The 288,358-nt window shown below is 33.7% G+C and overlaps 5 protein-coding genes, 1 long non-coding RNA gene, 1 other non-coding gene and 1 pseudogene across 8 annotated transcripts; 4 read left to right on the top strand and 4 right to left on the bottom strand.

Moving 5' to 3' along the window:
- Nucleotides 1-17,750: 17,750 nt before the first annotated feature.
- LOC120210910 lies at nucleotides 17,751-18,881 on the top strand (annotated as a pseudogene).
- A 19,430-nt stretch (nucleotides 18,882-38,311) lies between these two features.
- Nucleotides 38,312-39,362, bottom strand: LOC120210911 (putative clathrin assembly protein At4g40080; the record flags this gene model as incomplete). Its single annotated transcript, XM_039209559.1, has 1 exon — nucleotides 38,312-39,362. A coding segment is annotated over one exon (936 nt), but the record flags the coding sequence as incomplete, so codon positions are not given.
- A 56,631-nt stretch (nucleotides 39,363-95,993) lies between these two features.
- Nucleotides 95,994-97,579, bottom strand: LOC120210912. Its single transcript, XM_039209560.1, has 4 exons — nucleotides 97,390-97,579; nucleotides 97,134-97,276; nucleotides 96,370-96,705; nucleotides 95,994-96,305 (listed from the first exon to the last, which is right to left on the bottom strand). Exons 1-4 carry the CDS (start codon nucleotides 97,577-97,579, stop codon nucleotides 95,994-95,996), a joined length of 981 nt encoding a protein of 326 aa, XP_039065491.1.
- A 2,055-nt stretch (nucleotides 97,580-99,634) lies between these two features.
- LOC120210913 lies at nucleotides 99,635-189,187 on the bottom strand. Its single transcript, XM_039209561.1, has 6 exons — nucleotides 188,937-189,187; nucleotides 188,729-188,834; nucleotides 188,433-188,649; nucleotides 173,401-173,405; nucleotides 172,145-172,161; nucleotides 99,635-100,010 (listed from the first exon to the last, which is right to left on the bottom strand). The coding sequence occupies exons 1-6, from the start codon at nucleotides 189,077-189,079 to the stop codon at nucleotides 99,635-99,637; spliced, it is 864 nt and encodes a 287-aa protein (XP_039065492.1). The 5' UTR covers nucleotides 189,080-189,187.
- On the top strand, nucleotides 173,567-174,021 carry LOC120210939 (uncharacterized protein At1g15400-like). The gene has a single exon (XM_039209582.1). It carries the CDS (start codon nucleotides 173,704-173,706, stop codon nucleotides 173,998-174,000), a length of 297 nt encoding a protein of 98 aa, XP_039065513.1. The 5' UTR covers nucleotides 173,567-173,703; the 3' UTR covers nucleotides 174,001-174,021.
- Nucleotides 189,188-195,347: 6,160 nt separating the features above from the next.
- On the bottom strand, nucleotides 195,348-219,540 carry LOC120210940 (protein FAM91A1-like). The gene is made up of 10 exons (XM_039209583.1): nucleotides 219,260-219,540; nucleotides 218,486-218,603; nucleotides 218,066-218,162; nucleotides 217,775-217,881; nucleotides 204,814-204,936; nucleotides 204,524-204,677; nucleotides 203,888-203,948; nucleotides 203,415-203,797; nucleotides 195,697-197,323; nucleotides 195,348-195,615 (listed from the first exon to the last, which is right to left on the bottom strand). The coding sequence occupies exons 1-10, from the start codon at nucleotides 219,400-219,402 to the stop codon at nucleotides 195,393-195,395; spliced, it is 3,036 nt and encodes a 1,011-aa protein (XP_039065514.1). The 5' UTR covers nucleotides 219,403-219,540; the 3' UTR covers nucleotides 195,348-195,392.
- Nucleotides 197,686-202,667, top strand: LOC120210941. 2 transcript variants are annotated; one of them, XR_005524541.1, is made up of 3 exons: nucleotides 197,686-197,993; nucleotides 198,074-198,173; nucleotides 202,481-202,667. It is a non-coding gene; the product is annotated as an uncharacterized LOC120210941 (long non-coding RNA). The 2 variants fall into 2 exon arrangements; XR_005524542.1 differs by having other exon boundaries at nucleotides 198,074-198,160.
- Nucleotides 219,541-239,074: 19,534 nt separating the features above from the next.
- Nucleotides 239,075-239,180, top strand: LOC120210967. Its single transcript, XR_005524550.1, has one exon. It is a non-coding gene; the product is annotated as a small nucleolar RNA R71 (small nucleolar RNA).
- Nucleotides 239,181-288,358: the final 49,178 nt, after the last annotated feature.

A 288,358-nucleotide genomic window follows, 5' to 3' on the forward strand; every position in this document is an offset into this window, starting at 1 on the left:
CAATAAATTATCTCGTCCCATCCTATGCTCGTCTCTAGATATGATTACATTATTCAATCATTAATGTCATGCCGAGGAAATTCTAGCTTTCTAAGTAATTGCTTTGAGTCCCACATTTGTGGGTGAATGATGTGAGGATTCTTTCGCCTATTTTAAAAATTTTACTTCACTTTAAAATATTATTATATTTCAAAACTTTATTTTTTTTAAATTATAGAAAAAACCCTAAATTCCTAAAAATAATAAATCAATCCTAAAATCTTTAACCCTCGCCTTTTCATATCCTTTGTTGCCGCGATCACATTCGCCTCGGCCGTCTTTGGCATCTTTCTTGTTGGACGTCATTTCCTTTACCGTCGAAATGGTTGTCAGAGTCGTTGGATCGCATTAATGTCATGATTTGTAGTTTTGTTGTTCATCGGGTTTAACGTTCATCGACAATTGTTTCGGTGGCTTTTTGTTGGGTGGAGGTGCAATCAAATAAAGGCTCTGTCAACGACAATACCGGCAAAGGAGGTGACCGACGTAGGTATAGGAACTAGAATTAGGATTTTCAAAGGTTTTGGGAATTTTTTAAGATTCGAGAAAATTTTGGTTTTTTCCCCTAAGAAATATAATTTTAAGTTTCTTTTAAAATTAAAATATTTTAACTTACCAAAATACGAAACATGTCATTTAACGAGATTTTTTAACGATCGATACGGTCGGGACACTTAAATGGTAACGTTTGTAACGTTAAACATTTAGATCGACTCAAAAAAGATTTAGATACTTAAATGAGAAAATAGTATAATTTAGACACATTTTTATATATTAAGCCTGAAAAATATTAAAAAAATGCTTAAATCTTGATATAGAAATACTTAAAGAGTAGTAGATGAGGCGTTTGCAGTATTGAAGGAAGGAAGGTGGTGTCTGAGATATCTAATGTGATCTTAAGGATAACACAAGATTAAGATGCTGAAAAAAGTAGTGTTAATGATGATATGAAAATAAAACTCGAAGAAAAGTGATATCAACGACATGAGATAAGAAAGGGTTCAAATAAAATCTTTTTTATATATTATGGATGTTCATTTAGGTTTCTCCTTTTATAATTAATGTACTATAACGATTAAGATTTAATTTTTGATTATGGTAAATTATAATTTCAAAGCCTATAAATGACCCATGTATAGACTCATAAGATGAAGTGCAATAAAAGATTAATATTTACTCTTACATTGTGTTCTATATTTTATAATTTCATAACGTTATGAACATGATTTGTTCAGAATTTTTTCTTACAAAAAATCAAGTAACATTTCTATCTAATCTGAGGTAAATTATCTATCTTTATTAATTTTTTTCAAATGTTAATTTCATTGAATGAAAGAATCATGTCGTTTTACTTCTAAAAGTTCCTACAATTCAATGCTAAATTTAAATAATTTTTATCGTTTTATTTTCTAAAAACTATTAACTTTTGATTAAGTTTATGTCATTTAATAGTTTTAAATAAGAAATAAAATTTAAACATTTCATGTCGTTTAATTTGTTTTATTAATCAAAGCCAAACTGATGGCCACAAACCGCCGTGGCCACCATCATCCTTGGATTCCGGTAAGGAGTCGATGACCCCTAAAAGGCCTTTCGAAAAACCCTTTCAACCCAAAAATCCCTAATTCAAACAAGAAAACCTTTAAAAACTCAAAACTCTCTCTTTCGAACCCCAAATAACTGGATCTAGGCTCCGAATGAGGAAGGCGAAGGCTTACCCTCGTTACCCCCAGGTTTTGGCAATCCAATGATAATTTCTCCTTTCTCCGATGAAGCCAACAGTCGCGTGCTTTGAAGGATAGGGAGTCCTCTTTCTTCTTTTCTCTTGTTTTTTTTTTGGTTATTGGTTCTCTCCTCTTTTTTGTTTTTCTCCCCTTTCTCGTTTCTTCCCTTTCTCTGGTTTTTGGTGGTGGATGATCCTCCATTTTTTTGCTAATCCTCCCCTCATTTGTTTCTTGTTCCCCTTTTAACCTCGTTTCTTTTTGTTTTATTTTTGCATGCACGATTTTTTTGCAGAGGGTAATCATTGTATCTGTTTGTGGTCCTTCGTAGAGGGAAAATCCTTGTTGTGAAACAGGTGATACAAAATAGGGGAGGAACAGTGGTGATGCTCACGAGGGTCGGCTAATAAGGGACCAAATTTGTTGCATGGTTCCATCGTGGAGATCTTAGAGCTTGGGGGACCACGGTCGAGGGCTTCACGTGAGATGAGGGGACCAGGCGGCGAGTGCATATGATTCCCAAAATTATTTCTCTGGCGCGTGGGTAGATGAAGGGTCTGACGTGCATCACACGAGCCGTCAGATCCATGGCTAGCATTCTTGGGTTCATGGACCGTCTGATGGTGATCTGATCTAATGGTTGAAAATGTTTGGTGTCGAGGGTTGACTGGGCATTAAGGTAAAACCCTAATCAGTGCTTCATCTGGGCCATTGGATCTCACATAGATCCAACGATGAGGAGACGACTACGCGTGCTTCAACTCTAGGGTTATGAAAACCGTAATTTGATCTCAATCCAGACCGTTAGATTTGAGACAAATCTAAATGTTCTAGTGGGTAGACGACGCTGGTTAAAGTTGAAACCCTAATTGTTGAGTCACCTACGTGGGATGCTTTAAGTGGGCTTCAGCTTGTACCTTTAATTGTTGGGCTTGGAATTAAATCTATTGGGATTTTGTTTGAACTCGGGCCTTCTATTCATTTGGTGGCTCGACGGGTCAGGCCAGCACACCCAATGGGCTCCTATATTAAACAAAAATGAAAATGGATTAACAGTAATAGAATTAAACAAAAACGAAAATAAAATAATGTATAATATACTAAATATATAATAGTTTTTACTTTTTTTTTTCAAAATCATACTTTATATTAAACATGTTATATATATATATAGTAATATTTAGTTCCAAATCTTTTTTTATTTAAGAAGATATAATATATACTAATATATACTTTTCAAAACTATATTTATTTTAAAAATTATATATATAAACTATATATATAATATACTATTTCCAAAGTTATATATATTAATATTAATATTAATATTTAATTTCTAAATCATATATATTTTCAAAAATTAAATATAATATATACTATTTTTATTTCCAAAACTATAAAATATATATTACTATATAATATACTACTAATTATTTTCAAAACTAAAAAACGTACTCTATATAATATAATCTATATATACTATACAACTACATATTACTTATAATTACTATATAATATAAAAGGAAAGCCGAAATATTCCCTAACGAAAACGGTATCTACACATGTCATGTGTATTAAAGGATAGTGTATTCTTTTTCCTTCACTAGGTTTCGTCCCTCATGGTTTTTCTAGTAAGGTTTTAACGAGATACATATTTTACTAATGAACATCCAAGGGAGAGTATTATAAATAACATTTATTATGGATGTTCATTTAAGTTTCTCGATTTATAATTAATGTACTATAACGATTAAGGTTTAATTTTTGATTATAGTAACTTATAATTTCAGAGCCAATAGAAGACGCATGTATAGGCTCATAAGGTGAAGTGCAATAAAAGATTAATATTTACTTTTACATTGTATTCTGTATTTTATAATTTCATAAAAAAATCTATCTAATTAAATTTCAAATATTAAATTTATTTAAATGGTTTTGGTGTTTCAAACTCTTTCAAATCCCCTAGGTTCAAGTCCCCCATTGATTACTTTCTTTTTCTCTTTCTTAACATTAACTACAATATAAATTATATATTATGATATAATTCATCTCTTAAAAGTGGGGTTTGTGTCGATGGTTAGGTCATGTCTTATTCTCTCCACATGTCTCAAATAATTCTTTCCCACTACCGTTTTATTTTATTTAACTTTTCTTTAATCAGATAATAACATATATCATTATTATCAGTTCATTAAATTAACAAAATAATGATCAAAATATAATTCACATAATATAATGGACATTAATATGACTTACTCGTTATCATTTATCGTAGTTGGTATTAATATTTATGTTTTTCAGTCAAAATTTTCCTAAACATATCTAATTGTTAACATGGGCCATGGATTGCCCCATTAGGATCAAAAAATTAGATTGGGCTTCATGACAACAAGCTTTTTTTGCTCTTGTTTTACCACTAAAACTCCAAGGAAGCATAATCAGCTTGTGAATTGTCAACAATCAAAAGCTTTTTTAACCAAACATTTACTTTTGTCAACTCAGACAACATGTCATTAAATATTAATTACATGTACAACTGACAGCATTTTATTTTAAAACTTAAAATGTTTAATAATTAAAAAATGCAACTATCTTAATTAATCATATTCCAATTTCCTGTCCAAATACTGTTCCCGTAGAAATTAGCAGCTCCACTTACCTCCTGGCTTACTCTGGGGCAGTCATTAGCCCATTATTATATTTTCCCCTCAAAAGCATGCATGCTTATTTTGAATATTACATTAATTTATTTTTTTAATAATTTAGAATGATTATAAGATAATATTCGTTCATAATTTTTCTTAATTTTTTATAACATACATCTTGTTAATGTAATTGTTCAAATCTATGATGTTAAAAAAGAATAATGCTCCCTTTAACTACTGACGAGACTGTCGGAACTGTCTTTCGGTTGGACCTTGAAATTGGGCTTCGACTTGAATTGAGTAGGGTTAGAGTCGCCACCGATCATTTTAGAGCGATATTAGGTAGATCGGACACCATCTTACCTGATCTGCGTTGTACCAGAAACGTGTCGGGCTCAGGAGTCGGTTACGGTCAAGGAAGGATTAGCACCCTTGAACTGCCCTTTCGGTATCAATTAATTTGTAGGTTGCCTTTAATAGCGAAAATTAAAATTAAAATTAAAATTTAAATTTAAATTACCCGATTCGAATTACTTACCTTCGATTGATTGAAATTTATCTACAAAATTGAAAATGTTAGAAAAAATATAAATAAATAAGTAAGGACTAAATAAATCAAAAGAAAAGGGAAAACTATTATAAAAATATTAATAAAAATAAATAATCAAATAAGAATATCAAAGGAAGAATAAAAATTAAAAAATAAAAATAAATAATAATAAAAATATTAAATAAACCAATATATATATATATATATATATATATATGAAATAAAAGGGAAAAAAATAAACACACACACACATATATATATATATATATAAAATGAAAAAAGTAACGTAAGAAATATAAAAAATAAAACATTAAAATGAAAAATGACTATTTTAAAAATGAAATTAAGGTATAAAATCAAAAGGAAACATCGATTAGATTCAAATTTCAAAGGCAAAATGAACGCTTACAAGGGACGAGGGACCAAAATGAGTTTACCCCCCCTTTTACAGCTGGAAAACACAGGTATGGGAGCCTTAAAACGACGTAGTTTTGCTATCGTTATATATCATCGTTTCCAAGGCCAAAATGGCCTAACCTTGGCCATTTTCACTTTGCTCTCTCTTTCTTCATATGAGAGGGGAAATAAAAATTCTCTCTTCTCTCTCCACAGTTCTCTCGCCTGAGGGATGGCCGGCCACCGACTGCCATCGCCGATCGCCACTTCCGGTCGTCGCTCGCGGCGGCCGAAAAAAACTAAACTCGCCACGAAACACTCGTCTCAACGCCCCCAAGCCAAAATCGAAACTTAAACACTCAAGAACTCCCCCCACCCGCGTAGATCTACGCTCAAAGCTTCGGCGTTTTACGTTTGATACGTCCTCTCGCTTTTCCGGCAACCTTTAGTGCTCAACGGTCGTGCTCCCTTCCGAATGGTCCAAAAACCGAACCTTTTGGGTTCTGTTCTTTGTTGTTTCAAATATGTTTGCTTCGTTGTTTGTTGCCTTGATTTTTTTAGTTGATGGTTGTGTTTTTTTTTTTGTGATTGTGTTTCTGTGGTTTGCTAGTTTTTGGTGTTTTGGTTTACTGTCTTGGTACGGTCTCTCTGTGGCCGTGGGTACTGTTGTGTTGATACTCGATGGTTCTGTTCGTAATGGTTGTTTGGCTTTGTTTTGGCCGATGATCTCTGTGTTTGGTTTCGTTGTTGGCCGTGATGATTCCTTCCTTTGCATGGCCTCACCGGGGGCTTTTATAGCCCTGGTATTGGCCGTTCTGGTTCCGAAATAAGGGGCTCGTTCCCCTCAACGTTCACGTGGTTGGCCGGCTATCCCTGGATGGGTCAGTCCCGGGAATTTCGGCCGGAAAATCTGGCTGTTCGGGCGTTGCTTGCTTGACCCCTTGAATCCCTCATGTGTGACGCTGACTTGCCTGACTAGGGGTTTACAAACCCTAAGCTATCCCGGGCTGGTTCATGCCCCAAAAAAGTTGGACCCATTGGACTTATTGGACCTTGTAACAAAATGAAAATGAAAAATAAAATTAATAAAAATAAAAATAAAGAAAGTAAATAAATAAACAATAATAATATATATATATATATAAATATTTTCCAAAATTCTATATAATATATATTTTCAAAAGTATTTTAAAATTATATATTATATATTTTTTTAAAATGTTTTCAAAATTATATCGTTTTCAAAAATATTTTTAAAAACTATATACTATATAATTTTTCAAAATGATTTCAAAATTATATAATATATGTTTTCAAAATGTTTTTTTAAACTATATATTTTCAAAATGTTTAAAAAAACTATATAATATATATTTTCAAAAATGTTTTAAAAATATATATTTATTTTCAAAATGTTTTAAAAACTATATAATATTAAATGTTTTCAAACATATTTCAAAACTATATTATATGTTTTTTTTTAAAAATGATTTCAAACTATATACAATATATATATATATATATGATAAAATAAAATAAAAAGAAAACAAAATAATTCCTGGCAAAAAATGAGTGTCTATAGCTGCCCCTCGTTGTCTTTTTTCGTGGAACGGAAAATAGGACAAAGATAAAAGGATATAAATTTTCGCCCGATGGAGCTGACAATTGACTTGAATTAGGAATAACTCCCTGTCGAATTTGAGTTGCGGATGGCCCCTCCGTCGCGAAGTTGAGTCCATCTTGAAATGATATGGAGTTGAAACCGTAATTCGAAATTTGAATCAGAATGTGGCTTTTTGTTGCCCAATTGTAGTCAACCTTGGTCTTCTTCTCGTTTTAAAGACCTTGGTTAAAAATTCGACTGGAAAGTAGTTCCTTGACTCCACCGTATAGTTGATAGGCCTTTGAGCTGAATGAAATCGAACTCGAAAGGGTCTTCGTTGATATATAGCTTTTATCGACTTAAGCTATGCTGTCGGAAAACGTTTTTCTTGTTACTGAGGCACGGTTAACCCGAGTATTCTTCTTGTCTTGAAAACCTTGATTGCAAACGGACCGTAGTGTGATGCGTCATCGAGCTGATTGGAGTTGAACTCGACAAATTTATTGACATATAACCCTTCTTGCCTTGAGCTATGCTGTAAATTAGGTTTGCCTCTGAGCTGAATGTAATCGAACTCGGAGGTCTTCGGTGACAGATAACCCTTCTATCCTTGAGTTATGCTGTAAATGATATGCCCTCGAAGCTGAGTGTAATCGAACTCGAGGGTCTTTGGCAGATAGCCCTTCTCGACTTAAGCTATGCTGCAAATGATGTGCCTTGGAGCTGAGCGTAGTTGAACTCAAAAGTATTTGGCAGCTAGCCCTTCTCGACTTAAGCTATACTGCAAATGATGTGCCTTGGAGCTGAGCGTAGTCGAACTCGAAGGTCTTTGGTTGGCAGATAACCCTTCTCGACTTAAGTTATGCTACAAATAATATGCCTTAGAGCTGAGCGTAGTCGAACTCGAAGGTCTTTTGGTGACAGATAACCCTTCTAGTCTTGAGTTATGCTGTAAATGATGTGCCCTCGAAGCTGAGTGTAATCGAACTCGAGGATCTTTGGCAGATAGCCCTTCTCGACTTAAGCTATTCTGCAAATGATATGCCTTAGAGCTGACCGTAGTCGAACTCAAAGGTCTTTGTTTGGTATATAACCCTTCTCGACTTAAGTTATACTACAAATGATGTGCCCTCGAAGCTGAGTGTAATCGAACTCGAGGGTCTTTGGTAGATAACCCTTCTCGACTTAAGCTATTCTGCAAATGATATGCCTTGGAACTGAGCGTAGTCGAACTCGAAGGTCTTTTGTTGGCAAATAGCCCTTCTTTCCTTGAGCTATGTTGCAAATGTTATCTTTAAAAGAATGGTTTCCCTTCACAGGTCTAAGCTGGTCGTAATTCTTTTGGTGGTTCCCCTGAGCGGGTCTGGGAAAACCTACTGATATTCTGTCAGCCGGATATCTTCTATTTTGGAACTGAAATCTGGCTTGAAGATATTAACTTGAAATATGTTGATCGTTGTTGAGTTGAGCTGAACTGGATTTGTTCTGAACTGGTTCTCGAACTCAATTGAAGTTGATTATCGACCTTTCAATCTGTCGACTTGGTTGAGGTGTAGCTTCTCGCTGCTGAGTTAAGCAACCACCATCGTTCTTTAAAGGCGCTTGCGAATCGAGTATTCTTCGTCTTGATGTCGAAACTTGACTCTAAAAGATGTAAAAAAATCATGTATGCTAAGAATGATGAATGTGATGTACCTAAATATGTCTAAGATGCATGCAACATGAACGAGTTATGTTTTATCTCTTGGACTGGGGTCCCGTGTTTTGTCTGCCAATCTGGTCCATGGAATCGATCGTGCCCCATCCTTTTTTCCAAGCTTGGGTTTTACAGACCTTTCATATCTGAGACTGCTCTGCTTGAAAATGTTTATCTCTTTTTTCTGTTTTTAGGAGGGAAAATGATAAAAATGTTGTACAATATCGTTCGCAATTGAATCAAATTGTAAACGTGAGTTCAAAGAATATCAAATGAATAAAGAGCTCTTTCAATGCTTTCAGAGTTACAGCTCTTTGAAAAATGTTTAAATGGGTGAGTTGTCTTTAGGTTGGCCTCCTTTCTAAGGTTTGGGTAACCCAAAATGTCATTTTTTTTAAATATCGCAACATGCTTTGGCATTTCAATTGGGCGTGGACAATATGACGCAGCTAGCATGATCAATTACTAGACCTTTTATTTCGGTCCTCTGAAATCTTCCATTTGTTCAAGCTTTGTAAGCTCCTCTAACAAAGGCAGTGCAAAAAATATCGGTCTAAAAATGAAATTCTTGAGTGCTCGTGTATAGTTGACTATAACAGGTGTTCCTTAACTCCTTAGTCCATCATTACCGAAAATTTCTTGCTTTGATTTAATTTTCCGTTATCTGGCTAGCTGAATCCATAAAGCCGGGGCGTTTAACTAATTGCTTTAGAGGGACAACTTAACATTATAATCATTTTTATCAAGTTAACTGAAGGATTCATCTCATCAAAAAATCTTCGACCGGACAATAGCAGTGGAGCAAACACCGAATTGCCAAGCGTTCGAGCAATGTCATAGTTTGAACGTAATCTATTCATAAGGCCAGGGCTTTCAATTTTCATCTATAATCAATTGTCTTAGTGGAATAACTCAGCTTTGCGGATTTAATTTCTTAAGATTGTCAAGAAGAACCTGTTATAGTCTAGGTGTTGTTAAAAGTCAAAATTTCATTTTTAGAGTTCAATTTTCAAGCAACTGACCTAAACTAAATTCACCTACTCGACTATTTCATCTGTAAAGATTAGGATCATCACTGAACGTCTTAAATAAAAAGTATAGTAATGTCATATGCAAATGATGCCCCATGTTGTCCACACCTTATGAAAGGAAAAGGTTATATTGGTTAACTACAAGAGCATGGTACAATATTTGAGGCTATATTCTAGGTAAGGTCAAAGTCCTTGTTTTAAATCATGTTACTCCATCAAAGATCTGTAACTTTGAACCATTTACAGAGTTTCTTAATTCAAATGATATTCAAAGAATTGCAAGTTTGCAAATGTGATTCATTGCTCGTTTTTAAAGTAACATAAATTTATTCGAATGTCCTTACACAAACTTGAGAGGAAAAAAAACAAATTCAAACAAAATGTCTGAAATTATGAAATGGTCTTCCTCACTTGGATGCCCCCAAGTTGTTGAAGTCGATCCAGTCCTGGTTACGCATCTTCTGTACGACTCTCTTGAATGCGTAGCAGTTCTCAATTGTGTGCCCTGGACACCTCCGTGATATTCACAATGAGCACTCTCATCATACCACTTGGGGTATGGGGGCTTCATGGGTTCCACCGGATATGGTGAAACCACGTGGGTGTCAAGAAGTTGTTGATAGAGTTCCTTGTATGTCATCGAAATAGGGTCAAAAAGTTTCCTTTCCTTCTTGGGTTCTCTAGAATCTTGTTTAGAAGTACCTGATGGTACAACTGCATTTGATTTTGGGCCGGAGATTATAACACCTTTATTGACGTGTTTGATGTTGTTAATTTCTCCATCTCTCTCCCTCATAAGAGGTTTCTTACTGGCTTCCCCATGCTTAATCTTGCCCTGCTTTATGGCGGACTCGACCATTTCTCCGGCCATAACCAAGTCTGAAAAGCTTCCTGATGTGATCGCAACCAGGTGTCTGAAGTATGGAGTCTTCAGGGTCTGTACGAAAATTTTTCGGGTTTCCTTTTCATCCAACAGTGGATAAACTTGCACAACCAAGTCCCTCCATTTTTGTGCGTATTGCCTGAAACTCTCGTTATGCTTCTTTTCCATGCTTTGTAGCATAACTCGATCTGGCCTTATGTCATTGGCATGATTGTATTGTTCCAGAAATGACTTGGCCAGGTCCTTCTAGGTCTTGATATTTGATCGTCTTAGCTGGTTGTACCACCGAATGGTTGATCCTGACAGACTCTCCTGGAAGCAGTGGATCAGGAGTTGGTCTTTTCCTCCATATCCTGTCATCTTTCGGTAGAACATAGTGATGTGAGCGGATGGATAATTGTTCCCATCAAACTTCTCAAATTTTGGGGACTTAAATTTCGGAGGAAGAATTAAGCTTGGGACTAGATTGAGTTCCACAACATCAATTACATGGTAGTCATGGTCACCTTTAACTACCTTCATTTGATCCTCTAATTTCTTGATTTTCTCCTCCATCTTCCTTGATTTGTCCTCTTTGTCTGAATTCGGTATATAGTAATAACCCAGATTGTTCTCAGGGTTAAATACAGAGGCCGAGGGCTTCGCTTTTGTAGCAATTGAGTCCTCTCGAAGTTCCGGTAAGATTTCAGGTGAGACAACTACTTGTGGGGTAGGTGGTATAGTTACCCCTTCCGGTGAACCTGCCCCAGGCGCACTAGTATGTTGTAAGCCAACTAACTTGGCAACGATCTGATCAACCAAAGACTCTTGGTTTTTCACGATTGCATTCAGAGTACTCAGACTACTCTGGTTTATCTTGTCTTCAAGTTCTTTCTGCAATTTTGCCATGTTCTCCTTGATTTTCTCCATTCTTGTTTCCATCTTCTTCTTTTTCAGGCGGGTGGGGTGTGTCCAATGCTTGAAGTGATGTATCCAGTATGTGTTTCTTTTGATGAGACATGTATATGTTAGTTAATGTGAATGCAAAGAAAATAACAAAATGCAAAATATCTAAATGCATGATGCGTGATGCATGAAATGTCCGAGGCATTGATCCAAAAAAGGTGCCTGTTATTCTGAATAACCCTTATTGGTGACAAAAGTGTTACATCTGAAGAGACATAAAACTTTTTGATGGTATAGATCCCGCACATCTTCTGACAAGTTGATTCGTCTTCCGCCTTTTTCCCGGTTGAATATCCTGTCGAACCATTATGGTTCCTTTGGCTAAACTTGTGCAAGTGACGAGCTGCTTGCCCTAAAAAAGGTCTTGAAGGACTGCATCTCTGGCTTTCACTCAAATGAAAGTGCCATCGGAGCCCTCCATCCAAAGTTTATCGACTTGTTTCTAGAATTTACCAATAATGGTCTCCATCTTAGCTAGGGTTTCACCATCTTGTTATCGTAGTTTTCAAAAGGAGCGTCTGGGTCAGCAACATTTTCCTTGTCTTGCCCCTGCCACTTTTGCCTCTGAGTATTCTTTGACCACGGCTGGACTTCTGAGTTTTTTATCTCTTTATATTATAACCCCTTTGTCCATTAATGCAGATTATTCATGTTTAACAAACACGTTTTTGGTGGATCAACACTTCGTTTTAAATGATGTAAATGATGAAAAGAAAATAAAAGGGTTAGTGAAACAGTAATAAAAAATGAAAGATCCTACCCACATGATATCTACCCCACATGATATCTACCCCACATGCTTATTTCAAACAAATCCTAATCGCATTTTTGTCTAGTTCGCATGCTTTGAACATAAAATAAAGCAGGAAATAAAATCAAAGCAGTCTAGGGTTTGGAATGAGGTTTCAGGGTGGGCTCTAATTCCCTGTACTCTCCCGGTTTAGGTTCTAAAAAGGTACACGAGTTCTTCTTGCCGGTGCCCCCTTGGGCTTGCCAGACCCTTAGTCCTAAGCCCATTACAAGCTCATGTGGATTAAGTTAAACTCGAGAGGATACATTCCCTTATGCCCGTACGGTGAATAAATTCACACGAAGACATAAGGTATATGAATCCCGAAGGTTACTTGCTAGGCCCGCACGGTGAATAAATTCACACGAAGGCGTCACCTTTACCCCCACTTAAAAGGGTTCGGAGCTCGGGTATAGAGCTAGAGATGACAATTTTGAAAAAATCTGAAATCATTAAAAAACGTCAGTACAATTATTTATTTGAAAAAATAATCAAAGGTATATAATTGGAATCGGATAAATAAATTAAAATTAAAATTTACAATTTTCGCTCAAAAAGACAACCGGAAATTAATTTCGGCTTGACTCACTTACCTATCCCCAGCAGAGTCGCCAATCTGTCGGAACCGTCTTTCGGTTGGGCCCCGAAATTAGGCTTCAACTTGAATTGAGTAGGGTTAGAGTCGCCACCGATCATTTTAGAGCGATATTAGGTAGATCGGACACCATCTTACCTGATCTGTGTTGTACCAGAAACGTGTCGGGCTCAGGAGTCGGTTACGGTCAAGGAAGGATTAGCACCCTTGAACCACCCTTTCGGTACAAATTAATTTGTAGGTTGCCTTTAATAGCGAAAATTAAAATTTAATTTACCCGATTCGAATTACTTACCTTCGATTGATTGAAATTTATCTACAAAATAAAAAATGTTAGAAAAAATATATAATAAATAAGTAAGGACTAAATAAATCAAAAGAAAAGGGAAAACTATTATATAAAATATTAATAAAAATAAATAATCAAATAAGAATATATCAAAGGAAGAATAAAAATTAAAAAATACAAATAAATAATAATAAAAATATTAAATAACCCAATATATATATATAAATAAATGAAATAAAAGGGAAAACCAATAAACACATAGATATATATATATATAATGATAAAAGTAACGTAAGAAATATAAAAATAAAACATTAAAATGAAAAATGATTATTTTAAAAAAATGAAATTAAGGGATAAAATCAAAAGGAAACATCGATTAGATTCGAATTTCAGAGGCAAAATGAATGCTTACAAGGGACGAGGGACCAAAATGATTTTACCCCCTTTTACAGCTGGAAAACACAGGTATGGAAGCCTTAAAATGACGTAGTTTTGCTATCGTTATATATCCTCATTTCCAAGGCCAAAATGGCCTAACCTTGGCCATTTTCACTTTGCTCTCTTTTTCTTCATATGAGAGGGGAAACAAAAATTCTCTCTTCTCTCTCCACAGTTCTCTCGCCTGAGGGGTGGCCGGCCACCGACTGCCACCGCCGATCGCCGCTTCCGGTCGTCACTCGCGGCGGCCGAAAAAAACTAAACTCGCCCCGAAACACTCGTCTCAACGCCCCCAAGCCAAAACCGAAACTTAAACACTCAAGAACTCACCCCATTGGCGTAGATCTACGCTTAAAGCTTCGGCGTTTTACCTTTGATGCGTAGTCCTCTTGTTTTTCCGACAACCTTTAGTGCTCAACGGTCGTGCTCCCTTCCGAATGGTCCAAAAACCAAACCTTTTGGGTTCTATTCTTTGTTGTTTCAAATATGCTTGCTTTGTTGTTTACTGCCTTGATTTTTTTAGTTGATGGTTGTATTTTTTTTTTGTGATTGTGTTTATGTGGTTTACTGGTTTTTGGTGTTTTGGTTTACTGTCTTGGTACGGTGTATATCTCTCTGTGGCCGTGGGTACTATTTTGTTGATACTCGATGGTTCTGTTTGTAATGGTTGTTTGGCTCTGTTTTGGCCGATGATGTCTGTGTTTGGTTTTGTTTGTTGGCCGTGATGATTCCTCCCTTTGCATGGCCTCATCGGGGGCTTTTATAGCCCCGGTGTTGGCCGTTCTGGTTTCGAAATAAGCGGCTCGTTCCCCTCAACGTTCGCGTGGTTGGCCGGCTATCCCGGGATGGGTCAGTCGCGAGAATTTCGGCAAGAAAATCTGGTTGTTCGAGCGTTGCTTGCTTGACCCCTTAAATCCCTCATGTACGGCGCTGACTTGCCTGACTAGGGGTTTATAAACCCTAAGCTATCCCGGGCTGGTTCAGGCCCCAAACAAGTTGGACCCATTGGACTTATTGGACCCTGTAACAAAATGAAAATGAAAAATAAAATTAATAATAATAAAAATAAAGAAAGTAAATAAATAAACAATAATATATATATAAATATTTTCCAAAAGTATATATAATATATATTTTCAAAAGTATTTTAAAATTATATATATATTTTTTAAAAAATGTTTTCAAAATTATATAGTTTTCAAAAATATTTTTAAAACTATATACTATATAATTTTTCAAAATGATTTCAAAATTATATAATATATATATGTTTTCAAAATGATTTTTTAACTATATATATTTTCAAAATGTTTTAAAAAACTATATAATATATATATTTTCAAAAATGTTTTAAAAAATATATATTATATTTATTTTTAAAATGTTTTAAAAACTATATAATATATAAATGTTTTCAAAACTATATATTATATATATGTTTTTTTAAATGTTTTCAAACTATATACAATATATATATATATATATTTATATATATGATAAAATAAAATAAAAAGAAAATAAAATAATTCCGGTCGAAAAATGAGTGTCTACAGAGACAAAATCGAGGGGACGAGTGGACGCAGTCCCCTCTTGAAAACTTAAAATTACTATCCCTAACTACTAAAACCATATAAATTTATCACCTTAATTTAATTAAAGTTTGTTTACTTTGTCAAATAAAATTTCCACCCTGGATTCCTATAATAGCATTAGACTTAAAATATAAACCTTTTGTTCAAAAATAATAAATAATTACACTTAGTCCATCAGAAGGTCAAAACCGTGTTTTTGGTAACATAATTTTTCAGTGTCGGTTGAACCGTTCATCTTCATTATTTATATTTGAAATTCTTTATATTTAAAAGGATCTTAAATAATTATATTTCTTATACCTATATTTAAATATATTCTGAATACATGTATGTTTTAAAATAATTAAAGCATTTTACTCTCAATATTCTAATTTAAGGTAAAATGATTTTTTTATAGAAAGTCACTAGTTTTATTAAAATTAGAAATTATATAAAATTACAATGAAGATTTACGAGCATAACCGTAAACTTAAAATATAATTATGATATTTTCCTATTACCATTGAGACAAAAACTAGCCTCCTAGATCACATAAGGACCAAAGAAGGAAAATGTTAAAAAAACCTAATAAAAAACTCAAATAAAATAAAGATACGAACAAATATGACTGCATCAGTAAACGAACCAGAAAAGGGGATGAAGCTATTGAAATGCCACTGATAAATCACAAATCAAAGTCAATGGACGTGAAAAAACTATCCACGAACGCAAAAGGCGTATCCAGATCAATCCGATGGTCCAAAGCAGAGAAGATCATCATGATAACAAATAAGCGTCATCTTGATCAGTCGTGACGATGTCAAATCCAACCATAAAAAAAGATAAACAAAAACAACAAAAAAACTATAAGCAGTGAAAATGCACAAAAACATAATTATTCTTATTAAGATACTAAAAAAAAAGATAATCGGCGGGCGTTAACCAACATTAAAATCGGTGTCGCCCTCGATTAAACAAAATTAAAGAAGAAAAAGTTGGATTGATCAATAAAATTGACACAAGTTATAAAGAAGAAAAAAGGAAAAAGAGAGGAGCATGAAGAAGACGACTAAGGTTTTACATTATTTTTTCAGGTAAAATGACTTTTTTATATATAGAAATTGTTAATAAATAATTAAAAATCTAAAATAAGAAGTTTTGGCTTTAAAATAAATATTGAGAATTAAAATGTTTAAAAAAGGAATAGAAATCAAATTGATTGATTAGTAAAATTTTTCAGTCTTTTTACTTTAAAATAAAATTTGAGATCAAAATATTTTTAAAAAAATAATAATTAAAATAATTATTATATTAAAAATATAGAAATATTTTAATATAATGTCTTAAAAATATTTTAAATAAATGAAGAATTGATTCTGCACAACAACAATAAAAAACTACTATATAACCGTATTTTTTTGTAAAGAAAAAGGGATTCATTAAAAGCCCTTCTACGAACTCAAGGTTGAAGTCTTATAAAAAGAAAAGAGTGCCCACAAAATATTCTTTAATCTGATAACAAATCGTTCTTTACATCATATGTGTGAAACATGGGGGTAATCTCGCCCAAAGAAAAGGGATGTATGCAAATGCTCTGGTAGTTAATCTATGAGTAACTCGATTTGTACCGCTTCGTACATAAGAGACAATCCAATTTGTAAATTAATTACATTTCTAGCGGAGCAGCCGCATATGAATCCCCAGAGCAGAGTCAACATCATCGCTGTTATTAAATTTTGTTGACGACTATGGTAGAATCAAACTCGATGTTAATCCTTTGTCAGTAAATTGGCACAAACAGGATGTAAAAGCAAGTTAAATCGATGAGAAGAAGAGGAATATATTGGCGGTGGTTGGTTTCTAATAAAAGTAAAAAATAATTAAAATTCTGTACTCCAACTAAATATATCCTCAGTTTTCCAAACAAATGTCCGATAAATAATAAAAGGCAAGAAATAGTCAATCTTAAAGAAAACATAAATAGTCAATCTTTTCATCCTTTTAACTGAACAATTTTTTAATGCTGATGGCAAAATCTTCAATGATAACAACATGCAATCTCTCCAAGAGTTTTCAATAATAGGCACGTGAAATTTGATTTGATTCCAAATATTAATATTTTTTATTTGATTTAAAAAATTTGATTCAATTTTTTATTTAAATTAATTCGATTCATAATTTTTAAAAGAATTTTAATTCCAGTTATAAAATAAAATTTGAATTAGTGGATTGGTTCTCAAATTTGACTCGAGTCTCTCAATTTTATATCATATATGTATATCACTTATGAAAAATACATATAAATTATATATGATTATAGAAAACCATTTAAAATGGAATGAGATAGTATCATGATATTATAAACATTCACATTTAAATTTTAACTTAAAATTTTCAAATAAATTTTATATTATAAAATAATATTTATCAACTCAAATAATTTAATTTTTTTTAAAAGAGTTGACTCCATGGTACCCTCAGCCCTAGTCAATAATGCTTATATATGACTCTTAATATGGTTTCTCAACAAAAATACCTACTCATTCAATTCAACAATGGAGAAAACTCCATATCTATCATCATCATTCTATGGAGTGATTCTCATTGTCATATTTTTCTCTTCTACACCTTCTCACTCCCTTGTCGACATCGGCATTAATCCGCCATTGATCCCGAAACCTCGACTCCTCAAAGCCTACATAGCCTTAAAAGCTTAGAAACATGCCATAATCTCCGACCCCAATGGCTTCACTTCCAATTGGTACGGTCCGAACGTCTGCAACTACACGGGAGTGTTTTGTGCACCGGCACCGGACGACGCTCACGCTACGGTGGTGGCCGGAATAGACTTAAACCATGCCAACATAGCCGGTTCTTTACCCGATGAGCTTGGCCTCCTCACTGACCTTGCTCTTTTCCACATAAACTCCAACCGCTTCTACGGCACCGTACCCCAAAGCTTTAGGAAACTCAACCTTCTTTATGAGCTCGATGTTAGTAATAACCGGTTTAGTGGAGAGTTCCCTTATGTTGTTCTATATTTACCGTCACTCAAATTCCTCGACATCAGATTCAACCAATTCAGTGGGAGAATCCCATCGCAGCTGTTCGATCTGAAACTCGATGCTTTGTTCTTTAACGACAACAAGTTCCAGTCGTCGATACCCGAAAATTTCGGAAACTCGCCTGCGTCGGTTATCGTGATGGCGAACAACGGTCTCACCGGTTGCTTTCCGTCATCGAGTTTGGTGAAAATGGCAGGAACTCTAAGGGAAATCGTTTTGATGAACAACGGATTTACAGGGTGTTTGAGACCGGAAATTGGGGCGTTAAAGGGAGTGACGGTATTTGATGTAAGCTCCAACAAGCTTGTTGGGTCATTGCCGGATGCTATCGGGGAAATGAAGAGCGTGAAGCAGCTTAATGTGGCTAATAATAAACTATCTGGTTATATTCCACAAAGCATTTGTTCGTTGCCTAATCTTAAGAACTTCACCTTCTCCAACAATTTCTTCATTTCCGAACCTTCCAAATGCCTGGAGTTGCGAGCCAAAGATGACAGGAATAATTGTATCCCTTATAGGCCATTGCAGAACTCACCAATGGAGTGCAAGTCTTTCTATGCACATCCAGTTGATTGTAGTGCTCCTGGCTGCTCGCCGCCGCCTGTGCATCACTGGCCATGAGGCGCATGATGATCTCAGCATCGGTGCTCCGGTATTAAAAGAAAGGGTTTTGAATTCATTTCATTTTGGTGGTGATGATGATGTCATGTTTGAAAATTAAGAATATACAAAAGGGTATGATTAATCTTTTGCAATTTGTGTTTTGAGAACCAACATCCCAATTTTTCTTTGTTTACAGTTTCTGAATTGATAAGAATAATGCTACTCGGGTTTGACACCAAAAGAAAATTACAAAGTGATTATAAATTAAGGGAAGGTATCAGTTTTTTTTTATTAATGTATAATATGTTTCTTCAATAAACAAAAGTTTATTCTACCGAATACCGATAATAAATTTGATAACAAGTTTGTCTAATTGATAAGATATTAAATCTTTTAAACAAAATCACGAGTTTAAACTATAACGCTAAGACAAAAAATTAAAATAGAACGATCACCTTTATATTAGACATCTATAATACTCGATTTAAATTAGTTAATCAATATATTAAAAACTAGTAATTATATAGAAAAAAATAAACAATGTTTGTGGTCAAAATTAATAATAATGAAAAAAAATCAACCTATACATAAGCACGTCGAGTTGAGCTCCCTCAATTTATTAATTGCATACTTGTAGTCAAACATTAGGAAAAGTCTAAGGAACAATATTTTAATTGAAGATTAAAAAAACTGAAAAAAAAAATAATTAACCGAAAATGAGATAAAAAATATAATATTTTTGGTTGAATGCAACTTAAAATATTAACTTTCTCCTAATATTTTCATTTAAATTGAACATATTAAAAAAATTAACATTTTAAGTTGCGTCTAATAAAAAATATTAAAATTTTATCATATTTTTCAGTTGCATTCATCCTCTACCATTCTTTAACCTTAAATAGATTTTCTTATCACATAATTATCTCAACCGAGGTTGGGAGATTGAGAATAAAGTGCCTAAATTATAGAATTTTTTTATAGCTAATAAATATTAAAAATATCTTTATAATAATTTTTCTCTTTTAATTATTTATATTATTTTTTGTTAAAATGAAATTTTAAATTATTAATGTAATCGATTTATATATTTAAATTATTTTTGGTTAAAACAAACATATGAATTTTATATTTTTAATTAAAATATTTAAATTAATTTTTTATCAAAATAAATATATAATTTTATGTAATATATTAATATTTTATTAGTCGAAATAATAATTTTTATAAAAAAGAAATGAATTTAATGTAAAGAGGTATAATAATTCAAAATTTTTTATTTTATTAAAAAGTAATTTAAATACTTGAAAAATACAAATACTTTAAGGTCAACTTAACTCTTTAAGCCAAAGTACTATTATAAGGCCCCATTTGGTAGTGTTGTCTAAAAGTATTTTTTAGTTAAAAAGTTTATTTTGACAGTAACATCAATGTCAAAAAGGTAAATATTAAAAAAACCCCGGTGAAAACGAAAGTTTCAAACTAATTGCAAAAAGTTAGATTTTTTTTTCATTCTAACTTTATATTTTAATAATTTAATACTAACATCCTTAAAAAATAATTTACTAATTTTAATAATTTATTTTACTCAAAAGTAAATAAAATTCATGATTTGTATATTAAAATAGTAATAGTGAATTATTATAAAATATATTTTTGTTATAATTATTTTTATATTTGTATTTTTTATAATTTATATTGGTATAATTCATATATAATAATATTTTTTTTCAATTTATAATAGTTTAAATTTATATAATTCATATATAAGTGTAAATATAATTTAATACTATTATTTTTAATTTACAATATAATATCTATAATGAAATTTTATCTTTTTAAACTCACTTTTTAACAACAATCCAAATAATTAATTTTAAACTACACTTTTAAAAACACTTTTAAAAGTTCGTTTATACGACACTTTTAATAGCCACATGTCAAAAGTAATGCCAAATCTCACTAATCTACCAACTCTCTACCTCTGGTATTCTATTCCAATTTTTTTACCACAATCCTCTCTCTTTTTCAAAATAAATAATTTAGCCATTTAACTTTTAGTATAATTTTATTTTGATCATTTAACTATGGGCCAGTTTGGTATAACTTTTGAAAAATGACATTTAAAAGTGTTGTAGAAACAAAATTTTAAAAGTGTTGTACAAAAGTGTAGTTTAAAATTTATTTGTTTGGGATTACTGTTAAAATCTATGATGAAGCAATATCGGTGCACTAATGTTCGGTGACATTTTGGCATAAGTTCGGACCGATTTCGGGTGATAAAAGTGGTTTAGGTGAGTGGTTGTCCATTCTTTTATAATGAACACCGATAACGTTAATTGAAGGGTTAAGATGGTAAGAATCTTAGTGAAATACTAAGAGTGAGTCATGTGTTTACGTTAGCATTGGATTCTATTATGTGAACATTACTATGATTACATTTGAGCATGATGTTACCTTGTGATGCATAGACGATTTTGCAACTTATGATTGTAAGCTATGATTAATTTAGTTATGGACGAGTAAAGACACTTTACTGTCCAAGAATGAGTTGAAACAATTCACTATTCTATTTGGGTTGATCATGAGAACCACTTTAGTTTGAAAAGATATGTTTTGAAATGAATAAGTATATGTATGTGTTAAGCATCACTTGTCAACTTTTTATGGTCAACTTTTGATTAGTTGTTAATTGTTCTTAATGGAACCTTGGATATGAAAGGCAAACATACACATTTAGGGGTATTTTTAGAGTTTCTTACACTTTAAGAGTATTTTTGATAATTTATGTCACCTAAGGGATATTTTGGTTATTTCATAGATTAGGAACTTTTTCCAAGTTTAATTGTACATTTTACAACAATCTATAGACATCTGGATGCAACGAACGATATTTCGAATCTTTTGGTATTGGAGAGTATTGATACTCAATAAAATAGTATAGGTATTACATGAACAATACATATATTACAAAAACAATACAAATATTGCAAGAACAATACAAATATTACAAGAACAATACAAATATTGCAAGAACAATATTCATACTACAAGAAAAGTAACAATACTTTAATCCAAAAACTCTGAAAAAGGCTCGAGAATTACTCGAAAACCCTTCCAAGCACTCTATTTTAACCCAAATCATGCCATAAAACTTAAGAAAATTATTTAGGGTCATTTAGAGTCATAAAAACACAAGCTTTACAACAAAAATGACATATAGGGCATAAATCAAGCTAGGCCCTCAGCATGGTTAAACATCATGATTATGAAAGCCATAACACCATAAAGGATTAGAAATATACTATTTTGATATTACAATCTTGAAATGAATCTTTTTTCTCAACAACACTTACTTTGTTCTTTGTTTCATAAACTTAAACACTCCCCACCCAAAGGTGTGTAATACCCCAAAATTATCACACCCCAACTTAGGGCGTAAAATTTTCTTAAAATTCTTCCGAGGACTAAATTGAAATTTTAACTAAATTCGGGTGCTAGAGTAAAATTTTGATTAAATTTGGATCCAAATTCAGAAAGTATAAAAAATTGGAGGACCTATAGTGTAATTTACCATTTTCCTTTTTAGGGAATATATAACACCCAAATCTAAAAAGATTCCTCATTTGGAAATCCCATTCTCTTTCTTCAAGCTTTCTTCTTTTAGCAAGAAACTTCAATCGTCATTTTTTCACCGACCGTTGCTCCATTTTTGACACCTCTCGCACCATTATATTCCTTACGTCCTCCCGAGTCAACTGGTGTCCATCTTGTCTCTGTTGCTACCGGCGTATGAGGGGGTGAGAAAGGCCAAGGTTTTTACATTTCGAAATTGAGCTCTCTGCCGTTCATCGCTATGAATTGAGCTTGGTAAATCTCTCAAAACCCTTCAAAATGCAAGCATGAATTTTTCTGACTTTCGAAGCCTTTGCACGTGCCCCCACGCGCCTCCTCTGTGCGTGGGGAAATTCCATCGCTTGGTGGGCTGCTTGATGATGGGGTGACCCGACTTGATCTGTGTTTAAACTGATCTGACCCGACCCAAACCAAACTGATCAACCGTTAATCGTTGACCACTGACCGTTGACCGTTGACCGCTGAGGTACCGTTGACCATTGACCGACATTGAGTTTTTTAAAAACCTCGATCTTGATGTTTTTTGATGTCCTAAATCCTATTCTACAACCCGTTTTGCCAAATTCTGCCCTGAAAGCCACGAATTGAGTCCGTTAATCTAAAAATGCTTAGTATTTTTTTAGCATTTTTGCTTATTTATTTGGGATTGATTATGAAATTGATTCAAGAATATTTTTTTTATGAAGGTACTCGTGTTTCACCCGACCGAGGGTTGGTTAGATCTGATGCTTCCCGTCCATCAGATCCGCACGATTTGCGTTTCTTAAGAGTTACTCGTAGGTATCTATAAATTATTTAAATAGGGGTTATTATTATTATTCATATTTGGAATCCGATATGGATTTTTCAATTCATAGGAGCTAGTACAGTCGCTGATCCTGATTGACAGACTCAGTAGTAGGCTTTCTTATCAGACTACTTAGACCAGTACATGTGTGTTTCCTAATGGTGTTACATCACTGTTTTAAACTATTCATCTGAATTGTTTTAGATTTCTGATAACATTGAATATTTATACGACACGATACCTAATTTTTTGAATAATGGTTATCTGATATATGATTTACTATACATTTATGATATGATCTCTGATTTTTGTATTTCTATATCTGATTTATGAGTCTAGAATATTTTCATGTTTTAATGGATTAAACTATCATTTTCTCTCAAATACATACATTTTTATTACTGTCATTGCAGGTATTATTGGAGGAAGTATATCAGGCCTAGTCTATGACTTGTAAGACCTTACTACAGGCTCCTATGCTTTGTGCTCTGGGTAAGTCCTTACAGCAGGCTCCTCTATTTTGTGCTCAGGGTAAGTCCTTACTGCAGGTCCTCATTGTTGGGACCGTCGGTGAACCCCACGGTGCAGCGAAGACAAAAACTCGACGGTCTCACCAGTGATCCAAGTACGTAAAACTGAAATCGGGAGGAAAGGATACGAATACTTACAATGGATTCCTTGAAAAAATAACAAAGAAAACAGTGACTAGTGGTGATCATGAACAATTCAAATCGTAAACCTCCACAAAAACACGTCTCGGCCTCTACTTAGTTCACCCGATTGAGAGCAAAATTTTCTTTTCCCAAAACCAGTTTTGAGAAAAAGGACTAAAGTAAAACGGCTGCTAGACCTTACCTTATTTAAATATATCAGTTACCCTAACATATTAGAGATTTTAATTTATTTCAAATTAATAATAATAAAAAACATATTTAATTAATTCAAATTAAATATACATTAAAGATTTATAATCTGAATTAAAATCTTTAATGTTTATTTAAAATCTTATTTAATTATTTCGAAATAATTATTAATTAAAAGAGTTGTAATAAAAAATTACATTCTTTTAATGTTTACTTACTATATTCGGGATAATTAAAATCATATGTATATCAAATATACATATATTAACTCTAGATATATTTTAGTAACATACAACAAATTGTACTTCTTTGCTCATTTCAATCCTAGGGTGTGGCCCTGTAGGTTCTTGTAACACTAGTAGTAATTATTAGAACAATTCTAATATTACATACAATGAGTGACTCTAGCAATATATCATTGTCACCTAAGTTACAAGAAATTATGATTCGACATATCATCTTCGTGATTAACTCTTTTACGTATTACATCCTTTTGTCCTTTATATCTAGAATAGGCACAAGTCTTGGAATAGTCACACTTGTATAACCCATCTATTGTTTCTTGATATCCAGAGTAGAATTTAATTAAAGAATAGTTTGTGATATCTCATAACAACTTATTCGAGCATGGCCATGCGTTTCTAGTCTCACTCAATCAAGTGGCCTGTGATATATTTCCTATTATGTAGGAATGACAAATCCTATCTTAATCATACACACCCACTACATATATTGAGATATATTCAATAACAGTCTTTATAGAGCAACCAGTTACGGAGCTTGTTTAACTGCATCAAAACATACAACAATATATGTTGGGATAGTATTGATCTCTAGTCGAAGGATCATACATATAGTCATCACCATGAGCAATGTTATGACTGTCACATAATAATCCAAAACATATGTTCATGGTGGGTCAATCTAATACATTGTTCTCTAATAATATAATCATGTATCAATTCTGACATCTCTATATAATGACAACTCGTTGTCATCAATCAATAACATGTTTGTCTTAAGAGATTATTATTGTCCATGCCAATAATAATACTTGACTAGGGATCTTTTATTAATAACAATTATGTTATTATATGGAATTTATTATCTTCCAGTTTATGTTAAACACACATATATATAACTAAATATAATAGTGGCAATACCTCTATTCAATAAAATCAATAAATAAATGTATTATTACAATCATCATATGATTGGTCTTTGGGCATACTCTAACAATCTCCCACTAGCACTAAGACCAACCACTCACATATGTAATACCGAGTAACTTAGTGTGACGATCATGCCTCGGTTGTGTAAGAGGCTTCGTCAAGGGATCAACAATGTTTTCATCCGTGTGTACTCTGCATATTTCCACATATCCTCGATCTATGATCTCTCGAATAAGATGAAATCGCCTAAGAGTATGTTTGGATCATTGATGAGATATAGGTTCCTTTACTTGTGCAATGACTCCATTATTATCACAACGGAGTTCTACAACATCTGATATGCTGGGAACAACCCCTAATTCTGATATGAACTTCTTGATCCAAACAACCTCTTTTGCTGCTTCACTGGTTGCAATGTATTCAACCTCTGTTGTAGAATCAGCTATTGTGTCTTTCTTTGAACTTTTCCAATTCACATCACCTTCATTAAGACAAAACACAAAACCCGATTATGATCGTGAGTCATCCTTATCATTTTGGAAGCTGGCATCAGTATAACCTTTTACACTAAGCTCTTCTTCCCCTCCATAGACAAGAAATTTATCCTTAGTTCTTCTTAAGTACTTAAGGATATTTTTAACCACAACCCATTGATTTTCACCAGGGTTTTCTTGATACCGACTCGTCATGCTTAAAGCATACGATACATCTAGTCGAGTACATATCATGGAATACATGATAGAACCAATAGCCGAAGCATATGAAATCTTATTCATCCGTTCTCTTTCTTGTAGAGTTGAAGGACACGTTTCTTTCGAGAGAGAAATGCCATGTCGCATAGGCAAAAATCCTTTCTTGGATTCTTCTATACTGAACCATTTCAGCACTTTGTCTATATATGTCCTTTGACTCAGTCCTAGAAGTCGTCTTGATCTATCTTAATATATCTTAACTCCTAAGATATATCCTTCTTCACCCATATCTTTCATAGAAAAACAACTACCTAACCAAGTCTTAACAGATTGTAAAGTAGGTATATCATTTCCTATGATGAGCATGTCGTCCACATATAAGATTAGGAAAGAAATAATGCTCCCACTAGCCTTCTTATAAACACAAGGCTCATCTTCATTTCTGATAAAACCAAATTCTTTGATTGCATCATTGAAATGAAGATTCCATCTTTGAGAAGCTTGCTTTAGTCCATAAATAGACCTCTGTAGCTTACAAACCTTTTTAACATTTCCTAGAGCGACAAAACCTTTTGGTTGTCTCATATACACATCCTCTTCAATTTGCTAGATTTCATAATCATGGAATGCAACTATTGCGAGCAACATCCGGATGAACTTAAACATAGCTACAAGGGAGAATGTTTCGTCATAGTCTACACCATGAACTTGTCAAAAACCTTTAGCGACTAATCGCCCCTTGTATGTTTGTACATTACCATCCATGTTAGTTTTCTTCTTAAAAACCCATTTACACCCTATAGGTTTGACCCTTTCAGGTAGTTCAACCAAAGTCCACACTTGGTTTACTAACATGGAATCCATCTCAGATCTCATGGCTTCAAGCCATTTCTCAGAGTCTAAGCTAGACACTGCCTCTTGATAAGTTGTAGGATCACTTGATCCATAAGAAGAACATCTCCATGTGTGGTAACGAGAAATCCAAATCTCTCAGGTGCATGGTGTTCTCTTGTGGATCTGCGCAGTGGTTGTGTTTCTAAATATGTTGAATGTTCCTCAACAACTTGTGAAACATGTTCAACTTCAAGTTCACTGATATGTTGTTCTTGAACTTCTCCAAGTTCAATATTTCTATATTTCCCTTTCTTTGAGAGAAATTCTCTTTCGAGAAAAACTCCCGTTCGAGAAATAAATACTTTGTTCTCGTTAGGGTTCCAGAAAAAGTATCCCTTAGTTTCTTTAGGATATCCAAGAAATATACACTTATGAGAATTAGGTTCTAGCTTTCTATACATATGATGTTTTACATAAGTTTCACAACCCCAAATCTTCATAAAAGACATGCAAGGACACTTTCCAGTCCATATCTCGTATGGTGTATTTTGAACCGATTTAGATGGAACACGATTTAGTGTGAAAACGGATGTTTCAAGTGCATGTCAATCGAACCATGTCTAACAGTGTTCGATTCCTTCTTTTAGAAACTCCATTCCACTATGGTGTACCAGGTGGTATAAGATGTAAGACAATCCCACATTCTTTCAGGAGTTCATCAAACTTTATGCTTAAGTATTCTCCAGCTCGATCTGATCGAAGTGCCTTAATACTCTTGCTTGGTTGATTTTGTACTTCATTTTTAAATTCCTTAAACTTTTCAAAGGCTTCAGATTTATGGCGCATAAGATAAATATACCCATATCGACTGAAGTCATCAGTGAAAGTAATGAAGTAATAGAATACCTCTGGCTTGTGTATTCATCGATCCACATACATCACTATGTATTAACCCCAATAAATCACTTGCTCACTCACCTTTACTATTAAAAGGAGCTTTAGTCATTTTTCCCAACAAGCAAGATTCGCATACATCATATTGTTCGAAAACAAATAAATCTAAGAATCCATCTTTATGGAGTTCTAATATGTGTTTCTCACTTATATGGCATAAACGACAATGCCAAAGATAAGTTTGTTTGCGTCATTTTTTTATCTTTTAGTATTTATGTTATAAATGGTGTTTTCTTGATCCAAAATATAGAGGCCATTAACCAATTGTGCCGAACCATAAAAAACATTATCGAGATAAAAAGAACAACAATTATTCTTAATAATAATCTCAAAACCAATCTTGTCCAAACAAGAAATAGAAATAATGTTCTTAGTCAAACTAGGCATAAAATAACAAGCCTCTAAATTCAAATCAAGTCTAGTAGACAAAGATAAAACATATATCCCTATAGCTAATGCTGCAACTCTTGCTCCATTTCCCACTCGTAGGTATACGTCTCCTTTAGCCATATTCCTTCTCTTGTGCAATCTTTGTACAGAAGTACAAATATGAGAACCAAAACCGATATATAATACCCAAGAAGTATATGTTCAAAAATTAATATCAATAACATAAATACCTGAAACAAATGTTCCGTTTGGTTTTGCCTTCTTGACCTCTTCAAGGTAAACAGGGCAGTTTCTCTTCTAGTGTCCGATCTTATCGTAATGGAAACATTTTCCTTCCTTGCTAACTCTCCCTTTGGGTTTCAATGCATTTTTTTCTTTCGGTTTGGCCTTACCATTGCCCATAGACTTTTCCGCTACCTTTTTCTTTCCCTCTCCTTTGTCCTTGTGGACCATCAGAATGGGCTTAGGTCTAATCTTTTTCATGTTACTTTTAGTAGTTCGTAACATACTAAGTAACTATGGCAAAGTCTTGTTAATTTCATTCATGTTGAAATTAAGGATAAATTAACTAAAGCTAAATGGCAATGATTGCAAGATAACATCGGTGGCCAATTCATCTTTGAGAAGAAATCCCAACTTTTCCAACGTTTGGATGTAGCCCATCATCTTGATGACATGAGCTCCTATAGGACTTTATTCTGCTATTTTGCATTGAAATCATAAACAGTATCGAGCCAAATATTTAAACCCCCAAATCAATTCTTAATTAGAATCCTGCCAAAATTTAAAACCAAAATTCCCAAAATTAAAATCCCTCCACCGTTGACCTCCCGTCCCTCGGTCAATCGTGTTCAGAACCCCTCGTCGGAGTGTTCACCATCGTCGTGTAATTAAAACCCTGGTGATCGTGTATCCAGAATCAACGTCGTTAATCGTAAAATGATCATCGACCATTCATCAGGAAACCAAGCCACCATTATAGTTTTTACCAATTTTTCATGCTGATTCCGAGCACCGGTGGCCTCACTGCCACAACCGTCGAGATCCTCATTCAGTTCCGATCAGAATCCAACCGACAGTGTCCCCTATCGTCGTGTTTTTCTTCCGAACACCATGGGTAAGAACCCAAGAACTTCTCATTCATTTCTATTCATTATTGGCTAGATTTAAGGTTTGTTTTGGCTATATTGAGTATGTATATAAATGAGGAATAATCATTCAGACAAAACAACCTCTGTTATCCCCGTATACGCCGCCATAAACCGGTAGTGCACGTGGGATTCATTCGCTGGTCCAGGAGCCTTCTAGAACTGGTCCAGTCAGACCAAACCGGTCCATTCAGACCAAACCAGTCCAGTCAGATCAAATCGGGTCCAGTTGAGTCAACTCAGACAGAGTCAACTTGTTGACTTTGATTGACTGTTGACCTAAAATTTTCATATTTTATGTTTTTTGACGTCCTTAGTCTGAATTCGAAGTTCGTTTTGCCAAATTCAAGCTCTGTAAGTTGTTTTCAGGATTTTATCTCCCAATTCAATATGAATTTTCATGTTTAAGTTGCGTTTCTAATGTAATTGGTTTTTCCATGTATATGATACATTATGGGATGTGGAATTTAAGTTTGAGGATGATCAAATGGAATTTAATTGGTTATCGATGTGTTTCAAAAAGTGAGGTAATATTCTAATACATTTTTGTATGCTTTTCGGAACTCATTGATAATTAGTAAATGCATGAATGGAAATGATTGGTCAATTAGGTGTATTTAATTATCATTAGACTCAAACTGAATATGGAATAAAGGCAGAATATTGTATAAGACTCAGACGGCTCACAAAAGAAATTGGTAGATCGATCAAAATAGTTATAAGTTCAGGGATTAGTTAGTAAATAAATTGACCTCATTATCCAAAATTCTGATTAATTTCATTAAAGGTTAAATGTCGGGGGATACTTGATTAAGAAATTATGAGATTACCCCTATGAGGTAAAAATGATCTGAACTGACCCTGATAGTGAAAGTACCCTATGATTTTGTAATTAATCTGACAAACTACTAATTCACCAGTTAAATTCTAGATATGTTCGGAAAGTCACTGATAATCAAATCCTAACATCCAAGAAGGTACAAGACCTAGAATTATTGATTTATCAACAAACAACTAAAGACTAAAAGACGAGAGTATTATTTATGTTTAAATTGTTCAAAAAATTGAATTAAATGGAAAGACTGGATTGAAGAAAATGACAAAAATATCCCTGAAGTGGATGGAAGTATTGTACGTATCTGAATCATTGAAACGATCAAAATACTTTGGAAACTCCAAAATTACCGAGATAAACTTGAATACTAAATGACCTAACTACCCTTTATGACCTAGAATTTAGTGGATGACTTGAACAAATCTGGAAACACTAATAAACTTATATATCGTATCGCACATAAAGTTTAGGAACCCCGAATCAAGTATATCAACATTTCTTGATATCATTGCAATATAGAAATGAAATAAATACCATTAGACTACCTGTTCATCTCCCTAAGATCCATTCAATGACGATTCTGAAGGTGATCAATTCAACTAGAGCAATTAGTATTCATAAGTGAATAATGGTGAAGTACCTCGGTCTGAATTATTGGCAATTATCACAGTGTTGAGATTGGATAGTTTAATTAAACTCGAAATACTAATAATTTGATATAAATCTTGAATAATATAAATTGTTGTTTTAATATCATTGGGTTAAATTACTAAGAATTCTTCTAGAAATAAAAATGTCTAAAATGCCTCTAATTGCTTGAATAATGGAATCACTCTTGTCATATCTGAAATCTCAAGTAACTCGGATGTAAAATATTTTGAATACCTTCTTGATTACTTAGTACCTCCGAAAAATATATGAATACTATATGATCTTTATAAATCACTTCTCAAATGACAAATGAATCTGTTAGCTATCAACCCACATTTTTATATGTATCTTGTTTCTGGATTTCTATCAATTTACAAAAGTTTCATGGTTCCCTACCTGATAAATACCACGTACCTTTGGAAAATCATTGAATCCTCTAGTGTGTTCCATATGTGCTATATGATTGTTTTATCTGTTCTAAAATGTAATTTACCAAAGTTATTGATTTATTTTTTAATGAAATATGGCTACATGATATGTGCTCTCTGGTTACCTATTTTCAATGAAAAATATAATCATTCCTGATTTATAGATCATGGAATCTACTGTTTACTATATGAACAAATTATTGGGATACTGTCTGGGTAGGATTTTGGAGTATGGAGGTTCAGTTCTGATCAAGCTGGTAATTCCTTACGGACCTAAGGTCTTCCTCTGGTAGGCTCTAAGGCCCCAAGGCACTCCCTTAGTATGGGGACTATATTTTGGTGTACAGATGGAGGGCATTTATGTGATTTAAATAACTACATTGCCATTATTACAACATTCTATTTGATCATGATTTTGTTATTAAAGTTACTACTCAATCTGATTTATATTGGATACTGTATAGGTAGGAGTCTGGAGTATGGAGGTTTAACTCTGATCAAGCTAGTAATTCCTTACGGACCTAAGAAGAACCTTGGGTAGGCCCATAGGCCCCAAGGTACTCGCTTAGGGTGGAACTTTTGTTGTGTGCTTAGGGTAAGTCTTTATGGATGCGGTTATGGGGAAACTACGTATCGGTGTTTGGTTGGATGTATTACTATTTTAAAATATGTTTTAAACTACTAATCTTTTTAAAAGATCTGTATACATTTCTATGTTTTGTTGGAAAATACTAGACTCCCTAATTTAATCTTCTGAATATGTCTCTTTGAATACTTCTTTCGGATCGTGAATCTCTATTTGTAACTGAAGAAGACTTAGCTATTGAAATCTGAAATCATCGATAAAATCTGATGATGTCTGTACCACTAAGGAAATCTATAATTTACCATATACCTGATGACCTATTGCATTCATCTGGTGGTTCTGTATTACTGAGCTTTTTAAAGCTCATTCTGTTACTAGTAGTGATACTAGTCAGGCCCAATGGCTAGTAACGTCTAGTTTATTTAAATATTATAAAGAAAACCTGATACTCATTAAAGGAGTACCGATACTCCCTGTATTGGGATGTTTTATTTTGCAGAAAAATTATCCCCAACGGCTAGAAATGGCCCCAAACAAATTCTAACCTATTAAAACAAGTTGAGGACACTTTAAGAAGGGTTAGAAAACCTATCCAAGCAATCAAATACAAGAGAAGAGCTTTTCTTTCTTATTTTCCTTTCTCTTGTAAATATTAGTGTTTGTGAGCTCATTGCAAATCTTTTGTTTGTTTTTCTTGTAAGCTTAAATCTTTAAACATCTACCTTGTAAGGGTTTTCTTGTTTACATATTTCTTTTCCTTTTGTAAAAGAGGAGTTGTTATATATTAGCCATTGAAAAGATAGAGATTTTTAAAGGTTATCTCTTTATCTTGTGAAAAAGAAAGAACAAATTAGTGAATTTGTTAGAAAATCCTTGGTTAGGAGCTAAGGTAGTAGATGTAGACTTTAGTTCATAAAATCAAACCACTATAAATCTTTGTGCATCAATTTTCTCATCCTTAAATCTCCTTAGTCCATATTTGTTTTCAAATCCATTTCAACCCCTCTTGGCAAACTCTTTCGGTTGTAAATTTTCTTCATAAATTCTAACACTAACCTCGTAACTAAGCTATATAAGTGGAACCTTAAAGTTACTTTTGGGATATTATCAAGAATTTTTTTTATGAAATGTATTCTTGTTGATGTCGACAAGTGGATTCTAGAGTAAGTACTTTGTCCAAGCTTTGACAGGTTATTTTCCCCTATGTCTTGCTTCGATGAACTTAGTTGGAGAATTTCCCAATTCATTTATTTCCAATTTTATAAGATTGAAACCTCATTAGTGTTGAGCCATATACCTTTTTGATTTGACCAGTATGGAAGTAAAGGAAAAATGTCAATCTTCTTGGTAAAAGTATAAATCTCGAGACGATTCCATTACGCCTGAAAGAAAATAGTTATGTTTGTATGTTGCACTGAAGCTAAGCAAGTATTATTCTGATTAAGGATTGGTATTTATGGTATATTTGGTTTTATGATGATAATTTTGTTCAAATTTTTGAATTTTGATAAGGAAGAGTTTTGTCGAGAATACTTATTCAGCTGGTTAAAGTCAGTAGAGGAATCATAGCCCTGCAAAAGTTGTCTGAGATATTGAGGAATTGATGAAAGCTCAGTTTCTGGTTTTCTTTGACTTAGGCAAATTTCGAAGACGAATTTCTTTTAAGGAGAGGAGAGTTGTCACACCCAAATCACGGGCTAGAAGTTATTTTGGTAAATTGGTGTTTAATTGTTAAATATGACATTTAGAATACAAAGTAAAAAGGAAATTATGGAAAATTAAGGACCATATTGATTTCAGGATAAAGTTTATTGTCTGAACGATGATATCTATAAAAATCAATGGCTTTGGGTGTAATTTAGTCATTTATTTATCAAGGAAAAAATGAGAAAATATGTGGACATGGAGTTTTAAACTCGAGACCCAAGGAACGGACACCCATGCCTTAGTCATTAGGCTAGGCTACTATTTAAGATAAATCCATTCAAAATATCTAATAAACAGTGTCAAGCCAGATGTTTAAACCCTAAATCAATTCCAAATTAGAATCCTGTCAAAACTTAAAACCCAAATTCTCAAAATTAAAATCCCCCACCACGTTCACTCTGTCCCCCCGTCACTTAGTCAATCGTGTTCGGCATCGCCCCTGCCATAGTGTTCACCATCATCCTGTAAATAAAACCCTAGTGATTGTGTATCAAGAATCGACACCGTTAATCGTAAAATAAATATCGACCGTTTGTCGAGAAACCAAGCCACAATCATAGTTTTTATTGATTTTTCACTCCGATCCCGAGAATTGGTGGCCTCATTGCCACAATCGTCGAGTTCCTCATTCAGTTCTAGTTAGGACTCAACCGATAGTGTCCCCAATCATCATGTTTTCCCTATGATCACCGTTGCTAAGAACACAAGAACTTCTCGTTCGTTTCTATTTAGTTTTTGCTAGATTTTAGGTTTGTTTTGGGTTGATTTTAGCTCAATTGAGTGTGTAGATGAATTGGGGATAATCGACCGGTCAAAACAACCCCTTCGTCGTATTATGCGTCACCACGTGCCAACAGTGTGCATGAGATTCATTCGTCGGTCCAAGCGCATTCTAGAATTGTTTGGTCAAATCGAACCAGGTAGAGCTGAGTCAACTTGTTGACTTTGACTGATCGTTGACTTTGACTGATCATTGACCTAACCAGAGTTGAACGTTGACTTTGACCAACATCAACTTTGACTTTAACCAAAAAGCTAAATTTTTTGAAAAGCCCTATTTTTTATTTTTCGACATCCTGAGTCCGAATTCGAAGTTCGTTTTTCCAAATTCAAACTCTGTAAGCTATTTTCGACATTTTATCTCCCGATTCAATACAAATTTTCCCTTTTAAGTTTTGTTTCTAATGTAATTGGTTTTTCCATGTATATGAGACATTATGGGACGTGGAATTAAAGTTTAAGGGTTATCAAATAGAGTCTAATTGGTTAACTGATGTGGCTCAAAAATTGAGGTAATACTCTACTACTTTTCGTATGTTTTTTAGAACTCATTGATAATTGGTAAATGCATGAATGGAAATCACTGGTCAATTAGGTGTATTTAATTATCATTGGATTCAAACTGAATATGAAATAAAGGCAGAACAATGTATAAGACTCAGACGACTCGCAAAAGAAATTGGTAGACCGATCGAAACAATTCTAAGTTCATGAATTAGTTAGTAAATAAATTGACCTCAAGATCGAAAATTCTGATTACTTTCTTTAAAGGTTAAATGTAGGGAATACTTGATTAAGAAATTACGAGATTACCCCTATGAGGTAAAAATGGTCCGGACTGACCCTGATAGTGAAAGTACCTTGTGATTTCATAATTAATTAAAAAAAATACTGATTCACCTTTTAAATTCCTTATATGTTTGGAAAGTCGTTGATAATCAGATCCTAACATCTGAGAAGGTAAAAGACATATAATTATTGATTTATCGGCAAACAACTAAAGACTAAAACATCAAGAGTACTATTTATGTTTGAATTGTTCAGAAAATTGAAATAAATGGAAAGACTAGATTGAAGGAAGTGACCAAAATACCCATGAAGTGTAAAATGACTATATTATATGACAAAGTTGAACTGAATGGAAGTATTTGTACGTATCTGAATCGTTGCAACGTTCGAATTACTCTAGAATCTCCGAAATGACTGGGATAAACTTGAATACTAAATGACCTAAGTACCTTTTATGACTTAGAATTTAGTGGATAACTTGGATAAGTCTGGAAACGCTGATGAACTTATATGTTGTACCATCCAAAAGGGTTAATAACCCCTAATCAAGCACGTCATCATTTCTTGATATCGTTGTAATAAAAAAATGAAATAAATACCATTGGATTACATATTCGTCTCACTGACATCCATTCAACGATGGTTCTAAAGGTGATTAGTTCAACTAGAGTAACAGTATTAAGAAGTGAATAATGGTGAAGTACCTCGGTCTGAATAATTGGCAAATGTCGCATTGTTGGGATTGGATAGTTTAATTGGACTTGAAATCCTGATAATTCGATATAAATCCTAAATAATATAAATTGTTGTTTCACTCTCATTGGATTAAAGTACTAAGAATTCTTCAAGAAACCAAAATGCCTAAAATGACCCTGATTACCTGAATAATGGAATCACTCTTGTCATATATAAAATATCTAGTAACTCTGATTTAAAAGATTCTGAATACCTTCTTGATTACTTAGTTCCTCCAAAAAATATTTGAATACTATATGAACTTGATAAATCACTTCTCGAATGACTAATAAATTCATTAACTATCAAACCCCCTTTTTATAGGGATCTTGTTTATGTTATTCTATCAATTTACAAAAGTTTTATGGTTCCCTACCTGATAAACAACAAGTACTTCTGGAAAATCATTGAATCCTCTAGTGTGTTCCATATGTGCTATATGATTTTTTTATCTGTTCTAAATGTGATTTACCGAAGTTATTGATTTACTATTTATGAACTATGGTTACATCATATGTGCTCTCTGGTTACATGCTTTCATTGGAAAATATAATTGTTCCTAATTTATGGATCATGGAATCTACGGTTTACTGTATGAACCAATGATTGGGATACTTTCTGGGTAGGATTCTAGAGTTTGGAGGTTCAACTCTAATCAAGTTAGTAATTCCTTACGGGCCTTAGTATGGGGACTATATTTTGGTGTACGGATGGAGGGCATTATGTGATTTAAATAACTACATTGTCATTGTTTCATCATTCTATTGGATCATGATTTTGATATTAAAGTTACTACTCAATCTGATTTCTACTGGATATTGTATTGGTAAGAGTCTAGAGTACGGAGGTTCAGCTCTGATGCGTGCTTAGGGTAAGTCCTTATGGATGCAATTATGGGGAAACTGCGTATCGGTGTTCGGTTGGAGGGTATTACTATGGTTTTAAAATATGTTTTAAACTACTCATCTTTTTAAAGGATTTGTATACATTTCTCTGTTTTGTTAGAGCACACTAGACTCCCCAATTTAATCTTCTGAATATATCTCTCTGATACTTCCTTCGGACCGTGAATCCTTGTTTGTAACTGAAGATTTAGCTAATGAAATATGAAATCATCGATAGAATCTGATGATGTCTGTTCCACTAAGGAAATCTATGATTTACCATATACTTGATGACCTATTGCATTCATCTGGTAGTTTTGTATTACTGAGCTTTCGAAAGCTCATTCTGTTACTTACCATTTTAGGTTAACGAGTTTGATTTTGTGCTTATACCGACATTAGTAAAGGAATTCCACTAGCGTTGTTTTCGGAGTATGGTGCATGTAATTAGGGGACATGTAGGTTGTGTTCTGTTTTTATAATAGATTATGAAACTTGTGTTACTGCTGGATTTTAGTGGATTTTATTTTAATATTAAATGATTTTCTGAATTTGTATTTTATCTATAAATTATTTTACAGTTTTAAATGGATTAACAAAAAAATTTTAAAATTTTCCTGGATTTTTACTGTGGGTTGCTCCGGTGGCCCTAATGTGACAACTCGGATCGGATCAGGTCACCCACATCGGTCTGAGGGTGTTACAATTTATAGGTAATAGGATTATGTTTTAGGGTTTAAGCTTTATAATTTAGGGTTTTAAGTAAAGTTAGGGTTATAAAATGATGCAATTGAACAACTTTGAGGGCTCCATTGATGCAAAAATACGATAGGGGCGAAAGTGATAAATTGTGTCTTTTAAAGAGCAAAAGTTACCATTTTGCCTTAAAAAATAATGGTGGGACTAATATGGATTTTTTTCACGTCATTTGTTTTTTTATCTAAAATATTCTGGTGAACGAGGGCGGGTGTGTGTACTTTGTTACCATGCAAATATGATAAAAAAATCCATAAATATAAAGCATTAGATTAGAAGTTAAGCTTAAACGTCAACACGAAGTTTCTGGAAATCATGTGGAAAGCATTTAGATTTTGCTACATAATTAAACTAAATCAGACGTTTAACCTGCAACAGCTACTTAGTAAAAACCATTTATTTTTATGGATAAATAGAGGGATGATGAGATGGGTCGCACCTATTTCTTTATGTAAATCTAGAGTTAATATAAAATAATATTTATTTAAAAATAACTCTAAACCATTTGATAATAGCCACTCATATTTTTACATGCGTAGTACTCAAACATATGAATAATAACATATCTTTAACGATTGATATTGTGTTATTTTCACTTTTTTCTTTAATACAATGCCATATTAATATTATTTTTAATTTTTGAAAGTAATTATTAAAATAAAAATAATAATATTAAAAACAATTTTATCTAAATAAATTTAAGGATCAAAATAAAATAAATTAATAACTAATAATATAATTTATCCATAAACATAGGCCTGCAAATAACAGTGCTACTCATGAATGGAAAGACAGTCATCCTACTAAAACTTGGAAAATCCTTTTAGTAAATTGCATTAATCTAATCAAATATAGGACAGCTCAAATGGTTATATACACCACTGAAGAAAAAAAAGTATTCACAACGGCACAAACATTTGGGGCAGGGAACTGACTCGGTCAAAACTCAACCCACCTCCCCCGAGACGCCAACCGATACAACTCGCTAAACCCATTCAACATTCTCGACTCATTCCCCACCGAAATCGCCACCATTTTCCCTTGTTCCTCCTCCTTCTTCATCGTCGCGACCAGATTCTCCTTCGTTCCCTTAATCAAATCCCACAAATCCTCGTTCCTATTTCTGTTCACCAGCAACAAAGATACCCTCTCCTTGCAACAACCCAACCTGTTTATGGCACTCAGAAACTCAGTGCACTCACTCGAACTCAGAATCGTTGTCCTCGCTCCCAGTTCCACAACTCGGACAAAGATTTCACGTTGGACTAATCTATAATCTTCGCTAACCAATCTCAAAGACTCGTACACCAAGCTCTCCCGTTTAAGATAAAGCGAGTTGGGCACAGTACTTAGATGATCGGCAAAATTAATAAGAACGTCAATTTCCTTCAGTAATTCGGAGTCCAATATCTTATTTCGATTATTGGACCGTGGAGTAGAATTAAGGTGATAGCCTAACATCCTCGAAACCGTCAAATTTTGTTCCAACATTCCGGCGTACCACCGGACCCACGCCGACATTTCGATTGCTTCCGGATTGGAATCATCTCGGAACGTCCACAAATTGAGAAAATTCCAACCCCCAAACGAAGGGTACATCGCGAGCTGATCATTTAAGACATATGACCCTTTGCCGATGATGTTATGGATCGTGTAGAGGCATTTCAGAGCAACCTTTGAATTCCTGGTGCGATGTAGTCGGTCGATGAGGGCTTGGATACATGTGAATGCGGTGGCGCATGAACTGTGTCCGAGGGAGATAATGGCGGCGATTCGGTGATCTGCAGGTGGAACGTCGGAGCCGTGGGTGTTGGAACATTGAATGACGCGACGAACATAAGCTTTGTGGCGTTTTGTTGCCGCCACCGCAACTTTTCAGTTTTCCTCTGGCGCGTGAACTCCACCGCCGTACCCCAAGCCGCGTGAGTCATCGCCGTTAACCTCGCGAGCCGCTGGTGAACGTTTCCCGTCCAATGTTATCACCTATAGTGACCGAGACCCCATCAGTCAGCAGAATCAGAGAAAAACCCAATAAAGAAATGAAAAGAAAGATAAAGCAAGTACAAGATATCCCAAAGCAAATCCAAAGATATCATTATCATCATCCATCCATCAGTCAAAAAAAGAAGCCATCACATTCATTAGGATAATATCGAAGATGTAGACACTTCATTTCGCCCTGGCCCTTCTCTAAGCAACTTGCTGCCATCACTACCCCAGAGCGTTAATGCTTGTTTCCTACTAATCCTACAGACGCATGTGATATCTGATCTAAAGTATGATCAGATTGCAAATTGTTATTTTTTATGTAAAAGCTATGTAAGAAAATGGCTATAAATAGCCGATTGAAATGGAAGAAAAGGGGGAGGAGGAAGAATTGTAAAAGGGATTACTCTTGTTTTTCAGAAGGGGATAGTAATAAAATACAAATTTTTTTTTCAGCAATTCCTAAGGTAGTTCAGTTTATATTTCAGTTTTCTTTATTTTTTTTTTGTTCAATACGAATGCAACTAATAATAAGAATTTTAGTTTGTAATTTTGTTCGTAGTTAACGTAAATTCCACGAGTTTAAAAAAATAATTAAAATAAAAATAGAGAGTTAAGTTACCTTGCTGCAGTACGTCGGAGTAGGGGTGTCGTCGTCGTCGGGTCTAGAGTCGAGTGGTTGGTGTGGCTCTCGATTTCACTGGAAATTTGGGACTCCATGGATGCTCTGCGTGAAAGAAAATAAGAAGAAGGTTGTGGGTTTGATATGTTACAGAATAAAAAATGGGAAAGGGGGTTATATTTGGGGTTCACGTGTTCTGGAGTTAATTCAGGTTGGGGAGTGCTTTTAATTTGAATTTTGGGTTAACCTCATATAGGATCCTTTAATTTATTGTCATCTTTTATAATGGTTTTTTTTTTGGTCTATTTATGTTTAAGTCACTCTATTATCGTTGTTTTAAAAATCAGTCATTAAACTTTTGTGGTTAATCACGTCCAGGTCCCTCTAATATTACATTGTTTTTACATTCTAGTCACCAAAGTTCTATTTTTTTATTTTATTTCATTTTAGGTGCTTTATTTTCGTTATTTTCAATTCGATCACCAATATGTTATATTTTGTGATGATTTATGCATGTAACTTTCATTTCCTTTATTTTAGTCACTATTAGTTTTTGATTTAGTCACTAACATGTTATATTTCTTGTTTTGTTTATTTCTAATTTTGCCACTTTATTTTATGTCTATTTACTTTAGTAACTATTTATTCCTGATTGAGTAGTTTTTTTTTTTTATGTTTATCTTTGTTTATTTCATTTTAGCTATTATCTTATGTATTCTTGTATTTTATCCAACATAATTATATTTTACTATAATTTGGATAATCATGTTATTTTAATTTTATGTTTCACCCACTATTTTTTTTACTTTATTTTAGTTTAAGCATTAATGTTTCAATACTTTTATTTTATTCCCGTTATTACTTATTTTGTTGTTTTTCTTATTAGAACTCTACTTTGGTCATTATACTTTCAAATACTTTATTTTAGTCATTATTTTACATTTGGTTTAATCATTGTTTGGTATTTTAATTTTCTGTTTCGCTATTTTAGTACTTTAAATTTCTATTTTTTATTTAATCCCTTAATTTTATGTTTTTCTTTTGTAGCTTATTCCTATAATTAATTTGATCCATGAATTTTAATCCTTTCCAATTTAATTTTTTTAATTCGAATTTTCTTTTATTCTTTTTATTTACTTTTTTTTTATTTAAATTTTAATACTAACTCTTTGTGTTTGTTTGTTTTAGTTTTTTTTACTTTATTTATGATCTTTTTAGGATAATTTCAATCAATCAAAGGTAAGTAATTTGAATCGAATTATTAAATTTTAATTTTAATTTTAATTTTTGTAATTAAGACAACCGATAAATTAAATGGTACCGAAAGGACAGTTCAAGGGTGCTAATCCTTCCTTGACTGTAACCGACTCCCGTGCCCGACATATTTCTGGTAAAACGCAGATCAGGTAATATGGTATCCGATCAACCTAAATATTTTGTTTAAATGATCGGTGGCGACTCCTAATATTTTATTTAAGTCGAAGCCCAATTCCGGACCCACCCGAAAGGCGGTCGAGACAGCTTGGCGACTCCGCTGGGGACAATAAGTGAGTCAGGCCATAATTAATTTTCGGTTGTCTTTTTATGCGAAAATGGTAAATTTAAATTTTAATTTATTTATTCGATTCCAATTATTTATCTTTGAATATTTTTCAAATAAATAGTTGTACTAACGTTTTTTAATGTTTTCAGATTTTTCAAAATTGTCATCTCATGCTCTATACCCGAGCTCCGAACCCTATTTAAGTGGGGGTGAAAGCGACGCCTTCGTGAGAATTTATTCTCCGTGCGGGCCTAGCAAGTAACCTTCGGGATTCATATACCTTATGTCTTCGTGTGAATTTATTCACCGTGCGGGCATAAGGGAATGTGTCCTCTCGAGTTTAACTTGGTCCATACAAACCTGTGATGGGTTTAGGACTAAGGGTCTGGTAAGCCCAAGGGGGCACCAGCAAGGAGAACTCGGGTACCATTTTAGAACTTAAACCGAGAGACCATGGAGAATTAGAGCCTACCCCGAAACCAAATTCCAAAACCTAGGATATTTTTTACCCTAACCATGTTTTTTGTATTTTTTTTCTTTCGTTATTTTTTTATTTGTTTATTTTTTTACTAACTTTTTTGCCTTTGTGTTTGTTTTCTAGCATTTGCATCATAACAAGAGGCTATTGATCCCTAAAATAGTTTGTTACACACGAAATAATCTGAATTAATGGACAAAGGTGTTGTAATACAAGAGATTAAAAACGCCGAGGCACGACTATGGTCCGAGAAGACGCAGAAAGAGAAGGGAGATAGTCTTCAGAGTAACTATGTGTCAGAGCTGGTTAGCTACGCATCTGTCAGCCTGAAACAGAATAATGTCCAAGAGCTGCGGAACATTTGGGACAGTTGAAAGAATGACAGAAAGCAGAAGTTTAGCCAACGATATGGTGATATTGCCCTCTTACTACATGTCAAGACTGATGAGCCCCTGCTCCGAGCATTGATTCAATTCTGGAACCCAGGATATAGTTGTTTCACCTTTAACCGGGAGGATATGGTGCCCACCATCGAAGAGTATACTACCCTACTGCACTGTGAAAGTATCAGACTAGAGAGGGTATATATCAAACACATCAAGAGTCAACCTTTCAAGAACGAACTGGCTAAGATTGCAGGGGTTGATGAAAAATGGGTAACTGATCGACTCCGACACAAAGGTAATGGGGAAGGAATCGAGTGGATCCACATAAAGCAACTAATGAAGAACCACCCTGATGAATGGAAGACTATAGACCTTTTTGCACTGGGTCTGTATGGTTTGATTATATTTCCGAAGATCCTTGGGTGCATTGACGCAACCGTTGTAGAACTATTTAAACAACTTCCAAGGCGAGTCAACCCAGCACCGACCATTTTGGCCGAGACCTTTCGGTCTCTTAATCATTGCAGAAGAATTGGTGGAGGAAGGTTCATTGGGTGTGTTCAGCTTCTTCAAGTTTGGATTCACAGCCATTTCTGGAAGACTAACGGGGTCGCCTACCGCCGATTTAGCACCACCTATTCACCTTTGGGAGAGTTCATCACTATAAAATGGCATGAAGGCGCTACCAAGGAAAAGTGGATGAAGGTATTCACTCATCTTCAGGACCGAGATATTACCTGGAGAGCCCCCTGGTTATTCCTCAGTGACATTCTTTACCGGTGTGGGGATTCTGATACTATGACCTTACTTGGACTTTGGGGCGCAGTTGGGTATGCTCCGTCGTTAGCACTTAGACAATATGGGGCACGTCAGTTCATCCCGGCCACATACGGATTATCTATATCAGAGTTTGTGTACCACGGTGATAACTATAAAAAGATGATCAAAGAAGTAGCTGACTCATGGAAAAAATTGTTCCGAATGGATATTGTAGCTGCAAGAGACATGCTTACTCCGGATTATGTAGAATGGAGAAGATTGAGAAAAAATGACAACATCCCGGTGCCAGACTGTGAAGACACCCGGACCATGGAGGAACATCTCAGGTATGTCCCTTCCGAACTGGAGATAGCCAAGACCGAGTTTGAAGCTGTGAATAATGAGCTGAAGCAGAAGGTAAGGGAACTTGAAGTTGAACGATACCAATGGAAGTTAGACGCCGATACTCAGAAAGATCGAGCAGACAAACTGGAGAAAGAACAGAAGAAAATCCATTTCGAGCTTGAAGACTTGAGAAAGGGGTATCAAGATAAAGTCAAGGATAACTCCAATTTGAAAAGAACTTCTGAATACTGGAAAGATGAAGCTCATATCCTAAAAAGGAAGTTTGAGGGGTATGATGAGCAGCTGAAGACTACTCAGAGGCGCTTAGCAGGTAGTCAACATCATAACCAATGCTTGAGAATCCAGGTGGCTGATCTGGAGAAACAACATGAGAAAGATGACAAAACAATAGCTGAGTTAGAAGCCATTCTTGATGAACTCAAGAAGCAAGCAAGCGAACTTCAGATAGTGCCTTTCGACGGAGGTTTACAGTGGCGTTTCCGTTGGGAGCAAGCTCAGCAAAGGGTGAAGGCTAGAGACGTAGTCATCCGAGATTTCCTGGATCAAGTACAGAAGGCAGCCTATCATCTACATGGCTTGGCAAGGGAAGCCGGAGTGGTTCGACAGAACATTCAACCAGTAACAGATGAAGGAAGAAGACTTGTCAATCTTTTAGAAGATGTTCGGGGTCTGGAGGATTTAGTCCGGATATACCTTTGATTGTTTTTATGTCTCTTATAAGATAAAACGCTTTTGTTTAAATAAGGATTATTTATAATAACAGACACTTTTCTGGATCAATGCCTCTAAATTGCATACATCATGCATTGCATACTTTGCATTTTATATTTCATGTTTATTTTTTATATTTTCCATGTTTTTATATTCGTATTAACTAACAGAACATGTCTCAGAAAGAACAAATACCAAGAGCTCAAGACACACATCATCCGCACAATACTCGAACAAAAAAGAGACAGATGGAGGCCAGAATGGAAAAATTTGAGGAGAACATGGCAAGATTGCAAAAAGAACTGGAAGATAAGATGGCCCAGAACAGTCAAAGTACCCTAGAATCCATCAAGAAAAACCAGGAGTCCTTGGTCGATCAAATCGTGGCCAAGTTATCAGGCTTACAGCAGGCCAGTGCGCCAAGGGCAGGTTCATTTGAGGGGTTAACTATACCGCCAACCTCACAGGTGGTTATCTCACCCGGAGTATTACCCGAGGACTCATCCGCTACTAAAGGGAAAGTTGCATTACCCGGTGACTCATCCTCTACCAAAGGGAAAGCTGCATCTACTGTTAAGATACAAACTTTTGCAACCATCCCTGACAATCATCCGAATAATTACCATGTCCCGGATTTTGATGAGGAGGATAAAGCTAAAAAGATGGAAGAGAAAATCAGGATGTTAGAAGACCAGATGAAAATGGTCAAAGGGGACCAGGACTATTATGGGGTAGATGCAATGGAGTTAGGTCTAGTTCCAGATTTGGTACTTCCACCAAAATTCAAGGTCCCTGAGTTCGAGAAGTTTAACGGGAACAACTGCCCCTCAGCACACATCACTATGTTCTGTCGGAAAATGACAGGATATGTGGGAAATGACCAACTCCTGATCCATTGCTTCCAGGAGAGCCTGTCCGGTTCAGCTATCCGGTGGTACAACCAGCTCAGCCGAACTCATATCAAGACATGGAAAGACTTAGCCAAGTCTTTCTTGGAGCAGTACAAGCATATCAACGATATGAGACCAGACCGGGTTATGCTCCAAAGCTTGGAGAAAAAGCATAACGAGAGTTTCCGACAATACGCACAGCGTTGGAGGGATTTGGCTGTGCAAGTTCATCCACCCTTGGATGAAAAGGAAACTAGAAAGTTGTTTGTACAGACCCTGAAGGCACCTTACTTCGGGCACCTAGTGGCAATCACATCAGGAAGTTTCTCAGATCTAGTTATGGCCGGTGAAATGATCGAATTAGCCATAAAACAAGGAAAAATTGAGGGAGGTGACTCCAGTAAGAAGTCTCTCGTGAAGAACAAAGAACGAGAGATCAATAATGTCAACACCTACAACCCAAACAAGGGTGTTACGATCTCAAGTTCAAATACCACTGCAGTTGTACCATCTGGTACTTCTAAACAGAACCAGAGAGAACCAAGAAAGGAAAGGGAAAGAGAGCAATTCGATCCCATTCCCATGACATACAAAGAGTTATACCAACAGCTCTTTGATACTCACGTTGTGTCGCCTTATCCTATGGATCCAATAAAGCCCCCTTACCCGAGATGGTTCGACGAGAATGTTAACTGCGAATATCATGGTAGTGTACAGGGGCATTCAATCGAAAATTGTCTCACATTCAAGAGGCTTGTACAACGAATGCGAAATAAGAATTGGATCACTTTCAACTCCGGAACACCAAACGTCGCCCAGAATCCCTTGCCAAATCATCAAGAGACTGGAATTAACGCAGTCACCACAGAGAAGGGCAAGAGAGTCAAATTGAGTGTTTCAGAAGTTAAAGCTCCTTTGGCTTGGGTATGGAGCCAAATGGTAAAAGCAGGGCTTCTTGCACTATATCCAGATACAGCAGGAAATGAATACGGTAACCATTGCTGTTACCACAATGAAGAAGGGCATAAAGTGCAAGATTGCCCAGAGTTCAAGACATTAGTCCAACTCATGATGGACAGAAAAGAGTTGGAGTTTTACGAAGAAGTTCAGGATTCCCCGGAAGCAGACGTTTGCGCTACCGGAGAATCATCAGAAAGAAGATTTGGTAGGGGAAGTCCATTGGTAATTACCCCTAAAGCAAAGACGACGACAACAACTCAAGCAAAGGTGGTGATCACAGCACCTCGGCCTTTTCAGTACAAGGACAGTCGACAAGTGCCATGGAAATACGAATGCCAGGTGAGTACTTCCAAAGAATGTGATAGCAAAGTGGGGCAGAGACCACTTGAGCCTTTCAAAGAAGATGTATTGGCTATCAATGAACCTATAAAGGAGGAAGAAGTTAAAGAATTTCTCAAATTCTTGAAACATAGCGAGTACAGTGTTGTAGAACAGCTCCACAACTTGCCAACGCGTACTTCAATGTTGGCACTTTTGTTAAACTCAGAGGCACATCGGGAGGCACTGTTGAAAGTCCTAAATCAAACGTTCGTGCCACAAAACATACCAGTCAGCAAGATGGATCGACTGGTGAACAATATTCAAGCTGATAATCTCATCTCATTTTCAGATGATGAGATTCCATCCGGAGGAAGAGGCCGAACAAAGGCATTACACATCACTACGTATTGCAAAGGGCATGCCCTACCAAGTGTATTGATCGACAACGGATCGGCCCTAAATGTGATGCCTTTGATTACATTGAAGAGGCTGCCAATGGATACCTCTCATATGAGAGCCTGTCAGAACGTGGTCCGAGCATTTGATGGGACCAAAAGAGAGGTAATTGGCAAGATTGAGGTGCCGCTAACGATTGGACCGGCCACCTACAATGTTGAGTTTCTAGTGATGGATATCATATCTTCCTATAACTGTCTTTTGGGAAGGCCATGGATTCATCAAGCAGGTGCAGTACCATCCACTCTGCATCAAAAAGTTAAGTTTGTTATCGACGGGGCCTTAGTAATCATTAATGCTGAGGAAGATATCGTGGCAAGTGTGACCACGGATGCCCCGTATATTGAAGTAAATGATGAAGGTGTAGAATGCTCATTTCGCTCCTTAGAATTCGTGAATGCCACATTCGTAGCAGAAGGAAAAATGATTCCTAAACCTCGACTATCCAAGTGCACCAAAATGGAGGTCAAGCAAACCTTGGGACGAGGCGCTAAGACTGGAAGAGGGTTTGGGAAGCATTTACAAGGAAAGATTAATCCAGTCATTCTTATTTCAAAATTAGAGCAGTTTGGGCTTGGTTTTCAGCCCAATTATCATGAAAAGAGGAAGGAAATCCAGAAGAAACGGGAAAGAAGATTAGCCAGGTTGACTGGAAGCGAGTTTCAACGGGAACCAATGGTATTCCCACCTCTGTATCACACATTCAAGTCAGGTGGTTATGTGTTTGAGACCACCTCATCCGATTTAGAAGTGACTTTGAAAGATTTGAATATCAATGTCGTGACTACAGAAGATGCGGACAACGCCAATAAATCTGAAATCTACCCTCTTCCACCTGGGTTTGTGCCTAGTAACTGGTCGGTGGAAGAACTACCTGTGGTTTACAAGAGTCTTTCAGAGTAATATTCGAACTATCCCTATTTGCCTATACCCGGGGCAATAGGTTATCTTTTGTAAGGGTGAATAAACATTGTTTTAAATTCAATAAAAGATGCGAATTTTCTTCATGTCAAACATTTTTCTTATTTCATTTCTTCTGAAACCATTTTTTCAATACTCCATTATATTCTCTTTCAAATTTAATTTTTGATTGTTTCGTGTGGGATATTTTCCTCTCACACATACACATTTTCTTTCCTTCAGGTCCCCAGATAACGATAATGTAGGCACTGATGATCCTGATCCGGAGGTGGATTTTGAATCGGCCATTTGTCTTGGGGAATTCGATGAATGCGACAATGAGGAAAAGTGCAACTTACCTACCGAATTATTGAGAATGGTAGAAAGAGAAGAGAATCAAATACTGCCACATGAGGAAAAGATCGAAATCTTCAATCTGGGCACTGACGAGGATAGAAAGGAGGTTAAAATTGGTACAATTCTTTCAGATGAAGCAAGACAAAACTTGATAGTCTTACTTCAAGAGTACAGAGATGTGTTCGCTTGGTCATATCAAGACATGCCGGGACTAGACACAGATATGGTAGTCCACAAACTGCCTATCAAACTAGGATGCAAACCCGTGCAGCAAAAGCTGAGGAGAATGCGACCAGAAATGCTCCTTAAGATCAAGGAAGAAGTCAAGAAGCAATTTGATGCTGGTTTCCTCCAAGTGGCCAAATATCCGGAATGGGTGGCCAACATCGTGCCTGTGCCAAAGAAAGACGGGAAAGTACGCATGTGTGTCGATTACCGGGACCTTAACAAGGCAAGTCCCAAAGACAACTTCCCTCTGCCACACATTGACACATTGGTGGACAATACAGCCGGGAACGCTTTCTTTTCATTCATGGATGGATTCTCAGGATATAATCAGATCAAGATGCATCTTGAAGATATGGAGAAGACCACATTCGTCACAATGTGGGGAACTTTCTGTTATAAGGTGATGCCCTTTGGATTGAAGAATGCTGGTGCAACATATCAGAGAGCTATGGTGACCCTGTTCCACGATATGATGCACAGAGAAATCGAGGTTTACGTCGATGACATGATTGTCAAGGCACAGACCGAGAATGAACATGTCGAGAATTTAAGAAAACTCTTCCAAAGATTGAGGAAGTTCCAGCTGCGACTGAACCCGAGCAAGTGTACCTTCGGGGTAACATCTGGGAAGTTGTTAGGATTCGTAGTCAGCAGGAAAGGGATTGAGGTTGATCCTGATAAAGTTAAGGTTATCCAAAATCTACCTCCACCACGAACACAGAAAGAGGTCCGAGGTTTTCTGGGCAGATTGAACTACATAGCACGGTTCATATCTCAGTTAACCGAAAAATGTGACCCCATCTTCCGACTTCTTCGAAAAAATAACCCCGGAGCATGGGATGAAAATTGCCAGATTGCATTTGAAAAAGTAAAGGAGTATTTATCTCACGCTCCAATCCTGATGTCTCCTATCCCAGGCAAACACATGTTCTTATATCTATCTGTATTCGAGAACTCAATGGGGTGTGTCCTGGGTCAACATGATGAGTCTGGAAAGAAGGAAAAAGCCATATATTATTTAAGCAAGAAGTTCACCGATTGCGAGGTCAGATATCCTCCTATCGAGAAGGTTTGCTGTGCTCTAGTCTGGGCTACAAAGAGACTCAGACAATACATGTTGTATCACACTACATGGCTGATCTCTAAGTTAGATCCTCTAAAATACATGATGGGTGTACCTGCTCTATCTGGAAGGTTAGCCCGATGGCAGATGCTATTGTCTGAATTTGATATCGAGTACGTAAGCCAAAAAGCAATAAAGGGAAGTGCCATATCAGATTTTTTGGCAAGCAGAACCGATGAGAACTATGAGCCGCTAAGCTTTGACTTCCCAGACGAAGACTTGATGGCTATCACCTTAGAAGAGGCAAGTACTTCTACCTACAGTTCATGGAGAATGCATTTTGATGGTGCATCAAATGCATTAGGACATGGCATCGGGGCAATACTGATTTCCCCAGAAGGGAATCATTACCCATTCACTAGCAAATTGAATTTCGATTGCACCAACAACATGGCAGAATATGAGGCTTGTGTTTTGGGAATTCGAGCTGCAATGGGGCAAAATATCAAGACCTTACGGGTATACGGAGATTCAGCCTTAGTAATCTATCAGCTCCGTGGAGAATGGGAAACCAAGGATGTAAAGCTGGTAGAGTATCGGAAGCTAATAATGGATCTACTCGAAGAGTTTGATGAAGTCACCTTCCACTATGTGCCGAGAGAAGAAATCAAATGGCTGATGCCTTAGCTACCTTGGCAGCCGTATTCAAGGCTGGTGGGGAGTCTGAAATGATGCCAATTGACATGCAATCGTATAAGTACCCGGCTCATTGTTACCAAGTCGAAGAGGTGAAAGACATTAAGCCTTGGTACCATGACATTCTGCAATACATCAAGAATCGGAGTTATCCAGAGGAAGCCACCGAGACTGACAAAAGAACCATTAGAAGGATGGCAGCTGGATATGTCCTTGACGGGGATGTCTTGTATAAGAAAAGCCATGACCAAGTCCTATTAAGGTGTGTAGATGCAGAAGAGGCAAAAATGATAGTGGAAGAAGTACATAACGGAGTTTGTGGAACACATGCAAATGGGCACATGATGTCAAGACAAATAATGAGATGCGGATATTTTTGGTCAACACTGGAAAGTGATTGCATCAACTACGCTAAAAGATGTCATAAGTGTCAGATTTACGGAGATAAAATAAATGTTCCACCTCATCCACTTCATGTGATGACATCACCATGGCCTTTTTCTATGTGGGGCATGGATGTTATCGGGCAAATCCATCCGAAGGCTTCGAATGGCCACCGTTTCATTCTCGTGGCAATTGATTATTTCACCAAGTGGGTAGAGGCTGCTTCCTACGCTAGTGTTACTCAGTCCACTATTTGCAAGTTTTTGAAGAAAGAAATCATATGTCGGTATGGTTTACCTGAAAGAATCATTACTGATAATGCTACAAACTTGAACAACAAAATGATGAAAGCTGTTTGTGAGCAATTCAACATAAAGCATCACAATTCTACTACCTACAGACCAAAGATGAACGGAGCAGTAGAAGCAGCAAACAAAAACATTAAAAAGATAGTGGAGAAAACGACTGAGACCTACAAAGACTGGCATGAGAAATTGCCTTTTGCTTTGTTCGCTTATCGAACCTCGGTACGAACCTCGACTGGGGCAACTCCATTTTCACTAGCTTATGGAATGGAAGCAGTACTACCCATTGAAGTAGAAATTTCGTCATTACGGGTCTTGACAGAGGTCAAACTGGATGATGCAGAATGGGTACAATCTCGATACGATCAGCTGAACCTGATAGATGAAAAGAGACTGAAAGCCATTCATCACGGTCAAATCTATCAGAAACGAATGATTCGGGCACATGACAAGAAGGTGCGCCCGAGAATATTTCGTGAAGGAGACCTAGTGCTAAAGAGAATTTGGCCAATCCATAAAGATTACAGAGGAAAATGGATGCCAAATTGGGAAGGACCTTATGTCGTAAAAAAGGCCTTTTCCGGAGGAGCCCTTGTCCTTGCTGAAATGGACGGACCAGAACTGCCACATCCTATCAATTCGGATGCAGTCAAAAAATACTTCGCTTAGGATGAAAACTCGAGATGGCATCCTAAGTCGAAAAAGAAAAAGAACAAAAAAGAACAAAAAAGAGAAAAATGTTTAGGGTGAAAACCCGAAAGGGCACACTAAATAGAAAAAAAAAACAAAAAAAAATAAGGTGGGTTCAAGATGAAAACCTGTAAAGGGCGTCTTGCAACCAAGGATTGGTCCAAGTTGAAAACCCGAAAGGGCGATTTGGATATTAATTCAAGAAATCCAGACATCCCGGCATCTGAATCCTCTACAAGATTAACGAGTCGGAGAAAGGTTGCACTTTCCTGAACATTGTCGCATCTTCAAAGATCCCTCGGCAAAGGTTGCGTTCAAGGTCACTTAACGGCTTATCAGTTCAACAGTACCCACATTATCAAGATCTAAGACATTCATTCACACTTCATCATATATTCATTTTCCAAAATGTTTGTCATTTGTTTTTTTTCCCTTATGAATAAAGACAATCTTTTCTCTAAATCAATTCCTTTTGAGCATCTTGGGTTGAATTTAAACCTAATGATTTATTTACTTTTGCAAAAGATAATTGTATATTACTGTACAAAGACTCTTTGAAAAGTACAGGTACTCGGAAAGTCGATCAAGGCTCATGCACATAATTGAGATGGTCGATAACCATTTTCCAAATCAAGGATAAAAATATCAGATTTAAATATTTGAAGAATTCAAGATCGGGAATTAGAACTTCAAGATTCCAGAATCAAGACACAACAAGACAGGCAATCGGAGATCGAGATTTCTCTCCAGAACCCAAAATAGCATATGTTGCATATGCATTTTAGGCATACCTAAGAGCATTGCATCCATAGCATCGCATATATGCATAACTTTGCAGGTTCTAGCTAGAGTCAATTTCAACTTCACAACGAAGGATATTGGACTCGAAGCAACACCATTTACTGAAGATTGGATTTCAACTTTACAGCGAAGGATATCCAATTCAAAGCTCAACTCCACAGCGAAGGGGCTTCCCAGTTTCATTCAGAGCCAATTTCAACTTCACGACGAAGGATATTGGACTCGAAACATCCACGATTTCAACTTCACGACGAAGGATATCGTGCTCACAAACAACATTGGATTTCAACTTTACAGCGAAGGATATCCAATTCAAAGCTCAACTCCACAGCGAAGGGGCTTCCCAATTTCATTCAGAGCCAATTTCAACTTCATGATGAAGGATATTGGACTCGAAACATCCACGATTTCAACTTCATCACAAACAACATTGGATTTCAACTTTATAGCGAATGATATCCAATTCAAAGCTCAACTCCACAGCGAAGGGGCTTCCCAATTTCATTCAGAGCCAATTTCAACTTCATGACGAAGGATATTGGACTCGAAACATCCACGATTTCAACTTCACGACGAAGGATATTGTGCTCACAAACAACATTGGATTTCAACTCTACGATAAAGGATATTTGATATGGACGAAATTTGTGTCTTTTAATCTTTGCCCTATTGTCGTTACACGATAATGAGCAAAGAGGGGCAGCTGTAGACACTTCATTTCGCCCTGGCCCTTCTCTAAGCAACTTGCTGCCATCACTACCCCAGAGCGTTAATGCTTGTTTCCTACTAATCCTACAGACGCATGTGATATCTGATCTAAAGTATGATCAGATTGCAAATTGTTATTTTTTATGTAAAAGCTATGTAAGAAAATGGCTATAAATAGCCGATTGAAATGGAAGAAAAGGGGGAGGAGGAAGAATTGTAAAAGGGATTACTCTTGTTTTTCAGAAGGGGATAGTAATAAAATACAAATTTTTTTTTCAGCAATTCCTAAGGTAGTTCAGTTTATATTTCAGTTTTCTTTATTTTTTTTTTGTTCAATACGAATGCAACTAATAATAAGAATTTTAGTTTGTAATTTTGTTCGTAGTTAACGTAAATTCCACGAGTTTAAAAAAATAATTAAAATAAAAATAGAGAGTTAAGTTACCTTGCTGCAGTACGTCGGAGTAGGGGTGTCGTCGTCGTCGGGTCTAGAGTCGAGTGGTTGGTGTGGCTCTCGATTTCACTGGAAATTTGGGACTCCATGGATGCTCTGCGTGAAAGAAAATAAGAAGAAGGTTGTGGGTTTGATATGTTACAGAATAAAAAATGGGAAAGGGGGTTATATTTGGGGTTCACGTGTTCTGGAGTTAATTCAGGTGGGGGAGTGCTTTTAATTTGAATTTTGGGTTAACCTCATATAGGATCCTTTAATTTATTGTCATCTTTTATAATGGTTTTTTTTTGGTCTATTTATGTTTAAGTCACTCTATTATCGTTGTTTTAAAAATCAGTCATTAAACTTTTGTGGTTAATCACGTCTAGGTCCCTCTAATATTACATTGTTTTTACATTCTAGTCACCAAAGTTCTATTTTTTTATTTTATTTCATTTTAGGTGCTTTATTTTCGTTATTTTCAATTCGATCACCAATATGTTATATTTTGTGATGATTTATGCATGTAACTTTCATTTCCTTTATTTTAGTCACTATTAGTTTTTGATTTAGTCACTAACATGTTATATTTCTTGTTTTGTTTATTTCTAATTTTGCCACTTTATTTTATGTCTATTTACTTTAGTAACTATTTATTCCTGATTGAGTAGTTTTTTTTTTATGTTTATCTTTGTTTATTTCATTTTAGCTATTATCTTATGTATTCTTGTATTTTATCCAACATAATTATATTTTACTATAATTTGGATAATCATGTTATTTTAATTTTATGTTTCACCCACTATTTTTTTTACTTTATTTTAGTTTAAGCATTAATGTTTCAATACTTTTATTTTATTCCCGTTATTACTTATTTTGTTGTTTTTCTTATTAGAACTCTACTTTGGTCATTATACTTTCAAATACTTTATTTTAGTCATTATTTTACATTTGGTTTAATCATTGTTTGGTATTTTAATTTTCTGTTTCGCTATTTTAGTACTTTAAATTTCTATTTTTTATTTAATCCCTTAATTTTATGTTTTTCTTTTGTAGCTTATTCCTATAATTAATTTGATCCATGAATTTTAATCCTTTCCAATTTAATTTTTTTTAATTCGAATTTTCTTTTATTCTTTTTATTTACTTTTTTTTATTTAAATTTTAATACTAACTCTTTGTGTTTGTTTGTTTTAGTTTTTTTACTTTATTTATGATCTTTTTAGGATAATTTCAATCAATCAAAGGTAAGTAATTTGAATCGAATTATTAAATTTTAATTTTAATTTTAATTTTTGTAATTAAGACAACCGATAAATTAAATGGTACCGAAAGGACAGTTTAAGGGTGCTAATCCTTCCTTGACTGTAACCGACTCCCGTGCCCGACATATTTCTGGTAAAACGCAGATCAGGTAATATGGTATCCGATCAACCTAAATATTTTGTTTAAATGATCGGTGGCGACTCCTAATATTTTATTTAAGTCGAAGCCCAATTCCGGACCCACCCGAAAGGCGGTCGCGACAGAAGAGAAAAGAGAAGATGAAAAAATACTATTCGGGATTGGGGGGATTCGGTGAAACCAACGAGAGAGGATTCGGGTTTCCAGAGAAAAAAGAGAGAAAATCGAAACAAAAAAGAAAGATAAGAGAAGAAAATCGAAAAGCTATTCGAACCAAACAAGAGAAAAGCAAATAGAGAACGAGAGAACTCTTACCGTGGTCGGAGGAGTGTCGAGAAGACCAAGGGACGTCGGATTTTTGTTTTCTTCGAGATGTAACGGTTTAGATCTAGTGGTTTAGGGTTGGTTTTAGGGTTTGAGTTGCTCGATTTTGGATTGATGAGGATGAGAGGGATTTTTTGGAGAACGTTTGCCTCCTCCGGTCACCGTGAGCCGCCATGGCTCCGCTGTGGCCCGTCGTGGCTGCCGTCGATGGGAGGCGGCTTCCCCTCTCCGATGAGAGGAAGTTGAGAGAATTTTGAAATCTCTCTCTCTTCCCTCGGCTGAGAAACAAAGCAAATGAAAGGTTGAATGATTTTGGGCCTTCGATTGCTATATTTATATATAACACGAAACAATGTCTTGTAGAACAGAAAAGCCATGCGCTTAGCGCATGGGCTAATCACGCAGGGAGGGTTCCAACTTTGTAACATTTGAGTTTTGGCCACTTAATGAAAGTTTCATCATTCCACTCTAGTTTCTTCTTTTATTTTACGTTTTATTTCAGTCCTATAATTTAGTTATAATATTTTTTCATATTTAGATTTTGGACCTTTAAATGTAAAATATTCGATTGTTGTCCTTCATATTTATGAATGTGTAAAATCGTGTATTTTATGTTTTAAAGCATTTTATTTTCATTATAGTCAACATCTTTAATGCCTATTTGTTTTGGGTTTATTACTAAGTGGGTCATTTTGTTCCTCTTTAGTTCATTTTAGTCCCTACGTGTCTGTTTTTGCCATTTTAGTCCTCTATTTTTTTATTTTTGTTGTTTTAGCCCTTTAAGTTGTTATTATTATCATATTAGTCCTTGTAATTATAAATATTTACTTTTTATCATTATATTTGGTGATTGTAATATTGATTTGTGTTTATGTCAATCCCTTATGTATCTACATATTTTTATGTTATGTATTTATTTATATCATATGTAAATAAATATGTTTAACTTTATTTGTTGTAAATATTTTATTTTGCATATTTTATTTATATTTGTTTCCACTGTATTTCTTTATTTAATATTGTCCGAATATGTTTCAAGAACGATATTTGTAGAACGGGCGGGGAAAATATCACTTGATCGAAGTGGTACAATCCTATACGATGCTCGAATGAAATGGGACTTGAATCAATTTTATTTTTGCTAATTAAATCATTTTGTATTTCACTTCGAACAAAGCAATGCATGTTTTTTTAAATATCAATTAGTTTATTTTAAGCAAAATGTCAAATTTAAATTTATATTTGATTAGAATTTTATCGAAAAGGGAATATTCTTTACGATTAAGAAATATTCGAGATAGCTTTCCTGACGGAGGATTACTAATCTTGAAATCTCTTTTCAAGTTAAAGAATTTTCTTTAATTAATAATTCAAAGCAAATTATTTAATGTTCAATAAATGGATCATAAATTAACTTTATATTCGATTTATAAATTCCACCATTTATGACAACGTGTAAACACAGTACCAATTCTAGGCGTTGTGGGGGTGCTTATCATTCCCCACGCGTAACCGACTCCCGAACCCATTTTAATTGAATCTTTGTAAACGCATACCAACTTTTTGTCTTACAAAACGATTTTTCTTAAAATTGTTTTAAAATATGTTTTTAGGTATTCGACCTACCTATTCAAAGGTCGATGGTAACTCCATTTTAATTTAATTCCAAATAATCCAAAAATCACCCAATTTATCCAAATCAAAGTCATAATCATTTTATAAAATAATACATTATTGTTACTTTTAAAAAATAATCGTTATGATAGCTTGGCGACTCCACTAGGGACTTTTTTTTAGAGAGTCAGGTTGTAAGTCGCTTACACATTGTCTTAGTGGTGGAAGTTATGAGTTTGAGTCTTTACTTAACTTATGATCCATTTATTGAAATTTTTAATTGCTTCATTTTTAAATGTCATACTAACATTTTAATTTTTTCTTTTCAACTTTGTCTAAGTTTTTGTCGAGTTTTTTCTCTTTTCCGTTTTTTGAGTCCAAGGTAGGTACGTTCCTCCTCACACACATCACGTGCATTTGCATAACATTAGCTCTAGACACGAGCTTCAATCCAAATAAGTCGGGTGAATGCTTTACTCTCGTAAGAATTTATTCTTCGTATGAGTTTTAGCAAATAACCCATGGGATACATACCTTAGACCTTCGCAGGGATTTATTCCTTGTATGGGTATAAGGCAGTGAATTCCCTCAAATTAAACTCGTTCCATTCGAAACCTGTAATGGGTGAGGATCGAGGGTCTCGTAGCCCAAGGGGATACCGACATCAAGGACAATTCGAGTACCCTTTTCCTGTTAGAGCCGAAACCATGCATATAGTGAACCATAGAACGATTACCCTAGATATAGTCATACCGAACCTCTGTCCGTCAATAGGTACCCAAAGTAAGTGTACACAAAGGAGGAGTATTTCTGAACCTTTCCTTTTTGCTTTAAATTATGTTAAATAAGAGCATGCAAACTAGATACCATGCGATTAGGACCAATTTCTTGAAAATAATTTTGGGTAGATAGCATGTCCGAGTAGGAATGTTATTTAATTAAAACAAGTTCGAGTAGATATCATGATGGGGTAGGTGTTATATTCATCTTTGAATAGCATTTTATCTATATCTATTATCTTACTTGTACTAACTAATTTCTTTTATTTTGTTTGTATGCACTAACTTATTTCTTTTCTGTTGTTTGTGTCATTTTTCATTCTTCTTTACATGGCATTGCATCGTCATGACATAATGCAAAAGTGTTGATCTGCAAGGAGATATTCGAGAGAAAATTTTTACAAGAAGAGGTAAAAGTTTTCAATTAAGCAGTCGCGTACACATATATGCCCTGAAGGCTAAAAGAAGTCCAGAGTACAAGAATGAGACTTGCTCGAAGATCGTGCAACATTCGAGATTGGAGAGATGATCCTTTGATCCAAGAAGTAATCCAACAGTAGATTCTCATCAAAGATCATTTCATCGCTAATTACCAAGGAGTGACACGTGACTTCAACATCGTAGGGGCATCAACTGAGTTAGGTTACAGAGCATTTGAGGGGCATCATATTTTAAGGACGAAGACCCCAGACGAAACAACGATCTGAGTTATTCCATATAACATTGGCACTATAACAGGTTCTCCTAAGCGAGCTTAAGAAATGGAATCCATATACCCAGAATATATATATTTATACAATAAAGCTGAGTTATTCCGCTAAAGCAATTGGTTATAGAGGAAACTCGAAAGCCCTGGCTTTATGAATAGATTACATTCAAACCATGACATTGATCGGGTACTTGACAATTCGGTGTTTGCTCCACTGTGGTTATCAAGTTGAAGACTTTGTGATGACATGAATCCTTCAGCTAGCCTCATAAAGGCAACTATAAAATATATGTACAATAAAGCTGAATTTAGCTAGACAAACATTAGCAAATTAAATCAAATTTAATAAATAAAGAGTTTCGGTGAACATGGACTAAGTGAGTTGAGGAACATCTGTTATATTTAACTTCACACGATCACTAAGAAATCTCATTTTTAGACCGATATTTCTGCACTACCTTGACTAGAAGAGTCTACGAAGCTTGAACAAATGGAAGATTTCAGAGAACTGAAACAGAAGTGATCTAAAAAGTCTAGCAATTGATTATGCTAGTTGTGTTATTTTGTCTATAATGCCAAACCAAGAAAGAAGGGCATACCATGATCTTCGAGGACCAATCGACGATACAAACCTTAGAATTTAGGTAGCCAACCTCAAAACTAATCTTTCGATCTTGATATTTGTCAAAGATTTGCAGTTATCAAAGATTAAAAAAGCATTTGATTTTTGATATTCAATGAATTCATATTTTTATGATTTGTTCCAATTGTGAGGCCGAAGAAGGGGCATTTTTTAGTTCATTTGACAATGAAAATTCACATATTCTTTCTTTGTCAACTTGTTTTCAAAAGAAGAAAACCATTTTTCAAACAAGATAATCTCTCTGGAGGAATATCTTGGAATCCAATGAATATCTCTTTGAAGGTCAAGATCAAAGATGGAACAAGGGAAACCAATTTTTGGGGCAAAATTTGATGGGGCAATGAAACAACTAGTCTCAGGTCGAGGTTTGCAAGAGTACACTCTGGTGGAAAATGAAGATGGTGCATAGAAGGCGATCGCACAAATCCCTTGATGAGGTATCGCACAACCTGAATAAGATCATGAGAGCTGGGAGACGGAGAACACTTCCAATAAATGAGTACATAAGTTACTCCATCAGAGCAGCGAACAACAAATAAATGAGAACACCATACCTTCGACCAAAAATAACAACCTGAGACTTTTTTATCCTTTCCTTACTTAACCATTTCTCAAATATAGCAATAATCTTAACACTTGTCAAATAGCTATAATTTATTGAAGGATTAGCAGTGTAATTAATTCTTTGATATCCAATGAACTCTTGTTTTATGAGTTGTTAATTGTGAAACCTCGAAAGGGGTAATATTTTCAAACTTTTGATTAAACATTTTTCAAAACTCTTTTAATTGATATTTTCATACTTTTAAAAATACAAGAAGAAGAAAAACGTTTGCAAACAAGACAATCTCTTTGGAGTGGATCTTGGTAGTTGACATGTGGCTCTTAGACACACAGCTCATGCTTAGAATCAGTGCTGAAGCAATAAACGATGAATGATGGACATCTTTGGAGATTTAACATCGAACGTTGGGGCATCTTTGGGGATTCAACATCATGATGTGAATGATCAGATCTTCTGAAGGCATTTCCTCCACTAGCTGGAACAAGCAGATTATCAATATCCTTTGAGTTGTTTCTCTTGAAACAAATTTTTTGGCTCTTTTGAGATAGTTTCTTTTGGAAAAAAATCTTTGAGTCTATTTCTTTGGAAACAAAGTTTGTCTCTCTTGAGACAATTTCTTTTGAGAAAATTTTTTGAGTCTGTTTCTTTGGAAACAAAATTTAACACCCTTGAGATTGTTTCCCTAGAAACAAAACCCATCTTTGAATCTGTTTCTCTTGAAACAAAAGTCTTTGAGTCATTTCTTTTGAAATAAAAATCTTTGAGTTGTTTCTTTTGAAAATAATATTTAAGTATGTTTCTTTTGAAACAAAGTTTTGTCTCTCTTAAGACAATTTCGTGAAAAAAATCTTTGATTCGTTTCTTTTGAAACCAAAATCTTTGAGTTTGTTTCTTTTGAAACAAAGTTTTGTCTCTCTTGAGACAGTTTTTCATGAAAAAAAATCTTTGAGTCGTTTCTTTTGAAACAAAAATCTTTGATTCGTTTCTTTTGAAACACTTATCTTTGAGTTTGTTCCCATTGAAACAAAACACCCAACTTTGAGATCCTTTCCATTGAAACAAATTTTGTCTCCCTTGAGGCAGTTTCTTTGGAAACACAAAATCTTTGAGTATGTTTTTCTTGAAACAAAAACATCTTTGAGTCGTTTCCTTGAAATGAATTTTGTCTCTTTTGAGACAGCTTCTCTTGAAGCATCATCTCTGAGTCGGTTTCCCTTGAAACCATTATCTCTAAAGATGTTCTGCCGTCCTCATCGCGTAGGAACCGTGTCATCCCTCGACCAGACCTCCTCATCACGTAGGAGCCGTGTCACCTTAGATAACCAACCATCCTTATCACGTAGGAACTGTGTTATCACCCTTCCTAAAGATGGCCAGAACTCTTCATCACGTACGAGCCGTGTCATCCTCCGACTAGACTTTCTCATCACGTAGGAGCCATGTCACCCTTGATAACCAACCATCCTTATCATGTAGAAACTGTGTTATCATTCCTAAAGATGGCATGACATCATCATCGCATAGGAACCGTGTCATCCTCGACCAGATCTCCTAATCACGTAGGAGTCTCGTCACCCTTAGACGACCAGATATCTTCATCGCGTATGAGCAATGTTGTCCCCACCAACACACATATCCAATTTATAGGCAAAAGAAAGAGAACCAGACAAAAACGTGTTGTCTTGTCATTTTTGTCCTATTATTGTTAAGACAATAATATGCAAAGAGGGGCAACTATAGACACCCATTTTCGTCCGGCTCTTTTTTTATTATTTATATAAATATAAATATTATTATTATTATTATTATTATTATTATTTTAAATTACACTTTGTTTTGCAGGCCTACCAGTGACTAAAATGAAGCCTAATCCCGGAGCCCAATACAACCTAGCTACAACCTACTCAGCAACCCATATATCAGATGGAACTCAGACCAGACCCAACATCCAGGATCCGACCCGAGACCCAAACTGGCCCAAGACAACAACCCAGTAAGTCTAGGGTTTCTAAAACCCTAAATCAAAACCAACAGCCACTGCCACAACTGTTCAATTTCCCTCTGGCACGTGGACTCTACCGTCGTACCCCAAGCTACGTGAGCTATCGCCGTTGACCTCCTGAGCTGCTGGTGAATGTTTTCTGCCCTGTGTTATCACCTACAGTGACCAAGACCCCATCAGTCAGCAAAATCAGAGAAAAACCCAATAAAGAAATGAAAAGAAAGCTAAAGCAAGTACAAGATATCCCAAAGCAAATCCAGAGATATCATTATCATCAGCAATCCATCAGTAAAAAAAAAGAAGGCACCACATGCATTAGGATAAAACCGAAGAGAGAAGAAAATATGAAAAAAGATTATTCAGTATTGGGGGAATTCAGTGAAACCACCGAGAGAGGATTCGGGTTTCCAAAGAAAAAAGAGAGCAAATCGAAATAAAAAAGAAAGATAAGAGAAGAAAATCAAAAAGCTATTCGAACCAAACAGAGAGAAAAGGAAATAAAGAAGGAGAGAACTCTTACCGTGGTCGGAAGAGTGTCGAAAAGCCCAAGGGACGTCAGATTTTCATTTTCTTCGAAAGGTAACTGTTTAGATCTAGTGGTTTAGGGTTGGTTTTAGGGGTTGAGGTGCTCAATTTTGGATTGAGGAGGACGAGGGGGATTTTTTTGGAGAATGTTTGCCTCCTCCGGCCACCGTGAGCCACCGTGGGCTCCACCGTGCCCGTCGTGGTTGCCGCCGGTGGGAGGCGGCTTCCCCTCTCCGATGAGGGGAAGTTGAGAGAATTTTGAAATCTCTCTCTTCCCTCGTTTGAGAAACAAAGCAAATGAAAGGTTGAATGATTTTGGGCCTTCGATTGCTATATTTATATATAACACGAAACGACGTCGTGTAGAACAGAAAATCCATGCGTTTATCGCATGGGCTAATCACGCAAGGAGGGTTCCAACTTCGTAACATTTGCATTTTGGCCACTTAATGAAAGTTTCATCATTTCTCTCTGGTTTCTTCTTTTATTTTACGTTTTATTTCATTCCTTATAATTTAGTTATAATATTTTTTCATATTTAGATTTTGGACCTTTAATTGTATAATATTCGATTGTAGTCCTTAATATTTATGAACGTGTAAAATCGTGTATTTTATGTTTTAAAGCATTTGTTTTGCCCAAGTTCATTCTAGTCACCATCTTTAATGCCTATGTGTTTTGGGTTTATTACTAATTAGGTCCTTTATGTTCTTGTTTAGTTCATTTTAGTCCCTACTTGTCTATTTTTTCCATTTTAGTCCTTTATTTTTCTATTTTTACTATTTTAGCCCTTTAAGTGTTATTATTACCATGTTAGTCCTTGTAATTATAAATATTTACTTTTTGATCATTATATTTGGTGATTGTAATATTGATTTGTGTTTATGTCAATCCTTGATGTATGTACATATTTTTATGTTATGTATTTATTTATATCATATGTAAATAAATATGTTTAACTTTATTTGATATAAATATTTTATTTTGTTATTTTATTTATATTTGTTTCCATTGTATTTATTTATTTAATATTGTCTGAATATGCTCAAGAACGATATTTATAGAATGGGCGGGGAAAGTATCACTTGATCGAAGTGGTACAATCCGACACGACGTTCGAACGAAATGGGACTTGAAATAAATCAATTTTATTTTTGCTAATTAAATCATTTTGTATTTCACTTCGAACAAAACAATGCATGTTTCTTTAAATATCAATTTGTTTATTTTAAGCAAAATGTCAATTTTTAATTTATATTCGATTAGAGTTTCATCGAAAAGGGAATATTCTTTACGGATAAGAAATAGTCGAGATAGCTTTCCCGACGGAGGATTTCTAATCTCGAGATCTCTTTTCAAGTTAAATAATTTTCTTTAATTAATAATTCAAAGCAAATTAATTAATGTTCGATAAATGGATCATAAATTAACTTTATATTCGATTTATAAGTTCCACCATTTAAGACAACGTGTAAGCGACATAGTACCAATTCTGGGTGTTGTGGGGGTGCTAATCCTTCCCCACGCGTAACCGACTCCCGAACCCATTTTTATTGAATCTTTGTAAACGCATACCAATTTTTTGTCTTAAAAAATGATTTTTCTTAAAATTGTTTTAAAATACGTTTTTAGGTATTTGGCCTACCTAATTAAAAGGTCGATGGCGACTCCATTTTACTTTAATTCCAATTAATCCAAAAATCATCCAATTTATCTAAATCAAAGTCATAATCGTTTTTTAAAATAATACATTATTGTTTTATTGTTTTTTCAGAACAATGGTTATGAAAGTTGTTTTTGATGAATGAACCCTTGTCTTTCAGGGGTCCGAACACGGTGCTAAGCCTTGAACGATACCCCCATTGAAATCTAACAGATATAAAGATAAACAACCAAAGTTTTGAGTGGAAGACGATAGATTTAACGATTATTGTCATAATAAAAGAGACTTTGGTGGAAATACCTAAAGAGATGGGGCAAAAGTGTAATTAAGGGTAAACTATATCATTGATCATTCAACTATTTAGGCATTTTACTTTTATCACCGATCTTTTAATTTTATCAATCATACTATCTAACTATTTAATTGTATTCAATCAGACCACTAACCATAAACATTTAATAGTGACAATGGTGATGTGGAAGTTAGAACATTTGGTAAAATTACACATCCAATCACTAATAGTTACATATTATATTAATTTGGTCCTAATTTTAATAAATTAAAATAAATTTTATCATTGAATCAGATGAAGTCATATATCTTCGTCCAATTAGATAATTAATAATATTTTAATTTATTTTTAGTTCAATATACTTCCCCAATCACAGGATGAACGTCTCACCTATGGTGGAAATAAAATTAAACGCCAACAAATGATTGTAGGGAGATCAAACCAACCAACTTTGGATGGCTAGGGAACTGCTCAACCGCTGAGTTTAGATGGATTTTTGGTCTAATAAAAACAATATATGATATATATTATGTATCAATGTGTAAGTTCTTAATATTATATAAATTTAAATTTAAATTCACATAATAAATTAAATTCACATCTTAACATTAAAAATATATTTTATTTTTATTTTAATTTAAAAAAATATTTTTAAACTTACTTTAACTTAAAAAATATATTTTAGTCTTATTTTAGCTTAATATATATTTTAATATTATTTTAACTCAAAAAATATTTTATTTTTATCTTAACTTATGAAATCTATTTTACTTTTATTTTAATTTAAGATATATTTTTAAAAGTTAATATAAGAATTGTTAGAGTATGTCCAAAGACCAATCATATGATGATTGTAATGATACATTTTATTTACCGATTTATTGAATAAAGACATTGCCAATATTATTTTTAGTTATATATATGTGTTTAACATAAACTGAAAGATAATAAAATTCATATAATAACATTATTGTTATTAAAAGATCTCTAGTCAAGTATTTTTATGAGCATGAACAATAATAATACGCTTAAGACATGTTATTGATTGATGACAACGAGTTGTTATTGACATAGAGATGTCAGAATTGATACACGATTATATTGTTAGAGAACAATGTATCGGATTGAGCCTCCATCAGCATGTGTCTTGGATTATTATGTGACGGTCATAACATTGCTCATGGTGATGAATATATGTATGATCCTCAGACTTGAGATCAATGCTACCCCAACATATATTGTTATATGTTTTGATACAGTTAAACATTATCCTTAATTGGTTGCACTATAAAGATTGTTATTGGATATATCTTGATATATGTAGTGGGGTGTGTATGATTAAGATATGATTTGTCCTTCTACTGTCAGAACCGTCTTTCGGGTAGGTCCGAAATTAGGCTTCAATTTGGATGAAATGGTTAGAGCCGCCACCGATCATTTATTTTAAAACAAATAGGTTGATCAGATACCTTGATTTCTTACCTGATATGCATCTTACCAGCGATATGTCAGATTCGAGAGTCGGTTACAGTCAAGGAAGGGTTAGCACTCTTGAACTGCCCTTTCGGTACCACGCAATTTCCAGTTGTCTTTAATTAGGAAAATTATAATTTAAATTAAAAGGTAAAACATGATTCAAGTTACTTACCACTGACTGATTGAAATACCCTTAAAAGAAAAAAATGTTAGATTTGTAGTGAAGTATATAATCAAATCAAAACAGAAAGTGCGCAAACGAAAATAATAAACAGAACAATAAAAAAGGAAAAAATAGAAACAAAATAAATAAAATGGTAATCGTAAATAAAAATAAAACAAAACCAAAATAAAAAAATAAAAAAGAATAACAATAAAACAAAAAATAAAAAAGAAAAAGAAAATAATGGAACTAAATAAAAAAAACAAAAACAAAAGTAAAACAACAAAAAATATATAAAAGAAAAAAATAAAAGAAAATAAAAAGAATAAAAATAATATATACATACTAAGATATAGTATTTAACAAAATAAGTAAAAAAACAATAATAAGAAAAATAATAAAGATATATACATATAATAAATAAATAAATAAATAAATAAAACAAGAATAAAATAAAAATAAATAAGAATAAAATAAATATAAAGGAAATAAAAATAAAGTAAAGATAAAGAAAAGAAAAAAGAAAAGAAAAGAAAACAAATACAAATACAAATAAATAAAAATAAAAATATAGATATAGATATAAAAATACAGAAAGTAAATAAAATAAATAATAAAATTAAAATAAAAGGGAAAAAATAAAGAAAAATATATATAAAATAATATTAATAAGGGACTAAATTAAAAAAGAACAAAATTGGGGGTCAATTTAAAGAGGAATTTGGGGTAGAATCAAAATAAAGGGGGCGTAATGGAAGATTAAAAACACAGGGGACTATAACTGCAATTCCCCCATTAATTCAGTAAAACGCGCGAACCCTATGGTCAATGGGTCAGGTCAACGGGTCATAAATGGGTAAAGTATAAAGCCCATTTCCCACAAACAAAATTCATTATTTCCCAACCATTTAAAATGGATCAAATAAACCCCAAACATTTTCTCTAAAATATTCTTGGGTGTTCTTCATTCGCAAAGAACACCACTGCCCCCATTACAGAAACCGATGGCCACTACTTCACCGGTCGCCGTTCATCGACGGTGATCCACTAAAAAAATTGATTTTTTCAATAGCCTTTTTTCCATGTTTTTTAAAAATCAAGCGATTTTTAAAACTGAGCCTCGTGAGAGACTAAATCTAGGAGAGAACTTTCAAAAACTCTCCCCCTTTTTCATCGGCTCCTTTTTAAAATTACAAAAACAAACACACACAAACATTCCTACAAACACATGCAACCGACAAATCGAGAAAGGTAAGGGGTTTTACCTTTTGTTATTGTCGAAAACGAAAAAATGCTTCGATTATTGCTTTTATTTCTTGCGTAATTTTTTAGTATATTTCGTGTATTCTTTTATGAAAATCTCGTGTCCTTTGAATGTAAGTATTACATTTATTTATAGGAAAAATGCTATTTTTAGACTCCTAATAGGATTCATTTGCTTTGGTGGTTGTGGTTGTTACTGAGGAAATCGGTGGTGGTTGCGTGAGTGTCAATGAGTCTTCGAATGAGGGGGGATGTGGCTGGAATGAGTAAACGGCGCTGAGGAGACTAGATTGCTAGGGTTCTGAAAACCCTAGCCTTTCGGGTCGAGAAGAACTTTGAGGCCGGTTCAGGTTGCTAGTTCGGTTTGCTCCAACGGGTCATGGGCTACCTGTGGCGTGTTTTGGCTTCCGTTGGGCCACTGTTGGGTTGTTTGTACTTGGGTTATGTATGGGCCTGTAAAAAAGATAACATGTATTATATTTTTTTAAATATATATATATATAATATGTAAGGACAAAAATTAGTGTCCACAGCTACCCCTCTTTGCCCATAGTCGTGTAATGGGAATAGGGAAAAGGTTATAGGACACAATTTTCGTCTATGAATGTATCCCTGAGTTTAGTATCGAATATTCTCCATCGTAGAGTTGAAATACGATGATATGATTAGTTTTTCAATTTGGATTGAATCATGAAATGACTCCCTCGTCGTGAGGTTGACTCGAAACTGGAAAACTTTGAGTACGATATCCTTCGTCGTGAAGTTGAAAACGAACTCAGAGTATTGGAAAATAGCTCTTGGATCATCTTCTAGTCCAAGACACTTCGTTGTGAAGCTGAAACTTGATCTGAATACTTCGGTGTTGTTGTGTTATAGATGACTCCTTCATCGTGAAGTTAGGTCAATTTTTTGGGCATGATATCCTTCGTTGTGAAGTTAGAATCGTAGAAAAGTCAGAAAGTGGCTTCTTGTTGCCATTCTTGACCTTGGTCTTTTCCTCAATTTAAAGATCTTGGTGTGAAAATTTTGACCGGAAAGTAGTTTCTTGTTGTTACCTTGCGGTGAATACGTCCTCGAGTTGAATGGTATCGAACTCGAGGGTTCTTATTGATAGATAACTCTTCTTGCCTTGAGTTATGTTGTACTTGGCTGGGGAATAAACCCTTGTGTTTGTAGATAACTCATTTGCTGTGAAATTAAGTCGATTTGTTGGGCACGATATCCTTCGTCGTGAAGTTGAAATCCTGGATGGCTCATTCGTTGTAAAGTTGAGCTTGGAATTAGATATCCTTCGTTGTGAAGTTGAAATCTAATCTAGAGATGGGTACTTCTCGTGGGCACGATATCATTCGTTGTGAAGTTAAAATCGTGGATGGCTCATTCGTTGTGAAGTTGAGCTTTGAATTGGACATCCTTCATTGTGAAGTTGAAATCCAATCTAGAGGTGGATGCTGCTTGTGGTCACGATATCCTTCTTCGTGAAGTTGAAATCGTGGATGGCTCATTTGTTGTGAAGTTGAGCTTTGAATTGGATATCTTTCATTGTGAAGTTGAAATCCAAGGGTTGTTTTACCAAATTGGTTTTGAGTTGGATATCCTTCATCGTGAAGTTGAAATCCAATCTTGAGTAAGGGGCTGTTTGTTTGGCTCTGAATAGAACCATTCATCGATGAATGCTGAATCGTTCAACATTCAGCGCGTTTGTTTCTCACCTCTGAATGATTCAGTGCTGACTGATTTAGCAAAACAATGTTGAATGATTCAACACAGAAGTACATTCTGAATGATTCAGAGCCATTATCAAACATCATGTCACATTCAGAGCTTATTCATACAGAGCAACTGAATCATTCATCATTTGAATCATTCAGCACTTAATCATTCTGAAGTAAACAAACAACCCCTAAGTTTCACCAAATTGGCTTTAAGTTGGATATCATTCGTTGTGAAGTTAAAATCCAATCTCATGTAAATTGTGTCGTTTTGAGTCCAATATCCTTTGCTGCGAAGTTGAAATTGACTCTAGATAGAACCTACAGAGTTATGCATATATTCGATGCTATGGATGCAATGCTCTTAGGTATGCCTGTATGGAATCTTGATTCTGGAATCTTGAAGTTCTGATTCCTGATCTTGAATCCTTCAATGTTCAAATCTGATATGCATATTTTATTTTTTATCCTTGATTTGGGAAATGCTTCTCAACCATCTCAAGTATAGTGTATGAGCCTTGATCGGCTTCTGAGTACATGTACTTTTTAAAAATCTTTGTACAGTAATATGAAATTATCTTTTTCAGAAATGAATAAATCACCAGGCTTAAATTCAACCCAAGATGCTAAAAAAGAATTGATTCAGAGAAATGGTCGTCTTTATTCATATAGGGAAAATAATAAATAACACATGACAAACATTTTGCAAAATGAATACATAAATGAAGTGTTAATGGATGTCTTATATCTCAGTAATGTGGGCGCTTCTGAGCTGATAACTCGTTAGGTGACATTGAACGCAGCCTTTGTTAAGGGATCTTCAAAAATGCGACAACGTTCAGGAGAGTGCAACCTTTCTCCGACTCGTTAAGTCTGTAGAAAATTCCGATGATGGGATGTTTCCACTGTCTGGATTTCTTGAATCAATGTCCAAATCTCCCTTTCGGGTTTTCAATTTGGACCCATCATTGGTTTCAAGATACCCTTTGCGAGTTTTCATCTTGAACCCACCTTATTTTCTTTTCTATTCTTTTTTTTCCTTTTTCAATTTAGGCGCCCTTTCGGATTTTCACCCTAAACGTTCTTTTTTCTTCTTTTCTTTACCTTCTTCTTAGGACGCCCTCTCGGGTTTTCATCCTAAGCGAAGTATTTCTTGACTGCATCTGAATTGACAGGATTTGGCAGTTCAGACTCGTCTATTTCAGTTAGGACAAGTGCTCCTCCAGAGAAGGTCTTTTTCACGACATAAGGTTCCACCTAATTTGACATCTATTTTCCTCTGAAAACTTTCTAAATTGGCCAAAATATTTTTAGCACCAGATCTCTTTCACGAAATATTCTTGGGCGTACCTTCTTGTTATGTGCTCAAATCATTCATTTCTGATAGATTTGACCATGATGAATGGCTTTCAATCTCTTTTCATCTATCAGGTTCAGCTGATCATATCGGGATTGCATCCATTCTGCATCATCTAGTTTGACTTCTGATAAGACTCGGAGTGATGAAATTTTTACTTCAATGGGCAGCACTGCTTCCATCATATAAGCTAATGAAAATGGGGTTGCCCCAGTCGAAGTTTGTACCGAGGTTCGGTAAGTGAACAAAGAAAAAGGCAATTTCTCATGCTAGTCCTTATATGTCTCAGTCGTTTTTTTCCACTATCTTCTTGATGTTTTTATTTATTGCTTCTACTGCTCCGTTCATCTTTGGTCTGTAAGCAGTAGAATTGTGATGCTTTATGTTGAATTGTTCATAAGAAGCATTTATCATTTTGTTGTTTAAGTTTGTAGCATTATCGGTAATGATCCTTTCAGGCAGACCATACCGGCATATGATCTTTTTCTTAAAAAACTTGGAAATAGTAGACTGAGTGACACTGGCATATGATGCAGCCTCACCCACTTCGTGAAATTATCAATTGCCACTAAAATGAACCAGTGACTATTCAAAGCCTTTGGATGGATTTGCCCAATAACGTCCATGCCCCACATAGAGAAAAGCTATGGTGATGTCATCGCATGAAGAGTTTGAGGTGGAGCATTTATTTTATCCCCGTAAATTTGACACTTATAACATCTTCTAGCATAGTTGATGCAGTTACTTTCTAATGTGGACCAAAAATATCCGCATCTCATTATTTGTCTTGACATTATATGTTCATTTGCATGTATTCCAAAAACTCCATCATGTACTTCTTTCACTATCATCTTTGCCTCTTTTGCATCAACAGACCTTAACAAGACTTCATCATGGCTTTTCTTGTATAAGACATTCCCGTCAAGGACGGAATAGCTGTCATCTTTCTAATAGTTCTTTTATCTGTTTCAGTGGCTTCCTCTGGATAACTTCGATGCTTGATGTATTGCAGAATATCTTGGTACCAAGGCTTAGTGTCTTTCACTTCCTCGATTTGGTAACAATGAGTCGGGTACTCATACGACTGCATGTCAATTGACATCATTTCAGACTCCCTGCCAGCCTTGAATATAACTGCCAAGGTAGCTAAAGCGTTAGCCATTTGATTCTCTTCCCTAGGCACATAGTGGAAGGTGACTTCATCGAATTCTTCAAGCAGATCCAGTATTAGCTTCCAATATTCCACCAGCTTTACATCCTTGTTTTCCCATTCTCCACAGAGCTGATAGATTACTAAGGCTGAATCTCCATATACTCGTAATGTCTTTATATTTTTCCCTATTACAGCTCGAATCCCCAAAACACAAGCTTTATATTCTTCTACGTTGTTGGTGCAATCGAAATTCATTATGATAGTGAATGGATAATGATTCCCTTCTGGGGAGATCAATATAGTCGCGATGCCATGTCCTAATGCATTTTATGCACCATCGAAATACATTCTCCAAGAACTATCTGTAGAATTACTTACTTCTTCTAAGGATATGGCCATCAAGTCTTCGTCTGGGAAATCAAAGTCCAATGGCTCGTAATTTTCATCGGTTCTGCTTGCCAAAAAATCTGAAATGACACTTCCCTTTATGGATTTCTGGCTCACATAGTCGATGTCAAATTCAGACAACAGCATCTGCCATCGGGCTAATCTTCCAGAGAAAGTAGGCACACCCATAATTTACTTTAGGGTATCTAACTTGGAAATCAGCCAAGTGGTGTGATACAACATGTATTGTCAGAGTCTTTTTGTAGCCCATACTAAAGCACATCAAACCTTTTCAATGGGAGGATATCTGACCTTGTAATTGGTGAACTTCTTGCTTAAGTAGTAAATGGCTCTTCCTTCCAGATTCATCATGTTGACCCAGGACACACCCCATTGAATTCTCGAATATGGATAGATACAAGAACAAAGGTTTGCCCAGGATAGGGGACATCAGGATAGGAGTGCGAGACAAATACTCATTTACTTTCTCAAATACAGTCTGACAGTTTTCATCCCAAGCTCTAGAGTTGTTCTTTCGGAGAAGGCGAAAGATTGGGACATATTTTTCGGTTAACTGAGATATGAACCGTGCTATGTAATTCAATCTACCCAGAAAACCTCGGACCTCTTTTTGTGTTCACGGGGGAAATAGATTCTGGATAGTCTTAACCTTATCAGGATCAACTTCAATGCCTTTCCTGCTAAGCATGAAGCCTAACAGTTTCCTAGATGTTACTCCGAATGTGCACTTGCTAGAGTTCAGTCTCAGCTAGAACTTTCTTAATCTCTGGAAGAGATTTTTTTGATTCTCGACATGTTCATTCTCGGTTTGTTCCTTGACAATCATGTCGTCGACATAAACCTAAATTTATTTGTACATCATGTCGTGGATCAAGGTCACCATAGCTCTCTGATATGTTACCCTTATATTCTTCAGTCCTAAGGGCATCACTTTGTAGCAGAAAGTTCCCCATATTGTGACAAACGTGGTATTTTCCATGTCTTCGGGACACATCCTAATCTAATTATACCCATAAAATCCATCCATGAATGAGAAAAAACATTTCCGGCTATATCGTCCACCAGAGTATCTATGTGTAGTAGAGGAAAGTTATCTTTGGGGCTTACCCTGTTAAGGTCCCAGTAGTCCACACACATGTGCCTTTTCTCATCTTTCTTTGAAACTGACACTATGTTGGCCACCCACTCCGGATACTTAGCCACTTGAAGAAAATCAGTATTGAATTGCTTATTGACCTCTTCTTTGATCTTAAGGAGCATTTCAGGTCGCATTCTCCTTAGCTTTTGCTGTACAGGTTTGTATTCTAGTTTGATTGGCAATTTATAGAGTACCATATATGTGTCTAGCCCCGACATATCTTGATACGACCATGCAAACACATCTCTCTATTCTTGAAGTAAGACTATCAAGTTTTGTCTTGCTTCAACCGAAAGAGTTGTTCCAATTTTAACCTCTTTTCTATCATCTTCGGTTCCTAGATTCAAAATTTTGATCTTCTCCTCATATGGCAGTATTTGTTTGTCTTCTCTTTCCACCATTCTTAACAATTTGGTAGAAATTTGCACTCCTCTTTATTTTTCCATTCATCAAATTCCCTGAGACAAATGGATGATTCAAAATCCACTTCCAGATCAGGATCATCAGTGCCTGCATTATCGTTATATGGGGACCTGAAGGAAAAAGAAAGCTTGTATGCGTGAGAGGATAATATCCCACACGGAACAGTCAAAAATTAAATTCGAAATAGAATGAAATGGAGTACTGAAATGAAGAAAAGAAAAAAAAAACTAAATTCAAACAAGAAAATGGTTTGCCATGAAGAAAATTTGCATCTTTTATTGAATTAAAATCAAAATGTTTATTCACCCTTATAAAAGATCACCTATTGCCCCGAGTATAGGAAAATAAAGATAGTTCAAATATTACTCTGAAAGACATTTGAAAATTATAGACAATTCTTTTGTCTACCAGTTGCTAAGCACAGACCCAGGTGACAGAGGGCGGATTCCAGATCTATCCGCGTCGTCAGCATCTTTAGTGATTACGACATTGATAATCAAATCTTCTAGAGCCGCTTCCAAATCTAATGAGGTGGTCTCAAACACATAACCACCTGACTTGAATGTGTCATAAAGAGGTGGGAATACCATGGGTTCCCATTGAAATTTATTTCCAGTTAACCTAGCTATTCTTCTTTCATAATTTCTCTGAATTTCTTTCCTCTTCTCTTGATGACTGGGCTGAAAACCAAGCCCAATTTGATCTAATTTTGAAATATGAATGACTAGATTAATCTTTCCTTGTAGCTGTTTCCCGAACCTTCTTCCGATCTTGACTCCTCTACCCAAAGTCTGACTGATCTCCATTCTGGTACACTTGAAAAGCCAGGGTTTAGGAATCCTCATTTCTTCTGCCATAAATATGGTATTCACAAATTCCAAGGAGCGGAATAAACATTCTATCGCCTCCTCGTCTACTTCGATATACGGAGCCTCCATGGTCACACTCGCCACGATATCTTCTTCAGCGTTAATAATCACCAGGGCCTCATCAATGAAAAATTTGACTTTTTGATGCAGCATGGATGGTATTGCACCTGCTTGATGAATCCAAGGCCTTCCCAAAAGACAATTGTAAGAATGCATGATGTCCATCACTAGAAACTCAACGTTGTAGGTGGCAGGTCCGATTGTTAACGGCACCTCAATCTTGCCAATCACATCTCTCTTGGTCCCATCAAATACTTGGACAACGTTCTGGCAGGTTCTCATATGAGAGGTATCCATTGGAAACCTCTTCAATGTGACTAAAGGCATTACGTTAAGGGCTAACCCGTTGTCGATTAAAATACTCGGTAAAGCGTTCCCCTTGTAGTGGGTGGTGATATGTAATGCCTTAGTTTAGCCTCTACCTCCAGATGGAATCTAATCATCCGAAAATAAGATAAGATTATCGGCTTGAATGTTGTTTACCAATCGATCCATCTTGCTGACTGTATGTTTTTTGGCACAAACATTTGATTCAGAACCTTCAACAACACCTCTCGATGTGTCTCCGAGTTCAATAGTAGTGTCAACATTGAAGTGTGCATCGGCAAGCTGTAGAGCTGTTCTACAATGTTGTACTCGCTGTGTTTCAAGAACTTAAGGAACTCTTTAGCTTCCTCCTCTTTTATGGGTTCGTTGATAGCCAGCACATCTTTCTTGAAAGGTTCAAGTGGTCTTTTCCCCACTTTGCTATCATCTTCTTTTGAAGTACTCACCTGACATTCGTACTTCCGTGGCACTTGTTGATTATCCTTGTATTATAAAGGCTGGGGTGTTGTGATCACCACCTTTGCTTATTTCTTTGCTATTGTCTTCGCTTTAGGGGTAATTATCAAAGGGCTACCCCTTTTGTATTTTCTTTTGACGACTCTTCAATAGTGCAAAGGTATGCTTTCGGAGAATCTTGAACTTCCTCATGAAATTCCAGCTCCTTCCTGTCCATCATGAGCTGGACTAACGCTTTGAATTCTGGGCAATCTTGCACCTCATGCCCTTCTTTATTGTGGTAACAACAGTGGTTACCATCATCTCTCCTTGTTTTATCTAACTGTGGTGCGAGAAGCCTTGCCTTTACCATTTGACTCCATATCAAAGCCAAATGAGATTTTACTTCTTACACTAGTTTTGATTCTTCTGCTTTTCTCGGTAGTGACTACGTTAATCTTAGTCTCCTGATGATTAGGCAAGGGATCCAATTTTTGTTTCGCATTCGTTGTACAAGCCTCTTGAATGTGGGATAATTTTTAATTGCATGCCCTAGTACACTACCATGGTATTCGTAGTGAGCATTCTCGTCATACCATATGGGGTAAGGGGGCTTCAATTGCTCCATAGGGTAAGGTGACACCATGTGAGTGTCAAAAAGGCGTTGGTATAATTATTTGTACGTCATGAGAATATGATCGAATTACTCCATTTCCTGTTCCTTCCTCGGTTCTCTCTGATTTTGTTTAGAAGACCTGACGGTACAGTTGCAGTGGTTTTTGTGCCAGAGATCGTAACACCTTTGTTGGAACTGTAGGTGTTAACGTTGTTGATCTCTCTATCCTTGTTCTTCATAAGAGGCTTTTTGCTGGATTCCCCTCCCTCTATTTTGCCTTGTTTTATGGCCATTTCGAGTATTTCACTTGCAATAACTAAGTCTGAAAAGCTTCCCGATGTGATTGCCACTAGGTGCTCGAAGTAAGGCACCTTCAGGGTCTTTACAAAAAGCTTCCTAGTTTCTTTTTCATCCAAGGGTGGATGAACTTGCATAGCCAAATCCCTCCATCTCAGTGCGTATTGTCGGAAACTCTCGTTATGCTTCTTCTCTAGGCTTTGCAGCATAACTCAGTCTGGTCTCATATCGTTAATGTGTTTGTACTGTTCCAGGAAAGACTTGGCCAGGTCCTTCCAAGTCTTGATATGAGATAGGTTCAGTTAATTATACCACCGGAAAGCTGAACAAGATAAGCTCTCCTGGAAGCAGTAGATCAGGAGATGACCATTTCCCATATATCCTATCATTTTCCAATAGAACATCATGATATGGGCTGAGGGGCAATTATTTCCATCAAATTTCTTGAATTCAGGGACTTTAAACTTTGGTGGAAGCACCAAATCCAGGACCAGGCTAAGCTCTATTGCATCCACTCCGTAGTAGTCGTGGTCCCCTTTGACTACCTTCATTTGGTCTTCCAACATTTTAATTTTTTTCCTCCATCTTCTTCGTTTTATCCTCCTCATCAAAATCTGGGATATGGTAATCATCTGGATGGTTGTCAGGATTGGTTGTAGAAGTTTACATTTTTGCAGCAGATAAGTCCCTTTGTAGTCCGGGTATGATCCCGAGTGAGATAATCACTTGTGGGGTCGGTGGTATAGTTACCCTCTCAGACGCACCTACCCCTAGTGCACTTGCTTGTTGTAAACCAGATAACTTGGCCACGATTTGATTGACAAAGGACTCCTGGCTTTTCATGATGGAATCCAGGGCACTCTGACTGTTCTGGGCTATCTTATCTTCCAGTTCTCTCTTTATCATTAATACGTTCTCCTCAAGCTGAGCGATTTTAGCCTCCATTTGTCTTTTCTTCGTTCGGGTGTTGTGCGGATGATGCGTGTCTAGAGCTTGCGGAGGTAAACTCGGTGGTTGTTCTTTCTTCTGATGAGAAACGTTTTGTTAGTTAATATGAATGTAAAACATATAAAATATAAAAATAAACATGAAAAATATAATGCAAAGTATGTAATGGATGATGTATGAAATTTAGAGGCATTGATCCAGAAATGTGTCTGTTATTATAAATAATCCTTATTTAAACAAAAGTGTTTTATCTTTTAAGAGACATAAAAACAATCTAAAGGTACATCCATACTAAATCCTCAAGACCCTGAACAACTTCTAGCAGGTTGACGAGTCTTATTCCTTCATCTGTCACTGGTTGGATGCCTTGTCAAACCACTTCTGCTTCCCTTGCTAAGCCATGCAAATGACAAGCTGCCTTCTGTACTTCCTCCAGGAAGTCACAAATGACTGCATCTCTAGGATTCACCCTCTGTTGAGCTTTCTCCCAATGGAAATGCCACTGTAACCCTCCATCAAAGGGCACTATCTGAAGCTCGCTTGCTTTCTTCTTGAATCCATCCATAATTGCTTCTAACTTAGCTATGGTTTTGTCATCCCGCTCTTGCTATTTCTGAAGAGACTTCTCTAAGTCAGCTACATGGATTCTCATACGCTTATTCTGATGCTGACTGTCTATCAAATGTCTCTGAGCAGTCTTTAGTTATTCTTTCAGAGTCTCTCTCTCATTAGGCCCCTCAAACTTTCTTTTCAGGCTGTTAGCTTCGTCTCTTTGCCTTTCCAGTACTCGAAAGTCCTTTTCATATAGGAGTTATTTTGGACTTGCTCTTGATACCCCTTTTTCAAGTCCTCAAACTCAAAACAGACCTTCTTATGTTCTTTCTCTAGCTTGTTTGCTCGATTCTTCTGAGTATCTACATCTAACTTCCTTCAGCCTCGAGTTCCATTACTCTCTGCTTTAGTTCATTTTTCACAGCTTCAAATTCTTCCTTTGACTCTAGCTCGAAAGGAACAAACTTAAGATGATCTTCAATAGTCCGGGTGTCCTAATGATCTGGCACATGGATGTTGTCATTTTTCCTTAACCTTCATCACTCCACATAGTCCGGAGTGAGCATGTCCTTAGCAACCACGACATCCAATTGGAACACTTTCTTCCACGACTCAACTACTTCCTTGATCATTTTCTTATAGTTGTCACCATGGTACGTAAAGTCTGATCCAGAAAGTCCGTAAATTGTTGGGACAAACTAACGTGCCCCATACTATCGGAGTGCTAGAAGCGGAGAATACCCAACTCCTCCCCACAGTCCAAGCAGAGTCATAATGTCTGAACCCCCACATCGGAAGAGAATATCGTTGTGGGTCAACCAAGGAGCTTTCTAGGCAATGTCCCAGTCCTGAAGATGTGTGAAGAGTTTCATCCATTTATCCTTTGAGGCACCTTCCTGCCATTTCAAAGTGATGAATTCCCCCAAAGGTGAATAAGTGGTGCTGAATCGGCGGTAGGTAATCCCGTTAGTCTTCCAGAAATGACTGTGAATCCAGACTTGGAGAAGCTGAGCACACCCTATGAACCTTCCTCCGCCAGTCCTTCTGCAATGGTTAAGAGAGCGAAAGGTCTCAGCTAAGATGGCTGGTGCTGGATTTACTCGCCTCGAGAGTTGTTCAAACAGTTCCACCACAGCTGTGTCAATGTATCCTAAAGTCTTTGGGAATATAATCAAACCATACAGACCCAGGGCGAAGAGATCTATTGCCTTCCACTCATCAGGATGATTCTTCATCAGTTGATTGATATGAAGCCAAACAATTCCTTCCTCGCTGCCTTTATGTCGAGCCCGGTCAATTACCCATTTTTCGTCAACCCCTGCAACCTTGGACAGTCCATTCTTAAAAGGTTGACTTTTGATGTGTTTGATATAGGCCCTCTCCAGTCTGATGCTTTCACAGTGAAGCAGTGTAGTATACTCTTCGATTGTGGGCACCATGTTCTCCCGGTTAAAGGTGAAATAACTATACCTCGGGTTCCAGAATTGAATCAGGGCTCTGATTAAGGGCTCATCAGTCTTGACATAAAGCAAGAGTGTAATATCACTGTACCGCTGGTTGAACTTCTATTTTCGGTCACTCTTCCAACTATCCCAGATGTCCCGAAGTTCTTGTACATCATTCTACTTTAGGCTGACAGAGGCGTAGTTAACCAGTTCTGACACATAGCTTTCTTGAAGACTGTCTCCCTTTTCTTTCTGGGTCTTTTCGGACCATAGTCGGACCTTGGCATTTTTTATCTCTTGCATTACAACCACTTTGTCCATTAATTTTGATTATTTGTGTGTAATAAGCACCTTTTTATGGATCAATAACCTCTTTTTATGATGCAAATGCTAAAAAGACAAACATGAAAGCAAAGGTTTATAAGATAAAAAAATATAAATGATGAAAGTAAAAATAAATGAAAACAAACTGCATGATTAGGGTAAAAACATACTAGGTTTTGAAATGGGGTTTCATGGTAGGATTTAATTCTCTATAGTCTCCCGATTTAGGTTCTAAAAAAGGGTACCCAAATTCTCCTTGCTGGTGCCCCCTTGGGCATGCCAAACCCTTAGTTCTAAGCCCATTACAAGCTTGTGTGGACTAAGCTAAACTTGAGAGGATACATTCCCTTATGTCTGTGCGGTGAATAAATTCACACAAAGACATAAGGTATATGAATCTCGAAGGCTATTTGCTAGGCTTGTGCGGAGAATAAATTCTCACGAAGGCGACGCTTTAACCCCCACTTAAAAATGGGTTTGGAGCTCGATTTTAGAGCCTTAGATGGAAAAAAGCTTTAAAGGCTGAAATCATTGAAAGAAACCGTCAGTTCAACTATTTATTTGAAAAAATAATCAAAAGTAAGTAATAAGGATTGAAAAGTTACCTTAAAATTTAAACTTACCCTTTTCATTAAAAACACAACTGGAAATTACCTTAGCCTGACTCACTTACCTGTCCACAGCGGAGTCGCCAAGCTGTCGGAGTCGTCTTTCGGGTGGGCCCAGGATTGGGCTTCGATTGGGATGAAATAATTAGAGTCTCCACCGATCATTTATTTTAAAACAAATAGGTTGATCAGATACATTGATTTATTACATGATGTGCATCTTACCAGCGATATGTCAAATTCGGGAGTCGATTACAATCAAGGAAGGGTTAGCACCCTTGAACTGCCCTTTCGGTACCACGTAATTTCCAATTGTCTTTAACTAAGAAAATTGTAATTTAAATTAAAAGGTAAAATAGGACCCAAGTTACTTAACTCTAATTGATTGAAATACCCTTAAAAGATAAAAAATGTTAGATTTGTAGTGAAGTATAGAATCAAATTAAAACAGAAAGTGCGCAAACAAAATAATAAACAGAACAAAAAAGAAAAAAAAAATATAATAAGTAAAAATCTAAACAAAATAAATAAAATGGTAATCGTAAATAAAAATAAACCAAAACCAAAAGAATAAAATAAAAAAAGAATAAAAATAAAACAAAACCAAAAGAAAAAAATAAAAAAAGAATAAAAATAAAACAAAAATAAAACAAAAATAAAAACAAAGAAAAAGAAAAAGAAAATAATGGAACTAAATAGAAAAAAACAAAAACAAAAGTAAAATAACAAAAACAAATAAAAGAAAATAAATAAAAGAAAACAATAATAAAAATAAAAATAATATATACATACTAACATATAGTATTTAAAACAATAAGTAAAAAACAATAATAAGAAAAAAAATAAAGATATATACATATAATTAATTAATTAATTAAAAAACAAGAATAAAATAAATATAAAAAATAAATATAAAGAAAATAAAAATAAGTAAAGATAAAGAAAATAAAAAATAAAAATAAAGATATAAAAACACATAAAGTAAATAAAATAAAAAAATCAAATCAAATCAAATCAAAAGGAAAAAAATAAAGAAATGTATATAAAAAATAATATTAATAAGGGACTAAATTAAAAAAGAACAAAATTGGGGGTCAATTTAAAGAGGAATTTGGGGTAGAATCGAAATAAAGGGGATAAAATGGAAGATTAAAAACACGGGGGACTACGACTGTAATTCCCCAATAATTTAGTAAAACGCGTGGACCCTAGGGTCTATGGGTCGGGTAAATGAGTCATCAATGGGTCAGGTATAAAGCCCATTTCCCACAAACAAGATTCATTATTTCCCAACCCCTCAAAATGGATCAAATGAACCCCAAACATTTCCTCTGAAATGTTCTTGGGTGTTCTTCATTCGCGAAGAACACCACCGCCCCCATTCCAAAAATCGATGGCCACCGCCTCGTCAGCTACCGTTCATCGGCGGTGGTCCACTAAAAAACTTGCTTTTTCAATAGCCTTTTTTTCCATGTTTTTCAAAAATCAAAGCGATTTTTAAAACCGAGCCTCGGGGGAGACTAGATCTAGAAGATAACTTTCGAAAACTCTCCCCCTTTTTATCGGCTCCTTTTTAAAAAAAACTTTCGAGTTTTTACTAAAACAAACACACACACCCATTCCTACAAACACATGCAACCGACAAATCGAGAAAGGTAAGGGTTTTTTACCTTTTGTTCTTATCGAAAATGAAAAAAAATGCTTCGATTATTACTCGTATTTCTTGCGTAATTTTTTAATATATTTCGTGTATTCTTTTCTAAAAATCTCGTGTCCTTCGAATGTAAGTATTACATTTATTTATAGGGAAAATGCTATTTTTAGACTCATAATAGGATTCATTTGCTTTGTTGGTTGTGGTTGTTGACGAGGAAATCGGCGGTGGTTACGTGAGTGTCGAGGAGTCTTCGGATGAAGGGGATGTGGCTGGAACGAGTAAACGGAGCTGAGGAGACTGGCTTGCTAGGGTTTTGGAAACCCTAGCCTTCCGGGTCGGGTCGAGCTTTGAGCCGGTTCGGGTTGCTGGTTCGGCTCGCTCCAGCGGTTAATGGGCTGCCTATCGCGTGTTTTGGCTTCTGCTGGGCCATTGTTGGGTTGTTTGTACTTGGGTTGTGTCTGGGCCTGTAAAAAAAAGATAACATGTATTATATTTTTTTAAATATATATATATATATAATATGTAAGGACAAAAATAAGTGTCCACACCTACATAATAGGAAATATATCATAGGCTACTTGATTGAGTGAGACTAGAAATGCATGGCAATGCTCGAATAAGTTGATATGAGATATCACAAATTATTTGTTAATTATAGTTTACTCTAGATATCAAGAAACAATAGATAGGCTATACAAGTGTGACTATTCCAAGATTTGTGTATATTCTAGATATAAAGGACAAAAAAGATTTAATACATAAAAGAGTTAATCATGAAGATGATATGTCGAATCATAATTTCTTGTAACTTAGTTGACAATGATATATTGCTAGATGTCACTCATTGTATGTAATATTAGAATTGTTCTAATAATTACTACTAACGTTACAAGAACCTACAGGGTCACACCCTAGGATTGAAATGAGCAAAGATGTACAATTTGTTGTATGTTACTAAAATATATCTAGAGTTAATATATGTATATTTGATATACATATGATTTTAATTATCCCAAATATAGTAAGTAAACATTAAAAGAATGTAATTCTGATTACAACTCTTTTAATGTATAATTAATTCAGAATAATTAAATAAGAGTTTAAATAAACGTTAAAGAGTGTAATTCGGATTATAAGTTTTTAATGGATATTTAATTTGAATTAATTAAATCAAAATAACCAAAAATCTCTAATATGTTAGGGTAACTCGGATATTTAAAGTTGTGTAAGGTCTATTAATCATTCATATTTAGTCGTTTTCTCAAAATTGTTTTTGGGAAAAGTAAAATTTTCTCTCTCAATCGGGTGAACTGAGTATAGGCCGAGACATATTTTCGTGGAAGCTTGCGATTCGAACCGTCCGTGATCACCATTAGTCGCTACTGTCTTTGCTGTTTTCAAGGAACCCACTATAAGTATTCGAATCCTTTCCTCCAGATTTCGATTTTTCGTACTTGGATCACTAGTGAGACCATCAAGTTTTGTTTCTGCTGTGCCATGGGGTGCACTGACGGTCCCAACAAGAATAAGATATATTTTTTAAGTTAAAATAAGATTAAAATATATATTTTAAAATAAACTAAACTAAACTAAAATATATTTAATAAGTGAAGATAAAAATAAAATATATTTTTTAATGTTAAGTTGTGAATTTAATTTAGTATGTGAATTTAAAGTAAAATATATAAAATATCAAGAATTTACACATTGATTCATAATATATACGATATATTGTTTCCATTAGACCAGAAATCCATCTTATTTCAGCAATTGAGCAATTCCCCAGCCAGTGAGTGGGGGAAGTATATTGAATTAAAAATAAATTAAGATATAATTAATCCTCCAATTGGATGATGACATATGGTTTCCTCTTATTCGATGATAAAACTTATTTTAATTTATTAAAATTAGGATAAAATTAATATAATATGTAAGTATCAGTGACTGGATCTATAATTATACCAAATGTTTTAACAGCCACGTTACTATTGCCGTTAAATTTTAACGGTTAGTGGTACGATGAAATTCAATTAAATAATTAAGTGATCTGACTAACAAAATTAAAATATCGATAATAAAAGTAAAAAGGTTAAATAGTTGTTACCTTTTATAACGAACTGAAATATTTAATCATGTTTTTGACGCTGTCCTAAATATCATAATCGCGTGTGTTGCTTATATTTTTTCACCAACATTTTTAAAGATTTTGTATCTAAGAATTTATTACTTATTCGGTAGGTTTGTTACCTTTTATTTAGTAAAATTTTGAATTTATTGTTTTTATGTTTAGGACGAAACTTTTTATATTAGCATTAATATTGGACAATGTCAAATAAAAAACAACTTCAATTAATATTTTAAATATAATAATTAATTTTATTTTCATGCAATGTATAAATTCATCTCATCAAAAAGAATATATATATATATATATATATATATATAATAGAGAAACTTTTATGCAACATAATTGAAAGTTTTTTTAAATGATAAACCTATGTTTTTTTTATATTTAAGTTATTATTTATAAGCGTATAAAAGTATTATTTAAAAACATCTACGTTTGATAAAATGACACTTTATCTTAGTTTCTATTTCTTTTTTGTAAGCATCTTGACATATAATATTTCATTTTGAGGTAAAATATCCCTAATTTGAAAAAAAAAATTGTTAATTGACTAATGATAACCGCTACTTCATCAGCAAATTTTTTAAAAAATAATTCTTTAATTGAATTAATAATAATCTATTAAATGACGACATACATATTATTTAAGGGGAATCAATCTTGGGCTCGGTGGAGGAATGGTTTTATACCGAACCACCAAGCCAACTTACTTATTTGATATATTTTATTAACAAATATATTTAATTATATATGTTTTTATAAAAATATATTAATTATAATATAACTTAATTTATATAATTAAATTATTTTAATTTATCTAAATATTTTTAGTTATTTTTTGAGTTTTAAATATTTTAAATTAGTTAAATTAACTGGTTGGGTCTATGTTGATGGGGGATATAAGGTTCGGACTTAACCTGCAAATTGGTATCCCTTTTGAATCCCACTGTCATTGTAGCAATATCACTAAGCTCAGTTCAATATGACAAGCATCTCAGCAATTTCATGAGTCACCTCTGCAGCTGTTGCTAACAGGTCATCACCAATTGGCAAGTTTCTATGATAATATCCTTTTTTGGGGACAAAGAAAGGGAAAGTGTTCAGTGGAGAAGAAGCCCTGTGCTGAGGAGAATGGCTCAGCGATGGGGATGACTGCATCGTTTCTGGCAGCAGCCACCATGTCAAAGCCCGCCACAATTGGCTCCGGACTCCGGTGGATTCTTTTAAGAAAGTATTTGATTAGTTTAAATAATCAAAACTTAAAAGATAATTAAAATTTAAAATAAAAATATTTAATTTAAGGCTAATGATTTAAATTTAAATTAATTTATATTATAACTAATATTAATATATATATATATATATAATAAAATATATTTGTTAGCAAAACATATCAAGGAAGTTGGTTTGTTGGTTAGGTTTCAAGCCTTCCATCCTCCAATTAATCCCCAAAGACATTCTTTGTTATTAATTTAATTAAAAAATTGATTTTTTTAAATACTAACATGGCGTTCCATGCATATATGCTACATCAGCAGATAACGTTTATCATTAGTCAACTAAGTGTTTCTATCTAGCCAGAAGATATTTTGTCTAAAAATAAAACGTTAAGGGTTAAAATAATTCAAAAAAAAAAAAGAATAAGAGACAAAATGTTCATTTTATCAAATAGTAGGACTAATTTTATCTTTAATCCACGAAAAAATAGCTATTTATATTTTATTATATATTTTACATTTAATTTTGAATATTTTATTTTTATTTATTAAAATTTTAAAACCCAATACCAATATTGTAAAATCAATCGGAGCTCACATTCTATAATATTTTTCCTAAACTCAAACCAAATATATTGACACAAGCCCAAGCGCAAATGAATATACTTATTATTACCCAAACTCAACATAATTCATTTCATATTTATATCCTGAATTTTTAACAAAAAATTAAAAGAAATAGTCAAATGTGTTTTTTTAAATTAAAAATTCATATCCAAATTTAATTTAAAAATAATAAAAATTTTACATAAGTAAAATATTTATATTTTAATAATGTTTTATGTATATAAATATAATAACTAATGATATAATAAAATACGCATAATTGTTAATATTAAAAATATATTACGGTATTTTGTAAATATATTTAATATTAAATTCATCTCAATAAAGTTTTTTTCCGTCTTTTTCTCTTTCTAGTTTATTGTTCTCCTTGTTTATTAGGAGGATAGTGCCGCTAGCCATTGACCAAACGGTTGCCACACGTGCTTTGTCAAACACTTGTATTCTTTTTCATTGTTTTTCTCTCTCTTTTTCCATCTTTTTAATATTTTTACATATTTGACTTTCTGCTATTTTGTTTAATAATTCTTCTTCTTATTTGTGATTAAGTTATTTTTATTGTAAAATTCTTTGAGCGATTATATCTTAACTTACTAACTACATAACAGACAAAAAACTAAGATAACAACACTACAGTAAAACAGGCCCTTTTTAGTCCTATAACAACGTTTTAAAGTGCCGCTAAAAATCCCTCGCGGCGCAGAAAAGTGTCTCAAGAAGCGTTGATAAAAAAAATGTCACAATTGTTAGCGGCGTTTTATGTTAACAAGTGCCGCAAAAGGTCAGGTTATTTCATGGCGTTTTAGATACAAAAGCCACAAAAGATTGGCTATTTAGCGGCGTTTAAGACACAAATGCAGTTAATTGTCATGTATATAGCAACGTTTTTTGTTGAAAACACCGCTAATAGTTATGCATATAGCAGCGTTGTTCCACACGAACGCTGCTTTTATATATATTCTATTAGTGACGTTTATCATCCTAAAATGCCGCTAATCAAAACTGATACATTTAGAACAAAACAAAATGGTAAAAGGGATTAGAACTAATACATCAGTATCACGTGCATAAACAAGATGCCTATATTTAGTTGTAAGCATCAGAACAACTTCCTTTTCTACAATGATATTATTTACAATAAGAACCTGGCCATAAATTATAGCAGGCTGCTTGTGAATATCTTCATTGTCCTTTTCCATTGTCGTTATGTTAGGATCCGTATGTCCTCTGTCTTGCATGTCATCTGAAACTGTCCCTTTTAACAAGTCATCACTTGAAACTTATGCTCCAATCGAAACTTTTAACTGCTTGGAACCTTTTATCTTTTTGGCAGATGTACTCTTGGCCCTAGAAATTTGTTTGGTGCTGTCGATGGTGTGAAGGATGATCCTCATAAAGAAAATTAGTATCTTCACCGGTTTCAAGCATACCAAGATATAAAAGTAAATTATCAAATAAATACCGGTCCAAGCTCCACTTCCAGGAACAACTTGTGGATCTCATGGAACAGTGATGCAGCCTTGTGGACTGTTTGGATTCTCTCTCAACACTCCTAGTATATAAACTTCAATCTTTCTTGATTTCATACATCCCCACGTCAATTCATGTTCATATATATATATCTATTCATCCATTAATTCAAGACCAGCGAATTATATAGCAAAAAGGAGAAGAAAATAATTTAAGCATCTAGTTATTGTGTTTTCCCTCTAATTAAAGAGGAAATAATTTAAGCACCTGCCAACTATTTTGGATAAACAGTGCCAGCCGAGAACCTAAAAAGATCATACTTCTATTCATTTGAAGCACAATACTTTTCATGGATTGTAAATATTTTCAAGGACATTTAATCACTGGCAAATTACTTGAAAATTTTAAAAGCGAAAGTAGGAAATCAGAACAGTGCATGCTTGGTTTATCTTGATATAAAGATTCTTTCTTTGTTCTTCAATGATGGTTAATTCATGACAAAATAGTATTGATGAATCACCCAAACCATCATATAATTCAAAAGCAAATTAGATTTAGAATAAAAAAATCATCATATAATTCAAAAGAAAATCAGATTCATGGCAAAAGGGTATTGACCAAGAACCCAAACCATCTTCCAATCGCTAAACAGTTATATTAATAATAATAAAAACTATTGAGAAAATTAACTGAAAAAACAATTTAGAAGAAATCACCTTACTCGACGACAGGGCAATCTTGTTTCGGCCCTTCTTCCCCTTCCGCCACTTCAGTGCTCTTGCTCAAGAGAGAAGCCTGGATCATCAATATATAATTATATGTAGCTTGATTTTAGCCAAATTCAACAACGCTTAACCAAGAACAAAATCTCTACAAGCTCAACTATAGTCTACAAGCTCAACTATAGTCTAATGCACAAAACTACATCCAATTACAGCTTCAAGCTAAAAACATAGGAAGTAAGTAAGACTAGAGAGAAAATGAGCAAGAAAAAAATGGAAATAACAAAGGGCAGAGGCATGCAATGCATTCAACAATTCAAGGCCTATATCAATATCTTCTGTAAAACACAAACTACATATCGAGATACAAATGCTGCAAGGGCTTTCTTCTTCTTCTTTTTTTAAAAAAAATGCTCAAACTTTAATCAAATACGTATTAAAATGCTTAGACCAGGTGAGTCATTTGGGTTCAGTTGTTGATGAAATATACGACGCCGAAAGTTTACTTAGAAAACAAACGTTTTCCGAAAACAAACTGCTGGAAATTCTAAGAAAAACGAAAGGGAAAAGGAGGATCAAGCAAAGACAAGAAATGTTTTTTTCCATCCCTTCCCATGGCGAAGAGATTATGGAGACAATCATGGAACCAATAAATCTAGCTGTATCTAAAATATGAATCCTATGGCAGCGTGAAGAAGAGGAGAAGAAATTATAGAGAGAATAGAAGAGAACGGACAAAGAGATTATACCTGTGAGACGACCACAACGAAGAAAGATTAGCGAGACAATAATGCAGAGTAGAGAATAAGAGTTCACCGGACGAAATAATTCGGGATTTGAAAATATATGAAAACTTTTGTGTAAAAAACGCCACTAAAGTACACATTTTTCGTGGGGTTTACATAAGAACGCCGTCGTATACCAGTCTATTGTGGCGTTTTTACAAAAAACGACACTATAGGTACATGAATATTACAGCGCATCCCAATAAACGCTACTAAGTGTATATTTTTTTTGTGGCCTTTGTTATTAAAACACCCTTACATTTATAAAATTAGTAGTGTTTAAACATAAATCACCGCTAAAAGTGCCCAATTATCATGAGTTCTAAGATCTCTTAACGAGGATTCAAAGAAATTAACACAATATTTTTAGAAGTTTTGACTAAAGTTTGTTAGACTGAAATATGAAGATTCTAAATTTTTAGAGTGTACAATGAATTGGACTCTCTTAGGGAGGTTATTCAAATATGAGTAAGGAGCAAAATTTCTAGTACTAGATCATTTACCACTTAGGCGAATTTAGATATAGATTGATAGTACAAGGGTGAAATTCACCTTAGTATGTTATTGACTTGGGCTCTTCAGATGAGAGTTGAGTAATACAAGGGCTAGAGTAGACTGATTTTGAGAACATAAGGGATTCCCCTTTTATGATATTAGGAGTTGGCACATGATAAAGTAATTCGAATGAAAGTTAACAACTAGCTTAACTGATTGATAGGTTCAACCTTCAAACAATTTAGAATTCGTATCTAATTTCTAGAATAAGGTAACTGAGTACACAAATTTTCTTCCAAAAACAAAGATTGCTTTTAGAGATAATGCAATATCAACACATAATAGGGTGACCAACTAGATTCAAATAAATTTTCAAATAATCATTGTGATAGAAGACCGTCCACACTTCTCCAAGGATGAAGAAGAATAGGCTAACTTGATTGTTTCCCAATCTAGAATGAACAAGTTGTTCACACTTTGAAAGATTTGGTCGAAACAAGAAAAATTTATGTTAGAATGATATAAGTTATAAAGTAATAAAGAAAATAATTAAAATAGGATAAGGATATAAGGTAGGATTACAAGAGTAGGTTGTGGAAGAATATGATAAAGATAATGATATATTGGAATGTCTTGAAGATGACCTTTTTTGAAGAAGATGGTGAATGCCAATGGTGATGATAATGGTGATAGTATCTTAAAGAAGGCTCAAAGAAGAACCTATGTTAAAGAATAGACCCAGCCTTTATATTCTTATTTAAGGGGTGGTAACACGGACTTGTACCCACTATCTATAAAGAGATAGGAACCACAAGTATCAAGGTGAAAGTGATGGGGGTGACGCTACAAGTATGAATACTTGATAAGTCGATATAGTTCTACAATGAACTTGGAAGACAGAAACTTCACAAAGAGTAGTTTTGATTAATGAATGAATTGTGTTACAAAGCCAAATACTTTGGCTATTTATAATTTTCAAAGGTTTCTAAATGAATAAGCATGTAACCCTTTGAAAATACATGTTTTAATGAAAATACATGGCTTTAAGTGAAAAAACATGCTCTTGGATGAATAGAAAGGAGTTGATTCAGTCCTAGGGATGAATGCACATGTCCTTGGATGAAAAATAAGGTGTTGGGTTGGTTTTCAAGACATTTGAATACCTAGATCAAATGGGTGTGACCCCTTGGATGCTTTTCTCATATCTCTTCATGATTTAGGCATCCTTTGAAGAAAAACTCTTTATCAAAGTTGCGCCTCTTAAAGTGGAGACTTTTCATGAACAATCACCTTGATGAAAGGTTACAATGCTTGGAGGTAACCTTTCATGAAAAGGTATGTTATAGGATAAATGAGCTTAAAGTGAGCTAGCCTGTAACACCCCTTTCCTGTATACGACCCCGAACACGAGTCAGAGATGTCACATTATTTCTAAAACATTTTTCTTGTTCTAAAACTAGTAAAATTTTGTTTCTTTAAATAATACAATTTGATAATAGAATATATAAATCATCATTTAACTACTAACATATATAAAATACCATTTATGTCTATCATATAGTAGTTTAAGTTCACTTATATATATAATACTACTAACTAGAGCATCATAACATAAATATGTACATGCCAACTAGTAATATCAAAAGAACATCTAGCGATGTCATATTGTTATTGATGAGGCGACTCTTAATAGATGATATCAGTTGCACTCCTCACTTTGAACATGCTATGACCTACGCATAAAACAATCACACACTAAGTATACACTGACTGAGGCACTATAACAAATCAAGGTGAGAGATAATATAAAACAACTTAAAAAAACCAAAAGAGTATAATTGTCAATTTGAGTACTCAAAATCCATTCACAGCCTAATGTATGACATATAAGAATGTGAGGTACGTAAACCTTAATGAGTGTATATAACATGCACATAAGTGCTCAGTAGGTGTATAAGTATTGTAGTACACAACAATACTATACTAATAAATCAGGATGGTGAGTCACAACGTCTAAACATCATGAACACCATAGCTACACAAATAGTGCCAAGAGTACACAAATGTACTAATATAGAAATGCAAGAATGCACTAAACATGATCGATAATCACTCTGTAACACCCCATACCCAATCCAGGAGTCCAAGCTGGATACTTGAGCGTACATTAGGTTCCAATCGTGTTGGATAGATCAGGATCCACATTACACACAATTCGCGGAAGCAAACAAATTAAAATCTCTTAATATTCTTCAAACACAATGTTCAATGTAACTAACATGCAATTGAATCTCAATTAAACATGCAAACATTACATTTAAACATTTATGGGTATTTTGGTCATTTCACATCGTATGATAAATTAACAAGTCAAATCACTCAATTAAGATTACCAATGTTAAACATTGTCATAATGAAGTAGCATGCAAAATTTCATACCAATCGAACATCAGACAATCACTCAATCGATTATATAAGATTAGAGACCTAAACATAAATATACAAAACTTAGGTACCAAACAATAACATACAATTGAGGGTTCTATTATACAATTAAGTGTGTTTAAAAAGTGATCACTCAAATCTCATCAAATTTCCAAATTAAGAGTTTAAGTAATTAAACAAATCAATTTCTAGGTTAAATTGAACTTACACAATCATTCAGGGGTCAAATTAGAATTTAAGATCACTTCATATCTTTAATGAATACAATTTCACCTTTTTTCATCTAGAAAAACAGCAAAGGGATCGATCCTCTATTGAAAGGGATCGATCCTTTTTCATGGGAGATCGTCCTTTTGAAAAAGGATTGATCCTTTGCAAAATAGAAACTTTGAAATCGATCCTTTCTCCTAAGGGATCAATCCTTTTTCTGAAAAACTACAGATTTATCTAGAACATGCAGATTTTGTCAACTAATCAACCACATAAAAGTAATCATAGACTAGGAACATGCTTGGACACCATTCAACCACTTCATATATGTCAAAATAAAGGTATAACATACTCTATAACACAAGTCAACAAATTAATCAAGGATTTGGCACCAAAAGTCAACAATTGCATAAAAGTTCATTTCAAGCACAAGTCACCTACTCATTTTTGGCATTTAAGTTCATTTCATGCAACCTATGAGTCTAACACATTTAGCTTACTAAGTTACACTTGACTAAACACTTCATGCACTTCTTTTGGGTATAAAACAATATTTGAATAATCTCATGCTTCAAGCAACAAGTTCATACTTATAAATCCAAATTCAAAAAATGAAACCAACATCAAATCCCAAACATAAATCGACTTATTACAAACCAAAATCCAGCATTATAAGTCCAACAAAGTGAATAATAGGTCTAAGTCCCAAACGTCCCCAAATTACCGCACAAGGTTTCCGAAAATCACATACCTATAGCTTTATTCCTTAGCCTTGCTTGATCACACCGATGCCAAGTTCCTCACCTCCAAACTTGACTTTAATCCTCTGAAAAATGTTAACAAAGATTGTAAGCTTATAAAGCCCAATGAACGACTAGTATTCAAAGCAATGCATATAACCAAGATAAAGATCAATCCTATATGTTCATGCATAACTTGTTCTTTACTCTACACATATAATTCAACATCTCATGCTTGAATGATCAGCTAATGTTTTTCCAAATTACTTGATTCCTAGATTAAACAATTATCAAGGACGATATAGTTTAAAGCAATCACAAAAATGTATGCACAATTACCTTCCTTGGAAAATCACACAATCACACAAATTTTTCCATTTTAAGATCAACAATTTTTGTTCTAAAAACAACTCACCATTGGATAAACGGACTCCATACAACTCCCGTTTGTCTTAAGGACTCACATAGGTCCAAAAGCACAAATTGTGAAGCAAACTCAATGCCCAACCTTACTCTGTATCTTCTCGAAGAAAAACTCAACGTACCATCCGAACCCCGTACAATATCGAATCACACACTAATACAAAACACATAGAGAACTCTTTCCTAGGCATGCCTTTCATATCCAAAGATCCTATTAAGAACAATAGCCAATTAATCAAATTCACCAAGAGCGGTTGTCAATGATGCATAATTTTCATATATTGATTGATTCAAATACATTTTGAAATACACTTACGGATTGTTGTCATAACCAACCCACATATTTGGACAGTGAGAATGTTCAGCTCATCCAATTCACATTCAGAATATATATAGATTTTCACAAACCGTTTCCAAAATCCTATGCACCATTTGTAACACATCATATTCATAATTCATTCTAATTTCCGGCACAAGTGGCTTCATATGTAAGTCAACATAATTCATATTCCATCATCATAATAATTAATCAAATAACACTATATTGGAATTACAAATGTAACACTACACAAACCTCAACCTTGAATCATGTTCATTTCCTAAGAATGAGAGTCACTCACCTTTCTGTCCGAAAATCGAAAACGCTTTCAAACATTACCTAAACTTTCACCAAACTCAAACACCAAGTTTCCTCAACTAACAACACAATAAGAACCTTGCAAAGCTAATTAACATATCAAAATCTAATATAAAAGAAAGCATAATCGTTTGTTTTTAAAACAGATCGCAAACGTCAAAAACACTAAAAACCTTACCGAAACGTCACTCCGGAAGCTCCAAACCAAAACGCATGAATCTCCACACTAAAACAGGATAAACAACAACTATAATCAACATCTAACTCAACTAGAATCGCATAAATTAACATCTACATACCTAAATTCCTAGATTCCCAAAAATACAAAAAATTGACATTGTTTTCAATAAATAAATATCCAAATCATTTGAAATCGAAAAAAACGATTTAATATAATTATGATCACTCCAAAAACAACTTACTTTCATTAAGAAAACCTCAAAACCAATTCATGAATTCAACACATTAATTAGCTCCAAATATCAATTGAAATCTTAGAAATTCTTTCAATTAAATCAACAAATCAATATAATCATTAACACTTAGTCACTTGCCCTTAAAACTTGAAAGAAAACCAAGGAAAAGATCTTACCTTGTTGGAAATAGATTGATATTGAGATCATCAATGGAACTCCATTATGATCAACCTTTAAAAACAAGAAGAGAAGAGAAGAGAAGAGAAACTTAAGAATTAAAATCAATATTGAGATGAGTGAATTTAGAAATCAAGAAGAAAGAGAGAAAGGATTGATCAACTTATTTTGAAGAAAATGAGAGAAAATTGAGGAAGTTAAGAGAAGTTACTAAAATGTAAAATAAGAAGGAAACGAAAAGCACGTGAATGAAAACAAGCAAATGCAATTTAGATTAAAATGAATCTAGATGGAAAAATGATAAAAAGGGAAAATTAAAACATTTTAATTTAGAAGGAAAAACTCTAAACATAAGCCTTGGTGCAGTTGTTATTAAAGTATGCCCAAAGACCAATCATATGATGATTGAAATAATACATTTATTTACCGATTTTTATTGAATAAATGCATTGCCAATATTATTTTCAGTTATATGTTTGTGTTTAACATAAACTGAAATATAATAAAGTACATATAATAACATTATTAAAAGATCCATAGTCAAGTATTATTATGGGCATGGAAAATAATAATACGCTTAAGACTAACATGTTATTGATTGATGACAATGAGTTGTCATTGACATAGAGATGTCAGAATTGATACATGATTATCTTGTTAGAGAATAATGTATTGGATTGAAACATCATGAGCATGTCTTGGATTATTATATAATAGTCATAACAATGCTCATGGTGATAACTATATGTATGATCCTCATCCTTGAGATCAATGTCATCCCAACATATATTGTTGTATGCTTTGATACAGTTAAACATGCTCCGTAACTGGTTGCACTATAGAGACTGTTATTGAATATATCTCGATATATATAGTGGGGTGTGTATGGTTAAGATAGGATTTGTCATTCCTACATAATAGAAAATATATCACATGCCACTTGACTGAGTGGGACTAGAAATGCATGGCCATGCTCGAATAAGTTGATATGTGATATCATAAATTATTTGTTAATTATAGTCTACTCTAGATATCAAGAAACAATAGATGAGCTATACAAGTTTCACTATTCTAAGACTTGTGCCTATTCTAGATATAAAGGACAAAATGATGTAATACATAAAAGAGTTAATCACGATGATGATATGTCAAATCATAATTTCTTGTAACTTAGGTGACAATGACATATTACTAGATGTCACTCATTGTATGTAATATTAAAATTGTTCTAATAATTACTACTAACGTTACAAGAACCTACAAGGTCACACCCTAGGATTGAAATGAACAAAGATGTACAATTTATTGTATGTCACTAAAATATATCTAGAGTTAATATATGTATATTTGATATATATATGATTTTAATTATCCCGAATACAGTAAGTAAGCATTAAAAGAATGTAATTTAGATTACAACTCTTTTAATTGATTCAGAATAATTAAATAAGTTTTTTTAAATAAATAATAAAGATTGTAATTCCGATTATAAGTCTTTAATGTATATTTAATTTGAATTAATTAAATAATATTTTATTTATTAATTCGAAATAACTTTAAAAACCTTAAGATGTTAGGGTAATTGATATATTTAAATGAGGTAAGGTCTAGCAGTTGTTTTTTACTTCAGCCGTTTTTGTCAAAACTGATTTTGGGAAAAGAAAATTTTACTCTTAATCAGGTGAACTAAGGAGAGGCCAAGATGTGTTTTCGTAGAGGCTTAGATTCAAACCGTTCGTGATCACCAGTTATTGTTGTTGTCTTTGTTGTTTTTCAAGGAACCAATTGTAAGTATTCACATCATTTCCTCACGATTTCGGTTTTACGTACTTGGATCGCTGGTGAGACCGTCGAGTTTTGTTTCTGCTGCGCCGTGGGGTGCACCGACGGTCCCAAAATTTGTTTCATAGACTTTGGACATTGTGAAAATTTACAAAAATGATCACCAAAATTATAATTTCCAATTCTTTCAATTCAATCACCAAATCATTTTATTAAAATTCCATAATTAAAATTAATCATATAAAATCACTTAAAACCTTTCCAAAATATTTTTAAAACCAAAATATGAATTTTAGAAAATTTTCTTCCTTTTTATCGGAAATCCAAAAAATCAACCTAAAACTGACCCTAACTACATGACCCGACTTTAGGACATTATAACTCTCTTCCCCTAAAAAGAATTTCATCCTAGAAATTATGTTAGCTAAATAACTGTGGAAACTAAGATCTCATCGACTCTTCCATCTCCCAAGTTGCCTCCTCAGTGTTGTGGTTACGCCAAAAAACTTTTATCAACGGAACGACCTTGTTCCAAAGAACTTTCAAGTCCCTAGCCAAAATCTTAACATGTTCTTCCTCGTAAGAAAGATCCTCAAGTACCTCAACCTCATCAACTGAAAGTACATGCGAATGATCCAACCTATATTTACGCAACATTGATACATGAAACATGTTGTGAATACACTCGAGCTCAGACGAGAACCTCAAATAATACACAACTGACCTAACACTCTCTAACAACCTCAAAACATCCTATAAACCTCGTTCTAAGCTTACCGATATTCCCAAAATGTAACACCTTCTTCTAAGGCAAAACCTTAAGAAACACCAAGTCACCCACAGCGTACTCAACCTCTCGATGCTTCAAATCGGTATACGACTTTTTCCTATCAAAAGCAACCTTCAACTGATCCTTAATCAACTTAACTTTATCATCAGTCTCTTGAATCAATTCTGGACCAACAACATGTTTCTCACTCAACTCAGTCCAACACAAAGGAGTATGACACTTACGCCCGTATAACACCTCAAACAGAGCCATCTGAATACTAGCATGAAAACTGTTATTATAAACAAACTCTACCAATGACAAATAACTCTCCCAAGAACCAAACAAATCAATCACGCATGCCTGAAGCATATCCTCCAAAACCTATATCACATGCTCAGACTGCCCATCTGTCTGCGGATGATAAGTTGTGTTCAAACTAAGCTTCGAACACAAAGCCTTATGCAAACTTCGCCAAAACCTCAACGTGAAGATCTACTATAATCCGAAATGATCTACAAAGGAACTCCATGCAACCGCACTATCTCTGATATGAACAACTCATCTAACCTCTACAACAAACACGTAGTATGAACTGGCAGAAAATGCGCACACTTAGTAAACCGATCAACTATCACCCAAATCTAATCCTTCTTTGATGGTGTCAATAGCAGACCTACCACAAAGTCCATCATAATATGTTCATACTTCCACTCAGGAATACTAATCTATTGCAATAAACCCGAAGGACACTAATGCTTAGCTTTAACACGCTGACAAACCAAACATCATCCGACAAACTCAACAACAACGTGCTTCAACCCAAGCAACAAAAATAATGCACGTAAGTCACGAAAAATCTTCGTACTACCCGGATGCTTCGCAAACGGTCCACTATGTGCCTCCAAAAGAATATCACGCCTCAGACCCTCATCCCTCGACAAACACAACCTACCTAAAAAGCAGAAAATAACCTCAGAGTTCAAGGAGAGGTCACCCCAACATCATCTCACACTAACTGAAACTTTTCTTTCAACTTCTCATCACTTGGTTGCAAATCATGAATACATTGAGACCACGTAGACTTAACTCGCAACTCAGCTACTAACGCTCCATCCTTATCCAAACTCAAACGAGCAAACAAGGCACGTAACTCACCCATTGACTTACAAATTAAGGCGTCTACAACCACCTTAACCTTACCCTGATGGTACTCAGTTACACAGTCGTAGTCCTTCAACAACTCAACCGAACACATCTGCCTCAAATTCAACTCATGATGAGTGAGGAGGTATTTGAGACTTTTGTGATCAGTGTAAATAATACACTTCTCACCAAACAAGTTGTGTCGTAAAATCTTCAACGCAAACACTATTGCGACCAACTCTAAATCGTGTGTAGGATAGTTACGCTCATACGACTTCAACTACCTTGATGCATAAGCAACTACATTTCCGTCTTGCATCAGTACACACCCAATACCCACAATTGACGCATCACTATAAACCATAAAATACCTTCCCGACATCGGTTGAACCAACACTGGAGCCTCTATCAAAGCTAACTTTAACAACTCAAAACTATTATGCCTTTCACTCGTCCACTCAAACTTAACATCCTTTTGCAACAACTTAGTTAACGGGGCAGCTACCCGCAAAAAACCCTTAACAAACTGTCTATAGTACCCTAATGACCCAAGAAAACTACGAACCTCAGTAACACTCATAGGCGGTTTCCACTCAATTATCGCCTTAACCATACTCGGATCAACTCGAATACCCTCGACGAAAACAACATGACCAAGAAACGCCACTTCACCTAACCAAAACTCGCACTTAGAAAACTTAGCATACAACTTCTTTTCCCTCAAAACTTCCAAAACAACCCAAATATGTGAATCATGATCCTCCTCAGAAGCTAAGTACACCAATATATTGTCAATGGACACCACCACAAAATGATCGAGATAGGGTGAAACACACGGTTCATCAAGTCCATAAAACCAGCTGGAGCATTAGTTAAACCAAATGACATCACTAAGAACTCGTAATGACCATAACGTGTCAGAAAAGTTATCTTTATCACATCCGGTTCACTAACCTTTAATTGATAGTACCCATAACACATGTTGATCTTAAAAAACACCTTGGCACCCCTAAACTGATCAAACAAGTCATCGATCATCGATAAATGAACCGATTCTTGATCGCCAAATTATTTAACTGACGATAATCAATGCATATTTGTATTGTATCGTCTTTCTTCTTTACAAACAAAACTGAAGCATCCTACAGAGAAACACTCAAACGGATAAAACTTCGATCCAACAACTCTTGCAACTAAACTTTAAACTCCTTCAACTCCTTAAGCGTCATGCGATATGGCGTAATAGAAATAAATATTAAATCATTATAAGTCTCTATACGAAACTCAACCTCACAATCAAGTGGCAAACTTGAAAGCTCTTTTGGAAACACATTCGAAAAGTCACGAACCGTGTGAATATCCTACACACACAACTCCCAACCACCCAGATTAAGTACATAAGCCAAGTATGCCTCAAAGCCACGACCCAACATCCTGCTAGCATCCAAAGGCAACACAACATTATAAAGAAACTCTGATCGCTCACCTACAACCACTAACTCAACATTGCATGTCATCTTCAGAATTGCCAGAGATAACTCAAAATCCAAGTACACATGATTCTTGCGCAACCAATTCGTACCAGAATGACGTCAAAACCATAGAACGATAACTCCATCAAATTGACCAAAAAAACTCACAATGAATAACCAAAAGACACCTACCATACACACGATCCACAAGTTCTCTCTTACCCAAAGCTCTAGTTGCAACAAAACCCATGCTCTTAACACAAACAAGAACACTCAACCAACTAGCCAAACTACCAAGGATATAAGAGTGTGTAAAACCAGAATCTATCAAGGCAAGCAAAGGAAAAGACTAGCAAAAAAGTACATGTGATCACGTTCGTCGGAACACAATATTGATGATCACGAATCACATACACTCTAGCAGGTCCACTAGTCTTAGCCACCTCAACATGACAATGGCCACTGCCACAAGCCTGACCCATCGGACCACCTGTACTAACTCGACCACCTTCTCTGCCTGGAATAAGTGCCCCATCTCTAGGATTAGCTATCCTCGAACAATCTCACAACTGATGACTCTTTTCGCCATAACAAAATCCAGTAGTACACCAACACTCACCCAGATGACTCTTACAACAAGACCAAAAAAGTGGAAACTACTGCCAACCTCCAAACGATCCAAAAAATCTACCAGACTAGCCCTGATGAGAATCAAATTGATCTAATTCGTGACCTCTCTTAGCCAAACGACTCTGAAAACTAGTGTCACTGAACCTCTTTCCAAAGAACTCCATGTCTGGTTCACCCAAAGTACTCTCGACATCCATTGCCTGATCTACCAGAGTATCGAACACCTCTGAAGACATGGTAACCAAGTATTCATGAATCTCTCTCCTCAGACCATCCTTAAACCTTTTACACCTCACAAGCTTAGTCAGTATAATCTCTCGGGCATACTCACTTAGACGAACAAACTCAACCTTGTACTCAGATATCGATGAATAACCTTGAACCAAGTCGATAAATTTTTTATTCCTCGTGTCAATATACAGTGTACCCAGAAACTTGCACCTAAACACCTCCAAGAAGTCCGACCACGCCAGTCTATCCTCATTAAAACTCTTCTAAGTTGTGACCCACCAACGATGAGTGTTACCCTGAAGTAAGGACGTAACACAACCTATCCTATTAGGGTTGGTACATCCTATCTATTCCAGAACCTGGATAACACTCTCCAACCACTACTTTACCACTGTCAGCTCAGTACAATAAACACCACTAAACTCTCTAGATCCTAAATCCCACATGCACTATAGCGGTAACCCTCTAGCAGTTGGCACCAGTACAGGAGTATGCACCTCAACCGGAATGGCTCAACGCAAGCTCTCATAAGCGCCTCAGTCAACACATCTATAGGAGGGTTCGATTATGGAACTACTAGCAAGGGTCCATTAGCACCACTTCTGACCTCGATCGTATTTACCCCAATAGTAGGATAACTCAACTCTGGAGCCCCAAAATAACACGTCGCTGCAATGCCATTGCTCTAACTAGACACATACAAACCAAAATCAGAGTGAGAAGCGCACCATAGATCAAGGCAATACTGCAAAAACATTTCAATACTATGTGGGAATTTGGTTCATGTTTCCTACCCCGACCTACAATAGCATACACATGCCTAGTGTAAGAGTCTCAACCAGATACCTGAGCGTACATTAGGTTCTAATCGTACTGGATAGATCAAGATCCATATTACACATAATTCACGAAAGTAAAAAAATTAAAATCTCTTAATATTCTTCACATACAATATTTAATGTAACTAATATGAAATTAAATCTCAATTAGACATACAAAAATTACATTTAAATATTTAGGGGTATTTTGGTCATTTCACATCATATAATAAATTACCAAGTCAAATTACCCAATTATGGTTACCACATGTTAATCATTATCATAAGGAAGCATCATACAAAATTTCATACCAATCAGACATCAGACAATAGCTCAAACGATCAAACAATATTAAGGACCTAAACGTAATTATGCAAATCTTACGTACCAAACAATAACATATAATTGAGGGTTTCATTATGTAATTAAGTGTATTTAAGAAGTGATCACTCAAATCTCATCAAATTTCCAAATTAAGAGTTTAAGTAATTAAACAAATCAATTTCTAGGTTAAATTGAACTCACATAATCATTCAAGGGTCAAATTAGAATTTAAGAACACTTAGATCTTTAATGAATGCAATTTCACCTTTTTTCATTTAGCAAAACTGCTAAGGGATCGATATTTTCTTGAAAGGGATTGATCATTTTTATTTTTCATGGGGGGGTCAATCCTTTCTAAAATAGAAACTTTGGGATTAGTCATTTCTCCTAAGTGATCGATTATTTTTCTAAAAAACTACAGATTTATCAAGAACTTGCATATTTGGTCAACTAATCACCTACATAAAAGTAATCATGGACTAGGAACTTGTTCACACACCATTCAACCACTTCATACATGTCATATAAAAAATGGTATAATATGCTTTATAACACAAGTCAACACATTAATCAAGGATTTGACACCAAAAGTTAACAATTGCATAAAAGATCATTTTAAGCACAAATCACCAACTCATTTTTTCCATTTAAGGTCGTTTCACGCAACCTAAGAGTCTAACACGTTTAGCTTACAAAGTTACACTTAAATAAACACTCCATACACTTCTTCTGGGTCTAAAACAGATGGTTGTCATGATCAACCCATATATTTGGACAGTGAGAAAGTTTAGCTAATCCAATTCACATTCAGAATATATATAGATTTTCACAAACCGTTTCCAAAATCCTATGCATCATTTGCAACTAATCATATTCATAAATCACATTCTCATTTCAGACACAAGTGGCATCATATGTAAATCAATAAAATTCATATTCCATAATCATAATTAACCAAATAACACAATTTATCGGAATTACAAATGCAACACTATACAAACCTCAACCTTGAATCATATTTATTATATAAGAATGAGAGCCACTCATCTTGTTGTCTGGAAACTGAAGACGCTTCCAAACACTACCTCCACGTTCACCAAAATCAAAACACCAAGTTTTTTCAACTCAAAACACTATAAGAACCTTGCAAAGCAAATTAACACATCAAAATATAATCTAAAATAAAGAAAAATCATTTGTTTCCAAAATAGAGTGCAAACATCAAAAACACCGAAAACCTTACTGAAACATCACTCTGGAAGCTCCAAACCGAAACACATGAATCTCCACAATAAAAGATGATAAAAAAACAACTAATAAACTTCTAAATCATCTAGAATCTCACAAATTGACATCTACAAACCTAAATTCTTGGAATCCCAAAAATACCGAAAATCAACATTGTTTTCAAGAAATCAATATCCAAATAATTTTTAATCAAAAAACTGATTTAATATGATTATAATCACTCCAAAAAATAACTCAATTTCATTAAGAAACCCTCAAAACCAATTCAAGAATTCAGCACATTAATTAGCTTCAAAAATCAATTGAAATCTTAGAAATCTTTTCAATTAAATCAACAAATCAATAGAATCATTAACACTTAGTCACTTTCCCTCAAAACTTGAAAGAAAACCAAGGAAAAGATCCTTACCTTGCTGGAAATATATTGAAATTGAGATCATCAATGGAACTCCATTATGATCACGCTTTAAAAACAAGAAAAGAAGAGAATATATACTTGAGAATTAAAATCAAGAATGAGATGAGTGAATTTAGAAATCAAGAAGAAAAAGAGAAAGAATTGATCAACTTGTTTTGAAGAAAACGAGAGAAAATGGAGGAAGTTAACAAAAGTTACTAAAATATAAAATAATAAGGAAATGAAAAGCACGTGAATGAAAACAAGAAAATGTAATTTAGATTAAAATGAATATATATGGAAAAATGGTAAAAAGGGAAAGTTAAAACATTTTAATTTAGAAAGAAAAACTCTAAGCATAAACATTGTGAAAATTAACAAAATGATCACCGAAATTGTGATTTCCAATTCTTTCATTTCATTCACCAAATCATTTAACTAAACTTCCATAATTAAAATTAAGCATTTAAAATCACTTAAAAACTTTCCAAAATATTTTTAAAATAAAAATATGAATTTTAGAATTTCTTTCTTCCTTTTTATCGGAAATCCAGAAATCGACCCTAACTACCAGGCCCGACTTTAGGACGTACACACTCTACTCAAGGTATGCCACTGCACCTATGACTCTCAATGTACATACAACAGTCTTTTATATCCAAACCTCATATTAAACATTTGTTCAAGAACATCAATAAATGTTAAAATATTATATAAACACATCCATTTGTTTTAGGATAGTTCATACCCTAAAACCATTTTCATAAAACTTTATGAAAATACGCCATAATACAATTCAAAACTTATCTTTTCAAAATCACTCGAGGTTGAGTCATCGCAAGTCTTCATCTCTTCATATACATTTATAATAAAATAATGCACTAACCTGGTATGCCTCACTATTAAGCCTTATTATCGATATCCTCTTACTCTTGTACTTTTTCCTTACCTTTAGCCTTGTTTGTATCACAAATTTGATCACGATCTACAAAAGCACCAATACACAACAGATACAAATATAAAATACATGTTAATATTCTTACTAACATTTTATGCACATAATAATACCAAGGTACTACTATTTATGAATTCTTTTATAATTCATGTTAACCTTTCCATATTTATTAAAATGGTTCCTTGCCATTTTTCTTCAATTCAAGTCTCAATCAACTTAGGGTTTGTTTGTTTCCATATAATTAGTTTTTTTTAAATGTTTTCCTCATTTTCCATTGTTTGGTTGGCGGAAAATAGATGGTCAATTTAATTCATTCTAGTCAACTGAATTTTCATTGTACTTTTTTGGAAAATGACTTATCATCTGATTTTATATATGTAATATTAATATATTATTTTAAGATCATTTTAATAAAAATAATAATTATTAAATTATATTTATTGCTAATTTTGATAATATAATATTATATATTATGATTATAGTTATATTTACACTTTTATTTTAATAATATATAATAATTTATTAATAAAATTAATATTATTTATTAATTTCATTGAAATAATATTATTGAATGGTTTAATATTTAATATATACTCTTTAAAATATAAAATTATATTCTAATTTTAATATTATAATTTTTAATATTTTAATAATTTTATTATTTTAATAAATAATTCATATAACTAATAATATATTATTTTCATTATAATGAATAATTTATAATAATTTTACTTTAATAAAATATAATAATTGTAATACTTTTATTTAAAAAATTATAGATATAATATTTTTATATTAATATTGACATAAATAATATTAAATAAATTATTCTAATTATTTAAAATAAATATTATTAATTTGTTAATAAATAATATTATTTATTTTATTTGATGTTTATAATAAATAAATTTTTAAAAATTTACTAACTAGTGGAAAATGAAAACAATATCATCCAAACACCATAAAATTATTTCTAGAAAATGTTTTTTAAGAAATGTAATTCATTTTACGGAATTCATTTTTTAGAATATATTTTCTATGAAACAAACGAACCCTTACTTAAATTTCTAGCCCAATACTCAACAATTACACCAATTCCACTTAAGTCACTAACTTTTCCATATTTGCAATTTGGTGCTCAAACATTGCCAACTTTTCTAAATATTCACATTTCACATTCTAACACCAAAATCAACACTCTAACATTAAATTCTAGCATGGTACAACAACTATTAAACAATTAAACATTAATCCTATAACTTTTCATAATTGGTAAATAGGTCTCCAACTATTAAAAAATTAATAAATGGTCCCCAAAACTTTTATAAGGCTTGTATAACCTTCCAAATATCATTTCTAAGCATAGGGATTTTTTTCATAATATTTCCCCAATTATTTCCTTAGGGCCAAAAACTATAGGGTTTATGATTTAGTGATTTTCATTTGATTCAAGCATGGATTCCACCTCTAAACAACATTTCAAGGCTTCTACAATCAAAGCACTGGCCTAATTTAACCAAATCACAAACTTCCCCAAACCCTAAGTGTAGGCTAAATTCAATAGATGCATTTCCAGGTGTTTTAATCATCAAACAATCTTGGAAATGATTCTACATCATTAATAACCTCAAAATCCATCATCAATTCATAAAAACCTAATATCTTCTTCACCCACCAAATTTGGGAACCAAGCGTTCAAGCAAAATTAGCATTCTTAATTGGTACAAAATGATAGAGCTATTCGAATAGATCAATTTCCTATTTAACGCTTTAATCCAAAAATTGAAGGAAATTGCTTAAAAAGAAAAATAAATTTTCTCTTACCTAGGGTTGAAGCTCAAGGAAATGGTTCTTGAAGATGAACAAAGTCTCAAGAAATTTCTAGTTAATTTCATGTTAGTTTGTCATTAATTAAGCTTAAATAAATTTAAAATTTATTTAATGGAAAATGACAATTTCACCCTTAATTAAACTTGATAATTACAACCATACCTTGCCACATGTTAATTATCATCTTCCCAATGTTAAAGATGAACAAATTATTTTCCCTTTACAACTTTACCCATGCACTTTTCTAAAAATTTTAATCTTGCTATTTTCATCCAACTGTCCATAATGAACATGGAAATTAATTCTCAAATCCAATGATCAATATCATTTTCCATAATTTCAAAATGAAAATAATATTTCCAAGCTTAATTTATCATACTTTAACAATTCTCAAAATTTTGATTCGATTCGATTAGCCGAATTTTTACCGAACTTCAACACTTTATAGTTTTTAACACAATTTCTAGATAAAAAAAAATTGATTCCCATGAAAACGTCATTCTTCGGTGTGAACTATTTATTTATAGAATAATATTTTTGGGAAAATTACCACTTTGGCTGTGAACTTTCTCAAATCTATACTTTGACCACTAAACTTTTCTAAATTTATGTTTTGGTCAGTAACTAAAATTTGTGGTATTACAATTCTCCCCTTAAGAAAAATTCATCCTCGAATTTTTAGTACGTACATGGAGTAAAAAGATGCGGATGCTACTTTTTCATGCATTCACTCTTTCCTAGGTAGCTTCATCAAATTTGTGATTCTGCCAAAGAACTTTAACCAGGGGGATCATCTTGTTTCGTAGTTCTTTCACTCCTCGAGCCAAAATCTCTAGTGGTTCTTCTTTATAGGTCAAATCTAGTTGATTCTCTATTTCTTCCGGTGTAATAACATACCAAGGATCGTATCGATACTTCCTTAGCATTGATACATGAAAAACATTATGAATCTTGTCCATATCCGTAGGCAATGCTAACTAATATACTACTGGTCTGACTGTTTTTAGAATCTCATAAGGTCCAATAAATCTCAGACTTAGCATTCCTTTCCGTCCACACTGCAATACTTTCTTCCAAGGTGATACTTCAAGAAATACTTTATCACCGACATGATATTTAATTTCTTTCCTCTTCATGTCCGAGTAAGACTTTCGTCGATCAAAAGTTATCTTGAGGTTATCTTGAATAACTTTCACCTTATTTTCCACCTTTTTCATCAAGTCAGGGCCAACTAGGTCCTAATCTTTTAGCTCAAACCAATTTAATAGTGTTCGACACTTTATCCAGTATAAGGCTTCATATGGAGCTATCTTGATGCTCGATTAATAGTTGTTGTTGTAGGGAAATATTTCTAAGGGCAAATAATTTTCCCATGTCCTTTGAATTCAATTACATACTCCATTATCATATCTTCCAAAATCTGAATAGTCTGCTTGGACTGACAATCAATCTACAAATGGAAAGCTGTGCTGAAATTCAATTCAGTACCTAGGGCTTTATGCAAAGACTTCCAGAATCTTGAAGTAAACCTTGGATCTCAATCAGATACTATCGATACAAGCACTCCATGAAGCCAAACTATCTCCTTTATATACAACTCAACATACTTATCCATTGGATAATATGTCTGAACTGGAATGAAGTTAGATGTCTTGGTTAATCTGTCAAAACTCACCCAAATTGAATAGTTCTTATTGGGTGTCAAGGGTAGCCTTATAAAAAAATGGTAACTCGACCCCATTTCCATTCAGGAATATATATAAGTTTAATAATCCCAAAGGCACTTGATGTTTATCTTCCACTTGCTGACATATCAAGCACTTTGCAACAAACTCAGTGATAGCGTTTTCATACAAGGCCACCAATACTGACTCTAAATCTTGGTACAACTTGTTTATGCCTAGATGCATAGTCAACGGACTATAATGTTCCTAAGAAAGAATATCTTTCTTTAAGTCTTCATCGTTTGGGATGCAATTCTCCCTCGATAATACAAAAATCCATCAGTCTTGGTTTTAAAGTCCTTAGCCTCGCCTTTTTCCACTTGTGCAATCCTCGACAAGTGCTTTTATCATTCCCTTGTAGATCTTTTATTTGATCTAAAAGCATCAATTTTAACTTTAATTCAGTAATCAAGGCTCCATCTTCCTTCAAAGATATCCGCGCGTCCAAAGCTCGCAAAGCGGAAAAAGTCTGTCGGCTAAGTGCATCAGCTACCATATTTGCCTTCCTTGGATGATAGTCGATAATCATATAATAGTCCTTTAATATTTCTATCCATATTCTCTATCTCAAGTTCATCTATTTTTGATTCAACAAGTATTTTAGACTTTTATGATCCTTGTAAATGTACCACCGCTTACCATATAGATAATGACGTTAAATCTTTAGAGCAAACACAACTGCATCCAACTCAAGATCATGTGTCGGATAATTTCTCTCATGATTCTTTAACTATCTTGAAGCATAGGCTACAACTTACCCTCTTGCATAAGCACACATCCCAAACCATTATGAGATGCATCACTAAAAACCACGTAATCTTTACCTGATTCCAGTTGTAGTAGCACTGATGCTTCTGTTAAGATCTTCTTTAGTATTTCGAAGCTTTTTTGGCACATTCATGTGCAGACAAAATGCATATCTTTCCTTAAAATCTTGGTTAGAGGTGAGGCTATCATCGAAAGTTCTTTATGAACATAGGATAGTAACCACCAAGTCCCAAGAAACTTTAAACCTCAGAGTTGCTCTTTAGGGGTTTCCACTCTACTATAGCCTGAATTTTCTTGGGATATGCTCCTATTCCTTTTGCTGAACAACATGGACAAGAAAAACAACCTCTGATAATCAGAATTCACATTTTGACAGCCTGGCATACAATTTTTTCTCTTGAAGGGTCTGAAGAACTATGAAAAGATGGGCATCATGATCCTCCTTCATCCTTGAGTACACCAAAATGTCATTAATAAACACCACCACAAACTAATCCAAGTAAGGATGGAATACTCGATTAATCAAATCCATGAATGTCACTAGAGCATTAGTCTAACCAAACGACATTACGACAAACTTATAGTGACATACCGAGTGCAAAATGCCCTCTTCAGAATATCCTCATCATTAATCTTTAATTGGTGGGTATCCAGATCGAACATCAATCTTAGAGAACACTGTTTTGTCTTTTAATTGATTGAACAAATCATCAATCCTTGGAAGAGGATACTTGTTCATTATTTCCACTTTATTTAACTCTTTGTAATCTATGCATAATCACATAGACCCATCTTTTTTTCACAAATAGTACAAGTGCCTCTCAAGGTGAAACACTAGGACTGATGAAACCTCGATCAATTAAATATTGTAACTAGGCCTTTAGTTCCCTTAACTCGGCAGGAATAATCTGATATTGAGCCATAGAAACACACTCAGTACCCAGAAAAACATCAATCTTGAATTCCACCTCTCGATCTGGAGGTAACCTGGATAATTCATCTGGAAAAACATCGGGGAAGTCCCTAACCATTGGAATATCATCCAGTGTGACTTTATATACTTGAGTATCTATTACAATTGCTAGAAAAACTTAATAACCTTTTTGACATCAGTCTCTTAGAAGACACTATTGAGATTACATTGGGGAAGGATTTCCCTTTTTCTCAAATTATTATAATTTCTGAACCCTCTGTATCTTCAAAAATAATCACTTCTTACGACAATCTACCCAACCATAATTTAAAGATAACCAATCCATTCTCAAAATAATCTCGAATTCGTCAAACGATAATTCAATCATATTCACTCAGAATACAACCCCTTAAACCTTTATCAATTAATTTCTATATATCCAACTCACCCTTGCACTATGACTCAATGGGTTCATCTTTATCATGTCACTTGAGATCGGTTCTAATGGAATGCCTCTATCTCTAATAAGCTTTGTACTAATGTATTAGTGTATAGAACAAGGGACAACCAGAATAAATACAAGTTCATCAAAGAGATAAAAAGTCTTATTATAATCTCTAGTTCATCTCAGTCCTCGTTAGTTTGGATATTTTAAACTCTGGTGAATGTACGCATCTCTGGTCGTGGATTCGACTCAGATGGCCGTCCGATTCTAGTTTTTTCTCTACTTCTTTGTGACACTACTGCTTATATCTCAAATTGTACTAATTTGTCCCCAAACCTCATCGAACAATTTCAAACAAAATGGTCAGTATCACTATATTTAAAGCGTACTCCACTAATAACTCTGCATACTCTACCATGGAACTTGTCGCACGTCTGATGGGGTGAAGTTTGACTCCAAGACGTTTTGCTAGAGCTAGCATCAACTGATTGAGATTATCTATCCTTTTGTGAAGCTACAGTAGAACCTGATATATTATTATATCGAGAACCTGATCCCTTGCCTTTTTTCCTTATAAGAAGCTAAGGATGCTCCTGATCTTTTCATTGTTTACGTGGTCTGCTTCACTTCTACTATTTCACCTTGAGCCCTTTCAATTGTTTTTGCTTAATTTACCACCTCATGTAATGAAGGAAAGTTTAATGCCAGCATTTTTTCTTTCATTTTAGGCCTCAAACCCTTGATGAACCAATCACGTCTAGCCATGTAATCGATAACCACTTCAGCAGTGAATCAACTTAGCTTGTTAAACTCATACTTATATTCATAACTTGCCCAATCACTTTACTTCATATTGAGGAATTTCAACAACATGGTTTATGTAAATTGCTCACCAATGTACTTGTTCTTGAATTCATCCTAAAAGAATTACCAATTCACATCATGGTGTTCGTCCACCACACTCGGGCTGATCCTAAGAATAAAGATATAGCTCCATCAAGCTTTTCAGAGTATAAGTAATGAAAATTGTCCAACATCACTTTGATATCATCCTACCATAGGTCCACAACTATAAGACCCTCATATTCTTCTCCTTTAAACTTTGGCACCCCCAAACTTTTCAACTCTTTTGGTATTGACACACGAGGAAATAGAGAAGGAAGAAAAGGAGTAGAAGGTTGATATCAAGCTAGAATCGTATCCAAAGCCTGAAGAAATGCCTCATGGTCTTGCACTGGCACTCCCTGATGTATCGGGTGCACTATCATTCCCAGACTGAGTGGGATAATCTCATTGCTCCCACTACCAGTCCATTCTTAGACCTCTTGATTAGTCGCTCTCTGTGAATTCTTGAATCTCGACATCTAACTTGACATATAATAATAACGACCTAGGTTAGTGATGAGTGACATCAATCATATCAACACCATATCAATAACTTGACACACTTTTCACATAAAATACACTCAGTTTAGGCCGAGAGTTGGCTAAACCTGTAGCTCTGATACCAATAAATATAACAACCATTTCATGCATATGACCCCAAACATGAGTTAAAGATGTCATATGCTTTTTAAACTTTTTTTTATGTTCGAAAATCAGTAAAATTTTGTTTCTTTAAATAATAAGATTTAACAATAGAATATATAAATCGTCATTTAACTATTAACATATATAAAATACCATTTATGTCTATCATACAGTAATTTTAGTTAACTTATATATAATACTACTAACCAGAGCATCATAACATAAATAAGTACATGCCAACTAGTAATATCAAAAGAACATATAGAGATGTAACACTATTATTGATAAGGTGACTCTTAACAGATGATATCAGATGCACTCCTTAATCTGAACATACTCTATGACTTACGCGTCAAACATTCACACGCTAAGTATTCACTTAGTAAGGCATTATAACAAATCAAGGTGAGAGATAAATATAAAACAACTTAAAAAACCAAAAGAGTATAACTTTCAATTTGAGTACTCAAAGTCCATTTATAGCCCAATGTATGACAGATGATAATGCAAGGTATGTAAACCTCAATGAATGTATATAACATGCACCTAAGTGCTCAACAGGAGTATAAGTATTGTAGTACACAACGACACTATACTAATAAATCAGGATGGTGATTCACAACGTCAATACATCATGAACACCATAGCTACACAAATAGTGCCAAGATTACATATATGTACTAGTACAATAACGCAAGAATGCACTAAATAATATTGATCGATAACCACTCTACTCAAAGTATGCATTGCACCTATAACTCTCAATGTACATACAAAAGGCTTCAATATTCAAACCTCATATTAAAGATTTATTTAGGAACATCAATATATGTTAAAATATTATAAAACACATACATTTATTTTAGGGTAGTTCATACCCTAAAACCATTCATAAAATCATTTTCATAAAACTTTATGAAAATATACCATAATACAATTCAAAACTTATCTTTCCAAAATCACTCGAGGTTGACTAATTGCAAGTCTTCCTTTCTTCATAGACATTTATAATAAAAACAATGTAGTCACTTGGGATACTTCATTCACGCCTTACCATCGATATCCACTTACTCTTGTACTTTTTCCTTGACTTTAGATTTGCTTGTATCACGAGGTTGATCACGATCTACACAAGCATCAATACACAAATATAAAATACATGTTAGTATTCTTAGTAACATTTTATGCACATAATAATACCAATGTACTACTACTATTTATGATTTCTTTTAGAATTCATCTTAATATTTCCTTTTTTTATTAAAATGGTCCCTTGCCATTTTTTTCAATTCAAGTCTCAATCAACTTAATTAAATTTCTAGCATTTAATTTCCAGCCCAATACTCAGCAATTACACCAATTCCACTTAAGTCACTAACTTTCCCGTATTTGCAATTTGGTGCTCAAACTTTCCCAACTTTTCAAAATATTCAAATTTCACATTATAACACCAAATTCAACACTCTTAAATTAAATTTCAGCATGGTACAACAACTATTAAACAATTACACATTAACCTCATAACTTTTCATAATTATCGAATATATTCCCAACTTTCAAACAATTACTAAATGGTCCCAAAAAAATTTCTGAGGTTTGTATAACCTTCCAAACATCATTTCTAGGCCTAGGAAAAATTTTCACAATTTTTCCCCAATAACTTTCTTTGGGTCGAAAACTATAAGGTTTAGGATTTAGGGATTTCGCTTGTTTCGAGCATGGATTCCACCTCTAAACAACATTTAAAGGCTTCTAAAATCAAACCCCTGACCTAATTTAACCAATCTAAAAACTCCCTAAACCCTAAGTGTAGACCAAATTCAATAGATGAATTTCTAGGTGGTTTTAATCATCAAAAAAGCTCATTCTACAACATCAATAACCTCAAAATCAATCATCAATGCATATAAACCAAACATCTTATTCACCCAACAAATTTGGGAACTAAGAATTCAAGCAATATTAACATGTATAATTTGTACCAAATGATAGAGCTTTTCGAATAGATCAATTTCCTATTTCACGATTTAATCCAAAAATTGAAGGAAAGTGCTTAAGAATGTAAACTAAATTTTCTCTTACCTAGGGTTGAAGCTCACAACAATGTTGCTTGAAGATGAACAAAGTCTCTTGAAATTTCTAGTTAATTTCATGTTAATTTGTCATTTATTAAGCTTAAATGAATTTAAAATGTATTTAATGGGAAATGACATTTTCACCCTTAATGAAACTTGATAATTACAGCCATACCTTTCCACATGTTAATTATCATCTTCCCCAAGTCAAAGAAGAACAAATTATTTTTCCCTTTACAACTTTACCCTTGAACTTTTTTAAAAATTTCAGTCTTGCCATTTTCAATTGGAAATAAATTCTCAATCCAAAGATCTATATTATTTTCCATCACTTTAAAATATGGATATAATATTTCCAATATTAATTTATCATTCTTCAAAATTTCTCAAAATTTTGATTCGATCTTATTAACATAATTTTTACCAGACCTTAACACTTTATAGCTTTTAACACAAATTCCTGATAAAAATTCCGATTCCCAGGAAAACGTCATTCTTACGTGTGAACTATTCAATTAAGGAATAAAATTTATTTTTGAGAAAATTACCATTTAGGTCCCTAAACATTTCCCAAATTTATGCTTTGGCTACTAAACTTCCAAAATTTTAAATTTTGGTCACTAAACAAAATTTGGGGTATTACAATTATCCCTTTTAAGAAAAATCTATCCTCAATTTTTTAGTATGCATGGAGTAAAAAGATGCGGATACTACTTTTTCATGTATTTTTCTCTTTCCATGGTAACTTCATCGACTTTGTGATTCCGTCAAAGAACTTTAACCAGGGGGATCGTCTTATTCTGTAGATCTTTGACTTCTCAAGCCAGAATCTCTACCGGTTATTCTTTATAGGTCAAATCTATTCGAATCTCTATTTCTTCCGATGTAATGATAAACAAAGGATCGGATCGATATTTCCTTAGCATCGACACATGAAAAACATTATGAATCTTGTCCATCTCTGTAAGCAATGCTAACTGATAAGCTACTTGTCTGACTCCTTTTAGAATCTCATAAGGTCCAATAAATATCAGATTCAACTTTCAATTGCATTCAAACCACAATACTTTCTTCCAAGGTGATACTTTAAGAAATAGTTTATCACACACCTAATATTCAATTTCTTTCTTCTTTAAGTCTGAGTAAGACTTCCATCAATCGAAATCTATCTTGAGGTTATCTTGAATAACTTTCACCTTTTCTTTCACCTTTTTCATCAAGTCGGGGCCAACTAGGTCTCAATCTTTTAGCTCGAACCAAGTTAACAGTGTTCGACACTTTATCTTATATAAATCTTCATACGGAGCCATCTTGATGCTCGATTGATAGTTGTTGTTATAGGGAAATTCTGCAAAAGGCAAATACTTTTCCCATTATCCTTTGAATTCGATTACATTCTCCCTTAGCATATCTTCCAAAATCTATGTAGTCCACTCATACTGACCATCAGTCTGCAGATGGAAAGCTATGATGAAATTCAATGGAGTACCCAAGGCTTTATGCAAAGACTTCACGAATCTTGAAGTAAACCTTAGATCTATGTCAGATACAATCGATAAAACCACTCCTTCAAGCTAAACTATCTCATTTATATACAACTCAACATACTTAACCATTGGGTAATCTGTCCGAACTGGAATGAAGTGATTTGTCTTAGTTAATCTGTCAAAAATCACCCAAATTGAATCTTTCTTATAGGGTGTCAAGAGTAGCCCTATAACAAAATCCATGGTAACTCGTTCCCACTTCCATTCAGGAATAGATATAAGTTTTAATAATCCCAAAGACACTTGATATTCAACCTCCACTTACTGACATGGTAGACACTTTGCGACAAACTCAACGATAGCTTTTTTCATAGAAGGCCACCAATATCGACTCTAAAATCCTGGTACATCTTGCTTCTATATGGATATATAGCCAACAAACTATAATGTGCCTCAAAAATAATATCTTTCTATAATTCTTCATCATATGGGATGAAAATTCTCCTTCGATAATACAAACATCCATCAGTCATGACTTCAAAGTCCTTAGCCTCATTTTTTTACTTGTGCAATCCTCGACAAGCACTTTTTATCTCTCCCTTGTAGAGCTTTTATCCAATCCAAAAACATCGGTTTTAACTTTAATTCAGTAATTAAGGTGCCATCTTCCTTCAAATATAGTCGCATGTCCAAAGCTCATAAAGCACAAAAGTCTTTTGGCTAAATGCATCAGCAACGACAATTGTCTTCCCTAGATTATAGTCTATAACCACATCATAGTCTTTTAAGAGTTCTATCCATCTTCTTTGTCTCAAGTTCATATCTTTTTGAGTTAACAAGTATTTTAGACTTTTATGATCCGTGTAAATATAGCATTGCTTACCATATAGATAACGACTCTAAATCTTTAGAGCAAACACGACTGCAGCCAACTCAAGATCATGTGTTAGATAATTTATCTCATAAGTCTTTGTCTATCTTGAAGCATAGGCCACAACTTACCCTCTTGCATAAGCACATATCCCAAGCCATTATGAGATGCACCGCTAAAAACCATGTAATCTTTACCTAATTCCGATTGTAATAGTATTGGTGTTCTGTTAAGAACTTCTTTAGCATTTCAAAGCTTCCTTAGCACTTTTTTGTGTAGACAAAAGGCATATATTCCCTTAAAAGCTTGGTTAGTGGTGAGGCTATCATCGAAAAGTTCTTAACGAACCTATATAGTAAATAGCAAGTCCTAAGAAACTTCAAACTTCAGATATGTTCTTTGGGTGTTTCTACTTGACTATAACCTGAATTTTCTTGGGATCTACTCTTATGCTTTCTGTTGAAATAACATGGCCTAGAAAAGCAACCTCTAACAACCAGAATTCACATTTTGACAGCTTGGCATACAACTTTCTCTCTCGAAGGGTTTGAAGGACTATGCGAAGATGGGCATCATGCTCGTCCTTCGTCCTTGAGTACACCAAAATGTCATCAATAAACATCACCACAAACTAATCCAAGTAAGTATGGAATACTCAATTCATTAAATCCATGAATTCCATCGGAGCATTAGTCAAACCAAACGATATTACCACAAACTCATAGTGTCCATATCGAGTCTGAAAAATTATCTTCAGAATATCCTCTTCTTTAATCTTTAATTGGTGGGTACCCAGATCAAAGACCAATCTTAGAGAACACTGATCTTCCCTTTAATTGATTGAACAAATCATCAATCCTTAGAAAATGATACTTGTTTTTTATTGTCACTTTGTTTAATTGTCGATAATCTATGTATAATTGCATAGACCCATCTTTCTTTTTCACAAATAGCAAAAGTGCCATTCAAGGTGAAAAATTGGGCATGATGAAACCTCTATCAATTAAATCTTATAATTGGGCCTTTATTTCCCTTAACTCAGTAGGAGCTATCAGATATGGAGCCATAGAAACAAGCTCACTACCTGGAAAAACATCAATTTTGAATTCTACCACTCGATCTGTAGCTAACCCGGGTAATTCATTTGGAGAAATATTTGGAAAGTCCTTATCTATTGGAATACCATCCAATCTAACTTCATATACTCGAGTATCTATTATATTATCTAGAAAAGCTAAACAACCCTTTGATATTGGTATCTTAGCAGTCAATGCTGAGAGCACATTGGGCAATGATTTCCTTGTTCTCCAATTAATATAATTTCTAAACCCTCCGCATCTTTCAAACGAAAATCTACCCAACCATAATGCGAAGATAGCCATTCCATACTTAAAATGATCTCAAATTTGTCAAATGATAATTCCATCAGATTTTCCAGGAACACAACCCTTTGAATCTTTATCTGTTATTTTCTACATATCTGACTCACCCTTGCACTATAACACAATGGGTTCGTCGCTATCATGTCACTTGAGATCAGTTCTAATTGAATACCTCTATCTCTAATAAACTTTGTACTAATATATGAGTGCGTGTAACCAGTGTTAACCATAACAAATACATGTTCATCAAAGAGATAAAAAATACCTACTATAATCTCCAGGTCATCCTGGTCCTCATTATTTTGGATATTGTAAACTCTAGCAACGTACATGTCTCTGGTTGTGGAATCGACTCAGATGGTCCTCCGATTCTAGTTTTCCCTCTACCTCTCTGTGACACTACTACTGATCTTTTAGACTGCACTGATCTGTCCCCAAACCTCATAGGAAAATTTTGAATAAAATGGCCAGTATCACTACATTTAAAGCAAGCTCTACTAACAGCTCTACATATTCCACCATGAAACTTTCCACGACATGGAGATACTCTGCCCCAGCTAACAGCAACTGAATAAGATTATTTATCCTTCTCTGAAGATGTATCAAAACATGATCTATTGTTATATTGAGAACCTGGACCCTTGCCTCTTTTTGCCTGATAAGAAGCTGAGGATGCTCCCGATCTTTTCATTGTTTGTATGGTCTACTTCGCTGCTACTATTTCATCTTGAGCCCTTTCAATTGCTTTTGCTCAGTTTACCACCTCTTGTAATGAAAGCATGTTTAATGCCAATAATATTTCTTTCATTTTAGGTCTCAAACCCTTGATTCACCAATCACTTCGAGCCTTGTCGTCAGACACTACTTCAGTAGCGAATTGGTTTAGCTTTTTAAACTCAAACTCATATTCATAACTTACCCGATCACCTTGCTTCTGATTGAGGAATTTCAACAACGTAGCTCACATAAATTGCTCACCAATGTACTTGTTCTTGAATTCGACCAGAAAGAATTGCCAATTCACATGATAGGAAGGCACATACATCATGGTGTTCTTCCACCACACTAGGGTTGATCCTCATAATAAAGATACAACTCCATCAAGCTTTTCAGAGTCTGAGCAGTGAAAATTGTCTAGCATCACTTTGATATCATTTAACCATAGGTCCCCAACTATAATATCCTTTCTTCTTCTCCCTTAAACTTTGGCACCCCCAAACTTTTCAACTCTTTTGGTATTGACACACGGGGAGCTGGAGAAGGAAGTGGAGGAGCAGAAGACTAATATAGAGCTAGAATCGCATCTAAAGCCTGAAGAAATGCCCCATTATCTTACACTGACACTCTCTGATGTGGCAGTGCACTATCATGCCAGAGTGAGTTGGATGCTCACTATTAATCTCATTGATCCCACTATCAGTCCCTTCTTGAACCTCTTGATTAGTCACTCTCCGTGAATTCTTGAATCTCGACATCTAACACGACACATAATTAAATCAACTTAGGTCAGTAAGGAGTGACATCAATCATATCATATCAACACCATATCAGTAATTTTGACATCCTAATGGCATGTACACACTTTCCACATAAAATACACTCAGTTTAGAAGGAGAATTGGCTAATCATATAGCTCTGATATCAATAAATATAACACTATTTTCTCGTATATGACCCCAAACATGAGTTAGAGAGGTCACGTGCTTTTTAAAACATTTTTCATGTTTGAAAACCAGTAAAATTTTGTTTCTTTAAACAATATGATTTAACAATAGAATATATAAATAGTCATTTAACTACTAACATATATAAAATACCATTTATGCCTATTATACAATAGTTTAAGTTCAGTTATATATACAACACTAATAACCATAGCATCATAACTTAAATAAGTACATGCCAACTAGTAATATCAAAAGAACATCTAGAGATGTCATACTGCTACTGATGAGGTGACTCTTAACATATGATATCATCTGCACTTCTCACTTTGAACGTGCTCTATGACCTACACATGAAACATTTTCACGCTAAGTATTCACTTAGTGAGGCATAATAGTGAGAGATAATATAAAACTACATAAAAAACCAAAAGAGTATAGTTGTCAATCTGAGTACTTAAAGTTTGTACACAACCCAATGTATGACAGATGAGAATGCAAGGTATGTAAACCTCAATTAGTGTATATAACATGCACCTAAGTGCTCAGCATGAGTATAGGTATTATAGTACATAACAACACTATACTGATAAATCAAGATGGTGATTCAAAATGTCTAAACATCATGAACACCATAGCTACACAAATAGTTCCAAGATTATACAAATGTACTAATACAAGAATGCAAGAACACACTAAACAGAATTTATCGATGACAACTCTACTCAAGGTATGTCACTGCACCTATGACTCTCAATATACATACAACAAGCTTTTCTATCCAATTCTCATATTAAACATTTATTCAGGAACATCAATATATGTTAAAATATTATAAAACATGTCCATTTGTTTTAGGGCAGTTTATACCCTAAAACCATTCATAAAATCTTTTTCATAAAACTTTATGAAAATATACCATACTATGATTCAAAACTTATCTTTTCAAAACCACTCGAGGATGACAAATCGCAAGTCTTCCTCTCTTTATATACATTTATAAGAAAAACAATGCACTCATATGATATACCTCACTATGAAGCCTTACTATCGATATTTGCTTACTCTTGTACTTTTCCCTTGCCTTTTGATTTACTTCTATCACGAGTTTGATCACGATCTACACAAGCACCAATACACAACACATACAAATATAAAATACATTTTAGTATTCTTACTAACATTTTATGCACATAATAATGCCAAGGTACTACTGTTATTTATGAATTCTTTTAGAATTGATCTTAACCTTTCATTTTTATTAAAATGGTCCCTTGCCATTTTTCTTCGATTCAAGTCTCAATCAACATAATTTAATTTCCAGCATTTAATTTCCACCCCAATACTCAGCAATTACACCAATTCCACTAAAGCCACTAACTTTCCTATATTTGCAATTTGGTCTCAAACTTTCCCAACTTTCTAAAATACTCAAATTTCATATTCTAACACCAAATTCAACACTCTAACATTAAATTCCAACATGGTAAAACAACTATTTAACTATTACACATTAACCCCATAACTTTTCATAATTACAAATATGTCATCATACTTTCAAAAAATTACTAAATAGCCCCAAAAATATTTCTAAGGCTTGTATAACCTTTCAAACATCATTTCTAGGCCTATGAAAATTTTTTGAGTCAGTGGTGGCAGACCCTTTCCCAGACCCTACAATTAAGCAACCTCACTAATGTGAATGAAAGAAAGGGCACCCTATATATCTTGACTAGTTCGTTCCTGCAGAGTGAACAAAAACCTCTATTGAATTCTGATTCCGACTCCGAAGTCCGGATAATTAATAATATTTATATTAATATATTTTAATTTATAAATCTATATTTATATATAAATAAATTTATATTTCTATAAAGTATTAATAAGTCTATATAGTATTATTACGATATATACTATTATTAAGATATTATTAAGAATAATATTATATATTTTATTATTATATAATTCTTATAATATATATTATTTATATATTATTATTTAAATAATATTTAAAATAAATAATTTTGAAAGATTTAAAGTATTATTTATAATTTATTAAAGTATTATTTATAATTTATTAATAAATAATTACTTATTACATTTAAATATTTAATTTATTTAATTAAAAATTAAAGTTAAATATAATAATTTAAGTATTATAATATTTTATTAATTTAATAATTTAAAATATCATTTTTTTTATTATTTCTATACTTATTATTTTCTTTTCATTCACCATTCAAATTCTATTTATTTATTTTAAGTTACATATTGTAGAAGCCAATGAAGTAAAGTGCCAAACTTGTGGGAAGGGGATAAATTGATATATTTATCTATGATTGAATTATATTTGTTCTATACACTGTTGTCAATATGATTGTAAATTTTGAATGCAAATGTTGAAAGTTGATAAAAAAAATAAAGAATGTAAAAAAGACTATAAAAATACAATGAAAAAAAGAATTAAGTTAATTTTTATTAATCATTAATTCTTTATTTATTAATTGTTCTTTATTTATTTTTTTAATAAATATTTTCTATTTTTATATGTTCTATGTTATTTCCTTAGTCCCAAAAACTATAGGGTTTAGGATTTAGTGATTTTCACTTGATTCAAGCATGAATTTCACCTTTAAACAACATTTCAAGGCTTTTATAATCAAACCCCTAACCTAATTTAACCAAATCACAAACTTCCCCAAACCTTAAATGTAGGTTGAATTCAATAGATACATTTCTAGGTGGTTTTAATCATCAAACAAGCTTGTAAATGATTCTACAACATCAATAACCTTAAAATCCATCATCAATTCATAAAAATGAAAAATAAATTTTCTCTTACCTAGTTTTTAAACTCAAGACAATGGTGCTTGAATATGAACAAAGTCTCATGTAATTTCTAGTTAATTTCATGTTAATTTGTCATTTATTAAGATTAAATAAATTTAAGATTTATTAAATGTGAAATGATAATTACACCCTTAATGAAACTTGATAATTAAAACCATACCTTTCCACATGTTAATTATCATCTTCCCAAAGTAAAATATGAACAATATTTTTGTCCTTTACAACTTTACCCATGCACTTTTCCAAAAATTTCAATCTTGCCATTTTCTTCCAACGGTCCATAATGAACATGGAAATTAATTCTCAAGTGCAATGATCTATATTATTTTCCATAATTTTAAAATGCGGAAATAATATTTACAAGCTTAATTTATCATCCTTCAAAATTTCTCAAAATTCCGATTCGATCCAATTAACCAAATTTTCACCGGACATTAACACTTTATAGCTTTTAACACAAATTCTAGTTCAAAAATATGATTCTTAAGAAAACATCATTCATGGGGTTGAAATATTCATTTATGAAATAAAATTTCTTTTCAAGAAAATTACCACTTTGGTCCCTAAACATTACTTAAATTTATACTTTGGTCACTAAACTTTCAAAATTTACATTTTGGTCACTGACCAAAATTTGGGGTATTACATGGACATATGTGCATAGAGATATGATGAAGTGTTTGGAAGCTCTTTGTGAAAAGCACTTCCCGAAAATGCACCTATTCGCGAAAAAGACATGAATTGTGAAAAGTGACTTTGTGCAGAATGCATGTCCTTTGATGGTGGATCACATCTGTTCAGCTCTCCAGCTGATTTGAGTAGTCCAGATAGCTCAAATCTCCATCGCAATCCAACTATGAGCTCAAGTGCACCTAACAACTTTTCCTAGCTTTGACTGGGAGCTTCTGTAGAGTTGTCCTATGTGGATTCCATCATCTTTGAGCTTCAATTGATAGCTTAATTCAGATGCCCTCCTTATAGCCAAATGTACTTATAAACAAAGCACAAAAGGTAGTTAAGTAAATGATATAATAAAGCTTATAATATATATAACGCATGCCTAGGTATGAATGAAATGCAATCATATAATATAGGAATGATATGTGTAACCTAAGGTAATGGATGCATATTAACATATGATAAACTCATCATATTCTTAAAATAATCATGTGGACTATAAGTTATATGCATGACTATCATATAATATTGTATTTAGAAATAATTAATGGAAACATAAAATAATAATAATATCCAAAGAAATGATAAACAATTAAGGCATATATGTAACTAATATGGATGACATGATATTATAAGCATATAAAAAGATATGAACTCAAAGGCATAAACAAATAAAATGCATAAGCATATAATAAGATATGAACTCAAAGGAATAAACAAATAAAATGCATAAAGGATGTAAAGTAAAGTAAAGAATGAAGATACTCTTTTCATGGCAAACATCTAAGGTATATGAAGTATATAAGAAATGATGGGGCTAGTTAGGATTTCATCACATTGTGTTCTACACAAATTTAAGAATACCCAACTAAAATTTAGTTTGAAGCAGAGTACAAAAACTAAGCTCTCATGTTTCATGAGGTAACAGATCATTTAGAAATGTTCAAATGTCACTATTAACTCATTAAGGGTGGATTTTGAGTTTATTGGTCGAGTTTTTAAACTTGGGACCAATACAAATTTAAAATGAGTGTCGATATGGTTTACCCAAAAGGATATTCAATTGATCAAAATTCGATTGATACTTTTAAAGAAATGTATACATGTTATTATCACAAGTGGTAATTATAAATGACATTTAATGTGAATTATGTGACTCAATTTCGGGTGCATTTATTAAGAAAGTTATAATAACTAGATGTGAATTTAATTATCTATACTTTCATGGTAAAATTGGCCCATTAGGTCAGGCGGAGAAATTAATGGGCCCATTAGGTCAACCCAAAATTTATTTTAAGATCTACGACAATTATTATAGTAGCAGGTAAACTCATCACTCTGACATGGCGAGTTTACTTGAAATTAATATTATAATGGACCCATGTTTGTAGGCCTCTTGAGGTCTAATATTTTAATATTTTCTCGTAACTTGTCGCGCAAACGTGACAAGTTTCAATAAATATATATTTTTTTAAATTGAAGTATATTTTTAAATTTTTATTTTTAAAAAAAAAAACCTGGAACTCATCATGTCGGCGTGAGAAATTCCTTTTGATTTAAAAAAAAACTAGTCGTTTATAGTCGTTAAGCAACAAACAGTAAGTAACAATCACTATGGACTCATCATGTTGAAGTGACGAGTTTCGTGTGATTTTTGAAAAAAGTAGTCGTTTATAGGGTTTAGGGTTATAAAAAGGGGTTTGGGGTTTAATGTTTTTATTATGATTTGTTAAGAAGAAAATTATTTGTTTGAGAGAAAAATTTGTTTTTTTGTTTATGTTAAAATGTCTACCCGAGAAGTATTGTCACACTTTGATGATGTCCATATTTCCTCACTTGAACTTGTTGCAGTAAAATATTTTCTTATATTTTTAAAACTTCAAATTATTATTTTAAATTTGTGGTTTTGAAAATTATATGAATTGTTTGAATTTTTTATTGTATGAATAAGAACGAGACATTTGTCAGCGAGGAATAAAAATTGATGATCCACATGAGCGAATAATTTATATCTAAAATAACTTGAGTTGTATCCTACCACATTTCTTCATGGTTTTAAGGAGAATTATGCACTAATTTCGGTGTTGATTGAATGTTAGAGGACCAAAATGCATACGTTTCATTTTCAGAGTGGTGAAACAATGATTACTTTGGAAGATGTCGCCTACCAACTTGGTGTTCCGATAAATGGTGCGGAACTAGTGAGACACAACAATTATAACCAATTCAATATTATCGAGGAAATTCTGTGTATTACCCCAAAATTTTGACAAGTGACCAAAATGTACTTTTTGGAAGTTTGGTGATCAAAGTAGAAATTTAGGAAAAGTTCAAGGACCAAACTATTATTTTCAAAAGTTATATATATTTTAGCCCCCATAAATGAGTACTTAACCCCAATAATGGGAATCAAATTTTGGATTCAGAATTTGTATAAAAGGCTATAAAGTAGTAAAGTTCAGTAAAATATTTAGATAAACGTATCGAATCAGAAATTCAAGAATTTTGAAGGATGATAAAAAAAGGTTAGAAATTTCATTTTCCATATTTTTAATTGGTTAAATTTAACATGGATTCTTGGAATTTAGATTGATTCTCCACGTTAAATCGAGATTGTGAATTATGGTGACTAATTTATAATTTTTGAAAATTTCAAGGGTAAAGTGGGAAAGTATGTGATACTTTGTTCATGTTTGATTTTGAAAATGATATAAGAAAGATGATGTCATAGTAATGGCATGATAGTAATTTTCATGAATTTTTAAAGGTAAAATGGTCTTTTGGCTTAAAATGAATTTTTATATTCATATTTAATGATTTAAAGGCCAAATGTCTTAGGATATTTTGGAAGAAGAATCAAGACTTCTTCCTTCTACAAGCACATTGCCTTGAGCTTTCCCCCCCAAAGAGATTTGGAGCATTTTTCTGGTGAATTGTGATTTTCTTTGTAAAGTTAACAAGTATGCATTCTATGGTTTTCAGTTGGTAGTACATAGAGACAAAGAAAGCTGCAGTAGGAAATTTATTTAAAGTTCAACCTCGAGGTAAGTATAGTTCACTCTTTTTTGGTCCTAATAATTTAGGGTTTATTTCGACACATGTATGTTCGATCTATTTCTATGTTTTCAAGCATTTGGAAGATATTTGGGGAACCAAGTTCTTATACACATAATATTTGTCGAACACATATACATAAAGAAAATTAATTTAAAAAGTTTAAGAGTTGGAGCTATAGGGGTTGTTGCTTCACTTCAATGTTTTTCTATTGCATGTAAAAGATTGCTGAAAAGCAAAATTTGTGACTGGTTAATCATAAATATAGTTATTTTATAGACATGTAAATTTTATGTTCTTTGTTCTCCGGGGAAAATATAAAAAATAATATAATATTTAATTATTCATGAAAGCATCACTCTCTTTGTATTTAAACAACCTTTCTACCTTTTCGCGTGTGCCTACAGCAGTAAAAAATAAGTAATAGAAGCAACAATAAAATGGCACTAAGATTATTACAAAATTTGGCAACTATCTAAGGCTAGTGGAGTTGGAATAATATTTTGATTGTTACTATGGTTTAACATAGGATGCTTATTTGGATGGCATTTCTTTTGTTGATTGGAAGGCAGCTTGGTTTGTTGTTAACAAGAACCCATTTATGGTGAACAATTTGATAAGTATTTGGATAAATTATGAGAACTATTGGAAGAATATGGATAAAAAGGATCAATATTTATGTTATGAGCTGAAGTTAGCATCCGAAGAAATTTTAGGAATTTTATTCCTAATATGGGATTATGTTTGAATTATACTAACATATGATTTGAATGGTATAATTCATTTGATAAGCTATTAGAATTAGTGAATAAGCTAAGGAGGCAAATTAGTGAAACCTGCCTAAATTGGTAATCTAGACAGTTGGTTTATAAAATCACCATAAATTCTAAAAGAATGATTAGAAGATGATTTTTACACCATTTGATTTTTTATACTAGTCTAGTTTTGTTTAAAACAAACAGCTACTGATCTAGAAGTGTAAGCAAAAAATTATTATTTTTAGTCGATGATAGGTCAGAAATTTGGGCAGCAGATTCTGCTCAAAATAGATTATGTAAGCTGGATTAAAAAATTATCCATGAATTGTACAAGTTCCTATATTAGTCGAGTCTCGTTTCTAATGGTAAAAATGAAATAATTTTTAAGTTCCTATATTAATACAAAATAATATTTCTTTGAGGGTAGTACAAACTGCCATAATATGAATTTGAGGTAAATTATGTTATCTTAATTGTTTGAAATGAGCCAACTCTATTATCTTGTCATGATAATTATGAACTTTATCATGTGATGAAATTATGAGAATTTCATGGAAATGTTGTTTAGAGGATGAATTCATGCTTGAATCAAATTGTACATGCTAGGAAAACTTAAAAGTATTCGGCCAGAGGGAAAGAAATAAGGAAAAAATATGTGAAAAGTATACAAGGGTTAGAAATGATGTATGGATGATTCTACATGCTTTGAATATGATTTGGACCAATTTGGAAAATTATGAAAGTATAGGGACCTATTATATAAATTAAGAAATATGGGAATTAATGTGCAAATGTTTAATTGTAGATGTATTATGTTGAAAAGTTAAACAAAATATTGTGAGAAATAATTATTTAAGGGACTTGAAAGTTTAATTTGATAGAGTTAAAGTTAGTTTTTGAATTAATAAAGAATTTAGTATCGGATATACATTAATGATATTTTTAGAATAGCTATACGAATATGAATTTATTTTATTAGTTGAGGTATTAATATATGATTAAATAAGTATACAAATTTGATAATCTTTAAATCAATATTATATATGAAAATAAAGATTTAAATAAAATTCCAGTGTATAAGATCTGAGAGTCAATGGTACATGATTTTATATAAAGCCCATTGTATTAGTGCATTTGTTGCACTCCTGTATTAGTACCTTTGGGTACTACTTTATCAGTGCCTTTGTGCAATCTTGAATCAGTGCAGTTATGTACCCCTGTACTAGTGTGAATAAGCACTCCTGTATGGTGCAATTGCGCAATCATGTATTAGTAGAGATACGTACTCCTGTATTAGTGCAATTATGCACTTTCGTATTAGTACCAATGGGTACTCCTGTACTAGTGCATCCATGCACTCCTGTATCAGTTCAATTTTGCACTCATGAATTAGTGCATTCCTACACTTCTGATTCTAGTACATTTGTGTACTCTTGGTATTATGTGGGGGAATCTGGATTCATAATATTTTGACGTTATGAATTTCCATCCAGATAATTGGTATAATGATTGAAAGATCAAGGTATGATTTTCGAACTCTAGTTTCAATATTTGAGAAATTATTTCATTTAAAAAGTATGAGTTAAATAGATTAAATACAAAAGTATCTTTTATGAGTATCAATAGTTTCTTTAAATATGTTTAACTAGAACGAAGAAGATTTGATAAAGGTATTATGAGATGAGGATGGTGAGACTGATAAATGTATGATCTAAATTTATGGATTAAATTGAGAAAAAACCATATGTACTTAATACGAAACTATATTAATAGTTATTGTTTGCATGTGGTTGTGTGGCGGTAGACATCAACTATAAAGGAGATGTTTCAATAAATTTAATTATAGATATTACAAATGTTATATATAAATATATAATGAAGTAAAAGTATATGATAAGAGTTGTGCTAAAATTTGTAGAGTACTATGATATGAGAAAATGTAATAAAGAAAGGTGAAAATATGATAAGTGGAAAAGTGGTTATGTATGAGTAGTAATAAATCATGTTATAAAGATTAGTCGGTTGATTTTTAAATTAGACAGTTTAAATTGTGACATGAAATAGTATTAAATTGTCGAGTGGATGCCTAAAAAGGATGTGAATTGAGAAATAAAATGGTACACTAGGAATTTATGTGATTTAGTAGTCTAATAATAAATGTTAAATTTTAATATTTCAAAAGGAATAGAATTTTATCGGTTTTCATAGGAAATGTTATACAGAAACAATGTGACATCCTTAACTTGTATCTAGGTAAGAATGCAGGTTAAGGGTGTTACATTTTGGGAAAGAGGCTACCTTAAGATGTCATAGAAGGGATCCAGATATAGATGACTTGGTTAATGAGTGAATTTAAAATGGATGAGAACTCTACTGAGGCTTAGTTCATATTTGTAGCCTGATCATATCTTATCCAATTGATTTGAGGGATATTGAGATGACCATCCAGCTCAGTTGGTAGAGCACAAGGTTCTTAACCTTGAGGTCGTGGGATCGAGTCCCATGGAGGGCATTTCATAATTTGGAGGTCTCCTACGGAAGCTGCTCTCAACCTAGTGTTGGGGGCAGCCTACTATCTTACCTCCCCCTTACCCCATTACATATGGGAACAAGGGACAGCCAGCCATTTGAGGGATATTGTTACTAAATAAGTCTAAAAATTTAGTGCACACTCAGTTTCTTCCAATATTGAATAATTTGTCTGAGTTTCGTAAATATAGTTAGGATTAAATAATTTTGACATTTTTATACCAAGAACTTTGAAATGCAACAATCGTTACAAGTGTCAAAAAGTCGATGTAGCGGATTGTCTAGTCTTACTACAATCGTGGGCATGATATCGGTTTTCTTTTATGCCAATTATATCAGCTCCAAATGAGTTTCATTTAGTTGCAAGGTAACTTTTTTAACTTTATATTTGAGTAAACTTTTAAATTTATATTTGAATATATTTTTTAAAATTTTTATGTATTATATTGTTTAGATGAAGACATAGAATTACGGAGTCAAAGTTATTGGGTGCAACAAAAATTGATGTACGAAAAATGATCGATATTGTTGGTAGACATACGGTAAATATTAAAAAATCTTTATAATTTTTAAATAAGAGAATTTATTTAGTATTTATACTAATGTTTACAATTTAATTGATATTTGCAGTTTTGTTGGATTTCATATTTTGAGTCGAAGATCCAGCGGTTACTAGCAGCATCATTTTTTGAAGAGTTTGATATGTGTGTGCCATAACACCTTTGCTTCATTTTGCGTTGGTTGAAATCCATACCACTAATAGAGTGTCGTTCCAGTTTGCATCCCATCTGACACTTTCAATACAAATATTTGATATGGGACAAATTCCATAGAATTGATGCACATGGGAAGCATAGAGAGAATTGGCCAATGAAGCATGCTTGATACATACAACAATGAAATAAGCAGCATCTATCTTGTGCCTACACATTCAGATATTACAACTGATGATCTTGATTTTGAAATATCTCCTTACCTTCCTAACATTTGACAGTTGTGTCATCTTGGGTTAAATTACCTCTATTTCTTTTTAGAACATATTACCCTATAAGGTTTCATCTTGGGTCATAAACACCCTCATTTGATGAAAACTATTAGTCAACTTACAGTCAATGCCTTGAACTGATTGAGCAAGAACAGGCTTTGAAACTCATACATTACAGTAGAAGCCACAACTCATGGATTACATTACATCACATTAGATGCATTTAACAGTTGTTCTTGAAGCTCAGCTTCTATATTATTAGATTTTCTTGAGATTTTGTTTTATATGTAGAAGGAGTTGCGACTAGCTTATGATACTCAAAAAATAGGCCAACATTACGCACTGAATTAGTAATGTATGTGTCAATCATTATTCAAACTGCATAATCATTGTTCAAATAGCCCATTGATGAATGTTGTGGAACCAAAGAGGTTGGAAACGTAAAATGTATTAAAGAATGTGTTGAATCTTCATTAGCTTCAACATTGTTTAAAAATTTTCGTCATCAAGTCGAAAAGTCAAAAATCTCCCTCGAAGGAGATGGTGAAAGATTTCTCCTCACAAATAATTGTTGCCATGGAAATCTTCGAAATAAGAACTCGAACAATGATATTTTGAGTGAAGATATGATTTGAGATATTTTGTGTCTCTCATATAGGCACGACTATATAGCACTGAAAAGTTATGAAATGAAGTGATACAACATTGAAAAGTTCTGATATGGGGGTGATATATCATCTAAAAGAAAAGGGACATTTTTCATTAAATATGGTCTCAAGACTAAGAAAACAATACAAGAATGCTTTGTAACGACCCAGAAGTTGGGTAGTCTCATAACCTTCTTCAAGCTTGGAACGTGTCCCAACTCATTTTGGGACGATTTAGATTTCAAAAATAATTTTGGAGTCGCCATCAACCTTTGAATTAGATAGGTTGAATGCCTAAAATGACTTTTTAATAAATTTTAGAAAAAAATATTTAAAAGATAAAAAAAATTTGTTTATGCTTCACCAAATATTCATTTTTAAGGGTTCGAGAATTGATTACGCTTGGGAAAGGGTAAGTACCCCCACAACGCTTAAAACGGGTACCTCTCGATTATACGATGTATATGTTATAGAATTTTACATTTTGAATTCTAAATTTAGATTTTTATGAACAAATTTGAGAAGTCCGAATTCCTTCATAAAACATTCGACTCTAAAAAGCTTTAATTCACTCGATCTTATTAAAAAGAATATCATTTTACCTTGAAAGTTAATGAAAATTGTAATCCAATCATGTTTGATATGATTCCGTTAACTATCAAGGTAAAACAACATTGCTTTGATTTTACCAAAAAAAAGAAATTAAATGTATGATTAATGAATGCGACGATAGTAAATGACATATATGTAGTGAATGAGATGTCATATATAATATATAAAAATTCAACGAATAAATTCACATACGAAAGATTTATACTAATTAAGTTGAAATTGACAAAGATATTCTTTCACTCGTGATCCTTAGGGTATCATACTCCAAGTATGTAGAGGTTTTCCAATAAATCACCCTTTTTTTGAGGTATTTCCCATAAAATAATTTTTATTAAATTAATTTTATTTCTACCAAGAAATATGGAAATAAAAGGATGCCCCTTTTTGTTCGAGTAATTCTTAGGAGGACACTCCAAGTGGTTTAGCCAGATCGATTCAGCCAATGTTTCGGTTTAGTCAACGGTTTCGTTAACGATTCAATTATTTGGTTCAGGGTTGGTTTAGCCATAACGATTCAACCAAACTGGCTCAATATTTTAAACCATTGGAACACACCCACATTCATTGTGGCAACGCGTGTGGCATATGAGGCTCTTCTAGTCGTCAAAATTTGATGAAATTTTCTAGATTTACTATTTACTGTGCAAGGAGTCACATATCAAGGTTGGTTCATGACAAAGCTTGATGAAGATGGGATTGTTAGAAAAACCAAAACAGTCGGCCTTTTTCGAAACGATAACAACAACAGTGACGAAGGAATTAAGGGTACAAATGAATAGGGATGACGAGGCAAACACAATGATACTGGTGGTGCCAAGAACAATAGCCCAGATCATGACAGAATGGTGAGAAAAGTGCAACATTGGTAGAGAATGAGAGAGGGAGAGAGTGTGTAAACAGCTGTTGTTTTCCCAAATAATGCAAAGAAAGACTGAATGAAAGATTAAGGTTTCATAATACCTAAAATTGGCTTAATTAGGTGTTAATCCTTAAACTTTTAAGAGTTTGCATAAAGACAGCAAAACTTATAGAAACCTTCAATTCACCCCTACTTGAGGTGTGACAACTCCCCCTAATAAAAGAATGTAACACCCTGATTTCCCCCAATTTGAAAACCCTAGAAACTGGGAATTTTCTTTAAATTCCTAATCTGATTTAAGGACTATAATGGATTTTCATAAATTTTTTATGACTATTTTGTAAAAGATGTAAAATTATTAGACATTCTTGAAAACCTTAGGGAATTCAGGGATTAACCTAAAAATTTCCTTTATTTCTTATAAAAACAAATTTTATCCATTTTTATACAAACGATCATCGTCATGCTCCATTTTTCTTTCTTTGCTTTGCTTTCCTTTCCATCAAGTTCTACTTCCTGCTATCAATTTATCATCGACGCATCCTTTCTTTTTCTATTATTTTCCGTTTTTTCTTCACATTACCACTTCATTATTCCCCCGCCCCTCACGATCGTCACCAGCTCTTATTCATCGGTAAAAATTGGAATCATGCCTTTCTCTGTTACCAATAGCCACATATTCAAATTAAAACTTGTTATCTGGTTCCCGATTCGAATTGGGAATTATTTCTAATCGTCGTTAAATTAATTCATTAATCTGGAAATCGTTGAATCAAGATTTTAAATCAGACATCGTAATTTTTGCAATAGATATTGAACCTAAAATTGAATTACTACCTCATATCATTACCAACTAATTTTAAAACGAACCGAGTTACTCAAGAGGACCAAGCTCATTTGAGTAGAACAATTGTCTGAGCAGAAAATAGGAAATATTATGTTTGTCGTTAGAGTTATTTTGCTAAGGTCTGTCTCTTGATGTGCTATAGAAATTTTTTGGTGCATTTTATTGATTGCTTGTTAAGATCTCTGTTTGAATTCGGATTGTGCAAATGACATATGCATGTTTATTAATTAGTATGTAATTTGGATGTGACTTGATAATACATGATAATTGTTATTCTTCATTATGTGATGCATGTTGGATTTTCAGATACTTAAGCGATGCTTTCTGATACACATGAAAATTTAAGAGGTCAAATGAGATTGGAAACTTGTGTACTTGGTTGAAATTTCACATTGATCGGGGGAGTTTAGTAGATTTACCCTTCGAGATGAATTTAAAATTGGATTATTAGTAGTGTAACCCCCTCAGACCGATGCGGGCAACCCGATCCGATCCGGGATGTCACATTAGGGACATCGGAGCGACCCACTGTAAAAATCTTGGAAAATTTAAAACTTTTATTAAAACATGTAACTCATAAAATGATTTATCAGTATGCAGAAATAAAACAGATTTTCAGACTCGTATATAAAACAAATACAATTACAAGCCCCTAATCACATGTATCATGCTCTGCCAGCAACGCCGAAAGAATTCTCTTACTAATGTTGATAGATGCATTGATACGAATCTTGTAACCTGAAAAGATGAGTAACAGAGTGAGCTTTGGGAAGCTCAGTAATACAGAACTACAAGATGATGCTTCAGGACATGCAGATAACAGATAATCATATGTTTACTTATTGGTTTAGACATCTACATATTTTTATACTGAGCGGAGATCCTCCGGATATTTCAGGTAGTTACAGACAATGAGCGGCACATAGCAGAGGAGCCTGGGAAACGTTAAGGTCTTATCCTTGCACACAGCAAAGGAGCCTGTAGAAACGGTAAGTTCTTACCCTCACACATAGTAGAGGAGTCTGGGAAAACGGTAAGGTCTTATAAGTCAAAGACTATGCCTTAAGTACTTCCTCCAACAATACCCCCAAATAAAACATTTTCCGTCAGTAAACGAAGATATCATAAATCAAAACAGAATTCATATCAGATATCATAATAGAATCCAGATCAAAAATCAGAACATAATTCAAATCGGAAATAAGATAAAATATTCATGTCATAAGGGAACACACTAGTGTTACAGATATTATTCAGAGATACTGGATAATCTTATCAGGCAGAGAAACACGGATCTTCAGTTTATCGATAGAATGTCATAAGTTATAATCAGTATTGGAAGAGTTCATTAGTTGACGGAATCATCAGTTATTCAAAATGTGATTTATCGGGATCATATCTTATTCATACATTTTCGGAAGCTCTACGTAATCAGAAGGTATTCAGAATCCTTTACATCTGAGTTATTTTTATTTTCAGATACAACCATAGTGATTTGAGCTGATAAGGGAGAACAACGATTCATAATTTTCTTTTACAATCTATGCCGATTGATCAAATTAACGAACAATTCGATATGAATAGTTCTCATAACTAATGCTTGTCGACTAGTCAACTCTTTATCCTTCTAGGGTATCTACTTTTTAATACCTAACATTCTTGTCCATAGATCATCTTCAGAATCATCGTTGAATAGATCTTCCAATGTTCTGTATTTAATTTTCACGCTTGCACGATATCATGAAATGATGACGTGCTTGATTTGTAGTTCACGACCCATAAGAACAGTACATTATGTAAGTTCATTAGCATTTCCAGACTCATCCAAATCACTTATTTAATCCTCAATCATTGAGGTTACTTAATTCATTTAGCAGTCAAGTCTATAACGGTTACTTCAGAGTTTTCTAGAGTAATTCAGTCGGATACATATTGTACTTTCGTTCAGTTTAATTTGGTCTTCGTGGTTGATTTATCTAACGAATATCCACTTCTTAGTACTGAATGCAATCTAGAGTTGAGCTGAGATGAATACTTCCAAAATTATCATCGAGCCAAGATAAGGCGAACACACATTCATGTGATATCTATGTCGTTCAGGTACTAACATATCATTAGGGTTAATCGACTCACTTAAGTTGTGTACCATAACTTTTAAGGGTAGTACAACACCCATGTTTATTTGGATTCCTTAATTAATCCAAAACATTTACTTAGTCTAGGCCATAAGGTTATTTTGGTGCTCAGTTTTATTCCATTCATTTCAGAGCTCGAGGACATCCAATCATTCCTGAGCTTGGTGATATTCTTGGGTCATTCCATTCCAGGGTTATTTTGGTTATTTTACAGATCTAGTGTATTACAATCATTTCCTTCCGTCCGATCTTATTATTAAATTCAAACTTGTTATTTATTTTAGTCATTTCGAACAATTCTGTCAAAAGAGCACCCTCGATAAATTATTCTTCAGGTATTTACTCATAACTCAGAGATTTTCGGTTCAAGTGCCTTCCCAGATTTTATAAACGGAATATCAAGAATTTTCTGTACAAAGAATGGATCTTAATAATTAAATTTGTAATTTATCGGGTTAGGTACGAATTCTCAGGGTATTTTCTCATTCAGAGTCAACTCAGACTATTTTTACCTCTCAAGGGTATTTTCTTAATTCCTTAACCAGATAACTTCGATATGAAAACTCTTAACAAGGATAAATAGAATTTAGAGATCCTAGGGTTGATTGCTTTTCTGAATAATTTCTAAACTTGAAATTATTCCTTTTCAAACTTCTAATTTCTTGTACAAGCCGTCATAATTTTATTCAGTTACCGACTTTTTACCATATTCGTATCGAGTGTAGGAATTAATTAACTACTCAGATAAAACCAAACATTTCCTTATTCATGTATTTATCAATATCAACATGTTCCACAAAGCATAAAGAGGTAGTAATGTATTGTCTCTATTTCTATGCCATATTGATCGACCATTTAAACTCCATTCGAACGCCCTCGATCTTTAATTCAATGTCCAATAATTCCTCATATATATATCAATAGAAATTTCATAAAAAACGGAGTTTAATTCTGAAAAATGGATCGAATCAAGTGATAATTCAGTGTAAAACAGCTTATCAGGTTTGAATTTGGCAAAATGGACATCAAAAATGGACTCAGGACATCGAAAAACTTCAATATAGGTATACTCGAAAAAAATCAATGGTCGGTCAACGGCGGTCAACACGGTCAACGACTCGACGGCTCAGCTCGGTGGCTTGGCTCGGCTCAGACCGGTTCAGACCGGTCCAACTGATCAACACACTCTCTAAGCTGCCAGACGAAGCCCACTCTCAGGGGATGGCACGTGTGGCGTCGTACGGTGTCTGAAAAATTCCACAAAAATTTCTAAAATTATTTTAAGGCATTTTGAGACACTTACCAAGCTCAGTTCAAAATTTTGAATGGCGGAGAGCTCGATTCTGAAATGTCATAAACTTTAGCTTCCTCACCCCTCACGCGTCGGCGCTGGCAGAGACAAGAAGGACACTGGTGGACTCAGAACAATGCAAGGAATGCGATGGTGCGGGAGGTGTCGAAAACGGAGCAACGATCGATGACAAATCGACGATTTTCACATTGGTGGAGTTTAAAAACTTTGAAACTTTGAGTTGAATTTTACTACAAAAGGTGACGATTCACGACGAGAAGTTTGAGGGGGTTTTTTCATCGGTCGACAACGAACACGATGGTGGTTTCGGATCAACGAACGGTGGCCGGACGGTGGAGAAATCGGAGCTCAAAGGAGTTGACAAGGGAGAGAAAATGGGGAAGCATTCTAGGAAAATAGACAAGGGAAGGGGTTTATAATTCTCACTTAAAGAAAAATGGGTAAATTATGAGTTTGGTCTCTGAATTCTTACACTTTTTTAAAACTGACTACCAGTTTCAAAAACTTATAATTTACCCCTAAATTGGGATGTTACAAGTATATTCATCTTTTGGCATGAATTTCACTTCAGAATGCAATGGATTCACCTTTCGGGATGAATTTCACTTTGGATTATCAGTGAGTCCTCCTTTTGAGGCAGACTTCAATTTAGTAGAGAGTGATTTAGGGGAACTTACTCTTCAGACCGTGTAAGGTCATCGGGTGCATTTATATTTTCATATCATTCATACCTTGAAATATTATTGATTCGAATAATGAATGTGACTTGTGAGTTGTTTGCACTTTAGAGACACACTAAACTTAATAGCTTAAATCCCCCTTAGTGTCTTTTTCAGATACTCAAACTTATTAGATTCGCTACTTGGAGAATAACATTCATAATTCAAAAATATATTATTTCAATATGATTTGTATTTGACTTTTCCTTCATTAGACTTTTACTTATATTTTAGGATTTTATATTTGGAATTTGGAATTTTAGACATTACAAAAAAATTTAGACAGTTTATGCAGGCCTTCAGAATAATTATTATTTATAACAATTTTTCCTCGTACATTTATTTTAAAAAAAAATTATAAAGTTTGAATTTGAGAATTATTTCTATAATTATAATGTTAATAATTTTTTTAAGTTTTAAATCAAACATTCATTTTGTGAGGGACAAGTTTCAATGTGACCTTTTTAGATCCGACCTATCTCAACAACACAATTTTTAACCAAAATGACTTTTGCATGCATACAAATATTTTCGGGTTAAAACGAGAATTTTCAAAATAAAAATTATTTATTGTTTTTATTCTAATTTAAAAAAAATAAATAAATGTTTTAATTCGAAAACTCATTGGAGTTCTTGCTTAGTGACCAGTCAAGTTCAAGGTCGTACCACTCTGGCTAAGATTGACCTTCTACCTCCCGTGGTTTATACCCAAAATTGGAATAAAGTTAATAAAACTAAGAGAGATGAGCAGCTTGCGAATCATATTAGATTTTAGTAGGTCGGGATGAAAACCCACCCACACATTAGACTTAGGATAATGGTTCACGGGAATCTGAGGACAGTGAGATCATTGAAGCTGATAATGTTGATGTGAACTAGAAGTTACTTCGTTATCTTCATCAAGCTGGGGGTGTTAGAAAACACATTTCGATTGAATTTTTAGCTGGTAAGATGACCATGTTTGCAGGTAAGACTGGATCTAACCCTGCTGATGCAAAATATTGGTTGAAAAAACTACAACAAATATTTGTGGAGATGGTTTATCCTACTGATCATAAGTTGAGGGCTATTGTCTAACTATTAGGCAACGAAGCTCAAAACTGGTGGAAAGCTGAGGAGGATACTATTTCAACAGTTCAAGTCACCTAGGAGTATTTTCATCAAGCATTATGATGTTGTTATGTGGGAATTGAGTATCTAGCTAGGTGTCGTTATGATTTTCTAAAATTGAAGCAAAAAAACATGTCCTTGAAAACTATGAGATTTTAGTTTTTTATATTGGTCAAGTATGTTTTGGGTTGATTTCGCATTAGAAGTGTGATTGGTTTCTGAAAGATCTTCGACCCTCATTTCACTCAAATTTTAGTTTGCACCACGATACAATGTTCAGTTGATTAACTGCTTGAGCTAGAAATACTCACTACAACAAATTTATAGTATTGTGACAAATTTAATTTTGTTAAAAATAATTCTGTCACTATTAATAGCTTTTTGGTGACAAATAAATATTTGTCACATTAAATTAAAAAAAAAGATATACAATTGTGACAAAAGCTAAAATCGTTAAAATAATTTGTCAAAATTAACAAACATGTGTAACATATATGACAAAATAAATTTATCACGAATTTTTGTCACAAATGTTTCCCTCCAATTTTTTGGTGCCAAATTAAAGGATATATGAAAAATTTTGTAAGTAAAAGTTTTAGTAACTATAACAGAAAATTGCCACAACAAATCATGAGATTTAGATTTTGTTGGGAAAAATTTTGTTTGTGATTATATATTTTAATTAGTGACAAATGTATAGTCACAAATAATTATCTCTAGTTAGAAATACTCACTACAACAAATTTATAGTATTGTGACAAATTTAATTTTGTTAAAAATAATTCTGTCACTATTAATAGCTTTTTGGTGACAAAATAAATATTTGTCACATTAAATTAAAAAAAAAGATATACAATTGTGACAAAAGCTAAAATCGTTAAAATAATTTGTCAAAATTAACAAACATGTGTAACATATAATGACAAAATAAATTTTATCACGAATTTTTGTCACAAATGTTTCCCTCCAATTTTTTGGTGCCAAATTAAAGGCATATAATGAAAAATTTTGTAAGTAAAAGTTTTAGTAACTATAACAGAAAAAATTGCCACAACAAATCATGAGATTTAGATTTGTTGGGAAAAATTTTGTTTGTGATTATATATTTTAATTATAGTGACAAAATGTATAGTCACAAATAATTATCTCTAGTTTTTGGTACAAAAATAAAATTATATAGTGACATGAATTGTAACTATAATTTATAATTATTGTTACAAACAAAATTGTCACAAAGATTTCCCTCCATATTTTTTTGCGCAAAAAAAGTCATATTGTGACAAATTTTATAACTATAAGTGTTACTAATTATTACATAAAACATTGTCACAAAATAATGATAATCATGTTTTTATGACAAATTATATTTGTAGTTATAAATTTTAACTATAGTGATCGCATATATTGTCATAACTATTTTTCTCCACTTTTTTTTCAAAAGTTATATTGAAATTTTTATAATTATAATTTATAGTTATTGTTATAGAAAAAATTATCACATCAAATAATTAAATTCAAGTTTTTTGTAATCTATTATTTTTGTACTTATATATTTTAATCATTAAGAAAAATTATACTATCAGAACTATTCCTTCCTATTTTTTAGTATAAAAAATGTTATATAGTAACAAAATATATTATCATAGAGATTTTCCTCAGTATTTTTTTGCACAAAAAACCATATAGTAACAATTATTGTAACTATAAGTGTTTATAATTATTACAAAAAATATTGTTACAAAAAATAATTATATTCATATTTGTTTAACAAAATATAATGGTAGTCACATATATTGTGATAAATATTTTCTCTACTTTTTTGTTTGAAAAAGTTATATGGATAAGTTTTGTAATTATAATTTATAGTTATTGTTATAAAAAATTATCACAGCAGATAATAAAATTCAAGTTTGTTGAGTTAATCGAAATGATGAAATAGGCAAGAGGGGATGAATTGACAATTAAAAATTTGGGTGGAAGCTTAAAAGAAAAAATTAAACAAATGAACACAAGAATTTAAAGTGGTTCGATTTTATCAACCAAAGTCTGCATCCACTACCTTAGCTATCGACACTAAGGATTTTCACAAATTCACTAATTTGTATCTACCTTTGAGGATAAGGTGTAACCTTAGAACTCCCTCAATAATTATACCGCAAATTCTTGAGACACTCTCTCAAATAGAAAAAATACAAATTGCAAACTTATAAAAACCTCACAAAGAATGTGTTTGCACAATTCAAGAACAAATAAGAACACTTGAGAAATGAATACAAATGAGTACAAGAAGTGTTATATGAAAGTAAAAAGAATATTGAAGAATGCTGACTTGATTTGGCTCAAATTTGTTGTTTATGACTTTCTCTTTTGTCTCTTGTCTTCACAAATAACTTGACATCTTGTTTATATACTCCCTCAATCAATTTCTGCCTTTGAGTTGTTGTAAAATTTATCATTTTATAATTTATCATTTATCAATTTTTTTGTAATTGATGATCTTATCATTTCAAATATTTAAATTAATTAAAATTTAATTATATATTTCAAGATTATTTTAAAAATATTAATAATAAGTCTCAAAAGATATATAATAAAAAATTATCATAAAATTTTTTAAAGTGATCGTTTCACTGTGATAAAGAAAATTTTAATTTAATTCTATAAGATATTATTTAATTGTATTTAATATAAATTTTAATTTTAATTCTTATTTGAATAAAAATCAGTTTTAGATTTTTAAATTAACTGATATTTTTGTTTCCAAAATAAATAAATGAATAATGTTCAACACACTCCTACGAGTTGTTTGACGATCAAAGATCGAATCTTTATCTACCCTCCTAACCTTCTTCTATCTGTCCCCTCTCTATCGTTTGATCTCTTTTTATTTTTTTAATTTCTAGTTCTCAAAATATCCAAAAACCCGTTTGGAAAAGAAAAGAGAAAATCAATCTTTTATCGATCCCATGCAATTCCATTGTAAAAGAATAAAATTTGGGTAAAAAATATGTATAGAAATTTCAAAGAACAAGCGATAGAGTACGTGAAGCAAGCGGGACAATAAGACAATGCAGGGAACTACAGCAAAGCGTTCCCTTTATACATGAACACACTCGGTTAAATTTCCTCAGTTTTTTACTGGTAAGTTCTTTTTTTTTTTGGGACTTTTTTTGGCTTCTTGAGGTTGGTTTCAGCTATATGTCTACATAATTGGCAATTTCTCGAGGATAGTGAAATGGACCAATGATTGATTGTTGAAGTATCAAGAAATTTAATGATTTAGTGTCAAGGAATTTCTTGAGGTTGATTTTAGGAATGTTGATTATGGAACTGTTTAGAATTTTATTCTTTCTCACCTGTAATATCATTTAGAAGAAAAAAACCCCAACCCCCAATGGTGTGCCATCGTTCTTCATTGGTAACACTGTCTGCTACAAAATGCAAAGTTAATTGAAAAGAAGGTAATCTTGATGTCATCCATTCAAGTTACTAGTGTTAACCCGATGCTAGTAACTTCAATTGGCGACTTAAAGATTACATTCTCATTCATTCTGTAGAATGTTACCCGTGAAGAACCATGGCGCACTCTTGGGAGCTGTGGACTCTTTAGATTAGATGCATTTTAGTGATAAAGATATGATTTTGGTGTTCATATTGTTAAGATGCTCATGCTTGTTTCTTTAAGGTGATTGTCCTACTAGAGGGGCCTTAATTTTGTTGCAATCTAAACTAATTACTAATTTTTCTGTTTCTTGATATTTTTAGCCTAAATGTGAGTTGTTGATGTTATATTTTTTATTTTTGAATATCTGTGAGATTCAACTGCACACGTTCTTTGTTGTTTTGATGCAAAACAATTAGCTCATTTTATACACTTGTTGGATTGTTCCTGCTTAACTTTTGCAAATAATTGATTCCTAGATTAGACTGTTAGAAAGAAAACAAGGCTTTACCTGCTGGTTAATTTTATGAAACTGAAGGAGTTAATGTGAGATTCTATAGTAGCCTCCGTAATTCCTTTTTTTCTTGTGTTTTAATATGATGACAATCTCGATAACCGTACTTACCATCATTGTCTTAATGCTCAACTTCTTGGAAAATGTAAATGTGAGGAACATCCTCTGGTTCAAAGACATGCTTGCTGACTCTGTTAGTGTCAATTTAGAAACTGTTGTTTGCTACAATAAAGATTCCATCTTCTTTTAGCTGAACCTACTCTACATTCCCCTTTTAGCTGCTTTCCAACTATTCTATTCATTATCATTGATACATAACTTGGTCTACTTTTAGGAAAGAGAAGGCCATGGAGTGCTTTTCTTTTGTACGGGCCAGCTGGGACTGGGAAGTCATACTTAACCAAGGTTGTTGCTACTGAAGCAGACTCTACGTTTTTTAGGTAAATCGGTTTATTTAGCCTTTTTCTGCACGTAAAAACAACTCACCAATAAATCATAATTTTGTTGCTGCTGGGAATTTCTCTAATAAGTGCATTCAAACTCGATAAATCTCAATTTTGCTTCTGCTGAGAATTTTAGCAACTAGGTTTACTTTTTCAAACTCTTCTATCGTAATTTGGATAACATTGAAATGATATATCTTTCACTTTACCTTAATTTTCTTTCTCCCTGTGAAACTTGGGATTTTTTTTTTGCCCCAAGTCCAACAAAGTAACTACATTGACAGTTTACCTCCAAATTTTACTATGTCACATAGTAATAGTAGTTATTTGAAGTACAAAATAAATATTAGTAAAGATTAAGATAACAATTATAAAGATTTTTCAGTGTTTGCTCCAGGAATGGGTTTTGCCTTGTACAATTATTATAGCCCTACAATTACATGCATAACATTCATTGATGTGAATGCCTTCTATCATGATTTCATTGCACATAATTTATGGGTTCATGGTGTAGATCATGGTTTGTATAGTGCAGAGCATCTGGGAGTTTTAAAAACATGTCTTATGTGATTTGTGATTCCTGTAAAACAGTTTATATCAGTGAATTAGAATTGTTCTTGGTGAATCTAATGTAACATTAAGGATATGTTAGCAGTTGTGATGTTTTCTGTCATTGGGTTAGGCATGTAGTCACTACCTGCCAATTCTTTTCATACTTGCTCTTCATTCCTTAATTTAATACTGACACCTAAAAAGAATTGATATTTATCAGTGTGTATTTTATTTTGATGCATAGAGAAACATGTTAACTGTCAACTACCACGTTTAGTGAAACACTCTCACCATAAATAGAATATTAACTAATTTTAAGGAGTTCCCTAAGGGTACTCATTAGCATAATCCATTCATATATTGAAATAACGTTACCTTTTTAATCACATTTGATTTTCTTTTCAAATGTTTTTTATGGTAGTTAATTTTCTATATTCATTTGTTCTGTTTATGTGCATGTTGCTACTTCCTGCTTGTTTCTCTTTTAAAACTTAATCCCTTTCCCCATTCTATTTCTGCTAGTGTTTCCTCATCTGACCTTACCTCGAAGTGGATGGGAGAAAGTGAAAAGCTGGTTGCAAACCTTTTTCAGATGGCTCGTGAGAGTTCCCTTCCATTATATTCATTGATGAAATAGATTCCTTGTGTGGTCACCGAGGTGAGGGAAATGAGAGTGAAGCATCAAGACGTATCAACACTGAACTTCTTGTACAGATACAGGTATTTGTCACAATATTTTGTCGAAATAAAAATTGTAACAAATTTATTTAATCAAAATAATAATTTTTAATAAATATTAATTTTCCATTATAAAAAATTGTGACAACTAATAATCTTTCATAATAACAAATTGTAACAAAATGATCTAGTCACAATAACATGTTAAGTTTAATCAAAATAAAAAGTTACGTCAATTTTATTTTGTCCCAATATTTTGTCAAAATGAAAAATTGTGACAAATTTATTAAATTAAAATAACAAATTATAACAAATATTAATTACTTATTATAAAATTTTGTGACAAATAATATTCTTTCACAATAACAAATTGTAACAAAATTATTTAGTCATAGTAAAAAGTTATAAAAATATTTAGTGATGAAATTTCTTGTAGTGAGAAAATAAATTTTGTTGTAATATGCCTTTTTTTGTCGCGGAAATATTTTTTGTTTAATGTTATAATTTAAGTTAATTGTGACGAAATTTACTTTTTGTGAAAAAAATACTTATTTTATTTTAATAAATATTTTGTCTTTGTAAGCTACATTTAGTGACGAAATATCAACTGGCACAAAATAATTGTTGTTGCCTTATGTATTTTCGTCACAAAAACTCTTTATATTTGATGTTTAAATATAATTTAGTTGTGAAAAAATGTACTTCTCATGACAAAATGGTTTATTGAAAGTGAAAAATATTTTATTGTGATAAGTTAATTATAGTTACAAAATTTCATTGTTACAGTAAATACTTTACAATGGTAACAAACACAATTTTGTCACAATATACTTTACATGACAAGATTGTTCTAACAAACATGGTAACAAATAAAATTTGTCGGAATAAATATATTGTGACAAATTTAGTATTTTTAGTGATAAATAATTTGGTTGAAACAATCGAAATTTCTTGTAGTGACTGAGAGGATTGAGCTACTATCGTATGGATATAGACCTCATAATTCTGATAGAGCTTGGAGGTAACCAGGACCACCTAATCAGGCTAGATATGTGAATCAATTTGGTAAGAGATCAAAAGAAGATTTAGATTCACAAGGATACTATAGAGCTAGACATGTGACTTTTATTGTTTCAACTGTTGGTGCTGAAGATTAAACTGATACTCATGGGGTACTACAATGTTCATATTGTATGAGGTGGCATACGGGAGAATGTTGGTAAAAGACATTAGGTTGTTTCCATTGTGGTTCTTTGGAGCCAGGTGTTTTTAGGGTATTTTTTAATTTACTCTATTTCCATTCTGGTAAATTTTGAGGTCAATATTTTTTTTAAGGAGTGGAGAATTGGAAAACCTCAATTTTCCTCCAATTTGAAAACCCTAGAAATTGGGAATTTTCTTTAAATCCCTAATCTAATTTAAGGACTTGATTAGATTTTTTAGAAATTTTGGTGACTATTTTGTAAAGGAAGAAAAAAGTATTGGCCATTTTCAAAAAATCTGAGGAAGTTTGGACTAACCTAGTAATTTAACCTTTTATCTTATGAAAACAAACTTTACCCATTTTAATACAAACTGTCGTGACCGTCCTATACTTTTTCTTTCTTTCTTTGCTTTCCATCGATCACTACTTTATTCTCTTTCATTTATCGTCGTTGCCTCCTTTCTTATTCTTTTATATTTCTCTTTTTCTTCACATTGCCACTTCACCGCTCTCTCACCCCTTATGATCGTCATTGTCTCTTATTGTCAGTAAACAAAACTGAAATCAAGTCTTCCTCCGTTACCAATAGTCACATATTCGAATCAAAACTCAATTGTTTAGTTCCCAATTTGAACCAGAAAATTTTACTTCATTAATCATTGAATTGAATTTTAAGAGACGTCTTAATTTTTGTAGGAGATATCGAACCAAAAAACGGAATTACTACAACCACCACCGTTATTGACTAATTTTGAACCGACCTGGATTACTAGGGAGGACCGAATTGATTTTGTTAGACCCATTGTTCAAGCTGATAGTGGTAAACATTACATTCGGCATTAGAGTTATTTTGCTGAGGTGTGTCTCTTGTTGTGCTATAGAAATTTTGTTTGTTGTATTTTTCTTAATTGCTTCGCATAATCTCTATTCGACCTCGGATTGTGCAAAATGATATATGTATGGTCTTTGATTAGTGTACACTTTAGATTTGACTTGAGAATATATGATAATTTTTATTCGTCAGTATGTGATGCATGTTGGTTTATCAGATACTAAAACGATGCTTACGGATACACATGAAAATTTAAGCATTCATACCAGAACAAAAACTTGTTTAATTGGTTGACATATCACATTGGGTCAGGTATTTATGACCGGGGAAGTTCAATGGATTCACCCTTTGGTGTGAATTTCACTTTGGATTATCAGTGGATTCACCCTTCGGGATGAATTTCACTTTGAAATATTAGTGGATTCACCATTCGGGATAAATTTCATTTCGAAAAATCAGTGGATTTACCCTTCAAGATGAATTTCACTTCGGATTATCGATGGTTCCTCCCTTTCAAGGCGGACTCTACTTTAGATGGTTTGTAGTATAGAGTGGTTCTAGGAAACTTACTCTGCAGTTGGTGTAAGGTGATCAGGTGCATTTACCTTTGCATATCATTCATACCTTGAAATATTATTGATTCAAATTGTGAATATAACTTGTGATTTATGATTTGGTGTTGTTTTCACTTTAAAGACACGTTAAGTTTAATAGTTTACGCCTTTTAGTTTATCTTCCAGATACTCAAACTTAGGAGATTCAATACTCAGAGAATCACATTCATTATTCAAATAAATATATTGTTTTAGTATGACTTTTATTCAACATTTTCTTTATCAAAAATTATACTTATATTTTGGGATTTTATATTTGGAATTTGGAATTTTGGACGTTATAAATATTTTTGGATTGTTTATGCATACCTTTAGAATAATTATTATTTATATCGAATTTTCCTTGGATATTTATTTTAATAAAATTATGAATTTGAGAATTATTTTATAATTATAATGTTAATAATTGTTTATGTTTTAATTCAAACATAGATTTCGTGAGGGATAGGTTTCAACGCCGACTTTCTAGATTTGACCTATTTCTTAAAGGTCGGGTAAAAGGGGTGACAAAGAAAATTTATGCCTTAAAGTTTTGCATGAAGGGAAAAAATGAGGAAATTGTTCTTCCTTTGACTCTTGAGTCTCCTAGGTGTGGCCTCTGTAAGACTATAGTTACTCAACAATACCTTAACTATCGGTATACGTCTACTTCTCAAAACTCGATCGTCATAATAAAAAATCTGAATAGGCTCCTCCTCATAATTCAGATAAGGTTCTTAGGTCAACATCCTCAGTAGAAATGATAGGAGACGAATCAGAACGGTAGCGTCTCAACATAGAAATATGAAAAAAATCATGAATACGCTCAAGCTCAAGTAGTAACTCAAGTTGATATGCAACTAGTTCCACTCATCGCAAAATCTGATAAGGGCTGATAAACCTTGAGTTCAACTTTCCTTTACGGCTAAACCTAACACTACAACAACATAGGTTTGCAGTGGCATTTTTAGTTGCGTTTTTATAATAAACGCCACTAATTTTACACATCACGTTGTTTACAACTAGAAATTAACAAAATGATAAAACTAGCGGTATTTTTAAATAAACATCGGTATATACTCGTACTTTAGTGGTGTTTTTGAAAAAATCCACAATAGATTTCATATATAGTGGCGTTTTTATTAAATGCTGCAAATTTTTTTGTACATTAGTGACGTTTGTGATTGCAAACGCCGCAAATCTTGAATCTTTTATCGTCCCAGACCCTCTAGTAGAGTTTTTTAGATACACACCACAATTTTAGCAGTACAGTAGTGGTGAAATCTTGAGTCTTTTATCATCCCAGACCCTCTAGTGAAGTTTTTAGATAAACGTCGCGACTGTATCAGTACAGTAGTGGTGTTTGTAATTACAAACGCCACAAGTTTTCTGTCTTTTTATCTCCCACCCTTTAGTCCGCTTTCATTTTTTCCTTCTTTCTCAAAGGTTTTTGTCGTTCTCACTTCCTTTTTTTTTTGCCTTTGTCACTACCCAAAATATGTTAGTCTTCCATCATCTCCAACCCCAAAAACAAAACTAATTGATCTCGAAGCTATCAGATCGAAATTTGCCCACTCTTCAAAGTATAATTTTCATGTTTCTAGGGTTTTCAACAGCATAGTTTCCTTCAATTTCTTTGTTTCTTTCCCTCTGATTCTTGGTGATACGATTACGCCACGAAGGAAGGTGTGGCCTGCATTAACTCTAACTCCACCCAATGAGCTGCAATCGACGGGGGTTCCAAACACTAGTAGTGGTGGCAGTCGTGGCAAGGTAAAACTTGTTGCTTTTGTCCACGATGTTAAAAATGCTCCCTGCCTCCTGCTGCTTCTCTTAGTGGCAAGACCCCCTAAACGTCGGGGTGGAAGACAAGGACATGAAGGACTGGCGGCAGTTCAAGGAAGTTGGATTGTTAAATAAAGCCTATTTGGAAAAAAGGGACCATGAAGCCCTTGTCGAAAGGTTCTCCAGTCTTGAAGGAGAGGTAAGTTGTTCTTAGTTTATCTAACATTTGCTCTAAGTTCAAATGTCTTTGTTGGAATCATCCAATGCATAAGCATGTTTATTGAATGTTAATATTTTCCTCTAGAAATTTAACTTTACAGTTTAACTTTTATTCAAAATAAACTGAAGATTTGGGACAAAAAATTATCCACATGTATGGTATGTGCATATTTCAGCTTAACGGCTACTTAAAAGAAAATTTTGTCATATTTTTTGTAGCTATTTTGTTGTTTAGCTTTTCTAAGTTCAGTATAACACTGACTTTGTACTGACTTTATTTATTTTGGCCTTCATTATCTGCTCGTATTTAGTCGCATGTTCGTATTTGTTTTGGTCGTCATAGCCTTTGGGGGTTCAAATGTCTTTATTTTGATGGAAAAGAAAGAAACCATAACTAAAAATGATTTGAGAGAGTGACTACTTAAGCTTAAGGAGGCAGCTGTGCTCTTCCTCCTATACTTGCTCGTGACATTCTCTTCTGCTACTACGAGGGGAGCTTTAGGTCAATTGAATCTCAAAGACTACATTATTTAGTTTTCATATACCATTTCATTTTTTAATTATCAATTTATTTTTATTGTGTTGTTTTGCTTTGGAAGAAAATTAGATCTTAATGGTTACTAGCTGATGATTCAATTCATTTCTTTATCTGATTTAATTATTTTTTAATTAAGTTATTTTAGTTTACTCTGTCTGATTTGTTCATATAATGATTCAGAATTGATCCATTTTTCACAAATGATTTTTTTCTTTTGTGTCATATCGGATCTGATTTTCTTTTTCATTTATTTCAACCGAATTTTTTTTTTGATTTTGTGGATCTATTTTTATTATGCTTAATTGTCTGCTAAAGGTTCAGCTATAGCATTACTTGTTTTCCAGCCTAGTGAATTTAAACTAAGATCTATGTAAATCATTTCGAATTTTTGTTTCCCCCATAATTTCAAGTCCCTCGTTGATTATAACTCTGCCTAAAGGTATTTCTTCTTCGTTTCTGCAGATCAACTCCAAGGAGGTTAAACTAAGGTATGAATAACAATCTTTGTTTTGCTTATATTTCATCTCCTTTTAGTTTTGGGTAGATGAATCAGGTTGAATTTAATTCGGATTCCTTTTAGTTTCAATAGGTTTTGACTAATATCCATGCTCCACTGCATTAACTGAAGATTTTATGATTTTTTCAAGATGAACTACAGTTTTATAATTTTTGAGAGGTGTCTATATATATATATATATATATATATATATATATATTTTAGAGGTGTCTATATAGTATAATAACTTTTTTGAATGATCCTAGTTGAGATTACACTGCATCTGCACATATTCAAGCTGATTCCTTCAGCTAATGGAGGGTTGAAAAAAATGTACAGATTTTGAAGATTCTGAAAACTTTGGATGAGCTTTATTCTAATTTGGGCCTTCAAGGAAAGTAAGCAACTATAATATCTTAACTAAAATATTATCATCTTGAGACTTGAGATCGATCTTCACAACCCGAAAAAATGTTTGATGATAGAAATGCTAATAAAAGTCATGTCTTCTTCAATTTATTACAGATGTAAAGATCAGGACAAGTCATTTAAGAGTATTTTTCAAATATCCCAAGAGAAGCCAAAGAGTTCGAGTATGAGCTTCATTCCTTAGGATGTGAATATGAGAAACCATTGAAAGCTTGAAGGAGAAAGGATACATTAGCATATGAATTCTCATTGTAATGTCCATTTTGTTAGTTTCCGAACATGATGTTTCTACTAGCATACTATGAAACACCCTAAAACCCTCAAAATATATCATATTATCAGTGGTCATAGAGCATAACTATATTAAATTTTACTTTAATGTTTAGTATTTAATTTAATTTTAAATTTGTTGTTATTTGATAATGTTATAGAATATTAATTTTTTTACTCACGCTCTTTTGCGACATTTTGAGAAGAAAATGCCACTATTGGCACACACATTTGCGACGTTTGTTGCAAAACGCCACTATATATCACAACATATAGTGTCGTTTGGAGGAACAAGCACTACTAAGACAAGATAATTTGTGGCGTTTTATTCTAAAACGCCACTATATATCAAGACAATTAGCGGCATTTGTTTTCAAAACGCCACTATATTCCTAAACCTTTTTCGACGCTTGTTTCCAAAATGTCGCTACATACCTAAACCTTTTGTGGCATTTTTCTCAACACCGCTAAATGTTGCAGCTTTAGTTTTAGCATCGCTTTTTGAGGTGCTCTTGCTAGTGTCGTAGGGTTATTAACAACGCTTAAAAACACCGCTACAAAACTAAAAAAAATCGCTAAAAATCTATTTTATTGTAGTGTAAGTACCTTTTTCTATAAGATACCTTCATATCGACATAAGACTTTTTTCTATCAAATGCAGCCTTAAATCTATCCCTAATCAACTTGATTGTATCATTGGTTTCCTAAATAAGATCAGGTCCTACAAACCTCATCTTAGACAACTTAGTCTAACAAAATGGAGTACGACACCTACAATCATACAAAGCCTCATACGGAGCCATTTGAATATTGGTTTGATAATTGCTATTATAGGCAAACTCGACCAACATTAAATGATTCTCCCATTTGCCTCAAAATCTAAAACATGCCCTCTTAATATATCATCTAGAATCTGAATAATTCGCTCAGAGTGACCATCAAACTATGGGTGATAAGATGTCTCAAACTTAGTCGAGTACCAAGAGCATCATAAAGATTCTTCTATAATCACTATGTAAACATCGAATCTTAATCAGAAATAATATATAAGGGAACCCTGTGAAGACGAACAATCTTATGAAGACACAATCGATCCAATATGTCAAGAGACTAATTCGTCTGAATGGGAATAAAATTGACTGACATAGTAAGACGATCAACAACGACCCATATGGAAACCTTCTTGGATTGCGTCAAAGGTAAACCACTGAAAATTCATAGTTACTAGTTTCTATTTTCATTATGGAATCTGAATGGGTTGAAGTAAACTAGACAAATATTGATGCTCAGTCATTACCTGCTAAAAGGTTGAAAACTTAGCCAATTACTAGTCACATATCTTTTCAAACTAGACCACCAATACCTTTCCCAAAGATTTTGATACATTTTATTCCCACCAGGATGTATAGAATAAGAGCTATTGTGAGTGTCACAAAGAATAACATGTCGCAACTCAGGATCATCTGACACACAATATCATCATTGAAAACAAAATAAAACATCCTCATCAATGTTGTACTTAGAATCAAAGCTTTGCTCAACTCACTTTACTATCGGAAACAATAATACATCCAGATGTTGCTTCAACTTGATCTCAATCACCAAAGTAGGATTAACTCGGATTTCAATCAATAGGGTACCATCATCATACAAGCTCATGCTAGCAAACATAGCCCTAAAATTAGTGGTCACTCTGTGACTCAAAGCATCGGTGACTACATTAACCTTCCTTGGATGATACTCGTTCTCAAAATCATATTCTCTTAGGAACTCTAACCAACGATGTTGTCTCAAATTGAGATCCCTCTAAGTTAACAATTACTTTAGACTTTAATGACCAATATAAATATAACACTTTTCCCTATAAATATAGTGCCTCCATATTTTTTTAGCACAAAGACCACTAGAGCCAACTCTAGGTCATGAGTAGGGTAGTTACACTCTTGCAGTTTCTATTGTTGAGCCACACAAGCCACAAACTTCCTATCTTGTATAAGAACATAACCTAAATGGGTGTTTGGAGCATCATTGTAAACTGTAAAATCCTTCTTAGTCTTAGGTTGGATCAAAACTAGAGCTTGAATTAGAACTGATTTTAGCTGCTGAAAACTCAAATGTTGAGCCTCATTACAAATAAAAGACACATTCTTCCTCAGAATTTTTTTAAAGGAGTTGCTACAATCATAAGAAAACCTTCTACAAATCTTCAATTATAACATGCCAAATCTATGAAACTATGAATCTCTACCACACTCTTAAGTTTCTTCCAGTTCATAATACCCTCACTCTTTTTCGAGTCAATAGAAATAGCTTTAGTAGAGATAATGTGACCCCAAAACATTACTTCGCTAATCTAGAATTCACATTTACTAAACTTTTCATATAATTATTTTCCTTCACGGTTTGTAAAATAACCCTTAAGTGTTCGTCGTCCTCATTCTTATATTTAGAGTAAATTAGAATATCATCAGTAAAAATAATGACGAAATGATCCATATATGGTTGGAAAACCTGGTTCACCATATCTATGAAAGTAGTACGGGTATTAGTTAACCTGAACGGCGTCACTAGGAACTCATAATAACTATATCAAGTTTGAAAAATTATCTTTGGAACTTAGAATCTTTCACCTTAAGTTGATAATAGCAAGATGAGAGATCAATTTTGGAGAAAACAATTGCACCTCAAAACTGATGAAATATATCATCAATGCTTGATAATGGTTATTTATTTTTAATTGTTAACTTGTTCGGCTTCTGATAATCGATTAACAAATATAATATCCAATCTTTTTTTTCTTAAGAAAAAACTAAATGAAACCTCGATCCAACAACTCCTACAAATATACCTTTAACTCATTAAGTTCCTTGAGTGCCATGTGATAGGACTCCATAGGCACCAGTGCGATACCTGGATACAATTCAATTCCAAACTCTAGTTCTCTCTTATTTGGTACACTAGAAAACTCTTCCAAAAAGAAACTAGAAAGTCTCTTACTATACGAATCTTTTCAATTCCAGACTTAAATTACCTTGAATCCAAAATGTAAGCAAAGTACACTATGGAACCTTTCTGGGTTCATTTCTCAGCTACCAATGTTGATATAACATTAGACAAGTAACCTCATCACTCACTGATCAGAATAACTTCCCTATCTTTAGAAATCTTCAAAATTGCTCTTTTACGTTCATAGTGTAGGTTAACTGATGCTCTTTTAGCCAATTGGTACCAAGAATAAGATCAAACTCATCGAGTGAGAGTTTCATAAGGTTTACCAGAAAGATACATCCATAGAGTTAAAGAGGATAATTTCAATATATTTTGTCAACCACTATAGATTTACCCACAAGAGACTAAATAATAACAAGGCAAATGATTGGCTCAACCGGAATTTCAAAATTGTGTGCCACAGAACTTGCAACATATGAATGTGTAGACCCACCATCAAGAAATGTAAAATTATGAATAAAATGAATAATATAAGTATATGTAATGACTTCTGGCTTATCATGATCCTTATAATGTCTCGTATCATAAGCAAGGGCAATCTCTCTAGCCTTTGATCTCACAAAGCCTCTACCTTGGGCAGATCGCCTCTTACTCAAAGAACCTGACATAAATCTAGATGTTATAGGCTTGTTCTGACCTTGACCCCTCGATATATGAGATGATCTTTGAGAATTGGTAGGAGTTTGATATATCCGAGTAGGCTACAGATAGTCTGCCAAATATGCTTAGTGGAACCATACCTTAAATACGCCCCTAACTTCTTGGGACACTCTCCATCATGTTGTCTGCTACCGAAAGTACACGTATGAACAAATTAATGTGCATGTGAAACACCTTTACTTATTAATCGACCAATAGAATAAGTAGGTTGAGATCTAAAATCATCATAACTCAAAGTTTCGTCCCTCACACGTTTGCTAGGACAAGAATAAGAATAAGAATGACCATCAGAACTTGATTTCTTCTTATTCATATGATTTCATTATTTCCTATTGAGATCTTCCATCTGCTTGGAAGTTTTAGCCCGATCAAAGAACTTAATGAAGTCTCATTCATCATGAGTAGCTACCTTGCTATGCCCTTCTCTAACCACAAGCACTTATCTTCCTCAATAGTGATCAATCCAGTTGCATACTTATTGAGACATAAAAACTCTTAACTCATAAATCACGAACTATCATATCAACTTGCTTCAGATCCATGAATTCATGTTTTTCTCTTTCAAATAATGATAGACAATAAATCGACTCTGAAAAAGCCTTCTAGAAAAAATCATAAGTCAATTAACCCCTCGAAGTAGTCATCTTAACCAAGCCTCGCCAACTCAGGGCATCATCTTTAAAAAATGGAACAACTTCCTAAAGTCTTTTCCCCTTAGGATACCATCTCATTGAGAAGACTCTTGGTACCCACAATCTAGTATTCCCCAACAGACGGATATTATTGAGTGAACCTTCTTAAATATTCTACTCTACTACACAACATGCCCGACAATACAATAACGACAATATCCTCTGTCTGAACCTCAACTGATCTTTAAAGTAAGCGTAACACTACACGACCATTGCAAAATCTCTCAAATCACCCCCAAGTGTCTCAAATTCAATAATTGGAGGATCTATATCAATACTAATCACTCGACCTCTGTGGCCCCGAGTGCTACCACCTTTTCTGGATGGTACAGAAGGGCGTCGATCTTTAGGGGATGACACATTGTCTACTAAGTCCGAGATCAAATATAAACAAAAGCTAAATTCAGATCTGATATCGGAATCCCGAGTCAAAATAACTCGTATATACATCTCATATTTGAAATTAGATAAGATTAAAGTATTTAACAAAAAATTACACTCACAGAAAAATATTTCCCAAACCAAAACATTTTTTATTCATGTAAAACTTATTTTACAGAATATTGTAAGGTTAACGGGTAACATTGTTTAAGAGCTAAACCTAGACTTTGATAACATTAATGTAATCCTATTAACTCAACCTAGTCGATACAACTGAGGCTCAGAGATCACCACAGTGTAATGAACAAAAAAAAATATTTTGACATCATTAATAATATCATATATCTAAAACAATTTATATATAACATACCGTGGTGGTAAATTTATATGTTTCAATAATAAAATCGAGTTATATAATAGAATGCATACCAAAATAAAGTCTAAAACCTCATAAAACAAAATGTTTTTTAGTTTCAAAATACATTAGAAATAAAAAATCTGATAGAAATATATGAAAAAGTTTAAATTCTAAAAATCAATCTTATGATGTCTAATAAAATGTGAGAAAAGTCGATCCTCCAAATATATGTCGAATCCCTTAAAGGCCAAAAGGATCTAAAAAGAAATAAACTAATAGAATGAGCTATAAGGCTCATTGTGTCCTCTAGATACAACAAGTAGTAATACTTAAATATAGTTGAATAAAGTGTGACATAACACACAAAACAAAAAACAATAAATTAGGTAATGTCTCTATCAGGATTTTAAAACATATGTTTACAATCATACCTTTCGTAGAGCACAACAGGAACGGAACGTTGCCCTCTAAAGATGAACCCAAACATAAAACATAAATCAGGATGGGAACGTTAGCCTCCAAAGAGAAACCTAAATAAAATACAATAATCAAGAAACAAGATGGGGATGTTACCCCGGAAGAGAAACTGAAACAGGAATACTATATTATGTCATTACGCTAATTATAAATACCATAACGTTAATAAGGATTTAGACATGTATGTGCAATATATAGTAAATAAACACATCACAACATGAAAAGTAAACAAATATCATGGAATGAGGAACACACTTATTTCAAGTATTTAATATCGGCTAAGTCGTATGCTTCCCATGGTCGTTAACATGAAAAGTAAACAAATATCATGGAATGAGGAACACACTTATTTCAAGTATTTAATATCGGCTAAGTCGTATGCTTCCCATGGTCGTTAGTACTAGGTAATTTGGAATGGAGACCTAATAATAATATAATATTATGTGAGTACTAAAAAAATATATCTACACCAAAATAGAGAAGTAATTTTCCAAACAACACTCACATATATCTCGAGTTGAACATGCATACTCGAATTGGGTTGAGCGAGGGTAATTGGGATCTACTAAAGAGTGATGTAGAGACATGTGATCACCTTCAAAACACAATATTCAAAAATAAGACCTTATATTCCATAATTTACTTAGCATAAATACATCATAGAGAAATAAATGATGCAAAATATGGGTTTTGAGTTAGAATTTGGCAAAAAGAATTGTGAAAACAAATTCAAGGTGTTGAAAAATATGAAGGTAAGGTCAACAGAAAATGTAACAAAAAAAGTCAAGGTAAAGATCAATGGTTAAGGTTAATAGTCAACAAGCAATTGTTTAGTTTGTTTACTTGTTTGATTTAAGTTAGCAGTTTGGTTCAATCAGTAGTTCAGTTCAGTCATCGATTTAGTTTGGTCAACAATTCGGTCGGTCGATTGAAGGGATGACGAGATGAATGTGTAGACACTAATTTTCTGTAGCATTTTAACTCATCTCCCCGAGAAATCCGGCCACACCACACACAACCCGAAATTCTCGACACCAGAAAAACAACCAAGTCAGCAATGAGCGTTTTAGTTCGAATAGAACTCTAAACTAAATTATTTGAGTCCAAGTGAGACCCTAACTCTGTCTAAAAATAACGAATCCGATGAGTATAAATGCACATGTAAACCAAGCAAACGTGGGGGCTGGAATGAGGAACCAAAAATCATATGAAAAGCGAAGAGGAAGAAAAAGGAAAAGAGGCAAGATTTCTATTTGCTAGAGGACGATTCGAAGGAAAGCGGGAAGAAGCTTACATCGCTGCCGTAAACCGCCATTTATCATCACCGGAGTAGCCATTTGCAACCATCAGAATATTGTAGATTTTAGTTTTGAGTTTGTGTTAAAAGAAAGAGAGCAGATGAGGGGGAGAGCCTGGTTGAAGAAGAAACATAAATGAAGAAGATGGTCACGCGTGAATGAGGTTTTTTTATGGCCTTTAAGGAAATCTTGGTATAACTAGGTAATGGGTGGTTAGAAATTTCTGTATTTTCATATATGGAACTTAATTTTTATTTTTTTCTATTTAGTCACTGCATGTACATTAAATGTTTCCTTGAATTTCCAATTTAATAAATTTAGTCACTGTTTATATTTCTTATATTTTGTGAATTCTTCTTGTGAATTTATTCTTCGTATGGGCATAAGGGAATGTATCCTCTCGAGTTTAACTTAGTCCACATAAGCTTGTGATGGGCTTAGGACTAAGGTCTGGCAAGCCCAAGGGGGCACCAGCAAGGAGAACTCGAGAACCTTTTTTAGAACCTAAACCGGGAAAGTACAGGGAATTAGAGCCCACCCCAAAACCTCATTCCAAACCCTAGGATGCTTTGTTTCCTGCCTTACTTTCTGTTCAAAGCATGCGAACTAGATAAATATGTGGTTAGGGTTTGTTTGAAATTAGCATGTGGGATAGAGATCATGTCCGGGTATGAATTAAAACATGTGGGGTAAACATCATGTGGGGTAAGACTTTTATTTTTCATGATTATTTTTGATTATTTTCACCTCACTAACTCTTTTAATTTTTATTTTATTTTATTTTATTTTCATCACTTGCATCATTTAAAAGAGGTGTTGATCCACCAAAAATGTGTTTGTTAAACATGAATAATCTGCATTAATGGACAAAGGGGTTGTAATACAAGAGATGAAAATACATAGGACAATCTACAAGGCGACTATGTGTCACATTCAATCCAGAAGACTTGGTGCCCACAATTGAAGAGTGTATCACTCTGCTGCATTATAAAGGACTCAGAATGAACCAAGTATAGATCAAGCACAATGAAAGTCTATCTTTGAAGAACTGACTGGCAGAGGTTGCAGGGACAAGATAAAGGGAGTCCCTTCAAAGACAACAATGGCAAAACGATAGCTGAAATTGGAGACCCTTGCTAATGAATTCAAGAAACATACAAATGAACTTCACATAGTTCCTATCAATTGAGGGCTCCAATGATGTATTCGTTGGGAACAGGTTCAACAAAAGATAAATGCCAGAGATGCAGTCATTCGAGACTTCTTGGGCCAGTACAAAAAAACAACTCAACATTTGCACGGTTCATCCAGAGAAGCCAGAGCGGTTCGATAAGTTATTCAACTGGTGACAGACGAAGGCAGAAGACTAGTCAACATGTCAGAAGCTGTCAGGATATTTTTGTCTCTTAAAAGATAAAACACTTTTGCCTCCAATAAGGATTATTTCTAATAACAGACACATTTTTTTGATCAATGCCTCGAACATTGCATGCATCATGCATTCCTGCATATTTCGCATTATTTTTCCTTTTTACTACATTGACATGTCTCATCAAAAATGGGAACATTTTGATTATATTACCAGGACCTACAAAGAGCTTTACCAGCAACTTTTTAACACTCATGTAGTGTCACCATACCTGATGGAAAGCATGAAGTCCCCACACCCCAAGTGGTATGACGAGAATGCTCATTGTGAATATCACGACGGTGTCCCAGGGCACACAATTGAGAATTGTTACGCATTCAAGAGAGTCGTGTAGAAGATACGTAACCAGAACTGGATCGACTTCAACAACTTGGGGGCATCCAAGTGAGGAAGATCATTTCATCATTTGAGGCATTCTATTTGAATTTGTTTTTCATTTTTTTCTCAAGTTTTTGTAAGGACTTTTAAATAAATTTATGTTACTTTAAAGATGTTAAGCAATGAATCACATTTTTAAACTTGCAATTCTTTGAATATCATATGAATTAAGAAACTCTATAAATGGTTCAAAGTTACAGATCTTTGACGAAGTAACATGATTTAAAACAAGGAATTTGACTTTACCCAGAATATGCACTCAAACACCGTACCCTGCTCTTGCAATAAACGAATAAAACATTTTCCTTTCATAAGGTGCGGACAACATGGGGCATCCTTTTGCATATGACATTATTATACTTTTTATTTAAGACGTTCAATGATGATCATTATCTTTACAAATGGAATAGTCGAGTAGGTAAATCTAGTTCAGGTCAGTTGCTTGGAAATTAAACTCTAAAAATGAGATTCCTTGACTTTCAACAACACCTAGACTATAACAGGTTGTTCTTGACAAACTTAAGAAATTAAATCCGTAAAGCTAAGCTATTCCACTAAGGCAATTGGTTATAGAGGAAACTTGAAAGCCCTAGCCTTATGAGTAGATTACGTTTAAACCATGACATTGCTCGAACACTTGGTAATTCGGTGTTTGCTCCACTGCTATTGTCCGGCCGAAGACTTTGTAATGAGATGAACCCTTCAGTTAACTTGATAAAATTGATTATAATGTTAAGTTGTCCCTATAAAGAAATTGGTTAAACGCCCCGACTTTATGGATTCAGCTAGCCAGATAAAAATTAAATCAAATTTATCTAAACAATAAATTTTCACTAATGATGGACTAATGGAGTTCAGGAACACCTGTTATAGTCAAATTCACACAAGCACTCAGGAATTTCATTTTTAGACCGATATTTCTGCACTACCTTTGTAAGAGGAGCGCTTATGAGGCTTGAACAAATGGAAGATTTCAGAAGACTGAAAAGGTCTAGTAATTGATCATGCTAGTTGCGTCATTTTGTCCGCACCCAATTAAAATGCCAAACCAAAAAAAACATGTTGCAATAACAAAAAAATGACCTTTTTATGGCTGAAAACTTAGGTCAACCTAAAGCCAACTCATCCATTTGAACATTTGTCAAAGAGATGTAACTCTGAAAGCATTAAAAAGAGCTATTGATTCCTTTGATATACTTTGAACTAATGTTTACAATTTGATTCAATTGCGAATAATATTTTACATAATTTTTATCCTTTTCCCTCCTAAAATAAGAAAAATGAGAAAAACATTTTTCAAACAGGATAGTCTCAAATATGAAAGGTCGGTAAAGCCAAAACTCGAGAAGAAAATGGGGCACGATCGATTCCAAGGATCAGATTGGCAGACAAATCACGGGACTCTAATCCAGGAGATAAAACATAACTCATTCATGTTGCATGCATCTTAGACATACTTAAGAGCATCACATTTATCATTTTTAGCACACATAATTTTTTTACAGTTTTTAGAGTCAATTTCAACTTCGTAGCGAAGGAAATTGAGCTCAAAACGACACAATTTTCTCGAGAGTAGATTTCAACTTCATGACAAATAATATCTAGCTCGAAGCCAAACTTCACAATAAATGGGTCATCCACAGTTTCAACTTCACGGCAAAGGGAATCGTGTCCACCCGCAGCATACAATACAAGGCTCAACTTCACGACGAAGGATATCAAGTCAAGGCTCAACTTCACGATGAAGGGGTCATCCGCGATTTTAACTCCACGACGGAGGATATTGTACCCACACATCCACGATTTTAACTCCACGACGGAGGATATCGTGCCATTTGAGGCTCAACTTCACGACGAAGGGGCTTCCCAATTTCAGAGCCAATTTTAACTTCACAACGAAGGATATTGGACTCAAGTCAACACAAGCTCAACTTCACAACGAAGGGGCGGTTGATTGTCAACTTTTTCAATTTCATTCGGAGTCAATTTCAACTTCACGGTGAAGGATATTAGACTTGAGACAACACAAACTCAACTTCACAAAGAAGGGGCAACTGATTGTCAACAAATAATTTCCCAGTTCCAGAGCCAATTTTAACTTCACAATGGAGGATATTGGACTCAGAATAATACAACTTACTTGTATTTCAACTTCACGACGAAGGATATCCAATTACCAGGCTCAACTTCACGACGAAGGGGCCACCCGCGGTTTCAACTTCACGATGAAGGAAATCGTGCACACAAGCGGCATCCATCTCTAGATTGGATTTCAACTTCACGACGAAGGATATCTAACTCAAAGAAGGAGTGTCTATCAACAAACTTTCCAGTTTCAGAGTCAATTTCAACTTCACAGCGAAGGATATTGGCTTCAAAACAGCGCAACTTACATTGGATTTCAACTTCACGACGAAGGATATCCAATTCAAAGCTCAACTTCATAATGAAGTGGCCATCCACGGTTTCAACTTCACGACGGAGGGAATCGTGCTCACCAGCAACAATACAAGCTTGGATTTCAACTTCACGACGAAGGATTTTCAAGTCAAGGCTAAACTTCACAACGAATGGGCCATCCACGGTTTCAACTTCACGACGAAGGGAATCATACCTACCAGCAACACTCATCTTCAGGAACAAGCAGATTATCAATCACCTTTGAGATTGTTTCTCTCGAAACAAGGGGTCGTCTCGCTTGAGACTAATTTACTCAAAACCAAGTTTTATCTCTCTTGAAACAAATTTTGTCTCTCTTGTGATAGTTTTCTTTGAAACAAATTTTGTCTCTCTTTAGACAGTTTCTCTTGAAACACCAATCTTTGAATAAATTTCTCTTGAAACAAAGTTTGTTCTCTCTTAAGATAGTTTCTCTTGAAATACAAAAAACCTTTGAAAATGTTTCTCTTGAAACACAAAAAAAAACCCTTTGAAAATGTTTCTCTTGAAACACAAAAGACCTTCGAGTTTGACTACGCTCAGCTCCAAGGCACATCATTTACAGCATAGCTCAAGGCAAGAAGGGCTATCTATCAATAAAATTGTCAAGTTCGTTTCCATTCAGCTCGATGACATCAATAGTCAAGAAGAAGACTGGGTTAGCCGTGCATTAGTGACAAGAATCGTTTCCGGCAGCATAACTTAAGTCAAGAAAAACCATCTTTCAACGAGGACCTCCAGTCGAATTTTAACCAAGGTCTTTAAACCGAGAAGAAGACTGAGGTTGAGTACAATTTGGTGACGAGAAGCCACGTTCCGATTCAAATTCTGAATGACGACTTCAATTCCATATCATTTCAAGATGGACTCGACTTCATGACGAAATAGTCACCCGCAACTCAATTCAACAGGGAGTTCTTCTTAATTGAGTCAATTTTCAACACCACCGAACGAAAATTCGTGTCCTTTTGTCTTTGTCCTATTTTTCGTTTCATGAAAAAAGACAAAGAGGGGCAACTGTATACACTAATTTTCTGTAGCATTTTAACCCATCTCCAAGAGAAATCCAGCCACACCGCTCATAACCCGGAATTCTCGACACCAGAAAACAACCAAGTCAGCAATAAGCATTTTAGTTCGAATAGAACTCTAAACTAAACTATTTGAGTCCAAGTGAGACTCTAACTCTGTCTAAAAATAGCGAATCCGATGAGTATAAATGCACATGTAAACCAAGCAAACGTGGGGGCTGGAACGAGGAACCAAAAATCTTATGAAAAGCGAAGAGGAAGAAAAAGGAAAAGAGGAAAGATTTCTATTTGCTAAAGGATGGTTCGAAGGAAAGAGGGAAGAAGCTTACATCGCTGCCGTAAACCGCCATTTATCGACATCGGAGTAGCCATTTTCAACCATCAGAATACTGTAGATTTTAGTTTTGAGTTTGTGTTAAAAAAACAAGAGTAGATGAGGGGGAGAGCCTGGTTGAAGAAGAAACAGAAATGAAGAAGATGGCCACGCGTGAATGGGGGTTTTTATTGCCTTTAAGGAAATTTTGGTATAACTAGGTAATGGGTGGTTAGAAAGTTCTGTATTTTCATATATGGAACTTAATTTTTATTTATTTCTATTTAGTCACTGCATGTACATTAAATGTTTCCTTGAATTTCCAATTTAATCAATTTAGTCACTGTTTATATTTCTTATATTTATGAATTGGCAACTGATTTTTATTTTTACTTTTGCAGTTCATTTTAATACCGATTTAATCCACTAATTTCAATTTGTCTCAATTTGATCCTCTAAGTTATTACTTTGTTTTATTTTTGAAATTTGTTTCTTCATATTTTCTTTATTTTATTGCTTTTAATAATTAACCTTTATTAATATTTAATTATTTTTTATTTGATTTTATTTTTCTTCTTTTTTTTGTTTTCTTTCACTTCCTTTTTATTTATTCTATTTTCTTATTTATTGTATTCTTTTACTTTTACTTTTTCTTTCTTTCATTTTTTGCTTATTTAATTTTTTGTTACTGTTTTTTTTTTTTCATTTTTTTTTCTCTTATTTTTTCCTCTTGATTTAATATTTATTTATTTTATTTTTATTCATTTTTGTCTAAAATTTTCGATCTCTTTTTCAGTAATAATCTCAATTGATCAAAGTTAAGCAATTCGAATCGGGTATTTAAATTTTAATTTAAGTTTTCAATTTTTGCAATTAAAGATAACCGACGAATTAATTGGTATGGAAAGGGCGGTTCAAGGGTGCTAATCCTTCCTTGACCGTAACCGACTCTCGAACTCAACATGTTTCTGGTAAAACACATATCAGGTAAGATGGTGTCCGACCCACCTAAATTTGTTTTAAAATGGTCAGTGGCGACTCTAACCCAATTCATTCAAGTCGAAGCCCAATTCCAGGCCCAACCGAAAGACGACCGTGGCAGAATGAATCATGGTTAGTAGACGAACAGGGATGAAGAGATGAATACAATGTTACTGATTGTGCCAACTATGACAGCCTAGATGATGAAGAAATGATGAGAAAAGTGCAATATCAATAAAGAATGAAAAAAGAAGGGGAAAGAGTGTGAGCGGCTATAGTTTTCCCAAATAAGGTAGAAAATAAAATAAGGAAAAATAAGGGTTTCATAACACCCAAAATTGGCTTAGTTAGGTGTTTGTCCCTAAACTTTTAAAAGCTTAAAAAGGACACCAAAACTCTTAAAAACCTTCAATTTACCTCATATTTGGGGTGTGACATAACTTGCAGTAATTGGTGTTCGAACTCAAGACCTCTAAGGATAATAATCATCCTTTTAACCATTGATGTAACTTAGTTTAGTAAATAAAAAATTTAATTAATATAAATATGCATATTTATTATATTGTATATATTAATTATAATATATATATCTACGTAAAGTATGTATAAATTGATATGTATAAGAGTTGACTAAACTTAAAGGGAAACAAAATAATATGCTCAATTCGTAGTGCACTAAATAAAGGATTGCAACTAATCTAAATGACTAAATTGCATTAATATAAAATTTAGGGGCAAAATTATAAGAAAAATTCATGTAATCAAGGACTAAATTGAAAAATGAAGAAACCTAGAAAACCTCACGAAGAATTATCCATGGATTCCCAAAACAAGCGAGCTACAGGGGTGCCAACACGACGTCATTCGAACGGGCTCTAAAGCCCCTTCATTTTCCTTTTCCTTCATTTTTCTTTTTTCTTATCTTTATATCTCTTAGAAACTCATCTTCCTTTTCTCAAAGAGAAAACCAAAAGTTGACCAGATTTCTCCACCAACCACTATACTGATCACTATCGACTGCCGCATCGATCACCGTCTTCGATAACCAACGGAGCCTAAGTTTTCTAACTTACACCATTTTGATGCCATGATCACAAGTCCAAGCTTAGTTTCGTTAAAAAAATACATAAATCTCACTAAATCTTAATGCAAACCTTTTAGATTTTCTACTTCAAAATCATATTGTCCACCGTTGAATGGAGTTCAAATGGAGATTTGTTGATCCCCTCGTCAACGTATGTCTCCTAATCGTTCATATCTTGAAGCTAAATCTTCAAATGTCGGTAATGACCACTAATCGAACGTGGGTAGTCTTCTCACTCATTCTATTTTTCTTTTCTTTTCTTTTTTGTTCTTTTTTTTTACTATGGTTATATTTGCTTAGGTATGGTGGTGATGGGTGTTTGGTGATGAAGGGATAGTGGATGTGATAGAGTTTTTTTTGTTGTCAAGATGTTCCTTTCAAAATATGGTCGATTAAAATCTGGATTTTTTAAAAACATTCACCTTGAATAATTTAGGGCTTGAATTTCAAACAATAAAATCGGTTTGTGGAGTCGCCACCAATCTTAAGGTCTGTGTTACCAAAAATTTGAGTTCAGGAGTCGATTACGCATGGGAATGATTAGACACCCTAAATCGATACCTAGATAATTAATTAATTGTCCTTGCAATAAAACTTGTAAATTCAAATGTAATTTAATTGATGACCCCTTTTAAACACATACAAGTTAACATCTATTTCTAATGAAATAAATACAATTAATTAATTGTGTTATCAATCTTTAATAAGAATAAGGATGTTCAATTATTTAAAGATGTCGAGATCAGACCTTATATCCAATCTATCAATCTTTTCTCGGTGAATTTAATTAAGAGAACATAATATTTTTTCTCATTCTCAAGTTTTAAGTGAAATCAATTTTTATTGTTTCAAGTGACATAATACCCTTTTATTTTAAGACTATTGAAAGCGACCTTGTTATTCCTTAATACAATATTTTCCCTCAACCTCAAAATAAATGAATATTATCCTTAGTCAAATTATTTTAATGAGATTCATGTAATGCACGTGACGATAACATACAAATTAATTCAAAATAAAACCTAAAACTATATGTACATGCATCACATAAATATAATTATATATAATAATTAATCATAAACATATAGGTATAAAAAATATGTAATAAAAATTAATTCATATTTTATACCTTAGTATATCATATAAATAAAATAATAATTGAAAAACGTACATATAGATTTTAATATACACATAATTTATATAAAGTTAAAAATATATTATACATATATAAATTGGAAATGGAAGGATTATAAAATAGTATAGATTTCAATATAAATGTATATAGATATATATATAAAACTCCTATTATACAAAGATCATATAAATATACATAATATAATAAATTTATGAAATACTATACATATCAAATGTACAAGTTTATGATTAAATAAAGGATAAGAAACAAAAACTTCAAAGGTAAAATAACAAACATAGCAAGAAATAAGGAATAGAAATATAAATATCAAACAATACAAGCAATAGGAATGGAAATAAACCAAAAATGATATTTAGGATTGAAATGAAAGTATTTAAAATAATACACCAGAAGTTAAAAGAAGCAGAAGCAAAATTAAATAGCTTATGTGACCAAAATGAAAAAAAGAAAAATAAAGGAGCAAAATTCAGAAATGTAAAAGTCTCGAGAGAGGATAAAATACACTAATATAAACCTTGAAGCTTTACAACCAAGAATTTTCAGTGACTAAAACAGAACTTTGCAAAACTTGGATGGCTATAACAAGTTATCTCATACTTAAGGTTTCAAAAACTCTAACCCTAAAACTACATCATTTGAGGGATATATATATATATATAAGTCCAAAATCAAGGCTAAGATCCCTAAGCCTTGTCATTTTCTCCTTTGCCCCAAAAAGAAATTGAGAGAATTCTCTCAAAGCTCCCTTCTCTGGACTCTCATCGGCGTATGGCCACCACTCGTTGGTGCCAACAGCCACCGCCGACCATCGCTATTAGTGGCCAAAAAATCTAAAATGAACCCCAACATATTCCTCTTTCTCTCCCTAAACCCAGTTGTTTTTTACTTTTACCTAAAACCAACCTCAAAAGCTTAGATCTAGGATTTTACCTTCGTACAACTCAGATTCCAGGAATGTATGGGATTTTTGATGAACTATGGGCTTTCTAACGATCAATAAAGCACGGTAAACCCCTTATTTCTTTCTTTTTCGTTCCCTATTTGTATTTTTTTTTGGTTTGATCTTCTTCTTTTTTTTCCTCTTTTTTCTTGGTTTCTTTTTTTTTCTTTTCATGTTTCCCGTTCCCATTTCCTTCGATCATCTTTTCTCTTTCTCTTTCTCTTTCTCTTTCTCTTTTATGGTTGCTACATGCATATTTGGTAAAGATTGATAGAGGGTGGTTCAGAGAGGCTAAGTAGAGGGGTTAGACTCGATTGATGGTGATCCTGGATTTTTCAAGATTAGTTTAGATTTTAGGATTTATTATTTTTTGTTTGATTTGATTTTTTTTCTTTTGATTTGGGTTGATTTGGATGCAAGCATGATGATGACACAATGATGGCAATGGGAATGGCTATCGGTATGAGAGATGGTGGGTGTGGTAGGTAGCGGAGGGAAACACCCTAAGGTTTCAAACCCTAGTTTTTTTAGATCACTTGGGCTTGTTGTTAGGCTTCGGTTCTTGGGTTCTAATGAAATTGGGTCTGCTTGCTGTTGAGCTTGCTAGGTTGTAACATTGGGCCTGTAAAATATAAATTAATAATATTAATAATAATAATGCTACAAGTCCACTTTTGTTAAAAAGAAAAGGGAAAAGATGAAAAATGCAACAAGTTTTTGTCTAGTTCCATCTTGATGTTGTCTCAAGTGAGACTAAAAATGATCTTTATCTCAAGGGAGATGAAATATTTTGGGTGATGCAATCTAAAAGTTTGTGTTTCAAGGAAAGATTTTCCCAAATGAGACCAAATTTGTTTTAAGAAAAATAATTTCAAGGTTTGAATTTTGAAGAAAATAGCCTTAAGTGAGACAAAATTTTCTTTAGAAAAACAATCTCTAGAGAGAAGAAAAATTTTGAAGTTTTTACTGAGGAAATCACAAAATGAAAACATATGTTTCAAGGAAAACAATCTCAAGAAAGATAAAATTTTATTTCAAGTAAACAATAAATGAGAAACTTTGAAAATCGCTTTCTTATTTTTTTTCTTCAAAATATCATGTAGAAAACATCATGCCTAGAGGTCTTATAGACGGCCCAGAGGACTTATCATCTTGATCAAAAGACTCATAGATAACCCGAAGGATTTAATCATCATGTTCATATGGCTTACTGATTTCCCGGAGGACTTACTCATTTTGGAAATATTCTACTATGTAAGAAACTTTGAAACTCTCTTTCTTACTTTTCAAAAAATTCATTTTCTGAAAATCAAGTAAGAAACTTCAAATCAAATAAGAAACTTTGAAAATCACTTTCTCATTTTCAAAAATATCATATGACAACATCATGGTCAGAGGTCTTACAGATGGCCCAAAGAACTTATCATCTTGCTCAGAAGACTCACAGATGACCCGAAGCATTTAATCATCATGCTCGGAAGACTTATTGATGGCTCGGAGGACTTACTCATCATGGAAATATTATACTAGGTAAGAAACTTTGAAAATCACTTCTTTCTTTTCAAAAATTTCATATAAAAACATCATACCAAAACATCATATATCGGGTAACATGTCCTTTTCAAAGTAATGATTTTTCATGATTGGGCTCCTCGATCCTTAAGCTCAGCCACTCTTATTTTTCTTTAGAATATCTATAAAAATTAAACATCTGTGCATACGAGTACAAATGCAGTTAAATGCTTATACATGTAATGCATTATGTGCTCAATGTATGCAGAGATGTTGGTTATCAATCTTCTTTTGACTTCTGAGTAGTGAACTTAGTGTTCCTTTATTGATCATCCTGTAATACAACTTGACCCAATATTAGTGTAGCAACTTGTTAGTTCAAGCTTGCACCTTCAGAAGGACAATCTGATCATCATGTGCAATCATATCATTTCTATCTTCTATCTTGCTTCTTCATAAAAACAACCGAAGAAATGTTTCTTTGCTTGAAGCCTTGTAAAGATCAGGAATATGGTCTTGACATCCTTTCTACCCTAACTTTATTACTAAATTAGTGTTTCTTTTTAGAACCCTCCTACCGACTAAAGCATGGATGGTTTGTCTCTCAAGGTAATCTTAAGTTAGATCTTGTTATCACAACATGATATAGATATTTAGTAATGCCCCAATGTAGGTACTTTCATGGATCATCCTTATTTGAACAACATGAATTTCAACTTCGAATGGCCTCACTCTTTTTCCATTTATCACTCAACTTGGGTCTTGTCATTAAATATTCTTTTTCTCTTTTGGCTTGGTAATTTGAGGATTTCTCTTCATGAGATCTCATAATCAAACGGACACTCAAAAAATGATCAATACTTCTAACAGAGGTTCCTTAAAACTTTGCTATGAACTAAGATATTAGAAAATCTCAAAATATCATGCCCCTTCTTATTAAGGTGATCATCAGCTTTCTGGTTGATTATAACATCACAAAGAAGTCTGAGAGGTTTATTCTCGTGTCTTCTGATCTTTAATTGAAGACCAGAGGGTTTCCTCAATGCTTCAAAATCACTTATTCTTCTTGTTTTGCCTTTTATTTGTTTTCTTTCTTCTTTATTAGAAACAAAGTAAGCCTCACCAACTTCAAAGGTCCTTATTAATTCTCGAGAGATTGTCCTGTTTGAATTTTTTTTTCTCTTTTTTATATTATTTTTAGAATTCATATGAATGAAATAATTTTACTAAATAACTCCTCTAGCTTCGGTCTCACAATTGAAACAAATCAACATTTTAATAAATATTAAGTAAATCAAAAAATTTATTTTCAAAAATTATGGCCCTTTGACAAGTGTCAAGATCGATGGGTTGGTCTTCTTGGTTGACTTCTTATTTTCTATGGTTTCAATCATCAAGATGTCATTCTTTTCTCATTCCTTGTGAACATTGTGATATGCCCCTCTATGTCAGCTTAACATTCCAACCGGATGTGGACAAAATGACGCAAGTAGTATATTTAATTGTTAGATCTTTTAGAGCACTTTTATTTCGATTCTTTGAAATCTTCCATTTGTTCAAGTTTCATAGACTCCTTCAGCATAGGTAGTGCAGAAATATCGGTCTAAAGACAAAATTCTTGAGTGCATGTTTGAAGTTGACTATAACATGTGTTCCTCAACTCCCTTAGTCCATTTCACCGATATTTTTTATTTAATTAAATTCAATTTAATTTACCTTTGTTTGGATAGATGAAGGAATCTATCTATAAAGCTAGGGCTTTCAACCAATTGCTTTATAAGAATAGCTCATCTTATTTTTTTTTGTGTGTGTGTGTGTATATGTATTATTTGCCTTTATTTGTGTAGCTGAAGGAATCTATCCATAAAGTTAGTGCTTTCAACCAATTTGTTTGGAGAAATAGCTTAGTTTTATTGTATATATAAATAATTATATTAATTTCTTGAGTATACAGATTCAATTTCCTAAGTTCATCGAGAAAAACATATTATATTCTGGGTGTCATTGATAATCAGAAAGTTTTATCCTTAGAGTTAAATTCTCAAGCAACCGACCTAAACTAAGTTATCTATTCCACCATTACATCTGAGAAGATTATTGTCATCGTTGAAGGTCCTCAATAAAAGTATGATCCAGTTTCTCAATGTCATACACAAGAGATGCCCCATTTTTTCCACTCCTATACATACCTGAATGGCAAGCTCTTTGTTCGTCTCTTCATGAGAGGTGAAAGCTATTTTGGTCCCTACAAAATAAGGGTATGATAGTCACGTGTATTTTTTTGGAGCATGATCATGGTTATTGTTTTACAAGGGTTTTAACATTGCCTCCTCTCAAAAGCTATAAGGGTATTTTATTATATTCATTGAACTTCAAAAAGAAATTGTTTTATTACTTTTAGTCTAAAAAAGAGTAACTTTCATTAAAATTTAAAAACATCTAACAAGCAAACAAAGAAAGAAAAACAAATTCAAACAGAACATGATGTACAACAAAGCTCCACAATTGTTAAACAATAGCCTCATATGTTGATCCCAGGATGCCCCATGTTATCCATTCAATATTGAGACACTTGATTCAATCGGATGCTACATCTTGCTCTTTAATTCCCTATTTGGTTTAGCCATCCATTGTTTAACCAATTCTTGAGTTAATGCCCCATTGCTAACAAGTATTTTGAAATCTTTCATTAATAATCCACAAGAATGCCCCAGTGTCCCCAAATGGAAATCGCAAACACTATCATGATCGTATCTGTGGGCAGAAGGGTTTGGTGTTGCTTTCATCGATCTCGAATTCAAGTATTTACCCTTGATCAAATGAGGGAACAAATATGAAATAGGTGTTTGGAACACCTCCAAAGTCTTTCTTACTTGTGGAACTTTCTTTGGTCTTTTAGAGTAACTAGCTGACTCTTTTCTTTTAGGCTACGAGGGTTCTGGAAATGACATTTATTCATCTTGTCCTTATTTCCTATTTTTTTGTTAACTGAACCTTTGGAGGTGACTTCCAAGCTTCCTTTTCTGATTGCATCCTCTATTAGCTCCCCACTTCTCACAAGATTCCCAAAGTTCTCTGCTCAATCGACCCATGACCTAATTTGCTCTCTGTTTAATCGATTATACCACACCATAGTAGGCCCAGTAAGACTATCATGGAAGTAATGCATAAATGGGCTTTCATTATTCAAGTATCCTTCCATCTTTCTACATAAAATCTTTAGGTGGATCAGAGGACAACTAGTACCATCAGGGAGACAGACGACCAACGATCTCAAACACCATAGGAGTGGTAAAAAACTTGTCTTAAGGAAACTGATTAGTTGTATACCTCAACTTGTTTCTAATTGGTTGTTCCGTAAAAAAATGTGTATTTATTTCTATATCATTTTTCGATTATTCATAAAATATTTTATTTTTATTTTCTTTTCGTCTCAGATTGCTATACTTGTAATAATCTTAAGAAAAGTTCTTTTTATATCTTTTTTTTTAATCTGAGACAATTCAAAAATCTTGGGGAAATCGTGAAAAGTAAATTAATTTTTTTCAGGATTTATCCTGTCTTTTTAACGAGTTTGCTCAAAGTGGACAAATCTATTTAAATAGAAATTGTCATTAAAGTAAAGTTGGTTACTTATTTTCATAATTTTGATTCTGTAATATAGAATGGGTAGTTAAAGAATTGATATGATTCTTTTTATGTAATGGTATTATTTGGTAATATCATTATGGTATGTTTTGTCACATAAAAGTACATGTAAGCATTAATCATGATATTATTCATGATATTATTGTTATGGTATTATTACCATATTAATTTTTCAGCCTATTAATATGAAATATTAAATATGACATGAATAAATAATTTATTTTGTATTGATAATTATTATTAAATATTATAATAATTATTAAATGGGTTTTGGAAACATTATGAATTTTATTATCGCACTAATAATTTCTTTTGAGAAATCTTGTAGATACAAACGGATTCATGGTTTAATCCAAAGCTTTTGATCATTGGGTTGCCAGAAAGTAAAATCAAATGATTAGTTCCTTCCGATTATTGGGTTACGAAAATTAAAATCAAAGAGTTAGTTACTTTCGATTATTTGATTGTAAAAATTAAACTCAAAGAATTAGTTCTTTTTAATTATCGGGTTGCTAAAATTAAAGGATTAATTCCTTTTGATTTTTGTTTGTTAAAATAGAATTAGGTTGCGGTGATATATCTGTCTCAGGTTTTAGTGATACTAATCAAGTCGTTTAACATAATATATATACTTAAAAAAAGGAGAGAGAAATAAATCCAATGATTTATTTCATCGTAGAATCTTGTGTTGATTCTAACTTCATAAGGAAAAAATCGTTGAACTTATTTTCCTAAGAATCTTATATGATTATGGTTTGTAAAAGTAAATAAATCGTTCTGTTTATTTTTCTATTTTGTAAAATGAAATAAATCATCAGATTTATTTTTCCTATTTAGTAAAAGAAAATAAATCATTGAATTTATTTTCCGAAGAATCTTATATGATTCTAGTTTACAAAAGAAAATAAATCGTTAAAATAATTTTCTAAAGAATCTTATATGATTTTGTTTTGTAAAAAGAAATAAATTGTTGTAATTATTTTTCTGTTCTGTAAAAGGAAATATATCATTTGATTCTAGTTCTTGATGAGAAAACTCTAGCGGTTGCTTTAGCTTGCATTGAACAAACTCTAGCTCTTTGGTTGAGTTTCATGTAATAACTTCTCATCTGATTCTTGTTACTTTTTAGAGGATACTTTTATCTTTTTTCGGATGCTAGAGTTTGGCTATTTTTAATGCTTTTGTTTATTTTCAACTTAAAGTGGTTTGCTGCAGCCATGTTCAGCTTGCTGCTACATCTCTTCCCATAACAGGAACACAGGCCCCAGAAAGATGAATTAGGGAATGTAGCTGGGATGGCCGCTACTTCTACGGCTAGTGGGGGGAAATTTGAAAGGAAGTTGCCTGAAGAAAAGCCTTCTAAAAAGCAAGGAAAGCATCGCAAGATTTGAATCCTCGGCCTTTACTATAGTGTAAATATCTCTGATGAATTGTGATGGCATGCTGTAATATGGTCATTTTGTACTTTTGTTAGTCCTTACCTGTTGTCGAAGGATCAGGGATAGGCTCGCGAGAGAAGGGACAAACTGAGAGTGTTCGAAATAAGCTAATCTCTAAGCATTCGCACGAGATACTCGGTGTTGACAAGGTATGCTTGAGCCATATGATTTGGCCAACTTAGGTTCATCAGTTGATATTCCAAAATGGAAATGCATTTTTAACCTGAGAATGGCTTTTATTTTAATTTATGTTATTTTTTAGATCAGGCGGTTACGATGTATAACGGGAAGAAAGCTAGGAGTAAAAGGAATCAAGAAGGGAGGTCCTCATCAACCACAAACAAGTTGAAACCAAAAAAAGCAACTTCATAAGAAGACTGGAAAGAAGGGAGGAGCAGGGTCTTTCAAGAAAGGGAAGGCAAAATGAATTTATTAATGGGGTTCCAGTACAATCACAATTTTGTTTACTGCAGAGCAAGAGAGACAAACAAACTAATTTTATGTTTCATTTCCGATCATCTCGACTGAGAAAAAAAAATTAATGAACTAATAGATTAATTATTGATGATTTTTTTCTTAAATAATCGAAGATTTGAATTAGCTTTTGTATGTCATATTTTCTGTGACCCGAGAATAAACTTGACTTTAAATGGTCAAAACTTATCACCTTTTTTAATTCTATTATTGTATTTACAATAATTAAAACTTTCAAATATTTTATGTATCGTCTTTGGTCTATAGGTAGCGGAAGTGTGATGTAATATAAAATATGATACCATTTTGGACCTAGCCTTGATGCTATTATATTTAATTGAATTCAATTATTCAGGCATTTAATAAATTTATGTATTACACGAAAACACAAACTGACAGAAGAGTTCTGGTAAATGTTTTGAAATGTATTTATTTTATTATTTTGAATTCGTCAGCTATTCGGTGTTTCAAATAGCAGACCAAAAAATCCACTTCTTTTTTAAGCATTCAAGTCCTTACTTGTCATTCTCTCTCTCTCCCTCACATTGAAAAAGTCGCACTTCATCACGTACCTCTGGACTCAGCGTCCCTTCACCTTGTATCAATAAAAACCTATAACCAACCGCCACAGAATTCCAGAGCATAAACCAGAGAAGAAGGAAAAAAGACTTTTGAAGAACAGATGGAGGGTTTGCAAAGGTCTACGACGTCGTTTAGGAGGCAAGGGTCGTCGGGTTTGGTATGGGACAACAAGGCCGTGTCGGGGGATTTGAACCAAATGACAGAAAATAAAGAAAGCAGCCGAGGGAGACGAAGCCGATCAGACGAAGGCAGCGGCAGACATGCCTACCGCACGACCAAGGCGGCTACTCCAAGCGTGGATCCTCCTTCTCCAAAGGTATCCGGTTGCGGTTTTTGTGGGGCTTTTGGCAAACCAGATGCCGTCAAGAAAAGAAGATCAAACAAGCGCAAGGCCTGATGATCACTACATAATTTTTTGTTTATGTTTACTTTAATGTGATACACAGCTTTCCACATTTCATTTCAAATTATATGTGTGCTGTTCTCGTGTAGAATTTCAACCATGGTTTTCAGAATCGGACTGGTTAGCGAACCGGCTATGCTATCGGTTCACTGATTCAACCGATCGAATCGGTTCGACCAGTCGGAAGAACCGGACGACGTCATAATTATTTAAAAAATTTAATAAAAATACCAAAAATATTTAATAAAAAATAATTTTTTATATCACAAGTCATATTCAAAGCAAGTCATAACATATATAAGTTAAAAACTATAAAATCAAGTGAAACAAAATAATTCAAATTAACTACAACATAATAATTAAGGTAAAACATATTAAATAATAAATATAATTATATAACTATAATTAAAAAATAAATTTGGGGCTAAAAAATCATAACAAAATAATATTGTTTGATTTAATTTTTTTTTTAAAACAATCCCACATGGCTAAGAAAAATAGAAGAGTATCCCAAAAGTCTAAAGAGTAAAAATATGAGAACAAAACAATCCCACATGGCTAAGAAACATAGAAGAGCATCTCAACTAACTTCTATAAATAATAGATGTAATTTGGTATTCAAAATCATGGAGCCTTTTGGTGAGCATTGAGTGAATTATTCTTTCACTTCAATTAAGCTCGAATTTTAGGCTTTAATCGAGCTTCTAAATTTGTTTTGAGTTCAAGCTTTTTCGAGTTCAAGTTTCAATATTATATTTCGAATTCGAGTTGAACTTGATAATTTTTAGCTCGTGATTTTGAGTCGAGTTGAGCTTACTTTTAAAGTTTTCAAGTTCAAGTCGAGCTCAGCAATTCTCGAGTTCGACTTGGCTCGTTTAACAAACGACGTTGTTTGGTTTAATTTTTTTTTTTAAAATATTGGCGGTTTTTCCGGTTTTTTCTAGGTTTTCCCGGTTTTTTTCTGGTTTTCAGTCGGTCCGGTTTGAACGGTTCAGCGGTTCTGCCCGGTTCACTAATAGCGGTTCAACTGGTGTAGATTGAATCGGACTAGACAGTGGTTCCCGGTTGAACCGATCGGTCCGGTCCAGTTTTCAAAACAATGATTTCAACAGCTTATGTTTCATGGGATTTTGTTATAGAGATGCTTTCCTTTTCTCTTTCAATTTCCCCTGAGCTTTGGGTTGATTAATTTCAATTTGTTCTTAAAGGTTTCAATGTTTCCCAACAGAAACTCAGGTAAAATTGAGCTACTAAATACCAAACCCCCTTCAATAAATGAATTTATTCATTTTGGACTGGTAACTGATAAGGCAACAGACTTTTAATTTGTTCGTTAGCCGATAGTCCATTGCTTGATTGATGAGGCGCCCACTGATCCCATCATTTATGACCCAAAATGGTTCCAAACGACTCCCATCAAATTCAACAATTGCTCTCCTCATCTTCTGTCATTTGGGCTTCGGTTCATTTTCTAAATTAATAATAAATTAAATGCCATTCTTGTAACAACAACAACAATAAAACCCTATTCCCATATGCAATGGGGTAAGGAGAGGTAGGGTAGTAGGCTGCCCCCAACGCCAGGTTGAGAGCAGCTTCCGTGGAAGACCTCCGGCAGTCAGAAAATTAAAAATAAAGATAAAATACAATGCATGTATAAATAAATACATAGTTGAACAGTCTTCATATGCGCGTCTGAATGGGAAGTAATCCCTGTAAATAAATCCCTGTGTAAAAATCTCTACATATAGACAGAAACGTAAGACCCAACTAAATTTAAAAAGAGGAAACATGAAGAGAATGATACACAGAAGTCAGCGATAGCAAGCTACGAGAAGTGATATAGTCAAATGGGTTAAAACCTAAACTAAGGCAACCCTACTACGCTACCCTAGTTCTAAGCCTTCATAAATTCCAATGACAGAAACGTATAAAAAGTAGAAGTCATGGAAATTACTACAAAGTCATTAAAAAGAAAATAGAGATGCTACACCCTATGGCTGTGACCCACACTACTCGGCTACCCTGGTCTTAAGTCTCCATACTTTCCTATCAGAGGTCATGTCCTCGGTAAGGGCTAAATCCTTCAAATCAGATCTCAAGCAGTCTACCCACTTCCTCCTTGGTTGTCCTCTCCTTCTGGCACCGTCGACTATAATCGACTCTACCCTCCTGACCGTATCCGGCGGTTGTCACCTAAGGACATGCCCAAACCACCGTAGTCTTCCCTCCCTCAATTTTTCGGATACAGGCACCACCCCCAAAGACATCCTAATTACAGAGTTTGGTGTCATGTCCCACAGAGTCTTACCACATGCCGATCGAAGCATTCTCATTTCTACGGCCTCCATCCTCCTTACGTGATCCTTCTTGATTGCCCAATATTCTGATCCATACAGCAGCAGCAGCGCTGGTCTTATTGCCATTCTATAAAATTTTCCCTTAAGTTTTAGAGGCACCTTCTTGTCACACAAAACTCCAGTAGCAGCCCTCCACTTTAGCCATCCCGCCTTTATACGGTGTGTAACGTCATCATCTACACCCCCATCTTTATGTATCATAGACCATAGGTACTTGAAACAATCCTTTGAGGGGAAAACGTGTCCTTCTATGCATACTTCTACATCTTCATCGTTTTGGTTCCCACTGAAGTTTGAACATAAATACTCTGTCTTTTCAATATTGATCCGTAAACCTTTTTCTTCTAAAGCAGTCTTCCAGGTAGGCAGTCTACTATTTAACTTAGTTTTTGTTTCAGCAACTAGGACAATGTCGTCCGCGAAAAGCATACACCATGGAATACCTTCTGGTGTCGCATAATAGATGTCATCCATAATCAAGGCAAAGATGTAAGGGCTAAGAGATGACCCCTGGTGGAGTCCGATTTCCATCGGGAATGCCTCGGTGTCGCCAATTGTAGTCCTAACGTATGTAGTAGATTTACAGTACATATCACGGATCGCCCGGTTATAAGCAGTTGGGATCCATCTTGTTTCCAAGGTCTTCCAGATTGTATCACGTGGAACACTATCATACGCCTTCTCAAGGTCGATGAACGCCATGTGGAGATCTCTATTGTTCCCCTATATTTCTCCATAAGCCGTCGGAGCAGATGAATCACCTCTATAGTAGACCTGCCTGGCATAAAGCCAAATTGGTTTTTCAAAACCCTAGTAACATGTCTCAACCTAGCCTCTATCACCCTTTCCCATAGCTTCATGGTAGGACTGAGTAGTTTAATACCTCTGTAGTTAACACAACGTTGAGGATCTCCTTTATTCTTATAGATTGGTATCACCATAGATTGTATACACTCCTCTGGCATCTTGGCAGTCTCTAAATTAATATTAAAGATATTGGTCAACCACTTAACTCCCTCTTCTCCTAGGGCCAACCACACAGTGATAGGAATTTGATCTGGACCGACAGCTTTGTCCCTCCCCATCTTTCTAAGAGCCATTTTGACTTCCTCAATCCCAATCCTACTTGTAGGGCAGTCATTGGCCGTAGTATGATGGTTGGCTGACCCATCAACGGTACTATCTCTACAGGGAGAGACACCGTCATTAAATAAGCCAAAGAAGTAACTACCCCAAACCCTTTTAATATCATGATCTTTCATTGAAAGAACACCATTGATGTTCTTAATAAACCTAATGCTACCTAGATCCTTTTTCTTATTCTCACTGGATTTTGCAAGCCTGAAGATGTCATTTTGTCCTTCCTTGGTGTCTAATCTGTTGTACATTTCCTCGTATACCTTATCCTTTGCTTTAGCCATTGTTTTCTTGGCTTCCCGCTTTGCCTCCTTGTACCTTTATTTAGCTCTCGATCTTTCTTCGTCGTCATTGCATTATAGAAACTCCTTGAAGCAAGTTTGCTTTGTATTCACCTTAGTTTGAACTTCATCATTCCACCACCACGATTCTTTATGTTCTTTGACCTTCCCTATCGACAACCCAAGGGTGTTTTTGCCCACTTCCCTTATGGAATTTGCCATATTTTTCCATAATGTATCTGCATTATTTGAGTTTGTAGTTCCAAAACCTGTATGAGACAAAACCTGTATGAGATTAAACCTTACTCCTAAAGTCATCAGCTGTCGCTCTATGTAAGTTCTTCCAAAGGATCCTATGTTTACCAAGTTTACCCTCCTATGAGTGCTCTGCCTGTGGCGTACGTGGAACACCAAAACCAACAATCTGTGTTGTGATGCACATGCCTCTTCAGGGAACACCTTATAGTCAATGCAAGCCCATCGATCCCGATTTTGAGCCAGGATATAGTCGATTTGGGTACAATGTCCCCTGCTTTGAAACGTAATCAAGTTCATATCTCTCTTGTTAAAGAAGGAGTTAGTGACCACCATATCGTGTGTAGTAGCAAATTCAAGCAACGTATGCCCCTCCTTATTCCTACTACCAAAACTGAAACCCTATGAACACCGTCATACCCATCGATTGTACTACCTATATGGCCATTGAAGTCTCCCCCTATGAAAACTCTTTGGTCGTCCGGAATGCTCCTAAGTACAACATCTAACGAATCCCAGAAGCAACGTTTCTCCCCCTCCCCCAGGCCAACGTGTGGGGCGTACACTGAAAGGGCATTCACCACGTCCACTTCTATAATAACCTTAATCATCATGATCATATCACGGTATCTATAGACTTCAACTACATTTTTCTTGAGCCTAGAGAATACCAAGATACCCACCCCATTTCTAGCGTTATATACGCTTGAATACCACAATTTGTACCCATTACACTCTCTGGCGCGAGCCCCTTTTCACCTAGTCTCTTGAATACATGCAAAATCTATTTTCCTATTACTTAGTACGTCGGTAAGCTTCAGCAGCCTAGCATTTAATGTGCCTACATTCAACGTACAAACTCTAAGTCTAGTCTCCTTGACACCACTCTGTTGAGCCTTCCCCCTATACGCCCTTTGGGCTCTAAAAGAAGAACATGACCTCAAGTAATCATCTATAGCCGAAGCTATGAGGAACTATGAAAAAAGAATCCAAAGAAGACAGAAGATGCACCAATAAAACGCTAGAGAATTTAGAGGTATTAAGAAGCCTAGTTGGTTACTAAGTAGGAATTAAATTTATTGCTAGTAAGTTTATTAACAATTTTAAGGTAAATTGCGTAATTAGGATACTAATAAGCAAGTTTATTAATAATTATAAGTTAAATTGCGTAAAACACTATAATATCCCTAAAAAGATTTTTAATTTGATATCAAGTAATATAATGAAATTTTAAGAAAGATGCCAAAATAAGATCTAAAAGATTAATAAAAAACAGTAGTATGTAGAAACTACACTACGAAGCATGTAACTAGATATTTCCAAATTTACAGTCGGAAGCAGCCGAATCTAGTCAAAACAGTTACTTGGAAGTAACGAACGAAAGAAATGAGCGAAATCCAACTAGATCTATGACAAACAAAGAAAATTAAAGTTACCAGAAACAGAACTGAAAGAGATCGGAGAAAAGCTTCAATAATTTGAATGGAATTTGAACTGAAGCAGTGCGAGCGTGTTTTCTCTTCTTCGTCTTTTGTCAACAGAAGAATACACCTATGTAGTTGATAATGAAATTTAAAATTTGGAAACTTAAGAAGAATATAACAATAATGATTAATAAGAAGGAACAGAAAACAATTTAAAAGAAGATGCAGTTGAATTTTTAAAGTAAATAAAGCAATAAATCTTGAATTTTCAGATCTGGAAAATGGTGTGATGGAGATGGTTTCAAAGAATTCCTCAGCGTATGGAATTGAAGACGCAAAAAGAAGAAAGCGTTGTTCTGAAATGGGAAACCGAAGGTTCGCTCAGGTGTCTACTAGCGACGATGAGGACGAAGCTCCGATACCTCCCCGAAGGTCCTGACCGGATATGGGAAACGAAGATTCTCTGGGAGGAACAAATAACAGTAACTCTCTCACCTATTCAACACTATTTTCACCGATATTTAAAAAAAAGGACAAACCGATCAAGCCAACCATTTACACGCATTGCTGTCACACTCCTTATATCAGTAGCCACAGAGGTGCCAAAAGGGTCCAGTCTGGCTGCCAATAATTCATGTAGAAATTCATAATAATCGTATAGTGTTCAGTGATTTTGTCGCTTACAAACATCATGCCAAGGGACATACAATTCGAGAAAAAATATAGGGTACAACGGGGGCCTATATTTGATTAGTAGACTTCAATTGCCTAATTCACAACCCTACGAACTTTAGTTTTGAATATTAAAATGTATAGTTTCTCCATTGAGAAATAAAGGAAGCAACTCGTTAATTGTGTAACAAATGAGCTGAAATTTGATCCCACGATACAATGTCAGGTCAGTCCATAAACTTTATCAAACTCCTGTATAAAAAAGCTCAAACTGTTAGTCATAAGACATATATAAAAGTACAAAAAGAAGATAAATTGAATGTCTAAAATGGTTAAAAGAACTCACGGTACAGATTGGTCATTAACTCGACATTATACTATTCCATTATTCTACCCATGCAAATGACTCAAAGGGAAAATGAAGAAAAAATAAAAGAAAAGTTACTTGATTCCCATACTTGAGGGTCCTCTTGCTGTTTTTACACATGGTGTGTTGGATCAGGTCTCATCTCACTATGGATTCCCATACTTGAGGTTTCAGAGCTAAAACTCTTTTATTCTACTATATATATATTAAAGATGTATTTTTTCATTTTTCAAGAATGTAAGGAGTAGCCAAAAATACTAGCCAAGGGTTCCATATGCGCCTTAACACCAAGATTCTGCTGAAAGAAACAGATCGGAAAGAAAGTCATTATTTCTATTTGTCCTGCAGAGTATTGTTTCCTTCCTTGTGACTGGTGAGGTTCCATGAATAAGCCTCAATCATTCAAACTCAGGCAATTCCAAAAAGAAACACTTCCATAATCAATCTACCTACATAGCTAGTTAAATACTTTTGCCACTGTTATTACATAATGTGAAACTGTGAATCGATTAAAAGAGCTTATTCGTGTTTATACGAATCTACATGTACAATGTGAAACTGATCTTGAAAATGCAGAGCTTGTGAAAGAGTAGAGGTTTTTGGAACATATCTTCTTGATGTTATAAGCCATGTGTAGCTAAACTTCTCCAAACTATCGTATGTTCTTCTGGCAGAGCGGAAGGCATGCACTTGCATGAACCCTGGCATGTCAGAAACCAAAACTTGTTGCGGAAGACGGCTATCGGATAGAGCAAAATCGTAACTGATAATTTAAGAAAATAAAAATGAAGATAAAGAAGACACAAATTTTACGTGAAAAACCCCTAAATAATATAGGGTAAAAACCACAGGCAACGGTAGAAGAATTTCACTATGAGAAAATAGGAATTACAACTTTTCTCGATCTACCAAGGAGAAAAAAATGATAATTCTCTCTTGATAAAAAGGAGAAAACAACTCTCAAGAAACTCTCTAAATTCTTTAGTATTGGGAGAAAGCTAGAATGATTTGGGATGGTTTTGAAGCTAAATGGGTTAGGGTATTTATAGTTGAAACTTAAGGAATAATTTTGTAAATATCCTAAAGTACAATGACTAAATTGAGTTATTTACCCTTGCACATTTTCAACAATTACAACCCTTTTTGACTCATTATTTTTGGTGGATTTGTTTAATGCCACCTTTCAGTGGATTTTAATTTTCAACAATCTCCCACTTGAAAATTTGATTGGAACAGTCGTATCTTCACACCATTCTTTCTACCTTATACCTTTATGTTGCTTACGTCTATGATAGGCCACAAGAGGATCGACACCAAGTAAATTTATCTGTATTGATCGCCTTCGTCATGAAATCTGCTATGTTATCTTTGGTATAGATTTTATGCATATCTATCGTCTCTTCTTCCACCTTTTCACGAATGAAGTGGTACTGAACTCGTATATGCTTTTTCCTTGAATTAAATGCTGGATTCCTTGCTAGATTTAAGGCACTTTGACTGTCACAAAACAGAGAGACATACTCTTGATTGTTCCCAAGCTCCTCCAATAGCATCTTCAACCAAATTGCTTCTTTACTGGCTTGTGTAGCTGCTACATATTCTACCTCTGTTGTGGATGTAGCCACAACTGACTGCAATTTTGAAACCCAGCTTACAGCTCCACTAGCAACTTTGAACACATATCTTGTAGTAGATTTATTTTTATCCAAATCCTTTGCATAGTCAGAATCGACATACCCATTGATAAGTAAGTTTGATCCTCTGTAACATAATGCAACATTTGAGGTTCCTTTGATATATCTTAGGATCCTCTTTACTGTATTCCAATGCTCTTTGCGTGGATTCGCCATGTACCAACTAACTACTCCCATTTCTTGTGCAATGTCTGGTCTTGTGCAAATCATAGTGAACATTAAACTTCCCACTACTGATGCATACGGTACTCGAGACATCTCCATCCTCTCTTCTTCACTTCTAGGACTCATACTGAAGGATAATTTGAATTTAATATGAAGAGGGGTAGAAATTGGCTTACAATCTTGCATGTTGAATCTTGACAAGATCTTCTTCAAGTAATTCTTTTGTGAAAACCAAATCTTCCTATTACTTCTGTCTCGGTGAATTTGCATCTCTAGAATCTTGTTTGCTGATCCCAAGTCCTTCATTTCAAATTCCCTAGCTAGTTGTGACTTAAATTCTTCAATATGGTCTTTGTTGGGTCATGCAACCAACATGTCATCCACATACAACAGCAATATAACAAAATCGTTATCACCAGACCTCTTGAAATAAGCACAAGGGTCTGCATTAAGTCTGTTGTATCCAAGGCACATAATGAAGGAATCAAATCTCTTATACCAATACCTCAGCGCATACTTTAGACCATACAGAGATTTGTTCAACCTGCAAACCTAGTTCTTCTTTTCTTTTTCTTCAAAACCTTCAGGCTGGAGCATGTAAATCTCTTTTTTAAGATTTCCATGAAGAAAAGTTGTTTTAACATCTAGCTGCTCTAGATGTAAATTCAATGTAGCACACATTGCCAAAACTACTCGAACTGTTGTTAGTCGAACCACATGAGAAAAGATTTCATTGAAATCAATACCTTCTTTTTGAGCATATCCTTTGACCACCAGTCTTGCACGATACCTCTAAACTTGATCATCACCATTTCAATTGATTTTAAAGACCCATTTATTACCAATTGACTTCCTTCCTTGTAGTAGTGGCAGAAGGTCTCATGTATTATATTTATGAAGGGTTTCAATTTCTTCTTGCATCGCCATCATCCATAGTGAAGCATCTGAGCTGTTTATTGCCTCCTGGTATGTTGATGTCTCACGTCCTCTGTTAAAAGGCAGTATGCAATATTTTCTTCTATAACATAATCTGAGTGCCAATTGGGACATCTTCTCACATGATCTGATTGACGAGTTGTTGGAGCTTCAGAACTCTCTGGTTCTTGTTCATCATGTGATGGTTCTGCTTCAGAAAATTCTCCTTGTTCAACCTCCTTTTCCACATGTATTTGTGTAGTCTCTGACTTTTCAGCGCTACCATCTTCTTTTTTCTTTTGTATCTTATATTCTACAAATATAACATCACTGCTAATGATCACTTTGCGGGCAGTGGGATCTCACAAGCGATACCTTTTTACTCCATGAGCATACCCCAAGAATTTGCATTTCCTGGATTTTGGATCCAACTTTGAAATTTCTTGGGAGTTGTACATTACGTACACAATACTTCCAAATACATAGAGGTTTGAATAATCAGCTGGTTTACCAATCCACATCTTCATTGGTGTCTTTAGCTCTATTGCAGTTGATGGAGCTCGATTCACCAAATAACAGGCGGTATTGACTGCTTCTGCCCAAAATGATTTTTCTAGGCCAACAGCTCTCAACATTGCTCTTGTTCTTTCTAACAAGGTTCTGTTCATCCGCTCTTCCACTCCATTTTGTTGAGGAGTGTTTGCCACTGTGAATTGTCTTTTGATGCCTTCTTTCTTGCAAAAGTCATCAAATTCTTCACTTGTGTATTCTCCTCCATTATCTATTCTGAAACACTTGATCTTATTTCCAGAATCAAGTTACACCCGCGCTTTGAAGATTTTGAAAGTGGAAAACACATCTGACTTCTTCTTAATAGGATACACCCAACATCCTCTGGAGTAGTCATCAATAAATGAGACAAAATATTTTGCTCCGCCAAGGGATGTAACTGGTGTTTTCCATACATCAGAGTGAACCAATTCTAGAACATTTTTGCCTCTAGAATTTGATGTGTTGAATTTCAACCGGTGTTGCTTACTTGTTATGCAATGCTCACACAAAGTTAGTGATACCTTTGTTAAGCCTGGAAGTAGCTTTTGCTCCACAAGGACTTTCATTCCTTATTCTAACATGTGTCCAAGTTTCTGATGTCATAGCATTGCAAAATATGAACTACATGAGGCAATAGAGGCTTCTGCCTTTAGCAAAGTCTCTCCCTTCAGCATATACAAGTTTGCTGCTATCTTTTCGTCTTTCATCACCACAAGCGCTCCACGAAACACCTTCATGATTTCTTTCCGTGTTTCAATCTTTCTTGCATTATTATCCAACAATCCGTAGGATAATAAATTTTTCTTCAGGCCTTTCACATGCCGCACATCTCGAACAATTTTGATTGTTCCATCATACATCTTTAATTTGATGGTTCCCACGCCAACGATCTCTAAGACATGATCATTGCAACTATACACAAATTCTCCTGAGACAGGTTCATACTGATGGAACCATTCTCTTCTTTAGGTTATGTGATATGTTGCTCCCGAATCAATGAGTCATATATCTGCAAATCTTGTTCTACATTCCACGGTGGTTGACGCTTCACAGCATAGATCATCTCCATCATCTGAAGTATTTGCGGTATTGCCTTGTGTATTGGAGTTTTTATTTAGACTCCAACAATCCTTCTTCAAGTGACCCTTCTTTCCACAGTTGTAGCACTTTAAATTCTTCTTACTTATCGACTTTGATCTGCCATGTTTGTGATTGATGTTTTGGCCACGTTCCGTTGATCTCCCTCTCATCGTTGCCAACGCTTCTGCTTGTTGAAGATTTACTTGTCTGTCTTCCTTGTTCTTGCGCCGATTTTCTTCTTGTAGAATAGCAGTTGTAATGTCATCGAAGACTAGACTGGTGACATTACTGTTTGTCAAGTTGATGATAAGTTGATCATACGAATCAGGTATACTTTGAAGTAGAATTTCAGTACGTTCTTGTTCTCCTATTGTACATCTTAGGGATGTAAGCTGAGAAAATAAAGTGTTCAGCGTGTTTAAGTGCTCCGTCACTGAAGTAGATTCCGGCATCCGGAGAGTGTACAATTTCCTCTTAAGGAAAATTTTATTGTGCAACGATGTGGCCTCGTACAGTTTGGTGAGATGATCCCATATCTCCTTAGCTATCTTCTTCTTCTCGATGCTTGACAATACTTCATCTGTTAATGCTAGATGAAAGTTTGTCATAGCATTCTCGTCAATTTCGATCCATTTGTTGTCATCTGTGAAATCTACCGGCCTTTCACTGATAGCTGCTAGACAATTGTCTTTCCTCAGGATGACCTTCATCTTTAATTTTCACAATGAGAAATTTTTCCCATTGAACTTTTCAATATCAAATTTCGTTGTCATAGCTTCTATTACGGATAGCTCTCATTATTTCATTATCGTGAATAGTTCTCTAGAACATTCAAAGAATGGGTAATACCTTCTTACTTTCTTATGTTGAAGATCCACCTTTTGGTGGCAACCACAAAGACAATAAATAGATATTACACACTCTAATCTGGCTCTGATACCAATTGTTGTGAAAGACGACTATCAGATAGAGCAAAATCGCAACTAATAATTTGAGAAAATAAAAAATGAAGATAAAGAAGACACAAATTTTACGTGGAAAACTCCTAAATAATATAGGGTAAAAACCACGGACAACGGTAGAAGAATTTCACTATGAGAAAATAGGAATTACAATTTCTCTCGATCTACCAAGGAGAAAACAATGATAATTCTCTCTTGATAAAAAGGAGAAAACAACTCTTAAGAAACTCTCTAAATTCTCTAAAATTGGGAGAAAGCTAGAATGGTTTGGAATGGTTTGAAGCTAAATAGGTTAAGATATTTATAGTTGAAGCTTAAGGACTAATTTTATAAATATCCTAAAGTATAATGACTAAATTAAGTAATTTACCCTTACACATTTTCAACAATTATAACCCTTTTTGACTTATTATTTTCGGTGGATTTAATTCCACCTTTCGGTGGATTTGTTTAATGCCACATTTCGATAGATTTTAATTTTCAACAAAACTTTCACCTGAAGAAACGAGATCACTGATGATAGATTCGTCTCGACGTGGGATACTGACTTTCTTCCTTCAACAACCACCTTTCCTCCTTCGATACCTTCTTTTTCGATTCCCTTCTGGCCATCCGTCTACAGTTTGGCCATTCTCTAGTTTCTTCAACAACAAACTCGGTGAAACAGGCTTGTTATTTGCCGCTACAGAAGACTCGGGTTTTGGCTTCTGACTTCGTGTACTGGACCTATAAAAATTGCTCAAGAAACCACTTATTAGTGTCTTCTGCTTATTCTCTCCCTCTCTCTCTCTCACTGTGTCTTATTCCAATAATGTTGTATTAGTCTATGAAGTCAAGCCACGAAGGTGAATAAATATATACAATGTGAGAAGGGGAGGTGTCAGGGAATCATTACCCAAAAGAAATAACTATATAGAAAATAATAATATGATTAGAAAGTGGACGAAATAATCTATATAAGCAAACCATGTGTTGTTGCCTGTGATAAAGGATAAATTAAAGGGTAATGATTGCTTTGCAGAGATTTAATGGGCCTTTTTCTCTAACATTCAAGGTACGGTCTGACTGTCTGGGTTAGAGTTAATTTAGAGTTTTTATTTTTGGGGGGGATATTTGTCTCCAAAGTGTTGTTTTGTGAAGAGCCGGCACCCACATGGGGATCTTCCATTAGGCTACCTACGGAACTGTCACTTTCAAATGATTATATTTGTGTTGGGATTATACTTTGTAGATTAGACGAAAAATTAAGATAAAATTACAACTAAAATATGATGAGTATAATTTTAACTAATAAGATTGGTTTAAGTGGTAAGCAATTTGATGTCGTTTAAGTGAGGTCTTAGGTTAGAGTTTTCGTGTATGTAAAAAATCTTCATTAAGAGGCTCACACATCAAAACTAAGTGCAAGACATTGGTCGATTCAGAATCTAGAGGGAAAAAAATACGATGAGTATAATTCTGATAATAAAAGGCAGACTAGCGGTGATCAACTAATAATAGATTATGAGTTTTCAATCTATTAAGAAATTATGTTCCAACTAATACAACTATATAGGTGTGATTTTGGCTCTGCCTAGAATAATTTATAATTTACCTCGAATTATTTTTATTTATTTCAATCACTTGTATGATTGGATCACATAGATTAAGATTTAGCCCTCCTATTTATTAACATGTCAGTAGTCGGCTATTAAACTAAAGGAGAGAAAAGCCTGCATTATTTTTTGTTTCATGACTAGCACGCTTCACATTGCAACGTTCTCTCGATTTCAGTGGAATTGACTTCGAAGCATGGGCGAAGCATGTGCATCAGGATTTGCTTTCTTCTTGCTTTGCAAAGTTAAAAGGTGAGTCCGTAATTTATTATATATATAAAAATTTCTTAGTTGATATTTCACTTGTTCAAATGCTCAATGATTATTACTTATTGGGTTATGGACTGAATTGGAGTCCGTGAATCAAAGTCGATGAATTCTGAACAAATGCCAATAAATAAATAAAGATATGGAGGATAATATTCTTCAGTATCTTATATATGTGATTTGGAGGCAATGACATGATCTACAAGAATGGCCCCTCATGACATTGGTCTTTGGAGACAAGCGATCGAAGCCATGAACCGTAAAATTATGCAATCATATACCTACATGTTTCGATGACATGAATGTTGATTGAAGTCTTTGGATTTTGGTTGTTTATCTTAAGAATAATTCTAATAATTTTAACTTCATTTTTTCATTTGGGCCTTGAGCTTCCAAAGCTGTTAATGGTCCCCCTTGTTCTGTTGGAATATTGTGACGCCCTCAAATCTCGACACAGTAAACAATATATTAGGATGGCAGTTGATTGGGGGGGAAAACTCTTCCTATATCACTGACTGGAACAGTTCCAGCACATAAGCCTGACAGGCTCAAATGAATCTTGAATTCATGTGGCAAAAAAATAAATAAATAAATAAACATGTTAACAAGGCAGAGTTTCAGCACATAAACCACTAGATTTCTACTGAATGCTCAATCTTCTGCTGCTGTAGTTGTTTCTGTTGCTGCCGTTGTCGTTGTGCGTTGCAGTTGGTCAGAGAACATGACTGGTTAGCAGCGACGGGCAGCGGAATTACAGGTAGGTTGTCGCAGTTGCATAGCTCAATCATGTTACCGTCGGGATCGTGAAAGAAGAGTTGATCGACTCGGATTCCACCTTCTTCTACACTACCCTTTGCGTATTCTATATTCAGCTCTTTCAATATGTTCTCCAGTGTCGCCATGCTATCGCACTGGCACTGCAATTGATTAATTTCTATAAGAACGTATTCCCTCCAATATTCATGTATTGTTAGCATATGCAGTATATAAAAATACCTGGAAAGAAATATGATTGTTCTTAGGATTAATACGTCCAATCTTAGGCATGCTTTCAGGATTTTCTGATCGGAGAAGATGGATACCAATGCCATAGCTGAACAGCCTATCCAATCACAACACTAGGAATCAATACTTTAACCCAAAAAGAATGACAAGAATGCAAATGGTTTAAAGAATCTTGCTGGTGGAATTAAATTTAAATTACCATGCACCAGAGAAATCAAGGGAACCGGGTCTCTTGATGGGAAAAAACCCTAGAACATCCTGATAGAACTCCACGGATTTCTCAACTGATCTACACGATAGTGAAACGTGATTCAAGCACTTCAGCTGTAGAGGATTCTCCATTTTTTTTCTTCCTGGAATTCTTCGGCTCGAGCTAAACAATAACGAACAACGTAAACAACTGTTGTATTGTTTTCTATATGCAGCAGAGGTTGTTAAGAAATGGAAGTTAAAGAAGATTTGATAAAGATGATGAGATCGGACATCGCTCGATACATTTATAAAGACCAAAAGCTGAATGTTTTGTCTTTCTTCCAAGTTTGGTTAATTCCATATTTATCCGTATCTTGTCATTAAACGGTCACACATAGATTCTATGTTGAAAAGGTTCAATGTAAAATTTGACAAGTAATTGCATATATACACTTATTTTTGTAAATTTATGGTAGAAGATATAACAATTCAAGACACTGAAATAAATTAAAAATTATATTAAATATTTAAAAGATAATGATATAGAAAAAATGCTTGATTTTGTATGGAATAAATTATTGTAAATAAATTGAGATGTGTAGCTACTCAGGTTCCTTAAGATAAAATTTTGACCACTCCTTAATGCTTAAGATTATTAGTCTTCTGTTCCCACATGATATAATAACTAGATAATTAACTACAATATTATAGCGGTAGAGATCATGAATTATACACTTTCCCTTATCTAACACCAAAAACTAGATGAGGAGAAATTTTTTTTTTCCTTTCAAGTTGTCTCAAGTTCTTGAATTATGTTTAACCCAAAAAGTTTGCACAATATTTATAGGGATTTATCATAGAAAATAACATAGGATTAAAATTAAGGTATAGCAATACTTCCGGAATTACAATACCATATTTTACTCAAATATAAAATTGTAAACAATATATTTATATTTTAATCGAATATAAATTTAAAAATAATGTATTCCCATTTTTAATGGATTATAAAATTTTAAATAATAGAATATTATCTTATTAATATCCAATTTTTAAAGAAACTGTGAAATATGTTTTTAAATAAAAATGTTCAAATAAATATATTATTTTTAAAAAAAATATTAATTTAATTATTAAATTTTTCAATAAAGTCATCATATTCTTTTTACAATTTATAATTACGTCCCCATAATAAAAATAATCTCCTAATATGGTGGATGATGCTGGCCATTATGACGGCTCCGGGTCTGATGGGACAATTTGTTTGACCATGGAAAGACATGTACTACGAAAACTAAAACTCCATCGGACAGTTGGTTCCGATGAGACAAGTTTCTTACTTGTCAAGAGAAGCAAATTGGTTTTTTACTTCCCTTTGGTTGACAACATGTGTTTGTTTGATTCTTCAAGCATGGTATTGCAATCCAAGTTTGTTCAGGCTTTCAGCAAAAATTCTAGTACTATCTACTCCTGAAAACTCTCCACGTTTAATTTTGTTCAACCCAAACAGAGGCGTTCAAAGTTTCTTATATTGAAATAGTAAGTTGGATAAGATTTTAATCTATTCAATATTACTGCATGCACTACGCTATCTACTTCAGAATTCAGATAATCGTTACATAGGTTCGACGTCGGTTTTAGATATATGTTTCTTGGGTTTATCATTAATCTCCAAATGCACGTAACGCGTACGTCCACCGTTGAATGCCCCATAGATTATTGAATTTCAGCGATTAATCTCAACGTAAGCAAAATATAGTAGGCGTAGGTATATGACGTTTTATCAGAGTTTGCGTAGAAAAGTCTACAAAGAAGGGGAAAAAAACATGCGAGAGAAGAGCTGGCGTTGGTGTTTAGCTACTCTAGTGCACCGCAGCTATACAAAGAGTTTTAGTGTTGACTGGTCTCAACTCTTAAGGGGTTCAAAGTTTGCTAATGCATAAAATCTCTGTGGTCCTATCCATATCTTTGCATCTTAATTTGTTCCTTGCTGGAGGTCATAACTAGTCAGGTGGTACATTATCATCCATTTGAATAAATTATGTAAACAAAAAATCATCCAGCTGAATAAATTATGTAAACAAAATTACCCCAAATCCAATGTTTAAATCATGCCTGGAGCACGGTCAAAGATGATGGTTAATTTTTTATTCTTAGAGGTTATGAGTTTCAATACTAACAACTCAAGGTATTTAAGTAGTTATTGTTAAATGGTTAAGAATCTCTAGAACAAGTACTACCACTTATAATCACTCTAGATTAATTAAAAAGAAAAGAAGAAGAAATCATGCCTTACCAACAATAAACTGTGATGGCAATGCCCTGAATTAATATGGGTGTTTATTATTTAGATTTAACTTAATTAATTGATCAAATCAAAATTTAATTTGATTACTCGATTGGATAATTAGATATTAAATCTTTGAATGATTAAAAAAATAGATTTGATTATCTATTAATTTAAATTTAAACTAATTGATTGATAAATAATATGAAATTACAAAAACAATTAATCTAAATCAATAAATTTTGAATCAAATTAATCAATAATTCAATTAATTAAATTAACCAATAATTCAATTAATTGGGTTAATTTGTATGACGTTTGCATCCATGTATACGAACTGAGGCCCAGTCAGACCTAACCTTTGTTTATACCGGGCCCAAGTAACCTCACCTATTTATTCATCAGTTCATACTTCATACTAAGGCTTAGTTTGTTTTCACTGTATAACCTCTTCAAACCTCTTATATCTGCGCCGCGCAGACCACACGCAGACATTAGGTTTCGCAGACCGTTTATTTTTTAGAAGACAAAGCTCTTCTAACGTCTGCGCAAGCTCTTTTTGGTGCAGACATAGTTTTATGTCTTCAAATCTCTTCAAGAACAATTATAAAATATGATTATTTATTAAAATAATTTTAAATAATTTAATAAGGTTATTTATTTTAAAATAAAGTATTATAAAATAAATTATTTTAAAATAAATTATTATAAAATATAGATTGATTTATTTTAAAATAATTTATTTTAAATAATTTATTAGTATGGATTGATTTATTTTAAAATATGGATTGATTTATTATTGTAGTTGTATGGATTGATTTATTTTAAATAATTTATTAGTATGAATTGATTTATTTTAAATAATTTATTAGTATGAATTGATTTATTTTAAAATATGGATTGATTTATTTTAAATAATTTATTAGTATGAATTGATTTATTTTAAAATATGGATTGATTTATTTTAAATAATTTATTAGTATGGATTGATTTATTTTAAATAATTTATTAGTATGAATTGATTTATTTTAAAATATGGATTAATTTATTATTGTAGTTGTATGGATTTATTTATTTTTAAATATAGATTGATTTATTATTATAGTTGTATGGATTGATTTATTTTAAATAATTTATTAGTATGTATTGGATTATTTTAAAATATGGATTGATTTATTTTAAATAATTTATTAGTATGGAATGATTTATTTTAAATAATTTATTAGTATAGATTGATTTATTTTAAAATATGGATTGATTTATTTTAAAATTTGGATTGATTTATTTTAAATAATTTATTAGTATATATTGATTTATTTTAAAATATAGATTGATTTATTATTGTAGTTGTATGAATTGATTTATTTTAAATAATTTATTAGTATGTATTGATTTATTTTAAAATATGGATTGATTTATTTTAAATAATTTATTAGTATGGATTGATTTATTTTAAAATATGGATTGATTTATTTTAAATAATTTATTAGTATGGATTGATTTATTTTAAAATATGGATTGATTTATTTTAAATAATTGTATGGATTGATTTATTTTAAATAATTTATTAGTATGTATTAATTTATTTTATAATATGGATTGATTTATTTTAAATAATTTATTATTGTAGTTGTATGGATTATTTAAATTTTAGTATTGTAAAACTAAAATTATTTAAATCTCAGTATTACAAAACTCTTTTAAGTTTAAAAAATCAGTTTATTTATATTTTAGTTCATTTTAGTAGTCTGCAGACGTTAAAAAACAAACAGTCTTCTTTTTACAGACTGCACACTTTTGATGCAACTCTTCTGCTATAGATGCCTACAAATATGATCCGCAGACTACAAACATTTTACCTTTACAAAAACAAACATCACCTAAAACTCCAGCGGTAAAATAAATGTTTCGCCTATTCAATCTCATCAACTATCGAGTATGAGCTCTAAAACTGAAACCAGCGCTTTCTTCTACGTTCTTCATACTTAAAATTTCCTCTCGGATTTTACGGGAAAAAGAAATGGACGGAAACCTTGAAGTCTCCTTGGACAAGCTTCCCGTTAAACGGCTCAATGCCATCGAAGAAAACGGCCTCGAACACTACCCTCCGTAAGAGTCTCTTCCCGATCAAGTTCCTCGTTCCTTAACTGATGACCTTAGCATTGTTAACTTTTCTGTTTTTTTTTTTAATTATTGTATTTCATAGCGATTCGGGATACAACTTGGATCACAATCGCATCAAGAACGTACATCTAGTGGCCTCACATGACTAGTACCTTGAGTAAGACGTAGGTCACCTCTACATTAGCAATGTACACCAACTAGCCTACTTCTCTAGAGTAATGGATGAGTTTAGATCATAGACGCTTAGAGTTGCATCCAACTAAAATACATTTTGTAATTTGGCACGTCTTTTAGGATATATGAATAACCCATCATACATAACTATCAAACACAATAGACGATCGTCATACATAAGTAACTATGGTGTCCTCATTGTTTCTCTAGTGTAAAACAAGAGAATAAGTCTTATGAAATCTTATCACATAAGATTATAATGATTACGATACATATCACGTTATCATTACTGAGTCTCCATTATCGAGTTGTCACTTTAGAGTTAAACATCTCATCTCATGTCATTAATCACCTCATTATTACTCATTCATATTATTATTCAAGTATCATTAATCTTCTCATTCTTAATAAATTATAACATTTTTTGGCTTCTCACTCAAGTCTCACATCATTATTCAATCACTTTGCAACTCAAACTCTTACCAACACAAGTTATTTCATTTACGTAGTCCATAAGGGTAATTTAGTAATTTTAACCATCTATGGATATTTTAGTCATTTCTTAAACTCTCAAGACAAAAGCTCGATCTCAATCACCATTAAACTCCTCACTCCCAACTTTAATTGTAATCTTCAATGAGTGTGAGTCGAGATAACCTACCTATCAATGTGGAGGGACCAAAGGTTGAAAGAAGATACCAAAGTCTTTGCTGAAGGATTGAGGGAATCAAAGTCGAGGCAAATTAAGACGGGTAGGACGAGGTTCCTACGACTGAGTTGTACACAATGACAAGGTAGAATGTCGTGTTACATAGAGGCAAAAGCTTGGTCAAACAGTTCATATGGGGGGCCACAACAAGCAAGGCACTGATGAGTATCCAGGGTAATTAAGTCTAAGAACGTTCCAGTGGAACGATGAGGGCATCACTGTATTCAGTGGGAGAGAATATCATGTTCCGCAAATTTAGGTTCAAGACGTGTGCTTAAATATCCATAAAAAATGTTTTGTATAAAATATTGGACTTGCCTAGACCACTATACTAGGCTTGACATTAGAGGATAAAACATATTTTTTAATTGTTTAATTTAGGAAGATAATTACTTAAATTAAAGGAATAATTTAGATAATGTTTGATTTTAATTTGAATTCTTTAGATAAGATAAGAAATTTGTTAGGTGAGATTCGATCTTAATCTTCGATGTAATTTAATTTAGACCATTGGATGTAGGGGACTTTCACTATAAATAAAGAGGCTCACAACGTCATTTGTACTCACTTGATTAATTCTATTCTTTCAGAGTAATATAATTCAGGTATTTACTCTAAGTTCTCTATTGTCACTTTGCTTCTCAGTCTCATTGTGCTTTGTTGGCTCTCTTGGTGACTTGAATAGCCCTGATAGTGTTAGTGTTACGCTTCCACGTATTATTCAACCCTAAAGGGTTTATTTTTCTCTTGGTGAATTTAAAGTCTCATAAGAACGTGGTGAACGTTTATTTAAGCGCTCATTCAACCAAAAAAACATCTAAGGCCACATGAACCAGTTAGTCGGAACTCTAATCCCGTAACAATAACATGAAGTTGAAATTAGTATTATATTCATTTAATGCTAAACCGGATTGATTAACAAAATTTTACCAAAATCAAAGTGAAAAGGGGATTCTATAATAAATACAAAAGAATTAGCGTAAGATTATGAAGAAGTCGTCGTCTTATATATAACATTTGATGCTAAAACTGTTTCTACATTTTCCGGGGGGGGGGGAAGACAATGAAAAAAATGAAACTATCTTGTAGCTTGTAAAAATCGAGTGTCTTGAAGCCGCCAATATACGGACGACAAATATTCAAATCATAAACTTCTCATATTCACCTGTTTAATTAAATGCAAAAGACGTTGAGGCTGCAGCTGCCTCTGCTATTAATGAAATCGGCTGGCCGGCCTGCAGGCTAGCCGCGATATCGAAGGGATTCAACTCTGCACCATCAAAAATAAGGTTAACACCAGGAAGGATTACTTCATTGCTGTCAGATTCATCGAGATCGACTTTTGGTGCAGTTACTTGGGAAGGATCTTCAACAGGAGCCACGGCATATGACCTGTAGATATATTTCAACGCCACCACAAAATAAGCACAACCGAATACGCATGAGAAGAAAAAGGAGAGTGCTTTGACAGACCTAAGAATGCTACCATCAAAGCTCAAAAATTCGGTCCGACTACGGTGCCGATGGGCTAGTTTAAGTCTTTGTTGCTCACTAGATGCTCCAGAAATGGGAGAAGGGTTCACCATTGAATTCCACTTTCCACTACCAGGATGGTTGGTGATATACTCTGAATCCTTGGAGCCATCCATTTGCTGCTGATCCTTTAGGTAGAGAAGTTTTGCTGCAGGACCGGTTGCTTGATACTCTGCACAAAACTCACGCAACTTTCTATGAGTCCTTTGCATTGATTCATGATGCTGAGTAAGTGAATCTGCTTGAAGCAACCCGGACGTGACAATCCTTTCACATATATTATTGCAGAGTTTAGGGTTGAAAAGTGGGATCCCAAACTCAATAGTCAGTGGAACCCATTCATACTTCTGGTCGGGAACAAAATTATCCGATTTGGTTTCTTTAAAAAGTTTTAGTAAGCGAATGTAACCAACCGTCCGTAACTCTATCCTCTGAGCCAAAGCTGTTACTATATCATTCAATTTCAAATGTTCCTTTGCAGATAGCCCTAGCTTGTCCCCAACATGAGCAACTGAGCCATTGGAGTTCGTAATGGGCAAGGGTATGTCAACAGTAACAACTTTTCCAGAACCATCAAGGTCATATCTGCTGAAGGGCTGCACTATAACAGCAGAAAATTTGAGAATCGAATTCAAACAGTATAAAAGTATGCTTCCATTAACTAAATCTCCTTCAGACTGTTCATTCGAGCTTCCAATTACTGAACCATCCCACGACCATATAAGGGCCTTTTCACAACCGGCTAATGGTGCAGGTAACATTCGTAGACATAGTCCTTTCATCAGAACAACCGATAAAGGTCCACTAGCCACTGTTGAATATAGCACCAATTTCATCCAAGGTGTCATTGATGAGTGAGAGGGAGGACCAAAATGAATAGGACCTGCAGGTCCAGGAAGAACACATGAATGTGGAAGAGGAATAATAGATAGAATAATATCATAGTCACGAAGAAATAACCGATCTAAGGTTGCCTTTGGCAGAGAAGCCAAGCTTTCACAGCGGAGGATATCCACTCGATATTTCTTTCTCTTCCTTGGAGTTCCTTTTCCTACGTCAGATCCTTCCGTATGTATTGCTTTCCCACCATTATGGACATTAATTTTCAGGTCAGACTTGGAAACCTCACTCGAGAACTTACCATCTTCTGATAGGGTAGCAGATTCATCATCACCGGCGGTTTCAAGTGCAGAGTTATCAAAAAGAGAATCTTCCTGTGAAGTTTCTAAGTTATTGTTACCAGTAACGTTTTGTTCAGCTTCATTAGAAGAAGATTGCTCCGATAATTCAGTCAATGACACGTCAGCTACTGCACTAGACTCATCATAGCCTGAAGTCGGCATTCTTATTCTATCAACAACTTCCGTAGCTCTAGTATCAGCAGCAACACCACCAGATAGTAGACACTCCAAGACACAACGAAGACTATACGCATGATTTGCAAATTCTTGCAACACTCCCTCAAATTTTGTACCCTCCAACGTGCTTAGGTCTTTACAAAGATCTGCAATGCTAGCATGGCCTAGTTTCCCTGCTTCATATAACGTCACAGCATGAGATTTCAACCCTGCAAAAATTGCAGTGAGAGGACATATAAATTATGTTAGAGAAGAGGAAACAACAAGTACATGTAGATGCAGAGAACAATCAACAGTGATAAATTATTACATGCAACACAGATGCCTGTTGTAATGGTTTTGGGACGAACAAGAGAGAAGACGAGAGAAGAGAGAAAAGAGAAACAGGTTTCAAAAGAAGAAAATCTTTCATTCAGCAATTTCATGAGTAATCCCTTGCAGTTCATTGTTTATTTCTTTACATGGTACTGATTTCTCTAAATTAAGCCAGCTGGCAGTCCAGTACAAAACAATCTAACTGCCTGCGTTGGTATCCTTCTCATCCTTCTTGGGCTCCACATTTGGGATTCCCTCCATTCTCCCACACATGCTGAAATCGAGCTCCTTGGTCTAATTTCACCTGTGCCTCTCACGTCCCCCCTTTCCTGATACAAATCCCTAATTCAGCAGATGAAATCCCTAAACCCTCTTTGCCAACCCCCAATTCCTTCCCGTCAATTCTTCCTTCTCCCCCTACTACCGTGACATTACCCCGCCCTTGAAAGGATCCTTGACCCCAAGGATCGAATGCAGGAAACCGAGTCTGGAGAACTGTAAAATCTTCCCAAGAGTCGTGGGTTTCATCAAGATTTGTCCAACGCACAAGCAACTGAGTAACATGTTTGTCTTAATGTTTGATTATTCTTCGATCCAAAATCTTCAAGGGTAGACTTTGAACTGACCGTGTGTGTCAACCGTAGGTGGAGTGAGAGTTGGAACAACCCTATCCCCGAGTTTCTTCTTCAACAAACTGACGTGAAAAACGGGATGTATATGGCAATCAGCTGGTAAGTCCAAGCGGTAAGCAACTTCCCCTATCTTTTCCAGTATCTTATATGGCCCATAGTACTTTGGTGCTAACTAGATATTCTTCTTTACTGCCAAGGAAATTTGTCGATGTGGTTGGATCTTCAGTTAAGCCTCTTCGCCTACTGTAAATTATTATTCAGATCGATGTTTATCTGCTTGTTGTTTTATTCTGTGTTGGGCCTGTTGTAATTGTTCTTTCACGATCAATCTTAACTCCTCACAATCCTTCAGCATGTTATTAACACTCTTGATTTGTGATTCTGATAGCCAAGCCATAGTCGGGGGTTTATAGCCATAAAGGGCTTCGGAAAGGGTTATTTTCATCAAGTATGATAAGTGGTATTGTACCACCACTCATTGTGAGGTAGCCACCTTGCCATCGGTTAGGTTTTAGGAAACACAACCCCCGTAGGTACTGTTCTAGGCACTGATAGACCCGTTCGGTTTGACCATCCATTTCTGGGTGGTAAGGTTTGCCATACAAAGTGGTTGTTCCCAATTGCCTCATTAACTACTTCCAAAAGCTGCTAGTAAAGGTTTTGTCACGGTCAAAAATAGCTGTAGTGGGCTATCCATGGAGTTTATAAACAATATCAAGATATAGTTTGGTAACCTCCAAGGCTGTATAGGGATGTGACAGGGCCATGAAATGGGCATACTTAGTAAATTTTTCGACGACAACTAGGATGCAACTCTTGTTCAAGGACTTACGCAACCCCTCGATGAAGTCCATTGTGACTACCTCCCTAGCTTGATTAAAAATTGGTAGAGGTTGTAGAAGACATGGCTTGGCCACATGTTCTACTTTGATTCGTTGACAAATGCCACAGTGCTGAGCATAGGTATTTACTATAGATTTCAATCGTGGCCAATAGAAATAACTCTTCACCCGCTGATAAGTAGCTTGTGTTCCCGAATGTCCACCCTGTGGTGAGTCATGTAGTGTCTGCAGAATGTGTAATCGGAAGCTCCCAGTTTCTCCAATGTAAACTCCGTTGCAGCATCTCAAAATACCTCTAGAATATTTCCACTTTGCATCAACATTAGGGGTAATTGAAAGTGTAAAAATCCACTCAGTAGCTAAAGGATCATTTTTATACCCACCTTCGATATCACTCACCCAATTAGGAACAATGGATGTCACCGTCATATCATAAGTAACATGTTCTTCAAACTGATGTGAGAGTCCATCAACCACAATGTTTGATTTCCCCTTTCGGTACTTGATTATATAATTAAATCAAAGTAATTTAGTTAACCCTCGCTTCTAAATTATTGTTGTGAGTTTTTTCTCTAAGAGAAATTTTAGGGTTTCATGCTCTGTCTTAACTACAAAGGGCCCGCTTCCAGGTAATGCCTCCACTTCGATACTGCTAATAAAATAGCCAAGTATTCGGGTTCATAGATTGTCAAATTAGCATGCCTAAGACTTAAGGATTTACTCAAGTAAGCAAGTGGTCGCTCATCTTGAGATAAAACCTTACCAATCCCTTTCAAATTTGCATCAGTTTCCAAATAAAAAACATTAGAAAAATCGGGTTAAGGCCAATGCTGGAGCAATACATATAGCTTCTTTCAACTGATGAAAGGCAGCTATTCCTTTAGGTGACCATCTGAATATTTCCTTCTTCAACATTTGAGTTAAGGGTCGACTGCTCTGTCCATAGCCTTTGATAAACTATCTGTAATACCCCATGAGTCCTAAAAAACCTCGAAGGGATTTTAGGTTTTTAGGTAAAGGCCATTGTTTCATTGCAAGGACCTTAGCAGGACCAGAGGACACCCCCGAAGCTGAAATAATGTGCCCTAAATCGTCCAACTGAGTTTGGCCAAAAAAAAACATTTGGACCTCTTTGCATAAAGTTGATTGTCTTTTAAAGTTTGTAAAACCACCCTTAAATAGTCACTATGGTTCGATAATGTAGGGCTCTACACCAAATATCATCAAAGAAAACTAGCACAAACTTTTGAAGATAGGGGTTAAATAAATCATTCATGAGGGATTGGAAAGTAGTAGGAGCGTTAGTAAGGCCGAAAGGCATTACCTTAAACTCGAAGTGCCTATGGTGTGTTCGGAAAGCTGTTTTATAGATGTCTTTTGGTGCAATCCGAATCTGCCAGTACCCGGATCGTAAGTCCATTTTTTAAAATATATAATGTCCCATGCAGTTCATCCATGAGATCTTCAACAACAGGAATTGGGAATTTGTTTTTGATGGTCTGGTTATTAAGCTGACGGTAGTCCACAAAAAATCATCAAGTACTGTCTTTTTGTGAACCAATAGTCATGGAGAGGCAAATGGACTCTTACTAGCTTGAATAATGGAGGCAACCAACATGTTTGAAATTTGTGTTTCAACCTCATTCTTCTGGTGATGAGGAAATTTGTAATGGTGTAGGTTGATTGGTGTGGAACCCAGTATAAGTGGAATATTGTGATCATTAAGTCTAGGCGGAGGAAGGACTTAGGTTCATCAAAAACCACACTAAATTCCTTGACCAGAGGTTGTAATTCCTCTGGAATAAAAGAGGTAGAACTCTCGACAGCCACCGAATAGAATTCCCCAAGAAGATTAGAATCCTTAGCTAGCATCTTTTGGATTTGCGATTTTGTTACCGCTTGTAGATTTAATGAGCTTTTCTGACCTTGAATGACAATCAACTGACCTTCATTCTCGAAAGTCAAAGTAATATTTTTAAAGTTCATCAAAATCGGGCTGAAACACTTCATCCAATATAACCATATCACTTCTCCCAAGAATCAAAACTCTAAAATAGTGAGTAAAATATTGATCGTGCATACTTTAAGTAACCTGATTGGATTTAGCAGAGTTAATAAATTTTCTCCATTAGCAACCGTGATAGACAGGGGATGTGTAGTCACCAATTCAACACCTTTCTTAGCTAAGCAATGAGTGAGGAAACTGTGGGTACTCCCACTATCAATTATAATACTCAAGGGTTTCCCTTTTAACATCCCTTGAATGCACAATGTGTTATGCCCGGTACTGCCAGTCAATACATTAACAGAAATTTCCAAGGTTTCTTCGGGTTGCTGGTCAAAATTCTCAAGCTCCTAGTTTTGTATTCTCTCTTCTTCAGTACTAAGATCTTTCTCCATTAAGTGCAATTGACACTGAATGTATTGGTGACAAGGGAAATTTTTTTCCCTAAACTTAAAACATAGGTTGTTCAAGCGTCTGTAATCAATGAGGTTTTGTTGTTTTTGTGGGTTGGGAGGGTGGGTTTTAGGTGAAGATGGTGTCTGTATTGGTCTGGAAAATGTGGTCTGGGTTGGGTGGGTTGGTTTTTTAAAGCTGGGCTTCTTCATCCTAGTTTCGAACTCAATGGATATCTCATAAAGCTTGGCTTGCCTACATGCTTCTGACAATACTCTAGGGTTGAATGCCTTAACCTTGTGCATGATGTCCTCTTTCAAGCTACTGATAAAGAGAGAGACAAAAAATTCTTCTCCCAAAGTAGGGTTCTGTAACAGTATATAAGGTTGAAGCTTCTCGAATCTTTCTTAGTATTTCATCAATTGTACCCTTTTGCATTAATTTATTGTATTCATCAATGATGTCTAGAAAGGATTTATCATTGAATCGGTGACAAATATCAGCTTCAACTTCATTCCACTGCACTCTGTGTTTTTGTAAAATATATCCATCGAACCACGTTTCGGCCTTTCTCCCAAGTGCATTACAGCCATCTCAACTTTCTCCTCATCTGAAATTCCATAAAAATGAAAAAAAAACTTGCGGCATTTTTGAATCCAACCCTTAGCATTAACCCCTTCAAAAATAGGCAACTCCTCCCTTGGTCTTGGTACCATGGCTCCCAAACTACTAAAGGAACCTCCTTATCCTTTGCTTTCCTCCACACATGTTCCTTGAATCCCTCTATTTGCACTAGTATCTCCAACAATCAGGTCTATCATTTGGTTTTACTGGTTCTTTTGAATTTCATCAGGTTTCGTTTTAAGTATCTTCGGTTCATTTGGTTGGTAAGAAAAATGTGACTTCTCATTAATCACAGTCATAGTTACAGGTTTTTTGCCACTATTTTTAGAGGGTTCAAGTGTTCTTACTTGGTCACTGTCTGAGTTGTTTGGCTCTTGCCCTTAACCCCTTCCTGTCAGAATACCCAAAATCTGCTTGACATAACCTTGGTTGGTATTCATCCTGGACTGCCAGGGTGTTCATTCTGTTATCTGGTGCTTCCCACCACTTGGGAGGATTCATTTTGTCATTCGTCGACCAACATAGCTAATTCTTCAAGTTTTTTCTGTATTGCAGAGACCTCGGGAAATTCTACCATTGGAGGATTCCTCTTTGGCATACCCGATCATCAGTTGCCGGGAATGATTGTTCTAGATAACAATTGTAATGATTTTAGTATGAACAAGAGAGAAGACGAGAGAAGAGAGAAAAGAGAAATAGGTTTCAGAAGAAGAAAATCTGTCATTCAGCAATTTCATTAGTAATACCTTGCAGTACAGTGTTTTATTTCTTTATTGGTATTGATTTCTCTAAATTAATCCAATTGACAGTCCTGTACAAAACAATCTAACTGCCTGCGTTGGTATCATCTTATCCTTCTTGGGCTCCACAATTGGGCTTCCCTCCATTCTCCCACATGTTGAAATTGAGCTCCTTGGTCTAATTTCATTAGTAATTTCATTAGTAATTTCATTAGTAATCCCTTGCAGTACAGTGTTTTATTTCTTTATTGGTATTGATTTCTCTAAATTAATCCAATTGGCAGTCCTGTACAAAACAATCTAACTGCCTGCGTTGGTATCATCTTATCCTTCTTGGGCTCCACAATTGGGCTTCCCTCCATTCTCCCACATGTTGAAATTGAGCTCCTTGGTTTAATTTCACCCGTGCCTCTCACGTGCCCCCTTTCGTGATACAATCCCTAATTCAGCAGATGAAATCCCTAACCCCTCTTTGCTAATCCCCAATTCCTTCCCGTCAATTCACCCTTCTCCCCTACTATCGTGACACCTGTCTAATCATCATCACGTGCAAACTAGAATGACATGAATGTGTGTATTCCTCCCCTATGATACCAGTATCATAGAATAACAAATACTTCAAAATTCAATCTAAGTTGATAATTCGCTTATTTTGCATTAATGGTTATGATGCCCAACAGGAGAACGCTATCTGGGATTGCGACATAAAAACTAGGCATTTGAAAGGGTGAAAATAAAAGGTAACCAACCTGGTGAAACAGAGCCCATCATAAGATAAGATGTTATGTTAGCATCAACAACAAAAGCAACCCGAGCATCACAAGAACGTGACGCATAGTTTTCTGTCCCCCAAAAATCTCCTTGAAGAGCAATGTCACCACCATCAATAGACACATTTGCTGAGGTTGAACTACGACGAGAGGATCCTTCTTCATCTGTTAGGGTGACACCATGAGGTACCATTGTGTTTTCTTGAAGAACATATGCTGGGTCAATTACTTTTTGTGCCCATCCCAAGCGGCAAACAAAAGATGCAGCAGCCTGCAGTATCCTAAGATCCGCCTGTAAAGTTGATGCCAACTCTGCAATAGTAGCATGCTCACTTGAAACAACAAAAACTGCATATAGCAACCTGAACAGAGCAGTTACTAGAATTAAGAAAATCCAAGTTACATTGCTGTTAAAGGACACAGAATGACCAAAATATCAAAGAGTAACTTACTCCTCGATAGGATCCTCATAAGATTGCTCCTTGTTTGAAATGAATCCTTCAAGTCTAAAAACTGAACTACAATAGTATTAATAACTTGATTCAAAAACAAAAAAGGACTCAAATAGAGGCGGCCAAGTACCTTGCCATTCCGTTTAAAAATTCAAAACACATTTAAGCAGAAGAAACATACATAAAACTAAACACTAGAGAACTTGCAATAAAATAAACAGCTACACATAAAACATCCTAAAGAAAAAAAAATAGAGAAAAAGGCAGAGTCTATGTTAAGTGTCATATTTTTAGGGAAACATTACAGAGATCCCAAGCAGAATGCTTGGATGTGGCTTCGGGAGAGATCGATTAAAAGACATGGTTTCAATAAAATCTTGAGTTTGAAGATGAAAATAGTAGAGAAACGCAAAATAAAATCCAACTTTCTAAGAAAGCTAATATTTAATATTCATGTTTATTAGGCATAAAAGATACTCATAAAAATAAAAAAAAATGCATAAAAAGTAAATAATAAGAGTGAGTTTATTTAGGCCCTTGTAGTGTATAGTACTTTCAAATTTAATTATTTGAAGAGCTAAAGACATAAATGTAGAGATCCTACGTTGGCAGAGAGTACGAAAGCAAACAGCTAACCTTTAATACGGTCATCTGGATATACAGGAACTTCAAAATAGACTAATCCCCGTCGATAAAGAGCTTTTATAATGTCAGGATCAAAATGAACAAATGCATTAGCTTCTTCCCTGCAGATTTTATTTACCATCGCTTTTTCGTCTTCTGAAAGTTTCTATAAAATAAACAAAGAAATGTGAAGATGCATATTAGACTACCAAAGACAATTAGATTAACTGAACAGGAATAATATCAAGCTGAACTGATGACACTCTTTAGATAGTAAGACAAAGAACCGTCAGGAACCTCACCTTAAACTCTTCCACTGTAAACTTAACAAGACAAATACACCACCAAGGTTCAATGGAAAAGTCCACAGGTTGGGTAGGTAATAATTCTTTTGCAATCGACTTGTTTAGCTTCCACATGATTTTCTGGATAGCTCCATATAAGTAACCAACAAGTAAGATGATAAAACAGGTAATATATATATATAATCTAGTTTGCATAATATAGGAAAACTTTTCCATAAAAAATTTACGGGGTCAATCGTTTGGCCTATATGGAAAAATCATCAAACATATCTGTCACAAGTATAACAACCCGAGATGAAAAGAAAATAAAAATAAAATATTTTATGAATAATCGAAAAAATTAGTATAGAAATAAATACACATTTTTGAGAAACAACTTATTAGAAATGAGTTGAGGCATGTAGCTATGCAGTTTCCTTAAGACAAATTTTTTACCACTCTTATGGTGCTTGAGATCGTTGGTCGTCTGTCTCACAGGATACCACCATAACTAGATGATCAATTATAGTTGCACTGTTAAAGAGATCACGAGCTATTCCTTGCCTTTTTCTATCACCAAAAAACTAGAGGAAAAGAAAAGAAAATTCTATTTGAATTGTTTCGACTTGTTTTGAAAATTGTATTTAACCTAGTAGGTTCACACGGTATAGGGATTTCACATTGTGAACAATTTGAAATCTTTGACCTAATGAAGCATTAATGAGAATCAAGCAATCAAGTAATTTTCAAAATTATTGTTTTGATAAAAGGGACCTTTTAATATTTATCAATTTAATTCCAAAACAAATTTTGAAAAGACTATACATTTGGATTAAAATATCCAGAAACCTACAAAGAGCCTGACCAGTTCGGACATTAACGTTATCCACATCGTGCACGTTTGCACTTGTACGAACCAACAGTTGATTCCACATTTTCCTCAACAACGTTTTGATCAATTTCTCATTTAATGCTCCAAAATTATCGATTTTTTCCAACAATCCCACATGAAGGAAATTGATTATTGTATCAAAAACATTGACCCAATGTGGTGAAATTCTACAATCGATAGTTGCATAGGTTAGGTAGATGTCCTCCTTTAAATCTTTCCTTGTGACAGTATATTTACTTTACTGGTTAAACAGTACATGCGATGTCCTTGAACTATTTTTCCGTTTGAGTAAACGATGATATACTTCACACAATTACCTTTTGACAAGAAATTTAATTCTCATATGTACGTCTTTAAAGCCATGAACATTGCCTGGTTTTGCAAGAGTGAAAGAACTATGCCTAATAGTCTCCTTGAAGTGACCCCACTTCACTCTCACATAGGTGACTTATGTTGCTTGGCTCATCGAAGCACACAGTGGCCATTAAAAGTTTTACTTAACCCATATCAATTTGATCATTATTTATATCATAAGAACGAACTTGGGATAAGAAACCCTCATAGTGACCGCACACGATTTATGCAATTAGGTGGGATCTCCAGTCAATTAGGTGGGGATTTCCTTTAACCTTAAAATTTTCCATGGGTCTTGGTCTCATTCTTTTAGATGTTTTTTTTACTTTGATATCGATTTTAACTTTTCAATTAGTGGATTCATAACGTTATCCTTTGATCTTATAAAATTAATAGTGACACCATTTGAGATCAATTGTCTTGGTCTCATTCTTTTAGATGTTTTTTTTTTACTTTGATATCGATTTTAACTTTTCAGTTAGTGGATTCATAACGTTATCCTTTGATCTTATAAAATTAATAGTGACACCATTTGAGATCAGTTGTCTAACGGTATTACATCGATGACGCATATATCTCGATTTATCATTATACATAAAATTGTGTTCTATCAATTTCGTTTGTTTTCAGTATATGAATATTGTGGACACACACTTTGGTCATTTAAGAATATCCTCCAAGAAATTCTAAAGCTATTTAACTTATTCTCCAGACCTGTCTAAAGCTACAAACTTAGATCCCATTGTGGATCTAGTTATAATCGTTTTCTTGAATATCATATATTAAACTAATATCAAAGTATCCTTATAACACAACATGATCTTTGGAATAATGCAATCCATTATCTTGAGCATATCAAAGACATCTAAATTCTCTCACAATTGTTTGTGAATTTGTTTAAATTGTTCATAGTGGAAACAATATATAGTCTAATTCATTTAGACATTTTATGACCCATGAATATTCCATTTGGTTAACGTTTTAACTTTTAATTTTGGAAAAATGTTGACTCGTATTCATTGGATTTCTGGCTATACTGGAAATGTCCTTGCCAAACTTCTTTTGTCCATGTAGTGTGACTTTATCAATAAGAGACCCTAAAAATATGTTAGATTTTGGATGTCCAAAATCATATCTGTTGAAAACATTTTGATATTTCGATATAACAAATAAAGTGTTAAGCAATTTTAAGATTTTATATTCGATTTAAAATATTATATTCGATTCAATTATTTGAATATTTCAAATATTACTCCAAAGTTTTCAAATATCAATTTTACTCATTACTAAATGAAAAATTGAGTTTTATTCTTAAAATATATTTGAAACAATTTTTACAAAGTATTTCAAACCACAATCGAGTCAAAATTGAGATTTCATAAGGGTAGTACCGATACTGCTTATACAATATTGATACCCCCCAAACATTGAATGCCAAAGTGGTACCGATACCCCTATATATAGTAGTACCGTTACCATGGTCAATGGTACCGATACTACCTCTTTGGTTTTGACTCCGAATTTTAACAGAATGCAATGTGGGTACTGATACCATGATTGGTATCGATACTACTTTACATAGTAGTATCGATACCCCTGGACGGTATCGATACTGCAAAGCAGTACCGTTACCCCTTGGCCAGTATCGATACTATTGGATTGCAACAGTCGAAATATTTAAATTTATATCAGGTAGTACCGATACCCCTATTAAGGAGTATCGATACCCATACGCTCCTAGTAGATTTTTCAAGTGGATTTCACACCACAACGACTCTATTGACTCCACCAAGATTTCCAACGTTCAGAATTCATTTGAGGTGTATTTAAATAAGTTCTGAAGCCATTGATGATCAACAATTACACAAGAATTGAGATAGAAATAAGAGAGAAAGCATTAAACTTCAAGTTTGAACAATTCAAGCCAAAATCCTTTCAATATTCATTTTGCTTTCAAGAACACACTTTGTGCTCAATTGTATTTATCTTTGAGTGTTCTTTCTTTGTTTTAGAATTGTGCAAACATTCTACTTTGTGAGGTTTTTCTGTAAGTTTACAAAATTTGTAAGTTTCTCTTTGAGAGAGAGTGTTCTCAAGAATTTGGGGTATAATTCTTGAGGGAGTTGTAAGATTACTAAAGAAAGACAAATTAGTGAATTTGTGAAAAATCCTTAGTGTGGATAGCTAAGGTAGTGGACGTAGACTTTGGTTGAGAAAGTCGAACCACTCTAAATCGCTGTGCAAATATTTTCAATTTTCTGTTAAAGCTTCCACCAAAATTTTAATTACCAATTCACCCCCTTTTAGTTATTTCATCAGATCGATTAACTCAACAATTGGTATCAGAGCTACAATCATTTGAAGGTTTACCACCTCTTGAGTAGATTCGGGAAGAGTTTAATTAATATTCAAGTCATCAGTGGCCTCTACATTAAACTTCGACTTCGTTCTTGATTCTCAGCCCGTCAACTAGCCTCTTTTTTTCAATGGATCTAACTATGTCTATTGGAAGAATAGGATGAAGTTCTTCATTCAAGCTAGTTATATGGGAGCATGGAAAATCATGATGAGAGGATACTTTGAACCATCTATAGATCCAGAAATATGGAGTGAAAAAGAGACGAGATTATTCCAGCTCAACTCAAAAGCTATCCATATTCTTTTATGTGCACTTGGACTAGATGAATACGAGAGAATATCATCTTGTTCAATCGCCAAAGAGATATGGGACAAACTTTAAGTCACGCATGAAGGAACCGACGAGGTAAAAAAACCAAAATGAGTCTTCCTACTCATAGCTATGAAAATTTCAGGATGAAACCAGATTAAGATATCAAAGCTATGACAGATAGATTCTCGGTGACTGTCAATGGCCTCAAGGCATTTGGAGAAATAATCCCCAACGAGAAACTTGTGAGGAAGATAATTGATTCTCTTCCAAAATCTTGGCAATCGAAGAAGATTGCAATTATCAAAGCTAAAGACCTAAAATCTTTAACTCTCGGTGAGCTCATTGGTTCTCTCATCACTCATGAAATGATGATTCAAGATGAGGTAGATCACAAGAAGAAGGACGATACAAAGAAGGAGACAGAGAAAAAGAAGAAAATTAGTGTATGTTTGTAGGAAAATGATCATTGCTTCAATGCATGAAATTCAAGCTCAAATACATGGTACCTTGATAGTGGATGCTCGAGACACATGACCGGAGACAAGAGCCAGTTTACTAAGCTTAACGACAAAAATGGAGGAGTGGTAACCTTTGGTGACAACTCAAAAGGTTACATTGAAGGTATAGGTACTATAGGTAATATCTTTTCCATACAAATAAAAAATATGTTATATGTGAATGGGTTAAAGCATAATCTATTAAGTATTAGTCAATTATGTGACAAAAGATACAATGTCTTATTTGAATCAAATGGTTGTAAAGTTGTTGACATTGCATCTAATCGGATTATGCTTATTGGTCATAGAATAGGAAACATTTATATGATGCATTTAGATTATATTAATATGACTAATTTATGCCTAGTTACCAAGGATGAACATGATATTTGTGGCATAGGAGACTAGGACATACAAGCATAAGTGTTTTGCAAAGACTAAATCAAGGCAATTTAGTAAGAGGCTTTCCAAAACTGAAATTTAATCTTGATAAAATCTGTGATGCATGTACAAAAAGTAAACATAAGAAAGTTTCCTTTAAATCCATTAACGATGTATCAACTAGTAGAGTATTACAATTGATCCATATAGATCTTTTTGGGCCAATTAGAACTACTAGCTTGGGTGGAAAACAATATGTATTTGCATTGGTAGAAGATTGACGATTTTAAGAATAGACAATGGTAAAGTGTATGTATCGAAGGATTTCAATGATTTCTGTAAGGAAGACGGCATCCTTCATCAACTTACTATCCCTCACACTCCTCAACAAAATGGAGTTTGTGAAAAGAGGAATAGAATTGTTTTAAATATGTCAAGACTTATGCTCATTGAAAAGCAACTTCCTAAGTCGTTTTGGGCAGAAGCTATTGCTACCTCGGTGTACTTGTTGAACAGATTAGCAGAAAGACTCCTCTCGAAGCTTTGTCTAGATTTAAGCCATCTATGGAACATCTTAAAATATTTGGCTCAATTTGTTTCAATCATATACCATCCAAGTTGAGGTACAAATTAGATGAAAGGGCCCGAAAAGGGATTTTTATTGGTTATTCCCCTTAATCCAATGGGTATAGGGTCTTCAATTTAGAAACCAAGAATATTATGGTAACGAGAGATATTCCTTTTGATAAAAGTTCTTACTAGAATTGGAAGAAGAATGATGTATAAAAGCATTACATCATACCTTTGATTGAAGAAGATGTTACAATTGATGATGTTGAAAGTGATGAAACTGGAAATGATTTTGCCACGACAAATACAACTGATGTAGAGGCTATTAAAACCAAAACCTTAGTTGATGTCTATGAAAGAAGCAATTTCATCTTTGTTGAACCAAACAGTTTCAGTGAAGCTTCTAAGGTACCAGATTGGATTGATTAATGAAGGAAGAAGTTGCCACAATTGAGAAAAATAATACATGGCTCTTGATTGATCGACCTATTGATAAGAATTTTATAGGCATGAAGTGGGTGTATAGGACCAAGTTCAATCCTGACGGGATTGTGTAAAGCATAAGGCAAGGTTGGTGGTAAAAGGGTATGCACATATAAGTGGAGTTGATTATGGTGACATGTTTGCACCTGTTGCCTGACTCGACACCATCAGACAACTCATTGCTATAACTGGTCATATGGGATGGAGTATATTCCATTTGGATGTAAAGTCTACTTTCTTAAATGGAGAGCTTGAGGATGACATATGTGTGAGTCAACCTGAAGGTTTTGTAGTTGTTGGAAAGGAGCATCAAGTGTACAAGGTCAGGAAACCTTTTTATGGCCTGAGATAGGCACCAATAGCTTGGTATTATAGAATTGATTTCGATTTGTAGAAACTGGGATTTCAAAGGAGGAAGCTACTTTGTATATTAAGAAAAGTGAGAATGTTGATTTGCTTGTTGTTTCTCTTTATGTTGATGATTTGTTGGTAATGAGAAGCAATGTTGAAGTTGTTTCAACATTCAAGTTGAGTATGCAAGAGGAATTTGAGATGTCTAATCTTGACTTGATGAGCTACTTTCTCGGCATGAAAATAAATCAAAATGAGGCTAGTCTCTTTATTTCACATAAAAAAAATATCTTAGATGTTTTAAGAAAATTCAAGTTGGAATCATGCAAAGGTGTTGATTCGTCATTGCCTCTTAACTTGAAACTGTCAAAGAATAATGGTGAGAAACTTAAGGATACTTCTATTTTCGGAAGGTTAGTTGGAAGTTCGCTTTATTCGACAGCAACATGGCCAGATTTGGTGTTTCTTGCAACGTTGCTATCTAGATTCATGAGTTCACAAACTGATGTTCATTTGGGTGTTTCTAAGAGAGTTCTCAGGTATGTGAAAAGCACAATGTGTAAGGGGCTAAATTATTTGAAGACTGATAATGTATTGTTGAATAAATACTCTGACAGTGACTGAGCTACAAGTTTGGATGATATGAAGAGTACATCTGAATGTTTTTAATCTTGGTTCAGGTGCAATCTATTGTAGTTTAAAAAAATTGTGGCTCAATCTGAAGTTGAATACATTATTGCTGTAGCAAATCAAACAATTGGGTTGCAAAATTTTCTTTTTGATCTTGGATTTGAGTAAGAAGGTTCCATTATTCTACTTTGTAACAACAAATGTGGTATAGTAATTGCTGAAAATCTAGTTCAACATGGTAGAACAAAGCACATAAATGTAAAGTTCCATGCAATTCGTGAAGCTGAGAAGAATGTGCAGATTACGCTGGATTTGTTCTTCAGAAATGCAGGTTGGTGATTTGATGACAAAAGCTCTTTCGAGAAATAGAATTCTATTTCTCAAACATGAGCTTCATATTTCCAATATCAATCTCAAGGTGGATTGTTAATGTATTGAGCTTGACATTGGAAGTTAATAATGTTTTTGTACGACAATCGTTATGGTTGTTTATTGGTCGTTTGTGTTTGAGTCCGTTTTAAGTTAAGTGATACTTTTACACTCGGGTTTAATAGCTGTAATTTTCTTTTCAGACATGTTTTGCTTTATAATCATGTTTAAAATGACTTTATTAAAATGAAAGAGAGTATGTTGAAATCTCTTAATCTTGTTTTGACCTTTTGCATTCCCTTCTCTTTGTTTTCTGCTTTTCCTCTCATTTTTTTCTTTCAAGATTGTTTTCTTAGCTTAATTTTAACAGAGGCAAGCCATCATAAAAACTTTTGCTTCTAGATTTTATCGGTGCTTTAAAGTTTTGTGCAAGGTTGGCTCAGTTGCATACCAATTCTAATTGCCACCAAACTATAAGCGTCATTATACGTTCAAGGTCTCTTTACATAAGCCATTTCATGGAGAACAACCTACTATTATGGATGTTCTACCACCTATTCCCGACTTTCAAGTTCTACTCATTCCCTTCGCAATTCATTCTTCACCGCTAAATCATGGTACATAGGAGATTTTGGTTAATTACATGGTCTCGCTGAAGTCAATGTGACTTGGGAAGAGCTAGAGGGCTTCTACATAGCTTATTCCAATTACGAGCTTGAGGAAAAGCTCTTTTTCCATGGAGTGGCTAATGTTGTGGGTGCATTTGTGGGGAAAACTTATGCTCAAAAGGGATGTGCAAGAACTGCGATAGAATATGCTGCTTGATGGCGTCATTTCTCTAAAAGTCATATTATAAATATTGAGACTTTTATTAGAGTTTATTATCTTTATGAGACTTTATTAGTATTTTGCATTCTTAGGAGTCTTTTCCCTAGTTGAGTTGTTTGTTTAGTGTGTCTTTTAGTTAAACATGGTATGTAATCTCTATTCAAAGGGACAATGTGCAATAATAAAATTCAAGTTGAATTTTATTTAAATTTCTTAAGCGGATTATGACTTTCTAAACAAATCTAATGTAACACCCTAATTTAGGGGCTAAATTTTAAGAAATTATAAAATGGTGAATTTAATTGGTATTTTGAAAGAAATGGTGGATTAAATTGTAAAGTTTTAAAGTTGGTAGACCATTTTATAAAGTGTAGAAAATTTAGTGGCTAAACTCATGGTTTACTCATTTTTATTATGAGTTGAATTATAAACCCCCTCCCCGTGCACAGGTTCTCATTTTTCCAGTTTTCCCTTCCCCAACAACCCTCCTTTCAACTCCGATCTACTCGCCGTTCGACCTCCGATCGACGAGCTGAAACTACCATCGTGTTCGTTGTCGAGCGAGGAACAAAACATCTTAAACCTTTCATCATGAATCATCGCCGTTCGTCGTTAATTTCAGTCGGAAGTATCGTCGGTAATAACTCGATTTCAATTGGTTTTTCGTCGATTCACGACGATTCGATGATCCGTTTACGACACCTCCCGCACCATTGTGTTCCTTGCATCGTTTCGAGTCTACCGGTGTCATCCTTGGTCTCCGTCGAAGGCGGCGCGTGAGGAGGTGAAGCGGTCAAAGTTTCCGATTCGTTGAAATCGAGCTCTCCGCCGTACAAAAATTTGAACCGAGCTTTGTAAGTATCTCGAAATCGCTTAAAATAATTTTTAGGAATTTGTCCGGGAATTTTCCGATATCAGGGCACTGTTCACGCGACTCCACGCGCCGCCACTGCGCGTGGGGAAGGAAAAAGTGATTGGTTTGACCGGTTTTGGAACTATTTTGACTAGTTTGACCGGTTACAACCCGACCCGTTGACCCGACCCGACCCGTTGACCGTTGACCGACGTTGACCGCTATTGACCAAAACTTTGATCGAATTTGATCGGGCATTAAACGACCTTTGACTTTGATCGAGAATACCGTTCTTGACATTTTTCAACGTTCCAAATTCGATTCCGCAGTCCGTTTTTTGAAATTCGAACCTGAAGGCCTCAAAATTTCTGGTCAAACACGTTGACTTTGATTTTGACCAAAAATTCCAAATTTTTGAAAAGTCATATTTTATGCTTTCGACGTCCTGAATCCGAATCCGAAGTCCGTTTCGCCAAATTCGAACCCGGTAAGCTGTTTTCACTGATTTATCATCCAATTCGATTCGTTTTTCAGAATTAAGCTTCGTTTTTGATATAATTTCTGTTGGTATGGATCCGAGGAAATATTGGAAGATGATTTCAAGATCGAGGGCGTTCGAATGGAATTTAATGGTCGATCAGTATGACACAGAAATCGAGGTAATACTCTACTACCTCTTTAAGCTTTATGGAACATGTTGATATTGATAAATGTATGAACAAGATAATGTTGGTCACTTTGGTGGAGTTGAATAATTTATACACTCGATATGAATGTGGTAGAAATTCTGTAACTGATTACGGATCGAATGACTAATATAGGAGATTGAGGAATTGTTAGAATTAAATTACAAGTTTGTGATTAGTGATAAAAATATTGATGTGTATAAGAAATGCTAGTTTCACTTGGAAATTATGGATAACTAGTTTTTAATCCTAGGAGGGTTTATGAATGATACTAGAAGTCTGTTAAGAGAATCGTTTCAAGATCAGAGAGTGTTCAAGAAAACAATTAATCATAAGATCTCTAAATTATATTATTTTCGTTAAGAGCTAATATCGAAATTATCTGGTTAAGAAATTATGAAAATACCCTTGAGAGGTAAAATAGTTTAACCCTAAATGAAAAAGTACTTTGAGTATTTATACTTAACTCGATTAAGTACGAATTTAATTGTTAAGATCCTATCTTTGTACAGAAAAATTCATGATATTCCGTTTGTAAGATATGAGAAGGCACTTGACCCGAAAATCTCCGAGAAATGAGTAAATACCTAAAGAATAATTTATCGGGGGTATTCTGCTGTCAGAATTATTTGAAAGGACTGAAACAAATGATGAGATTGAATTTAATAGTAAGATCGGACGGAAGGAAAGGATTAAAATACACTGAATCTGTACAATGACCAAAATACCCATGTAATAGAAATAACCCAAAAATACCACCAAGCTCAAGAATGATTGGATATCCTTGAGCTCTGAAATGAATGGAATAAAATTGAACACCAAAATTACCAAAATACCCTTATAACCTATATTAAGTAAATGTCTTGGATTAATTAAGGAATCCAAATAAGCATTGGTGTTGGACTACCTTTAAAAGTTATGGAACACAACTTAAGTGAGTAGATCAACCTTAAAGCTATGTCAATACCTAAATGACATAGATATTACTGGAATGCGTGTTCGTCTTTTCAAGTTTGGCTCGATGATAATTTTGGAAGTATTCAGCTCAACTCAACTCTAGATCACATTCAGTACTAAGAATTGGATATTTGTTCGACAAATCAACAATACTGAACTGAACGAAAGTACAATATGTATGCGAAATTCAAAAAATGTCCGATTTACTCTGGAAAACTCTTAAGTAACCGTGATAGACTTGACTTTTAAATGAAATAAGTAACCTCAATGACTGATGTTTAAATAAGTGATTTGGATGAGTCTGGAATCGTTAACGAACATACATAATGAAATTTTTTTTATGGGTCATGAACTATAAATCAAGCACGTCAGCATTTCATGATATTGTGGAAGCGTGAAAATGAAATAAAGAGCATTGGAACATCTATGGATAAGAATGTTAGGTATAAAAAAATGAATACCCTATAAATACCCTAGAAGGACAAAGAATTGACCAGTCGATAAGCATTAGTTATGGGAATTATTCATATCAAGTAACTCGTTAATCCGATCAATCGACAAAGATTGTAAAATTTCTTAATCATTGTTCTCCCTTATCAGCTCAAATTAGTTAGGTTATATATGAAAATATAAGTAGCTCAGATGTAAAGGATTCTGAATACCCTTTTGATTATGTAGAGCTTCCGAAAAATGTATGAATAAGATATGATCTTGATAAGTCTCAATCTGAATAACTTATGATTTCGTCAGTTATTGAACTCTTCCAATAGTGATTATAAATCTCAACATTCTATCGGTATACTAAAGATCCGTGTTTCTCTGTCTGATAAGATTATTCTGTACTTATGAATAATATCTGTAAACTCTGGTGTATTCCCTACCTACATGAATATTTTATCTGATTTCCAATTTCATTTATGTTATGACATTTGATCTGAAATCTATTTTGGATCCTGACCTGGATTCTGTTCTGATATATGATCTGAATTATGTTTTGTTTTCGGATATCTCCATTTATTGACGATAAATTGTTATTTGGCGGTATTGTTAGAGGTTACAATATATGCAGACTCCTCGACTTTATGCTCGGGGCCTTACTTGGTGTGTTGGTGGGTGTATGGTTCTGGGGAATTTACACATTATGGTGTGTTTGGTTGGAGGGATCACTATGGTTTTTGATAAATGTTTTATGGGAGGGTGTTGTTCGAGGAAGTTATCGTTACCGTTACTGCATGCTCCTCTGCTTTGTGCTCAGGGCCTTACTTGATGTGTTGGTTGTGTATGATTCTGGGGAACCTACACATTATGGTGTGTTTGGTTGGATGGATTAATATGGTTTTTGAATAAAAATATGTTTTGAACTGCCACTGTTTTAAAAGAAAAGATATTTATCTTTTCACTGGTTTTGCGGGAACACACTAGATAGCCTATTCAGATCTCCTGAATTCGGTCATCCGAAATATTTCTCTGAACTGAAAGCTCATTGTCCGTTACTACCTGAAATATCAATAGGATCTCTGCTCAGCATGAAAATCTGTAAATGTTCAGAAACAATAAGGAAATATATATTTTATCTATATCTGCATGTTCTTCAGCATCATCTGGTAGTTCTGTATTACTGAGCTTTCCGAAGCTCACTCTATTACTCAACATTGCAGGTTAAAAGAATCGTACCAGTGCATCTATCGACTTCAGTAAGGGAGTTCTTCCGGCGTTGTTGCAGAGTATGGTACATGTGATTAGGGGGCATGTAATTGTATTTTGATTTATATACGAGTCTGGAAATCTGTTTTATTTTTAAATATAAACAAATGATTTTATAAGTTTATATGTTCTGATAAAAAAGTTTCAAATTTTTCGCTATTTTTACAATGGGTCGTCCAGTGACCCTAATGTGACAACCCAGATCGGATCGGGTTACCCGCATCGATTTGGGGGTTACATCTAACGCCTAGAATTCACTTTGACGGGTTCCGTTTAATAATAAAAGGTCATAATCGTGGAAGAAGAATTGGATTGAAGCATCGCCCAGTGACTCGATCCTCTAGTCAAGACCATAAAATATACCCAAAGACTCGAGGGGAACGATTAGAGCATACCCTGTTTGTAAAACAATCCTATCCTATACTAATGTTGTACAAAATTATACACAATGTTATTAAATTACACAAATTATTATAACTTTGCCAACATTTTGTGCAAATTTTACTAGTATTTAGTGTAATTGAGTATCACACAAAATGCTATCAGACTATACAAACTGTTAGAACTTCGATAACATCTTGTGTAATCCAAGCAAGATAAGGAGTGCTAACTAGTGTGTGTGTGCGCGCGCTTTTGCCTTGGATCACTTGTGAAGGCGTATGTTCAAGGATAAAGGATGAGCAGAAGCAAGCAAAATCATGCGTCCTAATACATAATTACGTGCATGAAAAAGAACAAAATATGATCCATTACCTTAGACTTGCATTGGTTCATGATATCAATAAATTCATTTCTCCCAATTCCAGTAAGTCTCAAGGCATCAGCAGCACTGAAATTCGGGATACTGTCATAAGGTTGCTCTGTCAACAACAAATGCCTATGAATGGTCAGTACCTATATACGAAGGCAATACAGATTCATAAAGAAGCAATGATTGGTGAAAGGTCACTTCTGCCTAGGAAATGGACCTTATTTATCCTGGTGAGTAAGACCAATTACATATAAGGAACTTGCAGGAGAAAACCAATAGATGGTAGCAATTACCATTTCTCATAAGATCGAATATCATATCACAGTAATATCGGAAAGGAGACACCCTCATCACACGGCAAACATACTCAGCAAGGTAGTAAGGGAATAACTGCAATCAAGAAATTACGAAAGTTAACTGCAAAGAACCACTAGAAATTTATCAGGGGGAAAATAAAGGGCAGTCATTTAACATCTTGCACAAATTGCTGCTAACGGCAACAGATTTCATTATGTATTCGGGCAATCAAACTATGAAAGCAATTCTTTATGTTCAGTTCCAAACTTCAAGTTGAAAAAATATACCTTTATTATGCAACAAGAATATTAATCATATGAGAACAAAAGTTTTTCTAACAACATATCATAGAACAGATCATTACCACATGAAATAAATTAAAAGAAAAAGTTAAAAGAACTTGCTTTAACACGCACCGCTAGACTCTTTCGCAAGAAACGCATCATCTCGTCATAATATTCATTTTCTTTACAAACTTTGCAAGCGAAAGAAGTGTTCCATTGGAGCCTTTTCTTGATACAATGGTCAATAATGCTAAATGGAAAAAAAATGAAGGGGTGAGATCATGAATAGAAAACTGATCCATGAACACATAAAAAGATGAGCATTAATTCTAATGAGTAATCAGGATAAATTAAGAGGCATTTCAGTTTCAACCTGGGACCAAAACTAAGCGTGTTTTTAGAAACAATCTAAAACTACAATGTTCATCACTAACAGAGAAAATGAAATGTATGTCGCAACTGCAACTGAAAACTGGTAAAACAACAATATATCGATAACTATTACGATTGAGAAATGTTAGCATCCCAAATCGAAAGAAATGCCAGAAAGAAACATATGCAAAGCCTAATGACTACTTTAAAACAAATTCTGTACTATCACCAAACCATGCACAACTTCTTATTTGGGGAAGACCAACCTCAATTTTTAATAGGAGCACCAACGTGCCTGTTCTAATTTCTAATTATTTCCAGGAACTCTTTCACAGAAATCCCTTACAATAAGGTTAACTAATCCATCAATCATATATACTGAGCATGACAAATGTATTTCATAGTTCAGCGAATTGATCCAAAATTTCTCTCTAGATAAAAAAAAATTGAAGTTGCTCGAATCCAAACTAAACGATCCTTATGAGTACAACATAGAAAGTAAAAGAAAGAGTAAACAGAAAGGACGTAACTAACCTTCTGTGCCATTCATCTTTAGAATTAAAAATGGCTTGAAGCCGTTTGGGCAAATTCTGCCACGGGCATTCTTCCTTAAACGCTCTCAAAAACAACTGTTCCTCGACAGTCGACGGAATATGCTGCATTTTTTTCGAGATCATTCAATCACCTCCCCCTCTGAAAATCAATCGGTCGATTAAACGATCAACTGGCGTGCTACATCATTGGAAAAACAACTTTCGATCCATGAATTAGCATTACGCGTTGGATCGAACCTGGAAGAGAGAGAACAAGAGGGAGATTTGTTCGCAGTGGCAATGGCGGATCGAGCTACAGTTTAATTTATATTTTCGTTTCAATAAATCGGCGTAAAGGAAGATCCAAATCTAAACAACTGAAAGTTGAGAAATGCGAAACGTTAGAATTGCCCCTACTACTACATGCCTGACATGGATGCGGGTGTGGACCTTTTGCATGGATTTGGATTTACGCTATCCACTGTGAATAAGAAGAATAAATAAATGAATACGGTGATTCTATAGGCTTTTCTTTTGTATTGGCCCAAAAGTGGATATTGGCTATTCAGTTAGGCTGATGGCAAACAACTCATTCCTATCTATTGGAACATCTCACAAAATTACATCTACGGGGATTCCCTAATCTCAAACAAGTTCATTAAACGCTGCATGTTAGAGAAGAGATATAGGAGATTTACATTGAATCCATCAAGTGACATCTATTATTAGAAGGAATAAATCTATTCAATTATATCAAACCGTTAAAGGGAGCGTTATCCTCCAACAAGCTTCATGAATGGTTAAAGGGAATGTTATTTTCTCTAGAAGCCATATGTTCGAGCAGCTATATCTGTAAGGTGTGTGTACGTTATTAATGCTTAATAAAGATTCTGAATAGATATTACTTTATAATCTCTTCAAACTATTAAAAAAAGAGATCTATACCGCCAACAACCAATTGGTGTAGTGAGATGAGATACTAGATCCCTTAAACAAAATTAGATGTTAAAATCTTTGCGTTTGCTACTGAATAAACCAGGTTGGGAGGGTCGCCTCATAAAAGACCTATAAAAAGCTCAATCTAAATTAATTAATTAATATATCAAATACTGATAGTTAAACAAAAAGTATCTATAAAAATAAATCTCAATCACAAAATTATTGAACGGTTTGGCGGCTAATCCCACGTTTACACTCACATGAAGTGATGATGCTTACATTTTTCACTTTCACGTTTCGAATAAGTTTACGGTGTGCATTAGACACGAATGTTCACAACTAATGATATATATTAACATCCACTATTATTTTGTGAATATTTTAAAAATTTGAAGGACTTAAAAGTGTTATTAACCCTTTTTGTATTTGAGTTCTAAATGATTTCATCTACACTCGTGTTTTTATGATTTAATAAATTATTAAATATTATTTTTAGATTAAATCAATTTTAAAACTCAAAAATCACATTAAAAGTGAGATTTATTAAACTTTTTATAAGAATGAAAAGAACAATTCATCTTCACCACAAAAGGAAAAATGCCACTGTTGATTAGAGCGATTTCAACAATCTTTGTCGTCGATGAATTTATTTTCGAAGCTATTGTTTTTGTCAACCCCAACTCTGATCGTTGTTTAAAAAGTCAAAATCAAACGCATCCTAGTGATTCACACGTTTTTCCATCTTTTAGACCACCGTATGTCTCCTCTTTTCCTTTTATGTCGTTGCCATAAGTCTTACCTTTCTCTATTGTCGCCGTTATCATAAGTCCTCCTTCCTCTTTCTCCCAACGCTAGCAACCCCTTTTTAAAAACCAATTGTTTTCTTCTTCTTGTTCTTGTTCTTGTTCTTCTTCTTTTGTTACAAAAGATGGCCACTATATTACTAGTGTAATCTTCTTCTCAACACAGCTTGTTCAGCGACAAGAATTCTTTGGGTTCCATTCGACGGATGTCGATAAGCAGATAGGCCAAGCTCTGTATAAGAATCGATGGCAGCTAAAGAATTCACCAACTTGTTTGCTTCGCAAGGCACGTACACGATCATTATACCCCAATGGAGATTAAGGCAGGTCCGAACCCTCCTAATGATAAAGGCTTCATGGCCCATCCCTTGGGATCTGAGTAACCACACCGTTTCTACGCCGTCCACTTTTACTTCAAGCTTTCGTAATCCATAGTTCCAGTCCATGAGTAAACCGTTGAGTAGGGCCCATATCTCCGCAAGTAGCACTGAGCACCTGCCAATGTTCCTGCAAGAACCAATTACCCAATTACCATTAGTGTCTCGTAAAACACCTCCACCTGAGTCTTTTAGTCTTTGGATTCACGCTTCTGTCCGTGTTGAGCTTTAGGGTGCCTATGCAAGGTGACCTCCAGGATCGATTCCTGTCGCAGTGCACGTTGGACTTGTTGTTGAGAGTGTTGTTCTTCACTATAATAGCCCAGGTCCTAGCCTCATTAATTGTTTCAAGCGCATAACGGATTTGCCCATTAAAGATGAAATTGTTTCGTTGTTTCCATATTTTCCATGTAAGGATTCCAAACATAAGCCGCTAATAAACATTTTTGCTATCAAGGCCTGCATAAAGAGTAAGGTTAATCTTTAACTAATCAAGACAACGAACGGAGAAAAACGTTGCCTGTCTTAAGAAACTTGAAAGAAAACTTAAAGGAATTCTTATTCAAGTGATAAAACTCTAATTGCTTACAAAGAAACATTAGTGCTCTATATATAGCACTGTAAAAAGCTCATATAGCTTGCTTGCTTAAGCAACTATTTAACAGATTAACAACCCTAACAACTTCTCACCATCTTAACCACCTAATGCAACCAGCTTAGCAGCAACAACTTTTGGCACATGTACAATTATAACAGTCATTCAATGTTGCTATATTCAACATTCCCTCTTATTTTTCTTTGTTTTCAACCAGTTTAACATTCACTCATTCGCGAAAAATCTCAAAAGTACCTCGAGCTAAGGGTTTAGTAAAGCCATATGCAATTTGATGAAATGCTGGCACATATCGAACCTGTAGTTGTTTAGAAACAACTTTTTCCCAAACAAAATGCTCATTGAGATCAACATGCTTGGATTGTCCATGATAAACTGGATTGTCCATGATAAACTGGATTGGCGCTCGTTGCAATGGAACCATAATTGTCACATCAGATAGTAGGCGGTGTAACCTGAACTTCACCTAGATCTACAAGCAAAGCATTGATCCATGTTACTTTTTCTGCAGCATCAGCAAGACTTTTATACTTATCTTCCATGGTTGACCGTGAAACAGTTTTTTGTTTCCTTGACAACCAAGACACTAGAAAATTGCCAATAAAGACACAATGACCAGACATTGATCGTCTATCATCGATATCACCACCCCAGTCTGAATCTGAAAATGAAGGAACTTTAAGATCAGAACCAGCAGAAGAGAAAGTCAAGCCATAACTCAATGTTCCTACCAAATAGCTAAGAATTCTCTTAACTGTAGAAGATAAAACTCACGAGAAGCTTGCATGTACTGAACAACCTTGCTCACGCTGAGGGTTATATCAGGTCGAGTATGATATACATACAATAGTGAACCAACAATATTATAAAACTCACGTGCATCAACTAAAGGATTACCTGCATCCTTAGACAACTTATTAGCCACAACCATAGGTGAAGTGGTTGGATTGACCTGAGTCATTTTTGTTTTTGCCAACAAATCCAACAAAAATTTCTTTTGACTTAACACAAGAGAGTATACACTCCATTTAACCTCAATGCCCAAGAAATAGGACAAGTCACCAAGATCCTTAAGAGAGAACTGCTTGTTGAGTTCACAAATAACATACTCAATATGACTTAATGAATCTCCTTTCAAGATGATATCATCAACATAGACGAGAATAAACGTACCAGCACCAGCCTGAGTAGCAAAAAAAAAAAGAGAGTAATCATCTTTGGATTCTCAAAACCCTAATACAAGCAGACTATCACGAAGTCTAGTATGCCAATTGTGTGGTGCTTGTCTCAAACCATAAAGAGCCTTTTTAAGCTTACACACCAGAGGAGTACCATCAGAAGCACATACTTCAAACTCAGGTGGCTACTGCATAAACACATCTTCACTCAGTCCACCATTGAGAAATGCATTATTTAAATTAATATGTTGAAGTGGCCATTTCTTTGAGACAATCAAGGACAACACAACATTAATTTTGGAAAATCAAACCACATGACTATAAGTTTCTTGGAAATCTTGACCAGGCACATGAGAGTAACCCCTAGAAACCAAACGAGCTTTATGTCTTTGCACAGTGCCATCTGCGTTCTTCTTAAGCTTGAAAAGCCACTTACAACCAACAACAATCCTACCATCTGGAAGTTTAACCAAAATCCATGTGTCATTCTTTTGGAGAACAACAAGCTCATCATGAATAGTTACAATCCACTTATCAGACTGGAAAGCCTCATACGTAGTATCTGGAACCAACTCATCTAGATTAATAAGAAACACTTTAGGTTTGAAAATGCCAGCCTTACTGCAAGTACACATAGGATGAAAATTGGCCAGTGTAGTTGATTGTGAAGCAACGAGAGGAGCATTAACTGGCTTTTTAAGAACTTGAGATTCACTGCACAACCCCTCATCAGATGTAGAATCAACATGAAGAGGTACAGATTCTTGAGATGGAATAACAGTTGTGTCCCCATTAGATAGTAAAATAGAACTAGAAGGAACAGTAGGAATAGTATGACTAACATGAGCAGGTGAGATCATAGAGGAAGCACGCACACGTGAAGAAACCAAAGGCACTCGTAAACTGTGTGAATGAATGACCACATCTAATTCAGGAGACTACTGGCCAGATGTAAAACTTGAGGACTGTGAAGATAAAGCTGCAAAAGGAAAAACCATTTCATTAAACTTCACATGACGAGATATATAGACTCGTCCATCAGATGCAAGACATTGATATCCTTTATTCTGAGGACTGTAGCCTAAGAAAGTACACTCCTGGGATCGAAACATAAGCTTATGCTTGTGAAACAATCACAAATGAGAAAAACATCGAAAACCAAACACTTTCATGAACTCATAATCAGGCTGCTTATGAAACAACTTTTCAAAAGGAGAAACACCCTGTAGCACTCATGTAGGGAGTCTATTAATAAGATAGACAACAGTGATTACTGCATAAGACCAGAACTTCAAGGGTAGAGAAGCCTGAGCCAACAGAACGAGAGCTACCTCAATCAAGTGACGATGCTTTCTCTCCACAACCCCATTTTGTTCATATATACATGGACTGGTTACATGATGAACAATTCCTTCCTTGTCCAGAAAACTATTCAGTGGCCTATACTTACCACCCCAGTCACTTTGAATGGGTTTAATGGGTAAATCAAACTAAGTAGTAACCATGCTTTTAAATAGTTGAAATTCAGTCATAACTTGAGACTTGTCCTGCAACAGATACAACAAAGTGTGACGAGTGTAACACCCATCTCCCGTATAACTTTCCGTACACGAGATACATATGTCACATCACTTTTAAAACAATTACTCATTTGTAAAACCCATAAAAGTTTGTTTCTTTTTTTATAAAACATTTTAATTTACTAATAATAAAACATGCATCAAACTTAAATAGATAAACAAAAACAAATGTTCAAAGACTTCACTGTTTTACATCAAGTTAAATCAAATGCTTTTAAGAGCATTTTTACTAAATCTCTTACATGCCAACTAAATACATCAAGAGTAGACATGAATGTCGTACTGTTACTGATGAAGCGACACTTGCTTTGTGATGTCTAATGATCTCCTTACTCCGATTGTATCAAACCCTACGTGTGAAATCAACACACATTAAGTAATTTCTTAGTGAGACATAATTAACCATAAACAACTTATAAGCATAAGTATAGCATACAAATCTAATATCAAGTAATTCTTTTAATTTATTATAAACCATATAAGTTTGCACCCGTAGTGCTAATACGGTAATTTACTAACTTTCTAGTCATGTTCATTTTATTAAGATGCACACGTAGTGCCTATACGGTCGTTCATCAACTCATGATTAATTTTGTGGGTTGCACACATAGTGCCTGTACGATTGTTCATCAATACATGATGAATTCCGTTAGTTGCACACATAGTTCCTGTACGGTTGTTCATCAACACATGATGAATTCCGTGACTTGCACACATAGTGCATGTACCGTTGTTCATCAACTCATAATGAATTACGTGGATTGCACACATAGTGCCTGTATGGTTGTTTATCAACTCATGATGAATTCCGTGGATTGCACACATAGTGCCTGTAGTACACATAGTACTGATATACAATTGCAATATACACTTTTAACAACATCCATTTATGGCTCTTAATGTACATAATAAATGCACTCACCTGGCTAGCCTCGCTATTATATCCAACACACAAATCTGATTACTCAGCTACGTTGCCTTTGCCTTTCGTTTTGCTTGATTAAGGAGTTTGATTTCGATCTACTCAAGCATCCATTAAAGACACGTACAATATCAATTGTTAGTAAATTTCCTAACAATTATACTTAAACAACACTCAAGAGTACATATTATTAAATTTTCTATAACAATATCATCATATCTTAAAATTTCTGGCTCCATAGTATCGATACCCCTACCATGATATCTATACTACTATACTATGGTACTATACTCTATTACGGTATCGATACCATTTTTGCATTCTGTTATCAATGGTATTGATACCTTCCTCATAGTATCGATACCCCTTTCAGTATCGATACTGCTTGCATTAGTATCGATACTGCTCAGCTGATTCTTCCAATTTTAAGCCTATAGTATCAGTATTTTCTATCAGTACTGATACTCTTACCAAGATTTTCCATTTTTCAACCTGAGTTTTACCCAAATTTGGTCAAATTTCCTTATGTTTCACCCAACAATACTATTAAACTCTTCTTTACTTATCCCTACTAACTTTCCTTCATTTAACTTTTTAAAACATCTAAAATCTCCCAAGAACATTCAAATCTAAGAATCACACCACTTTTTCTAACTTGTTTTTAAACTCATCCAATGCTTCTAATCTCTCATTTACTTCTTTGACAAGTCAAATATACAAATAAACATCAGTAAAAACTCATATTCTAACATATCATTCAAAAACCCATTTCCTTAAATATCCAATATTTCATCCATTTCTTAGTTTTGATCCTATGAAATCTTTCATTAAGCTTTTATCATACTCAATGCTTAAAAAAACAACCAAAAACAAAAGAATAAACAAACCGATTAAAATCTCACCTTTGGCTATGGAGGAGAGCTATCCACGAGAAAGAAGAAGAAAAGAGATGGCTTTTAGCTAACTTACTTTCCCCCCTTATTTTCTTACTTTAATACCTTAATAACAATGAATTTTAAATTCATTTTATTCCAAATGACCAAAATGTCCTTTTTATCCTCCATTGCTACAATTTAGTGTAAACCACTAATCCAAAACACTTTTCATCTTTTATCATTTACTCAAATAAAACCTCAAATTTTAAATCTTTTCAATAAAGTCTCTGATTCGATATTTGGGGCATTACAACAAGTGCATGCATCAACAAAAGAAACGTAGTACCTAAACCCATTAGAAGGAGTAGGTGCATGACCTCACAAATCAGAGAAAACAAGTTGAAAAGGGGCAATGTACACAGTCTGAGAGGAATCAAAAGGTAACTTATGGCTCTTCCCAACAAAATAAGCAGCACAAATTTTATTAGAATCATTTGAAATATTTACATGCAAGCGGTTACAAACATCCTTGAAAGTATTAAACGATGGATGACCCAAGCGTCTGTGCCACAACTCAGATAAATCCAGAAGTAGTAGTTACACTAACACTAATAGGGTCACCATGAAGTGAGTCATCAGCCAGTGCAAAAGAGTAAAGACCCCCACGCTGCTTTCCTCGAAGAAGAACACAACCAATAACTTCATCACAAACACAAAAATCATCAACTCGAAACTCAAAGAAGACACGATTGTCCCTAGAAAGCTTGGACACCGAGATGAGATTCTTAGTTATCTTAAGTATATGTAAAATATCATTCAACATTAATACTTGTGAGCCAGAAGACAATAAAGCATTACCACCAGTTTGCACATCTAGAGGAACACTATTACCAACTAAAAGATTACATGGTCCACTATAATCAGAAGGATGAACAATCTTGGTGACATCAGGTGTCACATGATGTGTAGCACCAGAATCAACCACCCAGTGCTCACAAGAGGTAGACATTACATTAGCTTGAGGAGACTCAGTGGATCTTCCTTCACCAGTGTTGACATAGCAGTCATACTGAGCATTTTCAATCAAATTAGCATTACCAGGACCAGATTTATAACAAGGAGTGTCACTATCATCACCAAGAAAGTCATGATCAAATCGATAGCAATACTTTTGAACCAAATCAGCAACTTTACCACAGAGCTGACACTGCACTCGTGGACGACCTCTACAACGACCACCAGATCGACCACCTGAAGAATCAGAGTATGATTTACGATTAAAATCCTGAGCATATCTGGAATCGAAGGTATGACGATTTGCAGTCTGTGCAACATGAGCACTCATTGGAAGATTATCTGTTGAAAAATAAAAACCATCTAGCTGAGTTTCAGCATCAATCAACATGTTGCTGACATCATCCACAGTGAGTGTTTCACACATGGTGGTTATAACGACCATAAACGGATGATATTCACGAGGTAATCCTTTTAACGCACTCACAATTTGTTCAACTGGAGCAACAAGACTTCCACATGAATCAAGCGCATCACACACTTCCTTAACATGAGTGAGATAAACACGCATGCTATCATCTCATTTTTAAGAGATTAAAGCTTATATAGCAAATTCATCACTGTCGTGGTTGAACGATTGCAAAGAATTGGATCGCCTTACTCCACACTGCAACTACCGTCTCAGCACCAACAAATTGAGGTAATAATTGAGGACTGATGGTAGACAACAACCAGGACGCGAGTGGACTATCTTATGCCAAAAAATCCTCAAATGCCCCATTAAAAACAACCTCACCATTTTAATCAACAACGGTTTCTGGTGGCGCTGGCATCGAACCATTCAACAGTCTCTCCAAGCGATGACTGCGAACCGTGAGTAGCACCTGCTGCTTCCAAAACAAGTAATTCATCTCGTCCAAGACAACGTTCACCTTCTTGTTAGTGAACATGACCGACCGCACCATCAAACTACCTCCAGAGGTTGAGGAGAGAGTCAGATTGTCAAGAACCATCACCGCAGATGAAAACTAGAAGCCAGAACCTTCAGTGAATGATACCATCTTAAGAAACTTGAAAGAAAACTTAAAGGAATTCTTATTCAATTGATAAAACTCTAATTGCTTACAAAGAAACATTAGTGCTCTATATAGAGCACTGTAAAAGGCTCATATAGCTTGCTTGCTTAAGCAGCTACCTAATAGATTAACAACCCTAACAACTTATCACCATGTTAACCACCTAATGCAACCAGCTTAGCAGCAACAGCTTTTGGCACGTGTACAGTTATAACTGTCATTCAATGCTGCTACATTCAGCAGCCTGTATATTGTTACGAATGAGCTGCTTCCAAGTTGCTAGAGCTGGTTGTCAATCTCTAAAAAAATGGATAATAGATTCATCTTCTTTGCCACAAACCGCGCACTAAGTGTTGGAGGAAAGTCTCCTTTTAACTCGTTCAACATTCGTCATTAGTCGATGATGAAAAACGAGCCATAGGAATTGACAGATCCGTTGGGGTCCATCAAACTGCCATGCCAGCTTCCACAAGTTATAAGGAGTGTCATGCTCGTTGACCTAGATTTTATTGAAAGCTGATTTAACCTAGCATAACTCTGATTGTTCCCAACGCCAAGTCGACCGATCTTGACCAATGTTATCACAAGGCTCGGGAACACCCAGGATGCTTTGAACAGTGTCTTCATCCTGTAATTGCCTTAGAATTGTCCTGTTCCACTTGCCCTCATGGGACACAATCACGGACCATAGTAAGGGGATTATGGATGCGATCGAGGCTAATAAAATGGGCCAGGGGATTCGTATCCAAAGATCTAACCAGAATTTAGTAACCTTGCCATCGCCTATGGACCAGCCGATGTTGTCATTTATGTGTTTCCAAATGCAAGAGAGCGATTTCCAAATGACTGGTTAGGCACAGTCTCTGTCACTTTGTACTTAGAATTTAGTAGCCTTTTCTTTTAAAGGTTTAGTAGTTTGTTTATTTTGATGTTAAAATTCATAATTTCAGAGCGTGTTTCTAACCGGATTTAATTTAACAATGAGTTAATTTCTTTAATTAGCTTACATATAGAGATGATTCTTGATGCTTTTTTTTTGTTATAATTTAATTTAGAAAATACTTTGAGCGTGTTTCTAAAAGTAAGTATATTGTTCTTAAGACCCCACTATATATTATTTAGGGTAATTATACGTGTGACCACTAAACTATTATCTATTTTTGTTTTGATCATTAACGTTTCTATTCAATCAATCAGACTACCCAATTATTTAAAAGCGTAAATCAAGTCACCGATCGTTAATTTTTAACGGAGATGATGTTGTGTTAGTTAATAAAATTGGCATAATCATATATTTAGTCCTCAACATTTATATATTCTATCAATTTAGTCCTAATTTTAATTTAATTTAAAAATTAATCTTCGGGTGCTACATGTCAACAAATGATTGGAATACATTTTCAAGTGACATGTGTTATCACATGATTAAATTATTCTTTTTAATTAATTTTAATATTTTAATTGAATAATTTTTTCATCAATCAAGTGGTGACATGTCACCACATGTGTAAAGAAAAATAAATGATAAAGACAATTTCTACTTTGGAGGATTGAACCAAGGACAATAAAAGTACTTGGGCAATATCAACCACTGGGCTTAATGTTAAATTTATCATTATGTTGAAACCTTTTTATATCTTTTGGTTTAGATTATTTTAACACACACATATATATATACATATTAAATTGTTTATCTATATATATATATATATATATATATATATATTAAATTATCAAAACAAATATAATAAATAAATTATATTTCCCATATATATATTATAGTTAATGCAAGATTTTAAAATAAAAATAAGTTTAATAATTTAATATTTTAAAATTAAATTATTTTTCTTTTTTTGCATTTATTTTTAAACGATTATAAATGTAAAGTAAATGAGAAATAATTCTAAAAATTTTTGAAGAAAAAAAGTTGAGACTCGGATTATAAATTTGTTTTATGATTTAAATTTGTTTTGTTACTTTGGATTCACTAAATAAATTTTTGTTATAATTTTAAATTTTTAATATTATTTATATAAAATTATTTAAAAATGATTGTGAAAAAATTAATTTAATTTAAAAATATAAAATTATTAAACTAATGTTTATTTTTAACTATTGTATTAGTTATAATTTAATATATATGTGTGTGAGAAATGTGATTTTTTTATTCAATTTATTTTAATAATTTAATATATATATATATATATATATATATATGTGTGTGTGTGTGTGTGTGTGTGTGTGTTAAAAAAAGTATAAATTGCTATGGAGTATTCAGCACAATTGTTGAGGCGCGTTCAGGGATGCAAAGTGACCGTAGTTCAAATCTTATTTTCCAACATTTTCATTTTACCTGTTGTTTTCCCTTATACAGACTACCTGATCAGCGGAAAACTTAATTAAAATATAAAAAAATAAATAAACGGAAATTTATAATTATGTGATGACACACGTCACTTAAAAATATATCTCAATAACCTATTGGTACGTCGTATTTTAAGATTGGAGGATTAATTATTTAAATTAAATTAAAAATATGATTAAATTAATAGAATATATAAATATTGAGGATCAAATATATAATTATGTTAATTTTATTAATTGACACGTCACCACTTCTGTTAAAAATTAGCCACTAGTAGCTTTATTGATGTATTTTAAATACTTGTACTCAATTAAAATATAAAAATATTAATTACTTTTTTTTAATCATGTGATGACACATGTCACTTTCAAATGTGCCCCAATAATATGTTGACACGTGGCATCTCTAGATTGGAGGATTATTTTTTTAAATTAAATAAAAACTAGGACTAAATTAATAGAATATATAAGTACTGATGACCAAATATATAATTATAACAATTTTATCAATTCAGACGTCATCATTTCTGTTAAAAACTATTAACTAGTGGCTTGATTGACACATTTAAATATCTAGATAATCTAATTGATCAACTCAAAACGTCGATAGTCAAAATAAAAATAAATAATAGTTTAATTGTCACCTTTGTAATTTACTCTTTTATCTATTTAGATTGTCAAACCAGGCTATGAGAGTATTTATTTTTATATAAAATATTGTTGTAACCAAAATAAATAAATAAATAAAATATTGTTATATGTCTCATGATGTGATTAAAGCTTTACACTGAGAAATTGGATATATAATAATATTTCATTTATACATCAATACTCTCATAACATCATTATTAGGCGATGAAACAATAGAATTCAACCAACAAAAATACACACCGGTTTGACAATTTAAGTATACAATATGCTGTGGAGTCTTAAAAATAATATACTTATTTTACCTTTAATCCGTACACTACCTTAACCATCACACAAATATAATATAGTTAAAAGACATTTAAACACATTTTAAAAAAATCACCCATAAAGTGCTATGCGGAAGCTATAAAGTTGCTGGGCAGCTTTCAAATTCTCTTCCTTCACATTCTATTTTATCATTTTTATAATAATAATTTCTAGTGGTCCTTTTTCTTTTAAAAGGTATCATGATTACCGGTATTTTTGGACTCTCGATGCAGGTTTGTTTTTATTGGTCTTCTTCTCGGCCTTTTATTTTCCCTGAATACATGGTTGATTTCTTTCCCGATGTTGGTTCGTCTATTCATTTGTACAAATCGGTTCATTTATGTACGTCGCGGTTGGTTATAACTTATATGTGCCGGATGGGATTGCTGTTAAGAGGAGATCACTTTTTTCGTTGGCCATTTTGATTCTTCTTCAAGTTTCTCTCCTACATGTTTGATGCTTAAAGCCGTTGGTGTGTTCAGTTTATGTACGTCGTTGCTTCACTTGTTAATGGTTTTGTTTATCAAGTTATCGCTAAGCGATCATTGTTATATTTTATTTTCGATAGAAGCACCACTGCGAGATAGAAGTAAAAATGATAGCAAACCAGGAACGCCCATGGTTGCATCTAATCGTGAAGGTAGGACTACTTCTTGAGTTTATCATATCAAGACTGATGATGATCGAGATGCTCCAGAAATTATCACAGATACCTTTTATCTTTTTGATGAACCTATTTTTGTGTTGATAGATCTTGGTTCTACTTACTCTTATATTAGCGCAAGGTTGGTTAGAGATAGAGGAATCTCTTTAGAACCTATTTCTAATGATATTTTGGAAATCAATCCGTTGGTTCATAGTGCAGGGATTATTCGGATATGTAAGAATTGTCTGATAAGGATACAAGACGTATAATTTCCTACAAATCTGTTGGAATTACCTTTTGAGGAGTTTGGAATAATCTTAGGCATGTATTGGTTATCTTCCTACTATGGTTGAGTAGATTTTTGTTTAAAGAGATTGCTTTTGAAGGATATAAAAGGTTTAGAGATAATATTTGTTGGAGAAAGGGTAAATCCTTTATCCAATGTGATTTCAGCCTTTACTGCTAAGAAATTGTTATCACAAGGATGTCAAGCAATTTTAGCGAATGTGGTGGATACAAGAGCTGTTGAAGTTAAGTTAGAAGACATTCCAACAGTTTGAGAGTATCCAGAGGTGTTTCTAGATGAGTTACTTGGATTACCTCCAGACAAAGAGGTAGAGTTTTGTATTGACGTATTTGAATGTATAACTCCTATTTCGATGGCTCCTTATAGAATGGCCTCGAAATAATTAAGGGAATTAAAGGCTCAATTACAAGAGCTTATAGATCGAGGATTCATTAGACCGAGTGTTTCACCTTGGGGAACACCATTGTTGTTTGTGAAAAAGAAAGACGGATCCCTGCGATTATGCATAGATTATCGGCATTTAAACAAAGTGACTATCAAGAACAAGTATCCTCTTCCGAGGATTGATGACTTATTTGATATTCCAAAGAGAGTTTTGAAACTCTAAAGAAGATTTTAACGGAAACACCAGTGTTGGTACAACCGAAATCTGGTAAAGAATATGTGGTGCATAGCAATGCATCTCATAATAATATAGGTTGTGTACTTATGCAATAAGGTAAGATTGTAGCTTATGCTTCCCAACAACTAAATACACAAGAGAGAAATTATCCCACACATGATCTTGAGTTGGTAGTAGTGGTATTTGCTCTAAAGATTTGGTGTCATTATTTGTACAGTGAACGATGTTACATCTATACGGATCATAAAAGTCTATAGTATATGTTGACTCAAAAAGAGCTAAATTTGAGACAAAGAAGATGGATGGAACTCTTAAAGGACTATGATTTGGTCATTGATTATCATCCAGTGAAGGAAAATGTCGTAGTAGATGCACTTAATTATAAGACTTTTGCATCTTTACGAACTTTAGATGTGCGCTTATCTTTAAAGGAAAATGGAGAACTATTGGTTGAATTAAGGAGAAAGTCGATGCTTCTAGATTGGATAAAAGAGCTACAAAAGAAAGATGCGAAATTCTTGCAAAAGATTGCACAAGTGGAAAAAGATGAGACTAAAGACTTTGATGTCAAGTCTAATGAATGTATGTATTACCGAGGAAGAATATGCATTCCACATGATGATGAGTTAAAGAAATATATTCTTTCTAAGGCACATTATAGTCTGCTGACTATACACCCAGGTGGGAACAAAATGTATCAGGATTTAAAGAATCGGTATTGGTGGTCTGGCATGAAAAGAGCCATCACTGAGGTTGTTATTAATTGTCTGACATGTCAACAAGTAAAAGTTTAACATTAAGTACCTTCGGGATTGTTGTAACCGATTTCAATTCCATAATGAAAGTGGGAAAGATTCACTATGGATTTTGTTACAGTGTTACCTTTGACACCAAATAAGAAGGATTCCGTTTTGGTGATAGTTGACCGATTAAAGTCGACACATTTCATTCCAGTGCGAATGGACTATTCATTAGATAAGTATGCAAAATTGTATATAAAAGAGATAGTTTGACTGAATGGAGTGCCAGTATCGATAATATCTAACAAGGATCCATGGTTCACATCAAGATTTTGAAATTCTTTGCATAAAACTTTCGGTACTCGATTGAATTTTAGTATGGCCTTTAATCCACAAAATGATGGTCAGTTAATGTACTATCTAGATATTAGAGGATATACTGAGGGCATGTGTGATTGAGTTCAAGGGATCGTGGGAAAATATTTAGCTTTAGCAGAATTTACCTACAACAACAGTTATCAATCGAGCATCAAGATGGCTCTGTACGAAGCATTATATGGGAGAAAGTGTCGAACACCATTAAATTGGTTAGAGTTAAAAGATCGGGATTTTGTTGGCTTGATTTATTGAAATAGGTCAAGGATAAAGTTATAATAATTCAAGATAATCTCAAGATAGCATCTGATCGGCAGAAGTCTTATGCAGACTTGAAGAGAAAATAGATTGAATTCCATAAATGTGATAAAGTTTTTTTTAAAGTATTACCTTGGAAAAAAGATATTACATTTTTGGCGCAAAGGAAAATTAAGTCCAAGATTTATTGGACCTTATGAGATCTTAAAGAGAATCAGACTGGTGGCTACCAGTTAGCATTACCTTCGGAGTTATACAAAGTTCATAATGTTTTTCATGTGTAGATGCTTAGAAAGTATCGATCGAATCCTTCACGTGTTATTACACTAGAGGAAATTGAGATATGAATAGATTTGACTTATGAAGAAGAACCAATACAAATTTTGGCTCGAGAAATCAAAGAACTGCGTAGCAAGATGATTCCTCTAGTTAAAGTGGTTTGGCAAAATCATAAAGTCGAGGAAGCTACTTGGGAAAGGGAGGAGGACATGAGGAAACAATATCGACACCTCTTCTCATTAGGTACATTTAAAAAAAATGAATTTACTTAAGGGGGAAGAATCATAATACCCAAAATTTCGTTTAGTGAACAAAATGTAAATTTTGAAAGTTTGGTGGACAAAGTAGAAAATTAGGAAAAATTCATGGATCTAAGTGGTAATTTTCCCAAAAAGAAATTTTATTCCATAAACGAAGAGTTTACTCTTGAAAGTGAGGTTTTATTGAAATTATATTCTTGATCTAGAAATTATGTTAAAAACTATAAAGTGTTAAAGTCTGGTAAAAATTCGATAAATCGGTTCGAATATAAATTTTAGGAAAAATTGAAAGATGATAAATTAGGCTTAAAAGATTATTTCCATATTTTAAAATGATGGAAAATAATATAAACCATTGGATTTGAGGATTTAATTCCATGTTAAACTTGGACCGTTGGATTAAAGTGGTAATATTGTAATTTTGGAAAATTGTAAGGGAAAAACGATAATGAGGAAATATTTTGTTCATCTTTGACTTTTGGAAGATGATGAGGTTGAGGTGTTTTGGTTTTATGGTAAATATGAAGTTTTGTTAAGGGTAAATTAGTCTTTTCCCAATTAAATGAATAAATATTCATTTAAGCTTAAATTAATGGTAAATTAACATGAAATTTATCTAAATTTCATGTTATCTTGTTCATCTTCCTCCTCCCAAGCCGTGAGCTCCTCCAATGGTGAGAGAAAATTTCTTTTCAATTTTTGAGCAATTTTCTTTGGATTTTAATTTATGTCGTGATATAAAAAATTGTTCTTCGCGAAAAACGTTATCTTTTGGTACCATTTATGCTTGCTAATCTTGCTTTATTTCAAAGATCCCAAATTTTAAGGTTTATGTTCATATTAGGGTTTATGGAATTGGTGATGAATATTATTGTTTTTGAGGTTGTAGATTCATGTTCAAGCTTGTTTGCTGATTTCAACAAGTTCAATCTTCCTAGAAATATTTCTTTGATATTCGACTAAACTATAAGTTGGGAAACTGTGTTTTGATGAAATTAGATTAGGGATTTGATTGTGGAAATATTGTAAGGTTGTATGAAAGTTGATTTCTTGCTTGAATCGAATCAAAATCTAGCAAAATCATGAAAAACCTAGTCTAGGAGCTTTGGAACATTTGACCATGGCTTATATGGATCAGAAAAATTAGGGAACATTTATGTAAGGACTGAAAATGATGTAGGAAGTATTCTACAAGCCTTATAAAAATTTAGGGACTATTTGGTAATTTAAAAAAGTTAGGGGACCAAATTATTAATTTTAGAGAAATGATGGGTTAATGTAATTGTTCAATAGTTGATGTACTATGCTGGAAATTGCTGTTTGGGAATTGAAATGAGTGTTGGGATGTGAAATTAGATCATTTTGGAAGTTTGGAAAGTTTGGTTATTTAAATGCAATATTCGAATAGTTTGGGGTGTTTATTTGTAATTATGCCTTTGTAAATGTACTTGGTTGGTAATAATTTCAATGCTGGAATTTTAGTATTGAAAGTTTAAGTGATAAAATAGTAAAGGACCATTTTATATAAGTTGGAAAAGTGGGTGCCAAAATTAAAAGAATTAATAAGTGTTGAAGTATTTTGATAATGAATAAGTTTCAAGTATGATTATGGATTTTGTTTTGGAAATGTATTTATGTTAGTACAATACTAACATATGTATCCATATAATTTGTGATTTTTTACAGATCGTGATTGATTTTGTGCTCGAAGCTAATTGTTTATAAAAAGGGACAAGTTGGAAGCTTAGTGGGCTAATATTTTTGTATATATTTATAAAGTGTCAAGGTGAGTGCAATGCATGCATGATATTATACATGGATGTTTTATACATTTGTTGAAAGACTTGCGATAAGTCTACCATATTTTTATTAGCATGAAATTTATGTCATTTATCATATTATAGACATATCCTAAAAATGTCAAGATTGAAAATATAATGCATTGGTTAATCATATTGTGATGATATGTTATGAATGATAATTCGGGCATGAACTGCCCGTCGTTAAAACCATATCGATATACGTTGTCGTAGATGGCTTAATTCATGACTAGATGCCCAAGTATGTTATTAAGGTTCAGTGGTATTAATTGTATGTCATAGAGTCTAACAACTACAAATTTAAGTAGTACTAGAGTGTCTAGTGATGACACATAGTACAAGGTGGGTGAGCCCCAACCTTAGCACTATGGTACATTATTAGGTGAGCAAGGCTCGACCACAGCACTATTGTGCAATATTTGACTCCTATACCAGGTTCCTCATGGATTAATAATTTGGGTTATAGTTATTGGTGAAAATGATTATATTTATATCATTGTCATGTAGATTGTGGTGAATTTTGAACATACAGGTAAGGTGATCTTATTGCATTGGAAAATGACATTTAATTTCATACATGAGTTGTACTATACTGTTTATTATTTTAATAGCCTCACTATGTATATACTTAGTGAGTGATAATTTTCACGCGTAGGAAAAGATCAGGAGTAGGAGTAAGGAGTAATGAGTAACACCAAGCATTGAGGAGTATATTACAATATTAGTAAGACATCCTTTGATGTGATTTTGACTTAGTTAGTGACATGTACATATGAATGTCCTAGTTGCTCTGTTGAGCTGTTTTGGAACTGATTTGTAATGGTTAAACAAAACTATTGTACTATGGATGCTATTAATCAGTATTATTATTATAAGAGATGTATTTTATATTAATATATGTTTTAAAAATCATGTGATAGTTTTAAGTGATTTATATTTTATATTAATAACTACATTTTGGAGAAATTAATTTTAATGACTTTTGAGTTGGAAAATGTTTTAAGTAACTCATGTGACATCTATAACATGTATTAGTATAGGTATATGAGTTGTAGGTGTTATAGGATCAAAGCTTCTTTCTTTTGATTCGTTGCTTCATTTCTTAAGATATAATCCTTCAGTAGAGACTCAGGCGATGTTGATATTGAAGTAGAGGGTTGATTGAAAGACTGCCCTTTATACCCTTGCTAGTTTTTGCGTTGTTACTGTGGCATTGCTTGATGGTGTGTCTATTGATGCTGCATTATCGACTTCTGCTGAGTATATTGTTTGTACGAATAATGTTGTTGTGCATTCCCAAAATTTGATTGCAATGTGGTGTTGAGGTTGGCTAAATTATGACTCCTCCAAGACAAGTTGGGATGATTTTGGATATTCTGGTTGTTGGTGTTCCCATAAGAATTGGCATTGGCATTCCTGTCATATTTTCTCAAAAAATACATAGACTCGAGGTTTTGTGGACATTCTTCAAAATTATGGTTATCACCGCAATAAACACAATTGACAAGAGATGTATCTTTTACATCATACCTACCAGCAGGCTTTTCCATGTTCTTTATCATTTTAGCCAATGTTGTTACTTGTGTGGTCAGTGTGTTCAGAGCATCATTGTCTACTACTATAGCAATGCCTCTATCGAACATGTTCCTCGTATTGGGGTATTGGTAGTCATTGTTTGATATTCTTTCCAAAATATCATATGCCTCATTATATGTCTTATCTAGCAATACACTGTTTGCTGAAGCATTTACCACCATTTGAGTATGCATGCTCAACCCATTGTAAACATTTCCATTTGTATCTAATACGGGAATCTGTGCATTGGGTATTTTCACAACAATTCCTTAAAAAGCTCTCAAGCTTCGTACAAACTCTCATCCTCTAATTGTTTAAAGGAAGTGAGGCATTCCTAAGTTTAGCATTCATATTAGGTGGGTTGAATTGCAGTAAGAATTTTTGAGTTAACTTATTCCAGGATGCTATAACACTAGGCGACAGTGATGTTAACCAAACTCTAGCTTTGTATCACAACAAATAAGGGAAAAGCTTTAGCTTTAGTGCTTCCTTACGAACCCCTTAATGAACAAACAAATCACATACCTCTACAAATGCTTGAAGGTGCGCTATAGGATCTTCGGTAAATGCCCCACCATATTGCCCCAAGGACTACAACATTTGAAACATCACCGATTTCAACTCAAAATTGGTGTTTTGTATTACTGGTCGCACAATATCAGGATGTAAATCATTGAGTGTTAGCAACACGTGCTCCCGGATAGGCCGGTTTTGATCATCCTGTTGCAATAATACTGTTGGTTTACTACATTGGCATCCGACAATCCATCCTCACCATTTTCCACTGGTGGCAAAGCGTTGTTACCATCACTATGCTGAGCCATGTTTACTCAATTTCAGGCTTCTTATCTACAACGTTCTCATAACGTATGTTCGATTTAGGATTAAAAGGCTCTAGATCTTGATTGTTGCTGTGGGTCATGCACCAGCAACACTATGCTAGAAAAAATGTACATTTGATAAGAAAATAAACAAAATTAAAAAGCAAAGAAACAACTCTAAAGTAAAACAGTTGCTCTCCGAAAATAGCACCAAAAACTTGACGTAAGATGTTATATCAATCACACAAGTATACATATCATTCAAATAATAAAGTGGAAACTAATAAAGCTTCGGATGTCGAATCCACATAGAGCAAAACCAATTACAATAGAGTTGTACGAAAGATTTCCAAGGATGTCTGGTAGAATGATGAAATATAAAATAAACAACAAATTATAGAAATCAAAATGGTAAATGTCAGGCAGTGCTACCACATTTGGGGGGAGCAACATATTAAAGATTCATTGGAAGTGGGTGTTATTTAGCCTTTCCCACTATAGATATGCTTAAAATAGTGAATTCATGTGTATATCAATGATTAACACCATTCAATTAACAAGAATCAACATTCATTAATTCAATTTGATCAAAAACTTAACAATACTGGACAATTAGCAACATACATTTCTATATACTAACTTTGTTTTTCACAAACATCAATGTTGCACAAAGGTAGTATGAAAAATTCCATAACTTTTATTTCTAAAAACTATAAAAATTACATACAAAGAGATATATTAATTTCTAAAATCTTCCCATAAAAACGACAGCACATAAAAACAAAGTTTAAACTAAAACATAACAACAAACATTTAATCAAACACTTTATGTTCAAAAACTAAATAACATCCAAAATAACATAACTATTCTACTAAATAATTGTCACTTCCCTATATGAGGAAAAAGGAGAAATTTAAAGTAGAACTCCACTTGATCATTGCTGCTACACGGTAGTGTTCCTAATTGTTGCTGCACTCCCCAACGAAATGTTTAGGTGGCCATGGTAGGAGAGAAAATAGGAGGCGGCTAGGGTTTTTTCCAAGGTGGGAAAATGTGTAAAAAATATTGTATTTATAGCCCATCAAAATCAAGCTTTCCAGCAATATAAATATCATTTTTAATGATAATTTCTTTTTAAATTCAAACTCCAACCTTTAATCCCGTAGCTTTATTATTTCTTGAAATTTCTCTAACCACCTTGTGACTCAGCAATGCTGCAGAATCATCGCATCAATCTAATATAACATTAACGTACAACAACGACTACGACATTAACAATGTCATAACATCAGTATATCAATTTGTAACAAAACATCAAAATCTGCCCAAGTACCGATAATTCATTCCAAATATGAAAATGATGTAAAATATGCTAAAATCAATCTAAATATGATTCTAAAAATGCTAAAGTGCAAATATAACCTAAGTAAAAAGGATCTAAAATATAACACTTTTGGAGAGTTATCAGATATCATCATTCCACACATATCTATTACTGAGGCACAAACTCTTTTTTTTAAACACTTTTTCTACACTTCTATCTAAGTACCTTTATTCATATATTAATAAATTACTTTTTTGGCTATATTTGCCATGAGATACTAGGTTCCTCACTCAAACCTTTCTTGTCATAATTTAGCACCCGATATGCCAAACTCAATAGGTTTCATATTCCCAAATTAGTCAACTCCATATATTTTATCTTATAGATTTATCTTTGTTACCCATTTATTAGTTAAGACTATCACATTAACTTACCAATTAGCGATTAACGAACGATATCAGAGTTTCAGTCTACGATTAAACTTTGCAACTTTGAGAGCATGTAGGACTCGAACATGTAATACCCCAAAATTTTGGTTAATGAGCAAAATGTAAATTTGAAAGTTTAATGGCCAAAGTATAAAGGTCGTAAAAGTTTAAAGACAAAACATACAATTTTAAAAAGTTTAGGGACCAAAAGTGTAATTTTTAAAAGTTATGTATTTTGGCCCCATAAATAAATAGTTCACCCCTAAGAATGACATTTTGGTGGGAATCAGATTCTTGATATGGAATTTGTGTTCAAAGTTAGAAATTGTAAAGTCCGATAAAAATTGGTAAATCAGATTGAATAGAAATTTGAGAAAATTTGAAGGATAATTAAATTAATCTGAGAAATATTATTTTTCACATTTTAAAATGATGTAAAATAATATGGATCATTGAATTTGAGAATTTATTTTCATGTTCAATTTGGATTGTTGGATAAAAATGACAATATTGAAATTTTTAGAAAACAAAATGCTTGGGTAAAGTGGAATAGGGTAAATTAATTTGTTCATAGTTGACTTTGGAAGATGATAAGTGTTATGTGGCTTAGTATGGATGTAACTATCAAGTTTCATTAATGGTAAAATTGTCATTTCCCAATAAATGAAATTTAAATTCATTTAAGCTTAATAAATGACAAATGAACATGAAATTAACTAACAATTTCATGACAAATTCATCTTCAAAATCAGCCATGGATGAGAGCTTCACAAGCTTTTTCATTTTCAAGCATTTTCCTTTGGTTTTTGGATTAATACGTGAAATAGAAAATTGTTCTATTCGAAGAGCTCTATCATTTGATACCATTATTGTATTATAATCTTGCTTGAATGTTAAGTTCCTAAATTCTAGGGTTTTTTAATTTATTAGGGCTATATGAAATGATGATGGATTTTGAGGTTATTGATGTTATAGAATCATTTTCAAGCTTGATTGAGGTTAAAACCACCTAGAAATGGTTCTATTAAATTTAGACTAAATGCTAAGTTTGGAGAAAGTTGTGATTTGATGAAATTAAGTTAGGGGTTTGATTGTAGAGGCCTCAAAATGTTAAATAGAGTTTGATTTCATGCTCGAATCAAGTGAAAACCATGAAATCCTAACCCTTATGAATTTTGACCTTAGGGTTATAAATGTGGAAAATTGTGAAATATTTCCCATGGCTTATAAATGATATTTGGAAGGTTCTACAATCATTAGAAAGTTGTTTTGGCCAATTTGTAATTTTATGAAAGTTAGAGGGCCTATTCGATAATTATGGAAAGTTATGGGATCAATGTGTAATTGTTCAATAGTTGATGGACTATATTGGAAACTAATGTTAGAATGTTGAAATTGATGTTACAATGTGAAATTGAATCACTTTGGAAAGTTGGTAAATGTTGAGGATCAAATCACAAATATGGAAACGTTGGAAACTTAAGTGTTAATGTTATGTGAAGTTAGGATAAATTGGATAAAAAGGAAATTGAATGGTAAAATTGAAGTATTAAAGTCAACATTTATGTTGTGACATGGAATTTACATCGAATGAGCAACGAAATGGTTTCAGGAATTTATTTTCTATTGTGTGTCTATGTTAGAGAGACTCTAACATGTGGTTTGAAATGTATGTCCTATAATGATATTCATTATATTATGATTGAAATCAAAATCAAGCAATATTAAAGTTGAGGGAAGCTTAAGGATGAAATGTGAATTTCCAAGGGAGGTTTGCAAGCTAAGGACACCAGGTGAGTGCATATTTAATTTGTATTTATGTTATCAACCAAACATTGGCTTGCGATGAGCCAATGATGGAGTTTTTATGGTAAGAAGTGACTCCTAATGTTGTGTGAATATGTGATTCATGCATATATTATTCATTTGGTGAGCTAATATAATTTATGATTAGATGAAAATGCAAATTGTGATTAGATGAAAATGCAAATTGGTGAATTCTATTTAGATTTGTGATCTTAATAGTAAGTTAAAAAATACCATAAATTCTACATAAATGATTAGAGAATGATTTTTATACCATTGGATTTGTATATAAGTATATTTTTTAAAAAAATAAAAGGATATTTATTTCAATGAGTATAGAAAAATATATGAATTTTTAAGCGGGGATAGTTTAGAAAATAGGGCAACAACTTCTGCTCAAAACAGCTTTTGTAAGTCAACTTCGAAAATTATCTATAAATTGTACAAGTTGAACTAGAAGAAGTGACCTATATGGTTAGACTCTTATTTGAGTCTAGTTTCCATTGGTACAAATAAAATAATTTTTAAATGTTTATATTAATACAAAATAATATTTCTTTGAGGGTAGCGCTAATTGCCAGCATGTGAAATTTGTCATAAAATATGTTTTTTATGCTACTCTTATGTTATAGCTATCTTAAATGTTTGAAATATGCCAACTTTAATATCTTGGCATGATAATTATGATATTTATCATATGATGAAATATAATTTCCATATGTCAAAAAGGAAAGTAGTAAGTGATGTTTCCATGATCTACTTATATTATGTGAAAAATGGAATATTTATGGTATGAATTACCCAATGCACGTTTATGTGATATTTGATATGTTAGAATCTACAGATACTCCTATTTAATTAACGGTGTATGAAAATAATATAATATCTATTGTATGCTCATTGAGAGTGTTGGTATAAATAGCACTTTTCAGTGCGATGATAAATAGCACTTCTTGTGCAAGTGATATATGGAACTATATGTGCAAGGATGATGTTCATAATGAGTAAAGTTGTAAATTACCACTTCGAAGTGTTAATATATTTTCACTGTATATTATAGTACATATACGTCAGTGTTGCACTTAGGTGCGAATTATATACCTTGCATTCTCATTTGATATACATTGGGCTATAATTGGAATGTGTGAAAAGTACTTATTATATGACTTGATTATGAATAAGTACATACTATGAATTGGATAAATATGACAAGTACAAATTATGTGTTTTCAATGAAAACACATGTCCTACTAATTGCTTGGTTTGGCATGATATGCCTTAGATATGAAATGTTGTTGAGTTAATCGATCGACGAATATGGCCAAGAGGGGTGAATTGGCAATTAAAAATTTTGGTGGAAGCTTTTGTAGAAAATTGAAAGTAGCGATTTAGAGTGGTTCGACTTTCTCAACCAAAGTCTACGTCCACTACCTTAGCTATCCACACTAAGGATTTTCCACAAATTCACTAATTTGTCTTTCTTTTGAGGACAAAGAGTAACCTTACAAATCCCTCAAACAATTATACCCCAAATTCTTGAGAACACTCTCTCCCAAAGAGAACAATACAAATTGCAAACTTACAAGAAAATCCTCACAAGGCAAGATGTACACAATTCTAGAACAAAGAAAGAACTCGAGATAATACAATTGAGCACAATAAGTTTTATTGAAAGAAAAAATGAATATTGAATGAAATAGGCTAGAAAATGCTCAACTTGAGGTTTGATGCTTTCTCTTGATTCTCTCTTGATTTTTTATTGTTGTTTCTTGTTATTGATCAATGGCTTCTAAGCTTGTTTAAATACTCTTTCAATTGATTCTGAATATTGGGGATGATTAGTGGAGTCATTGGAGCCGTTTTAGTGTGAAATTAATTAATAAAACAGCTTGGAGCGTGGGGGAATCGATACCCCCTCATGGGGAATCAGTTCCTTAAGTGTAAAATTCAAATATTTCAACCGTTGATCAGGGGGGAATCGGTACCCCCTTGGGGGGAATCGAATCCCTCTGAGCATTCTGTTTTTCTCGGAGCCAAACCATTCATGGGGAATCGGTACCCCCTTGGGGGGGGAATCGGTTCCCTCTGGGCAATATTGAATTTTTGTCTTTAAAACGGTTCAAAATACTTTGTAAAATTGTTTTGAAATTATTTTAAGATTAAAACTTAATTTTACACTTGAGTAAGGATTAAAAATGACATTTGAAAGATTGGAGTAATATTTTGATATTCGAATAATTATATCGAATATACTTAGAAAATCTTTTGGAAAATATTAAAATTCATTTAACTTAATTTGTTATATCGAAATATTTATTTAACTTAATTTGTTATATCGAAATATCAAAATGTTTTCAATAAATGTTGATGTCACAGGTTATCTGTTGATAGAAATGACTTTAATAAATTTGTTTTACTTGTTCATATATTTATATGATATTTATAGTACTTTAGTTATTGTGATATTTCATATTCTGATATGACTTGTTTTAATTTATATAGTTAATATTGCCTCACTAAGTGTATACTTAGCGTGTGATGATTTTCACTCGTATGTAAACAATAGCGAGAGGAGAAAAGAGCTGAGCTTGGCATCAATCATCAAGGAATATTTATATGTAACAGTAATGGTATCCTACTATTTTTTGGATTTCTAGTTGACATGTATACGTTTCAAAAAAGTCTATAATATTTTTAAATATTACTTTTAAATTTTTTGCGATTAAATTATTTATTTTAAATTGTATGATTTCTAAATAGACAAAATTTTATCAGTTTTCAAGTGTAGATTGTCTGTAAATGTTTTGTGACATCTCTAACTCGTTTTTGGGGTCGGATACGGGTTAAGGGTGTTACATTTATTGGTATTAGAGCTGGTTTTATGTCAAAAAGTGTATACATGCCACTAGGATGTCATTATTATTGATTTGGTGTTTGTAAGGTTCGATTGATGCCACTCCTAACTTATAAAGGTGAATAAATGTAGTGTATGTATAAGATATGTGTAATCGACGATTTGCAGTAAGTGACCGAGCAGGAGGTTTAAGAGTAAACTAATAGTGATAGTAATGCAGTTAACTACAATTCTCCTGTTTAGCCTAATGATGATGATGCATCGACACAATAGGAAGTGTCAAGTTAAGTTTAAGGAAACCCTAATTCATGCCTAAGTATAGTATGGATTAAAGAATGAAACATTCTGATAGAATTGATCCTAAGTGTCATGTCTGCGACTAACCCTTTAGGCCTGAGTGCGAGGGTGAATCGTATTTTTCGATAGTAAATGTCTGTTGAAGATTAAAAGTGTTGAGTTTTATTGGACATGATACAATTACCTTGTGATGGTAAATTTTTGGAATGGATTGATTACCCCTACCATGCCACAATGAATTATCACTTAGAGCAACTGAATTTTAAAAAACTCGAAAAGTTTCAAGATATTAGTGTTAGGGAAATAGAGCAAATCTGTCTTCTAATGTGATTTTAGAAGTAATTGCTATGAAGTTATTACTACAAGGTTGTTAAGTCTTCTTAGTAAAGAAGGTGGATATTGGAGCTCTCAAGGTTAAGTTGGAAGATATTTAAACTGTTCGAGAATATCCATATGTGTTTCAGGGAGAGTTAATTGAATTACCTCCAAATTGAAATGTAGAATTTAAAATAGAGGTACTACCAAGTATAATGTTATTTCTATAACCCCGTATAGAATGGCTCCAACTGATCTCAAAGAATTAAAGGCATAATTACTAGAATTGTTATGGAGGAATTCAATCCCAAGCGTGTCATCTGGGAGGCACCAGTGCTAGTTGTGAAAAAGAAAGATGGATCTATGCAATAATGCATGGATGATCATCAATTAAATAGGGTAATAATGAGGAACAAGTATCCTATTTCAAGGATTGATGATCTTTCGATTAGTAAAAAAGGTGCATTGGCATTTCCAAAGATTGATCTTTGATCTATACATGATCAGTTAAAGATTAATAAAGAAAATCCTCCTAAGAAAGCTTTCAGGACTTATGGAGGCTACAAGTTTGTGGTAATGTCGTTTTGTTTAACGAATGTTCCTGCAACATTTATGAATATGATAAACTGAATATTTCAATTATACTTAGACTAATTGTGGTAGTTCTCATCAATGATGTCCTGATCTATTAAGAGACATAAAAAACATGATGCATATCTTCACATAACTCTTCCAACTCTTTGAAAGAAAAGTTTAATGTTAAGTTAACAAAGTGTGAGATCTAATTGTCTAATATTGTATTTCTTGGCCTTGAGGTTTAGGCAGAGGGTATAAGGGTAATTCCAAAGAAAGCACATGTTATAGTGGAGTGGAAAACTCCCAAGTATTTCTGAGGTTTGAAGTTCTTGGGATTTTCTGATTATTATCAAAGGTTCATAAAGAATATTTTTATGTTGTCTCCCCTATGACCAAGCTATTGAGAGAAGATGTGTCGTACCATTCATTTGGACTAATAAATGAAAAGAAAATTTGAAGATATTAAAGAGAATACAAACAGAATCCTCAGTGTCAGTGCAATCCAATCTAGAAAGGATTGTGTGATTTATAGTGATGTATCTCATAAAGGTTTGGGATGTACTCTCATGCAAGAGGAAAAATATGGTTTATTCTTCATATCGACTAAGAATCAAGAAAAAAACTATCGGACTCATGATCTCGAGTTAGCAAGAGTTGTGTTCACTTTATAAATATAATACCACTATATATGGTAAGTGACAATATATCTGTATAGATCTTTAAACGAAAGGTATGTGCTAACTCGATGGAGTTGATATAAAGGAAATGGATTGAATTCCTTAAATAATGATGATGTGATTATCAACTATTATTAGGAAAGGTTATTGTGGTGGCTAATACGATAAAATCGGAAGACATTTATGTTATGAGCATTTTGAAAATGTGATTGTCTTAAAAGAAAGATGGTGCTTTAAATGCAGAATTAAATATAAAGCCTATATGGTTAGATCGGGTAAAGGATCTTCGAGGAAAAGATGGAAGGTGTTTGTCAAAGATAAAATAAGTGTAAAAAGGGGAAACCAAATACCTTGGAGTTAAGTCTGATGGATGTTTATATTATCGAGGAAAGAGTCGATATTAGTGGGAATGTGAAACAAGTTATAATGATAGGAAAAGATTATTTAAGATAATCTCAAGATAGCTGTCGATCGACAGAAGTCTTATTCAGATTTGAAAATAAATGAACAGAAGGTATAAAAAACAGTATTTTCATCCATCTACATCATATACGCATTAAAAATTCAAGGATGAATTTTTCTTAAAGGGGAGAACTGTAATACCCCAAAATTTTTGGTTAGTGACCAAAATATAAATTTTGAAAGTTTAATAGCTAACATATAAAGTTTGGAAAAGTTTAGGGATCAAAAGGGTAATTTTTAAAAGTTCAGGGACCAAAAGTGTAATCTTTAAAAGCTATATATTTTGGCCCCGTAAATGAATAGTTCACCCCTAAGAATGACGACGTTTTGGAGGGAATTAGATTCTTGATCCGGAATTTGTGTTGAAAGTTAGAAAGTGTTAAAGTCTGATAAAATTCGATTTATTGGATCGAATAGAAATTTAGAAATTTTAAAGGATGTTAAATTGAGCTTAGAAATATCATTTCCATATTTTAAAATTATGGAAAATAATATGGATCATTGGATTTGACAATTTATTTCTTTGTTCAATTTGGAGCCTTGGATTAAAAATGGAAAGATCAAAATTTTTAGAAAAATGCTTTGGTAAAGTGGAAAAGGGTAAATTAATTTGTTCATCTTTGACTTTGGAAGTTGATAAGTGTTATGTGGCTTGGAATGGATGTAATTATCAAGTTTCATTAATGGTAAAATTATCACTTCCCATTAAATGTATTTTAAATTCATTTAAGTTTAATAAATGACAAATGTAAATGAAATTAACTAAACATTTGATGACAAATTCATCTTCAAAATCAGCCATGGATTAGAGCTTCACAAGGTAAAGAGCAAAAATTTATTTTTCATTTTCAAGCAATTTCCATTGGTTTTTGGATTAAGGCGTGAAATAGAAATTGTTCTATTCGTAGAGCTCTATCATTTGGTACCATTATTGCATGTTAATCTTACTGAATGTTAAGCTCCCAAATTCAAGGGTTTATGAACATGTTAGGGTTTTATAAAATGATGATGGATTTTGAGGTTATTGATGTTGTAGAATGATTTCCAAGCTTGATTGATGTCTAAAACCACCTAGAAATGGTTCTATTAAATTTGGCCTAAAACCTAAGTTAGGGGAAAGTTGTGATATAATGAAATTAAGTTAGGGGTTTGATTGTAGAAGTCTTGAAATATTGAATAGAGGTTGATTTCATGCTCGAATCAAGTGAAAACCATGAAATCCTAACCCATATGAATTTCGGCCTTTGGGTTATAAATGGGGAAAATTGTGAAAAACATTCATGGCTTAGAAATGATATTGGATGGTTCTACAAGCTTTAGAAAGTTGTTTGGGCCATTTTGTAATTTTATGAAAGTTAGAGGACCAATTTGGAAATTATGGAAACTTATGGGATCAATGTGTAATTGTTCAATAGTTGATGATCTATGATGGAAATTAATGTTAGAATGTTGAAATTGATGTTAGAATGTGAAATTGGATCACTTTGGAAAGTTGGTAAAAGTTGAGGATCAAATAGAAAATATGGAAACCTTTGGAACTTAATTGATAATGTTATGTGAAGTTTGGATAAATTGGATAAAAGGAAATTCAATGGTTAACTTTAAGTGTTAAAGTCAACATTTATGTCGTGACATGGAATTTATATCGAATATGCACATAAATGGTTTTAGGAATTTATTTTATATTGTGTGTCTATGTTAGTGAGATTCTAACATGTGGTTTGAAATGTATATGTCCTATAATGATATTAATTATATTATGATTGAAATCAAGGTAAATAAATATTAAATATGAGGGAATCATAAGGATGGAATGTGAATTTCTAAGGGAGGCTTGCAAGCTAAGGACACCAGGTGAGTGCATATTTAATTTGTATTTATTTTATCACCAAACATTAGCTTGGGATAAGCCAGTGAAAGAGTTTCTATGGTAAGAAGTGACTCCTAATGTTATGTGACTCTGTGATTCATGCATATATTTGCATTTGGTGAGCCAATATAACTAGTGAATAAGTTGAAAATACAAATTGGTGAAATCTGTCTAGATTTATAATATGAAAAGTAAGTTAAGAAAATCACCATAAATTATACAAAGATGATTAGAGGATGATTTTTATGTTGTTAGATTTGTATATCAGTCTAGTTTTGTTTAAAATAAACGGCTACTAATTTTGAGCAATATAGAATTTTTAAGCGAGGATAGGTCAGAAAATAGGGCAGCAAATTATGCTCAAAATAACTTTATAAGTAAACTTTGAAAATTCATTATAAATTGTACAAGTTGAACTAGAATAAGTGCCCTATATGGTTAGACTCATATTTGAGTCTAGTTTCAATTGGTACAAATAGAATAATTTTTAAATATGTATATTAATACAAAATAATATTTCTTTGAGGGTATCACCAACTACCATCATGTAGAATTTGTCATAAAATATTCTTTTTTTATGCTACTCTTATGTTATATGCTATCTTAAATGTTTGAAATATACCAACTTTAATATCATGGCGTGATAATTATTATATTTTTCATATGATGAAATATAATGTCCATATGTCAAAAAGGAAAGTAGTAAGTGATGTTTCCATGATCTACTCATGTTTTGTGAAAAATGGAATACTTGGGGTACGAACTGCCCAATGCACGTTTATGTGATATTTGATATGTTAGAATATACAGATACTCCTGATATATTAATGGTGTATGAATCTGATATAACAACCTATTCTATCTACATTGAGAGTCTTGGTATAATTAGCACTTTCGAGTGCGAGTGATAAATAACAATTTCGAGTGCAAGTGATAAATAGAACTTTTGAGTGCGAGTGATAAATGGCACTTTCGAGTGCAAGTGATATATGACATTATATGTGCAAGGATGGTGTTCATAATGAGTAAAGTTGTAAATTACCACTCTGAAGTGTTAGTTTAGTGTCGTTGTATATTACAGTACATATACGTTAGTGTAGCACTTAGATGCAAATTATGTACCTCGCATTCCCATTTGATATACATTGGGCTATAATTGTAATTTGTGAAAAGTACATGTTATATGAGTTGATTATGAATAAGTACATACTATGAATTGAATAAATATTCCATGTATAGATTATATGTTTTCAATGAAAGCACATGTCCTACTGAATGCTTGGTTTGGCATGATATGCCTTAGATATGAAATGTTGATGTCACATGTTATATGTTGATAAAAATGGATTTAGTAAGTCTGTTTTACCTGTTCATAAATTTATATGATATTTATTGTACTTTAATTATTATGATATTTCATATTCTGATATGACTTATTTTATTTTATATAGTTGGCATTGCCTCACTAAGTGTATACTTAGAGTGTGATTATTTTCACGCGTAGGTAAAAGATAGCAAGATGAGAAAGGAGCTGAGCTTGGCATGAATCATTAAGGAATATTTACAAGTAACAGTAATGACATCCTACTATTGTTTTGGATTCCTAGTTTGCATGTATACCTTTAGAAAAGGTCTGCAATATTTTTAAATATTACTTTTCGATTTTCCGCATTAGATTATTTATGTTAAATTGTATGATTTCTAAAGAAACAAAATTTTACCAGTTTTCAAATGTAGATTGTCTGTAAATGTTTTATGACATCTCTGACTCATGTTCGGGGTCAGATATGGGTTAAGGGTGTTACAGACTAGGTTAACCTAGAACAGACTAAACTCTAGCTCTGATACCTCTAAATGTAACACCCAAATCCTACGGATTTGAATTGTACATGGAATCACTGAAGTGGTTAACCCAAAAATTCTTTTCTTGAAACCATACTCACTTCAAAAATTTTATACAAGGTATAATATCATAATAATTTACAAAAAATGGGGGCCCAGTTTAGAAACTCGATAAATATAATAAATAATTAAAATATTACAAAATGACTCATTTCAAATCATGACCTCTATATGCCCCACTAAGTCATCATCACTATACTCTGGTAGTCCGCTTAGACTTCTTCGATGATGTCATTTTCCCATATCACTCCACGAAACTTGAAACCTACAAACAGAAACACATTCTGAATACTAAGCATGCAAGCCCCGCGTCACATAATACCTCTACTATACTGTATGAATTCATTAAATGATCACACTAACAAATAAAATTATGAATTCATTAAATGATCATACTAACAAATAAAATCATGTGCATATGAATGCACTAAAAAAACATGTTGAGGTAAGTTTAGTGGTGAAATCTGATGAAATTTACGTGTATCTCAAGACAACACCCCTAGCTTACCTATGATATACAAAAGTTTAACAAAAAATATGAGATAGGTCAACAATGTGGTTGGAAGAATTTTACATGCATTTCGGAAAACACACCAATATATATTGAGATGAAATAGTCTCAAGATAAGAGCCATAATTTTATGTGCATCGAAACTTATTTTTCTCGTCTATTTCACCTACTTGAGAGTTTCAAGCTGATGACCAAAATTTTACATGCATTAGAAGCTCACATCCCGAACCCATATATATAAACTCCTGAGTTTTGGGTATGACCCATAATTTTACGTGAATCAGATGCGTACCTGGCCAGCTTACTCCATCGAGTCTTGATGAGTTCATGCCTAACTGAAAATTGAAGTGCTCAATGCACTTACAGACACATATTCAAATATTTCACAAAAATGATGATCGTCATAATACTATAGTAACTCGGGTGTCATGGCCGTGTCCCGAACATCATACAAGGCCAATCTTATGTCATTCTAACTTTCTTGATTTATAAGTGTGTTTTCAGTTAACTTGATTGTTTTTTCTTGTATTGAGTTCTTAAAGTTTATTCGATCTCAAAATACCCAAGTTTGAACCCCCAAACCAAATGATCAAATTTACCCAAATACATGGCGATAGTATCGATATTGTGCTTGCTCTATTGATACTGGACCTTGGGTATCGATACCAAAAATGTCTTTGATGTTTTGAAAATACCTTAGTATCGATACTCCTCATATTGATATCCCTTTGGGGAGTATCGATACTCTACTTTTAGTATCAGTACACATGGGAGTATCGATACCAATTTTACACACTGGAATCCTAGTATCAAAGCCAACCTTTTATGTATCAAGACTGGACCCTCGAGTATCGATACTCCTTTAAGGAGTATCGGTACTTCCCTCAAATTTTGCCTTTGTTTTTACCCTATACAAAGATCAGTATCAGTATTGCTCTTCCAATACCGATACTGATGACCTAAAATGCCCTATTTTGGGCATGAAACTGCATCCTAATCTCACCCATTCACTCCTCTAAGACTAGAAAATGTTTTTAGATTCTTATTTAAGGTCTTAGAGGTCAAAAGGGTGTCATATTTCATACTTGTAAAAAAATCAAACATAGAAATTACCATGAATTTACTCTATCATGTTTTATGAGCCAAACAAACCTTTTACGGACATTTCTTAACCTACATATGGTATGAACAAGTTAGAGTTGTGTTACTACTATTTACTTGTTTTGTTATCTATTAGTATAACGTTGAACTTGGATTAGCTGAGTAGTGGCAACACTCTAGCCATTCTCATCATACTTTCCCTTGATTCACCATTGAATTGGAGGGACAGTTGATAAAATCTCATCATACACGAGTAACTTGTATATGCTATTCATTCATTAAGGCCCATAAGGGTAATTTGGTATTTTTAGTCCCAAGGTCATTTTAGTGATATCCCACTCGAGCTAGATGAATGATCTTAATCGATTACTTGGATTAGCTGAGTAGTGGCAACACTCTAGCCATTCTCATCATACTTTCCCTTGATTCACCATTGAATTGGAGGGACAGTTGATAAAATCTCATCATACACGAGTAACTTGTATATGCTATTTCATTCATTAAGGCCCATAAGGGTAATTTGGTATTTTTAGTCCCAAGGTCATTTTAGTGATATCCCACACTCGAGCTAGATGAATGATCTTAATCGATTTTAAATTTCTCACTCTTGAGTTTATTTGACATCATGAAGTCACTCAACCACTTTAGGTATTGATATCAAGCCTTAGATATGAATAGTTAATCTTCAGTATGGAGCCTAGTCCTTTGGTATAGAGACCAGTCCCTCGGTATAGAGACTAGTGGTCTTGAGATCGAGCATCCAGTCTTGACAATGAGTATCCAGTATCGATACTACAACCCTTAGTATTGATACCAAGGGGCTGATATCGATACCAACACTCCAGTATTGATACTGAGGCCTAAGAAAACCCTATTTTCATCTCGAAGATGAATGGTACATTATCGATACTATCGTTAAGAACCACACAGGTTTGCTCGGAAAACACCCTCAAACTCATCCCAAACACTTATTTTAAGGTCTAAGTTGATTATTAAAGCTTATTGAAGTTATAAGGGGCCATTATATATCATTTTTACATTAGAATAACATCCAAAGCGTCCATAACAATAAATCAAGAATGTAACTCCCCAAAATTTTGGTTAGTGACCAAAATATAAATTTTGAAAGTTTAGTGGCTAAATTATAAAGTTTAGAAAAGTTTAAGGACTAAAAGGGTAATTTTCAAAAGTTCAGGGGAAAAAATGAGTATTTTTCGAAAGTTAGGTATTTTGAATAGTTCATCCCCAAGAATGAAATTTTGGGTGAATCAGATTCTTGATCCGAAATTTGTGTTGAAAGCTATAAAGTATTAAAGTCCGATAAAAATTCGACAAATCGAATCAAATAGAAATTTGAGAAAATTTGAAGGATATTAAATTAATCTTAGAAATATTATTTCTACATTTTAAAATAATGGAAATAATATAGATCATTGGATTTGAGAATTTATTTCCATGTGTAATTTGGACTGTTGGATGAAAATGACAAGATTGAAATTTTTTGGAAATTTCTTGGGTAAAGTGGAAAAGGATAAATTAATTTGTTTGTATTTTACTTTGGAAGATGATAAGTTATGTGTGGCTTGGTATGGATGTAATTATTAAGTTTTATTAATGGTAAAATTATCATTTGCCATTAAATGAATTTTAAATTCATTTAAGCTTAATAAATGACAAATTAACATGAAATTAACTAGAAATTTCATGAAAATAAGGCCTTCTTCAAGCTACATTTGGTGCTCTTCATAACCTAGGTAAGAGAAAAATTATTTTCATTTTCAAGCAATTTCCTTAGGTTTTTGTATTAAGAAGTGAAATAGGAAATTGTTCTATTCGAAGTGCTCTACCATTTAGTACCATTATTGCATGTTAATCTTGCTTGAATGCTAAGCTCACAAATTCTAGGGTTTATGTTCATGTTAAGGTTTTATGAATTGATGATGGATTTTGAGGTTTTTGATGTTGTAGAATCATTTCCATGCTTGATCGATGATTAAAATCACCTAGAAATGCTTCTTGGATTTCGGCCTAAACCCTAAGTTTGGGGGAAATTGTGATTTGATGAAATTTGATTAGGGGTTTAATTGCAGAGGTTTTGAAATGTTGAATAGAGCTTGATAAATGATATTTGGAAGGTTCTACAAGCTTTAGAATGTTGTTTAGGCCAATTTGTAATTTTATGAAATTTGGAAGATCTATTCGATAATTATGGAAAATTATGGGATCAATATGTAATTGTTTAATATTATGTGCTATACTGGAAATTAATGTTAGAGTTTGGAAATTGATGATATAATGTGAAATTGGATTATTTTGGAATATTGATAAAACTTGAGTTTCAAATCACAAATATGGAAAATTGGGAACTTAAGTGAAAATGTTATGTGGATTTGGATAAATTTGGATTAAAAGGAACGTATATGATCAATTTGAAGTGTTAAGGTCAACATAGATTTTGGTGACATGAAGTTAGTATCGAATGAGCATCGGAAGATTTTTAAGAATTTATTTTCTAAGGTGTTCCTATGTTAGTAAGATTAGAACATTATTAAAGCTAAAGAGAAGCTTAAGGGTGAAATTTGATTCTCTAAGGAAGGATTACAAGCTAAGGACACCACGTGAAAGGATATTTAATTTGTACTTATGTTATCGAACAAATATTGGCTTGCGATGAGTCAGTGACGGAGTTACTATGGTAAGAAGTGACTCCTAAATGTTATGTGATTTGTGGTTCATGCATGTATGTGCATTTGACGAGCTAATAAAATTAGGAAATAAGCTGTAAATGCAAAATGGTGAAATTTGCTTAGTATTTATGTCATGAACAGTATGTTTAAAAACTTACCATAAGTACTACAAAAATTATTAGAGGATAAATCTTATACAGTTGGATTCTTATATAAGTATATTTTTGTTTAAAACAAATGGCTACTGATTTTGAGGTGTATACAAAAAGATATAAATTTTTAATCAGAGATAGGTCAGAGAACATTGCAGCAAATTCTGCTCAAAACAGTTTCTTTAAGTCAACTTTGAAAATCCATTATAAATTGTACAAATTTTAATAGAAACAGTGCCTTATATGGTTGGATTCTTATACAAGTATAGTTTTCAGTGGCATAAATGGAACAATTTTTAAGTGTGTAGATTAATACAGAGTAATATTTCTTTGATAGTAGTGCAAATTGTCAGAAAATGAAATAGTGGTAAAAATTGGGGTCGAACAAAATCGAAAGCAAAGGATTAAGTTAAAGCTTAGTGAGGCTTATATTTTGACTTATATATATATATATATATATATATATATATAAAGTGTAAAATTAAGTGCAATGCATGCATGACATTATTCATGGATATTTTATACATCATTTGGAAGACTTGCGATAAGTCTACCTTGTTATATTGGAATGATATTTATGTCATTTATCATATTTTTGACATATTCTAAATGTGTCAAAGGTTGAATATAAAATGCATTGATCCCTGGTTATTATATATATGACGTTTATCATGAATATATATGATGTTTATCATGAATGTTATTTCGGGTATGAAATGCCTAAATATTAAATTATATTGATATAAATTGTCATGGGTGGAATAAAAATAGACTATATGCCCAAGTAAGTCATTGAGAGACAGATTATAGTTGGCATGCAATAGAGTACAACAGTTGCAGGTTCAGATTCAACATTATAGTGTCTAAGAACACTAACTGCAGGTGGTGGGCATGACCTTATGTGTCATATCCGTATCAAAACTAGAGTGTAAAATTAGTGAAGATATTAAATTTTTTTACCCATTTTTATTATTATTTATTATAATTATAATAATAATAATAATTATTATTATTAATATATATTATTTATTAATATTATAAAACCCAAATCGAGGCCCAACAGACTGGCCCAAACAAAACAAAAAAAACCCTAAAACCCATTTAGAGTTTATATCTCAGCCAGCCGACGCTTTGCTTCTCAGCCGTTGGATCTAACTTAGATCCAACAGTCCAGTTGGTGCCAGACGAAACCCTAGGGTTATGATACCCTAGGGACTACACCAGCTGCCGCCGCTCCACGTCGCTCCAGCCGCTACCACGCCCCAACCGAAGGCTCCAGAAGTTCCAACGCCAACCGTCCACGTTATGGCCATGGGGTGAGTCACCACTGGGAGTCCGGTGACTCACCGAACGGTACTCTTTTACCCGGTCCGATGGCCACACCGGTGATGGCTATAAAGCCATCACCCCATCTGCAAAGAAAAAAAAACAGACCGAGAGAGACAGAAACCGAGAGCAAAGATACAAAAATAGAGACCAACTCACAACAACCAGCAACCAAAAACAAAAGAAAAGGGAGGAGAGAAGCTTACCGAGGAAGCTACGATCACCGGACCTCTTCAAACATCACCAAAACCTTCGAAAATCGAAGGTACTTTATTAGATTTGCTCCGATTAGGAGCGTTTTAAAAGAAAGGAACACCGGAACCGTCATTAGGACGGTCCGATCTACATAATGGTGTAAAAATAAATTTTTCCGGCCACCGGATGCGGTGGCCGGCAGTGAGAGTCACGGCGGCAGACGGCTACCGTCCGGTGACCGGCTTCCCTCCGATGAGGGAAGCTAGAGAGAAGGGAGAGCTTTTATTCTCTCTCAGTTAGAGAGAGAAATAAAAAAAAAGAAATGAGGGCTATTTGTGTAATTTTTAATTGTTAAATCCCGTCCGCCATCCCTTGAATTTGTAATCCTTACATTTTAGTCTCTAAATCGAGTTTTATAATCCTTTTAATTCAGATCTTTAATTTTAATTTTATTTATTTTAGTCCTTTCTATTAAATAATATATTTAGGATAAATACGTATTTAGTCCTTTAGTTTTAATAAATCATATTTTAATCCTGAGTTTATATTTTTAATTTGATATTCGATTTTTTATAATTTTATTTTAGTCACTAAATTAATAAATAAGGAAAATGGTATGTTTAATCCCTATAATTTTAAATAATTAATTATGAATTAGGTATTTAATTTTAATTTTATTATAATCTAGTCACTAATTTTAAATATTTTCTTTTATTTTACTGCTTTTAAATATATAGTTCTAATTGTATTTTTATTTTTTTTAATTTTACTTTTTTATATATTTAAATATTTTTATTATTATTATGTAGTCATAAATATATATATATAATAAATAATAATTTATATTTTTCAATAAATTATTTTTCAATATCGAAGAATAGGGCAGTCTTAATACAACTGGATGTCCTATTCTGGTATTTTAAAATTAAATATTAATAAAAAATTATTATTTAATTTTATTTAAATTAATATTTATTAATATCAAAGAAAAGAGCTGTCTTAAGGCACCTAGAAGTCATTTTCTGATATTTTTAAATAAATAAATATTTTTTATAATTTTGAAATAATAGGATGATAAATTAAATATATTTTTAATTTTTAATTTTTAATAATAGAGACAATTTATAATTAAAAAGTACCAATTTTGGGCGTTGTAGGGGTGCTAATCCTTCCCTAAACGTAACCGACCACAAATCCCTTTTTATTATTAAAAAAACGAATTTTTGGTTAAAACGCAGATCAATTTATCTTTTAATTGATGTTTTCTTAAAAACTCTTTTAAAAGATATTTTTTTAGGTATTCGACCTACCTGACCCAAAAGGCCGATGGCGACTCCCAAATTATTTTCAAAACCATTTATTCACATCACTTTTCCCGCCAAATAAATATTTCGTGACCGGACGAAAACCGGTTACGACAGCTTGGCGACTCCGCTAGGGATTATGTCAAACTTTAAATCAATTGTAAATTGTCTCTATCAGTTGGAAATTAAAAATTCATATATTTAATTTTTAATTCTTTTCTTTTAAATTTTTATTACTTATTATTTTTATATTATGTTATTAATATTTTTTTTATTTATTAAAGTATTAATTATTTTATTTGTTTGTCAGAAGTTTGAACATTTCTCCTCACACACAACACTTGCATTGCATAACATAAAGCTCTATAATTGAGTTTGTCCCTTTTAAGTGGGAGTGAAAGCGACGTCTTCGTGAGAATTTATTCTCCGTGTCAGACATAGAGAAGTGTATCCCCTCGAATTGAACTCGATCCACTTTAGTCTGTGATGGACTAGGATTGAGGGTTAACAGCCCAAGGGGGCACTTACAAGGACAATTCGGGTACCTTTATTCTTAGAACTGAAAACCTGCATATAATAAACCCTAGAAACTCTCCTGATCTGAAACCATGCCGAAATTTTGTCAGTAGGTATACACAAAGGAGAAATAAGCTCTAGCTTTTAATTTATTTTATTTCCTTTTCTTTTTCCTGAATAAATGCATGCGAACTAGAAATCATGCGGTTAAGTTAAATTTTCCAAACAAAGTATGGAACTAGAAAGCATGAGGTTAAGATTTATACATTGATAGATAGATTTTTATAGTTGTTACAAACTATTCTATTTTTTCTTGTTTTTTTCATGCATGTTACATTGCTCTAATCTGTTCATATTGATTTCTTTTGTTTGCATTGCATGATCATGGCATAACCAAAAGGTGTTGACTTGAAAGACTGTTCATCAAATTGGAAAGAAATCATAAATGGACAAAAAGTTTTATGATCGAACAAAATATGACACGGCCAAGGAAAGACATCCTGAAGAAACTACGAGGATCGAGGGAAGTTTTGTACATAGAGAACCGGTTATATTAATACCAAAAGTATTACACAAGGATCCTACCAGATTAATACCAAAAGCAGTCTATGGTAAGAACATCAGTCAGGGCATTCAGAGTAGTGGAGGTTTTTATGAAGTTCAAGCATGTTATTTGAAGGACTTGAATGACCAAAACAAGAAATTGAGCACAAAAATGAAAACTTTGCATGAAGATTTTCAGAAAATCAATCAAGCCTTTCAAAATACTGGCCTAGGAAGTACCCCAAAAGAGTGGATCACAGGGGTCACTAAGCTGAAAAAGAACTGCAACATATATGAAGATCTTGTTCAAGAACTTCTTGGATAGAAAGGTTCTCTTACAAGGGAAAATGAGCAACTCCGAGAAGTGACACAGAAGATGAAATAGAATGTCATAGAAGAAGTTGCAGTCTAGACATGCCATATGGTTCTTAAATGATAGATTTAGTTGATTTTACAAGGAGATGAAGCAGACTGAAGACTCAACTTTTTGAGCATGAATGGAAACTAATTGGGCTTTGGAAAAGTTAGGAGTAAATGATATCCTTATATGTAAAGTTTTGTTTGATGTACCGAAACTTTTGTGTTCAATGAAATATGTTCTAAGATGATCACTCATGAGTAAACACCTTTTCATACATGCATTTGCATTTTGCATCTTTGCATTTTTCATTGTGCATTTATACTCTTATATTTGCTTTTGTACTATACAATTTGCATTATTACATTCACACATTTACATTTGTATTTGGCATCTTTGCATATTTTTTTGTCATAATACATTAAAACATTCATTCATTAAAATAGGGATTTCAAACGAAGTGATCTTGGTTTTTCCTTGAAGCAAGAACGCTCAGCACGACACAAGAAAAATGTCTAAAGAAACTGAAGATAGGCTAGCCAAATTTGAGATAAAGCATAAAGAAATACAAGATGAATTGAGGAGCAAGTTGGCACAAATCGAAGCTAATTTTCATATCGATCTACTAAACAATATGAAAGAAATGATTGATAAGAATTTTACTGCTGGAAAGAGTCTTGTTGAAAACCCCACAAATTCTTTGGGTGTTACACCTGTTCATATTCCTGAGTTCACCTCTGTACCCCAGGAAATTCAATCACCAATTTACTTCGCTGTTAAGAACTCACCATATCAAGCTGGAGCATCATTCCCCACTGATTTTCCTACTACTTCTGAGTTGAAACCTGATGAATTTTGTATTAGTAATGAGGTCCTTGACCTAAACAAATCAGTTGAGAAGGAAAAATTCACTCAACGACTGGAAAATATAGAAGAGGTGATAAAATCTATAGAGACAATTAAGTCATTTTATGAGTTTGATACCAAAGAACTAAGTTTGGTCCCTGGCTTGGTTATTCCACCAAAGTTCAAGGTTCCAGATTTTGAGAAGTATAATGGGACCACATGCCCTGAATATCATATCACTATGTATTATCGTCGTATGACTGGCTATGTAGAGAATGAAAAGTTGTTGATCCACTGTTTCCAAGAGAGTTTATCTGGGTCTGCATCCAGATGGTATAATCAGCTAAAACGTACTCAAATACATTCTTGGAGGGATTTAGCTCAAGCTTTTTTGGGTCAATACAAGCACATGACTGATATGGCCCCTGATCGAACAATGTTGCAAAGCATGAATATGAAGTGCAATGAAAGCTTTTGACAATATTCACAACGATGGAAAGGTGTTGCTTCTCAAGAACATCCGCCATTGACTGAAAAAGAGTTCACTACTTTGTTCATCAGCATATTAAAATTTCCTTATATTAATCACATGATAGGGGTTTTCCCTAATAATTTCTCTGACATCATCATAAGTGGAGAAATCATCGAAATGGCTATCAAGAATGGCAAGATAAGAGGCTCTGACAATACTAAAGTCAAAAAAGAAGCTGGGGTTAATACAGTGAGGTCTTATTCAGTTAAACATGGTGCCAAACCTTATAGAGTGATCAAGAAGAAAAAGAATGTGCAGGGATTTCAATTTCCTCCCTTCCACTGTTCGAGTGAAAAATTGCATCCAAAAATGCTCTCAGTCAGATCAATTACTCCACAACTTGATCAATCACAATGGCCTCCAAATGAGAATTGGACCTATAAGGAAGTTCCTTGGATAAATCAGACTAGAATTCCAAATTGTTCAGCTAAGGTTCCTGGTAACCTTAAGGGAAATTTCCAAGACCCTTTAAAGCAAGCAATTCAAAAATGCAAGATAAAAGAAGGGGTTAAGGTTCAATGTTCAGAAACCATTGTTGCAACAGAAACTAATATAACCAAATCCTACGAAGAATATCAGGCACAAGAAAATGGGAAAAGAAATCAAAAGGCTCCCATGGATGTAATTCGAGATTGGCCTATAGGTCTAAGAAAGAATGAGGCAGATATAACCCAGAAGACACCTCAGATACTTATATTAGATTTTCCGAAAACCAGTAAGGCAAGGGGAAACTTAAGGAATCTGGTTAATATTACCCCAGTTATAGCTGAAATGAGCATTCAGAACCCCCTCAATAACATGAGAGTATTCATTCGTTCAGAACGATCAAAGAAAGTGATAGCCTCGCGAGCGAGAAAAACTCTGAAGGTGTTTCAAGAATCTATCTCAGACCTGTACCCTCATTTGGTTAAAAGTCAATACATTACACCAAGATTGGTGAAGATGTCACCAAAGCCTTATGCCCATTGCTATGATCAAAATAGCTTCTGTAATTTTCACTTGGGAATATCTGGACATTCAACAGGGAATTGTTGGTCACTGCTAAAGGAAATAGAGACGCTCGTCGACAAGGGAGTCTTGACACAAGAAACGATCAAGAAATGGGGGGGCAAATAAGGATAAAAATCATGGGCCAAGTACACACCCAACAATAGAGGAGTAATGATGCATAAACAAGTGGAAGTGTTATCTACCACTGTAGTACTTTCTATTTTCAGCATCTTGTTTGAATATGTTTTTTGTTCCTTTCTCCGCCTTTTGTGCAATAAATAAATATGCGTTTCTTTTATGGTTATGAGCAAGGAGTCAAATTTTAATCTTGAGATTATTGAGTATCAAGTAGATTAAATATTCTTTTAATTTTTCAAGAGTTATAGATCTATTGGCAAGTGGTAAAATTATATCTTCAATATCCCATCCAATGCCAATTACTCGACCCTTACCAAAACCAAATCCTGACACTACATTTATCTGAGATTCTGAAGAAATGTCTCTACTTGTTTTTGAGACATCAACTCTAGATGTTTACCTTCTCGGATAGAGTTGGTTGGTTTATGATATTATCCCTTCCACCATATACATGACTTTATAAGTCACACATTTGTCCTTCCAAACACAAAACCATCATAAACCAAAAGACCTCAAAAGAACCAAACTTTCAATTATTCGTGAATTTTACTGCAAGAAGAGACGAGATGAGGCATCATGGACCAACTTATTGATGATAATTTCGAGTGATTAGGGCATACTCAAAGAAGAAGGGGAAAGTGATTGATTGAAATAAACATATCATGCATTAATTACATTTTTTCATGTAAATAAAGTTAATCTTGAATATTCATCCCCCTGTGGATACCTCTTTTTACAAAGGTTTCTATGTATGAGATGATGAACGGCATTGTTTCATTTATCCTTTAATATATATATATATATATATATCCTTTGTTGTCCCCATTTGAGCCTGAATAATTTTTCTTCTAATTCAACCCTAACCAAGGATCACCCTCTACATTGGGGGGCAAGGTAAAGGATATTGGCTCACAAGAATAAAGATTGTCAATACAGTGTTATTACGAAGACAAGTTTCCATGAAGTCATGAAAGTTTTGAACTACAAAGTATGTCAAATACAGAGTGCTTGAAGATCAACCCAATGAAGAATAATGGAAAACCTCCAAAATGCAAAAGGAAAATGAGGTGCTCAAAGCAATTGAAGTATTACACTCATCCAGCAAAGAAAGAAGAAAAGAAAGAAAAAAAAAGGAAAATTGAATCAAGATGGGTGACTTATTGAGCCTCGAGTTACAAGGTTGATCAAGTACAAACAAGAAGAGCAAGAAATGCTGGAGATATGAGAAAATGGAAATGAATCCAAAAATTTGGCAGTCTAGAGGGATCCAGTTGATGGAAAATTCCCCAGCAAGGCAGATCCAAGTCAAACAAAACAAGATTGATGGCATCAGAATGAATTGATCCTTGGTTTAATGACCCTTAAACACTTATTTGGGCCTTTTTATCCCTTTTTTCATAACCATAAGCCATGGCCTACGTTACGTACCTGAAAAGTCCATTTTAATCGTACATGGATTTCTAAGTAAAAGAGAATATCTTCAGAATTCATTCCGCCTCTCAAGATTGATTTTTATTTGCAAAAATTGGTTTTTAAAATCTTTAATGCATGATATGAAAAATGATAAAAGGAGGGTTCAAGATATAAATTTTTAAAAAAACATCTTTGAAACCAAAGGAGGATTCGAGTTGAAAACCTGAAAAGGCGGCTCGAATTGAATGGTGCAACAACGACATAAGAGACGATCTTAAGCTCTTAATGAAGCACCACACATCTCAAAACGTTCCTGAGATTCTGGAAATGAGAAGCATCTCTACAAGATGAGCATAACAACCATTTCTTCAAGTTAGTGGAAGCCGAAGCGACATACTGAACCAACTTGAAAGAACCTACTTTACCAAATCAACCTACACCTCAAATCAGTCAATAATTTGACACTTGCCATAGGACTATGATTTTGAATGATTTAAAAGTGTAGTTGATTTATTTGATATTCCTTAAACTCATTGTTTATGATTCGATTATATTGTGAACCTGAAAGGGGTAATACTTTGCAAAATTCTTTCATTCTTCAATAAAGAAAGGAGAAAAAACATTTTCAAATAGTACAGTCTCAAATGAGGAAGGTCCTTAAAGCAATTGTTTCTTATTCTACCTCTGTTGTAGAAAAAGAATGAACGAAGCCAGAAGAATAAAGTGCTTCACATTTTTGAAGGCAAGTGGTCCAAGAAGCCAGAAAGTCTGGAGAATTGAACTTGTGACACTCCTATGACATTAGCAATTCATCAAGAAAGATTATCGTTTATCTCATGCTGAAGGCGATAAGCATCACCAGACAGATTATTTTCCCCAACCATCAATTCATGTTCTCTAGAAGATTACATCATAGAGCCATGAACAAGTCACTACCTGCACTCTGGTTATACCGTGATGTTGGCTCAAGTCTTGATACATTATTGCTACTTCTTCTATGCTGATCATTTTCTTTGTCAAGATGATATTCATTATGTCCTTTAGAAGATTGCTGAATTTGAATTTGAGGACTTATGGCACAGAATAAGACATTGGAACAGAATCCACCCTTATAGGCCTTTTATATAGGGTAACATTGGTTACAGGATTCCAAAAGTTGAAGATGACAAATTTTACTGTCAACTAAACCGTTCCATAATTCGAAAAGAGTGGGATATATTGAAGCAGCAGAAGATACAGTTTTTTTGTAGCAATCATTGCAAGTAAATGCACCAACAAAAATCTTCAAGCCCATCACAATGATGTTTATTTCTTCCAGTGTTAAGCTGGATGCCACTGACAACAAGGTCGAATTCGACAAAACTACTCATCAATTGCTCCAACTGATCATCATTCAGTTCTTGCACATCTGTTTTCCAAAGTATGCCAAGACAGTAAGGAACTTCTGCATCATTGATCCTAGAGAAAAGAGACAGGACATTGATACCCATGGAACATGTCTCTATACAGATCCTTGTATGTGGTTTTTTAGGGAAACCTAGAAGCATTTCCACCTCATCAGGATCAAGTGAAGTAACTTTATTCCTTCCAACCCATACCAGATTCCATTTTCAGCACTCATCAAGAACATACTTCTGGACACTCGAAGGTGGCTCATCGTCATAATCTTCAAGAGCCTTACAGATCCTTTCTGTCAATTTGGCACTTCCTGTACATGTTTATAAACAGTTCAACTTTGTTCTTGGATCCCAGGAAGGCCATCATTTCTTTGTCAATGGAAAAGCATCAGCATATGGAGGAAGCAGAATAAGAGAAAATCTGTTCTCAATTGGCAGAATTATGATATAGCCCTTTTCAGTGTAGTAGCATGAAAATGCTTGAATCTACAAATTCTGGCTCTACATCGAATAGTACTGTGATATTCCAGTCCAAACATTAACTGGAGCAAGTGCCATGTGCTCATAGTAGAAATAAGGAGACCCAATATCATCTTCTGGAAGTGTTCTTTGAGTTATCTGATCTGGTTTGGTATGAAACCACAGAACCAATCATTGGATTTGAAAGATGAATTTACTCATAGTAGAAATAAGGAGACCCAATCGCATCTTCTGGAAGTGTTCTTTGAGTTATCTGATCTGATTCGGTAGGTACCCCAGAACCGATCATTGGAATTGAAAGATGAACTGTATGATCATCTTCATTAAGAAGCTTCTTTTCAAGCTTCCTCTGCTTCTTCCTTTTCCACAATCTAGCCCAAGTTTCGCCTTTGCTTGTAATTGGGATCATTGCATAATGGCTTCCTATATTCTACCATAAGAAGTGCATCAGTAGCCTTAGCCATTTGAGCAGCACATATAAAATCTGTCAACTTTGCAATTGATGAATCTGGACCACATCTCTCCATGGCTATTGAAGCCTCAGCCTCTGAGAATCTCATTTTTGTCAAGTATAACAGTTTACTCTCCTCATCAGAATCAGAATTCAGGATTTCCTCGATATCAGAAAAAAACTATCAATATCTGTGAAATCATCCTGAAAAATCACTTCATAATCAGATGAGTTGTTATCAGAATCAACATGTTGCATGAGTGCGGATTTTTGATGAGCCTGTACCACTGTATATGTAATCTTGCTATTGCATCAGATTACTGTTCACATAAATTGGTTTCTCTCCCACAGAAAAGTATATTTCAGAGATGGCTTTCACTGAAAGATGATAAGCCACTGTGTCAGCCTGGAACAGATTACCAAGCTATTTTTACTACTCTGTATGATTAAATCCCTCCAGATACAGAAAATGGTCACCTCATTCAGAAGACACATATATCAGATGTTTCTGTCATAATGATTGAGTACTTCTTAAGTTTGTGACAACATGAAGAGAATTTCTCCAGTTACTTGACAATATTATTGTTTAGTGACACCAGAATGAGAGTATTCAGGATAAACATATTTGGAGCAGAATAAAGCCACAAGTATCCACCACAGTGTATTGTCAAAATTGAACCTTGTAGGGATCATGATATTCAAGTCAAACAGACGTCGAGAGTAAACCAGAAATAGAAAATTGAGGCATCTAGAAATCCCAATTTAGACAGATCTAGAGGGATATATTGAAGGCCAATTTCAACCAGAAATATTGGGGCATTTTGAAGGCTCACAGCAATATGAATATTTGGGCATTTTTGGAGGCTAATCTCAACAAGAAGTAATGTTGAGCACACTTTTAACATCTGTATCAGCAAATGTTGGGGCATTTTAAAGTTCCAGACAGATCCATGTGGGCATTTTGAAGGCTCAGATTAACAAGAAGCAAATATCGGGCATGCTGAAAGCCCATTTCAATCAGAATTAGGACTGTTGATACATTTTTGAACGATCGTATCAGCAATTGTTGGGGCATGCTGAAGGCCCACATCATCATGTGTCAAGATCATTGACTTGAACAGATATTTCCAATGAGACAGAAAGGTATGAAGAATGAAAATGGTTGAAACAATGACAATGAAGCTGACTATACATAATTGCTTCGTTCATCAGGCAGTTACATTATGATCATGTTGTTGAAAAATATCTACTCAGCAAATATGTTTTCAAATACCGATCCAAGGATCAGTTCCTCGAGACCTCGAAATCTGAATTTGGCCTTTGTGTGTCGGTGATGATTGTAAATATTTCTTTGAGATTCCTAGCACTTAGTTTCAACCATAATGTTGAGATTATGAAGCTGTTTTTCACATCAGTTTTTTGCTTACTTGATGACATTGAAAAGGGAGACTCGACTCTCCCTTATACTGTTATTCCGTTGTATTGGGATCATCATTGCTAGCCAGGGTGAACTGAGTTTTCATCTATTTTGGTTTTATCATGGGTGTTTCATCCCCAGCGGCAAGAATTCCATGAACCTCTTCCTGTACATGGCCCCTATAGCTGATATGTTTCTAATTCTTACAACGCTCATTACAGAAGAAAACGTGATCAGTATTATATTTTCCTTTGCCCGATATGAAAACGTGATCAGTTGGTATCTCCTATTCAATTCGACACTAGTACATTTTGTGAATTTGACCAACTTTTTGGTCATACTAATATCACACTTGAATCTCCACTGAGTTTTGCTCTCAAATGATCTTATGACATCATTCAAAAGATTTGAACACTAGGCAAAGAGCTTCAATGATTAAGAAATCTTGGCAGAAGCCACAGAAAATGATGAATGTGTTGTCAAACACTTTATGAACGTCTGAGCAAAAACCACAAGAAATGATGAATGTGTTGTCAAATGTTTTACAAACATCTGAGCAGAAGCCACAGAAAAGGATAAATGTGTTGCCAAGTGTTTTACATCTCGACAGAAACCACAGGAAAAGATGAATGCATTGTCAAATGTTTTATGAACCAGTGATTATGGTGCTGAACCAATGTTGTGATCATATGGTTTCCATTTTTGATCCAAGATGAAGTCTGTCTTCTTCAACCCCAAGATTAGAAGTTGAGATATGATGAAGATTTCTTTCCACAGAAGGAGAGCTGAAATTTTAACAACAAGAAACTATTGGAGCCAACTAAGATCAAACAATAGGTTGTTGTTAAACATCTCGACATGATATGGTCCAAGTTGCCTTATTCGAGATCCAATTAGATGTGGAGACATGAAAGGAATTGGAATAAATCCTCATTGTGATATGTTTCAAGAGTCAAATCAGAACAGACTCTACTCTCTTAATTAATTCCTGCTGAGTCAGGGCATATCTACATCTGCACTCTTCAAAGATGATAGATTCTCTTTTTAAAGATGATAGATTCTCTTTTCAAAGATGAAAGCTTTATGGGATTTATACACAAGTCCAAGCAAATAAAGTTGGTTTTATCCAAGACAAAATGGGGCATCAAGGTCATAGTTCTGACTACGACAAGAGTTCCACAAATGAAACAATTCTTCTGAAACTTTCATGAAGCAAAGAAGACATAAAGATACAAATTGATCAGATGGTTCTTCAGAAATGCAAGCTTGATAGCATCAGTTGCTACACTGATATCCAGAGGTGACCCTGGCAATAAATGATGAAGTGGAGGAAAACCGAGTTTACCATTTTGAAGTCAAATGAAGATTGCATCAACATTCATGCATCATATTTAGGTGTTTGCAAAAATAGGTGCATTTTCATTCATTTTCATCCATGTTGAATTTTTAACAGGAATTTCAAAGATTTTAGCAAAGATTTAAATCCATCATTCAATGGATCAACATTTGCCAGAAGTGTTCATAATGAGAAGAACTCATATGAAGAAGGAAGAAGAAGAAGTTCATAATGAGAAGAACTTGTTCAACTTTTTGCTCGAATTCATCTCTTGATGAATAAACATTTGCCAGAAGTGTTCATAATGAGAAGAACTCATCTGAAGAAGGAAGAAGAAGTTCATAATGAGAAGAATTTGTTTAACCTTTTGCTCGACGCTATCACATAAGGAGATAGATCGGCATCAACTTTTCCAGAGAAAGTTCATAATGAGAAGAACTCATCTGAAGAAGGAAGAAGAAGTTCACAATGAGAAGAGCTTGTTCAACCTTTTGCATAATTCTATCACAGAAGCAGATAGATTAGCATAAACCTTTCCAGAAGTGTTCATAATGAGAAGAACTCATCTGAAGGAGAAAAGAAGAAGTTCATAATGAGAAGAGCTTATTTAACATTTTGAATGACTCTATCACAGAAGGAAATAGGTCCACATCATCCCCAGCAGAAAGTTCATAATGAGAAGAACTCATCTAAAGAAAGAGAAGAATTTATTCAACATCTCCATCATAATCAAGTGGAGCTAAATGGATAAAAAAAATTTATCTTTTCGTCTTTGCCCTATTCTTGTCAACACAAGAATGAGCAAAGAGGGGCAGCTGAAGATATTAAATTTTTTTACCCATTTTTATTATTATTTATTATAATTATAATTATTATTATTATTATTATTAATATATATTATTTATTAATATTACAAAACCCAAATCGAGGCCCAACAGGCTGGCCCAAACAAAACAAAAAAAAACCCTAAAACCCATTTAGGGTTTATATCTCAGCCAGCCGCCGCTTTGCTTCTCAGCCGTTGGATCTAACTTAGATCCAACGGTCCAGATGGTGCCAGACGAAACCCTAGGGTTATGATACCCTAGGGACTACACCAGCTGCCGCCACTCCACGTCACTCCAGCCACTGCCACGCCCCAACCGAAGGCTCCAGAAGTTCCAACGCCAGTCGTCCACGTTATGGCCATGGGGTGAGTCACCACTGGGAGTCCGGTGACTCACCGAAGGGTACTCTTTTACCCGATCCGATGGCCACACCGGTGATGGCTATAAAGCCATCACCCCATCTGCAAAGAAAAAAAAACAGACCGAGAGAGACAGAAACCGAGAGCAAAGATACAAAAAATAGAGACCAACTCACAACAACCAGCAACCAAAAACAAAAGAAAAGGGAGGAGAGAAGCTTACCGAGGAAGCTACGATCACCGGACCTCTTCAAACATCACCAAAACCTTCGAAAATCGAAGGTACTTTATTAGATTTGCTCCGATTAGGAGCGTTTTAAAAGAAAGGAACACCGGAACCGTCATTAGGACGGACCGATCTACATAATGGTGTAAAAATAAATTTTTCCGGCCACCGGATGCGGTGGCCGGCGGTGAGAGTCACGGCGGCAGATGGCTACCGTCCGGTGACCGGCTTCCCTCCGATGAGGGAAGCTAGAGAGAAGGGAGAGCTTTTATTCTCTCTCAGTTAGAGAGAGAAATAAAAAAAAAAAATGAGATATGGCCCGAAGGGCCAGCCGGATTTGGCTTTAAATAGCCCTTCCCGAACGACGTCGTTTCGGGGAGGGCTATTTGTGTAATTTTTAATTGTTAAATCCCGTCCGCCATCCCTTGAATTTGTAATCCTTACATTTTAGTCACTAAATCGAGTTTATAATCCTTTTAATTCAGATCTTTAATTTTAATTTTATTTATTTTAGTCCTTTCTATTAAATAATATATTTAGGATAAATACGTATTTAGTCCTTTAGTTTTAATAAATCATATTTTAATCCTGAGTTTATATTTTTAATTTGATATTCGATTTTTTATAATTTTATTTTAGTCACTAAATTAATAAATAAGGAAAATGGTATGTTTAATCCCTATAATTTTAAATAATTAATTATGAATTAGGTATTTAATTTTAATTTTATTATAATCTAGTCACTAATTTTAAATATTTTCTTTTATTTTACTGCTTTTAAATATATAGTTCTAATTGTATTTTTATTTTTTTTAATTTTACTTGTTTATATATTTAAATATTTTTATTATTATTATGTAGTCATAAATATATATATAATAAATAATAATTTATATTTTTCAATAAATTATTTTTCAATATCGAAGAATAGGGCAGTCTTAATACAACTGGATGTCCTATTCTGGCAGTCTTAATATCAAAGAAAAGAGTTGTCTTAAGGCACCTAGAAGTCATTTTCTGAGAAATTTATAATTAAAAGTACCAATTTGGCATTGTAGGGGTGCTAATCTTCCCTAAACGTAACCGACCATGAATCCCTTTTATTATTAAAAAGAACGAATTTTGGTTAAACGCAGATCAGTTTATCTTTTAATTGATGTTTTCTTAAAAACTCTTTTAAAAGATATTTTTTAGGTATTCGACCTACCTGACCCAAAAGGCCGATGGCGACTCCCAAATTATTTTCAAAACCATTTATTCACATCAATTTTCCCGCCAAATAAATATTTCGTGCCTGGACGAAAACCGGTTACGACAATTAGTACAGGTGGTGGGAACGACCTTATGTGTCATATTCGAATCAACACTAGAGTGTAAACTTACTACAGGAGGTGGGCACGACCTTATGTGCAAGCACTTCGGTTCATATTTGACTTGAGTACCTAGGGTCCTCATAGGTTTATATTTTGGCTATGGTTTATGGGTTAATAAATGATAAACAAGTGAATAAGCTTATGAGCTTATCGAATATATGGCAAGTATACTGGTAAGAAATTTTATATATTATTTATATCATGTTAATATATGGTAAAATGGTTGGAATATAGGTAAAGTGATCATCATGCATTGAAAATTATTTGTATTTACATTTATTTGTTGCATTGCCTTGAATATTTCTATGATTACCTCACTAAGTCTATACTTAGTGTGTGATGATTTTCACACGTAGGTAAAAAAAACAAGAGGAGTAAGGAGCTGAGCTTGGCATCAATCACCAAGGAATATTTTCAGGTAACATTGATGACATCCTATGGTGTTCTAAAGTTTCTAGCTTGCATGTATATGAATAAGAAATATCTGTAAACTATTAATATAGTTAGTATCAAATATAATTTAGTATGTACACATATTATGATACTAAACTATGTTTTAAATATTACTTTAAATGGGATTTTAAACTAGACAGTTTTATTTATTATATGAAATAGAGGAGAACCCCCGTTTATTGCCTGAAACTGGATTTGAAACAAAAGTTGAAATAGTATATTTTGATTTTTTTTTTCGGATTAATTATTTTATAGTAAATGTTAAAATTTGGAAACTTATGAAGGAAACAAAGTTTACCTATTTGGGTTAATAAATGTTTTGAATAGTTGATGTGACAACTTTGACTTTTAATAGTACACGTATACGGGTTAAGAGTGTTACAAAGAACCCAAACCCCACATGCTCTTCCTACCCCATACAAGCAAATATACTCATTTAAATGACATACAAGTAGTAAGGAATAGTTATAGTGTGTTACCTCAACTCCTATCTACTTAAAAACGTTACCTAGCTCAAAGGGAGGTTCTTGCACCATTTTCCCAACACTCAAAAACCACTAACCGATTCCAACATAAAAATGAAGGACACTACGTGTTAAACAACAACTAAACTACATGAAAATCGAATAGAAATCATGGAAGAAAGCACTTGGAACTTAAACCCTCTTAAAACCTAAAATGAGTTAATGGCCACCATTGAATAAGATGGTGAACTTATCTTAGAGCTTATAATTCGAAGATCGTGAATCTCACCTTATATTTTCAAATGGGGTTAAGAGGATGGAGAAAGGAGAAGCTTTTTACTCTAGCATTTGCTTGTGTGAAGAGAGAAAAATAAGAAAGAAGAAGATGAGAGGAAGCGAAGTTTTAGGAAAAGAAGAGAAAAGGGGTATTCATATTACCCAAAATAAGCCCATGTGAAACAACAAATATCTTCCCTATATTAGCTATATTTTTCTTTAATGGTACAATTACACTCTAGGTCCACATGTATTGAACCATGTTTTATAATATTTTTTATATAACAAATAAAGGAAAAATGTTTTTGGACTTGATTGAATTTGTTCAAAGTTTTCAAAAATAATACACAGTCCATAAAACTAGAATTTAGCACAAAATTGTTTTCTGAGTACGTAGTACCGATACTTTTTTTATAGTATCGATACTACATGAACAGTACCGATAATGTTCACAAAGTACTGTTACCAAAGGTAAGAGAATTATCGATACTCTCAAGGTAGTATTGATACAACCAGTTGTTTTTCAAATAGCTCAAATTCCAGAATACAAAATAGGTATCGATACTCAAAGGAGTACCGTTACTACTTTACACAATAGTATCAATAGCATGATCATAGTATCGATAATGGTCAGGCCCAACGTCTAGTTTATTTAAAAATTATAAAGGTAGTATAGATACTCATTAAAGGAGTATCGATACTACTTGTCCTGTGAAGTTTTATTTTGTAGAAAAATTATCCCCAACGGCTAGAAACAGCCACAAACTCATTATAACTTATAAAAACAAGTTGGGGACAATTGAAGAAGGTTACGAACACCTAACCAAACATTCATACACAAGAGAAAAGTTTTTTAATCTTTATTTTTCTTTCTCTTGTAAATATTTGTGTGTGGGCTTAATTGTATATCTTTAGGTCTTGTTTTTTGTGAGCTTAATTTTCTTGTAAACACCATACCTTAGAGAGGTTTTCTTATTTACATCTTTCAACCTTTGTAAAGGGGATTGGTTCTATCTTAGCCTGTGAAAAGCTAGGGAGTTGTAAAGGTTATCTCTTTGTCCTGCAAAAAGAAAGAACAAATTAGTGAATTTGTTAGAAAATCGTTAGTGAGGAGCAAAGGTAGTGGATGTAGACTTGGTTGAGAACTCTAACAACTATAAATCCTTGTGCAAATTGTCTATCTCTTTTTACTCCTTACACCCTAAACTCAAAAAGCCAATTCATCCCCTCTTGGAAAATTATTCGGTTGTTCATTTGAGCTTCTTAAATCCCAACAACATGTATTCTCTCTAAGCTTAAAAAATCCCCTTTTTATTTTCTATAAGGCTAATATTTTAGACGATTAAGCTCAAATTCGAACCCAAGGACCCTCTTGTTATGATAAATCTATTAAATAAATTATTGGGTTAATGCAAAACTACTAGATCAATATTTGGGGTGTTATAGAGATCTACTCATAGTTTTTCATAAATTATTTAATTAAAGTTTATTATTTATTATACTAGGATTTTGATTAAGTTCTTTTGACTCATAGGATCTGGCACTGTCGCTGACCATGATAGGCAGACCTGATAGTAGGCTACCATACCAGACTTCTTAGATCGATACAAGTGTGCTCATAAAGGTGTTACATTACCATTTTGAACTATATATTTGATTTTTTTTTTGGAATTCTGTTGATATTTAATATTTTGACTACATGATATCAGATTTACCGTATATTTTAGACATGATATTTAATATTTTGAACTATATATTTGAATTGTTTTGGAATTCTATTGATATTTAATATTTTGACTACATGATATCAGATTTACCGTATTTCTGTATCTGGTTTTGGAAAATGGAATTTTTTTTATGTTTTAAAGAAAATTAACCATCATTTTCACTCAGTTACATGCATATTTATTATCAATGGGGAGGAAGTATCTCAGGCCTAGTATTTGACTTTTAAGACCTTACTACAGGCTCTTCTGCTTTGTGCACAGAGTAAATCCTTACCACAATTCCTTATGCTATGAGTATAAGGTCCTTACCGAGTGTATAGGTGGGTGTATGATTCAGGGGAACCTATACATTTTGTCGTTCGGGTGGGGGTAGTGTTCATGTTTTAAAAAAGATGTTTTCATAAATAAATTTTTACCGAAGTACTTATCTGAGTATTTTTATACACCGCAAGGAGCACACTTGGCTTTTCAGCTCACTCTTCAAATTTTAACTTTTCAGATATTATTCAAATATAGGATAGTAGACTTGGCATCAGGAGGATCGATTTTTCTTCATTTTTGTACCATATACATTTTCTTATGCCAATCTTTGTTAAACTTTGGTGACACTTGTTTTTATTGTTATCTGTATGTATCTATATTACCGATATTTTGTTCTGAACATGTTTTGATACATATTTCTAATGTTGATATGCATATGTTTACCATATAGACCCTACAGTTATACATATATATTTGTATTTTAACGTTATATATATCTTATTCACTGAAATATATTTCAATTATGTTTTGAACATGGAAAAGAATTTTGCGTACGAATGTGACCGCCTAAATTTGGTCATATCGTCTAGCCCGGGTCTAGTGGATTACAACAAAACTAAAAGTCAGTTCTATAATTAACAAAAATTAAAAATTTAATGGTATAAATGAGTCAACTGATAAAATTTAGGGTATCTAAAGTAGTTTTCCCTAAAAACAATTTATGGGTTGGTAATTAAACAAATTATGTAAGCTTTTTCATCTTATTCTTGTACTCATCATCCAAAACAGTCATATCTACACAAGATAAATAAAAACCAATATTAAACAAATTATTAAAACATAATGCATACTAATTTTATGTAAATAAACAAAGAAAATTAGTAAAAGAAGAAAAATAAGTCATTTAACTTATTGTTCTTCATTAGTTTCATCCATTTGATTCTCAGTAGCTTGAGCATAATCTTCAACTGGGCTTTTAATAGTTCATGTGCTGCTTTAATAGCCTTAAGCCTCTCTCGAGGTGATACAGATGCTTGTTCTACCAATTCCTCTTCGTAGCCACGTCTAGACGATTTGAATGGAATCGAGTTGGAGTCTCTCTTAGTTAAATAGGACCTTTAAACAATTCTAAACACTAAAATCGAGTGTGTGTATTTGATTTTCATTATTTGATCTGTTTATCCCAATAAAGAACAATTCCTTTGCCGATAGTTTGGTAAAGAGGATAATCCCTTAAGCGTTTTTAAAAGCTATGTTCTTACCAGTGCTTCTCCTCTCTTGCTTAAGGATAATCCTTAAGCATGACACCTTTTTTGAAACACTAGTAAGAACATAACTATCGTATCAGGTTCGTTTCTTAAATTATGTGGCCTAGGGTAATAAAAAAGTTTTACCTTTATTTTATTATGGTCATCCAACTATTTTTTCAAATCATACTTAATGTTACATTTTGGTCACATATTGTTAAAAAACTTAACAAAAATGTTGACGTGGTATTTTTATTTTTTTTAATGATGATATGACATTATCTTATGGTGACATATCATCATTACCATTAATTTTTTTAACAGGGTGACTAAAATGAAGCAAAAAATAATCACTAGGTATGATTTAAAAAAATAGTTGGGTGACCAAAACAGAACATAAATTATAGTTGAAGTACTAACCATGTAGTTTGCCCATTGTTTAATTGGATTCCTAGGTAGGTTCCCCTCCTGCCCAAGCTCAATGATGTGTTGCATCTTATCGGGATAACTTACCATTATGTCCAAGTGGCCCTGGGTTGGTGTTGCATGAAAGGTAGTTCACTTGAATATAATGGAGGTGGTAGGGTGTTTGGATTGAAAATTAAAAAAAAAACTTTTGGAGTAAATTAGAGATAAAAATGATTTTTCAATGACCTATTTGATGTTTTAGTGACCAATTTATTAATTTTAAAACTTCAATAGAGAAAACTAAAATTTGCTCCATTAATACCTATTTGTGTAGTTTACCTTTTTAATTTTATGCACAAACCAAGCTACCTCAGTGGTTAAAGAAATTACTATCACTCTAGAGATCTCAGGTTCAAGCACCGGCAACTACAAGGTAGTTGAGCGTTCATTTTCAAATGGCTGAAGGTCTTTAGAACAAATACTTCCACTTGTAATCACCCTAGTTAATAAAGAAATTATAAATTCGTCATGCCATGTCAACAATCCATTAAAGTTCTAATGACGATAAACCTTCAGTGACAACAATATGACGATAAACCTTCAATGACGATAAACCTAGTTAATAATGTTGTAGGTGGAAATCATAAAGAAATATTAAAAAATTTGGCAACCGGCAAACTTAGCTTGTCGGTACGTATCGATACCATTCAAATATGTATCGATACATAATAATATATCAGGCAAAAATATGACAAAACCGGGTTCAATATGACAACCGGTAAAGCGCTACCACATATGTTGAAGGTATTCATACCATTCAAATAAGTATCGATACTTTTGGAATTTAAAAGAAAAGTAATAATAGTGCCTATAAAGTATCGATACTTTATAAACATGTATCGATACATAACAATATAACAGTTAAAAATATGACAAAACCAGTTTCATTATGAGAAAACCGGTAAAGAGATACTATATATGTTGAAGGTATCGATACCATTCAAATAAGTATCGATACTTTTGGAATTTAAAAGAACAACAATAATAGCACCTATAAAGTACCGATACTTTATAAACATGTATCGATACATAACAATATAACATGTAAAAATATGAAAAAACCGATTTCATTATGACCAAACCGGTAAAGCGCAAACGGATATGTTGAAAGTATCGATACTTTAATAAGTATATGTAAGAAATTATAGATATTTTTAAAAGAAAAAAATGAAAGCGTATCGATAGTATCGACACCTAACATAAAAATATCGAGACTTGGGTCATTGTATCGATTAAATATAAATAACATATCCGGCTAAAATATCAAAGGCATAGCTAAATTTCCTCTGAAAATATATAGAACACGGTCGTAGTTTTCAAAATCGAAGCGTAACTGTTGCTACATTTCAGAAGGCGTTTTTAAAGAGAAATTTGTTTGTTTGTTGCTGCAGTCGAATCTAAAAGTACGTTATCGAAACCCTAGTTTTTATTATTACAGTAATCGGAAATAGGGGTTTATATATTTGGGGTTTTCAAAGTAAAGAAGAATTTGGGACCGATCACAGGTAGAAAGTGATATTCTAGGTAGATAATAAATATCGATACTTTTATAAATTATTATAGGAAGAAAATGATATTGTATGTTGTATAAATGTACTGATACTTGTAGTATAGAGTATTCCCATTCGTTTGAAGGAAATAAGGATTAGGGTTTTTGGGTTTAGTTTGTGGATTTTGAAGCCAAAAAGGATTTGGGGCCGATTATATAATATTATAGGTAGAAAATAATTATCGATACATGTATATAATATTATAGGTAGAAAATGATATTGTAGGTTATATAAATGTACCGATACTTGTAGTAGTGGCCATTCAAATTCTTTTGAAGAAAATCGTTTTACTACAAGAGTAGTTATCGATATTTGTATATTGAATAAAGTGTATGTAACTAGTATTTGATTTTGATTTGCGTAAACTAATATATGAAGGAAAAATAAAGTCAATGGATCTCGCAATTGTTGATCGCGAAGATGACTTCCAAATTAAGTCCGATAGTATGAACAATGAAGTAAATCGAAAGCAACCACAGGTGGATATATGTATTTCTAGTAAGTATCAATTTATTTTTGTTATTATTGTTGAAATGGTAATTGGATTAAAGTAAGGACTTTAAATTGATTACAAATTTTAAATGTTGACAGTATGACCGAATGCCAAAGGATGAAGGAAAATGGTAATCACATCGGTTTGGTATGTAAAATGAAATTAAAATTGAGTATTATTTAGCGTTAATGTATGGATTAAGATATGTTTACGCATAATTTTAGGTGAAAAATGATGTGTTGAAGAAACGGAAGTTGATGACTGATGCTGAGAAGGAACCTTTTGTGACACGGTCAAAAAAGGATAGATAACAATACAAAGCTTGGAGGAGAGCACATGAAAAGAAAATATTCATTAAAATTGTAAATACTTTGATTAAAGATAAATAAAAACAATAACATTATATATTTTTAAGAAATGTAGGAAGTGTCGACAAGGTGCATCATAAAAAGAGTGAACTCATTAATTGAACACCTTAAGGAGAAGAATAAAGTTAATGTGCTGGAAGAAATGGGGTTTGGATCTTTGATTGGAGTAAGGGATCGACCAATTCGGAGGGAATTGTTCCGATCCTTGGTGGAGCAATTCGATGTAGAACAATGTAGAGTTAAATATGGTGAATATTCATTTCCTCTGGGGGGTCCCATGTGTTGTAGTCGTCTTAGGGGTAGAAGATAAAGGAAAAAGTGTTGAAGAAGTCATTAATACTAAGAACTGGAAAGCACTTGCCTCCAAATATGATTTAAAGCACAATGTGGCATTTGCTGAACTTTAAGATGATACATCCCCGAGCAAGGATAATATGAAGTTAATTTAAGATGAAGGCTTGACATGTGAATTCAATTGGGTTGAATATATCTATTCCAGATTTATTGAATCAATAATCAGCTTTCAAAAGGGGTGCCAGAGATACCTCAAAGGGTGCATAGCAATCTTAGAGGTAAATGAGTTGAAGGACATGTTTGTTTTTTTATATAAAATGATATAGTATAGTTATTATATAAAATGATAAATTTAATTATAAATGCAGGTTGTACTGTTTGATTTTTGGTCGGACTGTAATAGTGTACTGGCATACGAAAGATGGTTAGTAAATGATAAATTGGCAAATAAGCTTACGAGCTTATGGAATAATGGCAAGTATATTGGTAAAATAAGCTTACGAGCTTATGGAATTAAATGGTAAGTATATTGGTAAAATAAGCTTACGAGCTTATGGAATAATGGAAAGTATATTAGTAAAATAATCTTACGAGCTTATGGGATTAAATGGTAAGTATTTTGGTAAAATAAGCTTACGAGCTTATGAGATAAATGGTAAGAGATTTTATCTTATTTTGATCATGGAAAAAATATTGGATAGGTTGGTAACATGATTTTATGGCATTTTGAAATTGACATTGTTCATGCATGAATTGTATTGCACTGTTTATTGTTTAAATTTGCCTCACTAAGTTTATACTTAGCGTGTGATGATTTTCACGCGTTGTCAATAGTGGAATAAAGAGTCCAAATGGACATCAAGCATCGATGAGTATATTTCAATATTAGTAAGACATCCTGAGATATAATGTTAACTTTATTAGTGACATGTAATTATTAATGTTTTATTTGCTTTGTTAAACAAATTTAGAAACAAATGGTAATTTTATGAGTTTTATATATATTGTTGAAGTTACTGTAGCATTACTGTAGCAATGAACAGTACCCTCATTTTAGAAAAATTTCTAGAATGCTTAAGGGGAACCGATACCCTGCTATAGGTACCGATTCCATTATTGTACACTATTCACTATTCACGATACTATTTATAAAACATCTGTTGAATTAAAATTGTTTAAAACAAAATATAAATTATATGGTATGATATTTTTATAATATCAGTTACCATTTTAAGAAATAAATTTTAAATCGATTTTGAAATGGAAATGGTTTTAAAAATTTGGGTGACATCTATAATCTATATAGGTATAATTATACGGGTTATGGGTGTTACACTTCTGATGCTTTAAATGTTATAGAACCAAATGGATTGCCTTCGAGATTTTAAATATGCAGCTGCTTCTACATCAGTTATGTTTCTCTTAGACGGTTTCGGTTTACGGTTCTCCTATCTTGATGAGCTGGATGAAATGGATACTATCCATAAGGCATTCTTCACATATACAATGTTCCTTCTTGTTACTCAAAATTATGATGGTCGGGATTTCCCTCGCATTTCATTTAGGTTGATTGCTCCGAATATATAACGACATTTGATCTCCGAAGCGTTGTTGGTTGATTGGTCGGGATTTTATATTTGAGGATTGTTGAAATATCAATACTAGTTATTAATGTAATTTATATATGCCTGCAAATGTATTGATACACATCATTAAAGAATCATTTTTTATAATATCAACAACAAAGTTTTCATACTTAGAATTTCTAAATCGGTTAAAATTTGAGAAAAAGGTAAAAATTTTAAACAATCGATTAAATATAACAAATTAAAAATGGACACAACCGGTTTCTATAATTGCGCCTATAAAGTATCGATACCTAAGAAACATGTATCGATACATGACAATATAAAAGCATGAAAATTGACAAAACCAGTTTCAATATAAATAACTTAATAGGTAAAAAATTGACAAAACCGATTTCCATAACTGCGCCTATAAAGTATCGATGCAAATATGAAGAGTATTGATTCTTAAAACTTCGAAACCGATTACTTTAAAGTAATAGATAAATATATAATGTAAGCTGTAAAAATATATCAGTTTAATGGTAAAATATGTTTATATAAAGTATCGATAGTTTTGGTATATGTATTGATACTTTTTGTTCAGTATGCTTCCCAAACTAGATGCACGTAGGAAGTATCGATACCTATGATACATGTATCGATACATGACATTATAACATGTTAAAAATTGATAAAACTGATTTCAATATGATAAAAATGGTAAATAGCTACCGATTTTGAAAAAAAATGAAACGTCTCGAAAGTATTGATACCGTACATAAAAGTATCGATACTTCTGTAAGGGTAATGGTATCAATTTTAAAATAACATAATAGGTTCATATTTTTGACAAAACCAGTTTCCATAATTGTGCCTATAAAGTATCGATACACGTATGAAAAGTATTGATTCTTAAAACTTCGAAATCTATTACTTTAAAGTAATATGTAAATATACAATGTAAGCTGTAAAAATATACTAGTTTAATGGTAAAATAAGTTTATATAAAGTATCGATACTTTTGCTATATGTATCGATACTTTTTTGTCCATACGCTTCCCAAAACTAGATGCACTTATAAAGTATCGATACCTATGGTACATGTATCGATACATGATGACATAAAAGGTTAAAAATTGATAAAACCGATTTCAATATGACAAAAAAGGTAAATACCTACCAGTTTTGAAAAAACGAAATGTCTCGCAAGTATCAATATCGTACATAAAAGTATTGATACTTTTGTAAGGGTAATGGTATCGATTTTTAAATAACATAACAGGTAAAAAATTGACAAATCCAATTTCCATAATTGTGCCTATAAAGTTTGGATACACGTATGAAAAGTATCGATTCTTAAAACTTTGAAACCTATTACTTTAAAGTAATAGGTAAATATACAATGTAAGCTGTAAAAATATGTCGGCTTAATGGTAAAATATGTTTATATAAAGTATCGATACTTTTGGTATATGTATCGATACTTTTTGTCCATACGCTTCCCAAAACTAGATGCACGTATGAAGTATCGATACCTATGATACATGTATCGATACATGATGATATAAAAGGTTAAAAATTGATAAAACCGGTTTCAATATACAATGTAACCGGTAAATAGCTACCGGTTTTGAAAAAAACGAAACGTCTCCAAAGTATCGATACCATACACAAAAGTATTGATACTTTGGTAAGAGTTTCAATATAAATAACATATCGGGTTACAAAGGAAACCATAATCCAAAGAAATATGTAGAAGACGATCGTAGTTTTAGAGAGAAGTTACTTGTTGTAAATAGGGGTTAGGTTTTGAGTTTGGTGTTTTCGAATTAAATAAGCATTTCTTCGCGAAGATGATGACCTTGAAATGGACCTATTATAGGTTGAAAGTTTAATCTTTGATCGTGAAGATGATGACCTTCAAATGGAGCCCCATCGTATCAACATTGAAGAAAATCGAAAGAAACCACTGTGTGGATACATGTACTTCCAGTATGTATCAATGTATTCCTGTAATTGTTCTTGAAATGGTAATTGGATTACAGTATTTAAGAACTTTTAATTGATTACAAATTTCAAATCTCTATAGTCTGACTGAATGCCAAATGATGCAAGAAGTTGATAAAAAAGTTGACTACATAGTCAATAAAACCCCCTTGCAGGGTCCAAATGGTAAGCTAGGAATTAGTAAGATAAGCTTCCTTTGAGGGTTCAGGTTTAGGGGCTGAACCCCTCCCACGTAAAGAGTGCATGATTGAAAATTACATATAATAGTTGTATTTAGTTCTTAAAGAATTGTTCTTCATTGTATATAAGGATATTGTAATGATATTCGTTCATGTTTCAAAACCAATTAGTGCAATGCATACAATACCCTATATCCTCGAGGCAAAGTACAAGAAATCTGGCAAGAGCGCTAGCTTATGCTCTTTATGAAGATCAAACCTAGAATCAACTTTGCTATTATACCTATACTCCTGAAGAAAACATACTAAATGATATGATTTACACACAACTAAGAGCATTTTATTGGAAACCCCAACTATTCCGCTAAAATTCTACAACAGAGATGTCTGAGTAACCAATACTTGGGGTTTCCCATAAAAAGCTCACAATTGTATGCAAATCCCTTCATTCAGTAAGTTCTCTTGACTATTATAGGCATAATGGATAATGACGATGTTAATTCTAGGTTCGGTCTTCATGCAGAGCAGAAGCTACTGCTCTTGGTAAATCTTTAAGTGTCAGATTTCTTGTCCTCTGCCTCGAGGATATAGGGTACTACATGCATCTAACTAATTGGTTTCGAAATATGAACGAATATCATTACAACTATCCTTATGTATAATGAAGAACAATTCTTTAATAACTGAATACAACTATTATATGTAATGTTCAATCATGCACTCCTTACGTGTGAGGGGTTCAATCCCTAAATCTAAACCCTCAAAGAAAGCTTGTCTTACCAATTCCTAGCTTACCATTTGGACCCCGCAATGAGGTTTTATTAGCTATACAGTCAACATGATTAACCTGGATAATCTCAACTACAGAACTGATTTCGGCCAGGATTTATGGGAGACTCTATTCTACAGAATGTTTGGTAAAGTTCAAGTACAAAATACAAGGGAACATATGGAAAGGTCCAAGTATCGATACTCCAAGTATCGGTTAAAAGTAAGCAATGAGTGCATTGACACCCCATTGATGATTTCCTTTGCTTTACATCTTTCAAGTGCATTGTAGATGTCTTTATCTGTAAATCTCACATTTTTATAACCCATATATAAAGAGCTTTGTATAAGTAATAGTTAATTTTACAAGGTACACGGTAAAATTATACCGGTATAATGATAATATCTTAAACTTTTATATATGTATCAATACTTTGTTATATCGGTCTCGATACTTTAATTCCACATGAAGGCTCAAACAATCTGCAATCAAAATGTATCGATATATGTATATTCCATAGTTATATTTTTTAAACCTATTACTTTTAAGTAATAGGCTAATTGACAATGAAAACGGTTAAAGTTAATCGGTATCACGAAAATATAAGTAAACAATGTACAGGGTAATATGTTGATAAAGATTGGTAACAAATTAAGTAATTAACTGGTTATGTTATCGTCGGTTCTAAGGCTCCATTAGATTTAACTTTGATTAATCCCACTTAAAGGCTCAAACAATCTGCATATAATATGTATCGACACACAACACTCACTCACTCACACATACACACACACAGATATATATATATATATCATACTTATAATTTTGAAACCTATTACTTTAAAGTAGTAGATTAATTTCCAATGAAAACGGTTAAAGTCAATCGATATCATTATAATATGCGTAAAAAATTACTATGTTGATAAAGCTTAATAACAAATCAAGTGATTAACCAGTTATGTTATCGTCAGATTCCTAAGGCTCCATCAGCTTAAATTTTGTTTACATTTAGTTGATAATACTGATAACAAATTAAGTAATTAACCTATTTTGTTATCATCGAATTTCTAAGGCCCCGTCATCTTTAATAATGTGCAACATATTACGTTACATAAGCGCTACCTAGTATGTTATTATGCTTGATAATGTTTCCAGTAATTAACCGGTTATGTTATCATCGAATTTCTAAGGCTCTATCAGCTTAAAATGTGGTAACATTTTAAGTGTTACCTAATATGTTGATAATACAAATAACAAATTAAGTAATTAACCTATTTTTTTATCGTCAGATTTCCAAAGCCCCATCATCTTTAAAAAGGCAATATCTATTACGTTACATAAGCGCTACCTAATATGTTATTATGCTTGATAATGTTTCCAGTAATTAACTGGTTATGTTATCGTTGGATTTCTAAGACTCTATCAACTTAAACTTTGGTAATATTTTATGTGTTACCTAATATGTTGATAATATTAATAACAATATAAGTAATTAATCGGTTATGTTATCGTCGAATTTTTAAGGCTCTATCAGCTTAAACTTCGGTAACATTTTATGTGTTACCTAATATGTTGATAATATTAATAACAATATAAGTAATTAACCGATTATGTTATCGTCAGATTTCCAAAGCCCCATCAGCTTAAAAAGGCGCTACCTATTATGTTATATAAGTGCTACCTAATATGTTATTTCTAAAGAGTCTCCCGCCACATCGATCCTAGTTCTAGAGCTTCGAGCCCTATTAGTGTTTAAGGCCCAATTCTAATGAGTTTCCTTCATTGAATCCACTATGGTTCTCTAGTGAGTTTTTTTATTATTGTTTTCAATTGCATGTTTGATATCTCTAGATAACTTGTAACTATGATTGTATATTTGTTTGGGATCGTTGGTAGTATTTTTAAATACATTTGCATTTGTATTTTTCCATGATCCCTAAAAGAGGGTGGAAAATATAGTTCCCCAGCTTACTCTGTTTTGGTCAAGTTTCTTCGAGTTACTATTCATTTTAACCCAATATTTGAAGTCCTTGTTTTAAAAATGTTCATAAAAACTGTTAGGTATGGCTCATAAATATACCAGTAAAGAGGACAGGAGATGGAGCGGAGTGAGCGAAGCGAACATCAACTGTCCTTACAAAGAAAGTCTCGTTATGGGGTTACAAATTATGTGGGTTGGGGGTGCGGGGGCGTAGCCCCCGCGGTACGGTACAGGGTTAATTTTGTAATTATGTACCAGGGTTTTCTATTATAAATAGAGATGTAACTTAGACCTAAAATATCATTGAATAAAATTCTAGCGCCGCCTAGGCACCGAGGACGTAAGCACATTGCCGAACCTCGTAAAATTCTCGTGTTCTTTCGTTTTCTTTACCCGTTTTCGTCAACAATTGGTATCAGATGTCAGGACCAAAATTCGAAGTCACGAAATTCGATGGTCAGGGTAACTTCGGATTATGGCAAACGAGGGTGAAGGATCTATTGGCGCAGCAAGGGATCTTGAAGGCTTTGCGACCTACAAAGCCGGCGTCGATGGATGAGGAAGATTGGGAAGAATTGCAGCAGCGAGCGGCAGGAACCATACGATTATGCTTGGCGGACGAGGTCATGTATCACGTCATGCATCTATCGTCTCCAGACGAAATTTGGAGGAAGTTGGAAAGTCAGTTTATGTCCAAATCCTTAACGACAAAACTGTATTTGAAGCAGCGGCTGTATGGGCTGAAGATGCAGGACGATCACGATTTGGTGCAACACGTGAATGTCTTCAATCAAATCATTTCTGATCTGGCTCGGCTTGATGTGAAAATTGAGGATGAAGACATAGCGATGATTCTGTTGTGTTCGTTGCCTTCCTCTTACGAACACATGGTGACTACTCTTACATATGGGAAAGAGACTATCAACGTTGAGGAGATTACTGCAGCCTTGTTGGCTCACAACCAGCGGAAGCAGAATGCAGGGGAAAGCTCTCAAGCCGATAGCTTATATGTCAAGGGTAATCGAGATCGTGGACGGAAGCCAGAGAAGGCAGGGTCCGGGAAGCGGAATTCCAGATCCAAATCCAGGGATAAGAAGACGATTCACTGTTACAAGTGCAAGGAGGCGGGACATATGAAGCGAGACTGTCCGAAGTTGAAAAAGCAGACTGATGAGAAGCGTGATGGCTCATCCAAGTCTGTGAACGTGGTCGAGGATGATACTTCTGATTGCAGTGAGGGTGATATGCTTTCTATTTCAACGACACAATTGACAGATGCTTGGATTCTTGATTCTGGATGTTCTTATCACATCACGCCAAATAGGGAATGGTTTTCGACATACAGGCCGGTTAATTCTGGTTCGGTTTATTTGGGTGATGATCGATGTTGCAATATTGTTGGTATTGGTGATGTCAGAATTAAGATGCACGATGGCTCCGTTCGGACGTTGAGTGGTGTTCGACATATCCCAGACTTGAAGAAGAATTTGATTTCCTTGGGCACTTTGCACAAGAATGGTTTTATCCCTAAGGCTGACGAGGATAGGGAAACCATTCGGATTGTTAAAGGAGCATTGATTGTGATGAAAGGCAAGATGACTGCA

The sequence above is a fragment of the Hibiscus syriacus genome, unplaced genomic scaffold, assembly GCF_006381635.1.
Source record: "Hibiscus syriacus cultivar Baekdansim isolate YM2019G1 unplaced genomic scaffold, ASM638163v2 tig00109945_pilon, whole genome shotgun sequence".
Classification (NCBI taxonomy): domain Eukaryota; kingdom Viridiplantae; phylum Streptophyta; class Magnoliopsida; order Malvales; family Malvaceae; genus Hibiscus; species Hibiscus syriacus.

What these genes read in the sequence shown, in the direction of transcription:
- LOC120210912 (XM_039209560.1), bottom strand. Translation starts at nt 97,579, where the DNA reads ATGTGTTCGGTTGAGTTGTTGAAGGACTACGACTGTGTAACTGAGTAC. An exon ending in TAAGTCTACGTGGTCTCAAT is followed by an intron (nt 97,277 to 97,389) that starts GTATTCATGATT and finishes TCTGCTTTTTAG; the next exon opens with GTAGGTTGTGTTTGTCGAGG. An exon ending in GTGACTTGGTGTTTCTTAAG is followed by an intron (nt 96,306 to 96,369) that starts GTTTTGCCTTAG and finishes CGAGGTTTATAG; the next exon opens with GATGTTTTGAGGTTGTTAGA.
- LOC120210939 (XM_039209582.1), top strand. Translation starts at nt 173,704, where the DNA reads ATGGAGGGTTTGCAAAGGTCTACGACGTCGTTTAGGAGGCAAGGGTCG.
- LOC120210913 (XM_039209561.1), bottom strand. Translation starts at nt 189,079, where the DNA reads ATGGAGAATCCTCTACAGCTGAAGTGCTTGAATCACGTTTCACTATCG. An exon ending in CTTGATTTCTCTGGTGCATG is followed by an intron (nt 188,835 to 188,936) that starts GTAATTTAAATT and finishes GTGATTGGATAG; the next exon opens with GCTGTTCAGCTATGGCATTG. An exon ending in ACAATCATATTTCTTTCCAG is followed by an intron (nt 188,650 to 188,728) that starts GTATTTTTATAT and finishes AATCAATTGCAG; the next exon opens with TGCCAGTGCGATAGCATGGC.
- LOC120210940 (XM_039209583.1), bottom strand. Translation starts at nt 219,402, where the DNA reads ATGATCTCGAAAAAAATGCAGCATATTCCGTCGACTGTCGAGGAACAG. An exon ending in TCTTGCGAAAGAGTCTAGCG is followed by an intron (nt 218,163 to 218,485) that starts GTGCGTGTTAAA and finishes TCTTGATTGCAG; the next exon opens with TTATTCCCTTACTACCTTGC. An exon ending in TTTGATGGTAGCATTCTTAG is followed by an intron (nt 195,616 to 195,696) that starts GTCTGTCAAAGC and finishes ATATATCTACAG; the next exon opens with GTCATATGCCGTGGCTCCTG.